This window comes from Hyperoodon ampullatus (genome assembly GCF_949752795.1).
Source record: "Hyperoodon ampullatus genome assembly, chromosome: 3".
Lineage (NCBI taxonomy): Eukaryota > Metazoa > Chordata > Mammalia > Artiodactyla > Ziphiidae > Hyperoodon > Hyperoodon ampullatus.
In genome coordinates, this window is record NC_136916.1 from 155023010 (window position 1) to 155311367 (window position 288358).

The 288358-nt window shown below is 45.6% G+C and overlaps 1 protein-coding gene and 2 pseudogenes across 9 annotated transcripts; 2 read left to right on the forward strand and 1 right to left on the reverse strand.

Moving 5' to 3' along the window:
- Positions 1 to 37806: 37806 nt before the first annotated feature.
- On the forward strand, positions 37807 to 138683 carry ADCK1 (aarF domain containing kinase 1; the record flags this gene model as incomplete). Of its 7 annotated transcripts, XM_079700517.1 has the most annotated exons (10): positions 37807 to 37941; positions 41100 to 41183; positions 71196 to 71399; positions 98963 to 99121; positions 109409 to 109567; positions 116196 to 116312; positions 130620 to 130769; positions 132174 to 132371; positions 136262 to 136455; positions 137933 to 138683. In XM_079700517.1, 10 exons carry the CDS (start codon positions 37807 to 37809, stop codon positions 138102 to 138104), a joined length of 1572 nt encoding a protein of 523 aa, XP_079556643.1. In that variant the 3' UTR covers positions 138105 to 138683. The 7 variants fall into 7 exon arrangements, with proteins under 7 accessions (XP_079556643.1, XP_079556647.1, XP_079556644.1 ...); XM_079700521.1 differs by lacking the exon at positions 132174 to 132371; XM_079700518.1 differs by lacking the exon at positions 116196 to 116312.
- A 48203-nt stretch (positions 138684 to 186886) lies between these two features.
- On the forward strand, positions 186887 to 187627 carry LOC307050742 (14-3-3 protein zeta/delta-like; annotated as a pseudogene). The gene has a single exon. The product of its transcript is annotated as a 14-3-3 protein zeta/delta-like (transcript).
- A 59446-nt stretch (positions 187628 to 247073) lies between these two features.
- Positions 247074 to 265909, reverse strand: LOC307049669 (cyclin-dependent kinase 1-like; annotated as a pseudogene). Its single transcript has 4 exons — positions 265814 to 265909; positions 264626 to 264704; positions 247638 to 247956; positions 247074 to 247461 (listed from the first exon to the last, which is right to left on the reverse strand). The product of its transcript is annotated as a cyclin-dependent kinase 1-like (transcript).
- Positions 265910 to 288358: the final 22449 nt, after the last annotated feature.

A 288358-nucleotide genomic window follows, 5' to 3' on the forward strand; every position in this document is an offset into this window, starting at 1 on the left:
GAAAGGTGTGCTAGCGCCAGAGATGAGTAGAGCATGGGGGTGCCTGACTTAAGGTTAGTGACAAGACAAAAGGGTGCCTCCTGCAGAGAGCTCTTTCTTGCAAAGAGCTTTTTCCTGCCAAAAGCTGCTTACAGGGACTCCTTCATAGGCTAAGTGTGAAGAAAAAATAACTAAATATATGAAACCTATTTAGAACAGTACCTGGCACAGAGTAAATTCTGTATTAGTATTTTTAATGATTATTTATATATTAAAACCCTAGAACAGTATTTAGCACATGGTAAGTGCCCAATATGATTAGCTATTATTCAACCATACCTCATAAAAAGATTAGCTATTATTAATTAATTAATTTTTATTAGAGAGGGTAATGGCAAGCTTGTCCAAGACTTTGCTCTCCTGTTGATGAACATTTGAGCTGTTTCCAATTTGGTGTAATTAATGAATAGTGCAACTTTAGGTATTTGCCCATCAGTTTCTTTGGGTACACACTTAGGAGTAGATTGCTGAGTCACAGGGTATGTGGATCTTCCTATTTCCAGATAATGCCAAACTCTTTCCCAAAGTTGGTGATTCAGTTTACATTCCCACCTCCAACACTTGATATACTCATCATGTAAAATTTCACATCTGGTATGTAACGATGGCATTGATTTTAATTTGCATTTCCATGCTTACTGATGAGGGAGTGTCTTTGATTTACTCTTTTATGAAGATCCTGCTCAAGTTTCTTGTCCATTTCTTACTGGTTGATAAGTTTTTTTCTCGTCGATTTGTGAGAATTCTTCACGTGGTTTGGAAACTAGTGCTTTGTCTATTGCAAGTATTTTTTAAAAATTTATTTTATTGAAGTATAGTTGATTTACAATGTTGTGTTAATTTTTGCTGTACAGCAAAGTGATTCAGTTATACATATATTTACATTCTTTTTCATATTCTTTTCCATTATGGTTTATAACAGGATACTGAATCTAGTTCCCGGTGCTATACAGTAGGACCTTGCTGTTTGTCCATTCTCTATATAATAGTTTGCATCTGCTGACCCCAAACTCTCAGTCCCCTCACCCCTGCCACCTCCTTGGCAACAATAAGTCTGTGCTCTATGTTTGTGAGTCTGTTTTGTAGTATTGCAAGTATTTTCTATTACTCTGCTTGTATTTTTGCTCTAACAATTGTATCTTTTGATGAATAGAAAATTTTAATTCTTAAGCAAGCAAATTTATGAATCTTTTCTATAATGGTAGTGCTTTTCATGTCTTGTTTAAGAAATTCTTCCCTGTCTCAAGGTCTTCAATATGCTTTCCTGTACTATCTTCTAAAAGCTTTATAGTTTTCCCTTTTACACTTAGGTCAATTCCACCTGGAATTAACTATTGTGTATGAGGTGAGATACAAGTGCAATTTCAATATTTTTCTACATGGATACACAATTTTATCAGCACCATTTATTTAAAAATCTGTTCTTTTCTCACTGCTCGGCAGGCTGCCTCTGTCAGGTAGCAAGTAACCAAATGTGTAGGTCTGCTTAGGGGCTCCTTATTCTGTTCCTGTTTCAGCAAGTCCTCTCAGCTTGTTCTCCTTATTCAATAGTGCGTTACATCTTGGCCCTTTACCTTGAGAATCTGCTTATCAAGTTACACACACACACACACACACACACACACACACACACACACAAACTGAAAACTAAATAAAACAAAAACAGTTTTCTCAATCAGTATACATCTCAAGATCTAACTGGAGGGTAGGGGGCAGGGGTTTTTTCTTTTTCCAGCCGGCGGGGAACAAAGAAGCATGTAGATATAGTTGTGTCTCTTTCATTTGACAGCTGCCTTATTCTAGTGACATCAGCATGATGTTGAAAACAACAGTCAGAGATGGGCAGAACCAAGGGAATCATTGAGGACAGTCAGACCACCTCTGGGTGCTGCAGCTCTATTGGCTTAACTTGGGCTTGTTTTTGGATGCAACCAAAGGCATCCTAACTTATCCGTAAGCTATCTTAAATACAGACTTGAATGCAGGAACAAGTAAAAAGGCCTCTTCATGAAAAGGAAAACAGCTGTTACAAAAATATGAATTTTATTCTATAGGAAGGTAGTATGTAATAACAATAATAATTATAATGATGATAGCTATAGCTAACATCTGCCAAGCCAGGCATGGTGGCTAGGAATTTACAGATAATATACCATTACATTTATGACCTTATTTAATGGTTATGACCTCCCAGTGCTGTTCTTTTCCCAGGACCACAGATGTTAAGTAACTCTCCCAATGTCACACAGTTAAGAGGATTCAAAGGTCTGGCTCTAATACACTTATCAATTGCTCTTTTGACTTAGAATTTTTTATTAAATAGGGAAAATTAAATTCTTCCAGAAGAGTAAGATCTGGGGCAAAGGGGAATTCTACCTCACTATTGGTAGGACATTAAGTGAATAACCTTCTAGAGAGTAGTTTGGTAGTATGTATTAAATACCTGAAAATGTTTATTGTCTCTTAAACACTAATTCTACTTTTTAAAAATTAGCGGTGCCCCCAAAGAAAGATTTTCAAGGATGTTTATAGCAGAATAATTTTTAGCAGTAAAAATATAGTTTTCATTAAATAAATGTTAGGAACTAAAACACTATTGCAGCTATTAAGAATAAGGTTTTAGAATTTTTAATGGCAAGAAAAAATGCTATCTTAAGTGAAAGAAGCAGATCACAAAACAATATTCACAGCAGGATTTCTATTTTATATATTATTTAAAAGTCAAGAAGAATATACTGTAAAATGATAGTAGTGATTATCTCTGCAGGGGGAGACTATGGATAATATGTTTTCTTCTTTTACTTTTCTGAAAGTTTCAAGTTTCAGCTGTGAACTTCCAGAATATATTATTGAGGAAAATTTCAAAGATATTAAAAAATAGCACAGAAAAATGAAACTGATGAATACACCACCGACTTTAACAATTTTCAACACAGGGCCAATCTTGCCTATCATACCCTTTCCTATTCCCTCTCCCGGATTATTTTGATGCAAATCTCAAACATTATATTTCATTTGTAAAACTTTCATTATGTTTCTCTAAAAGATAGACTCCTGTTTAAAAACCACAACCACAGTACCATGGTCAGGCCTAAACTAAAAAAAATAATTCCTTGATATCATCAAATATCCAGTGTTTGAATTTCCCTGATTGTCTTAAAATTAGGCTTTACATGTTTTTTTAATGTGTTCTTGGTTTTGCTTTACACACACACACACACACACACACAGTTTTGCTTACCTGAATTGAGATCCAAGTAAGTTTTATCCCTTGTGATTGGTTGATATATCTCATGGAACTGAGCAGAATCCTGCAGGGCCCCTCCAAGTACAAAGGCCCCTCCATGTCCCCTGCCTCTTGTTTGTAGAAAAACTGAAGTCTCCCAGGCCTCCCTGTGTCACAAAAGAGGAGGCTCAAGCAGTTAATGATCAGGACAATAGAGTCACAGAATCTTTCAGCATCTGAGTTGTCTTACAGCTACTATAACTGCCACCAGGGGGATGACCAGACTGAAGCCATGACATAAACTGCTCCATCTTAAGCAGTACTGAATCTATGACTAGCACAATTCCAAAAACTGGCCTTAAGAGAATGGGATTAACACTGTTGCTCATAATAATCTATATCTTTGTGGGCATCAAAATAATTGTAGCTTGTTCTGCCCATATATGTAAGCAGGCAACTAATATTGTCAGCCAAGAGAGGCTACAGACCCATGTCAACATCTTCCACTCTGAGAATATGGCGCCCTATGTTAGCATGAAGAAGTAAAAGAAGACAGACCATCACCCATAATCCCATAGAAATGGAATGATGTTCTGACAAGTGGGGATTTACAAGCAGCTTTTGGCAGGAAAGAGCTCTTTGCAGGAAAGAGCTCTCTGCAGGAGGCCCCTTTTGTTTTGTCACTTTAGCAAAGCTATATTGTAACTAACCTTAAACCAGGCACCATCAGGCTCTACTCATCTCCAGCCCAAGCACACCTTTCCAATTTTTTGACCACAAAATACCTTCCCTAACCTGTTAGTTCTCTCCATAGATCAAAGAAGTAGAAATGAAGCATAAGTAATTAACAGATGACCAGATCTCTTCCCCAGCTTCCCCGTCACTAATCTCACGAATAAACTGTGTGAACGAGGTAGCATCTAAAGAAAGGTCGCAAGGAGTTGACAAGCCTGCACACAGTGGGAGATGACTATGTCTGATCCCCTAACTCAATGATTAACTGAGATTACTTCCCCTTTTCCCTTTAAAAACTTTCATGGGCAGGCAGAATCTTCAGAGTTAGTTTTGGGACTCGAGTCTGCCTTCTCCCCAGATTGCCAGCTTTCTGACTAAAAGCAACGTTTTCCATTTCTACCAGCACTCTCCAGTACTGATTTTCTAGTGGTGAGCAGCTGAACCTGAGTTCAGTAACATCATATCTCTTTTACTTATAGGTTCCCCCTCCATCCCTTTTATTTATTTATTTTTAATGCAATATTTTGTTGAAGAAACTAGGTCATTTGCCTTGTAGAGTTTCCTATAACCTCTACTTTCTATCTTTGTGATGTTGTTCCTCCTCTGTTTCCTGTAAATTTTTAATTAGATATAAAGGCCTGGTTGGATTCAGGCTTTTGTTTTGCTTTATTTTTGTGGTGCGGTGGGGGGAGGGGTAAAGCAACTTCACAGATAGTAGTGTTTACTTCTATTAGGAAGAATCCAAAGTCTGCTTGTCTTTCCTGTGACGTTAGCAGCCATTTATGATCATTGCTACACCATAAATCATTAGTAATTGCAAATTGTTCAATCATTCCTTTTCCATTTATTAGTTGAAATATTCTGTAAAAGAGAATTTTCCCTTCATCAACTATTTGACTACCCTTTGGAACAGATCACAAAGGGAAGAGAGAATGGATGCTCAGTTCTTTCTCTTTATTGACCAGCTTTTAAAATAATTAAGTGGTTTCCTAGTGTTCTTCAGAAGTGACTTTTTGTTGGGGGGGGTATCGTTGTAAACTTTATGGAGTTAAACATATTTGATGTGCTTCAATCCATTGATGATTTTAGCCAACTGATGATCAAATTGTGCCACCTTTAGCAAGTGGGAGGCTCTTCATGTTGACTTCTGAATCCTTTTGACCCAACCCCAGTAGTCTGATAACTTCCATGCTTTCTGGTATGACAAGATATTCCAGGATCATCTTACACATTTCCATACCCCGATCTGGAATGAGTCATAAAAACTACCCTTTGAGGAATACTTCCAGATAGATAGACAGGCAGATAAAGTATGGGGAGGAGGGTATATACCTCAAAAGATTGCACCTTGGAGCTTATTTCTGAGAACCACATTAAAAAATTTTAGTGTTTCTCTTTTTTTCTGATTTCAAAAGGATTTTATTCTCTGTGGAAAATTTTAAAAGTAGAAAAGCAAATAGAAGAAAATAAAAACCACCTGCAATTCTATAATCCAATTTCCATGACGTTGGTGTATATCCTTCTGGGCTTCTAAAGGACATTTTAATTGCTCTTTTTTGCCAGCAGATACCATCAGTGACTTGCCTGGGGTCTCTCAGCAAGTAAGTGAGGGAATCCACCCTGGAACTCAGCTGCTGAATCCTGAACTTCACTGTGCTCCATTGTAGCGGGAACAGAGGAGCTCGCCCCTCCCCCAGTATTACTTTACACATTTGTCTATATAGCACTTTTGAAACTGATTGTAAAATTTAAAAAAAAATCTGTGCCTACTACTGAACTATGGACTTCTCAGTGAGGCAGGGACATCATCTTATTTACATCAGTATTCTCAAAATAAGGTGTGGTGCTTAATAGTGGCTCAGTACCTGGGTCATTGTAGACCCCCCAATAACTGTTCCTTCCAGGCAGAGAGTGGGAGACAACTAGGTCTCCATGGCCTCTCACAGACTGGAATTGCAGGTGTCCTAGATTTTCCTAGACTGACCTGGTTTTCTGCCAAAGAAACGGTTTGTCGCACCCCATCATTCAAGAAACAAGATATCTTCTTGAAAACATGATGTAGGAATGTGTGAGGATGTAACCTTCCAGACATTTCATGGTGAGGCAGCTCCCTTCAGCCCATCAATTTTCTGGAGATGGAGGCAGCTGTGAGCTGTTAGCAGCCAACATTCACAGCAGCTGAGTGATGGGCATACTGGCCTGCTCAAGGGGACCTGGGCAGAACACTGTGTGTACCACATCACCTAAAATTATCTACCACCAGGGGCACTTGCACCATAGTTTAGAAAGTCTGGGTATACAGAATGGCACTGTGAATGCAGTGCCTTAGGTGGTGTTTCATGGAAAGTCTTTGAGGGGGAGGAGTCTGGAGGAAGGGGTGCTGGATGGAAGTGTGTGGAAGTCTAGTCATGGGATGTGTGGGGAGCTTGACAACGCTTGTGGTGATAGGAATGGGGAGGAAGAGAAAGATGGGAAGGGTTATAGAAGGAAGTGTCAAGAGGCTGAGTTCGTGACGAGGGGTTGAGAAGAATGAAGGAAAAAGGATGACTTGGGTTAGAACCTGGGGGCTTGGGAGAATAGCAGTGCCTGGGAAGGCATAGAGATTCTGGCTGAGGAAGCCAGCTTGGTCCTTCTGTCAAGACCAAGAGATCAATTCTCTAGCATGAATGTTTGTGGAAATATCCTCTCCTTTGCTTTTGTCTGGAATATCCACTGTTAAAAAAGTAAGGATTTGGACTTCCCTGGTAGCGCGGTGGTTAAGAATCCACCTGCCAATGTTGGGGACACGAGTTTGAGCCCTGGTCTGGAAAGATCCCACATGCTGCAGAGCAACTAAGCCTGTACACCACAACTATTGAGACTGTGTGCCACGGCTACTGAAGCCCATGTGCCTAAAGCCCGTGCTCTGCAGCAAGAGAAGCCACCACAATGAGAAGCCCCCGCACCACAACGAAGAGTAGCCCCTGCTCGCTGCAACTAGAGAAAGCCCGTGCGAAGCAACGAAGACCTGACGTAACCAAAAATAAATAAAATAAATAAATAAAAAGAACTGTGCACCCCGGGACTTCCCTGGTAGTCCAGTGGTTAAGACTCCAAGTTCCCAATGCAGGGGGCCCAGGTTCGATCCCTGGTCAGGGAAATAGATCCTGCATGCCACAACTAAGACCCGGCACAGCCAAATAAATAAATAAATAAATATTTTAAAAAAGTAGTATTTGCTGCCCGCCCCCCCCCCCCCAGGTTTTAGCAAAAGGAGCAGGCTAGGTGGATGTCACAACCCATCTGTCTCCTCTTCCTACAGAAATTCCAACCCACCCACCTGCCCCACGAGCAGGGTAGGGCCAGGGTGTCAGGAACTCCCAGGCAAAGCTGTAAGATCGTCTCCTCTTTCAGGATTGAATTAGTCCTAGACATGAGTCATATTTCCAATTGCCTTCCTTTCTGATGAGAGGGTCCTCGCTGGCTCTGCTGTCCTCCTTTCTTGGCCACAGAAAGGTGGTGTGAGATTAAATTTCTCAAGAAAACTAAAAAAACGCACAAAGATCCCCAGTCTCCATATCATGTGAGCCAAGATATTCTTTGGGTGAAGAGGGTCAGTGCAGACAAAGGCACTCTGATCACTTGCGATGCTTTCTCTCTCTAATTATAGAAAGTATTTAGCTATTGTTCCCTAATTGCTTGCTGCAGTTGGGTTTTTTTTTTTTTTTTTTTTTTTTTTTGACAAAAGCCTGGTTTCCGATGAGTTGTTCTTTTTTTTTTTTTTTTTCCTGCCCCTGCCTTGGTCCATTGCCATATCAGCCCCTGGCTATCCCATTGGAGAACTGAAGGAGTTGGTATGGTATTTCTCGAGAAGCCACTTTAACCCATCTAATTGTTTTCATGGCTTCGCCTCTCTTCCTCCTAGTTGCCTAATAGAGAAAGGGAATTAACATTTACTGAGCATCTATTTAGAATGTGCCAGGCATTGTACAAAACTTTTGCATAGATTATCATATTCAATCCTTGCAGCAAGGCTGAGAGGCAAATGTTATTTTCCTCAATTTATGGATGAGGATTCTAAGGCACAGGAAGGTCTCACAGCCTGAGCCAGGGTTCAAACCCAGTGAGCCTGAGCCCGGATTCCAACGCAGGTCTGTCTGACTCCATGTCACCTCTCTCAAAAGAGCCCAAGAGTTTTTTATAGACTTTGGCTAATAGAACATTGGTACTGATGCTCCCACCACCATAGGAGAATTGGGGAATCCTGCCCCCTCACCCTGAAAGTGCCTATTTCTAGGTCCTCTGACTTGGTGAGGATGCCTGTAGGACTCTGAAAGGAGGTCTGGGATTCCTATGTTGATTTATGACCCATGGAGAGATGGTGGCAATGACAAGGGAGAAAGCCACCCCACTCCCAGGGGTGGCAGCAGTCAGGGTATTATGGGAAACAGATGGCACGTTCAAGGGTTTAAATCCAGAGGACTGAACGGATGGACTGCTTAGAGGAGGTGTGGGACGTTAAGGGGAAGCAGCTGGGCACCAGCAGAGCAGGAAGTCATTGTCACCCCTAAGTCTAAAGGAGTGTGGTGTGGGAGTGGTGCTCCTATAGCCCAGTGGGAGCTGGGGCTAGGGCACAGGTGCTCCAACAGGAGCTGTGGCAGCCACTGCCAGAACACAGACAGGAAGGCTGGGAGCACATGCGGAAGGAGGCTCTGTGTGTGTGCAGATGTCGGGGTCTCTCCTTTCTTTGTCCTCCCTGTCTCCTACTCACGCTTACCACTGGCCAAGCTCAACTAGAAGACAGAGGGCAGGGGAGCCTCAGGGATGCAGCCTGTACTGGTCAGCCTCCTGAGCATGGAGCAGGGCAGAGAAGGGTGGAGAGATGACCTCGGGGAGGATACAGAGGATATTCAGCACAGGGGCTTGCTCAAGCCTGCCCTCCGTGTCAGTCTGTAGGGGTAGGACACTGCTTACAGACCCAAAGAATCGTGGAATGTGAACGATGGAAGAGTCCTTAGAGTTCTGCCCATAGAATTCCTTTACTTGACAAAAGAGGATCCTGAATCCCAGGGATGTAAAAGGACAGGTCCAAGGTCAGCTGCTAATGGAACCCAGCTCCCTAGCTCCCAGTCCATCATGCCTCTTAATTTGAGAACTGTGGTCAATTAATCATTGGTAATAAAGGATTACTGCTGAGCCAGCTTGCCTATTTCCTGTTAAAACTGCTCAAAGACCTCAGGGTGTATTTTACTTTGGCTCCAGACATTTGCCTCAAATGATTCCCTCTCTAAATACATCTGTGATCATAGTGGGCTGCCCATTCCAGAGTGTGGGCTCTGGAGTTAGACTCATGGGTTGGAAGCCCAGCTCTGCCCTTCGGCATGACCTTGGACAAGTTGCTTAACTCTCTGTTCCTCAGTTTGTTCAACTATAAAATGGGGATAATAGTGATATGTATCTCACATATCATGAGGATTATATGAGAAAACGTACATACTTAAAGCACTTAGACTAGCATCTGTCAATGAGTGCTTGATAAATGATAGCATATATATGTATATATAATATTGATTCAAATATATACATATATATGGGAAATATATATGTATATATTTCAATAAATAGATTTGCAATTATGGTTAAGAATTTATATGGTTTTTTTACCCTTACTGAGATATATCAGCTATTTTTCACAAGGAATTTTTCTTTTCCCTTATGACAGATAAGAAAATTGAAGGGTATGTCAATTAGATTTCAATAAATTTGGAAAACAAAAAAAGCCTGAAGGGCCTGGGTGATGTGCCTTTTGTGGGATTTCTCAGTCAGTCAGAGGCAGATAAGAAATCCCTGTTTTCCATTTCACTCCAGCCCCCAGGTTGGAAATTAATTCCAGATTACTCATCTTGATTTACTTCCTCCCAGATACTAAAAAAAATCCCTTTAGGCTTCCATCAAGTCCAGGCCCGTCTGACCACCTCATGGGGCTGGCCAAGCAGGTTTCTGCCCTTGCACTCTACTACACAGATGTACATGGATTGGCATATGGCTTGGGCTGCCAATCCTCTGGCAAAAGCTAAACTGCCCTCTGGGGTAGCTGGATCCTGACCTTCTGGCCCTGAGTCTGAGTTGACTTCCTTTGTCCTACTGGAATATTCTGTCCCGGGCAGGTGCTAACACCAGCTTCGGGCCTCTAGCCCATGCTTCCTTCTGCTGCTGCTTCTGTGGATGGACTCCTGTGGGGCATTGCTCCCCTTTGGGATGCTCCTGGGAGCCAATGCAACACTCCTGCTTCCTTTACCACAGGCCCTAAGCCTTCTCCCCCTGCCTAGAACACAGTTCCCTTGTTACTTCGTCTGCCGTGCTTTTTTCTTGTTGCCTTAAGGAAGAACTTTGTACTTTGGTTTCTCTTGCTTTTCCTCTGGTTGGCTGTGTGATGCTTTCTCCCAGATGGTCCACCTCTGGGATAAGCCACACAGCACCCTGAATGAAAACCTCTCTTGGACAGCATTCTAAATACTCAATGTACCAAACCCAGGCCTTGCTGTCCCAGAAATGTAACTGGGACTCTGGCAGGTTCTGGAATGAGTTAGTTGCTTTCCTTAATGGCTTTGGTTGCTCAGTGCATTTTCTATTTAGCTTCGCTGGTCATGTCCCCTCTCAATTTAAAACCCTTCAATGGCTTCCTAGTGCACTTGGACTAAAATCCAAACCGATGAGCCCTCCAAAGGCCCCTGCCTGCTTCTCCTACTTCCTCCCACACCATTCTCTCTGCTCAGTCACACTGGGTTCCCTCCTGTTCCTCAAACCTACTAAGCTCTTTCCTACCCCTGGGCTTGCTGTTCCCCCTGCTTGGAACATGCTTCCTCATCTTCCCCATGGCTGATGTCCTCATCCATTCGGGTGCAGCTTCCTCAAAGAGGCCTTGTGTGACTACTCTCTCCAAAGACGCAATCAATGGTTTCTGTCCAGTCACTCTTTACCATACCCCCCTGCTTCCTTCCTTCACAGAGTTTATTACATCATGCAACTATCCTGTTATTTCTTTGCATGTCTATTGTCTGTCTCCTCTTTCTCCACCTCAGGCAAATGACACTCTGTGAGGGCAAGGACCTTGCTTGCTTTATTCACCATTATATCCTTAGCACCTACTGTGTGGCAGGCACTGTTCTAGGCACCATGGATCTAACTCCATGCTCTCGTGGAGCTTATATTCTAGTGGGGGAGACAGATAAAAGCCATCTTAAACAAAATGAATGATATAATTTTTAGTATTGATGAGCGTTTTAATAAATAAAGCAGTGTAAGGGGATAGAATGTGTCTCAGGGAATGTGGAGGGGTGCTGGTGGTTAGATAAGGGTGATCAGCGATGGCCTCTCTGGAGGGGTGATGATGAAAGAGAGAACAGATTGCTGTGATAGAGCAGACCTTTGAAATTATGGGGGAACAGCAAGTGTAAGGGCCTCAAGGGAGCAGGCAGATTGGCAGGTTGAGGAACAAAAAGGAAGCTGGTGTGACTAGAGTGGTGTGAGCTGGGTGGGAACAAAGGCTGGAGACAGAGGGAGTGGTAACAGCCATGGGCAGAAGGGAGGGTTGGGTAAAGAGTTTGTATTTTCTTCTAAGTGTGATGGGACACATCTGTATAGCACTATTCAGTTTCCAAAGCACAAACACCATCTCACTTGATCCTCACAAGAACCTCTGAGGTAAGTAGGACAGATGATAGTTCATATCTTTTATCAAGAAGGAAACCACCATTTTATTAAGATGAAAATGAAAGCTCTGCTAAGTGAGAAAACTTGCTTTAAGTCACACAGTTCAAACAAGATTCTGTGAATCAGTGGTGTTTAACCTTGGCTGTGCATGGAAATCCTCTGGGGAGCTCTGCAAAATCCTTCTATCTGGGTTCTGTCCCTGGAAAATGGATTTAAGAGCTCCAGGGTGTGTCCCAGGAGGATTGTTAAAGCTTTCCAGGTGATTCTGCAGGGGCTAGAACTCTACACTGCTCTCAGTCTACCCACTTTTCACTATATGAACTGCCTTCTTGACAGAGCCTTTCCACTAAACTGCCCATTAAAATCACCAAGGAAACTTTCTAAGAATTACAGAGGCCCAGACTCCAAAATCAGAATTTCTGGGGCTGGGGCTCAGGCACTAGCTTGTTTAAAAGCACCTCACTCGCCTATCTGCTTTGGAGCTTCCCACATATATTTTTAAATTTTTTCTATCTGCTGTTGTCTCCTTTCTTGTTCCTTTTGGGGTTTATGCCTCTTTTATTCCTTTCCTGTCATTTTCATGGGATTTTAGGCAGGCGTGGATTTAAATGGGTATACTAAACATACCATGTTGAACTGGAAACCTGCTAAATTAAAAAATTTTTAAACAATTAAATTTTAATTATAAAAGTTATACATACGTTCACCGTAAAAAATTCAAATATTACAAAAGAGTACAGTATAAACTGAAAGTACTCCAGCCCCACCTCCCCCATTCCCATTCCTCAGGGTTAGCTGCTAGCCTGCTGGTAACAATTTCATAGTTAAAGTTAACGTCCAATTAGAGTAACCATATTAAGTTTTTAATATATTTTCTCTCTCTGTGGTTTAAAATTTTCCATTTTAATTTAAATGTCTTATGTCTTTTACTGTATTCTTCTTCTTTATGCTTTTTTATATGAACTTTCCTATGCCTGGTCTGCTCCCCAGCACCCTTCTCCCGGGGAGCCCCTGTTCAACCTTTGATTCTCAGCCTATAAGTCACGTCTGAGTTTACAAAGCATTTCGAAATCTCCTGGGCAAAATTAACGCTCCCTTCTTTATGTTCCTATACCACTTTGTTCATACCTCTATTCTAACACTAATCACACCGTTTGAAAATTATTCCTTTAAAAAAAATTAATTTAATTAATTAATTTATTTTTGGCTGCATTGGATCTTTATTGCTGTGCACGGGCTTTCTCTAGTTGTGGCGAGCGGGGGCTACTCTTCCCTGCGGTGCTCGGGCTTCTCATTGCAGTGTCTTCTCTTGTTGTGGAGCATGGGCTCTAGGCGCATGGGCTTCAGTAGTTGTGGCACGTGGGCTCAGTAGTTGTGACACATGGGCTTAGTTGCTCCGTGGCACGTGGGATCTTCCTGGACCAGGGCTCGAACCTGTATCCCCTGCATTGGCAGGTGGATTCTTAACCGCTGCACCACCAGGGAAGCCCGGAAATTATTCCTTTTTTTAATCTTAACACTTATACATTGCAAACTCGAGGTGGTGGCAGCTGTATTATGCAACTCTATAATACTGCTAGCTGTACTGTAGCCCTGTACTGCAAGTGTCTTCTCCCAGTTAGTGGCTTGTTTTTTTCTTCATGCCTTTTGATGAGGAAGTTCTTAACTTTAATGTAATCCAAATTTATCAAAGTTTTCTATACCGTTTTGCTGATGTCACTTAATAAACCCTTCCCTGAGATAGCAGGAAATTTTCCTTCAAAAGTTCTGATTTTACTTTTTCCTTTTAAATTCTTTAATCTATTTGGAATTAATTTTTTGTGTTAGGGGCCCAACAGAGAACCAGTTGGTTCAGCTCATATGCCAGCTCTGTCATATATCAAGATTCCACATGTGGACTTCCGGGTAAGATGGCGGAAGAGTAAGACGCGGAGATCACCTTCCTCCCCACGGATACACCAGAAATACAGCTACACGTGGAACAACTCCTACAGAACACCTACTGAACGCTGGCAGAAGACCCCAGACCTCCCAAAAGGCAAGAAACTCCCCACATACCTGGGTAGGGCAAAGCGGAGAGATTCCCGCACAGAGGATCGGTGCCGAGCGGCACTCACCAGCCCGAGAGGCTTGTCTGCTCGCCCGCCGGGGCGGGCGGCGCTGGAAGCTGAGGCTCGGGCTTCGGTCAGAGCACAGGGAGAGGACTGGGGCTGGCGGCGAGAACTCAGCCTGAAGGGGACTAATGCGCCACAGCTAGCCGGGAGGGAGTCCGGGAAAACTCTGGAGCTGCCGAAGAGGCAAGAGACTTTTTCTTCCCTCTTGGTTTCCTGGTGCGCGAGGAGAGGGGATTAGGAGCGCTGCTTAAAGGGGCTCCACAGACGGGCGCGAGTCACGACTGAAAGCGCGGAGCCCAGTGACGGGCGTGGGACGCTGGGGCTGCTGCTGCCGCCGCCAAGAAACCTGTGTGCGAGCGCAGGTCACTGTCCACACCGCCCTTCCGGGAGCCTGTGCAGCCCGCCACTGCCGGGGTCCCGGGATCCAGGGGCGGCTTCCCTGGGAGAACGCACGGCGCGCCTCGAGCAGGTGCAACGTCACGCCGACCTCTGCCACTGCAGGCTCGCCCCGCACTCCGTGCCCCTCCCTCCCGCCCGGCCTGAGTGAGCCAGAGTCCCCGAAGAGGCTGCTCCTTTAACCCTGTCCTGTCTGAGCGAAGAACAGACGCCCTCCGGCGACCTACACGCAGAGGCGGGGCCAAATCCAAAGCTGAGACCCAGGAGCTGTGGGAACAAAGAAGAGAAAGGGAAACCTCTCCCAGCAGCCTCAGAAGCAGCGGATTAAAGCTCCATAATCAACTTGATGTACCCTGCATCTGTGGAATACATGAATAGACAACAAATCATCCCAAATTGAGGAGCCAGGAGTCAGTGCTGTGCCTCTGAGGTGGGAGAGCCAACCTCAGGACACTGGTCCACAAGAGACCTCCCAGCTCCACATAATATCAAACGGCGAAAATCTTCCAGAGATCTCCATCTCAACACCAGCACCCAGCTTCACTCAACGACCAGCAAGCTACAGTGCTGGACACCCTATGCCAAACAACTAGCAAGACAGGAACACAACGCCACCCATTAGCAGAGAGGTGGCCTAAAATCATAAAAAGTCCGCAGACACCCCAAAACACACCACCAGACGTGGACCTGCCCACCAGAAAGACAAGATCCAGCCTCATCCACCAGAACACAGGCACTAGTACCCTCCACCAGGAAGCCTACACAACCCACTAAACCAACCTTAGCCACTGGGGACAGACACCAAAAACAACGGGAACCACGAACCTGCAGCCTGCAAAAAGGAGACCCCAAACACAGTAACATAAGCAAAATGAGAAGACAGAAAAACACACGGCAGGAGAAGGAGCAAGATAAAAACCCACCAGACCTAACAAATGAAGAGGTACTAGGCAGTCTACCTGAAAAAGAATTCAGAATAATGATGGTAAAAATGATCCAAGATTCTATTTCCCAGATCCAAAATCTTGGAAATAGAATAGACAAAATGCAAGAAACAGTTAACAAGGACCTAGAAGAACTAAAGATGAACCAAGCATTGATTAAAAACACAATAAATGAAATAAAAAATACTGTAGACGGGATCAATAGCAGAATAACTGAGGCAGAAGAACGGATAAGTGAGGTGGAAGATAAAATAGTGGCAATAACTAGTGCAGAGCAAAATAAAGAAAAAAGAATGAAAAGAACAGAGGACAGTCTCAGAGACCTCTGGGACAACATTAAACGCACCAACATTCGAATTATAGGGGTTCCAGAAGAAGAAGAGAAAAAGAAAGGGACTGAGAAAATATTTGAAGAGATTATAGTTGAAAACTTCCCTAATATGGGAAAGGAAATAGTTAATCAAGTCCAGGAGGCACAGAGAGTCCCATACAGAATAAATCCAAGGAGAAATACACCAAGACACATATTAATCAAACTGTCAAAAATTAAACACAAAGAAATCATATTAAAAGCAGCAAGGGAAAAACAACAAGTAACACACAAGGGAATCCCCATCAGGATAACAGCTGATCTCTCAGCAGAAACTCTACAAGCCAGAAGGGAGTGGCAGGACATAATTAAAGTGATGAAGGAGAAAAACCTGCAACCAAGATTACTCTACCCAGCAAGGATCTCATTCAGATTTGATGGAGAAATTAAAACGTTTACAGGCAAGCAAAAGCTGAGAGAGTTCAGCACCACCAAACCAGCTTTACAACAAATGCTAAAGGAACTTTTCTAGGCAAGAAACACAACAGAAGGAAAAGACCTACAATAACGAACCCAAAACAATTAAGAAAATGGGAATAGGAACATACATATCAATAATTACCTTAAATGTAAATGGACTAAATGCTCCCACCAAAAGACACAGATTGGCTGAATGGATACAAAAACAAGACCCATATATATGCTGTCTACAAGAGACCCACTTCAGACCTAGAGACACATACAGACTGAAAGTAAGGGGATGGAAAAAGATATTCCATGCAAATGGAAACCAAAAGAAAGCTGGAGTAGCAATTCTCATATCAGACAAAATAGACTTTAAAATAAAGACTACTAGAAGAGACAAAGAAGGACACTACATAATGATCAAGGGGTCGATCCAAGAAGAAGATATAACAATTGTAAATATTTATGCACCAAACATAGGAGCACCTCAATACATAAGGCAAATACTAACAGCCATAAAAGGAGAAATCGACAGTAACACAATCATAGTAGGGGACTTTAACACCCCACTTTCACCAATGGACAGATCATCCAAAATGAAAATAAATAAGGAAACACAAGCTTTAAATGATACATTAAACAAGATGGACTTAATTGATATTTATAGGACATTCCATCCAAAAACAACAGAATACACATTTTTCTCAAGTGCTCATGGAACATTCTCCAGGATAGATCATATCTTAGGTCACAAATCAAGCCTTGGTAAATTTAAGAAAATTGAAATTGTATCAAGTATCTTTTCCGACCACAATGCTATGAGACTAGATATCAATTACAGGAAAAGATCTGTAAAAAATACAAACACATGGAGGCTAAACAATACACTACTTAATAACACAGTGATCACTGAAGAAATCAAAGAGGAAATTAAAAAATACCTAGAAACAAATGACAATGGAGACACGACGACCCAAAACCTATGGGATGCAGCAAAAGCAGTTCTAAGAGGGAAGTTTATAGCAATACAATCCCACCTTAAGAAACAGGAAACATCTCGAATAAACAACCTAACCTTGCACCTAAAGCAATTAGAGAAAGAAGAACAAAAACATCCCAAAGTTAGCAGAAGGAAAGAAATCATAAAAATCAGATCAGAAATAAATGAAAAAGAAATGAAGGAAACGATAGCAAAGATCAATAAAACTAAAAGCTGGTTCTTTGAGAAGATAAACAAAATTGATAAACCATTAGCCAGACTCATCAAGAAAAAAAGGGAGAAGACTCAAATCAATAGAATTAGAAATGAAAAAGGAGAAGTAACAACTGACACTGCAGAAATACAAAAGATCATGAGAGATTACTATAAGCAACTCTATGCCAATAAAATGGACAACCTGGAAGAAATGGACAAATTCTTAGAAATGCACAACCTGCCAAGACTGAATCAGGAAGAAATAGAAAATATGAGCAGACCAATCACAAGCACTGAAATTGAAACTGTGATAAAAAATCTTCCAACAAACAAAAGCCCAGGACCAGATGGCTTCACAGGCGAATTCTATCAAGCATTTAGAGAAGAGCTAACACCTATCCTTCTCAAACTCTTCCAAAATATAGCAGAGGGAGGAACACTCCCAAACTCATTCTACGAGGCCACCATCACCTTGATACCAAAACCAGACAAGGATGTCACAAAGAAAGAAAACTACAGGCCAATATCACTGATGAACATAGATGCAAAAATCCTCAACAAAATACTAGCAAACAGAATCCAACAGCACATTAAAAGGATCATACACCATGATCAAGTGGGGTTTATTCCAGGAATGCAAGGATTCTTCAATATACGCAAATCAATCAACGTGATACACCATATTAACAAATTGAAGGAGAAAAACCATATGATCATCTCAATAGATGCAGAGAAAGCTTTCGACAAAATTCAACACCCATTTATGATAAAAACCCTGCAGAAAGTAGGCATAGAGGGAACTTTCCTCAACATAATAAAGGCCATATATGACAAACCCATGGCCAGCATCGTCCTCAACGGTGAAAAACTGAAACCATTTCCACTAAGATCAGGAACAAGACAAGGTTGCCCACTCTCACCACTCTTATTCAACATAGTTTTGGAAGTTTTAGCCGCAGCAATCAGAGAAGAAAAGGAAATAAAAGGAATCCAAATCGGAAAAGAAGAAGTAAAGCTGTCACTGTTTGCAGATGACATGATACTATACATAGAGAATCCTAAAGATGCTACCAGAAAACTACTAGAGCTAATCAATGAATTTGGTAAAGTTGCAGGATACAAAATTAATGCACAGAAATCTGTGGCATTCCTATATACTAATGATGAAAAATCTGAAAGTGAAATCAAGGAAACACTCCCATTTACCATTGCAACAAAAAGAATAGAGTATCTAGGAATAAACCTACCTAAGGAGACAAAAGACCTGTATGCAGAAAATTATAAGACACTGATGAAAGAAATTAAAGATGATACAAATAGATGGAGAGATGTACCATGTTCTTGGATTGGAAGAATCAACATTGTGAAAATGACTCTACTACCCAAAGCAATCTACAGATTCAATGCAATCCCTATCAAACTACCACTGGCATTTTTCACAGAACTAGAGCAAAAAATTTCACAATTTGTATGGAAACACAAAAGACCCCGAATAGCCAAAGCAATCTTGAGAACGAAAAATGGAGCTGGAGGAATCAGGCTCCCTGACTTCAGACTATACTACAAAGCTACAGTAATCAAGACAGTATGGTACTGGCACAAAAACAGAAAGATAGATCAATGGAACAGGATAGAAAGCCCAGAGATAAACCCACGGACATATGGTCACCTTATCTTTGATAAAGGAGGCAGGAATGTACAGTGGAGAAAGGACAGTCTCTTCAATAAGTGGTGCTGGGAAACCTGGACAGGGACATGTAAAAGTATGAGATTAGATCACTCCCTAACACCATACACAAAAATAAGCTCAAAATGGATTAAAGACCTAAATGTAAGGCCAGACACTATCAAACTCTTAGAGGAAAACATAGGCAGAACACTCTATGACATAAATCACAGCAAGATCCTTTTGGACCCACCTCCTAGAGAAATGGAAATAAAGACAAAAATAAACACATGGGACCTAATGAAACTTAAAAGCTTTTGCACAGCAAAGGAAACCATAAACAAGACCAAAAGACAACCCTCAGAATGGGAGAAAATATTTGCCAATGAAGCAACTGACAAAGGATTAATCTCCAAAATTTATAAGCAGCTCATGCAGCTCAATAACAAAAAAACAAACAGCCCAATCCAAAAATGGGCAGAAGACCTAAATAGACATTTCTCCACAGAAGATATACAGACTGCCAACAAACACATGAAAGGATGCTCAACATCTTTACTCATTAGAGAAATGCAAATCAAAACTACAATGAGATATCATCTCACACCAGTCAGAATGGCCATCATCAAAAAATCTAGAAACAATAAATGCTGGAGAGGGTGTGGAAAAAAGGGAACACTCTTGCACTGCTGGTGGCAATGTGAATTGGTACAGCCACTATGGAGAACGGTATGGAGGTTCCTTAAAAAACTACAAATAGAACTACCATATGACCCAGCAATCCCACTACTGGGCATATACCCTGAGAAAACCATAATTCAAAAAGAGACATGTACCAAAATGTTCATAGCAGCCCTATTTACAATAGCCCAGAGATGGAAACAACCTAAGTGTCCATCATCGGATGAATGGGTAAAGAAGATGTGGCACATATATACAATGGAATATTACTCAGCCATAAAAAGAAATGAAATTGAGCTATTTGTAATGAGGTGGATGGACCTAGAGTCTGTCATACAGAGTGAAGTAAGTCAGAAAGAGAAAGACAAATACTGTATGCTGACACATATATATGGAATTTAAGAAAAAAAAATGTCATGAAGAACATAGGGGTAAGACAGGAATAAAGACACAGACCTACTAGAGAATGGACTTGAGGATATGGGGAGGGGGAAGGGTAAGCTCTGACAAAGTGAAAGAGCGGCATGGACATATATACACTACCAAACGTAAGGTAGATAGCTAGTGGGAAGCAGCCGCATAGCACAGGGAGATCAGCTCGGTGCTTTGTGACCGCCTGGAGGGGTGGGATAGGGAGGGTGGGAGGGAGACGCAAAAGGGAGGGGATATGGGAACATATGTATATGTATAACTGATTAAATTTGTTATAAAGCAAAATAAAAAAAAAAAAAAAAAAAAAAAAAGATTCCACATGTGCCTGGATTGTTTTTGGGCTCTCTAGGCTGTTTCATTTTCCCTCTCTGCCTATCCCTATACTAATATCCCATAGTCTTAATTTTTATAGCTTCATAATAAATGTTGATATATGTAAGGATAAGTCCTTGAAACATGTTACTCTTCTTCAAGAGTGTTTAGGCTATGCTTTGTTCTTTGTTTTTCCATATAAATTTTAGCTTAGCTTGTAAACGTCCAGAGAAAATCCTGTTGGAAAATTTATTAGAATTGCATTGAATTGATAGATGAATTTTCCACCCCATCTCTGTTCCCCCACGAAGTAGCTCAAGAGATGTTTGTAGAAGGAATGAAGGTCTGATGATTGTCTCCAAAGTACATCTTATAAACAAACATTCAGTAAATAGAGGTCAATGAATGAATGGGGGACAAAATGACTAAGATCGATCAGCACTTTCTTACTATTCAGCAACTGTCAGTAAAATTCTACTTTGCCTGTTGTAATACACAAACCCACGACTCCATCCTCCTACTGAACATAAATCTATGACCAATTTGGATAGCTTCTTGAAAATAAGCTTTCAGGAAGCCTCCTGGCCGCAGCGCAGGCAAAGAAACAGGCTATCTGACAGGTCAAGTGTCTGTGACCCCTCTGCCTCCCTAGGTGGAACGGTCCAGGGCGACCGCGGTTGTTCTTTGGCCCTTGTCCCCGCGGCTTAGGGAACCAAGAAGAACTACAACTCCCGGCAGGCCGCGCGGCGCCCCGGCTTCACTAAGTGCAATGCGGAGGTGGCGGCAAGCAAAGTTCCCCGCAAACTCCCGCCACCAGGCTGCTGCTGGAAGCCGGGCGCCGCGTCTCTGTTTCCCACGGGGTGAGTAGGGGCAGCTCCTCGGAGGCCCGCGCAAAGCCCGGGCTGCCAGGGCCGCGGGGCGCGGGTAAGCCAGTATGGACGCGCCCGGCGCCCGCCTCTGCTGGGGCCTCCAGCCGGGGGGAAACCCTGGGCCGGTGACCTTATCATCCGGGGCCCGGCGCGCGGCCACGTGACTCGGGTGACTGGCAGTGCCCCATCACCTCTGCGGCGACTCTGCAGCCTGGCTCACCAGTGGGTGGAAGCGTGGCGCAGTCCTGCGTGTAGGTAGAGCTGGAGCTGGAGGGAGGCAGCAGGTGGCTCACCCAGACCTCCTCAGCCTAGGTGGTCTGTGGGCTCCGAGGCGCAGGCGTCCGGGGCTGGAGCGCAGGCTGGATCAGAGCAGGGGCGCGCAGATATCCTTTGCCCTCCGCAGGGCTTGCACGACCCCGGAGCGCGTCGTATCTGTAGCACTTGGTGGGGCCCTGAGCTTCCGGATCGCACAGTAAACGTGTGCTGATGACAGCGCTGTATGGAGAGCAGCCTTTAGAAGACGCCTAGCACAGCTCTCTCCCCAGGTTAAGTGGCATTTCCTTTCTACTAACTATGAAGTCATTCGATTCAACAAGTACTTATTGATCACCTCCATGATTCTTGGCACTTAGTGGCTGCTCAGGAAATATTTGCGGAGTTGAAAGTGAATTAGACTTTATCTGTGCCTTCACACGTTTTCTTTAAGCAGTAGTTCTCAAACTTTAGCGTGCATCAGAATCACCTGGAGGGCTTGTTACAACACAGAAACCTGGACCCTATCCCCCAAGTTTCTGATTCAGTAGGTCTGGGGTGGGGAGCGAGCATTTGCATTTCTAACATGCTCCTAGGATATACGGATGCTGCTGGTCTGGGAACATACTTTGGAGTGTCACTGTTTTGTAGGAAAAATTCCTGTGAACTTAAAGCACCAACTCGTCACTCCTGGTCCTGGGCCTTTCTGTTCTGGCTTGCCAGTTTAACTTCGGTAGCGATAGTGTAAGCATGTACGTATTACTTTGTTCACTGTTTCTTCCCCCACATTATATACAGATTTTCATGTAGTCTACACTTGTGTCAATTTTTCTGGGTTGCATCATATTGTATCTTTGCCCATTTCTCAGCAGCCTTCAGAATGTAAACTTTGACCTCTGCTGGGAGAGTTTACATTTTTTCCCTTTCTGATATACACTTATTTTCTTGTCACACAAGGGACCTATAAGACAAGAATAGTGCTTGGTTCACGCATTTCCCCCCACCCCCCACCCAACTCACTGAATAAACCATCTCAGTTTAGCTGTCTACATAAGAGGCACTTCAGGGACCCACCTCAGGGCCCAGCAAGCCCTGTTCTCGTCCACCTTGTGCTCTCTTGGCTGGAGCAGATACACCTGTATTCAAGTTCTGGCTGCATCACTTAGTAGCTTCCCAGCCAAGTTTCTTACCTTTTCTAAAACTCAGCTTCCTGATCTGTAGAATGAGGCTCTAATAGGATGCACCCCAGGATGTAGTTGTGAGAGTTACATGAGATGTTTAAGCACTTGGCACTGTACATTTCCGGTTATGATCTCACTCACTCTTCTCCTCTTACTTGCTACTCACTCTTTGTGCTTGGTTTTCCACTGTTCACCCTGAGTCCCCCTATCTCTGGATGAAGTAAGTGGAGAATTCTATTCCTTGCCTGGATGAGATTTATTTTTTCTGTCTACTCTGGGACTTCGACATCAGTTGGGGATTCCTTTAATCAATATTGATTGAATCACCTTCTGGGCATCAAACACTAGGAAAGAGAGTGATTACATTTGGATTACATTCCTATCTACAGGGCAGGGCAGGGCAGGCTATAAACCTGCTCAGGTCAACTAGATGGTCCCTCAGCATTGATATGAGACATGGTGGTATCATCCACCTTGGTTGCTTTTTATCTACATCAATAACCAGTTTTCCCTGAAAACCGGATCACTCTCTCCAAATGTATTATTGGGTCTTTTCCAGTCTTGGGAGCAGACCAAAAGAAATACTGCTCATTTGTCTAACGGTCTCTCTAGGAAATGGGAGGAGGAGCTGCGGTCACTTTATGGGATTAATGGGATTGGCGCCCTAAATTCTTTCCTCTGTGGCCATTCTCACCTGTGCAACAAACAGGGAGTGGTGATTCTAGGCTTACTGTCCTGTAATGTGGCATGGGGGGAAGGTAGCAGACGGATGGTAGCTGAAAAGGCCTAGCCCTGTGAACAGTAAGTGCTTGCTTCCCTATTTAGTTCTGCACAGAGGGTGGAATTTCATTTGACCATCAACTTTTAATTTGTAGAACTTCCCAGACTCTCCTCTTGCCTTGTATCAATGCTTGCTAGTATGTTTCCTGTGGTCCAGCGAGATGGATTCCATGCTCATCCTTGATTTGACAATAACACAGCTCTCCTAAATGTTTCATAGCCTGGAATTGGTGGTTTCCATTGAGGTGCTTTGGTTGATCTGTGACATGCTATTGATTTCCAGGGTGCCAAGCAGTGTCTTCCCCGTGCCTGGCACTGTTTGGGGGTGGTAGAGGGTCAGAAATCATAGTGACTGATGCAGTTACTTGAGAATGGGGTTAAGAATGTTGGGGATTGGAGGTCTGCGAGTCCCTGTCAGGAAGGTCATGTGCCATAAAGAGAAAGGGCTGAAGGTCTACTCTGCCATTTACCAGCTGAGCCACCTGGGGCAAATCACTCACCTTCTCTGCACCTTGGTTTCCTCATTTATACCTGGGGATGGTAGTAATATCTGTCTCACCTCACTGAGTTGTGTGGAATAACTAATGAGATAATGAGTGCAAAGGGCTGTGTAAAGGTAAGTTATTGCTAATATTATTATCTACTGGTTAGGTTTTAGGGTCCAGTGGCCCCAGGCACCTCCCCCTCCCACCCCCAACCAAAAAAAAAGGATATGCTGTTATGAGAAACAACTCAGGTGAAAGTCAAAAAAGGCAGGTAAACAAAACAGGGCAGGTGATTCATTAGCAAAAGATTTAATAATGAAAGGTGTTTTTCATCGACAGACATATTTCACGGCTGACAGGGTCTTTTAAAATTGCTACTCCAGGGAAGCAACTCATTTACATGTTAAAGACTCACTGGCACCTTATGGAAAACTCCAGCTCCAGTCTATTTAGACACAGTTTGACTCCTATATCATCTATTTTATGTTTTTCAATTTCCACCTCTTTTATTACTGAGGACATTTGCATGAAAACTGGGTCTTGGGAATTGTGTCTGCTTTGCTGCTGCTTCCCCACTCAGAGGTGGGCTTAAGGCTGGGGTGGCCTTATTGCCTAGAGGGACAGGCCTGGAGGATGGTGCAACCTGAGGAGGATGGGGTTTGGGGAGGGAAGTCTGGGAGGGATGTTGGGGGTGACTGAAGGAGGATGGCTGTCGAATTGTCAGCCCAAGTTTGTGATTCTCACCTGGGAACCTGTGTTGTTACTGACTCTGTACAGGTCTCATAGGGTATAGTTTACCCATTCATTAATTCATTCATTCAGTAAATACTTTTGGAGCACCTATTCCATGTGCTAAGCAAGGTTATGGCCAACTATAGCCTGCAAGCCAAATCTGACCACACCCATTACTTTACATACTGTCTATGGCTGTCTTTTGCTTTGCACTACAATGCCAGAGATGAGTAGTTATAACAGAGATGTTATAGCCTGCAAAGCCAAAAATATTTCTATATGGTCCTTTACAGAAAAAGTTTGCTGACCCCTATTTTAGGCAGAGAGAATAGCAAGTGCAAAAGCACTGAGGCTGGAATGTGCCTGGCGTGTTTGAGGAATAGCAAGGAGGCTGGTGCCTTTGGGGTGAAGTGAGCAAGGGGGGACAGTGGAATGGCCTGAGACCCTGGAGGGGACTGGGGAGTCAGATCATGAAGGGCCTCGCAGGTCATGCCAAGGCCTTGGCTCTTTTGAAACCACATACCTCAGATTGGGGCTCGAACCCAATTGCACCTCAGATGGGATCTGAATCCAGCCAAAACTCCTACTGGGACTCGAACCCACTGTTTGTTTGTTTGTTTTTTTTTTTGCAGTACGCGGGCCTCTCACTATTGTGGCCTCTCCCATTGCGGAGCACAGGCTCCGGACGTGCAGGCTCAGCGGCCATGGCTCACGGGCCCAGCCGATCCGCGGCATGTGGGATCCTCCCGGACCGGGGCACGAACCCGTGTCCCCAGCATTGGCAGGCGGACTCTCAACCACTGCGCCAACAGGGAAGCCCGAACCCACTGTCTTTTAATTAAAATCACTCACCTGGTGTCAGGACTTACTGAAGCTCAGGTTCTTTATGTCTCAGCACAGAAGGAATTCAGTGAGAGGCAAAGTGATAGGCAAGAAGTACATTCATTAATATAGGACACTTGTGAGGAATATAAGCAGGCAGGCAAGGGGGCTCTGCCCTGAGAACTAAGTGGGAAAGCAGGTTTATTTAGTGAGATACACACTCCATAGACAGATTGTGGGCTGTCTCAGAAGGCGAGAGACCCTGAAATATGGGGTGGTTAGTTTTTATGGGCTGAGCAATTTCATAGGCCAATAAGTGGGAGGATTATTCCAATCATTTCGGGGAAGGGGTGGGGATTTTCAGGAATTAGATCATCACCCACTTTTTGGCCATTTATGATCAGTCTCTGAACTGTCATGGCGCCTTTGGGTGTATCATTTAGCTAATGTATCACAATGAGCATATAATGAAGCTCAAGGTCCACAGGAAGTCGAATCTTCTGCCATCTTGGGCCTATTTGGTTCTAACTAGCTTATGACATATCCTCAATGGCTGTGTCATTCTTTTTTTTTTTTTATTTTTTATTTATTTATTTTATTTTATTTTATTTTTTTAAATTAGTTTCTGCTTTATAACAAAGTGAATCAGTCATACATATACATCTGTTTTTTTGTTTTACTTTTTTTTTTTAATTTATTTTTTAAAATTAGTTTCTGCTTTATAACAAAGTGAATCAGTCATACATATACATCTGTTCACACATCCCTTCCCTCATGCATCTCCCTCCCTCCCGCCCTCCCCATCCCACCCCTCCAGGCAGCCACAAAGCACCCAGCTGATCTCCCTGTGCTCTGTGGCTGCTTCCCACTATCTATCTACCTTACGTTTGGTAGTGTATATATATCCATGCCTCTCTTTCGCTTTGTCACAGCTTACCCTTCCCCCTCCCCATATCCTCAAGTCCATTCTCAAGTAGGTCTGTGTCTTTATTTCTGTCTTACCCCTATGTTCTTCATGACATTTTTTTTCTTAAATTCCATATATATGTGTCAGCATACAGTATTTGCCTTTCTCTTTCTGACTTACTTCACTCTGTATGACAGACTCTAGGTCCATCCACCTCATTACAAATAGCTCAATTTCATTTCTTTTTATGGCTGAGTAATATTCCATTGTATATATGTGCCACATCTTCTTTACCCATTCATCTGATGATGGACACTTAGGTTGTTTCCATCTCCGGGCTATTGTAAATAGGGCTGCTATGAACATTTTGGTACATGTCTCTTTTTGAATTATGGTTTTCTCAGGGTATATGCCCAGTAGTGGGATTGCTGGGTCATATGGTAGTTCTATTTGTAGTTTTTTAAGGAACCTCCATACCGTTCTCCATAGTGGCTGTACCAGTTCACATTCCCACCAGCAGTGCAAGAGGGTTCCCTTTTTTCCACACCCTCTCCAGCATTTATTGTTTCTAGATTTTTTGATGATGGCCATTCTGACTGGTGTAAGATGATATCTCATTGTAGTTTTGATTTGCATTTCTCTAATGAGTAAAGATGTTGAGCATCCTTTCATGTGTTTGTTGGCAGTCTGTATATCTTCTGTGGAGAAATGTCTATTTAGGTCTTCTGCCCATTTTTGGATTGGGTTGTTTGTTTTTTTGTTATTGAGCTGCATGAGCAGCTTATAAATTTTGGAGATTAATCCTTTGTCAGTTGCTCCATTTGCAAATATTTTCTCCCATTCTGAGGGTTGTCTTTTGGTCTTGTTTATGGTTTCCTTTGCTGTGCAAAAGCTTTGAAGTTTCATTAGGTCCCATGTGTTTATTTTTGTCTTTATTTCCATTTCTCTAGGAGGTGGGTCAGAAAGGATCTTGCTGTGATTTATGTCATAGAGTGTTATGCCTATGTTTTCCTCTAAGAGTTTGATAGTTTCTGGCCTTACATTTAGGTCTTTAATCCATTTTGAGCTTATTTTTGTGTATGGTGTTAGGGAGTGATCTAATCTCATACTTTTACATGTCCCTGTCCAGTTTTCCCAGCACCACTTATTGAAGAGACTGTCCTTTCTCCACTGTACATTCCTGCCTCCTTTATCAAAGATAAGGTGACCATATGTCCGTGGGTTTATCTCTGGGCTTTCTATCCTGTTCCATTGATCTATCTTTCTGTTTTTGTGCCAGTACCATACTGTCTTGATTACTGTAGCTTTGTAGTATAGTCTGAAGTCAGGGAGCCTGATTCCTCCAGCTCCATTTTTCGTTCTCAAGATTGCTTTGGCTATTCGGGGTCTTTTGTGTTTCCATACAAATTGTGAAATTTTTTGTTCTAGTTCTGTGAAAAATGCCAGTGGTAGTTTGATAGGGATTGCATTGAATCTGTAGATTGCTTTGGGTAGTAGAGTCATTTTCACAATGTTGATTCTTCCAATCCAAGAACATGGTACATCTCTCCATCTATTTGTATCATCTTTAATTTCTTTCATCAGTGTCTTATAATTTTCTGCATACAGGTCTTTTGTCTCCTTAGGTAGGTTTATTCCTAGATATTTTATTCTTTTTGTTGCAATGGTAAATGGGAGTGTTTCCTTGATTTCACTTTCAGATTTTTCATCATTAGTATATAGGAATGCCACAGATTTCTGTGCATTAATTTTGTATCCTGCCACTATACCAAATTCATTGATTAGCTCTAGTAGTTTTCTGGTAGCATCTTTAGGATTCTCTATGTATAGTATCATGTCATCTGCAAACAGTGACAGCTTTACTTCTTCTTTTCCGATTTGGATTCCTTTTATTTCCTTTTCTTCTCTGATTGCTGTGGCTAAAACTTCCAAAACTATGTTGAATAAGAGTGGTGAGAGTGGGCAACCTTGTCTTGTTCCTGATTTCAGTGGAAATGGTTTCAGTTTTTCACCATTGAGCACGATGCTGGCTGTGGGTTTGTCATATATGGCCTTTATTATGTTGAGGAAAGTTCCCTCTATGCCTACTTTCTGCAGGGTTTTTATCATAAATGGGTGTTGAATTTTGTCGAAAGCTTTCTCTGCATCTATTGAGATGATCATATGGTTTTTCTCCTTCAATTTGTTAATATGGTGTATCACGTTGATTGATTTGCGTATATTGAAGAATCCCTGCATTCCTGGAATAAACCCCACTTGATCATGGTGTATGATCCTTTTAATGTGCTGTTGGATTCTGTTTGCTAGTATTTTGTTGAGGATTTTTGCATCTATGTTCATCAGTGATATTGGCCTGTAGTTTTCTTTCTTTGTGACATCCTTGTCTGGTTTTGGTATCAGGGTGATGGTGGCCTCGTAGAATGAGTTTGGGAGTGTTCCTCCCTCTGCTATATTTTGGAAGAGTTTGAGAAGGATAGGTGTTAGCTCTTCTCTAAATGCTTGATAGAATTCGCCTGTGAAGCCATCTGGTCCTGGGCTTTTGTTTGTTGGAAGATTTTTTATCACAGTTTCAATTTCAGTGCTTGTGATTGGTCTGTTCATATTTTCTATTTCTTCCTGATTCAGTCTTGGCAGGTTGTGCATTTCTAAGAATTTGTCCATTTCTTCCAGGTTGTCCATTTTATTGGCATAGAGTTGCTTGTAGTAATCTGTCATGATCTTTTGTATTTCTGCAGTGTCAGTTGTTACTCCTCCTTTTTCATTTCTAATTCTATTGATTTGAGTCTTCTCCCTTTTTTTCTTGATGAGTCTGGCTAATGGTTTATCAATTTTGTTTATCTTCTCAAAGAACCAGCTTTTAGTTTTATTGATCTTTGCTATCGTTTCCTTCATTTCTTTTTCATTTATTTCTGATCTGATTTTTATGATTTCTTTCCTTCTGCTAACTTTGGGATGTTTTTGTTCTTCTTTCTCTAATTGCTTTAGGTGCAAGGTTAGGTTGTTTATTCGAGATGTTTCCTGTTTCTTAAGGTGGGATTGTATTGCTATAAACTTCCCTCTTAGAACTGCTTTTGCTGCATCCCATAGGTTTTGGGTCGTCGTGTCTCCATTGTCATTTGTTTCTAGGTATTTTTTAATTTCCTCTTTGATTTCTTCAGGGATCCCTTCGTTATTAAGTAGTGTATTGTTTAGCCTCCATGTGTTTGTATTTTTTACAGCTCTTTTCCTGTAATTGATATCTAGTCTCATAGCATTGTGGTCAGAAAAGATACTTGATACAATTTCAATTTTCTTAAATTTACCAAGGCTTGATTTGTGACCCAAGATATGATCTATCCTGGAGAATGTTCCATGAGCACTTGAGAAAAATGTGTATTCTGTTGTTTTTGGATGGAATGTCCTACAAATATCAACTAAGTCCATCTTGTTTAATGTATCATTTAAAGCTTGTGTTTCCTTATTTATTTTCATTTTGGATGATCTGTCCATTGGTGAAAGTGGGGTGTTAAAGTCCCCTACTATGATTGTGTTACTGTCGATTTCTCCTTTTATGGCTGTTAGTATTTGCCTTATGTATTGAGGTGCTCCTACGTTTGGTGCATAAATATTTACAATTGTTATATCTTCTTCTTGGATCGACCCCTTGATCATTATGTAGTGTCCTTCTTTGTCTCTTCTAGTAGTCTTTATTTTAAAGTCTATTTTGTCTGATATGAGAATTGCTACTCCAGCTTTCTTTTGGTTTCCATTTGCATGGAATATCTTTTTCCATCCCCTTACTTTCAGTCTGTATGTGTCTCTAGGTCTGAAGTGGGTCTCTTGTAGACAGCATATATATGGGTCTTGTTTTTGTATCCATTCAGCCAATCTGTGTCTTTTGGTGGGAGCATTTAGTCCATTTACATTTAAGGTAATTATCGATATGTATGTTCCTATTCCCATTTTCTTAATTGTTTTGGGTTCGTTATTGTAGGTCTTTTCCTTCTGTTGTGTTTCTTGCCTAGAAAAGTTCCTTTAGCATTTGTTGTAAAGCTGGTTTGGTGGTGCTGAACTCTTTCAGCTTTTGCTTGCCTGTAAACGTTTTAATTTCTCCATCAAATCTGAATGAGATCCTTGCTGGGTAGAGTAATCTTGGTTGCAGGTTTTTCTCCTTCATCACTTTAATTATGTCCTGCCACTCCCTTCTGGCTTGTAGAGTTTCTGCTGAGAGATCAGCTGTTATCCTGATGGGGATTCCCTTGTGTGTTATTTGTTGTTTTTGCCTTGCTGCTTTTAATATGATTTCTTTGTGTTTAATTTTTGACAGTTTGATTAATATGTGTCTTGGCGTATTTCTCCTTGGATTTATTCTGTATGGGACTCTCTGTGCCTCCTGGACTTGCTTAACTATTTCCTTTCCCATATTAGGGAAGTTTTCAACTATAATCTCTTCAAATATTTTCTCAGTCCCTTTCTTTTTCTCTTCTTCTTCTGGAACCCCTATGATTCGAATGTTGGTGCGTTTAATGTTGTCCCAGAGGTCTCTGAGACTGTCCTCAATTCTTTTCATTCTTTTTTCTTTATTTTGCTCTGCATTAGTTATTTCCACTATTTTATCTTCCATCTCACTTATCCGTTCTTCTGCCTCAGTTATTCTGCTATTGATCCCATCTAGAGTATTTTTTATTTCATTTATTGTGTTTTTAATCGATGCTTGATTCATCTTTAGTTCTTCTAGGTCCTTGTTAACTGTTTCTTGCATTTTGTCTATTCTATTTCCAAGATTTTGGATCTGGGAAATAGAATCTTGCATCATCTTTAACATCATTATTCTGAATTCTTTTTCAGGTAGACTGCCTATTACCTCTTCATTTGTTAGGTCTGGTGGGTTTTTATCTTGCTCCTTCTCCTGCTGTGTGTTTTTCTGTCTTCTCATTTTGCTTATGTTACTGTGTTTGGGGTCTCCTTTTTGCAGGCTGCAGGTTCGTAGTTCCCGTTGTTTTTGGTGTCTGTCCCCAGTGGCTAAGGTTGGCTTAGTGGGTTGTGTAGGCTTCCTGGTGGTGGGGACTAGTGCCTGTGTTCTGGTGGATGAGGCTGGATCTTGTCTTTCTGGTGGGCAGGTCCACGTCTGGTGGTGTGTTTTGGGGTGTCTGCGGACCTTTTATGATTTTAGGCCACCTTTCTTCTAATGGGTGGCGTTGTGTTCCTGTCTTGCTAGTTGTTTGGCATAGGGTGTCCAGCACTGTAGCTTGCTGGTCGTTGAGTGAAGCTGGGTGCTGGTGTTGAGATGGAGATCTCTGGAAGATTTTCGCCGTTCGATATTATGTGGAGCTGGGAGGTCTCTTGTGGACCAGTGTCCTGAAGTTGGCTCTCCCACCTCAGAGGCACAGCACTGACTCCGGGCTCCTCAATTTGGGATGATTTGTTGTCTATTCATGTATTCCACAGATGCAGAGTACATCAAGTTGATTGTGGAGCTTTAATCCGCTGCTTCTGAGGCTGCTGGGAGAGGTTTCCCTTTCTCTTCTTTGTTCTCACAGCTCCTGGGTCTCAGCTTTGGATTTGGCCCCGCCTCTGCGTGTAGGTCGCCGGAGGGCGTCTGTTCTTCGCTCAGACAGGACAGGGTTAAAGGAGCAGCCTCTTCGGGGACTCTGGCTCACTCAGGCCGGGCGGGAGGGAGGGGCACGGAGTGCGGGGCGAGCCTGCAGTGGCAGATGTCGGTGTGACGTTGCACCAGCCCGAGGCGCGCCGCGCGCTCTCCCAGGGAAGCCGCCCCTGGATCCCGGGACCCCGGCAGTGGCGGGCTGAACAGGCTCCCGGAAGGGCGGTGTGGACAGTGACTTGCGCTCGCACACAGGCTTCTTGGCGGCGGCAGCAGCAGCCCCAGCGTCCCACGCCCGTCTCTGGGCTCCGCGCTTTCAGCCGCGACTCGCGCCCGTCTGTGGAGCCCCTTTAAGCAGCGCTCCTAATCCCCTCTCCTCGCGCACCAGGAAACCAAGAGGGAAGAAAAAGTCTCTTGCCTCTTCGGCAGCTCCAGGGTTTTCCCGGACTCCCTCCCGGCCAGCTGTGGCGCATTAGCCCCCTTCAGGCTGAGTTCTCGCCGCCAGCCCCAGTCCTCTCCCTGCGCTCCGACCGAAGCCCGAGCCTCAGCTTCCAGCGCCGCCCACCCCGGCGGGCGAGCAGACAAGCCTCTCGGGCTGGTGAGTGCCGCTCGGCACCGCTCCTCTGTGCGGGAATCTCTCCGCTTTGCCCTACCCAGGTATGTGGGGAGTTTCTTGCCTTTTGGGAGGTCTGGGGTCTTCTGCCAGCGTTCAATATGTGTTCTGTAGGAGTTGTTCCACGTGTAGCTGTATTTCTGGTGTATCCATGGGGAGGAAGGTGATCTCCGCGTCTTACTCTTCCGCCATCTTACCCGGAAGTCTGTGTCATTGTTTTAAAGGTTGTGCCCTGTCCCATTCACTCCTGTCTCACTTTGAGTGAGGTGGGAGCCATTGGAGAGTTTAGAGCAGAAGAATGCAGAGTTTGACTGAAGTTTCCATGTTGAGAATAGACTGGGGAAATTTTCACTCTCTCATTCATTCATTCAGTCTTTTTTTTTTTTTTAGCAGACTTATTTACTCACTTATTATTTATTAGCGAATTCTCCCCTTTGCATTTAGTGGAAGAGGCAGATATAGGGCCAGATTATTAGCAGTAAAAGCAGTGTACAATGAGACCAGAGAGGAAGGAGCAAGGAACTCTGAGTGACTGGCTGACAAAATTTCATAGAGGGATAATGTGGGATTGAGTGTGGGGGGATATTTTGGGAGATGAAGCTGGAAAGGTGGGTTGGGATGAGAATGGGGTGGGCCTTGAATGCCTTGCTAGAGAATTTGGACTTTTTGGTAGAGAGTGGGTAGGTAAGAGTGGTAAGAATGCACTTGTGGGTTAGGATGATGATGACTTGTGTGGCAGAGTGAAGGTTGGCTGGGATGTGGGGAAGTGTTTGGAATGGGGAATGGTTGAATGGTTCAGGCAAGATGGGATGGGTTTCTCCCACCTCCTTTATTAATTGTACAAGGTTATGCTGAATTCTGGTCCCCGAGAGCTAGGAGTTCTTCTATATAAGCTCTTCAGCTTTTCAGAGAAGAAGAAATGAAGTTTAAAATAACAATAAGGAAAAGAAGTCTCATTTACTGAGCATGGTAGGCATTCTGTTAAAGCAGCATCTCATTTAATTCTCACAATGACCCTATGAGATAGGTACTATCAAGAGCCTCTTTTGTAAATGGAGGCTCTAAGAGGTTGTGGTTTGCTCACGGTCACACAGCCGGTGAGCAGTAGAGCCGGGGCTCTTCCCGGTCCAGAGGCTGAGTTTCTGACCACCGGTTGCTCTGTACTGCCTTCTTAGTGTGGGCTTTTCTGCAGGCCCCACAAGGAAGGTGCCTGGATCACCCCTCATGGACCTTTTCGAACTGACGATCTTGAAGGAAGAAGGTATGTGAGGAGTTGAGGGCACTCAGCCTAATTTAAGGCCTGCGTCCAGGTCCAACTGGGGGCCTGTGTCTTGGCAGAAACAAGGTGGAGGGGACATTGAGCGTGCTGCCCCGTTCGATAGAAAATACTACAGGCTGAGGGTGTAGAGAGCAAGATGAAAAGGTAGGGCTAGGTGGGGGACTGCCACGATGCTCGAAGTGGGGCATGCAGACGTTGATAGGGGAGTAATAAGATCCTTTACTAAGCCTGGCATTGGATGAAGACAGAATAACAACAACCACAATGGCGGTGGTGTAGTAATAGTGTCACTGGAGGGGGGCCCCTTCTAGGGTCTGGGCGTGGGCTCTTGTCTAACTCGGAAATGAGTTGTCCAAGGAGACACACGTACTGACAAAACAAAGGGCTTTATTAAACAGGGGCACTCCAGCGGAGAGCAGCAGGGTAAGGGAACCTGGGAGGACTGCTCTGCCACGTGGCTCGCAGTCTCAGGTTTCATGGGGGGGGGGCAGGGTTTAGCTTTCCGGGTTGTCTCTGGCCAATCATCTTCTTTGTGCTCATATTTGGTCTGACTCAGGTCCTTCCTGGTGGCACGAGCATCTCTCAGCCAAGATGGTTTCCACTGTGAGGGTTTCTGGGAGGTTGGCAGGACATATTATGGGCGGGGGTCTCCTCCCTTCTTTTGGCCCCTCCCCAATTCTTCTTTGGTGGCAGCTTGTCAGTATCCTGCTCCTTATTGGGACCTCCTGTTGTGAGACAACTCATGCAAGTGGTTATTACCGTGCCTGGCCAGGGTGGGCGGTTTTGGTCCAAGGTTCCCTAACAGTAGTAATTGCTACTGTGTTCTTACTGTGTAGGTGGCACCTTGCTAAACATTTTGCATGATTTCCTCATTCCTCACCACCTCATCAAGTAGGCACTGCTATGATCATCCCCATGTTACAGACAAGGTCACGGGATTCAGAGAGAGTTAGCAGTCTGCCCCTGCTTACCCAATGTCTAAGGGATGGTGTCGGGACCCAAACTCAGGCCCACTGGATTCTGGAGTGCTTATTCTCAACCACCATGCTGTCTCTCATCTGAAAGGAACGAGGGATGGGGTAGGGAAGTTTTCATAAAACAAAGAAGATGTAAAGAAAGGGGACACTGCAAAGCAAGGTTTAATTTATTCTTTTTGTTTATAAACCCCTTTCTTGCAGAGTTAGGAACTGCTCCCAGGAGTTGGGCCAGAGCATTTGCTTTTAGTGGAAGAAATGAGTTTCTTAAATTATCCCTTTAAAAATAATTGCTTGCATGGGACTTCCTTGGTGGCGCAGTGGTTAAGAATCCATCTGCTGGGAGATCAGCTCGGTGCTTTGTGACCGCCTGGAGGGGTGGGATGGGGAGGGTGGGAGGGAGGGAGATGCATGAGGGAAGGGATGTGGGAACAGATGTATATGTATGACTGATTCACTTTGTTATAAAGCAGAAACTAATAAAAAAAAAAAAGAATCCATCTGCTGATGCAGGGGACACGGGTTCGAGCCCTGGTCTGGGAAGATCTCACATGTCGCGGAGCAGCTAAGCCCATGCACCACAACTACTGGGCCTGAGATCTAGAGCCCGCGAGCCACAACTGCTGAGCCCACATGCCACAACTACTGAAACCCGTGTGCCTAGAGCCCGTGCTCTGCAACAAGAGAAGCCACCACAATGAGAAGCCCCCACTCACTGCAACTAGAGAAAGCTCACGTGCAGCAACGAAGATCCAATGCAGCCAAAAAAAAGAGAAAAAATTGCTTGCAGTCATCCTTGTGGGGTGAATGCAGTCATCTGGGGTTGCAAGTGGGTAGGATAAACTTGGAAGGGGGCCTCGTTTCACCGATGAATTTGAATATATGAAGCCTCTCTTTATTAAAAATGAAATATTTAGAAGAGTGGTTCTCAAACTTTGCATAAAAATAACCCATTATATTAACTATTAAAATGCAGATTCCTGAGTCCTACCCCCAGCTTTGATGATTCAGTGGACCAAGGGGTGGACTTCAGAAATTTGCACTTTTTAATTTTTTACTTTGCTACATCATTATCATTATTATTATTTTTTTGGAGTATAGTTGATTTACAGTGTTTCAGGTGTATAGCAAAGTGATTCAGTTATACATATATATTGTTTTTCAGATTCTTTTCCATTATAGGTTATTATAAGATATTGAATATGGTTCCCTATGCTTTACAGTAGGTCCTTGTTGTTTATCTATTTTATATATAGTAGCATGTATCTGTTAATCTCAAATTCCCAATTTATCCCTTCCCCCACTTTCCCCTTTGGTAATCATAAGCTTGCTTTCTATGTCTGTGAGTCTAGCAGAAATCTACATTTTTGAAATGGCACCCAGATTGATTTTTATTTTTTTTAAGAGTTCCTCTGACCACACTTTAGAAATGCTGGCTGGGAAAAGAACACTGCAAAGGGTAAAACAATGGGATTATAAAAAGAACTGGGTCCAGAAAAGTCAAGAAAGGAGAGAAAAAGAAACAGAACAGGTAGGAATATAGGAAGCACAGAAGATGGTAAAATTAAATCCAAATACATAAGTGATTATGTTAAATGCAAGCAAAATCAACTATATGCTATTTAGAGAAAGTATAAAGTGTAAGTTGAAAGAAAAGAATGGAAAAATATGTCCCTGTGGATACTTTAAAAAAATCTGTGACTATATTATAAGGCATGAGTCAAAATAGACTTTAAAGAAAATGCAGACAAGGCTGTTTGGAGCAGTTGTTTCCATACAAAGGGGAAACAGAGGCACAGAGCAGGGAGGGGATGGTCACAGACTGAGTCCAGGGCAGAAGCAAACAGGGTGATGACCTAAATTTCCCTGCTGCATTTGTGCCGGGTTTGCAGCTGCAGGTGGCTTGATGGTGGCACTTCTGGGTGGGACTTCTCCACTGGCAGCTGCGGCTGTGGTCAAGGACTTTAGTCTGATATAGAATTCCTAGGAATTGAAGGGGAATCTGCCCACTGGCTACAGTGGCCCCAAAGACAGTCTGTGCAGCCACCTGGCATGCTGAGCAGTACAAGTAGGGTGGGGAAAGGGAGCCGGGAGCCCACTTGGTCCCACTGAATGGGAGTGTGAGTTTGGTGAAACAGAGCAAATCAGCAGGTGGACCTTGAGCCCCTAACCAGAAAGCAGCCTGGAGGACTGTGAGTGGACAAAGTAGTAACAGCCATGGTGTTTGCCCTCAGGAGCTTACAGTCTAGAAAAGGGGCCGTCTATTCTAATAAAAATAAATATTTTGAAAATCAGTCAGACGTGGAGGGCTCACCTGGGTGCTCTGACCAGCTGCCATCTTAGCTGTAGTTACTTCTGACCAGGGCATAGGGAGCTAAGGACACCTGTGTGTGCTTAGTGGTACAATCATAGTTTCCGTAAGAGTCGTTAACATGCACTCGCTTTTCTTATCTAAAACAGCATCCTTGGGCTTCCCTGGTGGCGCAGTGGTTGAGGGTCCGCCTGCCGATTCAGGGGACACGGGTTTGTGCCCCAGTCCGGGGAGATCCCACATGCCGCGGAGCGGCTTGGCCCGTGAGCCATGGCCGCTGAGCCTGCACGTCCGGAGCCTGTGCTCCGCAATGGGAGAGGCCACAACAGTGAGACACCCGCGTACCGCAAAAAAAAAAAAAAAACCAGCATCCTTCATCACATATTCGTCCTCCTTCCTCTTACGCACTTTGATTTTCTTCTCAGCACTGGATACCTGCTGCTCTTCTAACACATGTCTGTTTGCTTGTGATCTGTCATCCCCTCTAGACTGTAAGGACTTTGTCTGTTTTCTTGGCTCTCTCCCTAGTGCCTAGAACAGTGCCTGGTCCTGTTGAAGGAAGAATGACTTTGACAGTTGACTTATGCTGGGTACTGTGCTAAGCATTTCATATACACGATCTCATTTTATCCCAACAGCTTTTGAGGTAGGTATCATCCTGTTTTACAAATGAGGAAACACAGGTGCAGTGAGATTGAGGAAATGACTGAAGATCATACAGTCTAAGCGGCAGAGCCTGGATTTGAATTTGACCACCTATGAAACTCTTAACCACTCCTCTTCCTCTGCTTTCCTTCTTCAGGGCCTGGGGACATGGCCCAGAGGGCTCTCAAGCTTGCTTCGTGGACCAGCATGGCTCTTGCCGCCTCTGGCTTCTACCTCTACAGCAACAAGTACTTGGACCTCAACGACTTTGGCGCTGTCAGGGTGGGCAGAGCAGTTGCCACGGTAGGTTCTTCTCCTTTTGGGAGGGGCAGAGGAACTGCAGTATTACCTGCAGGTGTTCATACATGTAGCAGATGTACCTGCCAGTCACACATATGTGGAGATTCACATGTACCCTTACATGTGTGAAACTCCCACTACACAGTTGCACAGGCATGCGTGTGCACCCCTGTGTACCTATATCCCTGTTCACACAACCTCTGGCATCCTGAGGTTAAACAGAGTGGTATTGCATGGGGTCTCTCTTCTGAAACCTTTACCTTTACAGAACCTCCTTATCTTATTTTAGTGACAGACTCAGGAGGCGGTCTTCTCAGGAAACACATGGAAAGAGAGCTTTGCAGCTTTGATTAAATTCTACCAGAAAACTTGGTCTGCCTCCTGTGAGCTCGTGAATGGTTCGTGATGCAGGGCTCATGCTCTGAGTATCTATGCCTTGAAGAACTTTGCCGATCCCCTCCAAGCTCCAAACTAACAGAATCTGAATTGAATATTTGGCTGTTAGAGGTTTTCTCCGGTGGTTCAGGAACATCGTTCTGGTGTGATCACATCCTCTTTAACTCTGCTGAAAGTGGCTGTTCCAGCCATCCCTACATAATTGCTCCATTGGTGGGTAGAGTGCCACATGCGTCCTGCTTTCTTTCCTCCTTTGTCTGCTGCAGGATGAGCTCATGCTTCCTTCCCCTCGGTGTAGAGACACTCTGATGCACAGTCTGTGTGGGCTGTTGTCTAATCATTTCCTTAATACTCAGTGTTGTCCCGTCTTCTTCCTAGCCTGGCTCAGATGTGGTGCCTGCTCCTTAACGTAAACTGGGTCGTAGACTCAAGATTAGCAAATAGATAAACAGGCCATGGCATATGTAGTGATTCCTAAGTGTTTGCTGAATTCCTTTTTTGGGCCCAGCATTGTCTTATATGCCTTAGGGGTAGAAACGAACTGTCCCACGCAGGTGCAGCTTTTTTTTTTTTTTTTAATATATATATTTTAAAATTTTATTTATTTATTTTGGCTGTGTTGGGTCTTCGTTTCTGTGCGAGGGCTTTCTCCAGTTGTGGCAAGCGGGGGCCACTCTTCATTGCGGTGCACGGGCATCTCACTATCGTGGCCTCTCTTGTTGCGGAGCACAGGCTCCAGACGTGCAGGCTCAGTAGCTGTGGCTCGTGAGGCTAGTTGCTGTGCGGCATGTGGTATCTTCCCAGACCAGGGCTCGAACCCATGTCCCCTGCCATAGCAGGCAGGTTCCCAATCACTGCGCCACCAGGGAAGCCCCTACAGGTGCAGCTTTGAGGGAGCTTCTGGCTGAGGAGTGTTCACATGAATAGGTCAAGAAAATAATCTAGGGCTTCCCTGGTGGCACAGTGGTTAAGAATCTGCCTACCAATGCAGGGGGACATGGGTTCGAGCCCTGGTCTGGGAAGATCCCACATGCCGCGGAGCAACTAAGCCTGTGCGCCACAACTACTGAGCCTGCGCTCTAGAGCCTGCAAGCCACAACTACCAAGCCCGCGTGCCACAACTACTGAAGCCCGTACGCCTAGAGCCCGTGCTCCACAACAAGAGAAGCCACCACGAGAAGCCTGCGCCCCGCAATGAAGAGTAGCCCCCATTCGCTGCAACTAGAGGAAGCCCGCGTGCAGCAACGAAGACCCAACGCAGCCAAAAATCAATCAATAAATTGAAAAACAAAACCATCTAAAGCCATGTATTGTGTCAAGTTGCGTGACTCGGGTGCCAGCTGCTGTGGGACCTCAGACACAGGAGTGAGTCCTGTGGGATGGGGTCGGGATGAGTGCCTTAGGGGAAGTAGGGTTGGATGGAACCTTAGGGATTTGAATAGTTGGAGAGGAGGGAGGAAGGTATAAATCAGTGCTTTATAAACTAGCCACTAGGCTGCGTATTCTTTAAAGGCCAGGGCTGTGGTCTATTTTTGGGGGGGTGACGTTTAAAAATTTTTCTTTATTGACGTATGGTTGCTGTACAATATTACGTAAGTTGCAGGTGTACAATATTGTGATTCGCGAGTTTTAAAGCTTATGCTCCATTTATAGTTCTTTTAAAATATTGGCTCTATTCCCCGTGTTGTACAATATATCCTTGTGGCTTATTTTATATATAATAGCTTGTATATACCTCTTAATCTCCTATCCCAATTCTGCCCCTTCCCACTTCCCTCTCCCCACTGGTAATCACGAGTTTGTTCTCTATATCTGTGAGTCTGCTTCTTTTTTGTTATAGTCATTAATTTATTGTATTTTTTAGATTCCACATGTAAGTGATATCATTCAGTATTTGTCTTTCTCTGTCTGCCTTATCTCATTGACCATAATTCAGGGCTCTGGTCTTGATTAGCCTTGTGCACCACTCAGGCCAGGTCTTGCTAGTGGTTGGTATTCAGCAAGTATATGTGGAATGGAATAAAGATTTGGGAGTATAGACAAAGGAATGGACTCCTCTCAATACCAGTCTTGCAAGCCCCTTAATTTCTACGGGCCTCAGTTGCTCAGTTCTAAAAGGGAAGGTTTGGGTTCAGCAACCCTTAAGGCTCCTCTGTACCTGAAGATACCTGGGAGCCTGTAATTTCCTGATTCACCAAGCATAAGGGAACCTCTCCTGGAGTTTTTGCAAAGGGACCCAGAATTAAAACTTATGCTATTAGAGCAAACATAAATTAGAAATGGTGTTTATTTGTGACAAAGAGGGGTGGGATAAGTTTATCCAACAGCATTCATTCAACTAGTATTTATTGAGCATTTACCTGTGTGCCTGGCACTGTGAAAGGTGCAGGGGATACAATGATGAACAGGAAGGACCTGCCCCTGAGCTTATAGAGCTTAATTTCTAGTGAAGTGGAAACCATCCATATACAAGGAAACAAATGAACAAGGTAATTTTGGACGGTGGTTTGTTATAATAAATAATTGGGAGTTCCTGGTGGATGGGGGTAACTTTAGATTGAGAGTCTCTGCAGGGGTAGCGTTTGTGCAGAGCCTTGAATGATAGGAAGAAGCCAGCCAGATCGAAATCTGGGAGCCAGGCCTGTTAGAGGTTGGACTGCTTCTCTAGACATACCACCTGTGTCAGGGGGCTGCAGCTGCAGGCCTTGGACAGAGGAGTAATATTTGATGTCTGGTGCTAAACCTTCCTCTTCCTTGGTTCACAGACAGCTGTCATCAGTTACGACTATCTTACCTCCTTGAGGAGTGTCCCCTATGGCTCAGAGGAATACTTGCAGCTTCGATCCAAGGTAAGGGACCTGTGGGACCCATCTGAGCTAGGCCAGGCCTGGATAAGTCCTGAAGTGACTGCAAAGCTGGCAAGCTTCCTGAGTGCAGCTGGAGGTGGGTGGGGGCAGTGTAGGGACTGAGGCTGGGGGCTTGGGAGGAAGGAGGGGGGGTGTTTTAGTGCCCATGGGCTGGGCTGCCAAGCTGCCATCAAGCTGGACCCCCCAGTACTGAGGTTATAAATCTGTAAGGTGCTGCTGGGGTGGCTGGTGTGTGTGTGTCTGGGGAGGGCATGTATCTGGGATGACTCAGGAGGGATGAAGCCTCTGTCCCTGAGATAAGTCAGCTGGCTTCCAAACTGCCTTGTCAGGCAAAACCCAATTGAGAGAGGTTAATTGCTTTCCTGTCCTCTGAAGGCTACACCGGGTCCTATTGTAGGTCTCTGAGTGGAGCTGTCGACCACACACTCTGTTCTCATTTGGAACAGGATAGTTGATTTTGGTGCTGTGTCTACATGTCCCAGAGAGTTGGGGGATTAAGCAAGAGGGCACTTGTGTGGGATGTAAGTTCAGTTTGAGGTCAAGTGTAGATAACTTTGGTTCTCCCAGAGAGAGGTCTGTGATAGATCTGTGTATCTTTACTCAGCCTGGAAGGCCCTTTGCCCCTTAGAAAATTCCTAGTCTTCCTTCAGGACTCAGCTCAAATACCTTTCCTCTGTGACACTTTCCTCCTCAGTCATCCTAGGTGGCTGGAATAATTAATTTTTAAATTTTTATTTAAACTTTTCATTATGGAAATTTCAACCATCCATAAGGGTAGAGTAGTATGAGCCCCTATGGAACTGTCATCCAGCTTCAGAAATTACCAACCTTTTGCCAACCTTGTTTCATCTACTCTCCCCTTTATTTATTCATTCCTTCATTTACTTCTTTATTCATTTATTTACTTATTATTATTTTTTGCTGAAATATTTAAAAACAAATCTCTGGCATCATATTATTTCATTTGTAAATACTTCAGAATGTATCTCTAGCAGATAAGGACCTTAAAATAACCTTAACTGCAGTACCATGATCATACCTAACAAAATTGATAATAATTCCTTAATAACGTCTAATAGCTAGTCCATATTCAAATCTTCCTTTTTGGGACTTCCCTGGTGGCACAGTGGTTAAGAATCTGCCTGCCAATGCAGGGGACGTGAGTTTGAGCCCTGGTCCCGGAAGATCCCACATGCCATGGAGCAACTAAGCCCATGTGCCACAACTACTGAGCCTGTGCTCTAGAGCCCGTGAGTCACAACTACTGAGCCTGTGCTCTAGAGCCCGTGAGCCACAACTACTGAGCCTGTGCTCTAGAGCCTGTGAGCCACAACTACTGAGCCTGTGCTCTAGAACCCGTGAGCCACAACTCTGAGCCTGTGCTCTAGAGCCCGTGTGCCACAACTACTGAGCCCGCATGCCACAACTGCTGAAGCCCATGTGCCTAGAGCTCGTGCTCTGCAACAAGAGAAGCCACCGCAATGAGAAGCCCGTGCACCGCAAGGAAGAGTAGCCCCCTCTAGCCACAACTAGAGAAAGCCCGCGGGCAGCAACAAAGACCCAACACAGCCAAAAATAAATAAATAAATAAATTTATTTATTTAAAAAAAAATCTTCCACGTTGTCCCCAAAATTTCTTTTTTAAGTTGATTCAAATCTGGATCCAAACAAGGTTCATATATTATGTTTGGCTGATGTTTCCTAGATCTTTTAAAGTCTCTAATATTTCCCCTCCCTCCTTTTTTTGGGAGCTATTTGCTTGTTGAAGAAACCAGATCATTTATCCTGTGGAATTTCGTACATTCAGCATTTGGCTGATTGCATCCTCACAGTGTCATTTAATGAGAAGTAAATTCAGCGGTACACAATTCAAAATATTTGAACATAAAAAATGACCCTCCTATCCCTGTTTCTCAGGTACCCAATTTTCTGCCTGGAGGTGATCATTATTTCCTGTATATCTTTCCAGAGAGATCTTCCTATTTGGATTTAACCACTCTATGTTCTTTATTCCTGTCATAGATGATAGTTGGTTATGTGTCTTTCTCTCTCTTTAGCCCATAAATTCTTTTAGATCAGGGATGGGTCTTTCTTTTTTACATCTCCTATCTCTAGCAGTAATGCCTGGGACTGAGTAGAGTTAATGTCTGTCTCAATGCCAGGCTGTACCCTGCTAGCTCCCTGCCTTGGGAGAGACCTCAGAAAGAGAGTAAGGTTTGTAGTCAGAAGACCTGAGTTTGTGCCTTGGCTTTGAGAAGGTCATTCAAACTTTTGGTGTCTGTGGACTACAGATAGTTATACCACTTACTGAGGATTATATGGATAGTATCTGAGACAGTGTGTTGTGAATGTAAATGTAAAGCAGGTATCAAAAATAAGTCAGATGTCTACTAGAAGGTATGCTCCATGAGGAAAGATACTTGGTCTATGTTGTGTATCTTCACTTCTGCAGCACTTACTACAGTACCCAGGACACAGTAGCTCCTAAATAAAGGTTTGTTGAATGAATGAATGAATGAAATGTTAGTTTGTATTGGAAGATCTCAAAGTCCTTGTCTCTGAGACCTAATGCCCCCTGCTTTTCCCTACCCCCTTTTCTCCATCTAACCAATGCTATGGGTCTTGGAACCCACATTTTGCGGAGCCACATTTTGCAGAGAGGTCCAGGCCAGGGCACAGGGGCAAGCCCTCTGCCTTGGGGAATCTGCAGAGCAGACAGGGGGATGGATGTCGTGAAGACAGTTGCCCTTCATGTGTAAGTCATCTGGAAAGCAGTGGCACTGCAGATCCTGGAGAAGCTTGGGGGAATGCAGTTAGGAAAGTACAGTCTGGCAGTTGACAAGAGAGCAGCAGCGCGTGGTGACTGGCACCAGATAACAGGGTGCAGGCTGGTCCCTGGGAGCTGTGCCTGGGAAGGGAGAGCCGGCCGGCACTAAAGAGCACAAGTAAATACCGCAGAGGTGTTTTCTTGCATTGGAGCACTTATCTGTTCTGGTCTGTGAGACTGATAAAGAAGTGAGTGAAGGGTAAAACATAATTATCTCACCTGTTAAGCCAGTGTCCCCAGGTCCCGGAGTGTGCCAGAGCCAGGAGCTTGGCAGGCAGTGACTTCGAGAAGCACTTTCAAGGTTGGTGCTCAGCTGGCTGGGATCGCAGTGACTCAGCTCTGCTTCAAGAGGGAGTGGGAGCCAGCGTGAGGGTGTGTTTTCTAGGGGCACAGTGGCACTTTGCTAGGCAGTGAGGGCGTGGGACGGGACCCAGGTGCTTTGGAGAACGAGACTCCTGGTGCCCAGGATGCTTATAAACAGAAAGGACGGGTGTGAACTTGCCTGTGCGTGAAGCAGAAAGAAGTCACTGCTGGTACAGATGTCCAGACGATGGGCTGGAGGAGGCAGGACTGAGTTGATTCTGACCAAGGAGTCGGGGTGTAGTGGACATATGTTAATTTTGCAGCACAGGAGCCATTCTTGTTTTAGGGAGCAGCATCTAAACTTTCCTTTGGGGAACCACTCCTATCTCATATACATGCCTTGAGGTTTGAGTGTAGCTCACCCCACCCTCAGGATGGGCATGTGACTTTGGCTATCAGTGTAGTCCATTCCTCTGGCCCTAGTGATTGATTCAAGGATGAGTATCTAAGCCAGTGCTGGTCGGTGAACTTAAGTCAGCTCCAGGACTTTTGGGGGTGTCTCCCCTGTGACACTGTCTTTTTTTGTGTGTGTGTGTGGTATGCGGGCTTCTCACTGTTGTGGCCTCTCCTGTTGCGGAGCACAGGCTCTGGATGCACAAGCTCCGTGGCCATGGCTCACGGGCCCAGCTGCTCCGCGGCATGTGGGATCCTCCCGGACCGGGGCATGAACCCGTGTCCCCTGCATCAGCAGGTGGACTCTCAACCACTGCACTACCAGGGAAGCCCCCTGACACTGTCTTTTCTGCTGGATTAGCTGAGGTATCAGATGTTGGCTTAGAGCTGCTGGCAGCCATCTTGCCACCACGAGGGGAGAGCCCATCTGTGAATGGAGCCAGTATTGTGGAGAGATATATTTGAGTCCTAAGCTGGGCCGCCACTGGACTTTTCAGTTATTTATGCCAGGAAATTCTCTTTTTGTTTAAGATGTTTTGAGTTCAGTTTTCTGTTCCTTGCAGCCAAATGAGTTCTGATAAACTCTTGGGGAAGCATAATTAGTGTTTTGATAGGTCACAGAAGGACCAGTAACTCAAGGAAAGAAATGAAATTCAGAAATTCCAAGGCCCATGGAGGATGAGGAGATAGAATGATGGTGCTGGGTAGAATTTGAGCCATTTTGGACCTAGAGCTCCTGGTCTGTCACCAAACACCTCTACTTCCCTAACTGTAAAGTGGGTCTTTGCCCCAGCTAAGTTTGTAAGAACAGAGGTGAGAAGCTTTGCTTAATTAAATACTGTGGATTATTTAACCAGCCAGAGAGGAGATCTAGAAGCACAGTTTGCCTTGATGGCTCCTTATCATTTTAATGAACAAGTTAATTATTTTCTATTTTTCTTATTTTTACATTTATTAATTGGAATTATTCTACAAGAAATAGCTGTCCCTTCTCAATCAGTTATTTGTTTATTTTTATCAGTATCAACTCATGGATATTTATTTTATTCTATGGGTTAGAGTCCAAAACAATCATTATTTCTTTTTATCACTCAAATTGTTCTGACTTTGGCCATTGGGAGCTTCTTCAGGTTGTCTCCTGTGTTCTTTTGATATGCCCCATCATTTTTTCAGCGCTATCTTAACTTTCTGGTACCACAAGCTGCCCCAGGCTCATCTTGTATTTTCATTGCCCAATCCCTGGAATCAGTCACTTCTCCAAGGAGCCCTGATTCCTTTTATTGGAGAATGGTATTCAGAAACCAAGATGTGGATGCATGTTGCTACTGGGGTGCTGTTGTTTCTAGGCTCTTCCAGGAGGCATAGCTAGGAAATATATGGATGTATACTTACTCATGCATAAACACATCTGTCTATTAAAAAACCATGAGTTCACGCTGATACCTCTAATTTCAATCTAAACTCACAGAGTTCATTATAGCCTTCTCCCTTTCCTTATATGTAAGGAAGGGAGATTATTTATATTTCTCCAACAGTGAGAATGCCTATTATCTACAGTATATTCACTTATTTGTTAAACCCTAGTATACCCCAAATTAGTTAACACCCCTAAGGCATACAAGAGCAGAGAGAGTGGCTCAAGATGAATTAAGCAGGTATTTGAGTTGAGTTTGGAAAGATGCATAAGATTGAAACATGTAGCATTGGGGACAAGGTGGTTGATGGGTAAAATTTTGGCCATTGTCCATAAGAAGCAGAGAGTAGTTCAGTGTTACTGGAGACTAGGTTATGAGTGAGGGAAGGGTTTTACTGGCCAACAGAGTTAGAGGTAGGTTGCAGAGGGACTAAAGGCCAAGTTTTATACCATGGACAGTAGGGAGCCCTGGAAAGTTCTAGAGTAAAGTTTTGTTAAGCCGTTAATGAATGAGAATGCTTAAAGCCATCAGTTACCGAATATTTTCTGAGCTTCTGCTTTGAGTTAGAGAATGAGTAAAAGTGGGGTGTGTGGGTGTGTGTGTGTGTGTGTGTGTGGAGAGGATAAAGCGAGAGAGTGAGAGAAATCGCACGTGCCTTTTCCTTTCTTAATCGGAGTCCTAATATAGGGAGGGGACCTTGATTGTTGCTGTGACTGGGAATCTTTAGCTGAATTCAGCTTCTTGTTTATGGAGCAGGTCACTGGGCTCCTGTGGTATGCTTCCTGGGATGCTTCAGGTCTGCAGTATGTGTGAGTAGTATTAGTTACTATGGTACTTAATAAATATTTGGGCTGGGGCTTCCCTGGTGGCGCAGTGGTTGAGAGTCCGCCTGTCAATGCAGGGGACACGGGTTCGTGCCCTGGTCCGGGAAGATGCCGCGGGGCGGCTGGGCCCGTGAGCCATGGCCGCTGAGCCTGCTTGTCCGGAGCCTGTGCTCCACAACGGGAGAGGCCACAGCAGTGAGAGGCCCGCGTACCGCAAAAAAACAAAAAAAAAATCAGCTTTATTACTGGTAAATGTTGGGCTGGATCACGTGTCTTGGGCCTGTGAACAAGTGGGCTTGCTGAACTTCATCCCTGAATTTGTTAGACTTGCCTACCCAGGCACAGACGTGGCAGGACAAGCCTCTCAGATGGGGGCCTGCCTCTTAGGGCAGGGAGGGACTGAATACCAGTGTTCTGCAGGTTTGCAGATCCCCAAAGGGAGGAGAGAGGAAGAGGTGAGCTGTTTCTTCTCCCAAACTCACCAATCCGGTTGACGGTTCCTCCTCCCACAGGGAGGGAGGGAGAGGGAAGAGAGAGGTCAGGAGGCTTATGCCTCCAATGGGGCTCCCTCCACCTGCTTGCCTGAAACTTAGTGACAGGAGGCTTACCTGCAGCACTTACCCTCAGAAGGGGAGGTAGCTTTAAATTTGCTGTAAGAACCTTTTGTGCCCATTAAATCCTTATAACCTTTACACCTGACCTTGTATAGGGACACAGGCTGCTTCGGGCTTGAATATGGGCTGACAATTTCAGCATTACTGAAATCTGCATTTAGAGGGAGGAGTCATATGCTGTCTACCTTTAGGATTATGGCATGTGTTAAGGTATTTTGGGGGAAAATGGACTCCACTTCTGACCAGTGGGTATTGGTCAGAGGAGCAGAATGAGGAGCTCAGGGAAGGTGATGGCTATTTATAATCATTCCATTGAACTTGAGAAAGACATCTTTGGCATCAGCTAACTCAAACCTCTAATGTACAAATGTGGAACTGGAGGCCCAGAGCAGGGTGTGACTTCTTCAGACACCCCCCAGCCTCCTGCAGGTTCTGGCAGATCGCAGACTTGGTCTTGGACATCCAGATCTTGCCCAATCTCATGTTCTTTGCACTTTGTACTTGGTCGTCTCCCTTTTTATCCACTTGCAACCTGGGGGAAAGCACCAAGTTGGATAGAAAGTAGAACCAAAGATGCCTGTGCAGCTTCTCCACATGGTCCACGCCCTCTGGTGCGAGCCCTGAGGCTGTGAAGCTGCCTGGGGTGGGCTTGGGAAACACAGAGGAAGAGAGAGAAGGGCAATAGAGCCTTCTCCCTGGGATTCCTTTACTTATTTAACCCATCAACCAAAGAGTTATTAATTCAACAAATATTTGGACTTTGCACTCCCCAGTGGAGGGGAGTGTAGACCCTCCAAAGCAATCAGTAGATTGCTTTGGGAGTTTCAACTCTTAAGCTGTTAAGCAACTGCTGGTTTTGAGGGTAACCGCACTCCCAGCTTAGTGAGGGTATGATAATTCAACAAGCGTTTTAAAGCTCTTCTTGCCTTGCAAGGGGAACTATAGCAGCGCCTGACTCTTAGGAATATTCTCTGAAACCTGGGACTATTCTGGCCAAACCAGGACATGTGTTCACCATTCTTATATCCACCTGTTATTTTATTTTATTTTATTTTTTGCGGTACGCGGGCCTCTCACTGTTGTGGCCTCTCCTGTTGCGGAGCACAGGCTCCGGACGCACAGGCTCAGCGGCCATGGCTCACGGGCCCAGCCGCTCCGCGGCATGTGGGATCCTCCTGGACCGGGGCACGAACCCGTGTCCCCTGCATCAGCAGGCGGACTCTCAACCACTGCACCACCAGGGAAGCCCTCCACCTGTTATTTTAACCAACGTTAACTGAGCCTGCTGTGTGCCAGGTCCTGCGTCAGGCTCAGGCTCGGAGCATATAAAGGGAAATAAGACTCCATTTCTGCCCTCCAGTTGCTCACAGTCTAGTGTGGGGACCAGACGTGAAATCTCCAGTTGCAGAAGATCAATGTGTTTTCATTCTAGCTCTGGCCCCTGACAGCAGCTAACTCCTAGCCAGGAGGATCGGGGTGGGTGGGGTGTGCACGGTGGGCAGGAGCCCTTCGTGGGAGGGGCTGCTAACCCCGACTCGGGGGTGGGGGTACATGCCTAGAAGGCCTGGAGTTGCCTTTTCTAATTGTGTTGCTGTTCCTTTTGCACGTTGGGTGTCTGTCAACCTGGCGTGGACGCTTTTCAGTGAGTTTTAATGCACTCTGTCCCTCAGATCCCCTTTTGCTGCTTTTGTTTGTCATCATGGAATATTTGCCTGAGAGTATTCTGCACAGAGGAGGAGGGAAATTGAATCCTTGCTGTTTTGGTGCCTGGCTTTCTCAGCGTTTGTGATAATTTCTGCAGGAGCATGAGCTGCATTTAATGTGCTCTGGTTGGGTCATCTAAGGACCAGGCCTGTGGAGTAGGGAGACTAGAGTCTGCTACTGAATCTAGCACCTCCTTTTCAGTTTTCTGCATACCCAAATCTTTCTGAGTACTGCATTGCAAACCTACACAACTTGCTTCGGTGGCCCTGACCCTAAAGTCTTTCTGATTCAGAGGTAGTTACATAGCAGGAGGCTCTTGGGCCTTGGTGTGGGCTGGGGAAAGCCTTGGTGGGGTCCACTCCCATTAGTGGGGACCCTGGGTGAAAATGTGGGGTGCCTTGTGCTTCCGCAGGAGATTGGGCCCACTGTGCGGTGGCTTCTCTGTAGTTCCCAGGCAGACCACACAAATGCCAAGCTATCTTCCTGGTTGCTCTAGACTTCTCAGTGACCTATGGACCATGGCCAATAACAGTACCCACTTTGCCATGCCTGCATACATTTTATATTTTAAAAAACATGTGAAATATATAAGACCTAAAAAAAAGTATAAAAAATAATTTAGTGATCACCCTTACACTCCCTGCTCAATTTCAGAAAAGATACCTTACCCATATAATGGTAGACCCCTAGGTGTTTCTTCCCTGATTCCAGCCTTCCTCCTGTGTAACCAGTTGTCATTCCCATGCACTTCTTTACACCCAACTATTTATGTATTGGTATGATATTTTTCTTTTTATTGACTCTTTTTCCTTTACTTGGTTTTGTTCAAAGCAAACATATCTGTGAAATTGCAGGTTTGATAGACTAGCTTGCTTTTTTGGGGTCTAATGCATATGCAAGTAAGACGTGTTCTGGGTACCACCCAAAATTGCCTCTTGTACCACTTTTTTTTTTTTTTACACTGGTACCAGGTCACACTTAGAGAAACACAGGCTGCACCATCGGTAGCAGTTGCTGGGCCAGACTCTGGCTTGCGCCCACCATTGCCTCGGTCTTTCCCCTGCTGGGTTTGGCTACTCTCTTTCTAGCTTTTCTCTTCCCCTAGCTCACCCTGTTTATCTCCTGGGGCTGCTTCAGGCTTGAAGCTGTGTGATGGGATGGTATTTGTTCCTGCTGCTCAGAAGTAGTGATCCCTTTCCAAAGGCCACAGCTGAAATAAAACAAAATCAGAAAAAAACAACCCCCCCCCAAAACCCCAACAAAATCAGCCCCTGGGTTTCCGATGATGGGAGGCCATTGCCTGTGCTGGGCGTCTCTCATCCTGAACAGCACGATTATCACCATTAGCCAGTTCCTCATTTGCAGTGTCTGCAGCTCCCTTGCCTACATGGGCTGCCTTGACACTCAGAGCTGGCTTTCTGCTGCTGCAGATCTGCTCTCCAACTGCCCCTGCCACCTGGTTCTGTGGAGTGGCCAGAGGAAGGCAGAGGGCCTTGCTCCCCAGAGATGGTGCTGTGTTGAGGGTTTAGCCTGCATGTAATGGGGCAGGAGCTGGAGAAACCCCAACTGCAGTCTGTCTTTGCTCATCTCAGATCCCATCCCAGACTAACCATGGCTGGGCTTCTCACTGCTGATTGCTTTTTCCACTGAAAACCTCCCTGCAGTTTCCTTTCTTGTCCTGGACTGGGTGCTTTCACCATGACCAAGGTCTTTCTACCTCTGCAGGGAAATGGAATGAAGCTGCGTGATGGGGGATTCGGAGTAGGCAAAAGCTAGGACTTCCTTACCGCTAAGGTTCTTTAGTACTGGACTGGGTTACCAAGGACAGATGTGAAATCTGTATCTGAAAGGGCAGCTTTCCAGAAACAGCAGAGACTCTGTTGTGGAGCTCACGGATGGTTTCTAACCTGTCAGATGGGGAGCCTTAAAAGTACAGATTCTTAGACTCTATGCTCTAAAATTTGTTTTCAGTGATTCTGGGGTAAGGCCTGGAGAACCCATTTTTTAAAATGGGCTCCCCAGGTGGGCTTCTTTTTTTTTTCCCCAGGTGGGCTTCTGATGCTAAGAGCAAGTGTTTACATTGACTGAACACCACGGGACAGGCACTGTGCTGAGAGCTCTCTCCGTATCATCTCCTTTAACTTCACAGTGACCTCGAGGTAGATGCTATCATTGTCATCCCTATTTTACAGATGGACAAACTGAAGCACAAACAGATTAAGTGACTTGTCCAAGGGCGTACAGCTAGTAAGCAGGTATATTAGTTTCCTGTGATTGTTGTGACAAATGTCCACAAGTTAGGTGGCCAATGACAATAGAATTTTATTCTCTTACAGTTCTAGAGACCAGAACAATGAAAACAAAGTGCTGACAGGGCCACGCTCCTTCTGGAGGTTCTAGGGTAGAATCCTTCCTTGCTGCTTCTGGTGGCTCCAGGCATTCCTTGTGGCTGCATCACTCCAATATCTGCCTCTGTCTTCTCTTTTCTTTTCTTCTGAGGACACTTGTCATTGGAATTAGGGCCTATCTGGGCAATCCAGGGTGTTCTTATCTCAAGATTCTTAACTTAATTAAATCTATGAAGACCCTTTATTCCAATTAAGGTTACATTCATAGGTTCTGGGGGTAATAAGACATGGGCGTATCTTTTGGGTGCCACCATTCAACCCACTATAGGGTCTTGGATTTAATCCCAGATAGGTGGCCCCTGAGCCTGTGCCTATAACCACTCAACTTCCTGGCTCTGTCTCCTGGACTGGATGAGCTTCTAGGCTTCCTATAGGCCAGCAGTCGAGGCATGGATTAACTTGCTGTATCAGGGAGTTGACAAACCAGTATTTTCCTCTACCTCCCTCCTATTGCCTCGACCCTCCACCATTTCTCCTGAAACCCTTTGGGCTGTTCATCTCAGACTCAGAAATTCTCGCACCTTGATGTGCTTGGGAGGTGAGGCCGTAGGGGCTATGAGGCCACACTCATACTGGCTCGGGCGAGATGCATTTTTCTTGCCTCAGTGGCCACGTCTCCAAAATGGGAATTGCTGGAATAGCAGGGGTAGATGGAAGGCCATAATACAACTAATAAAGTTGATGGAAGGGATCTGCAGCTGTAAGGGTGATGAAGGCGGTTGTTAGCAACACTCATAATCTAATAGCCTATTCTTGGTTTCCTGCTTCTCACCGTCTTGGCCCCAAGCAGCTATTTTCTACCAAATTAAATTCCACTCAGCTCCTTTCCTGTTCCTGAATAAAACTACCCTCAAAGCTCTTCCCTGTTACAGCAAGACTTTTTAATAGACTTTTCCTTGTAGAACCGTGAGACATATGTCCAATTAGCAGAATAACTTCACTTAAATATACAAATAAACTGTTGACAGATAATGGCAGGACATATGTGAAGCTAATTTAAGGCAGCATGGTTTGGGAGCTGGGGCACGGCCCCCTCCCACCCCAGTCTATCTCCAGGCCTCTCCTTCACTCCAGTTTCTTGCCTTTGGGATGGCTCTTCATGCCCCACACTCTATAGGATGAAGAGGGATGTCTCCATGCTGTGCCCGGTCACAGCCCAGAGCACCTGGGCCACTCACCATTCATACAGTCAATTGTGCAGCAAATATTTTTGAGCACTTACTATGAGCCAGGTACTGTGCGAGGTGCTGGGTGTACAATGGTCTATTCTTGAGGGGATAGGAGATCATTAGCAATTGATGGCACTCACAAGAGTGTCTGGTCCAGGAGGGCAGAGAGTCGATCTGTTTTTCTTGCCGCTGTATCCTTAGCACTTGGAACAGTGCTTGGCACACAACGGGCTCAGTGAATACTTTTTAGTGACTCACTGGGGTAAGTAAACAAGATAATGTCAGCTCTTGCTGAGTTCCCTAAAAGAGATAAAACGTGGTCATGGGATAAAAAGTGATGGAAGCTGGGCTTTGGAAAAGCCCTCTTACATGGGGTTTTTCAGTTGAAACTGAAAAGTGATGAAAGAACCAGCAAGTGAAGAGCTGGGAGAATATTGTTAGAGGAAGAGGCAGGGTGGGCTGTGTAATTTATAGGGCCCAGTGCAAAATGACAATGCAGGGCTGTGGCTGCGTGGGAAGTCAGTCTCCCCTTCTTGTGGCCCTGCTGCCCCAACCCGCAGTGGATGGGAAGCTCCCAAGGGATTGCAGCCTCTGTGCTGGGATGTGTTCAGGCTCTGGACCCGGCATGAGTGAGAAGTCCTGCTGAGTCACCTGCTGAACTTGTCATGGTGAGGCTAGACCCCGATCCTTCCTATGCCTGTACCCAGGCCCCCAGTAGGGACGAAGGGCAATGGAAGAATGTAGACCTCTCCCACCACCATGACCTGTTTGCCATGCTGGGTGGAGAGCAGCTGTAATTGTGGGGAGGAGGTGGGGAGGCTGGATGGAGCCAGGGTACGGGGCTTGGGTGAGGAATGGGCAGCTGAGAACCCACTGGGGAGGTGGGACTGTGTGTGCGCTGAGTCCCCCAGTGCATGCTCCATTGTCCCATTTGGCTTCACTTCCAAAACACAAATTCAAAGATAAAATTAAGAATTTCAAGACAGCTACCCTGTATTAGTTTCCTATTGCTGCTGTAACAAACTACTATAAACTTAGTGGCTGGACTTCCCTGGTGGTGCAGTGGTTAAGAATCCGCCTGCTAATGCAGGGGACAAGGGTTCGATCCCTGGCCTGGGAAGATCCCACATGCTGCAGAGCAACCAAGCCTGTACGCTACAACTACTGAGCTCACGCGCCACAACTACTGAAGCCCGCGCGCCCTAGAGCCTGTGCTCCACAACAGGAGAAGCCACCGCAATGCCCGTGCACTGCAACGAAGAGTAGCCCCTGCTCACCACAACTAGGGAAAGCCTGCGCACAGCAGCGAGGACCCAACACAGCCAAAAAAAACCCCAACAAAACTTAGTGGCTTATAACAACATAAATTTATTCTTTTACAGCTCTGGAGGTCAGAAGTCTAAAATGGTTCTCACTGGACTAAAATGAACATGTCAGCAGGGCTTTATTCCTTCTGGGGGCTCTAGGGGAGAATTCATTTCCTTGTCCTTTCTAGCTTTTATTGGCCACCTGCATTCCTTGGCTCAAAGCACCTTTTCTCCATCTTCAGAGCCAACAATGTCTGGCCAGGTCCTCATGCTGCTACCTCTCTGGTTCTCTTCTTGTGCCCCCCTATTCCACTTAAAAGAGCCATTGTGATTACACTGGACCCACCTGGATAACCTGAGCTAATCTGTCTCAAGGTCAGCTCATCAGCAACCTCAATTTCTTCTGCAACCTTAATTCTCCTTTGCCATGTAAGGTAACATATTCACAGGTTCCAGGGATTAGGGTTGTGGACATCTTTGTTAGGGGGGTATTATTCTGTGTTTTGTATTAAACCACAAGTGTGGAGCCTTTCTGAGTGCAGGATGCAGTCTGACTGCACTGGTCACATGTCCATGAAGCTGGCCCTGGGAAGAGGAGGCTACAAGCCTAAAAGTCCTGAGATGGGAACAAGCACAGCTTGTTCAAGGACCCGAAAGGAGGCTGGCATGATGGACTAGAGTGGATGACAGGGCATGTGGTACAAAATGAATCAAGAGAGGCTGGCGTGGGTCGAGCACACAGGGCCTCCTAGGCCACAGTGAAAGATTAGGAACAGCAGGTAGGGATCTGCCTTAAATCTGAAAAAAACAAGCAAACAAACAACCCCCCCCCCGAAAAACCCAACTCCATATAAAAAATTTCAAACCTAGTTAAAAAGTAGAGTAATATGGTGAACCCTATACCTGGCACCTAGATCTAAAATATGTTGCCATAATTCTTTCATTTATTTATTTATATTTTTTGCTGAAGAATTTTAAGTTATAGAAATCATGGCATTTCAACTGTAATTTCAACATGCATCTCTAACAACTGACATTTTTATAAGTATTGACGTCATTATCACAATGAATGAAATTAACAAGAATTCTTTAACTTCATCAAATTCCTGTGTATATTCAGTTGTCCCTCAAATACCCTGCCTGTTGATCTTCACGTTGTACCTGAGCTTTGCACCTTTTCTTCTTCTGAGGTTAGAATGAGTCTTCCTTCTCTGTACCTTTTAGGATTTTGTTTTTTGTTCCCTCCCACTCCTGTCCCACACCCAGGCCTGTAGCCTGAACAGGGTTGATGGGGAAGGGAAGGGAAACAGGCTGGATGGATATGTTATTCTGCTTGTGGCCTAACATTTCTCTCTCTCTCTCTCTTTTTTTTTTTTTTGCTTGTAATTGCCATTCCAGAAATGCCCTCACTCTTCTAGCCACAGAGCAACTGTTGAGAACAAATTAATTATGCATCTTCTCAGTGTGTGTGATTAAGGGGCAGATGGAGGGAAGGGTTCTCTTCAGTTTTTCTGGCAACTAGGTTCCCAAATGGATGCCTTCCAGACCAAAGAATACGTGTGCTGGGCTCCCGTGGGCATCTGGGTTTGTCTCTGTAGTGGCAGGCTTGCTCACTGGCAGGCAGAGTCAGAAGTTGTCAGTAATAATATTATTAATCCCTTAAATTTGCAGCATATTTGCTGTTTGCTGAGGGCTTGCGCACTCACATCAGCTCATTCGATGGGATTTCAGGGATGCTGGAACAACTTTCTTTGCTTAATACCTCCCTAAATCATTGCTGATGCTTGTAATTCCACCATTAGAGATTAATTCTTTTGGCCCCAAACTGTTCCCTATTAAAATGCAAGGGAGCCTTGGCAGCTGCGTAGTATGTTTTATTCATAAAGCTTTCTCAGCCACTAGTGGCTGCCCTCCCCAAATGCCCCCTCCCACAACTTTCTTTTTAGGATGGGCTTCTCTGAAACAGAACCTATGTTTGGAGTCTTTCTTATTCCAAAGAGAGAACTCTGCTCTCAGCTAGTTGCTGAAGCTGGGAAAACAGACAGAAACTCATGCCAAGGTGTCAATGACTGATAATAATTTCCTGTGTTACCATTTCTAGGGAGTATTTGTATTTTAAGTGGAAATTTCTGGGAACACAGTGCTTAGTACAAAGGAACCTGTACCCCTTCATCCTATTATGTCAGTGGCTTTGGCCTTAGATCTCCCTTTTATGGGGCTCCCTTAGAGAGACAGAGGAGAGGGAGGGCCAGCACATCCAGTTCATGTAACTACGATTAAGCATTGGCTTGGAGTGTCGTCCACTGTGGGTCGGGGAGAAAGTGGAGCTGACCACGTGTAACATAATGTCCATTTTGCAGAAGGAAAATGGAAGCGTAAGGACAAAATCTATTTGGAGTGGGGCTAGAATTAAAATTTTGCCTTCAGAACCCCAGTAACACAGTTTTAGATTTTTAGAGTCAGAAGACACCTTAGAAACAATCTAACTCTGGGAAAGCAAATGCATTTTATTTGTCAATACCAGTTGATACATAGTGGTTGAGGGGAGGGTGGAGAATGAGTGAGTCTTCACCTGGGCTCAGTGTGTTGTGGTTGATTAGTGATGTCTGATGGGTGCCATGGTAATAGAGGGGAGGCATGTATGCCGCACTTGTATTCCTGATTCTCTGCAACCTCTCATTGTACACATGGGCCAGCTGAGGTCCTGAAAGCTGGGATGATTTGTTCAGGATTATATAAGTAGGGGTGACAAATTAGGGGCAGAGTTGGCCCAGAATCCAGGTCCCTTGAATCTTGGTTCAAAACCCTTTCTTTTGAAGTATCCAGGTATTCTAAGAAGCATTTCACTGTGGTTGAAGAGCATGTGGTCTTGGAGTCAGACTGCCTGGGTTCAGGTCTTAGTTAGCTGTGTGCCCTGGGCCAAGTTATTTAACTTTTCTGAGTCATTGCTTCTTTATCTGTAAAACAGGGGATAATAATTGTGCCTACCTTATAGGGTGTATGGAATTAAATGAGATAATATGTGTATAAAGTGTTTGGATTAGGGCCTATACATAGTAAGTACTTAATAAATGTTAGTAACTTAATTAAAATTTTTATTGCCTTGTCCTAGATTATTGCTGGATACGGACACAAAACCTCCCCATGGTCACCCCCTCTGCAGTGTCTTGCAGAGTTACCCCTCAGACACCTGCTTCTCTTCCTTCCCTATTGAATGCTCTGGGATTTTCTGTGTTTGATGTGTTCCTGGAATTTGTAATTTGGTGATGAAAAGTCCCACAGTACTAACAACCAAGTGTGAGATGGTGCTGGGCCTGTAAATGCTCACGTTTGGGGCGTCATACTTCACACTCCACAGGAGTTTGTTTTGGTTTGGGGCATCGACAGAGCCCTGGATGCCTGGTGGGGTTCCCTGAGGACCAGCTGCCAAAGAGGCCTCGGTGGCCGTTTTGCCTTGTCTCTCCTCTGAACGGAACATTGCTATAGCATCTCCCCAGACCATCCTTGCTCCCCTGAGCCAGTATGTGCTCCCATCCCCCAACCTAGTTTGCAGACTGGACATCAGTGCCCAGCTGGTGCCAGCCTCCTCCCCTCACACCCACCTCTCCAGTGGGCTTAGAAAGCAGGGCCCAGGCAGAGCCTGGACCCATAACTGAGCTGGGGTCCTCTTCATGTCTTAGTCCAGCCACGCAGGCCCTTGTCAGTGGTCCCTTTGGGTGACCTTGAGGGGGACCCAGGGAGGCCTTGAGAGCCAGGAGGAGTCCGTGATAGTCCCAGATGTCTGGCCTGGGGTGATAGGGCTTGGGGCTGACTCCTGTAGGACCATGGTCTACCCCTGCATTATTCGACTTCGCCTCTTGGTGGCGTGCTCAGTTCCCCATGGAAGCAGTGCCCGGTGGCTCCTCTTGGAGTGTATAGGGGAAGGGAGCTGCAGCGGTGGGGAGGGCTCCCTGGGTGCTGTGATGGGCGTGTGGCTTCCGTTAAGTGAATCATCTGTGATTCCAGTCCTGACTGGCTGTGGGGGAAAAGCCTCTGCTCTGGATCCTCAAATAGAGGCCTTCTTAGGGTCTGCCCGTCTGTTCCTGGCAGACAAAGCGGGGAAAGGGGGCTGTGGGAAGGAGGCCATCCCCATTGAAGGACAGTCACATCATTGTCCCTAACATTTGGAAGCTCTGTTGCTTTGGGCCTTTCATCTTGGATCACAACCAAGTTTGGTGGCAACCTGGCCATGTCTGCGGTGGCTTCCCTGCTTTTCGTTGTCTGGGCCCAGGGCAGAGCAGATGATTATAGCCCCAGAGCTGCTGCATGCTCAGGAGCCTAGTATTTTCTAACGGAGGTTCAGAAACAGGGAGGATCGAGAGGCACGTTGGAGATGGAGCTCTGGCTCTGCTGTTAGTTCTGGAATGGTGGGCAGCAGTCACATCATCTGGGAGAAGGTAGACGGGGAGGAGAGGAGAATGGGCCAGGCTGGGACCAGGAAGAGGTGAGGGGAGTGAGGCCTGGGTCCAGGCTGAAGAGGATTCTGACAGGTGAGAAGGAGAAAGAGATGGTGAGGTTATGGAACTGCCTGTGCAGAGGCCGGGAGGCAGGGGATGGTGCAGGACTGATCACTGTGGTTGGGGGATAGGGAGTGAGTGGGGAGGGTAAGCGATGAGTTCAGAGGGCACCTGGCTTGCATCGTGATGGGCCTGGTAGGAGTTTGGATTTCATACCAAGGGCAGTGGGGACTTCTGGAGGGTTATCATGGAAGGCTATTTCCCTCCTCCCACTGTGGCCAGTGTCCTGCCCCTTTGTGACCTGCCTGCCTGGGCTGTATAGTCTTGTGGTCTTATCCTGTGTCTGTAGTGAGACACATTATGCCTCCCGGGCCTCCCTCTTTTCCTTCTCCCAGTGGCTCCCTGATTGCAGTTCGTTTGTGTGACTGGTGTTTTCCAGGCCCCTGTGTGCTCATGAATTTGTCCTAATCTTGGTGTTAGCCGGCTTACTGGAATGGCTCCTGGGAGCCCAGACACAGCCAGGTGCCATGGCGGCCATGTGACCTAGTTGTGGGATATAGCTGGGGGTGGGAGTGGGGACGGCAACACCGAGGGCCCATGGCAGGCACTGGCCACCTGGACTTTTTCCTTCTAATTCATGAAGAATGTCTAACAGTGTTTTTGGAGGAGCAGCGGAGTCTAGCAGAAAGAGATGGGTTTTGGAGTCAGAAGACAATGACTCAAACCTTGGATCTCCCACTTACTGGCTGAGTAACCCTAGCAAGGCCCCTAGCTTTTCTGTTAGGGGCCTTGGAGAGAATGATGATACCCACCCGAGGGGCTCTTACCTGGATCAGGTGAGATAATGTGTGTGAAAGGTTTAATGCACTTATAAAGAACTGGGCGTTTACTGCTGAGGACCATTATTACAGAGGGTGTGATGAACAAGATTTTGTTTCCCAGCTGCTTATATCATATGCTGTTATAGTGAATCAACGATTCAAATAGAAGCTAATGATTATGGAGAAGAGTATGTGAAAATTATAAATTAGGGACCTATTTGTACTTGCATTGTGCTGACAAGTCATTTGGCATCTTAGTTTGATCCTCATTTTAATATGAAATTATTAACTGAGCTTGAGTGTTAGTAAAACCTAAGATAATAGGAAACTCATACATACTGGGCATTCACAACCTTTATCATCTATTAATGAGTACTGATAAATTGAATGAGTCTTATTTCAAAGGCTCAAGATGGATGTTTATATAAAGTATGACTAAAATATTATAATTGATTTTAAAAAGTAAAATAATTTTTATGTCCTGGAATTAGATAGTGGTGACAGTTGCACAAGTTAGTGAATATAGTAAAAGCCACCAAATTGTATATTTTAAAATGGTGAATTTTAGGGACTTCCCTGGCGTCCAGTGGTTAAGACTCTGCGCTTCCACTGCAGGGAGCTCGGGTTCGATCCCTGGTCAGAGAACTAAGATCCCGCATGCCGTTTGGTGCAGCAAAAAAAAAAATTGGTGAATTTTATGGTGTGTGAATTATATCTCAATTAAAAAATAGAAAACTTAATTTAATTTATTAAAGGAGTAATTATAAAAAACTTAGAGGTTCAAGAAAAAATCTATAATTTCACCAATTCAAACTTATTATGATTTTGATATGCTCTCTTCTTTTCCTATTATATCCATAATTCTATCAATATAATTATCTGGTTTTCTGATTTACTATGTTATCTTTAGCATTTTCCATTTTGTTACAGTAATCTTCACCGTCTTCACCTAAAATGGCTACTTAATACTGCACTGTGTGACTGTTCCATAATTTACTTAACCCTTTTTCTACTTTTAGGATGCATCTAGCTATATGTTTTTCTTTTATAATTAACACTGTACTGAACCTCTCTGTACATAGGGTTTTTCCCTGTGTCCTGGATTATTTACTTAGGAGGGATTTTTAAAGTGATATATGTGAATCAAAACATTGCTGAGAGAAATTAAAGAAGACCTGATAAATGGAGAAATATATCATGTTCATGGGTTGGAAGATTCAATATTGTTAAGGTGTTTATTTTCTCCAAATAAATCTATAGATTCATAACAGTCCCAATCAAAATCCCAGCAGGCTTTTTTGTAGAAATTGACAGTCCAATTCTAAAATTTATGTGAGAATGCAGAGGGTTTTAGAGTCAATTCTAGAAGATAACACTGAAAAAGAACAAAGTTGAGGACTAATACTATCTGATTTCAAGACTTACTATAAAACTGTAGTAATAAGATAGTGTGGTATTGGTGTAAAGATAGACAAACTGACCTATGGAACAGATTAGAGGGTCCAGAAATAGACACACACATAATATGAACAATGCGTTTTATACGGTGGTGAAAAGGCAATTCAGTGTAGAAAGGTTTGTAGTATATTTATGCAGTGGAATACTACTCAGTTAAAAAAAAAGAATAAACTATTGATATATGCAACAACATGATGGGTCTCAGAAAAATTATGTTGAATGAAAAAGGCTGGATAAAGAGTATGGGCTATATGATTCCACTTATATAAAACTCTAGAAAATTCTAGTCTATACTGATAGAAAGCAGATCAGTGGTTTTCTGGAGATGGGAGGTATGTGGAGGGATGGGGCTGGAATTACCAAGGGACATCAAAGCTTTTAAGAGATGCTGGATATGTTTACAAGCTTGATTATGGTGATGGATTCATAGGTGTATACATATGTCAAAAAGTATCAGACTTTACATTTAAATATGTGCAGTGTACTCTGTCAAAATATCAATACCTCAGTGGGACTGTTAAAACAAAAAATGATGTTAATGGATTATGATCCTTTGAAAAAATTAGAAATCCATGAGTCCATACTGATATAAATAAACAAATGAATAAATTGAAATTTTGGTAAAGAACTGGCTATTTATAAAATTTGGAAGGACCTTCCCATAAAACACTTAATTATAAAAAGAAAACAAGTAACTTAAGTGAGGAAGTTAGGTGGATAACCATCTTAAGACATTATCAAAATTAACATTGTCTCTAGGGAGACAAATCAAAATTGTGCACCACCAGGTTGTAATGGGAAGAACAGAGCCTGTTTATAAATTGTTGGATTCAATTAGCTAACACTTTTTTTAAAAAAAGAATTTTCGCATCTATGTTCACTATGAATATTGGACTATAGCTTTTCTTCCCCCTTGTATTTTCTGTCTAGTTTTGATATTGGGGTTATGCTCGTCTCATAGAATGAGTTGGGAGGTATTCTGTCTTCAGTTTTCTGGAAGGGTTTATGTGGAATTGGCAATATTTCTTCCTTAAATGTTTGATAGAATTCAACTGTGACACCATCTCGGGTCAGAGTTTCTTTGTCTGATATACACCATTCCAGCTTTATTTTAATTGGTGTTGGCATGATTTATCCTTTTCCATCCTTTTACATTTAACCTATTTTTGTTTTAATATTTAAAGGGCAATTTCTTATAGGTAGCATATATTTGAGTCTTTCTTTTTTATCCAATTTGGCAATCTCTGGCTTTTAATTTGGGTGTTTAGACCATTTATATTTAAAGAGATTATTGATATGGTTAGATTTATGTCTTTCATCTTGTTATTTGTTTTCTACTTGTCCAATTTATGCTTTATTCCTTGTTTCCTCTCATGCCTTCTTTTGGATTGAATATTTTTTTCATGGTTCCATTTTGTCTCCTTTGTTGGCTTATGAGCTATAATTCTTTCTGTTATTTTAGTGATTGCATCAGTTCGTAGCATAAATCTTTAACTTGTCACAGTCTACATTCAAGTGACATTATACTACTTCCTTCAGAGTATAAGAATCTTATAATCGTGTACTTTCATTTCTTTCTTTCCAGCCTTTATGCTATTGTAATACGTTTTGCTTTTCCATATGTTATAAACTCCACATTACATTGTTATTATTTTTGTTTAAGCAGTCACTTATCTTTTAAAGAAATATACGATATAAAAAAATTCTTATATGTTTTCCTGAAGTTTCTATTTCTGGTCTCTTTTTCCTTTATGTAGATCCATGTTTCTCTCCAATATCATTTTCCTTCTGCCTGAAAGATGTCCTTTAACATTTCTTGTAGTGTAGGGAGATGAATTCTATCAGCTTTTATATGTCTGAAAGAGATTTTTTTTTTTTTTTTTTTTTTACCTTTAGTGTTGAAAGATGTTCTTGCTGGGTATAGAATTCTGGGTTTTCTTTCAGTGCTTTCAGAGACGTTGCTCCACTAACTTCTGCTTGTATTGTTGCCAGTAGAGATCTGCTGTCATTCTTATCTTTGTTCCTTTCTCCATAATGTGTCTTTTTTCTCTGGATACTTTCAGGATTTTCTCTTTATCACTGATTTTGAACAACTTAATTATGTAGTTTTCTTCATGTTTTTTATGCTTGGGGCTTGTTGAGATTCTTAGACCTGTTAGTTTATAGATTTTGAAAATCAAATTTGAAAAAAATTCAGTTATTATTTCTTTAAATATTTTTTCTCCACCTTTCCCATTCCATCTCCTTTGGGGATTCCAACAACGTGTTTACAAGGCTGCTTGAATTTGTCCCACAGATCACTGATGCTCTTTTCATTAAAAAAATTTTTTTTCCTCTGTGTGTTTCATTTTGAATAGTTTCTATTGGTAGGTCTTGAGGTTCACTAATCCTTTCTTCTACAATGTCTAATCTGCCATTTATCCCATCCAGTGTATTTTTCATATCAAACATTACAGTGTTCACCTCTAGAAGTTTCATTTGGATCTTGCTCTCTTTTTTTATATTGCCCATGTTGCTGCTTAACTTTTTGAACATATGAAATGCAGTTATAACCACTATCCTCCTTTACTAATATAGGTTTCAGTTTTGGGTTGGTTTGATTGATTGTTTTTTTTTTTCTCATTATATGTTGTATTTTTCTGTTTATTTGCATGCCTGGTAAATTTTTTATTAGGTACCAGACATTGCAGTTTTATCTTTTTGGATACTAGATATATTTGTATTCTTATAAATATTCTTGAGCTTTGTTCTGGGACATAGTTAAGTTACTTGGAAACAATGATTTTTTTTCAAGTCTTTCTTTTAATATTTATTAGTTGGGAATGGAACAGTGTTTAGTTTGGGATATTCCCCTTAACTGAGGCAAGCCCCTTCTGGGTATTATAACAAAAGCCTCAAGAATTATGAGATTTTCTGGTCTGGCTGGTGGAAATAGACCTTATATGAACACTGGGTACTGTTAACCCTAGTCTTTTGTGGTTGGTATTTCTCTGGCTCAGGTAGTTTTCTTGTGTGCATGTGCTGACTAGTACTTAGCTGAATATGCGAGATGGACCCTCGGCAGATCTTCAGAGTTCTTTCTTTGTACGTCTGTCCACTCTCCAGTACTCTGTCCTGCGAACTCTAGCTACTTCGGTCTTTCTGGCCTCTCAGCTCTGTCTCTTCAGTTCAGAGAATCTCCTGTTCACTGCCTGGGTTCCCCTTCCCTGCACTGTGGCCTGGAAACCCTCAATGCTGTAAATTGGGGCAATCATAGTGTTCACCTTGTTGGCTTCCCATCTCTCAGGAACCACTTTCCTTCCTTTCCTGATGCCCAATGCCTTAGAAAACTTTTTTCTTCTTTTTCTTTGGTAAATCTTGTCCAGTTTTTTGTTATTTCAGATGGGAAGGTAATTTTGGTCCCCATTTGGGAAGAGATGTTAAGGGTGACATCAATATTTATGGCTTCGACAACTCCAAGTTTAGAGTTGCAATTTCCTAAAATGTGGAAGACTGAGGGAGGGGTAGGTTTGGTGGTGGTAGAAGTGGTGGGAAAGTCACGCTGAGTTTGAGAAGCTCATTGGACATTGGGTGATGTCAGAGAAGAAGTTGGATATGTGAGTCTGGAGTCAGGGGAGAGGTCTGGGTAGGGGATACGCATTTGTGTATCATCAGTGTGTAGACGGTATTTACCACCATGATTCTGGGTGAGATTCCCCAAGGGAGTATAGCTAAAGTATTGTATTGATCATGTTTTTTATATTCTGATGCTTTGAAACTGGGGGTACTGCTGCTCTCAGGGTTAACTAGTTCCAAGAGATAGTAAACAACTCACCTGTGAGCATGCCTTTCACAGGCAAACCAACCAATCTGGAGCCCATACCTGCCAACCACCTCTGTTACTGAGCTGTTACACTCTGGGTCACGATCCACCTGCCTTATTCACCCCAGGGCCAGGTACCAAACAACTAGGAACATCCCCTATGCCCCAAAGCCAAATGAGATACTTAAAACTAGCCACTCTTAAGTCTCACCCATTCTTTTCCATGGAATCCACAATAAAAGCTTTGCCCACATTTCCCCTCACTCCCTCTCTCTCCTGGCCAACCCTGGTGCTTCCCGGTGTGGCTTTGTGTGGCATGCCAGCTCTCCTACTTGTAAGGAATTGTGAGTAAAAACTTCTTTCTTTATGATAGTCATTTCCATGTCTGTGTGTCTTACCATACCTTAAAACAAATTCTAGGTACCCTTACAACAAGTATAGAAGTGCCAGCTCTGGCTAAGTGAAGTGCCTGCGTTACCTCACCTCATTTAATCTTCACAGCAGCCCTGTGAGGTAGGTACTATTATTATCTTTCTTTTATAGATGAGCAGTCAGAAGTAAACAGAGGTTACATCACTTGCCCAAGATCACCAAATTCTGAGTGGTGAAGTTGGGATATAGACTGTGACAATCTGATGCTGGCCCTGTGCTCTTAACCAGGATCTATCTGATGGGTAGTCAGAGGAGAGACAGAGGACACTCCCAAGGAGTGGGATTAAATTTGTGGTCAACCTCCTTCAAAACTTTTATAAACTGCCACTTGTTTGTTTTCCCCCAAGACATGATGAGTTAGTTTTACTTTTTTGCTTAAATGAGAGCTTAAAGCAAAGGGTGACATCCAGAAAAGCAACCTTGGAGACCATCCTGGCCTGATTTCTTGGGGATGAAGGAGTTGCAGTTCCTTTTTTTTTTTTTTTTGCAGTACACAGGCCTCTCACTGTTGTGGCCTCTCCCGTTGCGGAGCACAGGCTCCGGATGCACAGGCTCAGTGGCCATGGCTCACGGGCCCAGCCGCTCCGCGGCATGTGGCATCCTCCCGGACCGGGACACGAACCTGTGTCCCCTGCATCGGCAGGCGGACTCTCAACCACTGCGCCACCAGGGAAGCCCTGCAGTTCCATTTTCATGATGAAAAACACACACGTGGATCATAGCACCCTGAAAAATTGGGGAAGAGATTCTGGATTCTGCACCAAGCTTGCCCAGTCTGCATGGGAGAATCTTGTCAGCTGGACTTTTCTATTTCCAGAAGAAGTTGAAGAAGGGATTAGTTTTTTAAATTCTCCTCTATTATTGATATAATACATATTAGTTTTAAGAAATTTGAAAAATACAGAAAAACCTATAAAGAAAAGTACTCTTTTAATCTCACTGCCCAGAGATAACACTGTTTACACGTCAGCGCATTTCCTTTGGGTCTTGAATCTTTGGTTAGAAGAATCTGTCAAGGGGCTTGTCTGTTTTGGGGTCTGTCTGTGACCTTGTCTTTCACTGTCTCTTTCTTCCTGTGATGTGTGGGGTATATATATGCGTCTGTCTCCTTCGTCTCTGTCTCACAGTCACACCCCGAAATCCCATCGGAGACACTGCTCAATTCTGATGGGAAGCCACTTTGATTCGGTCTGGCTTTGGTACCTTTCTGCCAAGTTTGGGGCTCAAGATCCCTACTCTTGGGGATTTAGACACAAGTAAAGGATGGCTCTCCTTGGGCCTTTGCTCCATCCCTCCCAATCAGTAATTAATCAGTACTGAGTTGATCTTATTAGCTATTCACTGCCCGGCCTCCCAACCCCAACCCAAGCTGGCTAATGACAATGCTTTTAATTAATATGAGGCAGATTAAAACTCATTACAACAAGGTTATTGGTAATGAGATAATCATAAGGCAAGTTATTGAGCTGGGAGTAAAAACAAAGTTGGAGGAGGGGCAGAGAGACACTGCCAGCCGCTCCTGCCGTGTTTTGGCAGGAACGGAAGGGGGAGTGTGGGGACTCTGCAGTGAGGACACGTGGCAGTGACATACCCAACTAGCTCGTGAAACCAGGTGCTGGGTAAGGGCAGGACTCGGGTCCAGTGAGCAAACGGGTGGGGAGTGTTAGGGCAGTAACATGGGTTGAGAAGCAAGAGCTGGTGTATTGAATTAGGAATAGGTAGTTTATGACCTGGTGAACGAGGAGCACAAGCCTCCTACACGGGGTTGGCTGGTAGCTCCCTCAGCCTCCAAGCTTCCACTGGGGAAGTGAAACGCAGTGGGTTGTTTCGATTGAAGGTACAGTTTAAATACACCCGCACAGAGGAAGTAGAGTCACAAGATTTATTATTACTTAGAGATCCCAGAAGAAAGGATGCTCAGTGAGCTGGGGGAAGGGCCATCCTCCATCCCAGGTACCAGCAAGCAGGAGGTGAATGCTGAGAGAGGGAGTTTGCACTAAGCCAGTAATTTCTTGAAATTCTGAGTGGGACCTGCCTTCTGATCCCAAAGGATGGTGGAGCTGTAGGATCTGGAGCTAGAAAGGGACGCTGGAGACCAGAGTGCCTGCTCTGTTGTTCAGCATGTGTGTCTTTTGGCTTTAAAAGAACATTTACACTTTTTGGTTAGTGGCAATGTCCCTCACCCCCATGTGACTCTGTGTGTGTGTGTGTGTGTGTGTGTGTGTGTATTTAATTAGAAGCTGGTTGAAGGTGACTTTGGGGCTTCTTTTGTTGAAATGTGGGTGCCATTTGCAGTAGATGCTGATTCAGCTTCATGGATGATTGTTTTGTGAGTGTATGACCCAAGGTTGTCATCAGTCTACATTTAGAGCTCATGCATGGCTTGCCCTGGGGTACACAGAGTCTACAGGGGACACACATGGTCTCTGTCCCCAATGGCTGATGTGCCAAGTAACCAGTGAGTCAGCAGTAGACAAGCCTTCCTGGGCTTGTGTGACCAGAGAGGGCTCTCTGCATTGCCCAGACAGTGTCCTGAAGGTGACCATCACTTTGTGCCAAGAGACACCCTACCCAGGACTGGCTCAGGCCACAGGTGAGGGGCAACAGAGCCCTGGCTCTGCTTCTTGGTAGGAGGGCTTGTTAGGGTGAGGCTAATGCTTTCTGAGGGCTGCCAGGAGCAGACATAAATGCAGATGTGAATCCAGTCTAAAGAAAATGGTGGAGCAGCTATTCAGCATCACACACACGCACACACACACACACACACACACACAGAGATGCATGTTGTTATGTTGTTCTCTCGATCTGAAATGCCCTCCTTTTTTATTCTAATCTTTTCAGGTTCAGTTTCAGGGGCTAACCCTATGTATCAGCCAGGGACTATAGTCATACCTGTAATTTAAATATAAAGACTTATTCACTAGGAAAAGGTAGTTAACTCCTAAAAGAAGTAAAAGAAGATTCTAAAGGTACAGAAGTAGTAAATGCATAAAGCACCTGCTCCCTCTAGGGCTGAGGGGGTGGTGAACAAGAATAGAGCTAAAGACTCAGCTGGGAGCCTCCCACCTGCAAGGCTGGGATGCTGGGCTGCCCTGGTGATGAGACGTGATGGCGGGCATGGTCCATGGGCACAGCCTGCCAGGTGGCAGAGAAATTTGCAGGAGGGTGCGACCTGGAGCTAGTGTGTAGGAGCCGCCTGCTAGGTGGTCAGAACACTTGCTGGAAGGTATGGGGCCTGAGTTGGTCCACAGGAGGGGCCCATCAGGTAGTGGAGAAATTTACAGAGGGTGGGCTGGTCCGCGAGGGCCACCAAAGTGGTCACCCCCAAGCCACTACCCACTGGCTGATGAGCTGAAAACAGTGCACAGGGACAATAAGGGAGCCTCCCTGTGCTGTGGCCTTGCGGTGTCCCCCAGAGCCCCCTGTTGACAAAGCCTAATAGCGACCCATCTGACAAAGGAGAAATGACACAGGGTCTAGCACCAGTATCCCAGCGCACAGCAAACAAGCATGGATTTGCAGCGGAGAGGCCCTGTGCTCCTGAGCTGCACGCACCCCGCTTCTCCCCAGGAGCCAAGGCTCTCTAATTCCAGCCCTCTTGTTTCTCCCATCTGTGAACTCCGTGGTCCTCAGTGTGATCCTACTGCCACGTGCCATTCTCTGTGTGTGAGTGGCTCTGTCACATTTCCCCACGAGGTGGAGGGCGTGGGACTCAGTCAGCCCCCAGTGAATACACAGTGGTTGATGTCTTTCCTGGGAGGGGCAGAGACAATGGGGTGTGTCCTCACTCCGCCTTCCAGTCCTCTGCCTTGACCCTGCAGTGGCTTTGGCGTGAGGGCTGAGCATGCCTCTTCGGGGGAGTGGGCAGCTGGGTGCCAGGGCAGCCTCACCGGGAGCCTCTGGTGGGACCTGGGTTCCGGTCACCCTGTACCTTAGGACAAATGGATTGTGGATGACTTGCTGGCTGCCTCTTATTCGGCAGGGTGGGAATTGGGGTTGATTATTTGAGCTGTAAAGAGTCATTTGTTCCTAACAGCCTGGACTCATGGAGGGTGGGGAAACGCCCAGTTCCATACTTGACCATGTTTGCCTTCTTTCTCACTTCCTCAGGACTTGAGTGTGGCCTTGGACAGTAGTGACCTTCTACCATCTGACGCCGGCCAGTTCAATTCCCAGTCCACCCCCCTGCTGCCCCCATGGGCCTTTTACTCATCTAGGGAAATGTGTTCTCTCCCCACACCCTTCCCGCCTTAATTCTTAGAGTCAATTCCCTTCTCTGTGCACCCTCCTGTCAGGGAAAAAAGACTCTTCTTGGCCTAGTTTGCACCAGGTGCCCGCACTGAGGCTGGAGCACTCTGTTCAGGGGGATAGAGTCATGTGGACATGGGCTTCCCCAGTAGTGGGTTGGGGCGGGACGCAGAGGTGTCCAGCAGAGCCCTTGAGGGCCTAAGGACAGCTTGTGAGTGCCTGGAGTGTGGGGCATCCCTGTGCTATAGAGGGAGTGGATAGATGGCTCCCTGGCTGCTGGGACCAGGGTGTTCAGGCCTGCAGTGTTCTCTTCTTAATTCCTAAGGTAACGGTTTTCTGTATGGTTCACTCAGCAACTAATTATGTAGGATCTTTGAACGTTTCTTCCATCTTTGTTGCCAACGGTTATTTATCTCTTTGTGTGGTTTATTGCTTCCAGTACACACTTAATTGTGTCACCATCCTTCATAGCACTTAAGAGAGTGTAAGCCCATCCTAGATATTCACTCTCCCGGTTGACTTATGGGTGGAAGAGGGTACTAGGTTCCCACAGGGCACTGGGCTCCCTTGTCGTTTGTGTGTGCCCATGGCTTCATCCTGCTTCAGGAACTGTAGCTCCAGGAAGGAAGGACCCTCAAAATTCCAAGACCCTCAGCTGAGCTGGTGTGATGACTGGGGATGTGTAGCCTGGGGGTGGATGGAGGCCACCTCCCACTCTGGAAGGATAGGTGGGCATCAGGCTGCAAGTTAAGGCCGGCTTGTCCTGCACAGCCTGCCCTGCCGCCCACCCCGTGTGCCTGATGCTCCCTGTAAGGTTTCCTTCAGTTAACAGGAGACCCCTGCTAAAGTCTGCTGCGTTGAAGAGCTCTAGGTATGAAGTGTTTTCTAGACCTTCCTTTGACATTTGTTAGCTATTTTTTTTTTTTTTTTTTTTGTGGTACGCGGGCCTCTCACTGTTGTGGCCTCTCAGGTTGCAGAGCACAGGCTCCGGACGTGCAGGCTCAGCGGCCATGGCTCACGGGCCCAGCCGCTCCGTGGCATGTGGGATCCTCCCGGACCGGGGCACGAACCCGTGTCCCCTGCATCGGCAGGTGGACTCTCAACCACTGTACCACCAGGGAAGCCCTGTTACCTATTTCTTGATAAGCAAAACATCTGAGTTTCTTATCCTTAAAGATACCAACACTTGCCCCCCTAAATTGTTGTAAGGATTAAAAAAATAGGGAATATGACCATGTTTAAAAATTGTAGACCTGCAAACAAACAGTATTATTAGTGTGCCTGAGGGGTGGGTGACAAATGCGTGAACTCAATGTATCCTTGAATGAATCAGAAGTAGATTAGAATTGGTTGAAAGCCTTGGATAAATGCTAGTTTCTGAGGGAGTGGGACTTGGACCAGGTAAGTTTTGAAGGAAAGGCGACCAGAAGCATCGGGCCATGTCAGGAGGCTGGTTGCAGTTTGAGATTGGAATTGACTGCCCTGGGTACCAGGAGACTGAAGGTGAATGACGGGGGGTGGTGGGGGTGGTGGGGGGTGGTGGGGGTGGTGGTAGTGGGGTGTGTGTGTGTGTGTGTGTGTGTGTGTGTGTGTGTACATACACTGGGGGGGTTGGTGAATCAGGGTTTCTGAGCAGGGGGTGCAGGAAAAGAGAAGAGCATCCAGTGGACAGTGAGCACTCACATCTCTCTGGCCCCGCCTGTCTTCCTGCAGGTGCACCTTCGCTCTGCCAGGCGCCTTTGCGAGCTCTGCTGTGCCAACCGGGGCACCTTCATCAAGGTGGGCCAGCACCTGGGGGCTCTGGACTACCTGCTGCCGGAGGAGTACACCAGCACGCTGAAGGTGCTACACAGCCAGGCCCCACAGAGCAGCATGCAGGAGGTCCGCCAGGTCATCCGAGAGGATCTGGGCAAAGAGGTACCCACTTCTGCCAGGGGGTGTGGGCTTCCGAAAAGGCCCCCGTAGAGTTCTCGCTGCTTGGCCCCAGGCCCTGGGGCTCCACCAGTGGCGTGGAGCCTACGCTTCGCAGAAGCTTTCAGTGTGAAAGCAGAGCGGTTAGAAGGAACGTGAGTGTCCCTCAGTATAAGATATTAGTTGGACCATATGAAATCGTTGATATTTAACTGTTTTTGACCTGTAACTTAATATGATTCATATGGTTGAATTTAATAATACCTATCAATTATTGAGGGTTTACTGCACGCTCACAGCTGCGCTGTTTCCCCCATGTTATCTCACTTAGTCCTCAGGGCAAACCTATGAGGTAGGTACCATCATTAGCCCCATTTTGCAGATGAGGGATGGAGACTTAGAGTGATCAGGTAGAGCATCCAGGGGGACTGTTAGTAAGTGATTCCACTGCACTGCTCTGTCAGTGAGCTGTCCTAATCATTCAGTGCTATGACTTTTCCAGAACGTCTCTGGGCCACTGCTTGATTACCTCTAGTGATAGGAAGCTTATTCTCTTACCTGCTGCTTAAGGTGGTCCATTCTATTATCACTCATCTCTAATTGTTATACATGCTTCCTCCTAAGGGCTAGACCTGCCTCCTCAAACTTTCCTGATCTTCATCCACCCCATGGAGCAAAAGAGAAAGGGGCTGAGGGCCCTTCCATACACAGTCCTGGTCACACTCCTTTGGACTCATGCCAGTGGCCTGCAGGATGTGTGGAACCCAGATTGCCACAGTGGTGTGGGTCCTTGCTAACCTGTTCTGCTCATCTTGATTCTGGGGATGGGGAGGGATTGGAGCAGCCGTCTGCAGGGTGCCGACTGGCCAATCAGGCCCAGCCTTACAAATTATGTGCTATAATTTCATGGTACCCCAGAGAACACTAATTAAAAAAAAACTTCTTTTCTCCCTTCACCTATTATTATTATTATTATTATTATTTTATTTTTTTGCGACAGGGGTCTCTGGTGGGGGGCGCCAAACCTCCCAGCCTGCCGCTCGTAACCTATTTCTGAATTGGGGTTTTGTTCTGAGGTTCGCAGGTAGAGGCGGGGGCCGCACGTCCCCTGTGGCGGTCGGCGTCCAGGTCTCCCTTCACCTATTTTTATATTTGAAATTCTCCTCTTAAAGAGAGAACCCTTTGGATCTAGAACTTTTCTGAGCAAAATAATCTTAAAGTCAAGCCTAGATCAGCTGATGCCTTTCCTGAGATTATTTTATTACCTTTGGTGCCTCCAAGTTTCCCCAAATAAAATCTTGAGCAGGACTTTCAAGGTCTACCCCATCCACTTTCAAGTTGCCATGGTCTCTGTCTGCCTGGAATCTCTTTACCCCATTCTCTCCCTGTCAGGTGATTCCTTGTGTTTCTAGGCCATCCGTCCATCTGTCTACCAAATGCTGGGCACTGTGCGAGGTGCCGTGTGTCCCGGCCAAATCCCAGCTCTCCTGTGAAATCTTCTCTGACCCTCTGCACAGCTTTGCTTCTGCTTGTGCCTCTCGTAGTTTGGTTAATTGTGTCTAGTTGGTTTCATGGTAAGTTGTAATGTCTGGGGATGAAGACCATGATGGTCCTTTTAATCCTATCTGCAGTTCCAGAATAGGATGTGGTATATCGTGGGCACCAGTGTTTGTTTAATGAACCAATGGCTGATAAGTGACAGTTTCCTTAGGCTACTGCGGACTAGGCGGAGAGTAGGGGCAGAGATTCATAAAGACCATGTTCCATGTTCTCTGGTCTGCGTGGAGCTGGCCCTGGCTGTCGGTGCCTTTCTGTAGAGCTGGTGTCTTGTGCCCGGCATCCAGCCAAAGGTGAACCACTCCCCACTGATAGCCTGGCCTGGGCTGGCCTCATTAACTGACTCTGGGGGGCCTGGGTCACGCAGGAGGTGAGCATAGAAACCTCTGTGGATTCCCTTCCTATCGAGGAGGAACATCTCCTCCAAGGGGACGGGGGTAAGATTGAGTGAAGCTTTAGGGCTGGTGTCAGGAGCAGACCACAGGCTGGGAAGAGCAGGGTTAGGATGCAGGGGCTGCAGGCAGAGGGGACGGGATTGGCATGGCACAGCCGTGTGTGCCTTTGCTTCTTGGCAAGACTGTTGGCCTCCTGCTTCCTACAGCATGAGGTGCACCCCCAAATTAAAACTAAATAAATCACTAAAACTAAATATAAAACTAAATAAATAATAACAGTGTGAAATGCATCATTGCTAGCACGTGGCAGCTCAGTGTGGGGGGCGGAGGCAAGGGAGGGAAGGCAGCAGATTAACCTTGGAGGCCGTCTCGTCTCTGGAGAGCCCGAGGGGGAGGCAAGAGCAGGGCAGTGGCTTCCTCTGAGCCACGGTGGAGCGAGATAGGAAGCTGGGGGTGTCAGCAGTCATGGTGTGCCCACCCAGCTGGCATGTCTGGGGTTGGAGGATGCTGCCTGCATCTTCAGGGTCTCTTCTCTAGGCCCCCTGGCCAAGTCCTCCTGAGCGTGGTGGCCCGTGGCTTCTGACCCACAGCTTGACTCGAGCCCTCTGAGAAAAGGAGGCTAATGTCAAGGTCATGGCTCAGAGGGGGTGTCCCTCACAGCTGGGAAGCTCAGAGACCTCTGGTTTCTTACCCGGCACTACAGGCGCACAAAGTCTTCCCTCACCCCTTCCTCCTCCTCCCTCCCGGGAAGATGGCATTTGTTCCCGGTGACACACTTTCTCAGCCTGTGGGTGGAGGGAGGGGAAAGGAGACGGGTGGGAAGCAGGGTAGGTGGGTGTGGGGCTGTGAGGGCGGGGAAAGTCACTCACTCTGCACTTCCCTCCTCCTCCTCCAGTGAAGTGTCCTGTGACACTTCTCGGGGAGCAGCCCTCCCCCCAGGAAGATGTTTGAGCCAGCCCCACCGATCCTGGGCTCCACGCCTGCCCTGGGGCCCTCCATTCCGTCCCTGGTTCCAGGAGCATGGTGAAAGGAAGGCGAGTCTGCCGTGCATCACCATCTTCTTTCTAGGGGTGAGTCCTTGTGTGGGCTCTGAGGTTACCTGGAGCTCAAAGACTGCATAGCTGCCCCTAGATCTCAGACTGAAGAGTGAGGAGAGGTGGCCAGAGGACCTCGAGGCCGGTGCGTCCCAGCTTGCACTGATTGGTTCCCTCTATGCTCTTAGGGGTCCCTCCCATCAGCAGAGGCCTTGTGGGGGTCACTAATATCCTCAGACTGATTCCTGTCCCAGGCAGATAGGGCTGGCCCTGAGGGGTATCCCCAGCATGGGGGATGAGGGTTAGGTGGCGGCTCTTCTGGATCCCATGATTTGCACTTGGTTCTGGATCAGTGCAAATCCCTGGACAGCAGCCAGTGCTGTCAGTGCAGAGGTGAGGGCAAGTGAAGGGGTACCATCCTGGCCTAGGGATTGGCCTGGGTAGGGAGTCGGGGGGACCGGGTAGCTAAGGGGATGGGACGAGACCTCAGATCTCCTGATCTTCTGGCCAGTGCTTTGTCTCTTATTAACAGAGCTTCTGTTTGGCAGAAATCCTCTGTAAATCACTTTTCTATGTGTCCATGTATCTGTGCCTTGGAAGTTTCTACTATTATTACCACAAAGAAACTTACTTTTTTCTTTTTCTTTTGAATGTTAGGCTTAAGTCCTGAAGGACAGGTCCTGGGAATCAGTCAGAAGTCAGAACTCTAGGAGGTGGGGTCATTTCTGCTGCTCCCAAAGTGACTTGGATCTGGAGTGGGTTGGAGATGGTCTCAGCCTTGGTCTCCTGACTGCCCTTGGGGCTGTGGGTCCAGGTGCAGTGCTGATCTCGACCAGCAGATGGCACCTGAGCTCGAGAGTCAGGGAGGGGTGTTGAAGACACGGTCCTTCCTTACAGAGGGGAGCCCCAGCAGCTGGCTGAGATTCAGATGATTTCTACTCCTGGGCATGGTCCATGCTGTGGAGGGAGCCTGGGCTGACACCTCTGACCCTGAATGGGGCAGACACAAGCCTAAGGTACGAGACTGTTGACCATCCTGGTCCCAAGGAGCTCTCGGCTGTGTGTTGGAGGACCTGGCAGGGTTCTTCACACTGACCACCAACCTATCCTTACGGCTTCCTCATTTGGAGTAGGAGTCCTCTAAGGCCCCCTTCAGGCTCTAACAGCATGCAGTTCTATGGTTCAACACGTTGTCCTTCATTTTTCCATTTCTTCTTTCTCTTTGTTGTCTAAGCAGCTTGAATTTAGTGAGAGAGGCACAGAGCTGGAAGCTGTGGCTGCAGCCAAAATGGGTAAGACCTCATTCTGGCCCCTGTAGTCTGGGGTCATCAAGAGGTACACTCATCACTGTAATACCTGGCCATGTAAGTGCCTGCGAGAGAGACAGAGACAGAGACAGAGACAGAGACAGAGAGAGAGAGAGAGAGAGATTATATTTGGGTGGATAGAAGCTTTCTGAAGCAGGTGGCATCTGACCCAGGATCTCAAAGATGGGTGGGATTGGAGGAGGTGGAGGTTGGAGGAGGGGATTACTGATGAATGAGGTGTGCCAAAGATGCAAGCAGTGGAAAGCATAAAGTACAGAGAGTGCACGGTGAATAGTCTTGTTGACTAGTATATGGGGTTCAAGCTGGTGGCCAGTGGAGCCGAGGTTGCACAGTTGGGGCTGAGGTTACATTGAGAGGGGCCTTTGAATGTTCTTTTCATAATGGGAGCCTGGAGGAGAGGAGGACTTGGAGAGGGGCCTGAGCAAAGAAGGACAGAGTGGAGTCGAATTTTCTTAGTAACATGGGAGATGAGGTCATCTCTTACAGGTGGGGAAGGTGGAGGCGGGAGGTTTGAGGTGGGCGGAGAGCTTGGGGGTAGGGGTTACAGTGGGACTTTGGAAGAGATGATAGAACCCTCAGCTGCAATGGGACAGTTATCCTTGGTCATAAACACATACACATATCTCTCCCCACCCCCCCAGCACATACAGACAAGTCCAATCTCCTTACAGTATATTTCAGTGAATGATCCAGTTTTGTTTATTGTCCCAGAACATAGTTATATCAGATCATGTTCTTTCCAACCCTTAAATTCTATGAAAAACCAAAGGAAATGAAGTTAGGGGCTGGATCAGAGCACAGAATACCTTTGTTAGGGGCAATGCTTGTGCTGGTATTGGGGTGCTGGGGTTTGGCTTCTGTGCTCTGAAAGATGTTTTATCCATCTTTTACCCCTGAGCTCCCACAGGGTGGGGATCTAGACTTCACCTTGTTTTGTAACTCCCCATAACTCCCAGGGACAAGGGCTCAGTGTTTTGATGGGCCATCTGACCAGAGTGGCTATGAGAATGCAGAAGAGAACCACTGTGATTCAGCTGGGAAAATGCACCCGTCATTGTTTCATACAAACCTACAGGCACGGGTGGAGGATGATGTTTCAGTTGTAAGCAAAGGTTCAGAAAAAGAGATAAAGAAGCTCTGCTCCCAGGAACATCATTCATCTCTCAAGCTTGGTGGGGGTGGCAGAGAGAAGGCACTGTTGACCTGAGGACCAGCGGAGGCAAAAGCAGAAGGCGGGGAGGTGAGGCAGGAACTCCTGGCCTGTGCAAGGGGTTCCTGGTGTGGGACCACTGGGTGGGGGCTGTGCAGAGACTGGAACAGGGGCTTGGATGGAGGCCTCGGGGCTGGGGGAGGGGACCGTAGGCTTGGAGAGTGAATGCCTGGCTCTGGGCTGAGCCATATCATTTCTGCATGCCTGCACACAGGACTTCTGCTGGCACACAGAGAATATTGTGAGAACTAGGAAACGGTGCCTGAGCTGGGCATCCCTTTCTCCAGGCGGTGACCACTCTACCAGGGCTGGATTTTTATTCTTCTATTAGGCAGGATTGGCCAGAGAAACAAGAGGCAGTAGGATACACATGTGTTCTTTTATCTAATAAATAGTGATTGATTGATTGATTTTAAGGAATTGGCTTATGCAGTTACGGAGGCTGGCAAGTCAGAAGTCTTCAGGGTGGGCCATTGGACTGGAGACCCAGGAAGAGCTGATGTGCATCTGCTGGCAGAATTTTCTCTTGCTTGGGGAGGTCAGTCTTGTTCAATTCAGGCCTTCAACTGATTGGATGAGGCCCACCCATATTAAGGAGGGCAGTCTGCTTTACTCAGAGTCTACTAATTTAAATATATATCTCGTCCCAAAACACCCTTACAGAAACATCAGAATAATGTTTGACCAGATTTCTGGGCACTGTGGCCCAGCCAAGCTGACACGTAAAATTAACCCTCATAGTTCCCCACGTGGCCCTTGGCTGGGCTTGCACATTTGTACCCTGGGTCCTGCTTTCACACGGCCCTTGAGCTTCTTTTTGAGCCTTGGAGGTGGGCAGGAGCCAGACTGCCTCTTGGTTTACTGGCTTTGTGACCTTGGACATGTTACGTATCTTCTCTGTCCCTCAGTTTCCTCATCAGTAAAATGGGGATAATAACAGTACCTGCCTCATAGGCTTGCTGCAGGGATTAAATGAATTAATGAATGTGGAGCATTTAGAGCAAGCCTGGCACAGAGCAGATGACCAGCAAAGGTTAGCTATTGTTTCTGTTTTGCGCTGGATGCTTCGTATGTGCAAGGAACCAATGTTCTGGGAGACTTTAAATGGTGGAGTTGGGTCTTTAACCAGGTTTTCTGATACAAGGTATGGTCCCAGATACTATTTTGCTAGAAGAATCGGCCTTTCTCTTCCCCTTCCTGATTGGTACCCAGCATTCCATCTAGTGGCCAACCCCTTCCCTCCCACAGTTAGAAACCTCGCACAGGCTGCCTTGGAGCCTGTCTCCTGGGCTTCTTGAGCACCACCCTCCCAACAGACCCCCACCTTGGGGGTGCTGGCAGCTCAGCGGACAGTTTCCTGAGGCCCATCAGCAGCACCTCCTGTGTACTGTTGGTCTGATTCCGTGGATGAGGTGGAGCCACAGGTGCCCAGGGCCATGAGTCGGCGGCTGCGCTGTGTCCAGGACCCACCGTGCCCTCCTCACTTGCAGGAAGGCAGCTGGACTCAACTTCCCTTGTCCGGGAGGAGGTGGGTATGGGATGTGCGCAGGGACGAACGTGCCCTGGGTTGGACTAGGGCTAGAGAAGAGCTTAGGACAGAGGTAAGAGGAGCCCCTCCTGCCCCCGGGGCTGGTTCCACCTGGCGACCCGCGGCTGGCAGAATACTTTCCTCCCTGATGACACATGCCTCCGTGCTCTCATGCTCCTTGCTGCCTTCTTTCCAATGCCGACCCAACTTCTCCCTGTCCGTCTCTTATTGTTCACACATATTTATGGAGCACTCCTCTGTGCCAGGTACCATGCCAGCCCCTGGGGGTCCCTGCCCGCCGCCGGGGGTCCCTGCCCTCTGGGGCTCCTGCCCTGTTCTCGCACACACTGGCAGGGGCCGGGCCAAGGTCAGCTCACCCTTTACCACCCCTGGGCTGCTCCACTGGTCTGCAGCTGAGGACCACCCTGAGGGCTTCAGCTGTCTGTAGAATTGCTTCTTTCGGTCTTCTTCTGGTGTTTGGTTTCTTTGTCTCCCCAGACAGCACCCCCTCCTCCCCAAGGCTACCGTGTGAGCATTCTGGGAATGGAACAGAAGGAGCTGGAATGCAGGGTGGAGTGGGTGGAGGGGATGGGGGGAGCTGACCACCCTCCCTCCTGACCTGGGCTCATCCAGCCTTCCCAGCAGCTCTCAATAAAAAATACATTTATATTAAAAACATAATGAAGAATAGAAAAACATTTTGCCCCCAATAATACTGAACTTCAAAAGGAGATTTTTATCAATTATGAGAGAGAGATTTTGGCCATAAAATGGTAATTTAACGAGTGGGAGATGGATGGCGGGAAGCGATCCTGTCAGCCGGGACGGATGGCGTGCCATTAGTCACTGGGCTAGAGACTGAGGCAGCCACACTGGCCCTTCCTCCCCAGGCCTCCTGGCCCGGCTCCACCTCAGGCCCACACCCCTCCGCAGGCCTCCTCTGGGGTGGGCGGGCACCCACGCCGGTCTCTGGGGCGCCTACCGTCCGATTCTTCTGTAGCTCCTGGGTGAACCTTACCCAGCCTGGGCCACGTCCCTCTCACGCCTGTGGAATGGAGGCCCCCGGAGAGCAACTCGAGCGCTGCCCCCCGCCCCCTGCTTTCTTTCCAGCCCCGTTGGCCTCTTACTCTTCACATACCTGCACCCTGGCTGCGCAGGGTTCTCCCATCAACCTGCATTTGTACCTCAGGCCTGTCCTCTCACGTCCCTCCTTTATTTCTCAGGCTCTTTATCATCCTTTGATAAAGGATGATGAACAATACCGTGCATGCGTGTGCACACACACACACACACACACAGTGAATGCCTGCCAGGTATCAGGCATTGCTTTAAAGCTTTCACATGGATCAACTCACTTTTCACTAGAACCCTCTGAGATGGATACTATTATTCCTTATTTTACAGATAGGAAACTGAGGTACAGTGTCTGGTGAAGTGGTCCCCCTGGACTCCCAGTCAGGATTAATGGCTCCTTTGCGCTTCCCCCGTTGCAGTTCTTTGTCGTGTTAGGATCGGTTGCTTTTCCATCTTGAGTCCCTGTGAGGCCTCGTGTGGGCTCTGTGCAGAGTAGGTGTTAGTAATGTGGTTGGGTTGACTTGTAGAACTACTTCAGATGCCCCTGTCCCCTTGAACAGGGCGGTCCTCTCACTTCAGCCTGGTCGTCTGGTCATCTCAGAGCTCGGTTTATGTTCTCAGGATGGCAAGTCTCTTCCCACCCATCTTGGGGTTTCCTCAAGGCTCTGTCCAGTGCTCGGCACACAAAAGATGCTTAATAATGGATTATAACACGCACTGAGACACTCCATCCAGCATAGGACATCGTGGTGTGGGGTTGTAGGGCCTGGGGTCCTTGGGGTGGCCAGCTCTGTGCCTGGCTCGGTACTGACCCCCTTGTTCCCTGGGACGTTCCCATATGAGCCTGTGGAGGGCTGTGCGAGGGTGCGTCTGGGGCTATCTAAACTACGGGCTGAGGGCCTTCCCTGGTGGTCCAGTGATTAAGACTTCGCCTTCCAATGCAGGGGGTGCAGGTTCCATCCCTGGTCAGAGAGCTAAGATCCCACATGCCTGGGTGGGGGCCAAAAAACCAAAACATAAAACAGAAGCAATATTGTAACAAGCTCAATAAAGACTTTAAAAATGGTCTGCATCAAAAAAGTCTAAAAAAAAAGTAAAATCAAAAAATAAACTACGGGCTGAGGCTCAGTCAGGGTCTGGCTTCTAGAAGGAGCAAAAGGATCATTTCTGAGGCAGCATGGCATGAAGGTTAATAAAATAGACTCTGAATTCAGAGGGCCTTGCACAAATCCCAAATGCTACCATATTCTAATTGTATCATGAGTTCTTTCTGAGCCCCAGTTTCCTCATCTGTAAACAAGAGTGGTAATAAAACCTCTGTATTCATAGGGCTGTGATGAGGATTGAAAGCTGAACCCGTCTAAAATGCAGCGCAGCGCATGGTGAATCCCAGTAGCTGTTAGCTGTGGTTGCCGTGTATAAGGTTGTGAGGAAGAACTGAAGCAATAAGGTGGGACCCTCAGATTATATCCAGCACGTCACCTGGTACTTGGATCTTCCTGGGGTTTGACAGACACTGGATCTTCTCGTTCAGCCCTCATCTTCCAGTGGCAGCTGCTTTAGACACAAGTTATCCAAGAGCGTCACTAACTCATGCGTTGTTAAGGGTTTAGAAATCATCTTGTTCGACCCCAGTTTTTCACAGGTGAGGAAACTGAGCCTCAGAGAGGAGAAGTAACTTGCCCAGGGTGGTACAGCTGCTTAGTGGTAGAAACAGGCCTAGAACCTGGGTCTCATGACTCCTGATCCAGGGCCAGTGCCCCTGGACTGTTCTGTTCAGGGCTGGAAGCTTAGCACCCAGAAGCAGAGGCCCCGCACAGGAAATGACGCCGGTCTTGCTCTCAACGAAACCTGGAGGGCCTCAGGTAGCTTCCCCCCTACTTGGGACCTTGTAGTTTCTTGTGGACTTTCAGGAAGCTGTATTTTCCTAAGTTCATCCCTCAAAGGGATGGATTCTCTTCTTCGTATCCTTCTATCCGTCCTTGTCTGTGCTTTGGGGAGATGATACCCATGCGCTTACCGGTTCACCTTTGGCCCACAGGCCATGCCTGGGGTTCTCCCCTTCTCTGGGATCTGTCCTGCAGGGTGGTGCCCGAACCCTCTGCTTAGCTGCTGTGTCTGGGCTGTTCCGTGGAGAAAGAAAGGGCCTCAGCTCAGGGTGGTCTCACTCACCGACTCAGGAAGGTTGGGGTGACCACTTGCTGCTTTGCTCACTCAGAAAATACAGGTTTGTTGAGCAGCTGATAGGTTCTTACCTCTGTGCCCACGCTGTGGTGGATACAGAAAATGTCAAAGCCACGTCACTCCCTCCCACCGTCCCCCTCCCACCCCAAAGCCAGGCAGACAAAACAATACACAGAGGGAGTAATTAGAGAACAATCAAGGCCTCACCTGTGGGGCTGATGAAGGAAAAGTTTGGGGGAAGTTCAGAAGGGGGTTCTTGGAGGAGGTGGGCCTTGAGCTGGGCCTTAGAGGATGAGTAAGATTTAAGGAGAGAAAATACGACAGCACATGAGGCCGGGCAGTGTGGTGGCGAGGGCTGACCACAGCTTGTTTTGTGCCAAGAGCAGACCAGTGGGGTTGGAATGACAGGGAACTTTGTTGGGGTGTATTAGTTTGCTGTTGTAACAAAGTACCACACATTGGGTGACTTATACAACAGAACTCTATTGTCTTGTAGTTCTGATGGCTGGAAGTCCAAGATCCAGGTGTCGGCAGGGATGGTTCACCTGAGGGCTGTCGGGGAGAATCTGTTCCCTGCCTTTCCCCTCGCTTCTGGTGTTTGGAAGCCAATCTTTGGTGTTCCTTGGCTTGTAGAAGCATCACCCTGATCTCTGCCTTTGCTCTCACCTGGCGTTCTCCCTGTGTGTGTGTGCACGTGTGTGTGTATCTGTCTCTGTGTCTGAATTGCCCCTTTTCATAAACACGGTCATGTTGGATTAGGGGTCCCACCCTATGCCAGCATGACCTCATCTTAACTAATTACACCTGCAAGGACACTGTTTCCAAATAAGTGCATGTTCTAAGTACTGGGGGTTAGGACTTCAACACCTGCGTATTCAGAGGACACACATCAACCCATAACAGATGGGTGCATTGGCTCTTTTGTGGTTGTGAGGATCAGAACCCCAACTTGATCTAGCTGAAGCAAAAAGGCAGATGTCTTGTCTAATGTAACCACATCTTAGGAAGGCTTGGGGGGTAGTTGAGCCTTTGGGGAGCTCTTCCCGGACTCTTCTGTCTGTCTCTCCACTTCTTCCTGCAGGTCAGCTTCATTCATGTTCCCTCCATGACCACCTGGCGCCGGCAGCTCTCAGCCTCACCTCTTTCCGTCTGTGGCCCCAGGAGGAATTCCCCCCACCGCTCGAGTTGCATTTTATAAAATAAAGTGTCCCCCTTCTTCCCCCCAGTTCATGTCTGTCTGGAACCTGAGACTGAAATAAGGTTTTTGCAGGTGTAATTAGGCAACTTAAGATGAGTTTACACTGGATTAGGGTGGTCCCCAGTGGCTGGTGTCCTTATAAGAAGACCATGTGACAATGGAAGCAGAGAGCTGAGTGATGTAACCATAAACTGAGGAACTCTGAAGATTGCTGGCAGCCAGCAGAAACTAAGAAGACGCAAGGAAGCCTTCTCCCTTAGAACCTTCAGAGGGAATGCAGGCTTGCCAACACCTTGACTGCAGATGAGCTGAGCTTTTGGAACTGTGAGACAATGAATTTCTGTTCTTTTAAGCCCCCCCAGTTAGTGGTAATTTGGTGTGGTAGCCCTAATTAGCAAATACAGTTGTCTGTTCCATACGGACCAATCACTGTGGTCGGAGGAGGTGGGGTCTGTAAGATAATTACCCCCCTCATTTAAACCCCAAGGTTTAGAATTGGGGTCGGGTGGGAAGCAGCAAGGCAGAAGAAGGCATAAAGATGCGTAAGGCCAACAGAACCGGAGATGTTCATGTCAGCGGATGATAATGTTAGTTTCTTTTTATTTGGTACTTGCTATGTAGTACACATTGGCAGGATGTTTTACAGATATTGTTTCTAACCCTTAACAATAATTCTGCAAGTGTGACAGATTTTGCCGTTCCAATTTTCCATATGAGGAAGCAGAGACCCTGAGAGGTTAAGTAACAGCCACAGTCACATAGCTAAAGGAAGCAGAGCCAGGCTTCGAACTCTGTCGCCTAAGGCCTTGCCCTCCTGCATTCCAGCTGCTAGCCCTGAGGAGGGACTGGTTCCCGGAGGGCGTTAGAGTGGACATAAGTGTTGGGCCTTGATGTGTAGGCTTTAGGGGGTGACCACAGGCCCCAGGAAGTAATGTTAAGTCAAATCAGCTAATAGTGTGTGTGTGTGCGTGCGTGCGTACGTGTGTGCAAGCTCCCGTGACTGATGGAAAAAGACATTTCGGGCAGAGTTAGCCAACACTGCAGGATGGATGGAGGGGCCCCAGGCAGGAGCTGCAGGAAGGGGCTCTTTCCATCATCCACATCTGGCAGAGGTGAACTCTCCCTACAGAGCCTTTTTTAGCTGTCTCCTGGGGCTTGGGCAGGGCCAGTTTCTTCTCTCGCCATCCCCCTGGAGCTCCGAGCAAGTGTCCCGAGCTGGGCAGTGAGTCAGGAGGCTACAAGCCAGAGGATGAATGTCACGGTCACTGCCCTTGAAGGAGCTGGCCGGACAGCTGACCCCATGCCCTCTGGGGCTGCTGGAGGGACTGCAGGGTCCTCATCTTCTCCTTGAATGAAACTGTGGCCTCTCCTCCCCTTCCCAGGGAGAAAGGGTGGGTCTCCACTTGCACCCCTCAGGGCTGGGGTTGGTGGCGTGGGCCGGCTGGATGCGCTCGCAGTGGTTTCTGTCTCCATGTGAGCCAAGCAGTTGTCTTTACTGGTGATGGCTGGTGGAGAAGCGAGGATCTGGAGGAGTCCCAGGTTCTGCCCCATCCTACAGTGCACATAATTGCCAGCCTTGGCCCAGTGCTCATGGCGTGAGAGGTGCTCATACTAGTTGGGGGTTCCCAGAAGATGACTCCAAGAAAAGAGTTCCAGTGCAAGTGGGTTTTTTTTTTTTTGCGGTACGTGGGCCTCTCACTGTTGTGGCCTCTCGCATTGTGCAGCTGTGTACAGGCTCTGGACATGCAGGCTCAGCGGCCATGGCTCACGGGCCCAGCCGCTCCGCGGCATGTGGGATCCTCCCAGACCGGGGCACGAACCCGTGTCCCCTGCATCGGCAGGCGGACTCCCAACCACTGCGCCACCAGGGAAGCCCTTGCAAGTGGTTTTGTGGGAAGCTCAGGGTCTTCCAGTAGGAAGTGGGAATGTGGTCCAGGGAAGAGAAGTCAGCCGGTGGCTGTGTGCTCTTAAACCAGCTGCACCAGTGGGTGAATGAAGGTTCATGCTGTGGGGAGACTGGGAAACGGTGCTCAACAGTCACCTTAGAATCATCCCACTCAACAGCCAAGGGAGAAGGTAGGGTGTTTATACACCAGCTTTCTAACTTCCTGAGTGATGGCTGCTCCAGCGGGCTGTTAATTCCTGCAGGTTTGGAGGAGGAGTCCTCAGGCACAGATGAGAATTGCAAATCAGGCCAGAGAAGGAGGAAAGATCTGAGGGAATGGGGGGACACTGGCAAACTTTGCAGGCATCATCTCCTGTAATTCTCACAGCTGCCCTATGAGGGGAAGTACTATTATTATTCCCATTTTATAGAGGAGCAAACCAAGACCAGAGAGGTTGAGTCACATGCTTGAGGTCACACAGAGAGTACCAGGCAGAGTCAGGAGCAGAAGCCAGGGCTGACTGCAGAATCCAAGCTCCTAACCACTGCGTTCCCTTGTTCTCTAAGGACCCCTGTGCTTTTCACAAGGTTTCGTACCTCTGGCATTTGATGGATTCTCCCAGCATTCCTGAGTGGGAGGCGGGACAGGCAGATGGGGAACCTGGCAGGTCAAGGAACTGAATGTTTATTAAGTGTTTTCTCCTTCCCTAGCACGTGTTAGGTGTTTTCAAACACAGGGTCTCATTTAGTCCTCACAACAGCTCAGCGAGGTAGGTATCCCTTTCCCCATTTTTTCCAGATGTAGAAACTGAGATTCAGAGACGCTAAGTAACTTACTCAGTATCACACAGCAGGACAGTGGCTCAACTGGGAACTGAACCTTAGTGTTGTCTGACTCCAGAGACCCACACCCTTCATGGAGGCGAGGGCCTGGTTCAAGGCCGCGCTGATGGGCCTGTGGGACCCAGTCTGCCTCTGAGGGCCATGCTCTTTCCTCTGACCTCACCGCAGTCTTCCCTCTTGCCTTCAGCCCTGAGCTGGCCCTGGGCCTATGTTGCCTCGAGAGCCAATCAGATGGTAGCTGAGGAGGTGCTCTAAGGAGCCTGCAGGGAGGTCATCAGTCTCTGCTCTCCATCTCACCTCTGGACACACCCTGTGTGTGTGCAGGCAGGGGCTGGTGATGGGGGAGTGGGCTGCTCCCCCACGGACTTCTCCAGGGAGGGGCCCCCCACTGCCCCCCCTCGCCGTCTACCTGATGCTGCTCCTCGGCAGCAGAGGGAGGCAAGCCCTCCACGTCCGCCTGATTTATGTTCATCGTTGAAACAATAATGTTTAACCTGGAAAGGGCTAATCAATTTTTTATGCTGATTATGAATAGGCCAGCTGTGCCTGCTTCTTTATTCATGCAGCTTTAGGAACAAGCCCATGTCCCAGGCCAGGCTCCCTTGGTGATTTCTGCTGTAGGGGGCCCAGCTTCAAGGAGTGGTGCCTTGGGTGCCTGGCCTGTGCCACTTTGGAGGTGACTCCGTGTGTGTGTGTGTGTGTGTGTGTGTGTGAGTGTGTGAGACCAGAGAGGGTAAGCTGACTCCAGGTGGAGAACCGGATATAGTGTGCATGGGTGCATGTGTGTCTGTGTAGAGGGTGGGATGGGCTGGGGAACAATTAGGGGAGCGTTGGATGGAAGATCAGTGACACAGGGTCATAGAAGTGGGAGGGCGATCAAGGATCAAGTACCCTGACGCCTCCTTTTACAGGTGAGGAATTAAGACCCAGAAAAGGTGAAGCAACTTCCCTAAGGTCACGCTGCTGGTTGGTGGCAGGGGTGGGGTTAGACCCCCCTACTCGGAGGACAGAACACTTTCCACAGCAGTACGAGCAGGGCAGAGTCAGAGAAAGGTACTGTGTGGGCTGCTCTTCTCGAGTTATTGACATCATACAACTCTGACATCTCGGAGGAGCTTGTATTTTAGGTACAGAATGAGCTGTAGATGTAACTTAATGAGAGGTTAAGACAGGCTGAGAGAAAGTTCTCTGAAGTTTGGGCTACAGTTTTCAGGTGTTCTTGGAATCAGTGAATAGGATCTTAGGGAGGGGTGAATTAGGACACTCTCTGAAGGAGGAGAAACCGGAGTGGGACTTCAGTGCTGTAAGAGGAGAACGAGCAGAAAGGCCTGGAGAGGGCCTTGGGGCAGGTGGAGTGGCATGAGCTGACGGGCAGAGACAGGGCTGAGGATCTGAATCTGAGCCAGACCAGGGAGCCTGTACCTCTGGGCCTGGGTGGTGTGGCTGCCCCACAGTCTGGGGTCCCGTGTGTGGACCCTCCACCTCCCTTCCAGGACATCACCAATCTTTTGCTGATTCATTTATTGGCTCAGCAGATGTTTACTGAGCTCTGCTGTGCGGGCGCCGGGGGTTCTGTGCATGAACAAACTGCCGTCGTGGTGCTCGTGATCCAGTTGTGGGGATGGCAGATGCTAAACAAGCGATCAGGAAAGTGAAAATCTAATGACACTTGTGATAAATGCCACGAGAGAGGAGGAGTGCTCTGAGTGTGGGGCTGGGTGGCCTTTCTGAGGACGTGAGGACTAAGCTGAGGCCTGAGGGTAATTAGCACAGAGAACAGAATGCAGAGGCCTCAGGGTGGGGAAGACAGTGGATCTGTCTGGGGGCAGAAAAAGGGTGGTAGTGGCTGGACAGAGAGACACCCTGGAAGGTGAGGCTGGAGAGGTGCTGGGCCCATTCGGGAGAGCCGAGGTTGGCACTGACCGGCTCCCTGCAGAGGACGGCGCAGTCCAGGCTGCAGGCTTGCAGGGGATCGGGGGGAACTGGGCGACCAGTTACAAGGCTCCTGTGGTCGTCCAGGCAAGAGGTGATGGTGACTTGGACGAGGCGTGGACAGACGTGCTTTGGAGGCTGAATCAACAGGACTCAAGGATGAATCACATGGGGAGGGGCCAGGGAGAGGGAGGTGCCACAGTGGCCTCCTGGGGTTCTGACCACAGCACTGGAGGGGACGGTGAGGAGAGTGTGTTAGGAGGTCAGCCTGCAAGCAGTTTGGGGAAGGGTCTTTCTACAGGGCTGGGGTTTGCACAGTGGCCCCCTCTCTCCTTAGTGGTCAGAGAAGGCCGGAGAGTCCACATGGGTCTGAGTAATTTGGGGTTCAGCATTGAGAGGCTGGGGTCCAGCACTGGGTTTCTGGTTTCCAGATATTAAAAAAGTACCCTGATCTGACGTGAGCTCTAGGGCCGTGTGTGTGTGTGTGTGTGTGTGTGTGTGTGTATAACGGATTTTGTAGAAGGAGAAGCTGTTACTTCAACAGCCGGAACAGCTTCGGCACATTAACTATTTCATCAGCATTGTGATGAGGGGTCTCTCATGGGCCCCCACTGCTCCTCCCACCTTTGGTGTGTGAGCCGATGGCAGGTAGTTCTGCGTGAGGACTGAAGCTCCTTGGGAAGAGGGGAAGATGCCGTTTCAGCCAAGCGGGTATTAGGGTTTGGCCTGGGGGCTGGGAAGGAATGACATGTAGGGGGCAGCTGGGGGAGCAAGTGAGGACAGGACTGGCTCTAGGTGTGCCACCTGGCACAGCAGAGCTGGAAGCAGTTGTGTGCCCTTCCTGTTTCCACATCTCAGGGTTTGCACTTGACCTGTGTTTCCCCCCACTGCCAGTGCAGCCCCTTGTCACATTCCCCAGCTTTCTAGCCCTGCCTCTGTCCTGGGAAATGCAGCAAAACAATAAAAACCGACTTGTACTGAGAGTGTTACACTAATGCTCTATTTCAGGGCCTATTTTAGGTTCCTATTGCTGCTGTAACGAATTACCACAAATTTAGTGGCTTAAAACAACACACGTTCATTATCTTATTGTCCTGTGGGTCAGAAGCCCTGAAATTCAGGTGCTGGCTGCTGCGTTCCTTCTGGAGGCTCTGTGGGAGAATCTCTTTGCCTTTGCCAGCGTCTAGAGGCTGCCTGCATTCCTTTGCTTGTGGCCCCTTCCTCCATCTTCAAAGCCATCAGCATAGCTTCTTAAAATTTTTCTCTCTCTCTTGTCCTTTCACCTCTGTTTCCGTTGTCATATCTCTGCTCTGACGCTGACCCTCCTGCCTCCCTTTTATAAGGACCCTTGTGGTTCCATTGGGCCTACCTGGGAATTCAGGATACTCTCCTCATCTTGAGAGTCTTACCTTCATCACACCTTTGGGGATTGGGATATAGACATCTTTAGGGGGCCATTTTTCTGCCTACCACAGGGCCAGATGGTAAATATTTTAGGTTTTGCAGGCTACACACTCTGTTGCAACTACTTAATTCTGCCGTTGCAGGATGAGAGTGGCCATAGACAATAAGTAATGAATGGGCATGCTGTGTCCCAATAAAACTTTATTCATGGTCATGGAAATTGAATTTCACGTAATTTTCACATGTCACAAAATATTATTAATTTTGATTTTTCTCTCTTAAAAATGTAAAAAAGTATTCTTTGCTGTGGGCTACAGAAAAGCAGGCAGTGGCCTGGATTGGCCCATGGGCTATAGTTTCCTGGCCCCCTGCTGTAGACGCATAATATCCTTTAAGCTTTAGAACTCTCCTACCAATGGGTATTATTATCACTCCCATTTGCAGAACGTTAGTGCAGCTAAGCGGTTTGCCCAAGGCCACTTGGCTATATGTTGGCAGATGGGGTTAGCCAGGAATGTGCGTGGTTTTCCCCAAATGTGAGCTTTATCTTCCCCATAGATCCAGCAAGTCTGGGTTTACCTCCCTCTAAAATTCCTGGGCACTGCTGCTGTCACATGCAAAGTAAGTCCGGGAAACTTCTTATTGGATGGAACACGCTCAGGTGTTATAGAAAGATCGCAAGGGCTTTGGTATGCGAACCCTCTTGTTTGGGGCTCTGAGGCATAGGAACATAGCTTGGGCTCATTTGCTGTGTGTCATTTTGCCACCTCCCAAAGGCTAAGGAAGTCTGTCCTGACAGCAAATGGTGCCGCTCTAAGCAAAGAATGCTTAGGCTTTAGTTTTTCCCTTCCTATATTTTTGGGTGTAGGAACATCTGAAGGTTGTTGGGAGAAGGCCTTTGGGGTTTTGTGAGGGTGAGCCCATCTGGTTTTAGAAGTATGAATGCGAGTCACTATGGCCAGGCTTTCTCCGCCGTGGGCATGAGCTGTGGATGAGGACCCTCCTCCTCAACCAGGGGAAGACCCGGGGACCCCAAGTGGGCCTGGATTCCAGGTTGGGAGTTGGTGGTCATCTTCTCTCTGGCTCTCTGCTGTCTCCATAACTTATTCCCCTTATTCATGGTTCACACAGGCTGTCCCCTCTGCCTGGAAGGCTCCTCTTTCCTTTCTTCAGCTAGTTAACTAGTTAACTGGCCCCTTATCCTTCAGAGCTCAGTTCTTTGTCTCCTCCTCCAAGAAGTTCTCCCAGCCTGGGTTTAATCCTCTGAACACAGGCTCTTACGGTACCAGCTACCTCTCTCTTCATGCACTTATCAGAGCTGGCCATTTATCTTTCTTTGTGATTTCGTGATTAATTCTTGTCTCCCTGTTGGACTTCATGTTCCTGTAGTAACTCCAGAGGCTGGTGGCCATACCCAATTTGGACTCACTCCCCACTGAGTCCCCACTGACCAGCACAGGGCCCTGCACATAGTAGTCACTCAATAAGCATTTGTTGGATGAATAAACGAATGACCTTTAGGGAATATATTCGACTCTGTACAATGGGGGTGATTGTATCTCCTCTACCTTAACCTCAAGAGAGGGTTGAGAATTACATAAGAGCAAGATATTATGCAAATACAAGGAATTACCCATGGTTGAGCGTTCAGTGCCTGCAGAGCAAAGATATCCTGACATCCCTTATTCCAACCAAGCTCAAGTTCAAGGAAGAAGTGGTGAGTCCTCACATGGGCAGGCATGCAGTGCAGGGTGTAGAGCTCAACCTGCCCGGTTCTTGGGTCTGAGCTCCCGGCACCACCCGTCTCTGGACCTTGGGATGGGGTGTGAGCACTTGACTCCCTGGGCGCTCTGCAGCTCCACGGACAGCTCATCTCCTCTGTACTCTGATCACCCAGGGGATGCCTGCCCTGGTGGGGCCCTGGCTGTGGGAGTCCTCAACTTCATACAGCACTGCCTAGGATCTCTGGTCTCTTTACCCCAGAGATCTCTGTCACAGGCAGAGACATAGACCTGTCACCCTGTGCAGCTGGACAAGTTATTAAGATGGGAAATGTTGAAAGATTAGATTTATGACAGCCAATGGTGGGTTATGAACAATAATTTATCAAATGTCAGTGCCTGCAGCCTACAATGTACAGAAGGTTTGCTTAAACTGAGAAGATCTGATTGGACTGTGCCCTCCCCCACCTCTAATGAATGACAGATCTAATGGATGGCTTCCCGGGCTGGCCGGCCACATTGGGTGTTTATCTGCTTTTTATTAATCATTATTATCACAACATTTCCATAGAGTCCCTCTACCCACAGCTTTCGAAGTGCCCAGCCACCTTGAGGGAACTGTAGCCACTTCCAGGAGGTGTTTTAGCTCTCCTGGATCAGCTGGAAGGCCTGGAGTCCCCTCACCAGGAAGAGGATGGGGAAATCAAACCTCACATCCATTCATTCACTAGGAAATACATACTGGGCACCAGTTGTGTGCCAGGTGCCTTGGATGCAATGCTGAGCAAAAACAGAAGTGTATCATCTAGAAGGAAAGAGGGAGATGAAGCAAATATAAATTGAGGCAAAAGTGCAGTTGTGTAATTGCTCTTGAGGAGGGCAATGAACTCGGAGAATGTACACAGGGACGCTTCCCTGAGGAGGTGACAGTTGAGCTGTGATTTGAAGGATGGGTAGGAATTCCCTCGATGAAGAATTCCTATTCATTCCTTCTAGGCAGAGGGGATGGCATGTGCAAAGGCCCTGGACAGTGAGGGAGGATGCTGGTGGTCAAAAGAGGCCATCTCGTCAGGGTAGATGGAGCTTGGGGAGGGCAGAGGGAGGAGAAGGGGCAGGACATGTAGGCAGGGTCAGACCCTGTGGGTCGTGCTAAGGATTCTGGCCCTGGGAAGCTGGTGAAGTAGTTGAAGCAAGAAGTGACATGATCAGCTTATGTTTGGAAAACTCACCTTAGCTGTATGGGGAAGATGGCTTGGCACACAAAGGAACATGAGTGGGCAGACCAGTTAGGAGTCTTTGGGTGAAAGAGGATGGTGGCTTTTACTCACTGACAGAACAGACCTGAGAGCCTCCTTGTCCAGTGCTCTTTTCATTAGACCACCCTGTCCTCTTCATGGAGGCATCAGATGGGGCACCCACTACTCCTGCTACAGTTATTGGGGGTCTTCTGTAGGCTCTATGCTAGACCCTTTATGTATGTTGTTTCATACAACTCTATGAGGTAGGTACCCCAATTCCCATTTTACAGATGAGGAAGCTGAGGTGCAGAGGAATTATGTCACTGCCGAAGCTGATGCACCTTGGAGCCAGAATTTGAGTCGGGGCAGTTTGACCCAGAGCTTGCATTGGAATCACTATGCCTTGCTGCCTCTCAGATCCGGCTGTCCTGGCCAGCAGGTGGGCATTCCCAGGGAGCATGTCCATGGCCATCCTAGGGTGGGCTGCTCCTGGCTTCTTGCTTTTCTTTCTGTCAGCTACTTGTCACCATCCTGCAGGAGAAGAGAAGCTTGGTCTGACCTGTGATGCCCTTGGCAGAGCCAGGTAGATGATTATCCTGTACCTGGAGGCTCTTCAGCAAATTGGTAAGAGTTTAGCATTGTGCCAGCCTCCTTGCAAGAACTTAGACAGGAATGCTGTTTTGTAATTTCTGGGGAGCACCCTTGTTGAGAAGGGCCTCAAGTTCTGCTGTTGGCCCAGCTTGGCAGTAGCAATAGCTAATGGCTCTGCAGAACCAACACTTTGATCTTCTAGAACCCCAGAAATAACACAGATTCCATGGAAAACAGGTTCTAGGTGTCCTTGAGCTATTATTGTCGTTACGATTTTTATTATAATAAATTGTTCTGAGTGGGAAGCTGGAGATGGGGCTGCACCCACCTTGAGGCAGGGCAGCTATTGAGTGGGGAGAAGGAGAGACACCTGGATGCCTTGTCCCCTCCCCTGACTCCCCAGGGTCTACATGGCGATATCGGGGGTCCCCTCTTCTTACCTTGCCTGAAGGTCCTTTCAGGGTTAGGTTAAGCAGCACTGGGCAGGGGGCACTCTCTCCAGCAGGTACTGCTAAAATGCATGTGTGTTTTTCAGAGGCTGTTGCCTTTTTCTAGTAGGACATTCTGCTGCACCAAGGTCTCCTCATGGCTAGGGACTGCCTGTTTTGTTGGCCCATGTTCCTAGCATGGTGTCTGTCATTTGATGGGCCTGCAGTAAATATTCATTGGCTTAGGCTAAGAAATGGCAAATTGGTTTCATTTCACATGTTAACTTTTGTCAGTTGGTAGTGGCTGCGTGGAACACTGGGTTGAGAGAGATTTTGAGGCATCATCTGGGCCCAGCAGGAATGAAGGCTGTGATTGATTAGTGATGTCTGGCAGGGTGTGCTTGGGGTACATTAATTAGCTATTGCTGCATAACAAATTACCCCAAAACTTAGTGCCTTAAAACAACAGACATTTGATATCTTACAGTTTCTGCGGGTCAGGAATTTGGGAGTGGCTTACTGGATAGCTTTGGCTCAGTCTCTTCATGAGGTTCTAGTCAAGATGTTCGCTGGGGTAGAGTCATCTGAAGGCCTGAGTGGGGAGGGAGGAGCTGCTTCCAAGATGGCCCACTGTTGGCAGGAGGCCTCGGTTCCTTACCACGTGGACCTCTCCACAGGTTGCTTGAGTGTCCTCGTGACATGGCAGCTTGCTTCCTCCTGAGCAAGCATTCCAAGAGAGAAAGCAAGGAGGACATCTTGGTGACAGTCTTGGAAATTGGACGCTGTCACTTCCTCCATGTGCTGTTTGTTAGGAGTGGGTCATTAAGTCCAGCCCCTACTTGAGGGGCAGGAATTGCAGCAAAATGGGGTATCAGCAAAATGGGGTGACTGAGATTGCAGCAAAATGGGGTGACTGTGAGATGTAGGGGTTCCTGGTGCTGAGAGGGGGGATGGATTTTCTGCCCAAGGCAGACATCAGACATCAGTGTTTTTGCAGAGTCCTAGCCAGCTAGAGCTCTATTGTCTGCCTCAGGCTGGGGTGGGTATGGTTCACTCCAGCCACTTCATTAGCATGGTGACTTGTCCTTCTCCCCATCAGGCAGCAGTGGATGGCTGCTGGCACCCAGCCAGGTGTGGGGTAGGCCGTCTCAAGACCTTGAGAGCCAGATGTTGTTTGCTGCTGGTGCCATGGTAACCTGCTCAGGTGCCCTGGGCAGTCTTCCTGGATCCTAAGTGGGAACTGCCTGGCCTTGGCATCGAGGCCTGGATTTGCTTCTGTCTGCATCCGGAGCTGGCCAGTTCAGGGTTTGCTGGCTTTGTTGGCATTATCTTTTGGTGATGTAGTTTCTGAATCCAGAATATGTCTGATGTGAATGAGTATGGGGACAACAGGATAGAGTATTTGAAATTGGGCCATCTTGGAAAATCTGGGACATCCCCCATCTTGTGACTGATGGGCCAGTCCCCATGAGGCTGGGGCTGCCTGGGCTGCAGGCTCTGGTGGCGCTGGCTAAGAGACCCCAGTGAAACCCCCCAGGGGTCATATTGAGGCTTCTCTAGAAGATCCTGACTTCCTGCCTCCTTATTTTGGGCTGAATGAGGACCTGGCCAGTGCTTGGCTGCTTAATGTGGCATTTTGGAAACATTGCCCGGTAACCTGGCTTTATGGGAATCCTCCTGGTTGATTTTCTGGAGGCTCTCTTACTTTGCCCAGGACTAGGGCATCATGTCACGTGGTCTCTTGATTCTTGGACCCCAGCTGAAGGCAGTCTGCTGACATTTTTTTTTCTTCCTGTTTTATTGAGATATAATTGACATCCATCACTGTATTAGTTTAAGGTGTACAGCGTGATGATTTGACTTACATATATTGTGAAATGATTACTGCAATAAATTTAGTTAGCATCCACCATGTCATATAGACGTGCTGAAGTCTTAACCTGAGCCCCTGGTCAGCTAAGCCCTTAGGAGGTGACACATTTCTTCTTGCCCTTCTGATGTTCATAAACTCCCCACCCCTTACACACACACACACACACACACACACACACACACACACACACAGACACACATACACACACACACCACACACATACACCATACAAAGCTGAGAAACTTTTTCCCTGATTATTTTTCCTTTTCCAGACAGAGACATTGATATATTTGAATCATGGGCTGACAGTAATTAAAAAGCACATAACGTCATTTTAAAATGTAGTTGTTTTAGTTAATTGATTTTGCCGCCAGACCCAGAGGGAGAAAAAAAAGAACAGGGGAAAGAAAGCCATAGAAGGGGAGAGAGGTTTCTGCGCGTGACTGGAGGCAGCTGAGGGCCCTGCTTGAATCTAATTGCTGCAAATGCTGCAGGTTGTTTCTGCTAATGGTTTTCTGCTAAAGGTCTGGGGGATGAGGCCTGCTTGGAGGGGGGTGACGTTTGTGTCAGCTGCACGAGGGGTAAAATTCTGCTTTCGGGACAGGGTCTATTTTTCCTTACTCTCTATCAGCATAAAGTACTTCCAGCGAACACTTTGAATCAAGGTTCCATTTAGAGATACTTTATTCATATTTAATTACAGCCTGTAGCCCCAATCTTTAATTACGGTTTTTTATAAGCCGGCTAGGAACATTCACTAGCAATCAATAATTATGTGTGTGTGTTGTGTGTGAGTGTGTGTAAGCACAGGAGGGTGTGGGTGTCTGACGTGCTTACTGATAAAGGGGAAGAGGATGGCTGCAGGGTCACCCCGGAGGCGGTGGGAGTGCATGGATGGGGTGGGGTGGGCGGGGTATCTGCCCCACAGGTTCCCTGGGCCGAGTGAGTAGCGCATCCTCACTTGCCATGCCTCTTTGCTTCCACTGGTCAAATTGAGGATTTGGGCAAGTCCTCACAGCTGGGCCTCGTGCAGGGTGCTGAATGGGCACCTGGGCTTTGGTGGCATCTTGGGACCCCCCACCCCCACCCCTGGTGGGAGCAGGGAACTGTGGGGGGCCCCCCTCCCCATTCCCTGGGGATATGGGGGACCAGTCTTCCTCTCACCCTGAAGATTGGGATATGCTTGCCTTGGCGCGTTCCTCCCCCCACCCCCCGCCCCCCGCCCCCTGCAGCGCTCCTGGCAGCTGTTCCTGCCACACAGCCCTAGTGATGCCATGTCACTCTTCAGTTGCAGTGACTCTGCAGCGTCCCTGCAATGACTCTGATTTGAAGACTCGTTGTCCTTCTGAGAGAACGAGCAAGTGTTCCCAGGGAGCCAGGCGGAGGCTTGGGGTGGGAGTGGGGTCAGATAACCCCCAGGTCCTCTTGCCCATCCTAGCTGCCGGAGGTGAGGGTCTGAGTTCACAGCTTTTCTCCAGAAAACATTCTCCTTGGTGCTCCTTCAGGAATTACCAGAGGCTTTCCAAGGAAGTGGTGTTGATCTCATTATGTAACGGACAGGAATGTTGCTGAAGTTCCATCTCCCTTCAGTTCCTGGATCCCAGTGCCAGCAAGAGGGTGGGGAGGAAATGGAACTCTCACGCACTGGCCTCTTGGGGGTAACGGGCACCATGCCCAGGTTTCTTTCATCTATCCCTGCTGGGGCCTGAGAACACGCTGTGTCAGTTAGAGCCCCTTCAGTTGTGTGTGACAGAAAACAACTCAAACTACCTTCAGCAAAAAAAGATATTATAGGGCTTCCCTGGTGGCGCAGTGGTTGAGAGTCCGCCTGACGATGCAGGGGACACGGGTTCGTGCCCTGGTCCGGGAAGATCCCACATGCCGCGGAACGGCTGGGCCCGTGAGCCATGGCCGCTGAGCCTGCACATCTGGAGCCTGTGCTCCACAACGGGAGAGGCCACAGCAGTGAGAGGCCCACGTACCGCAAAAAAAAAAAAAAAAGAAAAAAGATATTATAGGGTGGGCATCCAGGCATGACTAGACCCAGGGGCTCAGCCATTGTGACCAGGATTCACTCTCTCTCTTGGCCCTGCTTTCCTCTTTGTCGCTACTGTGGGACCCCTGGTAGCTCCAGGCTTCACATTCAATTTTCAGCTTCAAGTTGAGCAGAAAGAAAGAAAAGCGCTTCTACAGTTCAAGCAAAAGGGAAACAGTTGAGTCTGATTGGACCCGTTGGGTCAATCTCTGATGTAATCAGTGTGGCCTGAGGTACCCGGGGTTCTGACTGATCAGGCCAGGGTCTCACCCCACTCTGGAGTAACAGGTGGAGTCCACCTAGGTAAATCCCACTCGTGACATGTGCTTTTATGTGTGAGGCCTTTGGAATAGTAGCAGTGTGGGAGTAGGATGGTCCAGCCATTTCAAAAGGAGGAAGGAGTTGATACAATCCCTCTCCAATAGAAAGAATAGTGGATTCAGTCCTTCAACGATATTTGTTTAGTACTGACTAGTTCCCGTCCTGTTCTAACTGTAGGGAAGTCAGCAGCAAACAAAACAGAAAAAAATTGCTGCGTATTTGGAGCTGATGTTCTAATGTGCTATAGGGCTGGTGGCCCTTTCGTTCTTAGTCTAAGTCCAGGTGCAGGATAAAGCGTTCCTGTGTGGAGAGACCCAGGGTGATTCAGGGGGATGATGTGGGAAGAATCTGACCCTTAGGGAGCCCAGAACTCACGAGGGAGGGAAAAAGGCAAGTTGGGGAAGGGGGCAATAGGAAGGTACAAATAAATACCCAATAAGGAAGAAGGGGGGTGGGAAGCCAATCTGTACCCATCTCCCGTGACAGAAAAGGGTAGGCCCCTCCCATGTTGCCTGGACCTTTGGCCCCTGCAGGATGTTGATAAATGGCATGGAGTTAGTGAAAGCTACCAAAATGATGACAGGACTGGAGGGAGTGATTTATGAGATGAGATTAGCAGAGTGATGGTGCAGCCTAGCAAACAAAGGGATGGGGTGGTGGCCGTGGGTTGTGTGACCTCTGAAGTCCAAGGAGAGGAGAGGGGCTGAGGGGTAGGATGGAGTGGCTGCTGCCGAAGGGGGACAAAGAGAGGCAGCAGGGACACGGACTGAGTGGACCTCAGCATGAGAGCCTGGGTGGTGTGAGAAGGAGTGGAGGCATGTGGCATACATATACACATTTGCGTGCGTGCGTGTGTGTGTGTGTGTGTGTGTGTGTGTGAATGTGAATGTCTGGCCTTTCCAGAATTGTGAGGCTATACAGGGAATTCAAGAAATGGAGGGGATGAGAATTTCAGACCTGGACAATTTTGCAAAAGGCTTTTGGTGCCCTCCTTCCCATCTTGTAGAGTATTCATATCTGGACCATCTATCTGACCACTCAAGTCAGACAGACTTTTCCTTCAGGAGAACTGGAATGGCATTTCTAAGAGGGAAGGAGGGAAGGAAGAAGAGAAGAGAAGATGAAACAGTAAGGGGTATGTGTTCCATTTCATAGAGAAAGTGAGGCACAGAAGGGTCAGGGATCTGCCCAAGGTACTTGGGGTGGCATCACACATGAATACCAAAAGCAGGGCTCTGGTGTGCAGAGATCTCTGCCAGGTGGCTGGGTCAGGAGTGGACTTGGGGACCCATGTTGAGGCTCAGGCAGCAGCAAGTGGTAGCTGTTGGGTTTGGAGCCTCTAACCTGGGCTTCCTTGAGCTTTCCAGATTGACAGGGTTGGAACATCTTCCATCTGATCCCTGGGCTTGGGCTGCCCTGGGCCCAGGTTCTGTTAACTTTTGATCATATCCATACGTGAGAGCCTCGGAGACACAATGGTGGGAATTAAATGGATGGATGATGCACGGTTCTGAACACTCGAGATGGCACTTTTTTGGCTTTAATTGGAGGTGCTCAGGGTACCCATGCACAGGTATGAGACCCACCCTCCACGTGTGCTTTCTGTCTCACTCCCTGCACTAGTGGCTGGTGTGAATTTCCATGGCACTAAAGGGCCCAGGCAAAGCAATTGATAGAGGAGAAAATCTGTCTTGGGGGCACTGGGCAGTGCTGGCCCTGGCCCATCCTCCGGGCCCCTCTCACTGAACCGAGTCATCTTAATTGCTGTGTCCTCTCTCCACTCTTGACAGATTCATGATTTGTTCATGAGCTTTGACGACGCCCCTCTGGGAGCTGCCTCCCTGGCCCAGGTCCACAAGGCGGTGCTGCATGATGGGCGGACGGTGGCCGTGAAGGTCCAGCACCCAAAGGTGCAGGCTCAGAGCTCAAAGGACATTCTTCTGATGGAGGTGAGAGCCTTCCACCTTCCCCTTCCTTCATATTCATTCTACATTTCCCTGGGATCCAGGCAGCCCCAGTGAAACTGGTTCAAGGCCTGTAGTTTGGAGTGTGGCCCTTTGAGCAGCAGAGTGAAAGAGGAGAGCTTGAGACCACAAAGGAGGTGTCATGACAGCGCTGTGACCAGGGGACCCATGGCAGGGTTGCTTGATTTTTGATTCATTCCTGGGAACTGTCTGTGGGTGGTCTCAGAACACGGTGGGCAGCTGCTGGGGCCAAGGAGACCTCAGGGGGATATTGTAGAAATGAGACGACCCACAGGTGATTTCCTTGGGGGTAGAAAAAGTTACTTCCTAATTTGTTAAATTATAACAAAAGGGAGCATGTGGTCAGTCAAGGGATATGGAAATGACAGGCACATCACATAGAAATATTTATGCAGATTGCACCTTTGCTTCCCTGATATTTTGTTTTGAATGAACAAAACGTGTATGCCCTAAAATGGCCCTGGGACCGCTGTAGTGGGGACTGTGCCTCTGGACTTTTCTAGCTCCATGTCTGGAGCAAGGAAAAAGAGTGAGCGACCAGGGCTTGGGTGGTAGCCAGCACCCCCAGTGGAGGTCAGCAGTCTGCCTACCCTGCCAGCTTGTCCCTCTCCTTCCTTTTCTCTTTCCCCTTCCTTGGTTCCCTTTCCTCACTTTGGACACTTAGTTTATTCTCTCAGCTCACTTTGACTAAACGTAACACGTACATAGGAATCAAGAGTGAGTGACCTGCATCTTCATCTTCAGGGGAGCTCGCCATTTAATGGAGCAGACAGGCTTGTACACAGAACAGCCCTTGACTATGAGCTCCGTCAAAGGGGTGTTTGCAAAGTGCCTTGGAGCCCTGTGCCTGGACTGTTGGGGGCATCAGGGGGCCTTCACCAAGGCACCCATGAGACAGCCAGGCAGGGGAAGGATGACCCAGCCTGTGCGGAGGCCCTGAGTCTTAGGGGAGCAGGCTGTGCTTGGAGAGCTTCAGCGGGTTCAGATGGAACGAGCTGGGCGTGGGTGCAGATGAGGCTGGGAAGGTAGGCAGGAAAGAACATGAAGGGCCTCGTATTCCAGGCTCAGGCGCAGAATGGTATACATAGTAAGTACGTATTTACTGTGGAACCGAGCAGATCTGATTTTCTTCTGTAGTCAGTGGGGAACCATTTAAGAATTTTAATCAGGGGAATGTCGTGATCAGATGTGCCTTAGAAATAAAAGCCTGTTGACAGTCTGGAGGATGTATTGGAAGGCAGAAAGACTGTAGCCAGGGAGACTAATTGAGGGGCTGCAGCCTTGGTCTGAGAGGGAAAAGATGATGTGAAGCCAGGCAGTGTAATGGGGGTGGAGGAGAGGCATGGACTCACGGGGTGGAATCATCAGGACTTTGTGACCAGCTTTACATGGGATGGGGGAGAATACTGGTATGAATGAAAATGAAAACAAATTGTAAGTTTCTGGCTTATATGCTTAAATTTAGGTGCCTTTAACGATGTGTATCAGTCGGGATTCAGTTGGGGGAAAAAAGAACTTGCTCTAGGTATTTCAGAGGGAATTTAGAACAGACCATGGGGTTCACAGGGGATGGAATTGCTGAGAAGCCAAGTGGAATGGTGAGATAGTCACCAATAGCAGGAAGCCACTGCCACCCTCCAGGTGGAGGGACAAGGAGAAGAGGTGGGTCCCTGGAGCCCAGGTGCTGGGGCCACCTGAGGGGAGTGGATCACAGACCTCGGGCCTGTCACCTGGGGTTGGAGCCACAGATGCTGTTTGAGGCAGTGGGTGTTTCACCTCCTCCTGTCCCCCCCTCCCCCCCGTATTCCACCAAACCTAGCTGGAAGCCGGTTGGCAAGGGAGCCTGGGGAATGTAGTTTCTTATGAGATTAAGGGGGTGGGATGGATGTCAGAGCAAGTGGAGTGGGTGACGGAGCAACTATGTTCTGTAAGACATTGCCGTCAGTAGTTTTAGATCAGGATCTCTCTGCCGGTCTGCAGTTCGGGCTGGAAATACAGATTCTGGATTTATCAGCAAGGAGACTCATGGGAGCTGAATCTGGGGCAGTAGCTGAGATGACTTAGAAAAGCTATACAGAGTAAAAATAAAAGGAGGGGGCAAAGAAAGAGCTGTGGGGAGCATCATCTGGGGAGTGTGCCCAGGAGGATGAGTTCCGGAGCGGACTAAGAAGGCATGGTCAGAGGGATTAGAGGAGAGCCAGGACTGAGCAGCTATATCCAATGAGAACAATGTAGAGAAGAGAGCACTTCAGTTATCTAGCACCCCAACTGATACAACCACTAGTCTGCGTGATGAACCACCTGAAAACGCGGTGGCTTAAAACACCAGTCGTGTATTTTGCTCATGACTCTGCAACCTGGGCAGGGTGTGGTAGAGAGACTCATCTCTGTTTTATGTGGCGCCAGCTGGGGTGGCTTAACTGCAACAGGAGGACCCACTCACACGGCTGGCAAGTTGGTTCTGGCTGTTGGCTGGGAGCTCAGCCGGGGGTCCTGTGGGTCAGGGCCTTAGACCCTCACCAAGGCCTCTCCAAGGCTGGTTGGGCTTCCTCACAGCATGGTGGCTGGGTTCTAAGAGGGAGTGTCCCAAGAGAATAAGGCTGAAAGCACATCACAGTCTTATGACCTAGCCGTGGCAGTCACGCAGGTTAGTTCTTCCTTTATTGGTAAGAGCAAGAGTCACAAAGTCCCCCTTGGTTTAAGAGGCAGGGAAATAGACTCTACCTCTTGATGGGGGAGTGGCACGGTTCCAGAAGAGCATTAGAGTGGGAGGTATTGTTGCAGCCATTTTGGAAAATATAATCTGTCAGAATTACTGCACGTTGTCAAATGCAATATAAATTCGTAAAGCTCTGAAAAGAGTATTTTTGGATTTGGCGACTTAGAGTTCTTGGGAAGAGCAGGGAGAGTGGGGTGAGTGGGGTGGAAGAGAATTGAGGCCTCAGGGAGCAGAGACGGTTAATGTAGACTACTCTTTTCGTGTTTAGCCATGGATGGTGGGGGAGGGTGAGCATAGTGGTTAGAGCAGAGCACAGGATTAGCGGCGGGGACCTGGGGCAGGCTGTAGCTGATGGGGAAGGGGCAGCGGAGCTGGGGACTTGGAGATTTAGGAGAGAGAAGTAACTGATAGATCTGGTTTAGGAGGAGCCTGGAGGGATTGGGCTCCAAGGACACAGGTGGAAACAGTAGGCTTTGGCAGCCCTTGTTTGAGGCTAGAGGAAGGTAGTAAGGCTGGGTACAGATGAGTGAGTGGGGCAGAGGGGGGAGGTGGGGAAAGTGGACAGCTGAGTTGTACCAGCCTGATAGCCTCTATTTTTTCTCCGAAGTAGGAGGTAAGACCATCTGCTGAGAAAGAGCGGGTAGGAGGTGGCATGGAGGCTTGAGCGGGGAAGTGAAGGTTTGGAATATTGCTGGGTGCAGTGGAAAAGGGAGCTGACCGGGACTCGGGAGCGGGGTTGCCGAGGTGCATTGGGCAGCCACCTGGAAACCTTAGTTTTCTGAAGCATCAGTCAGTACCTATGGAACAGCCATAGATGCAAGTGCACTGTGAGTCTCGGAGGATCCCTGGGTGTCCTGGGACCCAGCAGCTATGCCTGCATTAGCTGGGAACCTGTCTCTGCCCGGTGGGGCCAGCAGACCCACTGGGGCTGGGAGGACAGCTGACATCTTTTCTCTGCTCAGAGCCTCACTGCTCCCTAAGTAATGGTGGCCGTAAGGTCAATATCAATAATAGTAGTAATAAAAATTTGGCATCTTCCTGCCTGAGATAAGCATCAGATGCTTTTCTTGGAAATCACCAGCCCTGTGACTATGTGCAGAGCACAAAGTGGCTCCTTCGCAGTGGCTGGGGCTGGGATCGTGAGGCAGATCAGAGACCCGCACTCACAGCCTACAGGAGAGAAGCTGGAAATGAGGCCTGAGGTCACCACCTCCGTGGACCGTCAGCATTAGCAGCAGCACAGAGTGGTACTGCCTCGTCACTGGGCTTGGCCTCTGGTGGAAAAAAGTCCTATCTGGTCACCCTTTCTGCTTTACAACTAAGAGGTGCCAACTGGAAAGCTCATTTTGTTTTATATTTGAAATGAGTATTACTATTTTTTTCTAAGTCCAGACCTAAATGGTGCCTTGATTTTAGGAATGACACATGCTCCGGTGTGCTTGGTAGGAAAAAAATGATTTCTAGGAGGCATTAGGGCTATCGTACCCACCAGAAACTTAGAGACAGAGGGGAGGCAAAGCTACTTTTCTGCAGAGCCTTCTGGTGTTTCTTTTCATGCCAGTTCCAGGTATTGTGTGACCTCATACTTCTCTCCCACTGCCCACTATTGTCTCTCTCTCATCTCCAACCCTGTGATTGATCACAGCCTGGTCTTGAGAGGAAGAAAACCTGATTAAAGTAGTTCATACTAAGGAGAGAGTGGCTAATAGGCTTAACCTCTGGATATTTGCAGTTTAAGAAGTGGGCTTGTAAATCCAAACACATATCTGCTGTAAGGATAGAGGTTTGCAGAAATGAGACTTTTGAGAATAAGGAGGTGTGGGCTACTAGCTATATCAGTTAGTATGCTTTTAACTGCATGTATCAGGACATCCAACTAAAAGTGGTATAAATAATAGTAACCTATATTATCTTACATTACAAGACATCTGGAAGTAGGGTCAGCTGTTTCAAGGTTGACTAATCCATCACTTCTTTGTGGTTTTTAAGGACCCAGGTTCTTTATGTCTTCCACTCTGCCAGCTCAGCTTCCTGGCTTGTCCTTCTAAGGTAGTGCCCCTCATAGCTGCAAAACAGCTGCGGGGTTCCTGCTACTACAAGTAGATGACGTCTAGATGCCAGAGAGGGCTTGTTTCTTCCCTCATATTAAAAAGTAGCCCCTTAATAGAATTCCTTTCAGTTTTCATTGGCTAGAAGCAGGCCCACATCCCCAAGCCTGAATCAGTCTTGGCAAGAGGATTGGGACCACTTTGATTGGCTTAGATCAATCATGATTTGTCTTCTCAGGCTAAGGCCTGCCTTCCTTGAAGGACAAGAAAGATGCAGAAAATTGAGGTTCTGTTAGCCAGGAAGTTGGCACCCAATAGCATGTGCCACCCTGGTGTTTTGTGTCTCCTCCTCTTGGGGAAGGGCATGGTCTCGGTGATAGCTGTTGACCAGTGCTAGAGAAACAGAGACTGACTCTCGGTAAATGGTGATGAATTTGATGGTGTCGGTGACTTTGCACAAAAGAGAAAGGCACAGCCAAGGGTGTTTTCAGCTTTGTCATTATCACCTGATATTGTCCCTTTAATAATTGGGGCAACTCTACTTCTAGATGCACGGCCAGTGACTCTTATTGATTTGAGTGGCTGTCCAGAGCCAGACTAATTGGGCCCAGAGATTGGAACAGTGATTCAGCACCAAGGGGAGAACTGACAAGGCAGAGTCTGTCTGCTGGCGGGCTGGCTTTGCAGCAGTTCTTGCCTGCCCACAGTAGCAGGGAGCTTAGCAGGCCGGGTCTCACTGCCACGCTCACCATTTGAGAACAGGGTAGGACTCAGTTGACCCATGAGGCAGTAGTAAGACCATCATTCCCAGGTCCCAATAGCACTATCCTGTATCACTCCCTGTTATCTCTTAAGCTTCTGAAATTGATGATGAACACCCCCGTGCTCTATCACCCCCTAAAGGATCTAACTCACGGCCGGGCTCCCTGCCCTTCATGTACCACCTGTCCCCAAGGTGCTCTGCAGCATTAGGGTCGAACTCTCTGATCTGAGCACCAGACTCCCATCCACCATTTGATGTCATCCAGCCCATACCAAGGGACTCTAAAAGTAAAGACCTGTGACAGTTAATGTTTTCGATTTTTCTTGAACAACATTTTCAATGCATGCTGTCTGTCATCTTGTTTCTTTTCTGAATGTGTTGATTGAGCAGTGGGTGGCTAGGTAATGTTTGTGTTGGCACAGAATCCAACAGCTGATTTTATTTTTTTTAATACATTTTTAAAAACCCCAGAGATGTAGACCATCCCATGGAAACTTCTCTTCACCCTGTAATTCTGCTTTCTAAAAAGTATGCACTTTAATAACTTATCAGAACAAAGATAAACCCCGTGAATGGTAAGCTATTTGCATCACTCTGAACTGATTTTGGATCCTTGTCCAACATCCATTTTTACCAGTTCAGATCCGTGTAGGCATTCTATTTAGTGTCCTGTTTTTCCATAGAACATTATTTCTTTTATAATATATAATAACTTGATAGCAGTAACTCGAATTTCAGTTGCATTTTACAGTTTACAAAGCTCTTTTTACGCCTTATCTCAAGCTTCCTGTTGTATTGTCCTGTATTGTATTGCCTGAGACAGGGCTGCATAAAGAAAGAAGTGGAAAAAAAAAAAAAAAAACAGCACGTGGGTCCAAGTCCCGCATTTGAAATTAAAAGCTATGTGACCTTGAGAAATGCTTTAACCTCTTGGATCTGATTCCCTTCTCTGTGAAATGGGCAAGAAGAAGCAGAAATGAGAGCATGTATATAAAGTGTCTCAGCGCAGTGCCTATGCCTGGATAATGATAATTCCCTTTTTTTTTTTTTTTTTTTTTTTTTTGCTATTATAAACAGCAGTCACTAGTTTTCAAACTTTTATGTGACTCTCAAGTTTTCCATTACATTTCTGTGTGGCTCATAATTTATTTTTCCTACTGTGAGCCAATAGCCCTATAGGAGAATGATTTCATTATTCTACCTTGAAGGAAGTATTAATTGTTGAATATACCTTGATTGATTAAGAAGACTCCAAATCAAGTAGAATATTCTCAGGCATCTTAAAATTGTGGTTCCCCAAAATTCAGAGGTAGTCCTTTCTCCACCAAAATCTTAGAGGCATAAAAACTTAGTGCATTTGGGTAATGCACATGTGAACATATAATTATTTCTGGGGAGAGGGCAAACCTTTTGGAATGTTCATTTATTCATTCACTCATTCATTCATGTGAATATTCAGTAAACATCTGCTGGTTATTGAGTACGTGCTAGGCACTGGTGGAAAATTGGCTGCTGGAAGAATTTTACAGAGAAGATAAATTTGGGAGAAAAATAAAAAAGTCAAATTGATAACAACACCTGTTTTATTTTCGTTGATTGCATCTGTTGTCAAAAAAGAAAAACTTGAATCTACTTAGGGCAGGCTCTTAAGAACGGAATTGAATGAAAACAGAAGGTGAAACTGAGGAGTTTTATTTTATTTTCCCAAGTCAAGAAAAGTCTAAAGTGGCAGCAGCCCAAACCATTTTAGACTTGGACCAGACAACTGACCCCTCTCCCCACCCACTGTGAAGTTCAAGGGGTTGATAACCCCCCTGAATTATGTACAAAATTATGGGAGTATTTACATTTTCTGGGCTTCATAGCTGGCATCAAAATTTCAAATTGGTGACTTCCTATAAAGGGGATGGTGTCCTATAAAGCTAAGAACCCCTGACTTCCATTCAAACAGACCCTCTCATTTTAAAGTAACCAAGGAAGTGACATGCCAACCACCACAGAATGCTTTTGAGACCAGTTTTATGAGTAGTGCAAATTTTTTTGGGTTATGAATTAGTTTACTAATTAGTTATTAGCAATTAATATCAATCAATAAAATCTTTGGCTGCTTTTATGATTCATGACATTAAGTATTAATAATAATCAATAGTACTAGTAATGACTAGTCACATAATTGATTAGTAACAGAAGAGTCTTTAAAGTGCCTTTCAGTGCTGTTTGGATATTAATGATAATTAAAAATTTCACAAATAGCAGTGACCATACAAATGATGAGGAGTTATTGTGTGGCCAGAAGCCTCATCTCCTGGTATAGACTCCACTGGGCTACATGTGGGTCTCTGTGTATACCTACGTCTGGTCCAAAGTCATTACCAAGAAGGTAATCAGTACATTTTGATTGAACAAATGAGTGAGACTCATTGTGGCTCCTTCCTTGTCCCTCCTGGGTGAGAAGCTCTGGAATCTAGCCTGCAGCAAAACACCCAAGAGGGTTCTTGCTTGAACTCAGAGCCCAGAGACTGGAATTCAGGTGCCTCGGATGACAGGTGTGCCCTTGGCCTGGGCCGGGCAGGTGCTTCTGTTTCCTGTGCACCAGCTCTGCCTCCCCTTTCGTGACAGCTGAGGGTCATCTGAGGGCACGGTGACGAGACAGGATGCCCGGCTCTGACACACGCGGCCTGGGCCTCACTGTTGCCACCTCTTCCTTCTTGTTTCGTGTGATGGAAACAGAAACAAAACATAAACTAAATCGATTATCATAAGGTCACAGGTCTAGCCCCTGAAAGACTAGACAAGACTTAAAGGAAATTAGACTGCAGCCAAATGTAATTAAAAAGGGTTTGAGAGAAATTGAGTATAATAACCCTGTGTGATGATTCTTTTAGAGTGGCGTCTGGTACATTGCCTCGGACATAGGATTTAAAAACAAAGCTGTAAAATGCTTTGTAGTTAATGGCCTTACTTTAGATTTATTTCTTTGTGCTGCATGTGCCTAATACAGTGTTGGACATCATATCATAGACCAGGGCAAACAGAAGCATGAGACAAGGCTCATAGCTGGGGCTCAGTAAGGCCTTCTGGATAGACTGGGTGGTGTCTTGGTCAGCTCAGGCTGCCATAACAAAATACCATAGACTGGGAGGCTTAAATGGCAGACACTTATTTCTCACAGTTCTAGAGGCTGGGAAGTCTAAGATCAAGGTGCCAGCTGATTCGGTTCCTGGTTGGAGCCTCTTCCTGGCTTGCAGACAGATGGCTGCCTTCTCCCTGTGTCCTCACCTGGCAAAGAAGCGGAGAGCTCTGGTCTCTCTTTCTCTTCTTATAAGGACACTACTCTTGTCACAGGGGCCCTACTTTCATGAGCTCATCTAGACCCAATTACTTCCCAAAGGCCCCACCTCCAAACACCATCACCCTGAGGTTAGGGCTTAACATATGAATTTGGGGACTACATAAGCATTAAGTCCATAACAGATGGTACCAATAGGCCCATGGTTCTTTAGTTCTCGTTCCTTGTCCTTCTGCTCTAGCCAGGGCTAGAAGTGGGGATTCTCAGAGAACTTGAACCATAATCTATACCAAGAATTACTGGGAGGATCTGTCAGTGCTTCTCCCCAGGCCTGACTTTGAACACCAACAGGAGGGCTTATAGAAGAACAGGAGAGGTGCCTTCTGTGTCCCTCCTTCTCCCCCTCCCCCATGCTGGAACATCCCCCATGTCCCTGGCATCACCCTTGCTTACCCACTACAGTGCTATAGTCTGTGAACTTGTGAGACCATCTCAAATCCAGAGCTCCAGTGGTGGGGTAGCCTCAGAACTGAGTCCCTGCCCACGGAGGTGCTGTGGTGTGCTCTGCAGATGTCTCTGGGCTCTTGTTCTCTGCCAGTGATGTTTGTTTCACATAATTAAACTGACAACTGAAATGCCAGATAAGTCTTCTGAAACTCACTCTTTCATCATGTCCTGACTCAAGAGTCCACAGTGGGCCCAGATCTCCGAAAATCCAAGCTTTTTACCCAAGTAGTCAAATCCCTTATCTCTTACTCCTCTTGTCTTATCCAACCTTGTTTCCTTATTCCAATTTGATTTTTTATCATGAAATATTTTAGATGTATTCAATACAAAAAGCATAGAAAATAATATAAATGCTCAGGTGCCAACCACTCAGCCTAAGAAATAAACAAAATGTAGCTGCTGCCCCCTCCCAGCCCTTTATAAACAGGACCACGAAGCACAAATCTGGGAGAAGCAAAGGCAGCAATTCAGCAACGTGCTTAAGAACAAGGGTTTTGGGGCCGGGTAGACCCAAGGGGAATTCTGGCTCTGCTTCCTTGCTGGGCAAATTCAGGAAAATCACATAACCTCTCAGAGCCTCAACTTTCTTAATCTGTAAAATGCAGATGATAAGGGTGTGTACCTCCCAGAAACACTGTGAAGAATAAATGGAGGAATAAGGCAGGTAATAGTGCTTACCCAGTGCTGGGCAAGTGGGGAACGCTCAGTAAATGGTGGTGGCCGTTTCTGTTCGCGGCTGTTGGGCTTTCATAATCTTGGATTTGGACTACAGAGATGGGCCCCAGGGGAACTGTTTCCCCACCCACCCTTACTCCAGGGGCGGCCTGGGTACTTGTCAACTCCCAGACCCAGGCAGGAGGACAGAGAATGTACCTCCCTTGGTGGGGGCCGTGGACAGACTGATGGGGTGCTTGATGGGTTTTAGGTGCTCGTCCTGGCTGTGAAGCAGCTATTTCCAGAGTTTGAGTTCATGTGGTTGGTGGATGAAGCCAAGAAGAACCTGCCTTTGGAGCTGGATTTCCTCAACGAGGGGAGGAACGCCGAGAAAGTGGCCCAAATGCTCAAGCACTTCGACTTCTTAAAGGTAGGAGGTCAGGGCCATGGGGCCCTGGTGGTTGGGCGGAAGAGGGCAGGGGAAAACTGGTCCCAGCCCTGAGCATCCCCCCTTGCAAGACATGAGCGGGGACATCTCCTTCCTGAGTCTTCCTTCTGAGGGTGACTGATTTGTCCCTGGTGATGCACATTAAAGCCCTTGAAGGCAAAGTTATTGATACAAATTAGCAAAGGGGATTGTTGACTTTTTGAACAAATATTTTTTTTATTGAATGACCTACAGTTGCAAGACCTTGAGCACTCCTGAAGGCCTGTAAGCCATGGTTTCCATCTTCATGAACCATGGGATGATGACATTGATGATGGTGACGGTGATAGCTAACGCTAGTATACTCTGGCACTGTTCCTAAAACTTTACCTATATTACATCAGCTCATTGAATATGCAGGTCTGTATCACACAACACATGTGTCCTAGAAATCTCCACAGTATGCAAAATCGCACAAGAGAAACCACAAGGTGTATGGGCAAAATAGGGTTAGGCTTACCACATTCAAAAATGTCACCAGTGACCCAGAAAATAAAAGCGGATAGGAACCTAATGAAATGGTAGCATAGTTTTACACATGGTAAGTGGCTAAGAAATACATAAGACCACAGTACACACACCACTTTACTTGACACGGGCTTGCGGAAGCGGGCATCAGAAGAGTGGCTGCTTAGGAGTTACTGTAAAGAGGTGGAAGGAGGGTCATCTGAAATTGGACAGCTGTTGTGACACCAGTTATGGGTGAGTGTAACCCATAACACACGTGGTGATGTTTGAGGTGTGTCTGCTTTGTGTATTCCTGTGCGGATCAGCTGGATGCAGTTTTCTGCATTTCCAAGTATTTCTCGCAGATGATACTGCACATAAGTGAATGTAAAATTTGTGCTATGTTCAAATTGTTCCCTAATTTATCAGTCACATTGGAACAGATTTGTGTTTTCAAGTATTTACTAGAACTGCTGGTGTGATAGGAGACACTTACTGTGGGAAACAACATCAAATGACACAAAGTCCCAGCTCAGTGAGAGGTCCTGCTCTAAGGATTCAGAAGAAGGGGCTCCTGTGGCGAGCAGGGCAGGGAAGGCTCTAATCCTCGAGGAGTTGGCCTTGGAGCTGGTCTTTGAGGACTGTCCTGATGTTCCCCACAGGGCCTGTGGAGGTCGGAGTGAGAGAGATGCATGCCCACACCACTGCTCTTCCAACACATTTTGTCCATGGTGGGGCTTGGATTCATTTTCCGGGGGGACTGCTTCATCACAGCAGTGCAGGGGTTGGGTCCCTCTGGCAGTCTACATGGAGAGATTGACTTTCAACTCTTGGAAGAGATCAACCCTTTGCTTTTCACTGGGGAGGCCTGGAGAATGTGGGAGGGGAAGGCACAGGGCTCCAGGTACTAGTTCTGGAGCAAACAGTCCAGTGGGGCTCTTCCTGGGGAGGGTGTCTCAGCATGTGGACTGGAAGGTCTCTTGCTCTGGACTAAAGTATCCACGTGGCTTCTGAAGACATCCTGAGAAACAGAGACCGTGTTTATACTGTACTTCTGCTATCCGGATTGATTAATAGAGATGGGGAGACTGAGGGTGCATCTACCCTAGCTGCCTGAGAGTCCTAAAGCTTGGTTCACGGGAGGAAGACCTACAACTGTGATGAGCAGTGTGGCGTCTTGATACGCTGATTTGGTGGAAGGTGTGGCCACTGGCAAAATCCAGCTTTTTGAGTGAGTTGGGGGTCAGGTCTGTCAAGATGCCCCCAGTGTGCTTGACTGGATTTTCCTTAAACAGCCCTACAAGGCAAATGCCATTATTTGTACAGACCCTCTTGCTTGGGCAAATCCAGATGATGTGGTAACATTGCCCCAGCCTTGAGCTTCAAACCACCAATTCAATGAAAACTTGGCTTTCTAATGCAAGTAATAATGTTAACTAATTGAAATAATGCTGTGGGGTCTGAATTATGCTTCCACTTACATATTCCTTTTCTTTCATTCCATTATTCCACATTTATTGAGCATTTCCTGGGCCTGTTGCTGTGCTAGGATCTGGAAGGTACCTAGATGAGTAAGAGATGGTTGGCTCCTGCCTGGGAAGACTTCCCATCTAGTGGGGGACAAACACACAGCATGTTGTTATAGTACAGGTTGGTTAGCACTATGCCAGAGACTGATCTATGTTTCTGTGGATGCCCAAGAGGAAGTACTTATTTCCACCCAGATAAGGAGCTCAGAGGGGGCTTCCAAGACGTGTTGATTATACAAAGGGATAGGCAATGTTTACTGAATGTTTCTTTTGTGGCACTGAACACTATGCTGATACTAGGACACTGAATCCTTCCAATAACCATCATCCCATTTTACAGATGGTAGTCTTAGAGGAGAGGAGTTAGGGTACAAACAGGACTTTCTGACTTCAACTCTGAGGCTCGTCTAAGGACATTCTGTTGCCTCTTAGCCGGCAGGGGTGGTCCTCCGTGCCCAACAGAACCGTCTCCTCCACTGTTCCCATGGAAATAGCAAAATCGTCCCCTGGCTAGGGCCAACTAGCATCTGTCAGACCAAGACATGTAATAATAATAATAATAATAACACAAATTTTTGAAACGAGGCTGCCAAATGGGTAAATAATTAGTGTAATGATTTGACCTGCTGCTTCTAAAACCCGCACACCATTCCTAAGACAATGGTAGAATTAAGGCTCCTGAGTAATTAATTTTCTCTAAACACATAACAAGTGGGAAGCAAATTTTGCGTTGCGAACCCCGTTCAGCTCTTAAAACAGGAGATAGATTGCTTTTGCACACTGGCACCCCATCACAACATCTGTGCATAATTAAGCCTCAGCCAAGAGTTTACCTCTCAGTGTGTGAGGCCTCTTCCAGTGGGGTTTAATAACCTCAGCCCTATGCTATAAATCTCCGAGCCTCAGACAAGCACTGAATGCAAATGTGGTGTCGGGGAGACGGGGAGAAGGTGATGGGGCAGCCAGGCCGAACGGTCAGACCAGGGCATTTGTAGATCTGGCATCGGAGTGTGTGTATGCTGTGGGGAGGGGACAGGACAAGCAGTGAGGTTTGTGACTGACCTTGGGGACAACTGGGACAAGATAGAGGGAGAAGCCTTATAACCACAGGGTTTCGGACTGGAAGGGATGAGAGTGTGTCTCTATATGTGGAGGTGGGGCTTGGTGGGGGGTTGTCTCTGGAGCAGGGGCCACTGCAGGGTTTTTTAGTGCTAGGTAAGGGGCCTGGGACACTCCAGAAACTGTGGGCAAACCCTGAGGGGATGAGCATGCTTTTGGTGAAACACCATAACTTCCTAAGACTCTCAAAGATGAAGAAGCACTGATGTGTCATAATTAGTGTTCGTTAATATTTTTTACATGCCTGTGCTGTGTTAGACACTTTTAAAGTGCTTTATGTATATTTACTCTTTAATCATTATAGAACCCCACAAGGGAAATGCCATTATGAGCTCCATGTCAGCAGCAGGGAAGCTGAGGCCCAGAGACAGGAAGCCACTTGCCCAAGGTTACACAGTTTCCTGGTAAGGGACAGAGGCAGCCTGGCCCCAAGCCTGCATGTTAAACCTTGAGCTCTTCTCCCTCCCTAATAACTTATGGGCAGATCTGAGTTATGCTGAACTGTCTGTTGCATTCGCTCTCAGCCCTGGTTGTGTTTCAGAACCAGTGAAATTCTACGTGGCTGTCATATGGCGGCTGCCGTGTTGAGCACCGGGACCTCACACATGCATAGTAGGAAGTAAGGAGCGTCGCTTTCCTTGTAACTGTCGTCACCCTTTTACAGTGAGGGAACTGGCACTCAGAGAGGTTATAAAACTTACCCAAGTCACACAGCTTGGAGGTGGCAGAGCAGGGGCTCCAGCCTGACAGTCTGACTTCAGGTCTCTGCTGTGCTCCACTGGGCTCGGCTAATGGGACGACTGTGGCCCTGGATGACGGGGGGCTGGCCTGGACAAGCCAGGTGTGCTGACCAAGCAAAGAGGAAGCACAGGGTCAAGGCCAGTTAATGAGGCTGAGGCCAGGGTTTGGGGCTGGAACTTTCCATCATCTGTGCCCTCCTTCCGGGGGTCAGGATTGGCTCTGGTATGGGGCAGGCAGAGCCCACAGGAGCGGGGCCTCTGCTCTGTGGTGAGAAGTTTAGACGCCAGACCCAGAGGTCCTGATGGCCTGTGTGGGGTGAGCAGGCACCCTGGCCAGGAGCCTCTCGGGGTTTATTTTTGTTTGGGCAGGGGACAGGGTGGTTCTTATTGCCTCTTTAAAAATTTTCTCTTTCATTTTCCATTCCTTGATGGAAGAAGCTGAGGAAGGGATGGTGGTGAAACATTGCTGTTGGGGTGAAGTAAATTTCACCTTACAGCCCCAGAGCCTCCTGCTCACATGATGATTTAGGGGTGAGTCACTTCACCTTGTGTCCCCTGTCAAGCCAAGTTTCTCCTAATTGAGCAGGAGGCACATTGGCATTTTGCAGTCATTTCCATGTTACATCCATCTAGGGGCAACTGCAGCCCTCCCTTAGCTCCCAGGACAAACACTTCTGCCTCCCATTTTTTTGCTGTCTCTGCTGTTTCAGAGCTAAGCAGCTGAGGCAGGCGCACATTCCATTGGGAGACTGGGTTGGTTGCATTTGGAGGGAGACTGGGGGGAAAGGTGGAAGAGGGGAACCCAGTACACCGGTGACCCTGACTAACAAGCCCAGGGAGTCTCCAGCTTTTGGGTTTTCTCTCTGGTCTGTGGCTCTTTCTTGGATGTTTTCCCTGTTGCCCCAGGCGGGCACGGAGGGGAGGGGTCTGACCTCGTTTCCAGAGCCCCAGGCACCCACGACCAAGCTTGGGTCCCAGACAAAGCAGGGGAAGGACTTAACCCCCAAATATGTCCCTTTCATTTGGAAGCCACCACCAACAGCAGCAAACGTGCACTCATATTTTTAAAGAGATTTTTTGAAAAATGCCAAGCGAGACTGAATTTTAAGTTCAAAGTAACATAGGGTCACAGATTTCTCTAATGGCCTAGATTTTCAAATGGCAAAAACTGCAGGAAAGGAGCAAACCAAAATGACACCTTGATTTCAGTAGGAACTTTTGTTCCAGGGAGCCCAGGGTGTTCACTTGTATGTATGGCACCTTTTGTCCCCAGAGCTCCTTATTGAGATGGAGCAGGAACAATCTCCTTTCTAATGAGGGAAACTGAGGCATGGAGAAGTTAAGTGTCTGGACTCAGACACAACAGTTGTTAGCAGAACCAGGAACAAGAAAGGTTTCTTGGCTTGAGGGCTGCTATCTTACTGCTAGGTGAGCTTTGAGGGTTGGGATGAGGGAAGTCCTTATTCCCCAAAACACTTGAATTAGGTGCCCTTGCTTCTTCATTCATAAGTGGAATAAACCCATTAAGTTGTTGGGGAATCATGGCATGCTGAAGTCCTGGTCATTCCTCCCTCCTGGCCATGGTGGGACTCATAGGTGTCACTCACTCACATGGCAGCCCAGCAGTCCTTGGTGCAGCCCAATCTCTTGGCTACTCCTGGGGAAATCTTCTCTTTTTGGCTTTGGGTGTCCTTAGAGTCAGAGGGGGTTGGAGAGCATATCAGTTAGGAATGCATTTGTCTGCAGGTAACTGACAGCTCCATTCAGAGTGTCTTAAACAAAAAGGATGTATTTTCCTCACATAGCAAGAAGGCTTGTAGCAGTTGCCTGTTGATATTGTCTCAGTGGTTTGACAGTATCAGAGCTGGCATCTCTGTGATTTTCTTAGACTTTTCCTCGTGGTTATAAGATAGCTGCTGCAGCTCCAGTTATCACATTCACTCTCAAGGTAGCAAGAGGAGGGTAAGAAGAGTTGCAATATTTACAAACATCCCTTTTTTATTAAGAAAATAAAAACCTTCCTACACCCCCTAACAGACTTCCACTTATGTCTCATAAGCCAGAACTGTGTCAGATGGCCGTAATTATTGCAAGGCAGGCAGGGAAAGTATTTAGTTTCCCCTGTCTCGGGGGAAGAGGAGGATTGGGACTAGGTGTTGGGTTAGGCCTCAGCACTGCCTGCCACAGGAGGCTTTAGGAAACGGGCATGAGAAAACTCATGATTTTGTGACTGAAAAATTGATCACTCAGCAAAAATTCATTCATTCAATCATTCATACATATAATAACACCCATGGCACAGGTGAAGAAACTGAGGCAGAGGGTTTATATTCACATGAGGAGCCTGAAATAAGCCTGGTGTGAGAGAGAAATTGCTTCTAACACCAACTCTGGCTCAGATATGAGAGGTTCCATGCATTTTCCCCTAAGTTCCCGTTTTTGTGTGGGCTCTTCATTGTGTCTGGAAGGCACTGAGGAGGGTGGGAAGCCCTTCTCTGGTCCCCAGGCAGGAGGGGTCACTAAAGGAGGCCTTGCGCCTCGCTGGTGGAGGCGGAACAGCCTACCCTTCTCTCTTGGCCTGCCTCCCGCTTTCCCCACCAATCCCTGCTGGGGGGGCTTCCCTTCCGTTCCTGGGAGGATTGTGTGCTGATGTCTGGCTCATGTGCCTGTCTGCAGCCCCCTTGCCTGCAGCTTCCAGTCTCCTGCCTCCTTCTGACCTGCCCTTTCCTATTCCAGGTCCCCCAAATCTACTGGGAGCTGTCCACCAAGCGGGTCCTTTTGATGGAGTTTGTGGACGGCGGGCAGGTCAACGACAGAGACTACATGGAGAGGAACAAGATTGACGTCAATGAGGTAAGGTCAAGGGCGCTTGGCTGCTGGCGCGGGACGGGGCTTGGGCGGGGCTGCCTAGCAAGGGCAGGTGTGTCTGGGTGAGGTCTCACGGCCTTGAAGTGGGGCCTGTTGTCTGAAGAATTATAACATCTCTGAGCACAAAGCAGCCTTCCAGGTCCTCTATGGCAGCTCTCTGCCCATCTCCTAGAGCTGGGGTTGGCAGCAGGCAGCGGTGTGGGGCACGTGCTGAGCCCCGCCTGCCCCCCCCAGCAGCTCCTGCCTGGATAGGGGATTACCATCTGTCTTCTTGTGCCATCTGAGCCCCGCAGTGCAGAGAAACTGAAGAACAATGGTGCAAGTCCATGGGACTTAATCCTCTGCCCTTTGGGCCCTGGACGCACCTCCTCCCTCTTCCTGCCCTCCCCAGATCTCCAGGTATCAGGCCAAAAGGGCGCAGCAGTAGCCAGCTAGTGGCCTGGAACGAAAAAAAGAGGGGCTTCTGTCTCCCGCCTGCCACCTGATTGGCCTCAGGGAAAGCGGACCGGTGGGCTGGGGCCTGTACCCCATTTTCTTCTTCTTGGTCACCATGGGGTCCCACAGGTAGGGATGAGGTTGTCCTTTTTCTACCAGCATTCATCATTTTTTAGTCCCTACTCTGTGCTAGGTGTGAGGGTTCAGAGTGGAACTAGACACAATTCCCTTTGTCAGGGAGTTCCCAGCCTAGCTTTGGAGTCAGACACACAACTCTATCCTTATAGCCATCTCTCAGGCAATGCAACGAGGGGTGAGCCAGTCCCCAGGGAGCCACAGGGAAGAAGTGCTCACCTCTGCCCCAGGCCGGCTTCCCCAGCAGGATGAGCGGGAATTTGCCAGGGATGTGTGCGTGTGCGTGTGTGTGTGTGTGTGTGTGTGTGTGTGTGTGTCGGGGGTGCAGAGGTGGTACTGCAAGGAAGGGTAAAGGAGTGGTGAAGTTTTTTTTTTTTTAATAAATTTATTTTATTTATTTGGCTGCGTTGGGTCTTCGTTTCTGTGCGAGGGCTCTCTCTAGTTGCGGCGAGCGGGGGCCACTCTTCATCGCACTGTGCGGACCTCTCACTGTCGCGGCCTCTCCTGTTGCAGAGCACAGGCTCCAGACGCGCAGGCTCAGTAGTTGTGGCTCACAGGCCCAGTCGCTCCACGGCATGTGGGATCTTCCCCGACCAGGGCTCAAACCCGTGTCCCCTGCATTGGCAGGCAGATTCTCAACCACTGCGCCACCAGGGAAGCCCAGTGGTGAGGTTTTGCAGGGCTGCAGACAGATGGCGAAGGCCTTAGGCATGACCCCGAGGTACTGGGGAGTCATTGAAGGGTGAGTAGTGCAATGACATGACCCCTCTGGCTGGTGGGAGGAGGGAAGGAAAGGGACCAGACCCAGCAGAAGTGAACGCTCTTGGCTACTCCCTCTCGGGCAGCACACGAAGATGAGCCTGTGGTCCCAGTGGTAGCCCAGAGAAAAAAGCCGTACTTTGGCTCAGCAGACGAGCCAGTGGGAACGGCAGGAGAGTGTGCAGATTGTGAGCCCAGGCCTCGGGTGCCTGTGTGGCCTCTGCAATGTGGACGATCATAGCCTCACTTCTAAAAACGTTGGGAGGACCTCAAGAGTTAGTGCACAGCAGTGCCTAGAACAGTGCCTGGTGTATGCTGGGCACTCCAAAATGGCAGCAAGACTGTTGTTTTCACTCTTTTCTTTGGGCTCCGGCCTTTCCTTCCTCCTCGTTTATCGCCTTTTACGGTGAATGTTTGCTGAATGCCTGACTCCCTGTGCCAGGCCCTTTTCTCCATCATAAACTCAGGAGGGAGGTCTTATTGTCTCCATTTTGCAGATGAGGAATCAGAGATTCAGAGAAGGAAGGTAACTTGCCCAAGGTCACACAGCTAATAGAGCTAGGATTGAAACCCAAGTCTCTCTGACTCCAGTACTCCTCTTAGTTCATAAAAGGAGGCCCTGCATCAGAGGGTATGGAGCTGCTGCCAGGAGCATGTTTAGCCACAGCTGGCCTTGGATCCTGGGGACAGCTGTTGTCCCCTGACTTAGGGAACAGTGCTCCCAGAACCCTTCAGGGGCCCCTGGATGGGTGGGGAGGCTGGATGGGCCTCTCTACTCCCTACCCTGCTTCACCCAGGGCAGCTCTGCCATCGCCTGAGTTGCCTATTGGGCTTTTTTGGAAGAGATCTGCTGCTCGGGGGCTGGGGGCAGGGGGAGGATGAGAAAACTACTGTTCCAATTCAGGGGAAGCTCAGAGAGATAGCAAATGTCTTTCCCGAGGTCGCCTGGCAGTAGCACAACTTGGGCTTCTGACTCTGCTTCCCTCACTGTTGGCTAGAGGGTGTCTGGGCAGAGCTTCCTGCAGAGGAGGGAGTGGTAAGACCTGCTTGCCCATGTCTTCCTCTGTTGGTGGGGCTGGGGGTATGTCCCCGCATCTAGCCAGGGATCCTTTGTCCTTTGTCCACCAGGACTCTTGAGTACAAAGTCTCTGGTGCCAGTGAGGAGGGGAAGGGAGGGGAGGGGGTTCACCTCTTGTTTCTCCTGAGCAGTCTTAAAGGGGAGCAGGGTCTCTCTGCCTGCTGGTCAGGAAAGACTCCAGGGGCCTCAGGTTACTGGCGTTTCGTTACTGCCAGCTGCGGTGGGCTTTTCATGCCAGCAGCACCCCTAAATTCATCCATCTCTTTTGATCCAGTGAACCCAGGGCCGTAATGGTGTTTCATCAGGCAGCTTTGATTTTCAAAGACAAATGCAGACAAAGATGTGCTCTGGGGTAGTTGCTTGCTCTTGGCTGAGTGAGGTACCTGGGAGGAGGTTGGAGGTGGCTGGTGGGAGCTGGGGCTGGGTGATGCCCTCTGAGGGCCTGGGCTCATCTGGTCCTGCTTCCAGCCCTCTTGAATCGGCTTTGCAGATAAGGCCAGTGTTCTGTGCAGAGCAGACCCTTGGTGGACGTCCTATGAATTAGCAAACAGATTAAGCCAGTCTCATGCCCTGGATTGGCCTCTATGAGGCAGGGCTGAGGTAGAGGGTTGGTTTTTCTTTCCGTGGACATACAGAGTCGGGCAGGCTGATATCAGAGTAGTTTGGGGAAAACAATAGCAAAAATTAGTATAAGCAGCTTATATGTACCAAGCATGGGACGAATATAATCTCTACTCCTTACAGATGTCCTCCAAGGATATATTGTTAACCCCATTTATAGATGAGAAAGGTGAAGCTCGGAGAGGTTCAACCATTTGCCCAACATCACACCGCTAGCAGGGGCAGAGTCAGGTCTGCATGACTGCAAAAGCCTTGCACCTCCACCTTCTCTGTCTCCCTCCCAGGGATATGCCTGGGGCTGCAGTGGATCCCAGGGCCACCTGGGTGACAGCCACGCCAGTAACTCCTCGAAGAAGGAGTTGGAATACTGACAGAAGTTTTGCCCAGCTCCCAGGGCACCATCTACATGCAGCCCTTCACTCTCTAGCTTACATCACGTTCATATTACAAACGTTCCATTTTCTGGAGATGTTGTGAAGGCTAGATGTGTCCTCCTAGCACAGCTCCTGGCGTGTGGCTAGAACTCTGAACTGGTAGCTAGTTGATGGTTGTTGCTGTTTTCATTATTATTATCATCACTGGGCCCTGCCCTTTCCTCCGTTACCTCCTTTGACCATTAACGTTTACTGACTGCCTGACTCTGGGTGCCAGGCCCGATCTGCATTATAAACTTAGGAGGGAGGTCTTTTTTTTTTTTTTTTTTTTTTGCAGTACGTGGGCCTTTCACTGTTGCGGCCTCTCCTGTTGTGGAGCACAGGCTCCGGACGCGCAGGCTTAGCAGCCATGGCTCACGGGCCCAGCCGCTCCACAGCATGTGGGATCTTCCCGGGCTGGGGCACGAACCCGTGTCCCCTGCATCGGCAGGTGGACTCCCAAGCACTGCGCCACCAGAGAAGCCCAGGAGGGAGGTCTTGTCTCCATTTTGCAGATGAAGGATCAGAGACTCAGAGAGGGAAGGTAACTTACTTGAGGTCCCAGATCTTCATGGTACACCTCAGTGAGTTTTCATATGGATATACCGTGTACTCACCAGCTAGATAAAGGGACAAACCATTTCTAGCCCCCTGGCAGGCCCCCTCCTGCCCCCTCCCAGTTGATACCCTCACCCCCACCAGAGCTCCCGCTATTCTGACTTCTGTCGCCATAGATCACCTTCTCCCTTACTGAATTTCATGTCAATGGCATCATACCATATAGTAATTTAGGCCTGGCATCTTTGTCCTCAATTGGCTGTGGGTCTTCTCTGGAAGCTCTGTTCTCTTCCATTGGTCTGTTGGTCTGTCCTTGCAATAATAACCAAACTGTCTTAATTCCTTATTTCCTTAATCCCCTGCCCCTGGCTTCTAGGGTTTGCATGACCTGGGAGCCTCCTTGGTAGTATTCTGAGATGATGTCTTTAAATACTTCCACAGGAACCTCAGGCTGGGCAGTGGGCACTGGGACACATGCTCTACTGTGCCGTTGCTGACCATTGGTGATGTTGGAAGACTAGGGACAGGCCCTACTGTGAAGAAATTAACCTATTATGGCTCTTACCAACCAACCTAAAAGCCACAGGCCTCATGGAAGACTAGTGGGGTGTGTGTGTGTGCGCGCGTGTGTGTGTGTGTGTGTGTGTGTGTGTGTGTGTGTGTGTGTGTGTGTAGCATGAAAGACTCCACGTGACTGAAAGTTTCTTAAAAAATTCTGAGGTTCTAAAACCTGTCTAGGACTGTGGGACTGAGTGGGCCTGTCCCTGGAGTGATTCTCCCTCCTGAGGACAGCCTGGCTGTGAGTGTTGCCTGGGGAGGGAAATACAGGGGTCAGATAGGAGTGACAAAGGGCAAAGATCTCACCCCAAATCCTGGGGGAAAGGATAGTTAGTGGCATCTTGGCTGCTACAAGTTGTTGACTCAGCTGGAAGATGGGGCTCAGGAGGAAGTGGTTCTAGAAGGAATTGTCCTCGAGGGTGGGGAGGGCTCTAGACCCCTCCAGACACTTGTTAGTCATGCCCACGCCACTTTGAAGAGGTCTCCTCACCCTGCAGGGTCCCAGCCCAGTTGGGCTAGTATGTGAGGACCTGAAGACCAGTCCAAGTGGCCAGTTCCCCACAGACTCAGGTAGGGAAACACCAGTTTAGGAGACAAGAGACCTGGGTTCAAGCTCCATCTCTGCCAGTGGCCCGCTGTGTGACCTTGGACACATCACTCCCCTCCTCTGGGCCTCAGCTTTCTTACTGAAGGCATTGGGTTAGCAGGACTCTAAGGGTCTGTCCTGCTTGAATACTTTACAGAACAGCGACTCTTGGCTTGCTTGGAGATAAGACTTGAATGCAGATTCCTGGGCCCCACACCAAACTTACTTATCAGAATCTGGGGGGGGGGGAAGGGTTGCAAGAATCTGCATTTTAACAAACTCTCCAGTGGTTCAGGCACTCACTGGAGTTCAGGAACCACCTGCCACAAGACCAGGGGGTCCCTGGCTGCCCCAGGTGAGCCCACAAGCCTCACCTCCACTGTTTTGCACGTCCAGGCCCTGCCTAGGTGTGTTGTCTGGCCAGGGAGCATGGAGCCTGGGGAGCCAGCAGCCTGCAGGGGCCCTCGTTTGTCTGTGCTCTGAGCCCAGAAGCAGCATATTATTGAGGGCCTGACCTGGTGCTGGTGACAGTGACTGTCATTGATTTCATTAAGAATAAAGGTCGTGCAGGAGCACGCTTTCCTGGGCTGAATGGAGCCTCCTTAAGCCACAGGACGACTATTGATTGCAGGACCTTTATCGAAGGTTAATTGGATTTCAGTGAGCGTGTGTTTAAGACCCCACATGGGCTGAGGCCCAATTGAATTTGTGTGAAATTAGCTGGGAGAGAGGTGACAAAGTCAGGAGCTGGGGTTGGGTGAGACAGGGACTGGAGGCCTGGTGGGCAACATCCGCAGTCTGTGAAGGACAGGTTGGGTGCAGGGATGGCGGGCTTGCAAGAGACGCCAGCCTGTCCATCCTGGGGGCCCGGGAGCCTGCTGGGGGAAGAAGGCCGGGTGCTCCGCAGTGGTCATGATGTCGACTTTGACCGGGTCCTCTGTCCCCATGTTGGCCCTCTGGTCTGTGGTGTGGCTTGTAGAGCCTGTCTTTTTACCACTCCAGAGAGTAAATCTTGTCTTCCATAAGGATCTGAAGGGGATCTGGAGGTTTAGCTCTTACTTTGGACTCCCAACCCATGTATCAGAGGTGCCAGGGCCCGAGTTGCTGGCCTCTCTAGGCTCCGAGACAGCCGACTTCAAGTGCCCCCACTGTCAGATTAAGGTGCCCTGTCGTCTAGCCTGCTGAGCCATTTTTCAGCAGCTGTCTGCTCCCCTCTGGCAAACACAGCCTGGCTAATCTCTTGGTGTGCTGTTTTTGGCCATTCTACTCTCTGTTGCAGTGGGGTCTCGGCCTTATTTGTTGCTTTTAGAGTCATTTTAGCGGGGCGGGTGAGGGAATGTAGTCAGTGCCTGGGTTCCGTCTGCTGTGTGCAGCCAGCCGCCCTTGCCATGTTTCTTCTTTCCAGTCGTTTTTCTATTCCGTGTCACTGGAGAAGCAGTGAGAGCATCTCAAACCCGTCTTTCAGCAGACGTTTCTTGAGCACCTACTAGGTGCAGGCCCCTCATGTCAGTGCCATAGGAGCAGTGTGGACAGAGCATGGGACACGTGGGCCGGTCAGGCGTCACCGAGGCTGCGTGCATGATGGGAGGGGCAGAGGGTTCAGAGTCGGGCCACCTGGGGTTGTGTGTAGCTCTGCCATTTATATTGGCCAGGTACCCTTGGGCAAGTTACTTAAACTCCGAGTCTGAGTTTCCTCATCTGTACAGTTGGAGTGATAACAATACTTCCTTCACAGGGTCGTTGTGTGGCTTTGCAGGCTGTGAAGTTCTGTTAAAAAAAAAAAGTCATTTATAGTTCATGAGGTTATTAGTCACAGAGGCATGTCTTGCTCCACAGAATCTCCAAGAATCTTCTTGCTCCTCTCCTGTCCACCTACCTCTGTTGTCCATGAGTATGTAGACTCAGGGGTGATCAGTGGTCACTGACTGAGCAGATGGGGACCCCCTTTCCTATCTCTAAAAGCCATGCTGCCCAAGCGTTTCCTCTTGTCTCCCGACACCAGCTCGGATTGTGTAGGACATTTGCTTTGTGCTCAGCATCATCCACCACTTGGCGGGTCACCCTGGTTCGGTGGTGGAAGGTGCTCAGAAGACTGGGGAAGAGAAGCCAGAGAGGCACAAAGACCCCCGGTTACTGAAATCAATAGAATGAAAACACCTCCTCCCATCGTCCACCCTCCGTAACTTCTCACACCAAATCTTGAGAAGCTTGGGGATGTTGGAGGGGTCCAGGTGCACAGATGGCTTCCTGGAGACTTATTTCCCCAACAGCAGGTGTGTCAGGAGTGGGGAACAGCGTCACTTTGGAGTTGGCCTTCCTGGCTTCTGTTGTTGGCTCTGCTGCTTGCGAGCTGTGCCGCCTGGGTGGAGCTCATCACCCTTGGGAAGGCCCAGGTTCCTGCTGTAAAGTGGATACAAGAGAGTATCAGGGGGCTTCCCTGGTGGCGCAGTGGTTGAGGGTCCGCCTGCTGATGCAGGGGACACGGGTTCGTGCCCCAGTCCAGAAGGATGCCACATGCCGCGGAGCGGCTGGGCCCGTGAGCCGTGGCCGCTGAGCCTGCGCGTCCGGAGCCTGTGCTCCGCAACGGGAGAGGCCACAACAGTGAGAGGCCCGCCTACCGCAAAAAAAAACAAAAAATAAACAAACAAGCAAAAAAAGAGAGTATCAGGGACTTCCTTGGCGGTCCAGTGGTTAGGACTCCATGCTTCCACTGCAGGGGGCACGGGTTTGATCCCTGGTTGGGAAACTAAGATCCCGTATGCTGTGTGGTGTGGCACCCCCCTCCCCAAAAAAAGTATTGGATTGTTTGATGATTGAAACATGAAGCAGCTGGTGCAGTGCCCACAGTCCATGCTCTCAACACAGGCTGTTTTGCTGGAATTCTAACCCCCAACCCCCTCTGTGGTGCTGGCAGTAAAACATTAGCCAGAAGAAGGGGGAAATGTAGGGAAGAAACCCTTTGCTCATTTTCTTTATCCTGACCCAGGTAAGGTGGGCGGATGTGGACGTATTTCTTTGGAGCGAGTTGCTGCCCGAGGCAGGGATGTCAGAGGTCATCATGTGTGTCTTCCAGTAGTCGTGGCCCCTGGGATCCACTCCCCGCCACTCTGGTAGCCGTGACCCTTTGAGCCTCACTGGCCTGGAGACCTGAGGAGCCCTCATGGGCCTGTGGATACCCCAGGCCCTGGGTCTCAGGTGCTGTCCCGGTTCAAGCCGAATCTAGAGAAGCTTTCACCAAGCTCCTAGAGGCTCCGAGATTAGAGAAACTCCCCCAGGTTCCTGTAATAACCCGGCTCCTCTTCTTCCTTCCTCATTGCCGCTCCCAACACCACGTGTGGCTGAAGAAGTTCCCCCTGCCTTCACACTCAGGGACTCATCTCAGTGTTTGCTGGTCCAAGATTGACCCGCTCCGTGAATGGGCAGCAGCGAGGGACCTGAGGCTTATACATCCCAGGGGTGGTTCCTGGGGGTGGGCTGGGCTGGACAGCAAAATGCTCTAGGCAGTGGTCTGGTCTGGTCCTTGGGGCTGTGGTTCTGCCTCTAGAAGCCTGGGCGGACACCAGGGGAGGGGCAAAGAGAGCTTGAATTATTAACTTCCTTATACTTAATATCGGGCTACTTGTGTGATTATTAATATCCTGCAACACCATCCTCCTGCTTCTTTCAGAGATCTTGACCTTGCTTCCTTGACACCCCCCAAGAACATAAATAGACTTTCCCTTGGGGGTGGGAATAAATTCATCCATGCAATTATAGAATAATTTAAGTACTTTCAGCCAATTCAAGTTTTGAGAAAAATCCAAAAATAACTCTTTGATTTAAATATTATTTACTAAATTAATTCATTACTCAGACTTTTTATAGATTCCTGGGTTTTCCCCTGCCTACTGTTAGAACATAAAGGCATTGTGTTAATTACGGAAATCACTTATGTGAGCGGCACATTCTTTTTACATGGAACAATTAAAGACTTGTCACTGATTTTTTTTTTTTTTTTTTCTGAAAAGAGCTGTAGTGTGGCTTTAGTTAACAGTGTATTTTTGGTTAGACAAACAGCTCTGGATTTCCCACTGCGACTCTTTTCTCCAAATGGAATGCTTTCTTGGTTGCCGTGGGGACCTGCAGAAGTTTTTGGTGCAGCTCCTGCCACCAGGAAGGAGCTTCCCGGTGAGTGGAGAGGCAGGAGGGGCTGGTGATTGAGAGCTTGTTCCCTGGAGCCAGGCCACCTGGGTTTGGATCCCGGTTTCACTAACTGCTGGCCAGGTGACCAAGCTTCCTCCTCTTTTTGTATCTCGCTTCCCTCACCTGTCTACTGCAGAGGTGGCTGTGAGTCCATGTAACGTACCTGGAATGGTGCATGGCACAGAGCGTTAGCTGTTACCATTCTAAAAAGGTGGGATTCCTTTCTTTATGCAGATGCTGCCGTTAACAGGGCAAGGGGCAGCCTTAGAGGAACTGAACCGACATTTCTCCAAAGAAGGTATACAGATGGCCAAGGGGCACATGAAAAGGTGCTCAACATCACTCATTGTCAGGGAAATACAAATAAAAACCACAATGAGAGATCACCTCACACCTGTTAGAATGGCTGTCATCAAGAGGACAAGAGATAACAGTGTTGGTGAGGGCGTGGAGAAAAGGGAGCCCTTGTGCACTGTTGGTGCGAATGTAAATGGATACAGCCATTATGGAGAACAGTATGGAGGTTCCTTAAAACACTGAAAATAGACCTACCATATGATCTGGCATTTCCACTTCTGGGTATACACCCGAAGGAAATGAAATCAATATTAAAAGGATACCTGAACTCCCATATTCATTGCAGCCTTATTTACAATTGTCTGTTCTTGAGGAGGAGACATAGCTAAGTATATGGAAGGGGTGGAGAGAGGGTTTTGTGCCCAGTGGTGGCCTTAGGTTTCTCCTGGGACTTTCGGTGCCTCTGTGAGTAGGAGGGGGCTGGCTGCCTTTCTCTGGGCAGATTGGTTCTCAGAGACTATTTACTGCAACTCTGATAGATGTTAAGAAAAATTACCTAAAATTCAGAAAAAGGCGTGTGTGGTTTGTCCTTTCAAAGTCACTCTTGGGCATTGTTCAAGCAGCCTACCTGAGGATTTTTTCATATCTAAGGGAATGTACTTTTGTTTGACTTTGCTATTGACAATTAATTAAGGGCTCAGACTGAAGTCATATGTCAACCTGTGGATCTTATCCAGTAGAGATGCAAATAATTTCTCCCTGCTAGAAAAGATAACCCGGAAGGTTATGATTTCCTTATTGCCCAGTAGGCCAGTAAGCAGTTTTGTATCTAATCCTGGAATCTTAGTCTCTTATTCCTGTTTAAATACCCATAAATACCCAGTCCCTCAAAATTCTCTTTGAACCAGATCTACTTTCTTACTTGCTCCTTTACTGATGAGTTACACAATGTTTGACCTGTGTTCATTCTATATTTGTGTGAAAGTCAAGTTTTTAACTTTTCGAAAATTACTCTTTGATGGTGACAGTGGATATATTTTTTTCCAGGTTTAAAGTAAGCTACCACATGACAGAAAACAGACAAGCACGTTTGTGTCGTAGAGTGTAGCAGATAAAGTGCCTTCCCACAAGCAATCACATTTTGACCTTGAATCTCGAGGTAGCTCTATGAGGAAATAGAGTGGATGGGGCTAGGCTCACCGAACAGCTCAGGGAACTTAGACCCAGATTGAGAAGGGAGGTGACTTGTCCCCCAGGTCACCCATGCCCACAGTGGCAGTGCCAACAGGGCCTCAGAGTGAAGCCAGTGACATAGGCTGGTCCTCCCTCCTGATTCTGCCTTCCACACCTGCCTATCCCCGTGAGATCTGGTTAAAATGAACATCAGGAACAGCCCATAAAAGGAAAGACACCCAGGTAGGGGCCGCTGGAAGGGGAGGGCTGCTCTGGTGGCTTTGCCTGTGTGTATATGGGCTGCACTTGGCAGCCTCTCCTCCTCCTCCTATAGCAGCCGCTCACTCCTTATGGGCCAAGGCTCCCCCAGCCTGAGTCCCCGGAGCCCTAGGGGCCACCTTTCAATGTAGTAACAGGGGGCCCACAGCGACTAGCAATATTTCAGAAAGCTTAAGGGAGGTCATACATCTCCCCATGACAGGTCTGCCCAGACTAAATGAAATGTCATTTCTCTGCTTTTGGCTGGAATTCTGTCAGCTCTGTCTGGCTGCCCTGCTTATCTTGGGCTGATCAGGAGCCCTGATCGGACCTTATAGGCATCCTTGACAAATAAAAATGAATTATTACTTAATAAATGCAATTGGTTTGGCAAATATGGCCTTTCAGAGCTCATCTCCGTAGAGCTCCAAAGAGCCTAACAGAAGGGGTTCTCAGTGGTCCCGAGGTGGGGACCTGCTGGCTCATCCAGGACCAGCTCTGGCTGGGCTCCCTCTCCTAGGAAACAGAAAATGGTGGCTCTGGGACACCCAGCATCTCAGCCTGAGTCTGGGAACTTGACACGGGGTAAAGTTCTGTTCCTGATGCCCACAGACACTGAGTACTGGGCATTCCTTTCCCCCAAGAAAAATGTCAGGAGCGTGTGGTAGCAGGGCACAGGTGACAGACGAAGTGTCAGGACTTTAGATATAGCCTCTTTAACCCTGATTTCATCATTTCTTTTTTTTGTTTTTTTTTTGCGGTACGCAGGCCTCTCACCGTTGTAGCCTCTCCCGTTGCGGAGCACAGGCCCCGGACGCGCAGGCCCAGCGGCCATGGCTCACGGGCCCAGCCGCCCCGCAACATGTGGGATCTTCCCGGACCGGGGCACGAACCCGTGTCCCCTGCATCGGCAGGCGGACTCTCAACCACTGCGCCACCAGGGAAGCCCTCATCATTTCTTAAAAAGGTACAATGGGGCTTCCCTGGTGGCGGAGTGGTTGAGAGTCCGCCTGCCGATGCAGGGGACACGGGTTCGTGACCCGGTCCGGGAGGATCCCACATGCCGCGGGGCGGCTGGGCCCGTGAGCCATGGCCGCTGGGCCTGCGCGTCCGGGGCCTGTGCTCCGCAACGGGAGAAGCCGCAACGGTGAGAGGCCCGCGTACCGAAAAAAAAAAAAGTACAGTGAAACCTAGTCTGCCGTCCCCCCCCAGGAGTGCTATGAGGAATCAGGGGCACCTAGGAGAGGTTACTAGGTCCTGAGCACCATGATGCTCTCATTTACCTGACAGTAGCCTGTGAGAGTGGCACTATTATTATTTCCATTTTGCTGAAGTTGAGAGTATGACTAACTTCTTTAAGGTCACAGAGTTCAATTGAGAAGTGCAGAAGTCGGCGTGAGCCAGTATAGAATAGTGGTTACTGGAAGGCTGTGGGTCACACCTGGTTTGAATTCTGTCTCCACCTCTTTCCAGCCAGGTAGCTCTGGGTACATTAAGCCTCAACGAGTCTCAATTCCTAATCTGCAAAATGGGGATCATGACTGTACTTATTTTTAGGGCTTTTAATAAGGATGACAACTACTGTTACTAAAGTAGACTTATTCTTGATGATTTAATTGGAGGCCAATTATCATTGATTGGGATTCAGAGGAGACTAACGGGGTTAGGATAAGCATCAGAGGCCGGAACCTCAGCATCCTGGAAAAACGTGGAGAGGCAAGGGTCTCACTCATGTTGAAGGCAGAGTCCTATACTCACATGTTTGGCCTGTTACAGGCAAGGGGATGAATAATAGAACCAGTCTGTGATATGTAACTTAGACCTCAATGAAGCTGTTTAACAAAATAGAGCCAGTTCCTGCCATCATATAGGAGCTTATGATAGCGGGCTAGATGGTTGTTAATCAAATAATAATACAAAGAGTGTGCTAGTGATAGAAAAGTGTGAGGGTGTATGGCAGGAGAACATCATTTAGTCTAGGAAGTCAGGGAAGGCTTCCCCAGGGAGGTGATGCTCAGTTGGGGTGGGAAGGAAGAGAGGCGTGAACCAGGTGAAGGGGAGATGAAGCAATGTTCCTGGAATATCATGTGCAAAGGCCCTGAGGTAGGAAGGCACAGAGATTATTAGAGAAGAGGAAGAGAGCAAATATGGCTGGCATGTCAGTGTGGTACAAGATGAGACCAGGGAGGGAGGCTGGGCCTGGTTGTACAGGACTTTGTAAACCAAGGAAAGGAGTCTTTATCTTAAGACCCTACTCCTATGTTCCGCATCCCATGGGCCCCAGCTCCTCTCCTCTAGCTGGGATATGTTTGTTAGTGACCATGGGGTCCAGCCGAGGCTGAGGGATGCCAAGGGCAGTGTGTGTCCTAGGGCGTCAGCTTCCTGGGTTAAGCATCTCTTTGTCCTGTGGAAACCCATCAGCAGACCATCTGTGAGTCCAGGTCTGGCTCTGTTCAGCAGCTGTTCCCAAGCTGGGAAGAGGCTTTTAGCTTTAATAAAAAGGGAGTAGAGATAAGGAGGCTGCCTCGGCAGGGAGAGCAGCAGTGACAGGATGATTTAAATGGCCTCTCCAGTGTCATTTCTTCTGTGCAGACATCATAAATCAGATTAGCATTGGGCTCTGGCAGCGAGGGGAGTAGGGAGAGGGGCCTGAAGGGAGCAGGGAGAAGGGCTTGTGATTCTGGGTGCTCCTGGGACTGGCCTGGAGTGCTGAGGCAGCCCCAGAGGGTGATGGGGTCATCTATTCCTGATCCTCAGCCCCCTGGCCTTGTTCTTTGGAGAAGGGGCAGGTAGAGTGATCCCTACCCCCACCCAGCTTTCCAACCCCTATTCAGCTTTGGGGGAAAAAAGGCAGAGGGACTGATAGAAGAGGAAAACCAGGGAAGATTGGAGGGGCCGGTGTGGGAGGTGGGGGTTACAGCCTTCAGAAAACCTGGAAGCAGTGGTTCTCCTACCTTGCCATCCATTAAAATCACCTTGGGCACTTAAAAATAATACTGTTGCCTGGGTACCACCCCTAACATTTCTGAGTTCCAGCTGAATCTAATGTGCAGATGAAGTTAGGAAAAGCTGGATGAGCGTTCAGCTTCTATGAAGAACGATGCAGTCTCAAGCCATCCCTTCCACCGTGACTGCTCAGGCCTTCCTCCTGAGAGTGGCCAGATTGAGGGGCCAGAGGAGAAGTCTCTGAGGCATGTGGTAATGAGGTGCAACTCCCACCCGCCTCCCTTCTCTTTCAGATCTCACGCCACCTGGGCAAGATGTACAGTGAGATGATCTTTGTCAACGGCTTCGTGCACTGTGACCCTCACCCGGGCAATGTGCTGGTGCGGAAGTGCCCGGGCACAGGGAAGGTGGAGATCGTCCTGTTGGACCATGGGCTTTACCAGGTAGGAGAGCCCTTTCTCCCCAGGGTCTGGTCCTGCCTGGGCTCAGAGCCCGCTGAACTCCCCTATTGGCCACAGAAATGGGAAGCAGATAGCACGGTAGCTGAAGAGGGCCCAGCCCTACCCCTAGAGCTGTTATTTTGTGGAAGTCAAGGTCATATGAGCTTTGTTATTTTGTGGAAGTCAAGGTCATATGAGCTTTGTTATTTTGTGGAAGTCAAGGTCATATGAGCTTTGTTATTTTGTGGAAGTCAAGGTCATACGAGCTTTGTTATTTTGTGGAAGTCAAGGTCATACGAGCTTTGTTATTTTGTGGAAGTCAAGGTCATATGAGGCCTCCAGGCTCTCGGAGCCTCAGCTTCCTCCTAATAGAGTGAGTGGTAACACCTCCTTTAGAGGCAGCTGTGAGGGGTAGATGAGATTGTGCCTGGATATGTGAATGGACTTCCTCAGCTGCAAAAAAAAACCTTTTTCCCAGGGAAGCCCAGGCCAGCCAGACCCTGGGAGTTGAGCTGCCCTTACATGAGCTGGACTTCAGGGGGAAGGGTAACTGAGCCCCAGTGAGGAGGTCATATGTAATGGGAAAGGGCACAGGGAACTGATAGGGGTTGGATGGTCCTGACTCTCCTCTGGAACTTGGGACACGGAGCTGGTTCCAGCGAGCCACGTGTTCCTGCCTGGAAGCTGACAAGTTCAGTGTCAATCCCAGGACCCAGGTCCTGGCTTGATTCCAGGAGGCAGGTGGTCCTGGGGAGGTTTCCCCGGTGGTCTCCTGCTTCTCCCCTCAGAGCCCTGATCCCACATCCCCAAATCTGGGCTTCCTTTGAAAGGCTCAGGGGTGTTGGGCATGTTAGTTTAAGGTAGACACAGCCCCCAAGTGAATGATGACCCAAACACAACAGATGTCTAATTGCCTGCTCACACACCAGCCTGGGGTGTGTGGAGGGGCCTGAAAGCAGGGGCTGCCCGAGGCTGTTGCTCCCAGGTCTCCTTGGGGGTCTTGCCCTCCACCAGCAGCAGGGGTGAGGGCCTAGAGGAGCAGGAATGGGAAAGTTTTCATGCACCAGGCCTGCAAGTGGAGCTTCTGCCACATTCCATTGGTCAGAGCTCAGGCAGAGGGCTACGTCTAACTAGGAGGAAGGCGGGGATCTTAGACTGTACTTGGGAAGAAGAGGGGAGTATCGATTTTGGTGGGCTGTTGGTAGCCTCTGCCCCTCAGGACCAAGGCTGGCCAAATAGTGGCTTTGTACTTGGACCTTCAAGGATGGCTGACCGTGGGAGAGGAGCAGACGTCGTGCAGGAACCACGGTTTCCCTCCCCTCCCCTTTGCAGTGGTCACACCAGGCAGGGACGAGGTCTTTCATGGGAAGAGGGGGCTCAGATCCTGCCATGCTGCCCCCGCTGTAGGTGCTCACGGAAGAGTTCCGCCTGGATTACTGCCACCTCTGGCAGTCGCTGATCTGGACCGACATGAAGAGCGTGAAGAAGTACAGCCAGCGCCTGGGAGCCGGGGACCTCTACCCCTTGTTCACCTGCATGCTGACAGCCCGGTCGTGGGACTCAGTCAACAGGGGCATTGGCCAAACTCCAGTCACCGCCACTGAGGTGGGTGCCCCCCACCACCCCGGTCCTGCCCTGTCCCGGATGCAAGGGGCAGGCCCAGGCGTGGCCTTTGGAGCCCTGCCAACCCAGGGTCTGGGGTCCTATACTGGTGGGCTGTGGGGATGGAGTAGGGGGCAGAATTAGAGAGGTACTGGTTGAGGAGGGAGGGAGGGAGAAAGAGTGTGCCAGGATGGACGGGGGGAAAGGCGACGCTGTCCCACTGTGTCCCTCCTGGCCTCATCAACCTGGAATATAAGTAGGTCACGTTAACTGTATAAGCCAGGCTCTGTGACTTTCACTACAACCTGCTCTCATAAGATTTCAGGCTTCCACCAAGTTCTCCCCCAGGACTTCTGGGAATCCCCAGGGACTGTCTGGTAAATAAGTCTGGCACCACCCACTGTCTCCTGCTGGGCACCATCTCCCATCGTGGGGTTGCTCTAGGGCACCCTCCTGGGCAGGGGGCTTCACTCCTCATGCCGTACTCAGGGGCTGCTTGTCCCTTCATTCCTATGGAGTTTTTAGTGAAACAGCTCTTTTGGTCTTTGTTTGTAGCTCATTCCTCCCTTGGATCTGGAGTCTGGGCTGAGACCGATCCTAGGAACACCTTCTCCCTGTACTTGTACTCACCTCTGCCCCTCCAGTAGGGACTTACCGGGTAGCTCATTCTTCCTGGCTCAGGGTGAGCTCCCTCCCAGGCTTCTTAATCCCTCATGGACTTGCCTTCTGTCTTCCCAGTCTGTCAGTTTGCAGACCTTTGCAGGCTTGCCCGTGTCCATGCGGGGAGGGGCTTATGCTCACCACAAGGGACAGGGTCCTGCTTGTGCAGTAGGAAGACCTGGGCTCTGGTTCCAGCGCCTGCTTCTGGTGGCATGACCTTGGATGGTTCTAGTCACCTCTCTGAGCCTCGCAGTCCTCCCTTGCGAGCTGCCTTGTGGTGGGGGCTTTAGGAAAGGCTGGGTCCAGAGTCTCCAGCGATGTCACCAAACCACCAACCGCCTCTTGCCATCTCTTGGCTCTGCTTTCCTCCAAGTTGACATCATTCCCCAGCCAACTTGGTGGCAAAGATGACCACCAGTTACCCCAGGCTTACACAGCTTTCAGCTCATCATCTCAGAAGAAGAAAAACAATCTCCGCCGTTTGTTGAATAGGGATGATAGTTTCTGCTTTATTGATAATGCATGTAAAATGCCTCCTCCTAGTTTCTGAAATTTGTTCACTGAATAAACATTTGTTTTTGCTGGACCCTGGACTGGGTGCCTGTGGATCCAGTGATGAACAGACAGACAGGACTTCCATGTAATTTGCCCTTGTAGAGGAAGACAGACAGTAAACAAGTGAATAAACAGGTAAATGGAATAATTGCAGGTTAGAGGTGCTGGGGGGGCGGGAAATAAGCAGGGTGCCGCGATGATGGTTGATGGGGGGATGCTGTAGAGGAGATCTCGCTGGGGAGTTGACACGTAAGCTGAGGCCCGAAGGACAAGTAAGGCACCAGCCACTGGAAGAGCTTGGAGAAAGCACTCCGGGCAGAGGGCACGCGATGCATTAAGGGGGCAGAGTTGGGTGGTCTGGAGTGCGTGAGGAGGGTGGTGGACTGAGAAGCGTGTGGAGGGCTGAGCTGGGAGAGCATCGCACAGGGAGAATTTCAGATTCATTCTCAGGACAAAGCAGAGCCTTTGACAGGTTTTGAACAGGAGAAGCATGTGCTCAGACTCGCTATGTTAAGTATTTCTCTGGAGCGGGGCAAGATGTGCAGCGGGGCAGGACTTCAGGTGGAAAGATGGTGGGGCTCAGACTACGCTACTGGAGGTGGAGAGAAGCAGATGGGGTCAAGGTGTATTCTGGACATAAGAGTGAGAGGCCTTTCTGTCGGCTTGGACGTGAGGGGAGGAAAAGGGGAGAGTCGGAGTTGCATCGTAGCTTTTTGAGGTGAGTTACGTGGTGGAGGGGGCACCACTTCCTGACATAGGAAGACTTGGGGAAGGACATGTTTGGGTGGGAGGGTCAGTAGTTCTCGTGAGCGTTCAGATAGAGGTGTCGTGGGCAGTTAAGCCTGGTGCTCAGAGATCCAGCCTCGAGACATATAAGTTTGGGAGTCCTCAGCGTATAGATGGTATTAAAGCCACAGGGACGGAGAAGATTGCGTGGCACACAGTAGGTTCTCAGTGGATGATATCTGGTTTTATTAACTAAGTTAGAGTTTTATTTTTGCAAGCGGGTAAACATCCAGCAGGTTCCAAGCTTGAAGGCTGTGCTGCTCTGAGAAAGAGCCCCTCCGGGTAGCCTGGGTGGACACAGGGGCTTCCGTTTGGGCTGAGAGGGGGTCTGGTGAGCGGGGCCTTGATCTGGCCTTAGCCCCCGCAAGCAGGGTGACCTGCAGCTGTGCGGGGAGGTGGCGGGGAGGCAGACAGCCTCTTGGTGTCTGGCTTGTGTTGAGATGTTCCAGTCTGATAGCTCCTGCCTGGGGGCCATTTCAGGTTTCACAGCGGCTCAGTTGTCAGCGGTGCACGCGTGTTGCTGAAAGAGCCGAGGGTTCTGCTTCTGCTGCAGAAAGCGGCTGGGTGGGGTGAAGCGCTTGGCAGCATTGCTGGGCCCCTTGGGGTGACTTTGACGGGCCCCACGCGCCTCCCTGTACCTTATCCCTGATGACCCTCTGGGTTCTGCTGGGAGGTGGGCACAGACGGTGTTAACATGCCCAGTTTTTTGGGGAGGACATTGGGTCACACAGTCCTCTGTGAGATGACAGGCAGTGTAGTGGTGAGGGTGCGGGCTTGGGAGCTGCATGGCCTGGGTTTGACTTCTGACTCACCTCTTACTAGCTGTGGACCTTGGGGAGGTTACTTAACTTCTCAGTGCCTCAGTTTCCTCCTCTCACATGGGGTATACGCTTGCCTACCAGGGTTGCCGTGCGATTAGATGAGTTAACACATGCAAGCATTGTCAGAGCGCCCGGCTTACTTAGTGATGCTCCATACATGTGGACTGTTGTCATCGTTGTCACCATCCCTGTTTCCCTGGAGACTGAGAAGGGATCAGAGCCTCACTCTATACTCAGGACTCTGGCTAGAGGCAGTTATCTGCCCAGAACCATGCAGAGCTGAGGGACGGGGAAGGCTGGGAAGCCAGACCCCAAACTTACCCACCAGGGTAGGGCAAGGACTAGCCCTGAATCCTGCTCTGAGGACAGGAGGACCTCGGGCAATGGGCGGGCTGACGCTGGCTCCAGCGTGGAGGACAGTGATAAGCGGTGGCCAGGTGGGCAGGTCTGGTGGGGTGCGGGGCCAGGCAGGGTATGGGGCAGGACTTTGGATTTGGGTTTGGGGTCAGCAGCTCAGACCTCTCAACTGCACCAGCCTGGGCTTGGCTGGAGAGATGAGGGACACGACTCAGAAGCACCAGCTTCCAAGGCTTCTTCCAGGCCTGGCCTGAAATTGGTGGCCAGTGAAGAAGCCTTAGAAAATAACACAAGGGTGGCCCCCAGGCTGAGAGGCTGGACTCATCAAATGGTTGGTGGGGAGGTAGACTTCCTGCCCCGGTCAGTATGGGCTTGGGGGCTGGGTATGGGTGACCTGGGCTGCCGGGAGCTGGGATGGCAGAGGCAGCAGAAATGCGGCCTGGCTCCTGCTGACGTGCTTCTGATCCTGTACTGCGTTCGGTGCTTGGCTAGAAGTTGGGTGAGACGGCCCATCCAGGTTTGTCCGGCTACAAAGCCCCTTGGGCTAGGCTTCCCTCTGGGGAGGATTCCCAGTGCTGCTGAGGCAGCTGTGCTAGACGCTCCCTCCCGGAGCTTCCTTGCAGCCCCTCAGGTCACAGGCTGCCCGGACAACCCGCCACCCGTGGCCCCACTTCCCATGCCAACCGTCTGTTTGTCCTCCTGTTTCTGCTTCAGGACTCAGAGATCCGCAACAATGCGGCCAACTACCTCCCCCAGATCAGCCACCTTCTCAACCTCGTGCCGCGTCAGATGCTGCTCATATTCAAGACCAACGACCTGCTGCGGGGCATCGAGGCCGCCCTGGGCACCCGCGCCAGCGCCACCTCCTTCCTCAACATGTCACGTTGCTGCATCAAGGCACTGGCCGCGTGAGTGTGGGCTCTGGCCTCTCCTCCCCTCTAGCTCCCCGACCAGCCCCAGGGGTCTGCACACCTCCAGTTTTTCCCACCAGTCCCCAGGGCCGTGCCTGAACTCCCCAATCTCCAGCTCTCCCTGCAGGAAGTTAGGGGCAGAAAACAGCCCCAGTGACCTGGCTGATGCCTCGGGGTTGTGTTTTAAGGTGGTCCAGAGAGCCACCTCTACTTGTTAAAATTGTGGATTCTAGGACCACACCCTCCCGGGCAAGCTTTCCAGGTGATTCTTACCCTTAGTAAAGTTTACAGTGTTTTCGGAAAGTCTCAGTCCCATTCAAGCGTCCCCTGGACTTGGGATCGGGATGCCCGCGTTCACATCCCATCTCTAGCCGGTCCTGGGACTGTGTCCCCAGCATTGGCCAGGCAGTGAGGCCAGTGTTCCTTTCCCTGCAGGTGTGGCTGTGACTCAGGAGAGTGTCACCAGCAGGCCATCTCGGAATCTCAGGTCTTTTTAGATGTCTCAGCACCCTTGAGGTGTTGATGAGGAAGCGAAGGGTGCTTCCTCAGGGGGATAGTGACAGAGGAAAGAGGGTTCTAGGCTCTCCTAGCTGACAGTAGCAAATACACAGGAAGGTCTATGCTCTGACTGAAAGTTCTCACCTGAGAGGGCAGGCCTGGACTGTGGTCAGCTCCAAGCCCATCCATTCTAGGCAGCGAGCGAATGGGTCATTCTGGTAAATGGGTGAAGGGAGTGTTGACCACATACATCATGCACCCACTATCAAATACTGAGTTAGATTACAGGAAAATAGACTGTATACAGAAAGGGCCGAACATGATTTATTCTTCCTCTGAGGTTCAGGAAACAAAGTCTCGGGAGTTCCCGGAGCAGTCCAGTGGTTAGGACTGGGTGCTTTCACTGCCGGGGCCCAGGTTCAATCCCTTGTCAGGGAACTAAGATCCTGCAAGCCACATGGCACAGCCAAAAAAAAAAAAAGGAAACAAGTCTTGAATAGGTGGTCATCGTAAACACTAATTTTCATCATGTCCTTTTGTTGGTGCAGAGGAGATTGAGCTGGACTGAATTCACAGTGGCCCCAGCCTCCCAGAACTACCTTGATTAGGTTTCCAAGTGATTCTTACCCTCAGAAAGTTTGGGAAAGCCTTTACATTTGGGTTTGGGGGATTCTGATTTGATAAATATTAACTATACTTTTGGAAAAAGGGAAACATTGGAACGTGCTACCCACTGGGTTCACTAGACCATTGATACGCTGTGAAACAACTGCTTTTGCTGACCCCACTGACCTGGAAAATGCCTTTGGACTAGCTGAGTCCCACTGGGCCGTGGTCTGATCCGTAACCAGGAGTTGTCCACTGGGGCGGGGGCTGGTGAGTTGGCAAAGCCACCATCTTCCATTTTTCTAATGAGACTGAGTATTTCTTACCTCTTTGTCTCCTGTTCTCTCCTTCCTTCCTGCCCCTCCTGCAGGCACAAGAAGAAGAATACCCGTTCATTCTTCAGAAGGACCCAGATCTCTTTCAGTGAGGCCTTCAACTTATGGCAGATCAACCTTCATGAACTCGTTCTGCGTGTGAAGGGGCTGAGGCTGGCCAGCTGGGTCCTGGCCCTGCTCTGCTGGCTGTTGCCTGCTCCACACTGAGTGGACTTACTGTTCCCTTCCCGGTGTGACCTTGTGGTGGCCAAAGGGGTCTTTTCACTCCTCACTCTTCCATCATGTCTCTACCCACTTGCCCCGTTTCTGCCAGCTGGTGGCCTGACAGCCTCATGGACAGCCCCACGGTCACTGTCCATGGCACCGTTATGCTCCACCTCTGAAATTCCTCTCCTTTGGAGCCCTTGTCTTGGGACCCCCAGGCTGTGCCGTGTGATAGGTTTCTTTCTCTCTGTATCCAGGGAGAAGGCACGGCAGTCTGCTTTCCCGCCCCCCATGTGGGCCATTGGGTTGGATGCCCCCCACTTCCGTTAACCCTTCCTGTTATCAGGATGGACCATGAATCCCACCGAGGGCACATTTAACTTGTAGGAAGTTTGATTTTGCTGGAGGGGAACGTGGTCTCTGAACTGGAGAACAGTTTCCTCTCCTTGCGCTGTCACTCCCCAGAGGTGTCGACCTTAGCAAGGTGGCTTGGCACCCAAGCCAGGCTCTGTTGCAGCTGTGAGTTCACTGCTGTCGTGGTGACCCCTTTGGTGTTTTATGTACTGTGATTCAATAAAAACCCCTCAGGGTTGCAGAGCAGAGCTGGGTCAGTGGGATTTTTATTCCAGGTTGGGAGTGAATCCACTTTGGCCACTAGGTAGGAGTGGATCTGAATGCCGTGTGCCATTGTGATCTGCTTGGCTTCTTGTCCCTGAAATCCTTCCACCCTTCCACTGTGTGGCAGCTTTCTGATTCTTGTATGTTTCTCTCACTTTCTAAGACTGAGACCTTGGTTGGAGTTGTTAGGAAGCCCAAGGCCAGGAACTCAGAGGCTCAGCTGAAACCTCTGACTTGGGTTCCCCCGGTTTCTCACCTCGTTCCCTGTGACCTGGCACCTGCCTTGTTCTACCAATTGGCTTCTGACTTAGCCCTTGGAGTCATCATTTGATACCCCCAGTCCTGGAGACTGTAGTCTAAAGTTCAGTCTCCGTGGCTGGGCTTCCACTCTGTTGTCACCTGTCTGGACTCTACTTCTACCTATTGCCTGTTGCCAGCCTGCCCTCCCCCCCACTTGATCATCTGGTCCTGTTTTGGGGACACCCACAAACTCCTGCTCTAACTCCTGTGTTTGTGTGGTCTCCAGATCCCTAAGACCCCAGATATGGCAGGTCCTAGCTCTCACTGAGCACCCAGGCTCACAGAGAGTAATTGTGTTTAAATCTCTCTGATCTTACTTCACTGCATTCATGAGGGCAGGAAAAAACCTAAATTTAAGTCTCATTTTCTGTTCTCTTTATTCATAATACAACAAGCAGATTTTTCACTGACCAGAGATAATTCGCCATCCCTTTATTTCCTGAAAGAATTAATTGTTCCTAGTGACCAGTTGGATGCACCCAGAGACCTGAGAGAATAATTTGCAAGATCTGTTATGAGTCATGAAGATGCACGCTGCATATTACATTTTATGGTGTCTTTTATAGCCACTGAAGTAAATATAAATGTCCTTTTTGTTCAAGGTAATGGTTACTTGCTTTTCACTTTTGGTTTAATGGTTGGCTTCCTGCTGCCTTGGGATCTAAAACATCAGCATGTTGCCAGAACAGTTATCCAGAGAGAGCTGAGAGGCTGGGAGAGTTTGGGGTACAGAGCCGTTTGAAAATAGGAGGGGTCAGTGTTTACTGAGTGCCTTCCATGTGTGAGAGAACATGCTAGGTTCTTTGTAAATAAGTTCCATCATTGATTTGTCTCATCAGCTCTATGAGGGTGAGGGGTCATTAGCCTCATCTCACAGAGATGGGAACTGAGGCTCAGAGAAGTTTACTAATTTGCTTGAAGTCACACAGCTGCTGAATGAGGGTCCATGCTTTGCTTTTTATTCCACAGTGCTGGAGATATGGATTACGCCTGCTCCGTGAGCTGTCGTATGTGCCCGAATTGTGACTCTAACACCCTGACTTCAGAGAAAGTTGGGTTTTCAGTGGAAGTGGGGGAGTGGATGGGGAAAGGAGACAAAAAGTTCTGGAAGTGCAGACTGAGTCCTGCATGTTCCTCGGGCCTAAGACAGGATGGACCTGGACCACTGTGAGAACTGCAGTGCAATTCTGGTGCTGATCACCTAGAGCTAGTACAGACTCTGCTCCCGTAAGCGCATAGTTCCCATACGACTGCCCTCACTTTAGACACAAGTTGCAGGTTTGGGGGTCCCTAGGCCATCTACACTTTTGACCAACTGACTAAAAATTTGGGGGTTCCCACAGCCCCCTCAGATTTGATAATTTGCTGAATGACTCACAAAACTCAGGAAAGTACTACACTTGTGACCAGGCAAATGAAGAGACACATAGGGTGAGGTCTGGGACGATCCCGAATGCAGAGCTTCTGGGTTCTTGCTGTGAAAGGAACCTCTTGGCACAGAAATGTGTTTGTTGAGCTTCAGTGTCCAGAGTTTTTATCAGGGTTTCATTATATAAGCACAATTGATTGAATCATTGACCACATGACTGAACACAATCTCCAGCCCCCCCTTCCCTCCCCGGAGAAGGTGGGGCTGCTATCAACCCCATCCTGAGTCATTTAGCATAAGCTCAGGTGTGATCCAGGGGGCACACCATGAATAACAAAGATACTCCCATCACTGAGGAAGTCCAAGGATTGAGAGGTCGTCTCCCAGGAGCAGACAAAGCAACAAAGACCAGGCAGATTCTTCACTATATAACAATCACTCTGGTGTCTCCTCGTCCTGTGTACTTGGCCTGAGGTGCGTCTTTATCAACTGACCACTGGTCTATGCCTTCTGCTCTGCCAGGTGGAGCCATCTCTGGTGGATCCATCCCAAGATCTCTGTTCTGCAGTTCAGAGAGTGTGCACGTGAGTTTATACGGGGGACCTTACCCCTGCTCCCTTCTGTCCTGTGGAACTTCCATACGTTGATTTGGGTTTGGTGCTTCCAGTAAAATCCTGCGGCTTTCTTCTCCCAGCAGTTACGACGTGTCAGGAAGTCAGCACCAGCTTACGTTGAAGAACACCTTCTCTTTTAACCCTTGGATCCTTACTCAATTTAGGTGTTGGCTTCTTTGATTTGGGCAACATGGCGATAGTTCCCCTTCCCTCTTCTCATCCACCCAAGGAGGATTCTAACTCGATGGCCCATTTGGCTTCTCATGTATGTACCCAGCTCATAGGAAGGGCGGATGTCCTGGTTTGTAGTAAGTGCTCAATAAGCACGCAAATATTTAGACTCTCAGAATGCTTCACTATTTTCAAGGGAGTTGAAACCTGTGTATTTAAAAAGAAGCTGCACACGCCAGTCTCCCTCTGCTAGGAACACTGCCTTGTTTGACTGTCAGGTTAATTTCTGCCGTGTTCTGAGCCCACTCCCGGGATCAGGGGTGGTCACTCTCAGCATGATGGGCTGCTAGGTGCCCCCATCCTCCACCACCTCACGGCTGTAGGGACTTCTAATGACATCTCAGAAAGTGAGTGTGGCTCCAAGCAGCACAAATCCTCAGGGGCAGTGCTTTGGAGATTTGGAATTACCCTCAGTGTGAGCAAATGTGAGAAGGGTGGGATGGAGCCTTGCCGAGGGACACTTGGGGCTTCAGCAGTCTCAGGGTGTGGCCAGGCGGAGCTAGGGTCTGAGCTGGGAACTGGTGACTGGGCAAGATCTGAATAGACAGGATGAACAGGGTCTCAGAGAGTTCCTGGCAGCCTGGCCTGCTGCGGGTGATGTTTGCTGGGCTGGATCGGGGGTGAGAGGCCTTGAATGCCCAGCGACCTGGTGCTGCTGCTGTTTGTAACTGGCCAAGGGGGACTGGGGAGGCTCCTAAGCCTTAAGTCCGCAAATATTTTGGTAAAAACCCATTTGTTCAGAAAGGCTGTGTTCTCACCTTCCTTCCTTCCTCCCTCCCTCCTTCCCTCCCGTGGAGTAAAGCTTAGTACAAAGCTGCTCTCTCCTTTTCTAAAGGAAGGATGAGGGACCCTCAGCAGAGTAAATATTAAACCTTGGGCTGTGATGTCCATGTTCCTACAGCCAGTGCCTCCTGGCCCAGTTTACTTCTCTGGAGGCTGCCTCAGCCCCCGTCATCGGCTAGCTCCTCTTCTAGCCAGGTCACCGTGCCCCTGGCCAGCACTGCAAGGGACAGAAAGCACTCTTTCTGCCCAGTTCTGCCTTTGGCTTAACAATAGCAAAGGGCCTCCGGTGTTTCTTCCTGTTTTTCTCTTTCCCGTGTGTAAAGGGAAGTCCAGGCTGGTGAAGTGGTGAAGTGATGGGTATCAACAGCCCCCTGACCCCTGACATTTCAGCTCCCATTTCCTCATCTCTCCTTCCTGAGCAGTGCTTTCCAAACTTCCCTGTATACACAAGTAACCTAGGCTAATGTTAAAACACAGGTTCTGCCTCAGTGGGTCTGCGTGGGGCCTGAGATTCAGCATTTCTAACCAGCTCCCAGGGGATGCTGATGCCACTCGTCTGAGGACGATGCTTTGAGCTGCAAGGTTCTGATCAGTGGCTCTCAAGGTGTGGTCCCGGGACGGGCAGCATCAGCATAACCCAGGAGCTGGTTAGAAATGCAGATCTCAGACCCCACTCCAGATCTGCTGAAGCAGAAACTCTGGGGGTGGGACCCACCAGTCTGTTTTAATAAGCCCTCCAGGGAATTCTGATGTACACACTCACGGTTGAAATCTCTGGTCTATAGTTCTCAACTCTACCTGTACATCGGGATCACCGGGAGAGCTCTGAATGCCCAAGATTCTGATTAACTTGGTTTGAATGAGGGCCAGGCATTTAAAACAATTTTTAAAAACTTTTTATTTTGAAATAACTTTAGATTTACAGTAGGTTGTAAAGATAGTACCCAGAGGGTACCCACATAGCGTTCACCTAGCTTTCCCTAATGTTCACACCTTACATAACCAGGGTAACCTTTATTAACACGAAGAATGAACATTAGTACAATACCAGCAACTAAACTATTCCAGTTTCATCAATTTCCCCACGAATGTCCTCGCCACGTCCCAGGATCCAATCTAGGGCATACTTTACTTTCATTTGTCACGTCTCCTTAGTCCCTGCTCTAGGACAGCTCCTCAGACGTCCCTTGTTTTTCATGACCTTGACACTTTGGAAGGGCACTGGTCAGGTATTTGTAGATCGTCTTTCAAGTTTGGTTTGTCTGATGTTTTCTTGTGATGAGCATGGGATTACAGGTTTGAGGAAGAATACCACAAAGGAGGAACACCCCCTCATCATGCCACACCCCGGGAAACATCATATGGACAGGGGGGATGTACTGATTTTGTTCTTTAAAGCTCCCCTGCCAAGGTTGGGACCCAGTGTTAGGCTCATGCACCTTCCAGGTATCTTCTGGAGAAGGAAGAGATGCAGCTTATGAACTTCTCCACAGGTGGGCGTTAGGCAGAGCCTCTTTGAGATTAAGGGAGGCCTGGCTATTTCCAAATTAAAAGGCTCCCAGGAAACTAAAAAATGCAGCTATACCAACACAAGCTGTGTATACAAATGGCTGTGTAATTTTAATGTTTACATTTGCCGCATGTTAACTCTTTAAGCAAACACACAAATGTAGTGACAAATGGATGTAATATCAGAAGCGTGAGCACCAACCCCTCCCACCAAAAGATAGGCCTGGCACTAGCAATTTTATTTTCCAGGTGTATTTGCAGTCCTAGACATGGAAATCACTAGTGGGAGGTTGGCAGGGAGCCCTCTGGTCAGTCACCCCTGAGTGGTGGGCCTGGTGTCCTCTGCATCAGCCTGGCCTGGCAGCCACCGCCCAGTGCCCAGAGGGGAAGTCAGAGTCTCAGCTGGGCTGGTGGCCAACTGTTTCTAGCCCACGACTGACTGCCCAAGCCATGAATGACAGAAGTGCTGGGTGATCCTTCCCCTAGGTGAGTAATAGCAGAGAGGGAAGGCTGGAGGATGGAGTGCCAGCAGCAGGACTTTCCTCCCTCCCTCCAAGGTGACTCTGGGTGGGACATGAAGTCCTTCCAGGTTGATGAACTGGGGACAGAGGTCAGGGGCTCTGGGTATTCCTTGCCCTCTTGGAGTTTCCAGGGCTGTGTGTAGGTGGGGGTCTTCTTCCCTGGCCCCTGGGTGCCTGCTCCTTTTTCTGCCAAATGTAAGCATGTGCACATCAGAGTATCTATAAACATCTGTTGACAGTTGCTGCTACCATCATGGAGGTGATGCCCTCCAGCCCAAGGGCCTGGGCTCTACAGTTGGCCTGAGTTCAAATCCTGTTGCCCTCAGTGTTCTGTGTGATCTTGGGCAAGCAACACAACTTCTCTGGGCTTCAATTCCTAGATTTGAATAGTGGGAATAATAGTACCTACCTCACAGGGTCATTGGGAGGATGAAGTTAGATAACATATGCAATGTACTTGCAGAAATGCTTAGAGAAGAGAAACCATAGCAAGTGCTCAATAAATGTCATTTTTATGATTAGCCCCCGTGGCAGATCGTATTCCCAAGGCCTTTTCTTAACCCTGCCCTCTACTCGAGAGGCTGAAAAAGTGAGGTCTTGGTTTCCCAGCTTCCCTTGCAGCTGGTGGTGGCACATGACATGGCAGGTGAAGAGGAATCTTTTGGAGTGATTCTGGGAAGTGTTTTTTTTTAGATATTGATATAGGTATAGTTTGTTAGTATTGCACCTTCTTCTTCATTCCAGCAGGGGAGACTGGTGTGTGGTTTTGGATGTCTGGAACTTTGGCAGCCATTTTGTGATCTTGAGGTGGTAGGTACAACTTGATGTTTTATTTGGGCACGTAGCGACCTCTGCTGGATGCTGGGCATCACTCCTCCCAGGCACGTGACAACCCTATGAAGTCTAGGGACCACTATTATCCTCTGTGTACAGGTGAGTAAACAGAGGCACAGAGGCTTAGGTTGCTTGCTAGAGGCACACAAGCAGTGAATGGTTGAGCCAGGCTTTGAGCCAAGGTAGTCTGCAGCCAGAGCTTTGGCTCTCAACTACTGACTTTCCATTTTCCTCTGCTGGAGTGGACTGCTTCCACTGAGCCTGCTAGAGGTTGGACCCGTCCTGCCTTCCTGCAGCCTCCTCAGTCTGGAGCTAGTGGGTTCCTGCAGTGGTGGGCTTCTGTGCTTCCTGCAGTGAGTGCAGCTGGGCAGTGGCACCCTAGGAGTAGTCATTTCTCTGCAGAGGGTGGGCCTGTATGGCCCAGGGCTCACCCAGCCAGCGAGGCCTCACATCAAGCCTCTTGGGCAGCTCTGGATGCTGGAATGCATCCCCTTCTAGGGAAATCCTTATAAGGGAAGTTGACATTGGCAGAGATTCAATTTTGCCCCATGGTAAGTAGGCATATAGAGGAGGTTCTGCCTTCTTCACTTCTTCCTCTCCCTCCTGCCTCCCCTCAGGTATGCAGGGAAAAGTGATGACTGACATGGGATTTAGGAGAGAAACCGGGAACATTCAGGATGTTATAATGAGCTGATTAGAAGTGAGTTCCGATTTGTAACAGCTTATGTCCATAATAATCAGATGGCACAATGTGCCCAGAGTAGGCTCTGATCTTTTTCCTACCTTTGTCCTGGACCATACTCTCTGGACAGGGGCCAGTGTCACCTACACTGAGCCGGGCAGCTGGAGGTCAGGCCCATCAACCTAATTCTGCTATCACTGGGCAGGTTGTTTTGGTCTCTGAGCCTCTGCTTCCCCTGCTATGAAATGGAGTGGTTATCCATAGGTTGCCTTTCTTGGAGGACTGTGATGAATGTGAATAGATAGTGCCAGTGAAAGCGACAGGGAAAAGCAACACTAAGAAACTAGCAGATACATGGCGTGCAAGTGAACAGTTTATCTACCCAGCATCCCTTGCAGCTTTAACAGAACTCCCTTCTCCTGTAGCGACACCCATTCCTGCGAGTATGCTGATCCAGTGTCTCCCACACGCCATGGGGGTAGACAGATGGCCATCTCTCTGGCCACAGACATTGGTTCCAGTATGGGCTCATGACTCCAAGGACATTCCTGTGACTTTCAGCGAAGACTATGGAGGATGACTATCTTTCCACTGGTTCCTAAGTTCCAGTGGCTCTCTTGCCTGCCTCTCTTCTGAACTCCTAGATCCAGCCATTCCTGCAGGCCAGATCCACCTTGGTTTTTCAATTACATGAGCCAATAAATCTGCCTCTCCCTTTTTTGTGTGTTACTTTAAATTGGGTATTTGCATTTTAACCCAAAGTGCCCTTATCATTGCAGCTATTATCTTTAAGGGCCCTGGACCCATGTTTGGAAGATGTGGAGAGCCCAGAGGAAGTCTAGAGGAGAATAATAGACATGTCTACAGGGATAGAAAATAAAGAGATGATTATAGACTGGACACTCTCCAGAGAGCTGAGCAAGAGAAAACAGAGTTAAATTACAGTAAGGTCTTATTGTTACTGCTGTTGTTGAGACAGTGAGAGTGAGGGCTGCTGATTGGTTACCTTATATGTTATTTTCTGGTCAAAACCAACACAAAGGCCATGCCATTCTGGCTGGATACCAGTTGTATGGACACGCTTTCTGTAATAGTCATGGCTATTTTCTGATGATCCATAGGGTATTTAGAAACTGGCTTTTTGGCTGAAAGAGGCTTAATTTCTTATTGATTCTGCTAGTTGCTGTCCACCCAGGTTACCACCAGAGAGCTGGCAGGAGCTCTTTCTTTAATCACAGTGTTAGTTTGAAAGAGACATCCTGGGAGCATTTAAGGTAAAGACAGCCTCACGTAGGTGCTCCCTACTGGCCTCAGAGCTGAGCCGGCCAGTTCACAGAGCCCATGTTTAACCAAGGATGAGTTTGGGAACTGGACTGTGTGTGTGGAAGCTTCTCTTTCTTCCGCTTTTCCTACTTCACACGTCCGGTTGAGTGAGATGAGAGCTCATGTGAGGGTTGTCACCTCTCTCTGCCTGTCTGGGTTGTGAGATTCCTAAACAGGCTGATCTTGATGTTTTATAGGCATCAGGCTCACCCCATCTCCATGGTCTTGCTCTGGGTGTTCCCTCTGCCTCTCTCTGCTTTTCCTTATATCCAAGCCCTCTGCTTTCTGTATTCGTGACAGCTCTCAAGTCCTGCCTTCTGTAGGGAACTTCCCAAGATCACTGCCCTTGTTGAGCTCCTCTCTTCCTCCTCTCAGTTCTCTTGATACGTCTCTCTACCCCCACCATCCACACTCAACTGTCTGCCTGCCCTGTGCAGTCCTTGGAGGGCAAGGGCCGCCTCTTTGTCTCTTCCATGCTCTTTGACCCCAGGACAGTGGAGGCCATAGTAAGCCTTTCATTGGTCATCACGTGGCCACTTACACATGCCTCGATTCATGTATGTCCCGTGCATTCCTTCAATGCCCTTTTATTGTGGAGGGGAGTGGAGAGACAAGATGAATCAGACATGACACCCGCCTTTAAGGAACTGAGGTATATTTCACAAGAGCAGCTGGCTTTGGGTAAGGAGAGAGCCTCCTGCCGGTGGGGGCAGTGGTGAGCCAGGAGGTCTGTGGTCTGGGAGGAGAGAAAAGGATTTAAACAACTCTTGGGGACCAGTGATGCCAGTCAGCAGCTCTACCTGGAAGCAAGATTTGATGAGACCATCTCTATCTCTCTTTGGGGCCAGTATTTCCCCAAATTTCATTTTTACCAGGGGACCTGCATTCACTGTCTTAGTGGTTGGTGCCACCAGCAGTCACCCAGGTGCAAAAGCCAGGAGTCAGCCTTTGAAGTGAGGGTCTTGACCTTCATAGAAATGCCCCATAAATGATATCACCTTGTATGTCCTGTATCCTCTCCTCTCCCACTTTCCCACCAGCATCCTGGTTCAGATCTGATCCCCTCATTGGCCTCCTTGCCTCCCAACATGTCCCACCAAACTGGCTCTTGTTCAATTCACCTAAAGCCAACTTGCCTGCAGTCATATGGCCCCAAACCTGTTTGCCCAAGGATCAATTCTCCCAAAGACCAGTTTACCTCAAATTAAGTATTCTTGAATGTTTTCAAGATCCATTTAACCTTCCTATTATTTCTTGCTTTTTTTTTCTTTTCACTTTAAAGATTTTTAAAACCAATTCATGCAAGAGTATTTGACTTAATTTTCTATTTCTAATAAGTATTTATTAAAGAGACAGCTCTCTGAACGATTATTTTGTATTCCTATGGATGTCTTTTTCTAGATTACCTATTTTCATTAACTTTAAAGATAGCCAATATTTAGCCATTTTTTTCTAAATTTTTTCCCTTAAAATATGGCTATCCTAGCAAAGAAAAATTCAAGGCATTAATTATAATCAATTGCTATGCACTGTGTCATCTTTTTTTTTTTTAACATCTTTATTGGAGTATAACTGCCTTACAGTGTTGTGTTAGTTTCTGCTGTATAACAACATGAATCAGCTATATGTATACATATATCCCCATATCTCCTCCCTCTTGAGTCTCCCTCCCACCCTCCTTATCCCACCCCTCTAGGTGGTCGCAAAGCACTGAGCTGATCTCCCTGTGCCATGCAGCTGCTTCCCACTAGCTAGCTGTTTTACATTTGGTAGTGTATATATGTCAATGTTACTCTCTTACTTTGTCCCAGCTTGCCCTTCCTCCTCCCTGTGTCCTCATGTCCATTCTCTATGTCTGTGTCTTTATTCCTGTCCTGCCCCTAGGTTCATGAGAACCTGTTTTTGGTTTTGTTTTTTTTTAGATTCCATATGTATGTGTTAGCATACAGTATTTGTTTTTCTCTTTCTGACTTACTTCACTCTCTGTATGACAGACTCTAGGTCCATCCACCTCACTACAAATAACTCAATTTCGTTTCCTTTTATGGCTGTGTAGTATTCCACTGTATATATGTGCCACGTCTTCTTTATCCATTCATCTGTCGATGGACACTTAGGTTGCTTCCATGTCCTGGCTATTGTAAATAGTGCTGCAGTGAACATTGTGGTACATGTCTCTTTTTGAATTATGGTTTTCTCAGGGTATATTGCACTGTGTCATCTTGATCCCTTAACTAAGGGTACATCAATTTCAGATGGAAAATGGTGGGTATTAATGCTGAGTTTTGTGTGGTGCATACTATTTTATGAATTAGAGACCTTGGGAAAGGATGATTCTTACATGCAATATGACAGGTTTGCTACATCTCCCCACTACCAATGACTGATGCATAGTGTATGCTCAACTCACAGGTCCTGAGTGAATGAGTGAGATTCTGAGATGAGAGTCTAGTACTGCCATTTGTAGCAAAGCAATTTATCTCATGATTGAACTGTGTCAACCATCAGGAAGGAGACATTTGCCTCAAGTTTTAAAGAGAGAAGCCAGTGGTATAAAATAGACTGTTACTGGCAAAGCTTTTGACCTAGGAAAATAGATTGGATTTGTCTAGGGTTCTAAGACCAACATAACAAACACCTGGCCCCTACCATGGCCCATGCAAACTCCACAAGTTGGTCATTGTATCCTCTCAAGTTGAACTGGGATATGGCTCCAGAATCCTTCTTAACACAACACACACGTCAACTGCTCCTGATTGAGCAGTGTTGGCATGTAATGCCTAAGTGCTGTTTTGGGCCTCAAAGTAGGATCCTTTCTTTACCTGGGAGAGTTTCAGAGCTCTCATAAATGAAGACAGGAGGACGATCAAGTTAGCTTTCTGGTGGTGGGGAGGAGACATCTTGGGCTCATTTGGGCAGATTAATTGAAAGGCGTTGAGATGTCATTCCCTAGCTTAGAGGACTTTATTTGACACTGTATGGCTGTGTTTTCCTTTGTAGGCACTTTGGTCTTCTGGGGGTGTGGGGAGCAATAATGAATCTGTGCATGGGAACCAAAGGAGTTCCAGCCAAAAGCCTGATCTCCTCCCACAGTGTTCAGCTTGGAAGCTGCAGTGTGGAGCTAGGAGGGATCCTGGGATGGGAGTCCGGAGACTGGTGGGTGCTGACCAGCTGGTCACTTAGGGCAAGTCTTCTCCTCCTTAATCCTCTGATTTCTTACCTGCAAATTAAGGAGACTGGGCTAAATGAGTGGTACTCCATGGGGGTGCTACTACCCCCAGGCACTTTCTGGAAATGAGTGAGGACATTTTTGGTTATCATAATGACTAGGGGATTGCTACTGGCTCCGATCGGGTGGGGTCAGGGACGCTAGACATCTTCCTATGGGCAAGGCAGCTTTACCCAACGAAGAATTGTCCTGTGGCCAGTGTGGTGTCCAGGATATTCATGTGCTAAAAATCCCAACTGTACTGAATCTACAGCCTAACTCTGTTTTACATATAAAGGCAAACCTTTTTCTTTTTTTTCATGGTTTTAATACCTGTTGAATTTTACAGGAATGCAATTACCATGAGAGTTGAGGGGTGATTTGTTTCTTTAGGAATTATTGGTCACTCTTCTGGGAAAGCACATAACCAATGACAATGCAGAGCCTGCATTTGAATGGCCAGTGTACCTGCATCAGTCTGACTTTCAAAAATTATGCAAGTAGATTAATTTTATGTATACATAGATTATAGTTTCTATGGATTTTGTTTCAGGATGGTCGGGGGCATTGCAAAATATTTGTTGTAAAAAGGGTGCATTAGGTCTGATTGGGCTAAAAAGCACTGGTCTAAAGATCCCCAAAGAGCCTTTTTAGCTCTGACATCCTCTGAGTGTGAGCAGAGAGGAGACTCACTTGGCATTAATAATGGAAAACATGCAGCAGTAGAAATGGATCAAGGCAAGGATTAATGTCCCCACGTTGAGCAGAGTCTGCTGCTGAGAGCACCCACTGCCGCGTAACCCTGGTACTGAGGTGAAGTCCTTGATTCTGGACTCTGTGTCCAAATGGGATTCAGGATCAGAATGTCCTAGTTACATACACAGCCACGTGCATCTTTTACTGTCGGCGGGGGGTCTGACTCCATGGGCAACTATTGTACGTGGAAGCTTACCTCCCTTCCTTCTCTCTGTAATCCTTCCTCATGCCCCATTCTCATGATGTAATTTTAGTAGAAGTAAACTTGAACAGCCCCAAATTATATAATTAATTACATTCAGCTTCAATTACAATCACTAATTGATCCAAGCCTGCTAGCACAACACTCATTATTTGGCACACAATTATTGAGTGCCTACTTTGTGCTGGGAATAAAGTAGGAAATGGTCAATTTTTCCTGAGGAGAGGGGTTAGAGGGGGGTTAGGGTTGTCAAGACAGGCCTGCTATGGACAAAGGGTAGTGGCCAAGGCTTTGCTGGGGAAGTGGCAGGTGGGTACATCCCACTGGCCTTCTAGTTCAGTTGTGAATATTCACGGGCTAAAAATCTCACAACGGCCATGCTGGGATCAGGCAGGCTGGTTTGGGCATCAGATGTCACACGTTGTGCTCTAGGTCTCTTTGGTTTTCTTTTGGTTGTTGAATAATAATTAGTTGCATCACCTCACTGGTCTCCCCACTCCTAACCCTTTCTCTGTAATCAAAGGCCTTGCTACTCAAACCTGAATCCCTATTCTTGTTAAATGCAAACTCTGATTCAGCAGGTCTGGGTGGGGCCTGAGGTCCTGCATTTCCAACAAGCCCCCAAGTGATGCTGATGCTGCCAGTCTAGGGACCACACTTTGAGTTGCAAGGTGCCAGGATCACCAGATTACCCTCCTTTCAGGTGCTGACATTCCTTGAGGGAGAAGCCAAAGCAAAGTTATGACACCTAACTGCAGTCAGGGGTCTCCCAGAGCGGGACAATTACTCTCCAATTGCACTGGGGTTACTTCCTCTTTGTCCGCTGTGTTTCTTTATGGGGCATGTGTTCTTATTTCTCCTGGTAGTGGCTGTATTAAGTAGCTTACTAGGTGAGTTCAGAGGTGGTAACAAAGGTGACATGTCCCAGAGGTTGTTAGGCATTTGTGAAGTGATTTATTCACTGAATACTTCCTGTTCACCTTGGAGGAGCTGGGTCCTATAGAAAAAGGAGAGACAGAGGTAAAAAGAAAGATATCCCTTGGGGTAGGAAAGGCAGGCAGGCAGGCAAACAAACACATGGTCTTACAATGTGATCAGTACCCCGTGTGGAGCAACCTGTGTGGTGCTCTATTCCAGGGGACGCTAAGGACCAGCTGTGCCCTGGCGTCAGGGCGATGGTACATCCCCTTTACCAGGGATGCGAGCAGCCTGGCCCACTTGGGAACCTGAGTTGGAGGGTCCTCTGGGAGCCAGCTGGCCAAATGGAAAGCCTCCACTCCCAGAGTTCTTTTTTTTTTTTTTTTGCGGTACGCGGGCCTCTCACTGTTGTGGCCTCTCCCGTTGCGGAGCACAGGCTCCAGACGCGCAGGCTCAGCGGCCGTGGCTCACGGGCCCAGCCGCTCCGCGGCATGTGGGATCTTCCCAGACCGGGGCACGAACCCGTGTCCCCTGCATCGGCAGGCGGACTCTCAACCACTGCGCCACCGGGGAAGCCCCTCCCAGAGTTCTTTACCTCAGTCGCCTTCCACTCGCCTCTGCATTTCTCTGTGTCCTCCACCCTCCTCCTCAGTTTCCAGTAACACCCCGTTGCTGGGCAATCAAAAAGGGAAAGGGGTGTTGGCCACTGGCTGTTTCTCAAAGAGGAAGAGCTGTGATCGTGTCTGTTGTCGTTGCAGCAGGTCTGATGATGTCTCATCAGCCTGAGAACTCCCGAGCTGTGGGACTGCCTTCTCCTCCTGCCTCAGCTCCCCAAACAGTGCTCCACGGCCACGTTCTACCTCTCTCACAAAGGAGGCGGGGGTCAGGAAGGCCACTGGGTCTCTTCAATTCAGCCTGAAGCCCATTCCTCCAGGAGGGAGAGGTTTCATCACGGCCAATTCTCCCCCGTTTCTGAGTTCTGAGGGTTTCCATGGGGCCAAAGCATCCACAGGGGCCAGCATGCCCCTGATGCTGTCTGGCCGTGCAAGCCTTCGCTGGGCTGGACCAGTCCTCGGCTACTGCTTACCTTTCCTGGAGACATTTACCTTGTGAGCCTCTAACACCATGTTTGCCAGAATGACCCTCATTCCTCTCTTCTCCACCCTCTCAGGGCAACTTCGTCGTGACTTCTGGGCACAGCAATCACCAGACGGACCACTGTCCTGAGCCACACTGGGGCACAGGGAAGCGCTGAGACCGTAAAAGTAGAGACACTAGTTGACCATTCTCCAGTCCAGAGGCAGCTCTACCTAGGAAATGCTCACAGGTGTGCTCTGACCACACACCCCTCTGGACTCCTGAGACCTAAAATAGGAGCAAGGCAGAGGATGTAGGGCTCCTTCTCTGGGACCAGTGATGCCTCAGCTTTCATCAAGTTCCTCTATCTCCCCTCTTACCACCTCTGGGGAAAAAATTTTTTTGTAGTTGGGGTCGGATTGGGGGAAGTGCTGGAGGGGGTGCAGGGGGAGGAGAGAATCTTGCTCTTTACTCCTAATGTTTTCTCCCAAATGCTTTGCTTAAATTTTGAGCCTATTCCATTCCCTAAAGAAAAATCCAAGTAGCTAGCTTTTTTTTTTTTTTTTTTTTTTTTTTGCAGTACGCGGGCCTCTCACTGCTGTGGCCTCTCCTGTTGTGGAGCACAGGCTCCAGATGTGCAGACTCAGTGGCCATGGCTCACGGGCCCAGCCCCTCCGCGGCATGTGGGATCTTCCCGGACTGGGGCACGAACCCGTGGCCCCTGCATCGGCAGGCGGACTCTCAACCACTGCGCCACCAGGGAAGCCCCAAATAGCTAGCTTTTTGAATCAAAAGCTAGTAAACGGGCCCCCCCACTGCCATTTTGCAGTCTTATCTCTTCCCAGCCAATAAAAGGGAGAAGCCTGGTTGCTGCTTGATGGTGGGGATGGGGAGAAGGGCAGTGAACAGGAAATGGGGAGGGGAGGATCCCAGCACTGAAGAGTGCAAAAATCTTAATCTGTCACAATATACCGAGTCTTCCATTTGGTAAAGGATGGATAACGAGATACTTCTGATCTCTTAGTTCTCTTTTGGCTTGCAGGACCAGCCCGCTGCCAAAGGACGCCTCTCCCTTCCTTTGGCCCTGTTTCTCCCCCAGAATACATGCCTGCAGGTTTCCCTGAGCTCACTGGAGCTCTGGTGGTGAAGTAGGAATGTGAAAGTTCACTCAGTGTGATTTTTTTTTCTCTTTTCTTTTCTTTATTTTTAAAAATTTATTTTTGGCTGTGTTGGGTCTTCATTGCTGCACGCGGGCTTTCTTTAGTTGTGGTGAGCAGGGGCTACTCTTCGTTGTGGTGTGCGGGCTTCTCATTGCGGTGGCTTCTCTTGTTGTGGAGCACGGGCTCTAGGCGTGCGGGCTTCAGTAGTTGCGGCGCATGGGCTCAGTAGTTGTGGCTCGCGGGCTCTAGAGCGCAGGCTCAGTAGTTGTGGCGCACGGGCTTAGTTGCTCTGCGGCCTGTGGGATCTTCCTGGACCAGGGCTTGAACCCGTGTCCCCTGCATTGGCAGGTGGATTCTTAACCACTGCACCACTAGAGAAGTCCCTTCTTTTTTGACTTACAGTGATTTTGAAGTTTAGGCATTCTCTGTCTTCCAGCCATGCTGAATGTGTGGTTTTTGTGTAGCTTTAATTTTTCTTCTTGTTCTCTATTGTTCTGGAGGAAATCTGGGGAGACAGACATAGGTAGCCACCATTGTCTCAGTAAAATGGAAGGGAGAGGCATCCTCTGGAAGGTGGGTGGCAAAGGGGATAAGAGGCAAAAAGAACCATTTAAGATCCCACAAGATAGTAGGTGGTCAGCAAAAGTTTGTTTGCATGGAATTTGCCAGACAGAGCTGGGTTAATTCTGGCTTTGCTCTCTACCAGCTGTGTGAGTCCTTGGACAAGTCATTTACCTTTCTATTCTTCCGTATCTTCCTCTATAATACAAAAATAATAAAGATACCAACTTCCTACCTCTTAGTGTTATGAGGATTGAATGGGAAGAGGCTTGGGGCATACTAGGCACTTAATAACATTAGCTATTATTATCATTACTACTGCTACTACTATTATTATTATTCATTCACTATCTCAAAGAAACTCATCCTTGACAAGCATAAGCTCTGATAACACTGGTTTAAGAAGACATGTTTCAACATTAAACATTTTCCCTTTAATTCTCGTAGGAAGCAGCAGTAACAAGTTTCCAGTTTTGGTTTCTGATCCTGATTAAGTTCCTAGTCCATTGCCTTGCATATAGTAAGTATGTACTCGGTAAATACTTGTTGAATGATACTTGTTGATACTCCATATTTTCAACTGTAACAAAAATAATGGGGCCATGTTTTTTTGTTTGTTTGTTTTTTATTTTATTATTTATTATTTTTGGCTGCGTTGGGTCTTCGTTGCTGCGCGCGGGCTTTCTCTAGTTGCGGTGAGCAGGGGCTACTCTGCGTTGCGGTGAGCGGGCTTCTCATTGCAGTGGCTTCTCTTGTTGCGGAGCACGGGTTCTAGGCACATGGGCTTCAGTAGTTGTAGCTCGCGGGCCCTAGAGCGCAGGCTCAGTAGTTGTGGCACACGGGCCGCGGCATGTGGGATCTTCCCGGACCAGGGCCCGAACCCATGTTCCCTGCATTAGCAGGCGGATTCTTAACCACTGTGCCACCAGGGAAGTCCCTGGGGCCATGTTTTAAATCATTTCTCTCTCTCTTCCTCTCACACACGCACACACACACTCAGGCACACCCTGTTTTAAAACAGAGTTCAACAAGGCTTTAAGCAGACATAGAATATATATTAGTTTTCTGTTGCTGTGTAACGATATCACAGACTTAGTCACTTCCAACAGCACACATTTCTCTCACACTTTGTGTAGGTCAGGAGTCCCACATCTTAGCTGGGTCCTCTGCCCAGGGTCTCACAAGGTTGTGATCAAGGCTGAACACAGAGTCAGCCTGGTTGTGTTCTTTTCTGAGGCTTGAGACCCTCTTTCAAGTTCAGTGAGGTTGTTGGCAGAATTCAGGTCCTTGTGGTTGTAGCATGGAGGCCCTCAGCTCTCAAAGGCTGCCCCTTCCCACAGGCCGTTCACAACATGGCTTTGCTTCTTCAAGGCCAGCAGGAGAGTGTATCTCTAACCTCAGGAAGCACCTAGTCCCTCTTTTAAGGGCTCACCTGATTAAGCCAGCCCCACCCAGGATAAGCTCCATTTTGGTTATCTCCAACTCAAGGACGCTGCAAAATCCTTCCACCTTTGCCAAGTAACATGACCAAATCACGGAGTGGCATCCCATCATATTCAGTCTCACCCACATTTAAAGGGAGGGGATTATACAAGATGTATAGGGCTGTGTGTGGGAGGTGAGGGCGTGGGAGTCTCGGGGGCCCTCTTAGAATTCAGTCTATCACAGAACCTCTCTTTCAGCTCAGTAGATATCATTACAAGTAGAAACTCCAAACTGGGTTTCTACGCTCAAGTTGACATAAACTCAAAGAAGGTGGGGACCTTATTGAGGGCAGTCCCTGCCTAAAGCACCATAAAGTCAATGACCATAGTAGTTTCTGTATGCCAGGTGCTCTTCAGCACTTTAACATTCTTTATTCTAATTCTTACAACTACTGCATGTTACAGAGGGGGCTGGGATATGAACCGGTGTGTTTTGACTCTGGGGCCTGCTGTAACTCCTGTCCTAAATTGAATTTAGAAAAATATGCAGTGACAAACAAATGCATGATAAGTGATTTAAAATGACGGTAGTGATGGCAAGTTTTATGCATGTGCTGCATGTTCTCTTTCTCCCTTCTGCTCTCTTACATTAAAGACTTGGTTACTCAAGGCCACAGTTACAGGATGTTTAAGTAAACATTCCCCACTCTTTTTTTTTCAAGACAAGAAAATGGAACAGAACATTAGGGAAGGAGGCTTCACAGCGTCTCAGAGCAGCTGACTGGCCTGTGCAGAGGCTGTGCGGCCACCCGGCCCGGCCCCCTCCTGCTGTCATGGCCAGGGGACCCTCTGCGCTGCTGTAACCACGAGCGTCTCCTCCCTGGGCGCCAGGACGTCCCTGCCCCGTGCGTGTCTGGAATAGGCACTTAGATCAACGCTGACTCTGGAGCTCGTCCTGCAGAAGGGGCCAGGAGGTCAGCCAGACGGGGTTTTTCGCTGTCTCCCTCCCCTTCCTATGCCACCATCTCCCCACAAACCAAAGCTCAGCTTTTGGTCTCCCACAACGTCTCGTGATCCCACCCGAATTGGCTTTCCTGCCTTCTGCTTTGCGGGCGGAGTATAACTGTAGCGCTTGTGCCTGCTCACCAGGGGTCGCAAAGTCCTGGCTCGCTTTACCCCAGCTGGGTGGGTACCATTTCTGAGTCCGGGGGCCAAGGGAATTTACACACATACACCTGGTGTTTGTATATTTATCTAATAGGAATCTTTTTTTTTTTTTTTTTTTTGCTTCTGTCAAGAAATAACTAGCTCTCCTATTTTTTTTTCTAGACACATGCAGCTGTGTCTTTTATGTATTTCTTCCGAGTATATAGAAGAAATAGGCAACACTTTTCCACTCAGAAAGTCATTCCACAAGGTTTGGATAGGGCTAAACACCCTCCACCCCCTCCCCGCTCCCATGAGCTCAGGAGTGGGAACAACTCAGGCCTAGCCAATCAGATCATTTCATTATTCTGGCCACAGCCATTGGATAAGGGATGGTTTCATGGGTGGTGCTGGACCAATCAGAGTGCTCCCTGAGACTTTCTTATTCCTAATTTCTGGGAGGAGAGCTCTTCTTTCTGAGGCTAAGCTGGACTCTGGGTGCTGGCAGCTGTTCTTACCCTAGAAAAGCTCTAGAGAAAGTTTGTATGAGAAATGGAAATACAGGCAGAACCCTAGTGATATTGATTGGGCTCCTGGATCCCCCTATGCCAGAAGCCTTCATACTGCTTCACTTTGGGGTTATATATACACACCAACCACACACACACCTTTTTTTTTTTTTTAAGTTGGGATCATCTGGGATTCTGTCACATTTGACTGGAGAGTCCTTATACAAGAACCAACATTCCGGAAATTTCTACCGTGTGCCAGTCACTGTGCTATGCATTTTAATTACATTATCTGTTTTAATCTTCTGTTTAAGGGCCTTGCATGGTAGGCATGATTACCTCAGTCTTACAAACTGGAAAAGGGAGTCTCAGAATAGGTAAGTAAATTTCTCATGAGCATACAGCAAGTGGCAGAGCAGAAATCTGTGCTTTCTGTCCTGAACTTCTATACTACTTACCATCTTTGCTGTTCATTGGCATTTGGGATCATATCACTTATAGCATTATTTCATTTCTCCATGACCTTACGTCTGACTAAACCATTTCGATTGTAAGATCCTTGATGGCAGGGATTGTGATATGTTTGCTGGCTCCACTGTCATCACCACTACACAGGCCCATAGCACCCAGCATCGGGTGAAGCATATCATAAATCTTGAACAAACCCTTGCTGAACTCATGACATGCCCATGGCACTTCACAAAAGGCTTGTCATAACCCGAATCATGGGAGACGAGACATGGGGCAGAGTGTGCAGTCACATCTGCTGAGCTAAACATGCTTTTTGCAATCACTACAACCAGTTCTCCCCAGGAGCTGACCCTGATGAGTCTCCATCTTTCATTCATTCAATATCCATCCATTCTTACATTCGACAAACATTTTCGGAACATTTATCATATACCAAACATGTTGTAAGACTCAGGATACTAAGTGAATAAGACATGGCTCCTGCCCTCAAGGATCTTATTTGTAATTGCCTTTTAATTACCCTGCAGCAAATTTTCCAAACCATTAGCAAGTTGCTGTTAGAATTGTTGACCAGCTCTCTGGATTGTTCATCACTGGGGCTCAAGCATTGTCCAGGAGGGGAACATCAGCCCCCATATTGGTCTTTGTCAACCAACTTAGCCCCACTTCCACCAACAAGGCTGCCACATGTACAACTCCAGGGGGCACCATTCACATAAACTAATGACATTCTCAGAAGTTGAGCAATGCACAGCCTGTACAGCTATACATGGCAGCCTTGATAACTCAAACAGGACCCATTAATGATAGCCCTTCCCATTCACAGTCACATTTGTGAAGCACTTTACAGTTTACAAGGAATTTCACCTCCATTCTGTCAGTTGAACTGAGAAATTCTGTTTTGGTTCCCATAATGCATTCTCTCTCCTCTGACCTTCACCCATGGGATTCTCTGTTTGTTCCATGAGCTCCCCATAGCCACGGCCTCTCAGATGGTGACAGTCCAACTGAACTGGAGACAATTACCAAGCACCAAGTCACATTACCAGCCCCAGGCTTTCTTCCACCCGACAGCACCTACCTGGAATTAGCAGAGCCACAGCTCGGCAGAGGTGACTGTGCTGGTGATTACGAACGCATTTCTTATTTGTCTTTTCAGCACTGAGATTCTGTCAGTGAGGAGAAGCGATAATAACATGTTATTAAGTTCTTTCTGAGTAATGTAATTCAGGAGTCAGGAGGCATTTTGGTCATTTATGTCTTTGAAAAGCTTAGAATAATTTTCAGTGTCATTATCCCCCATTTTAAGCCAGGCTCTAATATATAAATATAGATCTGGCCACTCCTCTGGGTATATATAGATACACATGTACTCTTAGATGTGCACATGTGATGTGTATATACGCATGTACACAAAACACAGGATGTGGGCAGGTATGTGTAGAGTCAACACAAACTTCCAGTTTTTTATAGATCTATGTATATGCATAATAACTCCTCCTTTTAGGATCATGGCTGCTATAAGGTTCTATCCAGGTTTTCAGGAATTAAATTTTATTCCTAGCTTCTCCCTTGACATGTTGCAGAGTTTCCATTTTTGCTCATCATTATAATAATGAAAGGAAGAACTCCGTTTACAAATACACCTCCAAGTTGTGCAGTGCCAATGTATAGGGACATTTCAGTTGCCCAGTCCTCTCCATCACACCGCCTTTCCAAGTTATGGTTCCCAGTAAGCTTCTTAGAGCTTTTTTTTTTTTTTTTTAAGATGTTGGGGGTAGGAGTTTATTAATTAATTAATTTATTTTTGCTGTGTTGGGTCTTCGTTTCTGTGCGACGGCTTTCTCTAGTTGTGGCAAGCGGGGGCCACTCTTCATCGCAGTGCGCGGGCCTCTCACTATCACGGCCTCTCTTATTGCGGAGCACAGGCTCCAGACGCGCAGGCTCAGTAGTTGTGGCTCACGGGCCTAGTTGCTCCGCGGCATGTGAGATCCTCCCAGCCCAGGGCTCGAACCCGTGTCCCCTGCATTAGCAGGCAGATTCTCAACCACTGCGCCACCGGGGAAGCCCCTTCTTAGAGCTTTTGATTCCATCAGAAAATGTCTTTCTACTAACTGCCAATTATTTGTTGATTTTCCCCTAACGCCTTGTACCTGGCGTTACAGGAAAGGTGCGTCTATGGTATGTGCTAATCGTACTTGCTAATGGAGTTGGTGCTTGTTTATAGACTGGAATTTCCAAACTGGAAGGAATGTGAGATTGTATGAGTTGGCTCCCTCTTTGCACAATGAGGAAGGGGATGGTCAGAGCGGGCAGTAACTAGTCCCCGGTTCCTGAGAGTCAGTGGCAAAGCCAGGATGAGAACGCATGTCTCCTGGTCCTCCAGCCAAAGCTCTTTCTGGTAATGTGTTTCAGCCCTCATGGACCACTTAGCCCCACTCTAAGTGTGCTCTTCCTACATTTCTTGTTGAGCACAGTGATGGGGACTGGAGATGGGGTCCTCCACAATCTTGGTGCAGTCCTGATAAGCTCTTATCAAGGCAGTCCCAGTGCAGTGGGAAAAACACGAAGACTAAAAGCTCAGTTTCTAACTGCAGCTTTGCCAAATGGCCCTGGTCAAGTCTCATATGCTCTGTGCTCATTTAGTTACCAGTAAATTGGAAATAGTAATAGTATTGAACCCTTACAGTTGTTATAAATTAATACATATAAAGTGCCTGACATATCTTATGTGTTGGCTCTTACTATTGACCCTCACCTGCCTACAGCATTTTCATCTTGTTCTCACTAAACTCTTCATCTCCAGTTTAGACACTTTTTTCAATTGAAATATAGTTGACTAAACACTTAACTCTTAACAAGACTTGTGACCTAGTATTTCCCATCTACGGCTTTACCTCCTTTAAGGTAGTTTCATCCACTCCCATTGCTCCCCAAATTTACGTCTTCTGGTCCCATTTACATGAAAGTCCCACAGGTCTTATATTAGCTTCATTCATTGATTTAGTCATATAGATATTTACTGAGTGTCTGTTATGTGCCAATAACTTTCTAGGTGCTAGGGATTTAGCAATAAATAAAATAGCTTCAAATCCTTGTCCTCACGGAACTTATAATCCTAGTGGGGGTGGTGGTGGACAGTATCTCAAATCATGATACGTGCTGTGACAAGAAAGCAGGAAAAGAGGACAGGGAGTTCTGGAGAAAGGGTAGACGTTACTATTTAAATAAGAAAGGCCTCCTTGATGAGATGGCATTTGAACACCAAGGAGATAAGGGACCAGCAGCTTGGCTATCTAGGAGATTATTCCAAGCTGAGGGACCAGCAAATACCAAAATCCCTAAAGCTGGAATGTGCTTGGTCTGTTTGAGGTACAGGAAGCCTGTATGGCTGGAGTAGAGTATATGAAAGGGAAGTAGTAGAGATAAGATTGGAGAAGTACTTCCATCTAAAAGAAAGCGTAGTTACACGAAATAATGCAAATGAGAAGATAGCCACCCCCCTCCCCCAAGAGGAAAGACCCAAAGTCTCATCAGTCATTGTGTCCATCTCTGACTGATGTTTTTCTCCCTCCTACTTCTCTCATCATCTCACTTGATATTCTAAAGACTAAATTAGAAGATGAGCTGCCACTAACACTCCTTGTATAAAATAATAGGGGAATGAAAGAGGAAGAAAAGACCTAATAAAGCAAGGAAGAATATATGCATATTTACTACATTTTTGCAACCAGCCTCTGTTGATTATTGTAACTTCCTTCTTCTGCCATCTATCCCTTGTTCCTTTTGTTCTCAGCCAGCATTCAGCTGTTCAGGGTTCTCTATCTGGTAGAATGACCCAAGCCTTCCTTCCTGAAGGGTGTGCTCTTGGTGGTTCTTCTTGTATTGCTGTAGTTTTCCATTAACTTTTACTAAAGGACATAGATATACAGAAAGCTATAGGAACCCAATGTTCAAAATTAGTACCATTAATTGTGGGACAACTAGACATCATTTGCCTGCAGATGTGATAAATAAGTTCAATAGGAAATTCAAAGCATCCTTTTAAAGTATTTTGACTTTATGTGTTAAACCTGAATCAAACCAAGCTTTCAGATTATGACTATTTACATTTGTCAAAGCACATAGAACTGTAAAGTAAAAAAGATGATGTTTTACAGATATAAATTATACCTCAATAAATATGGCTTTAAGAAACCCAAGCCTTGGACTTGAGAAGAAGCAAAGATGGCGGAGTGAGGTGCGTCGTGGCTATCTGGACTTTGGGCCAAGGGGAGGGCCGGCCCCCTGGCGCTCGAGTGCTTCTGCTGGCCTGTACGAGGAAGAACATTTTCCTTGACTTGTAGGTGCTTTTATATTCATCTCGGAAAGAAAACAAAATTCTGAACTCAGGATTTGGCAAGTTTTGAATCAGAACTGTCTCGTCTTCAAGCAGAAGAGGTTATTCAAGCTCAGTTTGGAGTTGAGATATAATAAAAAATAAAAAATTATCCAGATAAAATGTAAAAGAAAGAAAATAAATCATATTATCTTAGCAAGCTATTTTATTTTCCTTTATCCTTTGAAAGATTACTGGATGAGGAATCAGAAAACGTGGATTTTAGTTCTAGTTACACCACGTGGGAATTAATTATATCAGACAAACCACAGTACCTATAGACAAATGTCTGTAGAAACTAATAAATGACACAGAGCTGGGACTTCCTTGGTGGTGCAGTGGTTAAGAATCCACCTGCAAATGCAGGGGACACGAGTTCGAGCCCTGGTCTGGGACGATCCCATATGCTGTGGAGCAACTAAGCCCGTGTGCCACAACTACTGAGCCTGAGCTCTAGAGCCTGCGAGCCACAACTACTGAGCCTGTGTGCCACAACTACTGAAGCCCGTGCGCCTAGAGTCCATGCTCCACAACAAAGAGAAGCCACCACAATGAGAAGCCCATGTACTGCAACAAAGAGTAGCCCCTGCTCGCCACAACTAGAGAAAGCCCGCGCGCAGCAGCGAAGACCCAATGCAGACAATAAATAAATAATTATTTTTTTAAAAGTGTCTTTAAAAAAATAAATAAATGTCACAGAGCAAAATGTGAAGAGATCCCAAAATTATGCATAGCATGTAATATATAACAAATATTTCATTGAATATTAGTCTGCTAATGGCCAGGAATGAAGGTTTGCATCACAACAGGTAAAGAACTATGATCATGTGGGTGCTTGCCGAAGGCAAAAGGAATACAGAATGGGTAGTGGAAGAGGGTAGTTATAAATACCAGCTATGACCATGTGACCAGTTACAGGAAAGTAATTGTCATGAATATCTCCTCCTTATTTTGTTATGCATATGTTTACGTGTACATGCATGTTTATGTTTTCTTCCCTTTCTTTTCCCATATCATGTAACATAAGATGTACTGACTTTTTATTATAGTATTTAAGGATTGGTATTGTTGGTATTGTTAATTGGAGAAGTATACCTACTCTTTGGAGACACATGTTAAATATTTAGAAATTAAGTGTCATGATGTTTTTAATTTACTAAGAAATGATCCAGTTATGAGGCAAAAAAAGGCAAAATATTAATAATGGTTAAAACTAGGTGGATGGTATAGGGGCGCTTATTGTATTCTTTTCTTTCCTGCGTGTATGAAATTAGAATTAAAATTACATTGAAACAGACAAACAAAAAACAGGAGAAAGCTGCTGCCGGATCCATATAGCTGTCCTACACAGCCTGTAGACCCAAAGTGGGTGATAGACCATAGAATATAGAGCCTAATGGCCACAGCAAAAACTCATACCTGCTGAAACTGGCACTTCAGTAACTGCCACTGGCAAAGGAAGAAGGGCTTCTGCCTCCCTTCCACGAATCATGGGTATGTGATTGACCAGATGAATCTAGAACCCTGCTGGCCAGGGGCATCCTACCATGCAGGTAATAGAGCTTAAGCCTCAGAGCCCCTCAGTTGCACAGGCATCTTCCAAGACCCCAGAAGGGCCTTAGCGAAGTGTTCATGGGGTCATATGCTTTTGCAACCATCTTTGCAGAAGTAAGATATGTCAACTGAAAATAGTTAAGATTGCTATTTCAACTCTGATTTTCCTTGTGTCGTGGTATTGAATGACCATGTGTTGTGTTGGATGGTATTGGAATGGCCATGGGAATTTTTTTTTTTTTTTTTTTTTGCGGTACGCGGGCCTCTCACTGTTGTGGCCTCTCCCATTGTGGAGCACAGGCTCCAGATGCGCAGGCTCAGCAGCCATGGCTCACAGGCCCAGCCACTCCGTGGCATGTGGGATCTTCCCGGACCGGGGCACGAACCCCTGTCCCCTGCATCGGCAGGCAGACTCTCAACCACTGCTCCACCAGGGAAGCCCTGGCCATGGGAATTTTGGGGATCCAGCTAAGAGGAAGTTGAACTGTAGGTACGTGTAGTTGGTGTTTGACTGTATCTGCTTCTGTGGTTTGTGGTCAATTCCAAGTTGTCCTGTTGTAGGAATGGCTTCCATGAAGACACTTACTGCTCACTGTGCCAACTCCCTGGGCTTTATGATATCAAGGTGCAGGGCCAGAGGTCATATCATGATGTGAATGTGTCCTATGCCCATCAGCAGAAGTACTTAGCAGTGGTGGAGGAGAAAAAAAGGCTGAAATGTACAAAGCCAGAAGCTAGTCTGTGTGATATTCTTCCACTTACCAGATGTATAAAATTGTAAGTGGAGAATTTGGTACTCACTGGTGCCTAGTAAAATAGAAGATTTCTCCTATCAGGAACATGCTCAGTAACTTAGCTTACACGTTTACAAACACCAAATAGTTTTTGATGGGCATTATGAATCGTAGAGTTTATCAGAATTCCTATATTTGTAGGGCAAAACCTGCAGTAGTACTACAGATAGTATGTTTCATATGTTTTATGCATATCAACTATCAACAATAAAAATAAATTTTAATGAACCATGCTGAAAGAAAAATTCAATTATCTTTTTATTTATTTTCCATTAGATATTACAAAATCTTATCTTATGGAAAAGTGATCAAAGATCATGTAGCACAAAAAAAGTAGAAAAAAAACCTGTTATAAAGATATGTTGGGAAGGTGAATAATTATTTTCCTTGGGTGTAGTGATGTTTGTGTTGTTTCAGCCTTTAAAAATTTATAATGCATTATGATTTTTTCCCTCATTCTAAATAATTATTTGTAATTTTGTGTTCTTTTACTTAAAGAAGGCCTGCACAATTGTATAAGCTTTAGACAGGAGATGTCAGAGCAAAAAGATAGAATTCTGGTCTCTATGACACTTAAAAGCCCATGGCAGCTCTGGATGGCCCATCTCCAGACTCCTTTTATTTAAGGGAGAAATAAATATCTTTCTTGTTTAAGTGACTGGTTTTTTTTGGCTTTTCTGTTATGAGCAACCAAACAGAATCTTAACTGATATGCCCTTTGACTCAGCAGTTCCACTTCCAGGAATTTGTCCTACAGATACACTGGCATATTTGCACAATGATGTATGATCAAGGTCATTCATTGCAGCAAAAGATGAGAAACAATCTTTATGCTCATCATTGGAGACTGGTTGAATAAATTATGTACATTCACACAGTGAAATAGTAAGCACTGTATATTAGGAGGAAGCTTGTCATATTGACATGGAATTATCTCTAAGGTATATTGTTAAGAGAAAAAAGTAAGTGCAGAAGAGTGTGAATACCATGCTATTATTTGTGTTAAAGAAGAAAAATATGCCATTGGTTGCCTCTGGGGGTGACTGAATGGCTGAGGACAGAATGAGAGGGAGACTTTTTACTGTGTTCCTTCTGAATCATTGTGAACTTTTAATCTATTAGAAATAAAATTAAAATAAAAACTAGAAAACATTCTTATAATTAATACTTGTATAACAAAACATATTGTTTGCTAAAAAAAACCTCTTTTCAGATTAAAAAGAAAATCCCCTAAGTCACCCATAAATAGAGATGCCATATGCCTGGCTTGCCCAGACAGTCCCAATTTATGCCTCTTTCTCTGGAATAATTGTCAATATCACCTCACTTCACTCTCAGCGGTGTCCTGGTTTGGACGATAAATTGTCTGGTCAACGCACCCACAAATTACATCAGACCCCTTAAGGAGTCCAGCCCAGCCAGTGATGAAAGTGATCCCACCTCTTTGACTGATGACCAGATGAAGTAGTTGGTTTTAGTTTAGGGACCTTGAGTGAAGAAGAACATGTTTTTAATGATAAATGGATGTCAGTGAGGTGGGCAATGATCACACCAAGAAAGGCAATAGGGAGTGGAACAAACTGAAGGTCTGATAGCTTCTCTTTATCATCTTGTGCTGACGCTGGGGCGTTGCTTAGTGGCAGGAATGGTGGATGAACCACTGTGTTGTTTCTCTGATTATTTTCTCTCTCTCTTTTTGCTGTATAATTACATGAACAAATGTTACAGGCACATATGTCATGACTCAACTCTGTAGAACTTACCATGTTGTATTTGCAATCTGCCTATACCTCCTGGATTGTGAGCCTTGTGAGGGCAGTGACTGTGATTTCTCCCTGTGTCCTGGCACACAGTCAAACTCACCAAATGTTTGTTGAATGAATGACTGAACTCTGCAGAGACCTGCGCTGACATCTGGCGCTCTCTTCCCCACAACCTCTGGTTGTCATATCTTGAAGACTGTAATATTTATGAAGGCAGGAGCTAAACTTACTTGAATCAACACTGGAACCTCAACGCAGAGTACTGGTACATAGTAAGTGCTAATAAATATCAGTACATGCCTGGTATATAGTAAGTACTAATAAATGTCAGTTTAATGGATGAATGAATGATGCAGTTTTAAAAAAATTTTATTGACGTGTAGTTGATTTACAATGTTATGCTAATTTCTGCTATACAGCAAAGTGATTCAGTTATACATATATATATATTCTTTTCCATGTTCTTTTCCATTATGGTTTATCACAGGATATTGAATATAGTTCCCTGTGCTATACAGTAGGACCTTGTTGTTTATCCATTCTATACATAATAGTCTGCATCTGCTGACCCCAAACTCCCAGTCCTCCCCTCCCCCACCCCTCCTCCTTGGCAACCACAAGTCTGTTCTCTTATGCCTGTGAGTCTGTTTGTTTTGTAGATATGTTCATTTGTGTCATATTTTAGATTCCACATATGAGTGATATCATATGGTATTTGTCTCTCTTTTTGACTTACTTCACTTAGTCTGATAATCTCTAGGTCCATCCATGTTGCTGAAAATGGCTGAGTAATATTCCATTGTATATATTGTATATACCACATTTTCTTTATCTGTTCATTTGTTGATGGATATCTATTGTAGGTTGTTTCCATGTCTTGGCTCTTGTAAATGGTGCTGCTATGAGCATAGGGGTGCATGTATCTTTTCAAATTTTGTTTTGTCCAGATATATGCCCAGGAGTGGGATTGCTGGATCATATGGCAACTCTATTTTTAGTTTTTTGAGGAGCCTCCATGATGATTTACACAGAGGCTGCACCAATTTACATTCCCACCAACAGTGTAGGAGGGTTCCCTTTTCTCCACACTCCCTCCAGCATTTGTCATTTGTAGACTTTTTTTTTTAATTGGAGTATAGTCGATTAACAATGCTGTGTTAGTTTCATGTGTACAGAAAAGTGATTCAGTTATACATATACATGTATCTATTCTTTTTCAAATTCTTTTCCCATTTAGGTTATCACAGGATATTGAGCAGAGTTACCTGTGCTATACAGTAGGTCTTTGTTGGTTACCTGTTTTAAATATAGTAGTGTGTACATGTCAATCTCAAACTCCCAGTCTATCCCTACCCCCTACCCTTCCCCCCTGGTAACCATAAGTTCCTTCTCTAAGTCTATGAGTCTGTTTCTGTGTTGTAAATAAGTTCATTTGTATCATTTTTTTTCAGATTCTGCATATAAGCGATATCATATGATATTTGTCTTTCTCTGTCTGACTTACTTCACTTAGTATGATATTCTCCAGGTCCATCCATGTTGCTGAAAATGGCATTATTTCATTCTTTTTAATGGCTGAGTAATATTCCATTGTATATATATACCACATCTTCTTTATCCATTTGTCTGTTGATGGACATTTAGGTTGCTTCCATGTCTTGGCTATTGTAAACAGCACTGCAATGAACATTGGGGTGCATGTATCCTTTCAAACCATGTTTTTCTCTGGATATATGCCCAGGAGTGGGATTGCTGAATCATATGGCAACTCTATTTTTAGTTTCTTAACTAACATCCGTACTCTTCTCCATAGTGTCTGTACCAATTTACATTCCCACCAACAGTGTAGGAGGGTTCCTTTTTCTGCACACTCCCTCCAGCATTTGTCATTTGTAGACTTTTTTTTAATTGGATTATAGTTGATTAGCAATGCTGTGTTAGTTTCTTGTGTACAGCAAAGTGATTCAGTTATACATTTACATGTATCTATTCTTTTTCAAATTATTTTCCCATTTAGGTTATTACAAGATATTGAGCAGAGTTTCTTGTGCTATACAGTAGGTCCTTGTTGGTTATCTATTTTAAATATAGTAGTATTTTGGATGATGGCCATTCTGACTGGTGTGAGGTGATATCTCACTGTAGTTTTGATTTGCATTTCTCTAATAATTAGTGATGTTGAGAGTCTTTTCATGTGCCTCTTGGTCATCTGTATGTCTTCTTCAGAGACATGTCTATTTCAGTCTTCTGCCCATTTTTCAGATTGTGTTGTTCGTTTTTTTTGTTATTGACTTGTATGAGCTGTTTGTATATTTTGCAAATTAAGACCTTGTCAGTCACATCATTTGCAAACATTTTTCTCCCAGTCTGTAGGTTGTCTTTTAGTTTTGTTTATGGTTTCCTTTTGCTGTGCAAAAGCTTATAAGTTTGATTAGGTCCCATTCATTTATTTTTGTTTTTATTTCTATTGCCTTGGGAGACTGAGCTAAGGAAACATTGGTACGATTTATGTCAGAGAATGTTTTGCTTACGTTCTTTTCTAGGAGGTTTATGGTATCATGTCTTATATTTCAGTCTTTAAGCCCAAATGATTCAGTTTTTGCCTCAGTCATCTGAGGACCAATCTCTTACACTGATCATTCTCATCACTGGTGTTATGAGCTCAATATCTGTGTCCTCCTCAGATTCATATGTTGAAACCTCTAGCTCACAATGGGATGGTATTTGAAGATGGGACCTTTGGGGGATAATTAGAGTCATGATGGGATTGGTGGCCTTATAAGAAGAAGAAGCTTGCACACACCGAGGAAAGACCATATGAGGACATAGAGGAAGTAAGCTCTCCCCAGGAAGCCAATCTGCTGGCACCTTGATCTTGGATTCCCCAAGCCTCTAGGACTGTGAGAGATAAACTTCTGTTGTTTAAGCCACACAGTCTATAGTATTTCGTATGATAGCCAAACAGACTAAGACAGGTGGTGCACCTTGCCCTGGAGTAGGGCAGGGGAGCTCTCTTACCCTGGTGGAGGAAGAGTGCCTGGAGAAGGCAGGGTTTGGAGACCTTCCTGAATGAGCACAGGGCGTGCTTTACAGGCTGCTTGGGCCTCCTCTGTGTCCCAGCGCACTCCCTCCCCTGCCTGCAGCTTCTCTACAGCATCTCTTCCCATGTCAGGGAATATACTCTCCTGGGTATTCAGGTTTTGATAAAGTCTAAAAAAATTGGGTGGGAGAAAGTAAAGTACTATGATAATTTCTAAATGCCACACCTACTAAGAATACACAGGTCTTAATTATTCACTCGGATTGTGCCATGTTCAAAATGGGTTGTGACTTATGCAGTTACCAGTGAACTAGCTGTCATGCCATCCTCTCTCTTCCACTCAAGGATACATATCAAATTCAAATTCAAGGGACTGTGATGTTGTTTTAGGGAAGAAACTGAATTTACTCTAATTTTCCAAAAAGTAGTGAAGTCACAAATTTTAGTAGTCTCTGTTATTAGTAACAAATTACCTTACAACTGATTGAGACACACTAAGGTAGAGAACCAACTATTCCTTTGTTTCAGTACTGCCTCTTTCTAAATCCACCTTAAAAGTGCAAATGCGGGCTTCCCTGGTGGCGCAGTGGTTGAGAGTCCGCCTGTTGATGCAGGGGACATGGGTTCGTGCCCTGGTCCGGGAAGATCCCACATGCCGCGGAGCGGCTGGGCCTGTGAGCCATGGCCGCTGAGCCTGCATGTCTGGAGCCTGTGCTCTGCAACGGGAGAGGCCACAACAGTGAGAGGCCCACGTACTGCAAAAAAAAAAAAAAAAAAAAAAAAAAGTGCAAATGCTCTCAAAGGATAACATTTCACTGACTCCCTCTCGACTTCTCTACGTAATGGTGGAGTCTGGCCAGGTGTGATATGGACCTGCTTGTGTGTGTGTGTGTGTGTGTGTGTGTGTGTGTGTGTGTGTGTGTGTGTGTATGGTGGGGGGGATGTGGGGAATGTCTGCTAGGAAAGGCATGGGGTAGAGAAGGGAGGCTGAGTGCTCCAAAGCCTCACAGTTTTGCTTTGGGCCCAAGAACATGGCTCAGAGGCAAGTATGGGGTCATCTGAGGGTGGCGATTCTGTGTCATGTGTGGTAATAGTCACCATTTCTCCTGACCTGTGTGTCATCAGGCCGTATTGTCCTTTGATAAGTGCTTGGTTCTGGGATGCTATTTTCTGATGGAATGGTGCCTGGCTTACCCTGGCCTCCCTTTTGGTGTCTGAGACCCCATTGTTCTCCAGGAAAGAATGAGTGGTTTGGTGGAGGGAGGAAGTGGAGGGCTTGGGTCAGATGCCCTGGGTTTGAACTCCATTTCTATCACTTATTAGCTGTGTGGCCTCAGGAAAGTCACTTGACCTCACTGAGCCTCAGTTTCTTCATAAATAAATGGGTTGATAATAAACGTTTCTACCTTATAGATTTGTTGTATTAAAACCAATATAGTGCTTACCATAGCTCTTGGCACATAATAAACCTTCAGTAAATGTGAGCTATTATTTTTTCTGTATGTCTGCTCATTCTTCTAACAAACAGAAGACTGTATAAAAAGGCTTTGGTCGGGACAATTCCTAGTCATCATTCACAGTCTACCCTTCAGCTTGTCGCTAGGACAACAACCAGAATGAGTGGGCAGAGCATAGTACGCTGTCAATCAGGGAGGCTTGCCTTTACCATCCGAGTAATATCTGGGATGCTCGGAGCATCCTGTGGATGCTGAGCTTCTTTGAGTCCTGAACATGCAGGAATAAGGCAAGTGGTCAACCCTGAGAGAGGTTGTTGGAATCCAAAGCCCGAGTTCTAGAAAGCGGGAGTCTGGGTGGTCTAACCAGAGCAGACCTTTGGTGAGAGACAGGAAGGTGGGAGTGCCAGGCTACAAGGAGAGCGGTTTGACCATCCTACAAATCCCTGCTTGCTGGAAGCTGTCTCTCACAGGACAATGAGCTGTGCATCATTGAGGGCAGTGGCATGGGAAGCCATGCCTATAGCCTGGGATGGGCCACACTGAGGCTCAGATTTTAACAAGCAAGAGCAATGAGCTCTGCGTTTGGAGGCTTGTCACTAATTGTGGGACCTTCACTAAGCCAAGGCACCGCTCTGGGTCTTGGTTTTCTCACCTGTAAAATGAGAGACTAGATGGTCTCTGAGACACCTTCCATTGCTGACATTCTGTGGCTGGGAGATTGTGAAAGAGGAAGAAATCGTATGTTTCTGGGGGCCTGGCCTTACTGCCTCTCACTGTTTCTCCAGTTTGCCACTCTCTCTGGGTCCTAGGGACATTCTTGTTGCCACTTGATGGTCTAGGACACCAAAATTTGTGGTCATCTCTGTCACCGGTATTGGTGACTGTGACATTTTTCTCCTTATCTGCCTCTCCCTGTCCATCCATGAGGATGAGTTTCTCATTTTCCTTCTCACCCTCCACTCACAACAATGGTGCCACTTGGTCATTCATTTGTTCATTCATTCATTCACTAGGTGCCAGGCCCAGTGCTAAGGGCAGAGGCTACCGTGAGAGTGAAGCAGGCATAGTCTTGTGCTTGTGAGCAAGATGGTGGAGGACACAGGCCTGGTGACAGGTGTAATAAGAAAGGAACAGGCTCTGTGAGGGCAGTTCTTGGGGAGAAATTCGACAGGGAAGGGAACAGGCAGGCAAGATCTCTTTGAGGGCGGGACATTGGGCTGCGACTTAAATGCTAAGTAGGCGTGAGGCAAGAGAAACAAGCATCTGGTGAGAAGGGACTGGGGAAGGAGCGGGAGGGATGTCAGCTCCAGGAGGGTGAGCATTTTTGACTTTGGTTTGCTGTGTACCCCAATGTCTGAAGCAGTAGGCACTCAACAAAGAGTTGCTGAACGGAAGAATAGACTGAGCCACACAGCAAAGTCCCTGTGGCCTGGAGGAACCTGGAAGGCTGGTTCTCTGCAGTGCTGTCTTTAGAAGCTCAAAGCAGCAAGAGCGGAAGTCCAGGAGTCAGTCAGGAGGCTCACCCAGTTTGGATTCCCCCCAAATCAGGTACTGAGACCAGGATTTAGGTGCTGCTAGTTTTTCCTTGGGAAGCACAAGTGAGGGAATGGGAGGAACTGAGAAGAAAAGAGAGAAAAGCCGGTAAAGTTGGGGTAGTGGATGGAGGGGCTGAATCCCATTGGGGACCTCTGAGGAATCTTGTGGAATATGCCTCAGCATTGTCCTCCTGAGGAGTGGGGATGGGTAGTCATCTGTGATTCTTGTGGAGTGTCCCTGGGGGGCCATGAGATCCCTAACACTCCGGGCTGTCCTGCTCTGGGCTGAGCAAGCTGCTGTGCTGTGTCAGAAAGCCCCGGGAGAAAACAGGGGAGCTGCTGGAGGAGGGAAGCTGCCGGCCTCTTGGCAACCCTCCACCACAGCTGCAGCTGTATTCAGGGGATGCTAGAGGGTCTGGGGTGGGCCTCACAGCGTCCATTCCAGAGGAGATACAGGGCTCCAAACAGGAGAGAGTGGTGGCTTTAATTATGGTGGTGGCATTGGACGGGGAGAGAAATAGGCAGATTTGAGGTACTTTTGGGATATGGATGGTGAACAACAGTAAAAAGTCAAAGCTCTTTCTTTTTCCCTCTCTGTCCATTTTCATTCCATAGATATGTACTGCTGTGCTCTGGCTCCCTGGGAAGTGGACACTGAGGCTGTTTATTGAGCATGATGGTAAGGAGTGTCCTTGCACCAACACCTGTGGAAAGGAGGGAACAGACACAGGAGTGGGCAACGGGGAACCACACAGCCACAGTCAACCCCAAAGGGCGCTCTGGAGCTGACCTGCAGAGTTGTCCTAGGTCGGGCCTGGATGCTGGACCTCCATCAGGCCAGGGATGTGGGCCAACCTGGGAAGGGCATCTCTCTTCAGCTGAGGCAATTGCTATCACAGCGTCTGTCACAATGATTGTCTTTTGCAGGCCAGGTACCATTGTAGGTGCTGAGTATGTAGCAGTGAATGGGGTCAGGTGAGGGAGAGACAACAAACAAATATATAACATTGGGCAGTGAGAAGTGCAAAGCAGGAAACCACACAGGGTTAGCTGCATGGTGGCTGGACAGGGTGGGTGAAGGTTGGGATGGAGGTGATGGAAACTTGAAGGTAAAAGCAACCTGACTGTGACAGTTTAGGGGCTGGGCAGCCTCTCCCTGCACTGCACACCCCTGGAACCCACTCCGGAGTGGAGAGCTGCCCCATCTCTTGGCCACATTTCCCAGCCTCTTTGTAGGAGGTAGGGGCAGCCCCACTCCCATAAGAAATTTGCCATGGGGCCCTCTGCTTTCTTGTTGGCCAGCAGCCTGGGGTTTTCGGGGTTGAGGAGTGGCATGAGGGGCCATAGCTGGAGGTTGGCAAGTCTTCCCGCTGCCTCCAACCTGGGGAGGGGGGTGGATTGGCAGGACGGGTGGCTGGGCCCAAGTCATGGCCGAGACTCTGTGTGTGTGTGTGTGTGTGTGTGTGTGTGTGTGTGCGCGCGCGCGCTTGTGTCGGTCCTTTTCCACATGCGATCCTGCTGCCCGCTTCCTTGGCCCGCCTCACCTGGGCAGGTACCTGCAGGGGGCAGCACTGCTGGGGTCCCTGCTGGGGGCCAGGGTCGGGGGAGGCTCCCCCAGCCAAGCCCAGGCTCCGCCTGCTTCCCTCTCCCTCTCTCCCCAGGCCCTTGTGTTTGCAAAGGAAGGTCGGGCGTCCCGGGAGTCTGGCTGCAGTCACGGATCATTACGGCCGGGAGAGCTGGTGCAGCCTCGGCCAGGGCAAGGGCACGGCGGCTGGTAGACTGGCGGGTGAGGTCCCGTGGAGTGAGGCCGTCCTCGGATGCAGCATCCCTGCCAGTGTCACCACTCCTGCGGACGCAGAGGCCCGGAGAGTGGTGCTATGGACTGGTTCTGGCCAGTGGCGCATTTAGCATCAAAACAAACCCAATACTGAGTTAGTTGGCGACCAGTCCCTCTGTTTCTGACAGCTTGGGTCAGTTTCCTGGTGACTGACAGAAATGAAAACCTGAATTTAGGTTGTGGCTCTGCCAGTCTTTGCCTGAGAGCTCTCAGACAAGTTACTCAGTCACTCTGAGCCTCAGTGTTCTCATCTGTAAAATGGAGGGATTCAGCATGATCGCTGAATGTTTTTTCTATCTCTAAAGCACTGTCTGTTCTGTGGCCCTCTTCCTGTTCTGGTCCTGGAGGTCAGGAGAGATGCAAGAAGTTGGAGTTGTAAGGACTTCCTTCTTGGCTTCTGTTCACCCAGTTGTGAGCATCTGACTGGAGAGACTCTATAAGGGACAGATTGCTGAGGAATAGGGAGGCCCTTCCCATTTGTGAAGAGCAGAGAAGAGTCATGGTGGGTGAGAGCCAACAGCAAGAGAAGGGGAGGTGGCAGAGAACATCCGAAGAGCTTCTGGCACATAACTGTGGTGCTCATGGAGGATATCAGCTCCTTTGTGGTTTGCTCTCCATTCCTCCCTTGGGAAACTGTCATTCCCCAATACCTGTGTTTCAGGTGAGGCTATTAACTATGGAGCTCTGCCCGTCCCTGTCCAGCAGTGGGGATTGTGAGTCATATTCAGGGGCCAGTGTGGATGGTGAAGGAGACAGTGGCACGCTCTTTTCTCTGGCTTTGCTAACTGTGTGGGTGAGGTAAGTCTGGAACTGTTTGGAACATCTTTGATGCCGCATGGAGAGAGCCTGCCTGAAAATGGAGCACACCAAAGGGAAAGCAAAAATATTTTACATTTAAAAAAAAATTTATTTTATTTATTTATTGGCCGCACTGGGTCTTTGTTGCTGCGCACGTGCTTTCTCTAGTTGCAGCAAGCGGGGGCTACTCTTTATTGTGGCGCGCGGGCTTCTCATGCGGTGGCTTCTTTTGTTGTGGAGCACGGGCTCTAGGCACACAGGCTTCAGTAGTTGTGTCTCGTGGGCTCTAGAGCACAGGCTCAGTAGTTGTGGTGCACGGGCTTACTTGCTCCGCAGCATGTGGGACCTTCCCAGACCAGGGCTTGAACCCATGTCCCGTGCGTTGGCAGGCAGACTCTTAACCACTGCACCACCAGGGAAGCCTGGGAAAGCAAAAATAGAAACAGAAGGTCCTAGTGACATAATTTGAGCTCCTGGATATATCCATGCCTGAAGCCAGCACCACCCTTGGATTTCCCCACTTATTTGTACCAATGAATTCCTCCTTTCGATTATTCCAGTTTGAGTTGGATTTCTACTGATTGTTGTTGACTGAGTTCTGGCAAATATAGTGTCTAATAAATATAATAGCACTTCAGGATGATATGCTAGATCGTTTCTAGTCAAAGTGGTCCAAGGACCAGCAGCATGGGAGCTTGCTGGAAATGTAGAATCTCAGGTCTATCTAAGACCTATTAAATCAGAACCTTCATTTGAACAAGAGCCCAGGCTATCCATATATACACTGAAGTTTGAGAAGCAGTACACTAGACCAGTAGCTCTCAGCTCTAGAAGCACACTTAAAAGTCCCAACACCCAAGCCATACTCCAGACCAATTAAATCAACATCTCTGAGGGTGGATCCTGACATCCTCATTTTTTTAAACTCCCTGGGAGATAACAATGTACAGCGAAGCTTGAGGACCACTGCTCTGGAGTGATTTGCTTAATGGTAGCTAAAACGTCAGATGCTTTGTGATTTAGAATACAGCCAAAGCCTGCTTCTGCTGTGGGCACAGCAAAGGGACCTTGGTAGTGGTGGGGTCCCTTAGAAATGAAGTGGGAGCTGCCTTGCCCCGTAGAGGGGCCAGACTGGGCTGGATCCCACAAACAGAACTCACAGGCACCCCAAGGGGGATTTTACCAAATCCTGGAATACTTTCTTTTCTTACTACAGCAACATATCTTCTCTTCCTTTGAATTCGTAATCTAGGACTACGTAAATATCTCGTAAGCTTTAAAAATTCAAGTCCCTCTGACACAGGAACTTGACCATACGCACAACCTGAATCCCAAACTGAACCCAAATATTATTTTTTTATTGAACCATGAACAACCTCCAAAATATGTTGTGAGTTTTTAGCTTCCTTCTAAAAATCACTATTGTGGTGAATCAATTCACTCTGGAACTAATCCAGATGCTTTCTAAAATCAGTCAACTAGAAGAAAATGGGGATATCAGAATATTCTCTGAATTGAACGCGAGCAAAATACTTTGCATTGGAGAATTGGCTCTGACTGGTTGCTGTGGGAATTTGGCCTGTGGCCTCATGTTTCCAGTGGCTAGTCAGATGCAGCATTCTCCTGCATTTCTATTTCTTTCTGAGTGAGGACCTTGCCAGGACCCATGGGGCACCTGTGACCAATTATGTATGGTCCAGGTGCCATCGTTAGAGTGTTAGCAGGTGGCAGCGGTCCGTGTGCATGGAAAAATGAATAAGATGGAGGTATATCCTCCTAGGGAGAAGGAGAAGAGGGATGGACAGGGAGTTTCTGGGGCTGCTTTGTGTTTGTTCTTTATGGTTTTAACTGCTGGCAAATAACCCTTTCCTGCCTGGAGCGCTGTTTGGGAGCAGGGAGAGGTGTGGGAGGGGATGGGGAGAGAGCTAGAAGCTGGCCTTTCTCTGCTCACCGTTGTCAGCAGCTTGTTAGGGATTCTAATCAGGCAGAAATATTTCCCCGTCACCTCATTACCAACTCTAACAAGGTCCCAGCTCCAGGTCGTGGCTGCTTTTCTCCTGCTGGGGATAACGACGAGCAGCTTGTTGGAGCCTTCGGAACTCATTTGTTATAACATGCGATTCACAGCAGCAAGAAGGTTCTGGGGTGGAGGAGGCAGAGCAGAGAGCAGAGGAAGGAGGTGGAGGGAGAGCCCTCTTCGCAGAGGACAGGAAGGCAGAAACGCCCAGTGCTTCGGGGAAACCAAGCTCAGACCCTAATGGGCACCTTGAATCTTCTGGGAATCCGGGCCCAGCTCTGTGTGAGGTGCAGACCAGCTCCAATTGTGTGTGGAAACAGGTGACATCATGACCAGTTGTTGGCTGGGGATTAAAGGGCGAGCTTTTAATCCTGTGGGGACAGTCTTCAGGGCCTCTGCTTTGTGCGCTTGTATGGCTCTAGACGCCAATCCTTGAACTTAGTGACTTGAAAAATATTTACATGCCATAATTTACCGGGTCAAAGCCTATCAATGGCTCCCTAATTCCCATCGTCTTACATCAAAACTTCTTTACTTGCCTATCTAGGCTCTCCATAAGATACCTCTACTCAAACTAGTTGTGTCTCAAGTATTTCCCCCATACAAAATCCTCTATTTGAAACTTAAGGACTTGGTCTCTTCAATATCCCATAAAGACTGTTAATTTTACCTTCTTCTTGATTGTTCTTCCTTCACATTCAAGTCCTATCCATTCACCAAAGCTTAACCAAAGCATTATATCTTCCATAAATCCTTTCATGATTATGCTACTGGATGCCTACGGCATGGCTTAAAATGGGGATCTGCCAGATTTGGCCCATCTCTTTTTATAAATAAAGTTTCATTGGAACCCAGCCATGCTCACATGCTTACTTAGCTGCTTTTGCACTACATCAGAAGAGTTAAGTAGTTGCAACAGAGACCATATGACCGGCAAAGCCTAAAATATTTACTATTTGCCCCTTTGCAGAAAAAGTTTGTCTACCCCAGCTTAAACCATAAAGTTTATAACTTTAATTTATATTGCGCTTCCTTATATTCTTCCAGAATGCCTTCCCAGATTATTCTTTTTCTCCTCTTCTTCCTATCTGCTCTGCACTCTTCCCATCTTCTCTTGCTCCGAACTTTCATCACATTTTATCTGTTTACTTCTTGTGATGCTTTTCTCTTACTAAAAATTGCAACCGTCATTTATTTAAATGCCTGTTCTGTATAATCTCTAGCCTGTAAGCCCTTTGTGGGCAGAATCTCTTCAGATCCATCTCTGCAACCCCTCAACTATTAGCACAGGGTTCAGTAAGTGGGAAAAGAACCTCGTTGGTTTCAGAGTCTGCCATGACTCCTGAATGGCCTCTCTGGAATTGCCACGAGAGGTGTCAACAGTTTTCTGGCAGTTCTTTTCAGGGTTATGACATCATGAAGAGCTGTGTTCCTTGTAGAATAAAGCTATCTAACCCTGCCCTTGAATTACTGCTTCCTCAGTAGTGAGATCACCATTTCATGGAGGGTAGGATGCCCTGCAACTTTGTGGATGAATTAGGGGATACTATTTTTTTTTTTTTTTTTTTTGTGGTACGCGGGCCTCTCACTGTTGTGGCCTCTCCCGTTGCAGAGCACAGGCTCTGGACGTGCAGGCTCAGCGGCCATGGCTCACGGGCCCAGCCGCTCCGCGGCATGTGGGATCTTTCCAGACCGGGGCACGAACCCGTGTCCCCTGCGTCGGCAGGTGGACTCTCAACCACTGTGCCACCGGGGAAGCCCAGGGGATACTATTGATCCTGGTTCATTTCCATCTCTCCCTTCTTTTCTAACATGACCCCATTTTATAGAATTCCAGGTGTAGGCCACTCAGTTCTATGGAGATGTCCGAGAAAAACAAAAGCTTCCTGTCTTTCAATCTTTATTATACAAAATCACAGTGAAATTGTGGGAGGCAGAATAATGGCCCCCAAAGATGTCTATGTCCTAATCCCTGGGAACTGTAACTACGTTACTTTATAATGCAAATGGGAGTTTGAAGATACGATTAAGGGTAAGATTTTGAGATGGTGATATTATCTTGGATGATTGGATTGTCCAATCTAATAACCTGAGTCCTTAAAGGTAGAATAGTGAGGCAGGAGAGTAGGTCAGAGAGATGTGACGTGAGAAGGACTCAATCCATTGTTGCTGACTTTGAAGATGGGGGAAAGGGCCATGAGCCAAGGAATGAGGGAAACCTCTAGAAGCTGGAAAGATAAGGTACAGATTCTCCCCTAGAACTTCCAGAAGGGAAGGCAGCCCGGACACCACATTGATTTTAGCCCACTGAGACCCATGTCCGACTTCTGACCTCTAGAACAAGCAGATAATATATTTATATTGTTGAAGACACTAAATTTGTGGTAATTTATTACAGGAGCAGTAGAAATTTTACCATTTTACACAAAATACTTCACTGACTTAGGAAGGCTGTGTGGGGAGGTGGAGGCTAGCTGGTATTTGTCTATCCATTCCATAAATAAAGAAGTGTTGTTCAGAGTCCTGGAGCTAGAGCTGGCCTGTTTGTCTTCGAGATCATTACATTTACCCCTAAGATTAAGTTAAATTGGGGAAATGTGTATGGCCTTTTGCTGTCAGTATTTTGGGGGGAAGGCATGGACTGGCTTTGTGGGGTTTTTGTTGCATGTACATAGTGTAGACAGACTTCAGGTTTTTAGACCAGTTTGTAGAACTCTGGTCCTCAGAGAGTCAGGAACCCCGAAGTTCAGGGCCTGGGGTGATTTCTCCTGGGCATTGCTTTGGTTACTAAAACAATTAGTTGAACCCTGTATCAATTATCTATTGACATAATAATGCTACATAAAAAACCATCCCCCACCAAAAACAAAAAGAAAACAAAAACAAAAAAACAAAAAACATCCCCCAAACCTCACTGACTTGAAACAATAACCATTTATCATTGCTCACAGGCTTATGGCTCTGCTGATCTGGGCTGGGCTCAGCTGGGCTCAGCATCTGTGGTCAGGTTGGCTGGAGGCTGATTGGTTCAGAATGACCTCAGCTGGGGAGACTTGGCTCTTCTCCACATGCTCTCTCCCCTCCAGAAGGCTAGCTGATGGTGTTCTCATGACGGGGGAGGGAAGAAGGGGGGTTGTGGAGAGTGGGAGAGGGAGAGGGAGAGGGAAGTAGGTGAGGCCTCTAGAGGCCTAGTTTGGAGCTGATATGTTGCTGCCCACATTCTGTTGGTCAGAGGAACTTACATGGAAGCCTAGATTTAAAGAACAGGGAAATAGTTTCAACTTCTTGATGAGAAGAACTACCAAGTCACATTGCAAGTGGTGTGGGAAGGATGGAGACTTAAGGCCATGTTTGCGGTCAGTCTGCCACAGACTCTCCGGGAAGGGAAAAATGCCCTTAGACCCAAACAGCTCCTGAGAGCTGGCTCCTTTCCTGGCGTGGAAGTCATCAGAGCCTCCGGATCCCATCCCCTTTTCACTACATGTCCTCTCTCAAAGAAAGCCACAATTCTCCCTGTGAACTGCCAGCCATCAGCGCCCCCCTTCCCTGTCTCTCTGCTCCAAGCCTGAGGGATGTCGTGGACGACCAGCCAGCTTGATGAATGCCGCCTCTGTAAACCCTCCCCTGGCCTCTGTCACAGCATCAGTGTGAAATGAACTTGCTAATACTCTGAGAGCCACAAACCTTTTCCTCTTCCCCAGCACGACGCATCGAATCGATCTGGCTGGGTGAGCCGCGACAAACCAAACCCCACAGAAAAAGGCATCAGCAAATTTAAAGCCTTGTTCAAGGTCTTGATTCACCATAAACTAAGTTGCCGGCAGCAAGCATTGACACTTCTTCCACGGTGGTTGATACCGGGATTTATTGACTTGCCATAAGATGTTGATATTGACCAAGACTGAGTTACAAATGAAAAGGCCTTTGGCAGTATATCTTTATTGCTCAGGTAATCCACGGACTTGCTAATCCTTCCTTGTCCTACTCAATAATGTTGCAGAAATTCTTTTGGAACAGAGAGACCATTACTTAAACACAACAAAATGCTCTTTCCCTACAAGGCCTCCTGAAACAGGGATGGAGGTACCAGCAGTGTGTTGAGAACATAACCAGTGTTGGAAAATCTATTTGTGCCTGTGCCCGAAACCATAATGCCTTTAACTTTTTAGAGACCCAGCTCCCTCCTCTTGGGAAACAGCCCAGAAAAAAACACAGTAGGGTTTGACATGGGACCTGTTCATGAATAGTGTCCACTTCCCTTTCCCCACTGGTCCACTTCAGGGCCACAGGTGTGCCTACCTCCCACCCAGGCTAGTGAACACTATGATGCCACCCTTAGTGCTGGTCCCTGACAGTGAAACGAATGTGAAAGTTGGTTCTTGCTAATTTTGGGGCCCACTAGGAACACAGAAATAGAGGGGCAATTTATTACCTGCTAATTTGTTTTCTCATTGAAATAAATACAGTCTGCAGCCCTCATTTAAGGGAGGATATGTATGCAGTAGAGTCACATATGGTGACTTTTGAGTTATTTTGGATATCAGGGTCCCTAGGAAGATCAGCAGGGAGAAGTTGAGCAAAATGAACAGGGCCAAGGAAGCAGCCCAGAGTGTCTGGGTCAAGGAGCAAGCCAGAGGGGCAGAATTTCCAACCCAGCTCCCTTACCCAGCTCTGTTCCCCTGGATAGTTTCTAAGGGCCTCTTCCAAGAGGAAGATGGAGGCCAGTGGGGAGAGGCCAAGGAAGACAGAGCCACAGGAAGATGGAGATTTCATAGACATGCTCTCCCCTGCCATCAGGTAAGCAGGTGCAGGATGACCCAGATGCTGACCCACAGTGGGACTCTTGCTCTCTTCTAAGACTTGCATAGTCATTAGCAGTGCAATCTCTACTAGCCCTCCTGGCTTGCTGCCTCAGGGAGGGAAGGAATGGATCACAACAACTGCATTCCAAAGAGGTACTAACAGAGGTTGAGAGCACAGGCTTGGCAGCCAGACAGCTTTGGTTTTGCAATCTGGCTTCTGCACTTATCGGATGGGTGACCTTGGGCAAGTCTCTTATCTTTTCTAAGCCACAGTTTTCTCATCTGTAAAAAGGAGGAAATAGTAACTGTACCATGGTAGGCAGTGTTTATTGCCTCCTTTTCTTCCTTGCCAACAGGATATCAATTTTGTTCAGGTGTCACTTCTCGTGATTTCTGGGGAGGTGGGCCTTGGTCCTGATCCTAGAGTGAACACGTGATCAGTTCTGGCCAATGAGATGAAAAGGGAACATTTTGGGGCTAGTTCTGGCATTTTCCCTTCCTGATATGAGAAGGCAGACAAAGAGTATCTCTCTATTCTGTCTGACACCTGCTTCCTTCTTGACGTGAAGTTGGTTGGTGGGAGGAACCCCCCCTGCTCACGCTGCCCCCTGCTTTCTACAATGGAAATTTGTTGACTAATGCTATGGCGTTGGCAGCAATTTTATTCCCAAGAGACCAGGAGAATGTGGAGACACCTATTCAGGGTCCTCCATCATGGAGCAGCTAAAACAAAGCCTAACTGCCCAAGTTTCATGTGAGAAAAACGAACCCTTGTTTGTTAATGTTGCTGTGAATTGATTATTCTGTTCCTTGCAGCCAAAAGCATTTGTAAACAATATAAGTACCTATTTCATGGTTTGATGGGAGAATTAAATAAGATAATCAGAGGGTCTTCTGGACAGAGGCCTGAAAGCTTCTCCAGTTTCTCTGCAGAGCCTTGACAGTAGGTTTGTGATATTTCCTCCTTGGGAATAATGATGAAAGAGAGAGGCAGGGAAAAGGAGCAGAGAACTGAGATAACTCCACTTTTCTCTTTCTGTTTTGGGGAGAAGGCAATTCAGACTTTAGATGATGATTCTCCAACCACTGTGCCTGTACTTCATTGCATGCTGGGTCAAGCGACTATTGAATACATCTTGCAGACAATGGCTGGATTTTAAAATTTTTGTGTACCTCAAATATTGGTAAATTTCATTCAATTTTCTCATTGCTTACTAATTTTAGGACTGTGTAGGGCATCACTTCAGTTCAATAAGCAGTGGTTCCCATTGTTTTAGGTTTTTTTATTTCTTTGCCATTAGGTCTGCAATCTATAAGACTGAAGGGGACTAGACAGTTCTCTTTGCAAAGGAACCTTTTGGTAAGTGAAGAATCATTATTTAGTGCTAAGAATCATCTTCCAATTAATTTATTTGATAAAATTCTTGAGAACCCAATAGTTGGGTTCTCAAGTAGGGTAGCAATCTGCCCCAGGTTGGCTTCTGAACCCTGAAGCTCAACGTATTGTGGTAGCTCACAGCCTGAGAGAACCTTGCAAATTATTTGCAAGGATCAGGGAAGGGACTGCAAAACAATGTATTCTTAGCTTTGAGTTGGTATAGCTTGTCTGTCTCATAGGTTAGTATTTATTTTTTAAATTTTATTTAAAAATTATTATATAGTAAAATTAATGTTTTGTGTGTATACGATTCTATTAATTTTGACACATATATGGATTTATGTAACCACCACCATAATTAAAACAGTGCTCCCTCATGCCAGCTCTTTCTAGTCACATTGTTTTCTCACCTCCAGCCTCTGCCACTCACTTGTCTGTTTGCCATCACTATAGTTTTGTGTTTTCGAGAATGTCATATAAAGGGAATCATATAGTAGATCACCCTTTGAAACTGGCTTTTTCATTCAGCATAATACCTTAGAGATTCATTCAAATTGTTGTGTGTATTAAAATCTGTTCATTATTACTGCTGAGTGGTTGATATTCCACTGTATGGTTGTTCCACAGTTTGTTTATCCGTTCACCTTTTGAAGGATAGTTAGGTTGCCTCCAGTTTGGGGCAATAATGAATAAAGCCACTATAAACATTTGTGTTCAGGTTTTTGTGTGAACTTGGGTTTTCATCTCTTAGGGTAAATAATTAGAAGTTGGATTGCTGGGTCATATGGTAAGTGTACGTTTAACTTTATAAGAAATTGCCAAACTGTTTTCTGGAGTGGCCACACCTTTTTGCATTCCTACCAGCAAGGTGGGAGAGTTCTAGTTAGTCCATATTTTAATCAGTACTTGGCATTTTGGGTATTTAAAATTTTATTTTAGCCATTTAATGTGTGTAGCGGTATGTCACTATGATATTAATTTGTATTTTCCTAATGGTTAATAATGTTGAACTTTTTTTTTTTTTTTTTTTTTTTTTGGCAGTACGCGGGCCTCTCACCATTGTGGGCCCTCCCGTTGCGGAGCACAGACTCCAGACGCGCAGGCTCAGTGGCCATGGCTCACGGGCCTAGCTTTCCACGGCATGTGGGGTCTTTCCGGACCGGGGCATGAACCCGCGTCCCCTGCCTCGGCAGGCGGACTCTCAACCACTGCGCCACCAGGGAAGCCCTGTTGAACGTTTTTTTGACATCCATATATCCTCTTTGATGAAGTGTTTATTTCAGTCCTTTGCCCATTTTTAAATTGTGCTACTTGTTTTCCTGTTGTTGAGTTTTGAGAATTCTTTATATATTCTGGATACAAGCCCTTTGCTGAACATGTGATTTGAAAATATTTTCTTCCAGTCTGTAGCTTGGTTTTTCATTCTCTTGACAGTGTCTTCTGCAGACCAAAGTTTCTAGTTTTGAAGAAATCTTATTTTCAGTTTTTTTCTTCTATGCATTATACTTTGTGTCATGTCTAAGAATGTTTTGCCTAACTTTAGATCTCAAAGATTTTGCCCATGTCTTCCACAAGTTTTGTAGTTTTATATTTAGATATATGATCCAGTTGAATTAATTTTTGTATATGGTGTGAAATTTAAGTTGAATTTCAGTTTTTTTTTTTTTTTTTTTTTAGCATATGGATGTCCAGTTGTTCCACTACCATTTGCTGAAAAGACTGTCCTTTCCCCATTGAATGGCTTTTGCACTCTTGTAAAAAAAAAAAAAAAAAAAATGAGTTGGTCATGTTTGTATGGGGCTATTTTTGGACTCTGTTCTGTTTCACTGATACGTGCATGTCTATTTCTTTGCTAATTCCAAGTCTTGACTACTGTAGCTTTATAGAGAGTATTAAAATTTGGGTAGTGTGACTTCTCCAACCTTACTCTTTATTTTCCAAGATTGGTTTAGCTATTTGTCTTCATCAGTTTGGGCTGCTAAAACAGAATGCCACAGAATGAGTGACTTAAACAACAAACATTTATTTTTCAGTTCTGGAGGTAGGAAGTTTGAGATCAGGGGGTCAACATGGCTGGGTTCTGGTGACAGCCCTCCTCTTAGTTCATAGTTGGCTGCCTTCTTGCTATATTCTTCACATGGAAGAAAGAGAGAGGTAGCAAACTCTCTCTTGCCTGTTCTTATAAGGGCAGTAATTCCATTATGAGGGCTCCACTCTCATGACCTCCCCAAAGCTCCATCTCCAAATACCATCACACTGAGGATTAGGTTTCAGCATATGAATTTTAGGGGTACACAAACATTCAGTCCATAGCACTATTCTAGTTTCTTTGCTTTTCCATATAAATTTTAGAATTAACTTGCTCAATTCTATAAAAAAAAATCCTGCTGGAACTTTGATTGAAATTATATGAATCTATAGATCAATCTGGGAAAAATGAATATCTTTACTATACTGAGTTTTCCAGTCTATGAGCATGGTATGTTTTGTCATTTATTTAGGCCAAATTTGAATTCTTTCATCAGCATTTTGTAGTTTTTTTCAACTCGCAGGTCCCATGCATATTTTGTTAGGTTTATACATAAGTATTTTATTTTTCTTGAATATGAAATATGAAAATGGTATGTATTTTTAGTAGTGTCTAAAACTATGATTGGGGCGTCCCTGGTGGCGCAGTGGTTAAGAATCTGCCTGCCAATGCAGGGGAAATGGGTTTGAGCCCTGGTCGAAAAAATCCCACATGCCGTGGAGCAACAAAGCCCATGCACCACAACTACTGAGCCTACACTCTAGAGCCTGTGAGACACAACTACTGACCCCGCTAGCCACAACTACTGAAGCCTGTGCACCTAGAGCCTGTGCTCCGCAACAAGAGAAGCCACCAAAATGAGAAGCCCACACACCACAACGAAGAATAACCCCCGCTCGCCACAACTGGAGGAAGCCCGCACACAGAAATGAAGACCCAACACAGCCAAAAAACCCCACAAAACTGAGGTAGGGATGAGGATGGGGAAGACGGTGGGCCGCGCGTCTCGCTCGCTCCCGCGGGGGCTGGAACTGAAGGGTCCTGGTCTGGGTGTGTAGACGGGGACCCCGCTCTGCGGGGCGGGTGAGCCAGAGCATAACAGCCAGCGGTGGCCCGGCTCGCCTGGGTGTGGCTCGCCCCTCCCCCACCTGCCGCAGCTGTCGGATCCCCGTAGACTAAAACATCCAGTCATGGATAAAAATGAGCTGGTGCAGAAGGCCAAACTGGCCGAGCAGGCTGAGCGGTATGACGACATGGCGGCCTGCATGAAGTCTGTAACTGAGCAAGGAGCTGAATTATCCAATGAGGAGAGGAATCTTCTCTCAGTTGCTTATAAAAATGTTGTAGGAGCCCGTAGGTCATCTTGGAGGGTCGTCTCAAGTATTGAGCAAAAGACGGAAGGTGCTGAGAAAAAACAGCAGATGGCTTGAGAATACAGGGAGAAAATTGAGACCGAGCTAAGAGATATCTGCAATGATGTACTGTCTCTTTTGGAAAAGTTCTTGATTCCCAATGCTTCACAAGCAGAGAGCAAAGTCTTCTATTTGAAAATGAAAGGAGACTACTACCGCTATTTGGCTGAGGTTGCTGCTGGTGACGACAAGAAAGGGATTGTGGATCAATCACAGCAAGCATACCAAGAAGCTTTTGAAATCAGCAAAAAGGAAATGCAGCCAACACATCCTATCAGATTGGGTCTGGCCCTTAACTTCTCTGTGTTCTATTATGAGATTCTGAACTCTCCTGAGAAAGCCTGCTCTCTTGCAAAAACAGCATTTGATGAAGCCATTGCTGAACTTGATACATTAAGTGAAGAGTCATACAAAGACAGCACACTAATAATGCAGTTACTGAGAGACAACTTGACATTGTGGACATCGGATACCCAAGGAGACGAAGCTGAAGCAGGAGAAGGAGGGGAAAATTAAAAGGCCTTCGAACTTTTGTCTGCCTCATTCTAAAATTTACACAGTAGACCATTTGTCATCCATGCTGTCCCACAAATAGTTTTTTGTTTACGATTTATGACAGGTTTATGTTACTTCTATTTGAACTTCTGTGTTTCCCATGTGGTTTTATGTTTAATATTAGGGGAGTAGAGCCAGTTAACGTTTAGGGAGTTATACCTGTTTCCATCTTGAGGTGGCCAATATGGGGGTGTGGAATTTTTATACCAGTTAGAAATGTTTGGCATAGTACTTTTGGTACATTGTGGCTTCACAAGGGCCAGGGTTAAAACTGCTTCCATGTCTAAGCAAGGAAAACTGCCTCGTATTGGTTTGTCCTGGTGGGGAATAAAAGGGATAATTGGTTCTAGTCACAGGTGTAGCTGTGGGTACTTTAAGGTTTGGAACACTTATAAGGCTATAGTAGAAATAGATATCCCATGGATATTACATGTTAAACCATGTGTTATCTGTGGAATACTCAAGTCTCAATGTGCACACCATTGACTACAGCTACAGAAGTGTTCCTTTAGTTGTGACCCAATTTACTCTGGATAAGGGCAGAAACGGTTCACATTCCATTATTTGTAAAGTTAACTGCTGTTTGCTTTCATTATTTTTGCTACACTCATTTTATTTGTATTTAAGTGTTTTAGGCAACCTAAGAACAAATGTACAAGTAAAGATGCAGTAAAAATGAATTGCTTGATATTCATTACTTCGTGTATATCAAGCACAGCAGTAAAACAAAAAACCCACGTATTTAACATTTTTTAGGTTTTTTTTTTTTTTTTGCTTTTGTGGGTTTTTTTTTGTTTTGTTTTTATTTTGTTTTTTGGGTTTTTTTTTTTTTTTTGATACTTGCCTAACATGCATGTGCTGTAAAAATAGTTAACAGGGAAATAACTTGAGATGATGGCTAGCTTTGTTTAATGTCTTATGAAATTTTCATGAACAATCCAAGCATAATTGTTAAGAACACGTGTATTAAGTTCATGTAAGTGGAATAAAAGTTTTATGAATGGAAAAAAAAAAAACCCCACAAAACTACAATTGATTTTTGTGTGTTGAACGTTGAACTGGTGGCCTGTGACCTTGTTAAACTCACTTACTGTTTCTATGAATTTTGCTGTTGTTGTTATTGTTGATTTCTCAGGACTGTATATTTAGAAAATTATGTTTGTGAATAAAGACATTTTTATTTCTTCCTTTCCAATCTGTAGGTATTTTATTTCTTTTCTTGCCTAGTTACATTAACTACAATTTCCAGTATGATGTTGATTGGACTGGTGAGAGTATGTTTTCTTCTTTTTTTTTTTTTTTAACATCTTTATGGGAGTATACTTGCTTTACAATGTTATGTTAGTTTCTGCTGTATAAAAAAGTGAATCAGGGCTTCCCTGGTGGCGCAGTGGTTGAGAGTCCGCCTGCCGATGCAGGGGACACGGGTTCGTGCCCTGGTCTGGGAAGATCCCACATGCCGCAGAGCGGCTGGGCCCGTGAGCCATGGCCGCTGAGCCTGTGCATCCGGAGCCTGTGCTCCGCAACGGGAGAGGCCACAACAGTGAGAGGCCCGCGTACTGCAAAAAAAAAAAAAAAAAAGTGAATCAGTTATATGTATACACATATCCCCATATCCCCTTCCTCTTGCGCCTCCCTCCCACCCTCCCTATCCCACCCGTGTAGGTCATCGCAAAGCACTGAGCTGATCTCCCTGTGCTATGTGGTTGCTTCCCACTAGCTATCTATTTTACATTTGGTGGTGTATATATGTCCATGCCACTCTCTCACTTCGTCCCAGCTTACCCTTCCCCCTCCCCGTGTCCTCAAGTCCATTCTCTACGTCTGCATCTTTACTCCTGTCCTGCCCCTAGGTTCTTCAGAACCTTTTTTTTTTTTAGATTCCATATATATGTGTCAGCATATGGTATTTCTTTTTCTCTTTCTGACTTACTTCTCTCTGTATGACAGACTCTAGGTCCATCCACCTCACTACAAATAACTCAATTTCACTTGTTTTTATGGCCGAGTAATATTCCATTGTATATATGTGCCACATCTTCTTTATCCATTCATCTGTCGATGGACACTTAGGTTGCTTCCATGTCCTGGCTATTGTAAATAGTGCTGCAGTGAACATTGTAGTACATGTCTCCTTTTGAATTATGGTTTTCTCAGGTTATATGCCCAGTAGTGGGATTACTGGGTCATATGGTAGTTCTATTTTTAGTTTTTTTAAGGAAACTCCATACTGTTCTCCATAGTGGCTGTATCAATTTACATTCGCACCAACAGTGCAAGAAGGTTCCCTTTTCTCCACACCCTCTCTAGCATTTATTGTTTGTAGAAATTTTGCTGATGGCCGTTCTGACCCATGTGAGGTGAAACCTCACTGTGGTTTTGATTTGCATTTCTCTAGTGATTAGTGATGTTGAGCATCCTTTCATGTGTTTGTTGGCAATCTGTATATCTTCTTTGGAGAAATGTCTATTTAGGTCTTCTGCCCATTTTTGGATTGGGTTGTTTGTTTTTCTTATATTGAGCTGCATGAGCTGCTTGTTTATTTTGGAGATTAAGCCTTTGTCAGTTACTTCATTTGCAAATATTTTCTCCCATTCTGAGGGTTGTCTTTTCATCTTGTTTATGGTTTCTTTTGCTGTGCAAAAGCTTTTAAGTTTCATTTAGGTCCCATTTGTTTATTTTAGATTTATTTCCATTTCTCTAGGGGGTGGGTCAAAAAGGATCTTGCTGTGATTTATGTCATAGAGTGTTCTGCCTATGTTTTCCTCTAGGAGTTTTATAGTGTCTGGTCTTACATTTAGGTCTTTAATCCATTTTGAGTTTACTTTTGTGTATGGTGTTAGGAAGTGTTCTTATTTCATTCTTTTACATGTAGCTGTCCAGTTTTCCCAGCACCACTTATTGAAGAGGCTGTCTTTTCTCCACTGTATAGTCTTGCCTCCTCTGTCAAAGATAAGGTGGCCATATGTGTGTGGGTTTATCTCTGGGCTTTCTATCCTGTTCCATTGATCTATATTTCTGTTTTTGTGCCGGTACCATACTGTCTTGATTACTGTAGCTTTGTACTATAGTCTGAAGTCAGGGAACCTGATTCCTCCAGCTCCATTTTTTCTTTCTCAAGATTGCTTTGGGTGTTCAAGGTCTTTTGTGTTTCTAAACAAATTGTAAAATTTTTTGTTCTAGTTCTGTGAAAAATGCCTTTGGTAGCTTGATAGGGATTGCACTGAATCTGTAGATTGCTTTGTGTAGTATAGTCATTTTCACAATGTTGATTCTTCCAATCCAAGAACATGGTATATATCTCCATCTGTTTGTATCGTCTTTAATTTCTTTCATCAGAGTCATTTTTTTTTTTTGTGGTACACGGACCTCTCACTGTTGTGGCCTCTCCCGTTGCGGAGCACAAGCTCTGGACACGCAGGCTCAATGGCCATGGCTCATGGTCCCAGCCGCACTGCGGCATGTGGGATCCTCCCGGACCGGGACACGAACCCGCATCCCCTGCATCGGCAGGCGGACTCTCAACCACTGCGCCACCAGGGAAGCCCTTTCATCAGAGTCTTATAATTTTCTGCATACAGGTCTTTTGTCTCCTTAGGTAGGTTTATTCCTAGGTATGTTATTCTTTTTGTTGCAATTGTAAATGGGATTTTTTCCTTAATTTCTCTTTCAGATTTTTTGTCCTTAGTGTATAGGAATGCAAGAGATTTCTGTGCATTAATTTTGTATCCTGCCACTTTACCAAATTCATTGATTAGCTCTAGTAGTTTTCTGGTAACATCTTTAGGATTCTCTATGTGTAGTATCATGTCATCTGCAAACAGTGACAGCTTTACTTCTTCTTTTCCCATTTGGATTCCTTTTATTTCTTTTTCTTCTCTGATTGCTGTGGCTAAAACTTCCAGAACTATGTTGAATAATAGCAGTGAGAGTGGACAACCTTGTCTTGTTCCTGATCTTAGAGAAATGGTTTCAGTTTTTCACCATTGAGAATGATGTTGGCTGTGGGGTTGTCATATATGGCCTTTATTATATTGAGGTAGGTTCTCTCTATGCCCACTTTCTGGAGAGTTTTTATCATAAATGGGTGTTGAATTTTGTCAAAAGCTTTTTCTGCATCTATTGAGATGATCATATGGTTTTTATCCAGTTTGTTAATATGGTGTATCACATTGATTGATTTGCATATATTGAAGAATCCTTGCATTCCTGGGATAAACCCCACTTGATCATGGTGTATGATCCTTTAATGTGCTGTTGGATTCTGTTTGCTAGTATTTTGTTGAGGATTTTTGCATCTATGTTCATCAGTGATATTGGTCTGTAATTTTTTGGTGACATCTCTCTCTGGTTTTGGTATCAGGGTGATGGTGGTTTCATAGACTGAGTTTGGGAGCGTTCCTCCCTCTGCTATATTTTGGAAGAGTTTGAGAAGGATAGGGATTAGCTCTTCTCTAAATGGTAGAATTCGCCTATGAAGCCATCTGGTCCTGGGCTTTTGTTTGTTGGAAGATTTTTAATTAGTTTCAATTTCCATGCTTGTGATTGGTTGGCTTATATTTTCTATTTCTTCCTGGTTCAGTCTCAGAAGGCTGTGCTTTTCCAAGAATTTGTCCATTTCTTCCAGGTTGTCCATTTTATTGGCATAGAGTTGCTTGCAGTAGTCTCTTAGGATGCTTTGTATTTCTGCGATGTCTGTTGTAACTTCTCCTTTTTCATTTCTAATTTTATTGATTTGAGTCCTCTCCCTCTTTTTCTTGATGAGTCTGGCTAATGGCTTATCAGTTTTGTTTATCTTCTCAACGAACAAGCTTTCAGTTTTATTGATCTTTGTTATTGCTTTCTTCATTTCTTTTTCATTTATTTCTGATCTGATCTTTATGATTTCTTTCTTTCTGCTAACTTTGGGTTTTTTTTTTCTTCTTTCTCTAATTGCTTTAGGTGTAAGGTTTGGTTGTTTATTTGAGATGTTTCTTGTTTCTTGATGTAGGATTGTATTGCTGTAAACCTCCTTCTTAGAACTACTTTTGCTGCATCCCATAGGTTTTGGGTCATTGTGTTTTTATTGTCATTTGTTTCTAGGTATTTTTTGATTTCCTCTTTGCTTTCTTCAGTGATCTCTTGGTTATTAAGTAGTATATTGTTTAGCCTTCATGTGTTTGTATTTTTTACAGATTTTTTCCTGTAATTGATATCTAGTCTCATAGCATTGTGGTCGGAAAAGATACTTGATATGATTTCAATTTTCTTATATTTACTGAGGCTTGATTTGTGACCCAAGATATGATCTATCCTGGAGAATGTTCCATGAGCACTTGAGAAGAATGTGTATTCTGTTGTTTTTGGATAGAGTGTCCTATAGATATCAATTAAGTCTATCTGGTCTAATGTGTCTTCTAAGCTTGTGTTTCCTTATTTGTTTTCATTTTGGATTATCTGTCCATTGGTTGGTGAAAGTGGGGTGTTAAAGTCCCCTACTATTATTGTGTCACTGTCGATTTTCCATTTTATGGCTGTTAGCATTTGCCTTATGTATTGAGGTGCTCCTATGTTGGGTGCATCAATATTTACAATTGTTATATCTTCTTCTTGTATTCATCCCTTAAGCATTATGTAGTGTCTTTCTTTGTCTCTTATAATAATCTTTTTTTTACAGTCTATTTTTTCTGATATGAGTATTGTATTGCTACTCCAGCTTTCTTTTGATTTCCATTTGCATGGAATATCTTTTTCCCTCCTCTCACTTTCAGTCTGTATGTGTCCCTAGGTCTGAAGTGGGTCTTATGTAGACAGCATATATATGGGACTTGTTTTTGTATCCATTCAGCCAGTCTGTGTCTTTTGGTTGGAACATTTAATCCATTTACTTTTAAGGTAATTATTGATATTTATGCTCCTATTACCATTTTCTTAGTGGTTTGGGGTTTGTTATTGTAGGTCTTTTCCTTCTCTTGTGTTTCCTGCCTAGAGAAGTTCCTTTAGCATTTGTTGTAAAGCTGGTTGGGTGGTGCTGAGTTCTCTTAACTTTTGCTTGTCTGTAAAAGTTTTAATTTCTCCATCAAATCTGAATGAGATCCTTGCTGGGTAGAGTAATCTTTGTTGTAGGTTTTTCCCTTTCATCACTTTCAGTATGTCCTGCCACTCCCTTCTGGCTTGCAGAGTTTCTGCTGAATGATCAGCTGTTAACCTTATGGGGTTTCCCTTGTATGTTATTTCTTGCTTTTCCCTTGCTGCTTTTAATCTTTTTTCTTTGAATTTAATTTTTGATAGTTTTATTAATATGTGTCAATGTGTTTCTCCTTGGATTTATCCTGTATGGGACTCTCTGTGCTTCTTGGACTTGATTGACTATTTCCTTTCCCATGTTAGAGAAGTTTTCAACTATAATCTCTTTAGATATTTTCTCAGTCCCTTTCTTTTTCTCTTCTTCTTCTGAGATCCCTATAATTCGAATGTTGGTGTGTTTAATGTTGTCCCAGAGGTCTGTGAGACTGTCCTCAATTCTTTTCCTTCTTTTTTCTTTATTCTGCTCTGTGGCCATTACTTCCACTATTTTATCTTCCAGGTCACTTATCCATTTTTCTTTCTCAGTTATTCTGCTATTGATTCCTTCTAGAGAGTTTTTAATTTCATTTATTGTGTTGTTCATCATTGTTTGTTTGTTCTTTAATTCTTCTAGGTCCTTGTTAAACGTTTCTTATATTTTCTCTATTCTATTTCCAAGATTTTGGATCATTTTTACTATCATTGCTCTGAATTCTTTTTTAGGTAGACTACCTATTTCCTCTTCATTTGTTTGGTCTGGTGGGTTTTCATCTTGCTCCTTCATCTGCTGCATATTTCTCTGTCTTCTCATTTTGTTTAACTTACTTTATTTAGCATCTCCTTTTTGCAGGCTGCAGGTTCATAGTTCCCATTGGTTTTGGTGTCTGCCCCCAGTGGGTGAGGTTGTTTCAGTGGCTTGTGTAGGCTTCCTGGTGGAGGGGACTGGTGCCTGTTTTCTGGTGGGTGGGACTGTATCTTTTCCTTCTGGTGGGCAGGGCTGCATCCAGTGGTGTGTTTTGGAGTGTCTTGAACTTAGTATGACTTTAGGCAGCTTCTCTGCTAATGAGTGGGGTTGTGCTCCCGTCTTGCTAGTTGTTTGGCATGGGGTGTCTAGCACTGGAGCTTGCTGGCCATTGGGTGGAGCTGGGTCTTCGTGTTGAGACGCAGATCTCTGGGAGAGCTCTTGCTGACTGATATTATGTGGGCCTGGGAGGTTTCTTGTGGTCCAATGTCCTGGACTCAGCCCTCCCACCTTGGAGGCTCAGGCCCAACATGCGGCCGGAGCACCAAGACCCTGACAGCCACACAGCTCAGAAGAAAAAGAAGAAAGAAACAAAACAAAACAAAACAAAAATGAACAGACAGAACCCTACGACAAAGGGTAAAAGCAAAGCTATACAGACAAAGTCACACAAAGAAGCATACACATACACACTCACAAAAAAAGAAAAAGAAATATGTATATAAAAAGAAAAAAGAGAGCAACCAAACCATAAACAAATCCACCAATTATAATAGGCACTAAATACTAAAGTAAGGTCAGCATAAAAGCACAAACAAATTAGACACAGAAAGCAAGCCCCAAGTCTACAGTTGCTCCCAAAATCCACCACCTCAATTTTGGGAACATCCATTGTCTCTTCAGCTATTCTTCAGATGCAGGGTTTATCAAGTTGATTGTGGGGATTTAATCTGCTGCTCCTGAGGCTGCTGGGAGAAATTCCCCTTCTCTTCTTTGTTCACACAGCTCCCGGGGTTCAGCTTTGTTTTTGGCCCCGCCTGTGCCTGTAGGCCACCCTCAGGAGTCTGTTACCCACCCAGACAGGAGGGAGTTAAAGCAGCAGCTGATTTGGGCTCTCTTGCTCACTCACTCCAGGGGGAGGGAGGGGTACAGTAATCATAATTGGAATGCGGGGCGAGCCTGAGGTGGCAGAGGCTGGCTTGACATTGCAACAGGCTGAGGCACACCCTGTGTTCTCCTGGGGAAGTTGTCTCTGGATCACGGGACCCTGGCAGTGGCGGGCTGCACAGCCTCCCGGGAGGGGAGGTGTGGATAGTGACCTGTGCTTGCACACAGGCTTCTTGGTGGCTGCAGCAGCAGCCTTAGCGTTTCATGCCCATCTCTGGTGTCCACGCTGATAGCCGCAGCTCACGCCCATCTCTGGAGCTCATTTAGACGGTGCTCTGCCTTCTGTGGGCACACAGGGAAGGAATCCCCTCTCTTTTCACACCCAGAAACAATGGTCTCTTGCCTCTCTGGCAGGTCCAGACTTTTTCCCGGACTCCCTCCCGGCTAGCTGTGGCTCACTAGCCCCCTTCAGGCTGTGTTCATGCCAACCCCAGTTCTCTCCTTGGGGTCTGACTTCCGAAGCCCGAGCCTCAGCTCCCAGCCCCCACCCATCCCACTGGGTGAGCATAGAATCCTCTCAGGCTGGTGAGTGCTGGTCGGCACCGATCCTCTGTGTTGGAATCTCTCCACTTTGCCCTCCGCACCCCTGTTGCTGCACTCCCCTTCGTGGCTCCGAAGCTCGCCCCCTGCCCACACCCCATCCCCACCAGTGAAAGGGCTCCCTAGTGTGTGGAAACTTTTCCTCCTTCACAGCTCCTTCCCAGAGGTGCATGTCCTGTCCCTATCCTTTTGTCTCTGTTTTTTCTTTTGCCCTACCCAGGTACGTGGGAAGTTTCTTGCCTTTTGGGAAGGCTGAGGTCTTCTGCCAGTGTTCAGTAGGTGTTCTGTAGGAGTTGTTCCACATGGAGACGTATTTTTGATGTATTTATTGGGAGGAGGGTGATCTCCACATCTCACTCCTCCACCATCTTGAAATTAGTTCTCCTTCTTCCTAACCTTAGGGGAAAATAATTCAATCTTTCACCATTAAGTATGATGCCAACTGTAGAGTTTTTATAGATGTCTTTTGTTAGGTTGAGGAAGTTCGCTTGTATTCCTAGTTTGGTGGGATTTAAAAAAGTGATTATATATTGCATTTTGTCCAATGTTTTCCTGTATCAACTGATATGAGGTTTTTCTTTTTAGATTGTTGATATAGTGGTTTGCATAGATTGATTTTCCAATATCGATCCATCCTTGAATTTCCAGAATAAACTTCACTTGTTTATAGTGTATTATTCTTTCTATGTTCTTCTGGACTTAATTTGCTAATATATTTTGAAGATTTTGCATCTATTTTCATTAGGGATATTGGTCTCCAGTTTTCTTTTCTTTTTTCTTCTCACTTCTTTCTTTCTTTTCTCTTTTTTTTGGGTAGGGAGTACTGTCTTTGATTTTTGGCATTAGGGTAATGCTAACTTCATAAATTGAGACAAGGTGTTCCCTCCTATTTTCTGGAAGAGATTGTCTAGAATTGTATTATTTCTTCTTTAAATAGTAGAATTTGCCAGTAAAATCCTGGAGATTATTTTGGGGGGATGATTTTTAAACTATAATTTAATAGTTATAGCACTATTTGGGTTACCTATTTCATCTTGGGAGAGTTTGAGTAGTTTGTGATTTTTGAAGAAGTGGTCATTTTATCTAAATTGTCAAATTTATGTGTGTAGAATTGTTTATAGTATTCTCTTACTATCATTTTAATATCTGTGGGGTTTATAGTGATAGCCCCTCTTTCAGTCCTCGTATTGAAACTTTGTATTTCTTCTTCTTTGTTTTCTTTTTCTTTCTAGAAAATTTTCAATTTTATTTATCTTTTCATATAACTAGGTTTTGGTTGTATTGATTTCCTTTTTTTTTTCTGCTTTCAATTTCATTGATTTCTACAATATTTATTATTTCTTTCCTTTTGCTTGCTCTCTGTTTACTTTGTTCTTCTCTTCTACTTTCTTACAGTGGAAACTTGGATTATTGACTTGAAACCTTCACTGTGTTCTAATATAATCACTTAATGCTATAGATTTCTCTAGAATTATGGCCTTAGCTACATCTCACAAATTTTGATGTGTTGTGTTTTCATTTTTGTTTAGTTAAAAATATTTCCTAATTTCCCTAGAGACTCTTCTTTGGCCTGTGAATTATTTAGAAGTTTGTTGTTTAATTTCCAAGTCTTTGGAGATTTTTCTGTTATTTTTCTGTTACTGATCTAGTTTAATTCCATTATGGTCAGAGAACATTCTTTGCATGGTTTCAGTTCTTTTAAACTTGTTGGTTTAGTTTTTCACCCACTGTTTGATCTATCTTTGTGAATGTTCCAAGAACATGTATTCTGCTATTCTTGAGTGGAGTGGAGTATTGAGAATGATGTGTATTCTTCTGTTGTTGGGTGAAGTGCTGTGTAAATGTCAATTAGATCCAGTTGTTTGATGATGTTGTTTAGTTCTTCTATATTCTTGCTGATTTTCTGTTTACTAGTTCTAATTATTAAGAGTGTCAAAGTCTCCAGCTATAATTATAGAGTTGCCTGCTTCTCCTTTCAGTTCTTATCAGTTTTTGCTTCATGTGTTTTGAAGCTCTGTTGTTAGGTACACAATTAGGATTGCTACTTCTTCTGGTGAATGACTCAGTTATTTTCTCATTTCTGAAATCTTTTTGGTCTGATATTAATATAGCCACTGTGACTTTATTTTTAGTGTTTGCATTGTATGCCTTCCCCCTCTTTTTATTTTTAATAAGTTTCTTGTAAACAACACATAGTTGTGTCAGGGGTTTAAAAAAATGTATTCTGACAACATTTGTCTTTTAATTGGTGTGTTTAGATCATTTTCACTTAATGTAATTATTAATAAGTTTTGATTTAGGTCTACAGTTTTATTATTTGCTTTCTGGATTGCACTCTCTTTTTGTTCCTCTGATTCCCCTTTCTATTTTATTTAGTATATTTTTTGGTAGTTTTGTTTTGTACCTAGTTTACAGCAATTTGATTATGATGCATTTGGGCATGGGTTTCTTTGGGTTTATTCTTTTTTGGATTTGCTGAGCTTCTTCAATGTGTATGTTTATTTCTTTTTCTATTTAGACTATTTAAGTCATTTTTAGTGTTTCACTCATGTTTCTTTATTTTTTGAGTCTATTTCTTTGTACATTTTTTAATGGTTGCTATAGGGATTACAATATACATTTTAACTTTTCACAAACTACTTAGAATCCATATTTTCCCACTTAAGGTGGAATGGAGAAATCTTGTCACATCAATCTCTCTATTCTCCCATTTGAGGTTGTAATTATATTACATAGTGTACCTGCATACATTGAAAAGTTCACCAGGTGATGTTATAATTCTGCTTTTAATCATCAAACACATTTTAAATAACTTAAGAGGTGAGAATAGTTTATTATACCTAACCAGATATTTACCCTTTCTGATGCTCTTCCTTCATTCTGATGTTCCAGATTTTCTTCTGGTATTATTTCCCTTCTGTCTGAAGAATTTCCTTTAACAATTCTTTTAGAGCAGGTCTGCTGGCATCTTAGTTTTTCTTCATCTGAGGAGGTCTTTATTTTATCTTAAATTCTGAAGGATATTTTTGACAAGTATGAAATCCTGGTTGATAGTGCTTTATTTTCAGCACCTTAAAAATGGTGTGCCACTTCCTCTGGTCTCCATGGTTTCTCATGACAAATCCACAGTCATCTGAATCACTGTTCTCCTATAGCTAATGTGTTGTTTTTCTCTGGTTGCTTTCATGACTTTTATTTTGTATTTAGTTTACAGCAATTTGATTATGATGCATTTGGGCATGGGTTTCTTTGGGTTTATCCTTTTTTTGGATTTGCTGAGCTTCTTGAATTTGTATGTTTATTTCTTTTTCCAGATTTGGAGGGTTTTCAGCTATTATTTCTTCAAAAAAATTTTAGCAACGTACTATTTTTTCTCTCTGGGACTCTATTTTTTTTAAAAAAATATTTATTTATTTATGGCTGCATTGGGTGTTGGTTGCTGCATGCAGGCTTTTCTAGTAGTGGCCAGCAGGGGCTACTCTTTGTTGGGGTGCTGGCTTCTCATTGCGGTGGCTTCTATTGTTGTGGAGCATGGACTCTAGGTGCACGGGCTTCAGTAATTGTGGCACACAGGCTCGGTAGTTGTGGCTCATGAGCTCTACAGCTCAGGCTCAGTAGTTGTGGTGCATGGGCTTAGTTGCTCTGCAGCATGTGGGATATTCCCGGACCAGGGTTCGAACCCATGTCCCCTGCATTGACAGGCTGACTCTTAACCACTGCACCACCAGGGAAGCCCCTCTTTGGGACTCTATTAACACAAATATTAGACCTTCAATTAGTGTCCCACAGGTAAGGCTCTGTTCTTTTTTTTTTTTCCTCTCATTTTCTTTATCTTTGTTGTTCATTTTGGATAATTTTATTCTCTACCAGTTGGTTGACTCCTTCCTATGTACTCTCTATTCAGCCATTGAACTCATACTGTATTCTTCAGTTCTAAACTTTCCTTTTGGTTCTTCTTGACGTTTTCCATTTCTTTGCTCAGAGTTTCTATATTTACATTAATTTCCAGAGTGTTAGGAACTATTTATTGGAGCATTTTAATAGTAGCTGCTTTAAATACTTTACCAGCTAATTCCAACTTTTGTGTTGTCTAGGTGTTGACATCTGTTGACTGTCTTTCCCCAAGTGAGCTAAAAATTTTCTGATTCTTCACATGTTGAGTAATTTTGACTTGTACCCTGAATGTTTTTCATATTTTGTTATGAGATTCAGGGTCTTTTTAAAGTCTTATGGATAATGTTAATATTTTTATTTAAGTAGGCAACTGATCTGGTCAGGTTTAGGCTGCAAGTTCTAATTCACTTTCTGTGGGCTGTTTCCATATCAATTTGGTTTCTAAATCCTTTATATATGCTACTTGAATCTCTCCCATGTGTGTGCCACCCAGTGGCTACTCTGGAACCTGGGGGGTGATCTATATGTTAGTTCATTGTTCATAGTCTTTGGTTTGCTGTTTGGGATCAGATCCATGCAGGCACAGCTTGGAGGCAACCCCATAATCAGTAAGATGGGGTTACTTTCTTAAGTTGCTTCCTCTCCATGATCTCCCTATTATTTTCTGGGTCCTTGGGTTTTTCTGTTCTTTGGTCAGAAATCTAAGATTTTATTTATACTGTTTTGCCACCCACTTTCACAAGTGTGCCCATCTCAGGGTCCAAGGAGTAGAAAGAGAAAGAGAAAAAAAGCAATGGAGGTTCACTCCATTCTTTTGGGACCATAGCTCCTCCAATCATAGAGGAAGTTTCCCCTCTTTCTGAGTTTTTGTTCCTGTGGGATTCATTGCTACCAGAGCATTGTTTGGGAGCTAGAGTGTGAGAGAATTGAGGGAAAGAAGAAAAAAAATTCTAGGAGATTTGTGCCCTCTCTCTGAGCTTTAGGAGTTCCCCAAGCCAGAGCTAGAGGCTTCTCCTGGAACTTACTCTCTGTGCCCCAGTGCCCCTTCTGGGTTTTGGGCTGCATTGAGTTCAGACTGGTGGATACCAGATGGAAAAAATGGTAAACACACTATTTAATTTTGAGAGTTCTCAAATAGCTGCTCCATGCATTCTGCCCAAGATTTACAGCTGCCTTCAATGGGAGAAACAGGGTTAAGGGCACTTACTCCATCTTACCTGGAACTGGAACCCCAGTATTCTCTTTCAGATTTAATAATAATTACCATTTCTACACACCATGCTAAATACCTCACATCACTTGTTTTGCATTTTAACAATCTGGCTAATGGATGGTCTCCTTTTAAAGGAAAAATATTCTTTCATGGGCTCCTAGAGTTAATAAGCTATTTTTATCATTTTGCTCCATAAATATGTAGGGACACACAACTAGGTCTCAGATTCTTATGCTTGCAGTGTTTAAGCAACTATAAAACAAAATGAAATTTTTAAATTAAATGCAAACAAAAGTACAACACAATTTAAATCAACATCATTTATTTAACGTGACAGATGACGATGTTTGTTGAAACTAAATAGCTGTTCATACTGTGAATTGTAGTGGATGACTTTGGTGCAGGTTCTTTAGTCACATCACTGTTCCCTCATGCTGAGTGATGACTCAATTCTCCCACGAATTTCTCTATTTAACCACTGCACCACCCTGAAGCTTCCACATGTACAATGTGATGTGACATCATTGGCCCATCTTTAACTCAAAGCAGCATTTACATATTAAGTGTCTCTGCGTCTGTCTGTCTGTCTCTCTCTGTCTCTCTCTCTCTTTCTTTACCAGCCTAAAGATTACAATAGTAGTCACTGGTGCCAACACTTGTGCAAATGGCATCAAATACTTGGACTCTGAGCTTTCCCAGCAGGACTTAATTATGAGGTAGTCAACCAGATAATCTGGAATATGTTAATATTATAATTTTCTGCTTACTATCCAATTGAGAACTACAAAATATAGTTTTAGAAAACTCTTTAGACTCAGAAAATGTATTTGTGGATCCCCATTTGAGAAGCATTGCAATATTACTTAATTTAATCCTTATCTCCACTTCACAATGAGGAAACTGAGGCTTAGAGAAAGAGGTTAAGTAACTTGGCCACAGTCTCATAGCTGACAAATGGCAGGGTCTGGGTACACCGAGAGCAGCTAAGTCTGTCTATCTCCAGAGCCTCCACTCGTAACTGTGACGAAGTTAAGGAAGGCTACTGTTTTCTCCATAAAAGCTCATGCCTTGATCTGTTCTTTCAAAGTGGGCAGAGGCTACCATCTGTGAGACAGAGGAAACACCAAACTGCCTCACACCGTCTCCCCTTCACTCCTTGATCTGAGTCCTAAGAAAGACTTGTTTTATTATACCCTCAAGACAAGAAAGAATACAAGGAACATAGAAATGTATTCTTTTTATTACTTTGAATTCTTTTTATGTCCTTGTTCCTGCACAGAAATGCATTTTCCTATAGGTGTGATCAGGGCACATGTTGATGTCCCCTCTGAGGAGCCTCTCTGTCTTCTCAGACACAATTAATCACTCCCTTTCCTCTTCAACATATAGCTCTCTGCTCACAGGCCAAATGTATACACTGTATACATTGTATTATGCTTGTCTTTCCTCCCCCAAACTTTGAGCACCCTGGGGATGCTTGAGCACCTTTGAGCACTTTGACTCATCTTCCTCATGTTTGTAGCGTTGGAAGAGCACCAACACAGTTCAATATGTGCTTGCTGAGTTGAATTATGTCATGAGCTCATATATTAATTGGCCATATGTTAAACGAAAACTGATCTCGTGATTTTCTCCCTGAACGTTTTCCTCCCTTAGTTTTCTCCATCACAGAAGAGGACACTGCATCCACGCTACTTTAAGCTACCATCATCTCTTGCCTGAACAACACCAATTGCCTCTAACTGGTCTCCCCACATCCCCTCCAATCCATGGGGATCTCTGACTACCAAGTTTCCCTCTGTCATTTCTCCTTCTCTATGTGTATCTGATTCATTCTCCTCTTTCTTCAGTCTGGCTTTCCTTTCTCCTTCTCCTCATACCACGTATTACATTGCTGTGTAACAAATTACCACAAAACTTAATGACCTAAAACATCATTTATTATATCACAGTTTCAGGTCAAGCATCCTGGTGCATCTTAGCTGGGCCTTCTTCTCATAGGATACAATCAAAGATGTCAGCCAGAGCTGCAGTCACCTCAAGGCTCAACTGGGAAAGGATATTTTTCTAAGCTCAGCACATGGTTGTTGGCAGGATTCAGTTCCTGGACAGGTGTTGGACCACAATTCCTTGCTAGCTCTTGGTGGGAAGCCATCCTTAGCTCCTGGCCATGTGTGCTGCACCATAGGGCAGCTCCCAATATGTGGCAGTTTGCTTTATCAGAGCAAGCAAGTGTGAAGAGCCAGAGCGAAAGGGAGCAAAATGGAAATCACAGCTTTTTATAACCTAATCTCAGAAGTGACATCACTTTTTCCATATTCTATTTGTTGGAAGCAAGTCACTAGTTCCAGCCCACAGTCAAGGGGGGTGGTGGTGGATTATATATGGGCATGAATACCAGGAGGTGTAGACCAATGGGAGCCATTTTAGGAGTAGCTGACCACAGACCAGATCACAGGCTGGGAAACACCGCTGTCCCTCTGTTCTCACATTTATACATACATGTGCAGCTTCATGGAGTGATCTGGTTCTTTCTCATGGCCCCAGTTCTATATTTCTCACAGAAAGGTCTCTGATGGACTAGCTTAAGTCATGTGCTCACTCTTGGTTCAATCAACTGTGGCCAGGGTAGTTTAAGTTGAACAAAGTTGGTGACTGGGAGTCCACTACTGTCATGTGGACTGAGGGTGGGGGAGAAAAAAGGAGTCTGGTGGTTCAGCTGTGGACAAACAACAAGTATCCACTGTAGATGTCCCGGCCTCTAGGGTCTGTAATCATTCTTCCCGCTTTTCCCAACTCCCTAGCTTAAATGGCATCTAAATAAGAGAGGACCTTGAATTATATTGGACTCTCGGGGACACGGTGTTACCAGCCCTCTCAAGTAGGTTCCCAACAAGGGTCCTTCTGCTTGGTGTCGTTCAAGCCGATAGAATGAGACCGAGTTCAGTTCGGAAGCAAAGGAAAGCTTTATCCTTTCTGTTCTCTAGAGCACAAGCTCTCCCCCTTCCCTACAGACCATGAGCGGGGCTGCTGCATAGGGATTTCCGCAGCGGGGAGGGGGGCGGAGTTCTCGCCGGTGGGCACAGCTGTGCTGCCTGTAGCTCCAAATAACCGCTCCGGGCTCAGCGTCTCTGCACACGGCCTGCAGCCACCATCTTGAATTGCAGTGTCCTGTGCGGCGCTTCTGCACACAGTCCTCCTGAGCTGAGGTGTCGGGGCAGGCGTTTCTCACGGGGAACTCTGGTCTGAAACGCCGGATTGGAGGTCTCTGCACGCCGCACCTTATAAGCAAGTGAAACTACACGAAGCACCAAGGGGAAAAAAAGGTGAGACTTTATTTTATTACCCAGATTCTATTTTTATTTCCCGTGAATTGTTAACGGGCTTTGCCGGTGACAACAGATCATTCTGGAAGGTTCTCAGAAAGAGAAATCAAGACCACTGTCTTTTTTTTTTTGCGGTACGCGGGCCTCTCACTGTTGTGGCCTCTCCCGTTGCGGAGCACAGGCTCCGGACGCGCAGGCTCAGCGGCCATGGCTCACGGGCCCAGCCGCTCCGCGGCACGTGGGATCCTCCCGGACCGGGGCACGAACCTGTGTCTCCTGCATCGGCAGGCGGACTCTCAACCACTGTGCCACCAGGGAAACCCAAGACCACTGTCTTTAAGTTGCAATATAAGCTCCTGGCTTTGGAGAAGTTGGCATGTCCCCACTGGGCTGGGGTCTCTCGGGTCAGAGGAGTGAAGAAAGGAAGGCAGGACAGATTCAGAGAAGTGCATCTTTTTGAAATATCTTAGGTGGAATCCCTTCTCCTTTCTGGTGTGTTAGGCCCATAGGAATGTGTCTTGTCCCAGGAGCCTGATCCTTCACAAGCTAAGTGACAGCTGTATTGATTTTAAGATTCTTGAGCAAAGTCTGTATTAAGCTGGGGCACTTAGAATGCTTTGTCCCTGGCCCTGTTCTTCCCACACATAATGTTTCTACTCAGTTGTGGTGATCATATCCCAGATAGGAGTCCTTGAAAATGCCTTTCGGAGGGTCTCTGAACCTATCTCTTGGGCACAGATAGATTGTGGGCTAGCAAACTGCAGACTTGCCCTGTCTCTCCTGTGCCAGTGTTGTGCTCTGTTGTCTCTTACCCCAGACGCTGTGGCTGTGATGAGGCGCAGGGTGGACTTTCTGTACTCAACAGCTGACCATTGTATGGACAACCTCCTCAGGGTGGGTCTAGAGATAATTTCTTTCTTTCTTTTTTTTTTTTTAATGATGACAATGGCTCTTTTTTAAAAAATTAATTATTTTTGGCTGCGTTGGGTCTTGGTTGCTGGGCGCAGGCTTTCTCTAGTTGCGGTGAGCGGGGGCTACTCTTCGTTGCAGTGTGCGGGCTTCTCATTGTGGTGGCTTCTCTTGTTGCGGAGCACAGGCTCTAGGTGTGTGGGCTTCAGTAGTTGCAGAACGCGTGCTCAGTAGTTGCGGCATGCAGGCCCTAGAGCTGGCAGGCTTCAGTAGTTGTGGCTCACGGGCTCTAGAGTGCAGGCTCAGTAGCTGTGGCACACGGGCTTAGTTGCTCCGCGGCATGTGGGATCTTCCCGGACCAGGGCGCGAACCCGTGTCCTCTGCATTGGCAGGGGGATTCTTAACCACTGTGCCACCAGGGAAGTCCCTATTCCTTTTTTTTTTTTTTTTTTTTATTAGTTTCTGCTTTATAACAAAGTGAATCAGTCATACATATACATCTGTTCCCACATCCCTTCCCTCATGCATCTCCCTCCCTCCCACCCTCCCCATCCCACCCCTCCAGGCGGTCACAAAGCACCGAGCTGATCTCCCTGTGCTCTGCGGCTGCTTCCCACTATCTATCTACCTTACGTTTGGTAGTGTATATATGTCCATGCCTCTCTTTCCCTTTGTCACAGCTTACCCTTCCCCTTCCCCATATCCTCAAGTCCATTCTCAAGTAGGTCTGTGTCTTTATTCCCGTTTTACCCCTAGGTTCTTCATGACATTTTTTTTTTAAATTCCATATATATGTGTTAGCATACGGTATTTGTCTTTCTCTTTCTGACTTACTTCACTCTGTATGACAGACTCTAGGTCTATCCACCTCATTACAAATAGCTCAGTTTCGTTCCTTTTTATGGCTGAGTAATATTCCATTGTATATATGTGCCACATCTTCTTTATCCATTCATCCGATGATGGACATTTAGGTTGTTTCCAGCTCCGGGCTATTGTGAATAGAGCTGCAATGAACATTTTGGTACATGTCTCTTTTTGAATTATGGTTTTCTCAGGGTATATGCCTAGTAGTGGGATTGCTGGGTCATATGGTAGTTCTATTTTTAGTTTTTTAAGGAACCTCCATACTGTTCTCCATAGTGGCTGTACCAATTCACATTCCCACCAGCAGTGCAAGAGTGTTCCCTTTTCTCCACACCCTCTCCAGCATTTATTGTTTCTAGATTTCTTGATGATGGCCATTCTGACTGGTGTGAGATGATATCTCATTGTAGTTTTGATTTGCATTTCTCTAATGATTAATGATGTTGAGCATTCTTTCATGTGTTTGTTGGCAGTCTGTATATCTTCTTTGGAGAAATGCCTATTTAAGTCTTCTGCCCATTTTTGGATTGGGTTGTTTGTTTTTTTGCTATTGAGCTGCATGAGCTGTTTATAAATTTTGGAGATTAATCCTTTGTCAGTTGCTTCATTTGCAAATATTTTCTCCCATTCTGAGGGTTGTCTTTTGGTCTTGTTTATGGTTTCCTTTGCTGTGCAAAAGCTTTGAAGTTTCATTAGGTCCCATTTGTTTATCTTTGTTTTTATTTCCATTTCTCTAGGAGGTGGGTCCAAAAGGATCTTACTGTGATTTATGTCATAGAGTGTTCTACCTATGTTTTCCTCTAAGAGTTTGATAGTTTCTGGCCTTACATTTAGGTCTTTAATCCATTTTGAGCTTATTTTTGTGTATGGTCTTAGGGAATGATCTAATCTCATACTTTTACATGTCCCTGTCCAGTTTTCCCAGCACCACTTATTGAAGAGGCTGTCCTTTCTCCACTGTACATTCCTGCCTCCTTTATCAAAGATAAGTTGGCCATATGTGCGTGGGTTTATCTCTGGGCTTTCTATCCTGATCCACTGATCTATCTTTCTGTTTTTATGCCAGTACCACACTGTCTTAATTACTGTAGCTTTGTAGTATAGTCTGAAGTCAGGCAGCCTGATTCCTCCAGCTCCGTTTTTCGTTCTCAAGATTGCTTTGGCTATTCGGGGTCTTTTGTTTTTCCAAACAAATTTTGAAATTTTTTGTTCTACTTCTGTGAAAAATGCCAGTGGTAGTTTGATAGGGATTGCATTGAATCTGTAGATTGCTTTGGGTAATAGAGTCATTTTCACAATATTGATTCTTCCAATCCAGGAGCATGGTATATCTCTCCATCTATTTATATCATCTTTAATTTCTTTCATCAGTGTCTTATAATTTTCTGCATACAGGTCTTTTGTCTCCTTAGGTAGGTTTATTCCTAGATATTTTATTCTTTGTGTTGCAATGGTAAATGGGAGTGTTTTCTTGATTTCATTTTCAGATTTTTCATCATTAGTGTACAGGAATGCCAGAGATTTCTGTGCATTAATTTTGTATCCTGCTACTTTACCAAATTCATTGATTAGCTCTAGTAGTTTTTCGGTAGCATCTTTAGGGTTCTCTATGTATAGTATCATGTCATCTGCAAACAGTGACAGCTTTACTTCTTCTTTTCCAATTTGGATTCCTTTTATTTCCTTTTCTTCTCTGATTGCTGTGGCTAAAACTTCCAAAACTATGTTGAATAAGAGTGGTGAGAGTGGGCAGCCTTGTCTTGTTCCTGATCTTAGTGGAAATGGTTTCAGTTTTTCACCATTGAGGACAATGTTGGCTGTGGGTTTGTCATATATGGCCTTTATTATGTTGAGGAAAGTTCCCTCTATGCCTACTTTCTGCAGGGTTTTTATCATAAATGGGTGTTGAATTTTGTCGAAAGCTTTCTCTGCATCTATTGAGATGATCATATGGTTTTTCTCCTTCAACTTGTTAATATGGTGTATCACATTGATTGATTTGCGTATATTGAAGAATCCTTGCATTCCTGGAATAAACCCCACTTGATCATGGTGTATGATCCTTTTAATGTGCTGTTGGATTCTGTTTGCTAGTATTTTGTTGAGGATTTTTGCATCTATGTTCATCAGTGATATTGGCCTGTAGTTTTCTTTCTTTGTGACATCCTTGCCTGGTTTTGGTATCAAGGTGATGGTGGCCTCGTAGAATGAGTTTGGGAGTGTTCCTTCCTCTGATATTGTTTGGAAGAGTTTGAGAAGGATCGGTGTTAGCTCTTCTCTAAATGTTTGATAGAATTCGCCTGTGAAGCCATCTGGTCCTGGGCTTTTGTTTGATGGAAGATTTTTAATCACAGTTTCAATTTCAGTGCTTGTGATTGGTCTATTCATATTTTCTATTTCTTCCTGAGTCAGTCTTGGTAGGTTGTGCATTTCTAAGAATTTGTCCATTTCTTCCAGGTTGTCCATTTTATTGGCATAGAGTTGCTTATAGTAATCTCTCATGATCTTTTGTATTTCTGCAGTGTCAGTTGTTACTTCTCCTTTTTCATTTCTAATTCTACTGATTTGAGTCTTCTCCCTTTTTTTCTTGATGAGTCTGGCTAATGGTTTGTCAATTTTGTTTATCTTCTCAAAGAACAAGCTTTTAGTTTGGTTGATCTTTGCTATCGTTTCCTTCATTTCTTTTTCATTTATTTCTGATCTGATCTTTATGATTTCTTTCCTTCTGCTAACTTTGGGGGTTTTTTGTTCTTCTTTCTCTAATTGCTTTAGGTGCAGGGTCAGGTTGTTTACTCGAAATGTTTCCTGTTTCTTAAGGTGGGATTGTATTGCTATAAACTTCCCCCTTAGAACTGCTTTTGCTGCGTCCCATAGGTTTTGGGTCGTCGTGTCTCCATTGTCATTTGTTTCTAAGTATTTCTTAATTTCCTCTTTGATTTCTTCTGTGATCACTTCATTATTGAGTAGTGTATTGTTTAGCCTCCATGTGTTTGTATTTTTTACAGATCTTTTCCTGTAATTGATGTCTAGTCTCATAGCATTGTGGTCGGAAAAGATACTTGATACAATTTCAATTTTCTTAAATTTACCAAGGCTTGATTTGTGACCCAAGATATGATCTATCCTGGAGAATGTTCCATGAGCACTTGAGAAAAATGTGTATTCTGTTGTTTTTGGGTGGAATGTCCTATAAATATCAATTAAGTCCATCTTGTTTAATGTATCATTTAAAGCTTGTGTTTCCTTATTTATTTTCATTTTGGATGATCTGTCCATTGGTGAAAGTGGGGTGTTAAAGTCCCCTACTATGATTGTGTTACTGTCGATTTCCCCTTTTATGGCTGTTAGTATTTGCCTTATGTATTGAGGTGCTCCTATGTTGGGTGCATAAATATTTACAATTGTTATATCTTCTTCTTGGATCGATCCCTTTATCGTTATGTAGTGTCCTTCTTGGTCTCTTCTAATAGTCTTTATTTTAAAGTCTATTTTGTCTGATATAAGAATTGCTACTCCAGCTTTCTTTTGATTTCCATTTGCATGGAATATCTTTTTCCATCCCCTTACTTTCAATCTGTATGTGTCTCTAGGTCTGAAGTGGGTCTCTTGTAGACAGCATATATATGGGTCTTGTTTTTGTATCCATTCAGCCACTCTGTGTCTTTTGGTGGGAGCATTTAGTCCATTTACATTTAAGGTAATTATTGATATGTATGTTCCTATTCCCATTTCCTTAATGGCTTTGGGTTCGTTATTGTAGGTATAGTCCTTCTGTTGTGTTTCTTGCCTAGAGAAGTTCCTTTAGCATTTGTTGTAAAGCTGGTTTGGTGGTGCTGAACTCTCCCAGCTTTTGCTTGTCTGTAAACGTTTTAATTTCTCCATCAAATCTGAATGAGATCCTTGCTGGGTAGAGTAATCTTGGTTGCAGGTTTCTCTCCTTCATCACTTTAATTATGTCCTGCCACTCCCTTCTGGCTTGTAGAGTTTCTGCTGAGAGATCAGCTGTTAACCTGATGGGGATTCCCTTGTGTGTTATTTGTTGTTTTTCCCTTGCTGCTTTTAATATGATTTCTTTGTGTTTAATTTTTGACAGCTTGATTAATATGTGTCTTGGCGTATTTCTTCTTGGATTTATTCTGTATGGGACTCTCTGTGCCTCCTGGACTTGATTAACTATTTCCTTTCCCATATTAGGGAAGTTTTCAACTATAATCTCTTCAAATATTTTCTCAGTCCCTTTCTTTTTCTCTTCTTCTTCTGGAACCCCTATAATTCGAATGTTGGTGCGTTTAATGTTGTCCCAGAGGTCTCTGAGACTGTCCTCTGTTCTTTTCATTCTTTTTTCTTTATTTTTCTCTGCATCAGTTATTTCCACTATTTTATCTTCCACCTCACTTATCCGTTCTTCTGCCTCAGTTATTCTGCTATTGATCCCATCTAGAGTATTTTTCATTTCATTTATTGTGTTTTTAATCGATGCTTGATTCATCTTTAGTTCTTCTAGGTCCTTGTTAACTGTTTCTTGCATATTGTCTATTCTATTTCCAAGATTTTGGATCTGGGAAATAGAATCTTGCATCAGCTTTACTATCATTATTCTGAATTCTTTTTCAGGTAGACTGCCTATTACCTCTTCATTTGTTAGGTCTGGTAGGTTTTTATCTTGCTCCTTCACCTGCTGTGTGTTTTTCTGCTTTCTCATTTTGCTTATGTTACTGTGTTTGGGGTCTCCTTTTTGCAGGCTGCAGATTCGTAGTTCCCGTTGTTTTTGGTGTCTGTCCCCCGTGGCTAAGGTTGTTTCAGTAGGTTGTGTAGGCTTCCTGGTGGGGGGGACTAATGCCTGTGTGTGTTCTGGTGGTTGAAGCTCGATCTTGTCTTTCTGGTGGACAGGTCCACGTCTGGTGGTGTGTTTTGGGGTGCCTGTGGCCTTATTATGTTTTTAGGTATCCTCTCTGCTAATGGGTGGGGTTGTGTTCCTGCCTTGCTAGTTGCTTGGCATAGGGTGACCAGCACTGTAGCTTGCTGGTCGTTGACTGAAGCTGGGTGCTGGTGTTGAGATGGAGATCCCTGGGAGATTTTCGCTGCTTGATATTATGTGGAGCTGGGAGGTCTCTTGTGGACCCGTGTCCTGAAGTTGGCTCTCCCACTTCAGAGGCCCAGCACTAACTCCTGGCTGCAGCACCAAGAGCCTTTCATCCACCCGGCTCAGAATAACAGTGAGAAAAAGTAGAAAGAAATAATTAGTAGAAGAAAGAAAGAGAGATTGAAAGAAAGGAAGAAGGGAAGTAAGGAAGGAAGGAAGGAAGAAAGAAAGAAAGGAGGGAGGGAGGAAGGATGGAAAGAAAGGAGGGAGGGAGGGAGGAATGAAAGCAAAAGGAAGAGTGAATGGAAGAAGAGAGGGAGGGAGGGAGGAAGGAAAGAAAGAAAGAAAGACAGGAGGGAGGGAGGGAGGGAGGAAGGAAAGAAAAAGAAAGTGGAAAGAAGAAGGGTGGGAGGGAGGGAGGGATGGAGGAAAGAAAAAGAAAGAAGGAAAGGAGGAGCGGAGGGAGGGAGGGAGGAAGGGAAGGGAGGAAAAAAAGAAAGAGCAGGTAAAGTAAAATAGAATAAAGTATGAAATATAGTAGCGTTATTAAAATTAAAAAGTAATTATTGAAAAAAAACACGGACCGAAAGAACCCTGGGACATATGGTGGAAGCAAAGCTATACAGAGAGAATCTTACACAGAAGATTACACATACACATTCACAAAAAGAGAGCAGGGGGAAAAATCAAAAATCTTGCTCTCCAAGTCTACCTCCTCGATTTGGGATAATTCGTTGTAAAAAGAGGAAAAGGGCGAAAAGTCTGAAATCTTGCTAAGTCCACCTCCTTAATTTGAGATAATTCGTTGTAAAAAGAGGAAAAAAAAAGGGGGGGGGGGAAGTCTTAAATCTTGTCCTCAAGGTCCACTTCCTCAATTTGGGATGATTCGCTGTCCATTCATGCACTCCACAGACGCAGGGCACATCAAATGGACCGTGGAGCTTTAATCCGCTGTCTCGGAGGCTGCACAGAGAGATTTCCCTGTCTCTGCTCTCACAGCTCCCGGGTCTCAGCCTTGGACCTGGCCCCGCCTCTGCGCGTAGGTCGCCGGAGGGCGTCCGTTCTTCGCTCAGACAGGACGGGTTTAAAGGAGCCGCTGATTCGGGGGCTCTGGCTCACTCAGGCAGAGGGGAGGGAGGGGAATGCCCTCTCCTCGCGCAGCAGGCAACAAAAGGGAAAAAAGTCTCTTGCCTCTCCGGTAGCTCCAGACCCTTTCCCCGGACTCCCTCCGGGCTAGCACTAACCCCTTCAGGGTCTCTTCCTGCCGCCAGCCCCAGACCTCTCCCTGCGCTCCGACTGAAAGCCGATACCCGAGCCTCAGCTCCCAGCCCCGCCCGCCCTGGCGGCCGAGCAGACAAGTCTCTCGGGCTGGTGTGTGCCTGAGGGCACCGATCCTCTGTGCCAAAATCTCTCTGCTTTGCCCTCCACACCCCTGTTGCTGTGCTCTCCTCCGCTACTCCGAAGCTTTCCCCCTCCGCCACCTGCAGTCTCCGCCCTCGAAGGGGCTTGTAGTGTGTAGAAACCTTCCCTCCTTCACGGCTCCCTCCCACTGGTGCAGGTCCCGTCCATATCCTATTGTCTCTGTTTATTCTTTTTTTCTTTTGACCTACCCAGGTATGTGGGGAGTTTCTTGCCTTTTGGGGGGTCTGAGGTCTTCTGTCAGCGTTCAGTAGGTGTTCTGTTGGAGTTGTTCCACGTGTAGATGAATTTCTGATGTATCTGTGGGGAGGAAGGTGATCTCCGCGTCTTACTCTTCCGCCATCTTCCTCCGGCTCCGTCCCTATTCCTTTTATTTTTTAAAAATTGAGGTGAAATTTATATAACATACAATTAACCACTTTAAAGTGTACGATTCAGAGTCACTTTGTGCATTCACCATGTTCTTTCTCTGGTTTCAAAACTTTTTCATACCCCTTAAGTAATCATTCCTCATTCCCCACCCCTACCTCCAGCCTCTGGAAACCACTAATCTTCTTTGTGTCTCTATGGATTTGCTTATTCTGGATATTTCATATAAAAGGAATCATACAGTGTCTGGCTTCTGTCACTTTTTTGGAGCATAGTTTTGAGGTTCATCCATGTTATAGCATGTAACAGTACTTCATTTCTTTTCATATCTGGTTTCTTTTAAAATGAAGTATCTGAATTCCCATTTGACACATTGTAACATACCTCTCCCACATTTCTCCTCCTTTTCCTTTAACCTTTCTCTCTTCTTGAGGAGCTGGGGGGAGAGGTACACTTTTAATCTGGTGAGGAACACAGAAAGATTTGATTGTTGATCTCAATCAAGATTTGTTTTTAAAATATTGGACTGGATGATACAGCAAAATTACCGTCAACACAGTGTTTCTGAAGTCCCTTCACTAGGGACCCTGGAGGAAGAAGTTCTCATTTGATCAGGCAACAACGTTTCTTGAGCACTTACTGTGTGCTGCTAGAGGAAGGAGAGCAAGTTGGCTGGATCACTGGGTGAGGTAAGACACTGGCCCCATCCTCATGGAACATGCATCTCAGACGGATGACAGAGACATCCCCCAAGCATGACAATGCTGTGCAATAAATGCTTCTGTTAGATATTTGTTCAGGGTGTTGGGAAAGCACAGAGTCAGGGTGTTTAATTGGGAAAGGATTTCAGAAGAAACTGATGTTTGAACTAAATCCTGAAGCCTTGAAGGAATTTCCCAGAAGGAGCAGGCCAGGAAGGGAACAGCTTATGGAAGGTCCAGACGTTACAGTGAGCCCTGTAGGCTCACACATCATAAAAAACAAGAAACATGCCAACCAGTCCTGACTTCTCTGTAGTGAGACCATATGACCTGTTCATTGGCTGGTGAGCTTGTTTCCACCAAACAGTCCATGGGATAGGAGTATGGGGTGTATATCCACATGACTGTGAAAACACAGGTTGCTGGTATATTCTACGAGAGGTAGTGGTGTGGCAGTTAAGAGCTGGATTTTGGAGCCAGGTGACCTGAATTTGAATCCTGATTCCATTGCTTATTAGCTGTGTAACCTTGAGCAAAATATGTTAAAATCATGGTGCCTTGGTTTGGTCATCTATAAAATGGAAGGCATAATAGTTTAAGATTATTATGAGGATTACATGAGTTAATACAGTGTACGTATAGCAACTGAACAGTGCCTGGCACAGATCAATCCTGTTGATAATGCAAGCTCTGGGCTCAGCTTTTATTGTTCCTCTGGACTGATCACAAAAACCTTTCATTAGGGGCAGGAGCCATAATGGCTACTACAAAAGGCACTGGGTAATTTATATGTCATATCATTTACCACTCCGGTGAGGGAGGCTAAAAAGAGAGAGACCTGACAGATGAGTAATCAGGCTTGGAGAAATCCTCTCCCAAGACCCACAGCTATTAAGGGACAGAGTCAGCATTTGGACCTCGGTTTGCCTGATTCCAGAGAACTGCTCTTAACCACTCCTCTATACTGCCTCTCTTGGCTGGAGATTCCAGAACACCAGTGGTGCACATGCCTTGGTGCTGGGGATTGTGTGTTGGAGGTCATTTCAATGCAAATTTGGGTCACTTAAGCATTTATCCCCTTCTCTTACAACTCCAGCAAAAACCTTCCAGTTTGAACACGCCCCACTAATATGCTCCCTGCTCTCTGTGTGTATCAGATTAATTTCATGTTTGTCCCATAAACCAAAATGCAGGGGAGTTTCTTTCTTGGGACAAAATCTAGCTGAGCATAGGGGAGATGTTTTGATTCTGGAGAAGGAGGTGGGGCGTGCCAAGTAGATTCAAACATCCCCTTGGGTTCTAATTATAGTGTAGATGGAAAACTGATCCTCAACCTGTGGTCATGGAACTGGCCTGAGGAGGAGTGGCTTTAGAAGGGACGCCAGAGGTAGTGACCTAACTGAACGTGCACAGCTCTTCTGTGAGGGTTGTGGGAGCATCCTCTGGGGTGGGGATACCAGCACCTTTCAGGACCCTGGGGTTTTCCAGCTATTAGAGGTCTGAGTCAGGGTCTGTGGGCTCCCAAGGGTTAACTCTGCAGGCTATGTGCAACAGAAGTGGCCTGCTCTTTCTGTCTTCATCATGATGGAGAGGTAATTTTTGTTAAGAGCTGTTAGAGTGCCCGAGCCAGGAATTGGCTGGAGAGAGTGGCCATAATCACGTTTCCTGCTTCTGTCAGGACCTTGGATCCTTCAAAACACCAAAGCATCCTGCTGGAGGCCTCCCCAAGTGGGAGCTATCAGGAAAAGCCCAGAAACATGGCTATGCCCATCCTCCATTGGTCTACAGTGTATGGGCTGAGAAGGCAAAGTTCTTTAGAAATTTGGAGATTGAATTCTGTCCATTTTGTTTTGCTGATTTTGGAATTAGAGGAGGCGGAGGAGTAGGAAGGAAGGAAGTTTACTTATGCTTAGAGACTGTCTACCTTGATGGAGCATGAGCTGGGTGGGCAGTGGGTTCTTTGAGATGCTTGATGTGAGCAGTGAGGGATAAAATGCCTCTGGGCTCTCTGGGGACACAGATATTGTCTTGGGACTCTCTCTGCAGTTAGAAGGGAGAGGATAAAAGCATCCTTTCCTCCCTCTATCTCTCCCTCCCTTCCGCCCTCCTTCATTCCTTCCCATCCTTTCTCATTTTTCCTTCAAGAATTTATTGAGCACCTACTGTGTGCTAAGTTGGCTGATATACCTGTGGAGAAAACACACCAAGGTGTTCTCAGTTTAGCAGTGGAGACAGCCAACAATTACAACATAGAGTGATAATGAGGTCTGTGCAAGGAGCCAGGTGAGCAGAGGAGGGAGCAACTGACTGCTTAGAATGGGACGTGGGGGACAAGGATGAGAGAATTCACTGAGGGCCATGGAGGGGTTCATAAGGGAGCTAGCATTTGAGAGGAACACTGGAGGAGTCTGCCAAGTGGTGAAGTGGGGAAGGGCCCCCAGAAAGAGGAAACAATACAAGAAAAGGCTTGGAGTCATTAAAGAAAATCAGATATGTGTTCACAAAAATGGGGATATGTAGTGTTCCAATAAAATGTATGCATTTGCAACACAAAATAAATGCTATTCTGTTGTAGACCATTGTTAGCAATACATTGGTGTTGGTTGTGGACATTTTGGCTATTTGTGACTTTAAGGAAACCAAAATCAATATTAGTTAACATCTGATAAAATATGTGTTAATGAATTGTGAGTATATTTTACTAGATAACCAAGGGTTTTGGTGTATCTGGAACAGAACATGTCATGAGGGGGACAGAAAGAAGAAATGAAGATACATAGGGCCAACTTAATGCTTAACTTGCTACATGTTTTAAGGTTTTCTCTTTTCTTTTTTTTACTTTTTATAATGGAAAAGTCTCACACATAAAAGTAGAGATGAGTATGAGGGAGTCTTACATATCCATAACCCAGCTTTAATAACCACCGACTTTTTCTATTGATTACTTCTGGATTCTTTTTTAATTGCTGGAGTATCTGAAGCAAATCCAGTACCCATGGATACTTCAGTATAATTTCTTTAAAAGAATATATAAGCTGGGATGAAGTGAGAGAGTGGCATGGACATATATACACTACCAAATGTAAAATAGATGGCTAGTGGGAAGCAGCCGCATAGCACAGGGAGATCAGCTCAGTGCTTTGTGACCACCTAGAGGGGTGGGATAGGGAGGGTGGGAGGGAGACGCAAGAGGGAGGAGATATGGGGATATATGTATACATATAGCTGATTCACTTTGTTATACAGCAGAAACTAACACACCATTGTAAAACAGTTATACTCCAATAAAGATGTTAAAAAAAGAAAGAAATCTGCTTATTCATTGAAAAAAAAATAAATAAAAGAATATATAATCACAAAAGTATACCAGATAGTTTCTTTCAAAAATAAAACTACAATATAATTTGCATGCCCAACAAAATAAGCAAAAATTCCTTACTATCATTTAAAATCTGGCCCATTTTCAATTTTCTCTTGTTTTCTCAAAAATGTCTTTTTCAGTTGGTTTGTTTAAGTCAGAATCCAAACAGAGTCCACCTGCAGCATATGGATGATTTGTCTCTTAAGCCTTTCTTACTCTATATTAGCTCTCTACCTATCCACCTCTTTATTAAAAAAAAAAACCTTTTTTAATTAAAAAACTGTTAGGAAACAGTTGTTTGCCCTGTGGTACCCCCAAAGTTTGGATTTGGCTGATTGTACCTCGTGGTGCCTTTTAGCAAGCTCCCCTAACCCCAGCATTGCCTGTGAACTGGTAGTTGAAGCTAGAGACTTGACCAGATCCAGGTTCTCCTTCTTTTGCAGGAAGACTTCATGGGTAGTTTTGTGTGTTTCCCGTTGAGTCATTAGTTAGTGAAGTTAGTGAAGTAAACTTTGGTTACTGGGTTCAAGTGATGTCAGACTAATCCATTCATTATAGAGTTTGTATTCAGGTTTTAAAGCAGGAGTGGCAAAGCCAGATTTGTTTGACAAAGATCCCCCTGGTAACTATGTGAAGAATGACCTAATGAAGTGATCTTAGAGGTAGTAAGACCAGTTGAGAGCAATTGCAGTGGTCTCGGTGAAACAGGAAGACTTTTGACTAAGAGGGTGAATGGGGGGGTTCCACATTTGAGAGATATCCAACAGGAAGTGGGTGTCTACTGGGTGTGGAGGTAATCGAGGAGAATACAGTCAATCAGTTAGCCTGTTGTCCTCTTTCCTCTAGATCCATCCTACCTTCGGAGCCCTTGTCCATTGCCAAGGCTTTAATACCCTTATATGCAGTTGTAACTCTGGCCTTAAACTTTCATCCTGAACTTCACACTCATATATCCAATTGCCTGCTGAACATTTCCACTGGGAGCTTATACTTCCATGTCCAAAACTATACTCTTGTCTTGTCCCCAGCAACCTGCTTCTCCCCAAGTTTTCCTTATCTCAGTAATGACACTCCTACTTGTTCAGACAAAAACCCTAAGAGGCTCTTTGTTTCTTACCTGTCCTTACACACTATCATCAAGTTCTGTCAGCTTACCGTCAAAACATATCTGAATCTGAACAATTCTCACCAGCTTTGGCCTAAGCCAAAATATAGTCATCTTTCAGCTCACCCTAAGTCTCACTCTATTTGTACACCCATGTTCATCACAGCATTTTTCACAATAGCCAAAAGGTATAAGAAATCCAAGCGTCCATTGATGGAGGAATGGATAAACAAAATGTATATTGTATACATACAATATAATATTATTCAACTTTAAAAAGGAATGAAATTCTGACACATGCTGCAACATAGATGAACCCTAAAGACGTTATGCTAAGTGAAATAAGCCAGTCACAAAAGGACAAATACTGTATGATCCCACTTCTGTGCGGTACCTAGAGTGGTTAAATTTATAGAGATAGAAAGTAGAATGTTGGTTGACAGGGGCTGGGGGAGGGGAAAATGAGGAGTAAGTGTTTAATGGGTACAAAGTGTCAGTTTTGGAAGATGAATAAAGTTCTGGAGCTGGATGATGTAATGGTTGCAGAACAATGTCACTGTTCTTAGCGCCACTGAACTGTACACTTAAAAATGGTTACAACGGTATATTTTATGTTATGTATAGTCAGTCTCAACTTTTAAAAATGGCATGGAAAAAATTTCCTCAGGCATTTAAGATACATTTTAATACATTTTTTGAGCAAATCAACAATACAGCAAAAAAAAAAAAATTCAGGCATAATAAACAATTGGCCTTTTTTTTTTGGTTTATTGTATGGAAGTATATCTATTTTCAGACTATTATTCTGTATCTAGACTCTATTTTATATTCAGGATACATTATAGCTCTGTAGCTCCCATCTTAACATCTAAATTATTTTCCCTTCATATGAAGACTGATGACAAATGTGCTTCATGCCTAATTAGTTATCTCATTTTGTATATTTTGAGCACAATCAAACTTAGATTAAACTTTAAAATTATTTAATATTTAACATGTACAATAAAACATGCATTATACATATAACATATGAATATCTATAATATATGAATATATATGTAAGTTATATAAAAATATCCATTATATTTTAAGATATAAATGTCAGATCATTTCACTCTCTCATCAAAAAGACTTCAAAGACTTCACTTCTCAGTCCTTCCCATGGCCCTCAAGTGCTATAGAACCCTACCTGGTCTGTCTTACCAACTTCATCTTTTACTACCTTTGTCTTAGCTCATTTTGTTCTGGTGTCCTTGGCCTTCTTGTCTGGACTCCAATTCCAAGTTTGGACGTGCCTCAGGGCCTTTGTATTTGGCATTCCCTCTGCCTGGAAAAGTTTCTTTCCAGATATCTGCATGTCTCATGGCCTTGCTTCAATCTGATCTGGGCTCTAATGTCAGTTTTTCAGAGAGGCCTATCCTGACCATTCTACCTAAAACAGACCCCTCCACTCCATCACTCATGATGAGCTGCCTCCTGTCCTGCTTCACTTTCTTGTTACTACTACTTTCTGCATAAGGTTTCATCACATACTTATCCTTCATCTATCCTTGTCTTTCACCTATTTGTTCACTGTAGTATCCCCAGCTCCTGACACATTGATGATGCTCAATCAATGTTTGTTCCATGCATGAACTCTACAAATGTTCATTGAGTCCCTACGGTGTGCCAGACACCATGGATTTAGTTCTGTCTTCTGTGTGGAAGATGATACTGTTGAGTGACACAAGGTTTTGAGATTGGGAGGACTGGGGACAGTTAGGTTACCTTAGGACTAACAGGTTGAAATGGAGAAAGGCAGCTGTAGCCCTGGTATGGAATTCAAGGCATCTGAGAGATTGGCAGGAATGCATAATAGAACATACAGAATTCTACCCTGGGACTCACTACCAGTCCATCCAATCTGGCATTCTGTCTGTGACGGGGACAAAGGGGACACTGAGGGAAGAATAGTCATGATGGTCCATAATATCAACAGTAAGGTCCATCCTAGACAGAGCCTTAGATCATGTGGCTTCAGGAATTATGAAGACATGTCCGCTCCCAGAACCACAGGCTTCTCGAGCTCCCTGTTGGAAATTCCCTTAGAGGGAAGTTGTCAGTTGGCCACTAGAGAGAAGCTAAAAAAGCAAGCACTCCCATGAGAAGGCCCCTCCACTTCAAGCCTGTCCACAGATATGTGTAGATGACTCATATTGGAACTTTCCAGAAGACAGGCTTTGGGAGTTGGGTAGAGAGAGAATCTGAGGTCTGGGGCAAAGAGCAAGGGAAGTAGGAAGATGAATATATACTGAACGTTCCTAACTTCTCACTTCTAAGTCATTGTCTGCAAATTTCCTAGATAAAAAGTGCTCTTATATTTGTCTAGTGCTTCATAGTTTATAAAATATTGCATTGAAAAGTCAGGTGCTCCTAAATTTGAATTCCACCTACCACTTATAACCTGTGTGACCTTTGGAAAATTTAGGTAACCTCTACAAATGTCCTAATTTGTAAACTGCAGGTAATAATATATTTATCATGGGGTTAAATGAGATAAGGTATGTAAGGTACTTAGCCCATTGCAACACATGCACATACACATTAAACATTAGTTTCCTTCCCTATTTCTTTTACTTTACTTCATTTGAGCCTTACATCATCTCTGGGAGGTAGGTTTGGCAAGAACTGTTATCATCTCATTTTACAAATGGAAAACTGAGACCAGGGAGATTTATTCTGACTTTCCTAAAGCCATAGAGCTTTCAAATAAGAGAGTTGGGATTTGAATTCATGTCTTGGTCCCCATATTGTCTCCACACACCATGTTGCCACTAACTCCTTTCTGGTCATGCTGTATTGATATTGTCACATGGTGCTGACACTGGGGAAAACAGGGTGTAAACATTTACCACATGGTCTGTTCCATGGGCCAGGAGGACACTGCTGCCTTTGCTTTTGTTATAATATACTTTTGAACACATGTAGAAGCAAAATGTCTGAAAGCCAGAATAGATTTACATGTTATCAAAGATATTCTGATCAAATTATATAATCTCTAATTGCATCTTGCCTTTTAGACATAACCTTTGTTGCTCTATTTCAGGCACGTCAAAATGCCTTTCATTTCACTTTTTTCCTCTATGATTAGACACAGACTTGGCTGGCTGGAGGATGCTGGGTGGCCAATCAAGGCTAATAATTCACCTTTGCCTCCTTTGTCCAAAGTTTATGAGAATTTTACCTTCTTACTAGTATCAACTCTTTCCCCATTTCCTTTCCCAGTTATTAAAAAAAAAATAATGGCAAATTCAAGACAACATTTAGATAGTTGCCAGCTAAACATGGCCATACAGACAAGGGTGGTGATCTTGCTGACCCTAATTGTTGAAGAGGCAGCATCCTTATGCTATAGCTCAACAGAGCCTGCTAATTTCCAAAGCCTAGAAGGGGCCATGGGTGACTGTTGTGTAAGGCATTGAAGACTATGCTAATGTTGCCCCTCAGAAGGTATGACTTGGTTGTCAGCTGCCTCTATTGGTCCTAAACTTGTGTCTGCCCAGGAGGTGGCGCCCTTTCCCTGCCCAGTTGGTAGTAGTTGGTCATTACTGTGGGGAGGGAAAAACACAAGCTTTGTAGTTTGGACTGCCATTTCAGAGGCTCTGAGATGCAGTGGCCCCTGTTTCCCTCTTCTAAACGGACAGCAATTCCCTTGAAGCAGGATACTGTATGGGGCTTCTCTTCTGCAGCTGCCGGAGTCACCTCTCTGCCCAGGGTATGGCCCCCTTCTCTTCCCTTTAGAGGTGCCACTATCACCTCATTTCTTTGGGTTCTCTCCTCTTAGAATGAGCAGTGGGTTCCCGAGAATGATCAGAACAGAGGATTGTAAAGAGGGTAGAATGGAAATGGAAAAGAGGACAGGGCGGCTGAGGGGCTGCTTTTTGCAGTGGTTTCTTCTCTCTCTCCCTATTATGATCAGCCCTTCTGCTCTTATTTTTGGAGTAACAAATTTGTCCTGCATTCTGCACACAGAGCCTAGTCCCCAGTCAGGATTGTTACCTGGGCTGTTGTTTTCCCTAAGTCCTTTCTTTTGTTTTAGATGGATTGTAGGGAATCTAAGATCTGAACTGGGAAGGAAGGAGAAAAGGATCGAGAAATGAAAATCAGAGAAGAAATCAGGGGGAAAGAGACAGACATCAGAGGGAAAAAAACAAAGAGAGAGACAGTGACACATATACAAGGGTGGGGACATTGATTTGGAGGCAGAAGAATGGATTTGCATCCCAGCTTATCTACTTCAAGCTCTGTGAAGTTGGGAAAGTCACTTGACTGCTCTGAGCCTCAGTTTTCTCATCTGAAAATGGGAATAAGTGCACTTCCTCTGCACCACTGTGATGAGGACTGTACAGAATGCACGGAGGAGGTCCATTTGTAAGTGATAAAGCTCTACTTAAAATGGATGGTACCTGATGTCAACCAGACCTTAAGAGAGAGGGTGTGGTCCTGGCCCACGCTGAACCAGGTGTGGGGCATAGGTATTCATAGGAGCCCAGGGAGGAAAACTTAGCCCTCTGCCCCCGAATTTTATTTTCTCAGAGGACTTCGTAAGAGGGGAAGATTGCTTGCTTCCAGCTCCTGGGCAGAGAAGCCTCCTTGCCCAGGATGGCACTGGTCTCTCTATGTGTGTATAAATACTTCTAGATTACTCGTGCCCAGAATTACTACTCATAGCTAATACTGAGTTTACAATATGCCAGGTGCTCTTCTAAGTACACTACGTGGATTAACATTTAATCCGCACAACTGCCTTATGAAGTAGGTACTATAGTTAGCCTCATTTTAGATGGGGAAACTGAAGCGCAGATGAAAGAAAATTGCCATAAGTTGCACAGGAAGTTGCAGAGGGGATTAAAACCCAGGCCATCTGGTGCGAAGTCCTCGTCCTAACCACTCTGCTACACTGCCTCTCCAGTTATGTTCCTGTCCCTCACGCTCTCATCTGTCAGTGAGTGGGAGATTGCCTCAGAGGAGAATTTAGCTGGCATGTGCATGCCCTGTCATTCTAGGGGCGCACTCTGGGGACTTGTCCCTGCACTCAGGGTATTGGGGGGTTTCTTAGCTTGCAATGCCTCTCTATGGGGCCAAATGTGCTGTAATTCTTTTTCTTGCAGTGAGCTGTCAATTTCAGCACTTAAAGAGACAGATGAGGAAAAGAACATCACATGCCCTTTGTTCCTGATCAAAGGCAGCACCCAGACATTGTCTAGACACTGACAGCCACCCTGCTTCCAGCCTTGTTTCTAGAGTTGACTGAAAGGTTCTGGACTTCAGAGCTGGGTTTGGTTATACAGTGGCTGGGAACAGACAGCAGGGTTTGCAGTGAAGTTGTCCCCACGAAATGAAGGGTCATCCACGATTTTAGTTACTTTCCTTAGGGCAGAAATTGTGGGCCCAGAGTGAAATCCAATGATAACTTCATTTTGCCTTGTTTCTTATCAGGAAGTGATATGAATGTGACCAGGTGAGCAAGATTCCAAACAAAGAGGCATCAATTACAGGCTTTGCAGATATTCTCATTTTGCTGCTGTGCAGATGCACTTGAAACCCAGGGCCTGAAAACAAAGCTCAGGTCTACTGGTCTCATTTTTTTCCCTCAGAGAAGGGAAAATCTCCACAGGGGCTCTGCAGCCAGAGATCTAAGTCTCCTTTTATAGGGTATTTTCCTGAGGGTTTCTTCTAACACATTCACTGCCCTGGTTTTTTTTATTTCATTGAGTAGTTTTAAAAAGAAGGTGCTGGGTTGCTCTACTGTCTTTGTTGTATCGAGTTTGGGAACATCTGACTGTAACTTTACGTTCATACAATGATCTGTTGTGATTTGCAGTTGGGTCAAATTTGCTTTCCCTCAGAGCTTTGTGGACATCAGCCTACTGTCTTCTGGTATTGAGTGTTGCTGTGAGAAGTCTGAAACCAGTCTGATATTTTCGTTCTTGCTTATTCTGTTTATTCTTTCTTATCTCTGAGGTCTAATAATTCAACTAGGGTGTGTCTTTTTGGTATCTATCATGACTTATTTATTTTGATTATTATTTTCTTTGATGTTCATTAACTTAAGTAGGCTATATATCATGATGCCTATTATTCTGGAATAATTATTCTTGATCTGTATGATGTATCATTTTGAATTGCTGATTCTTCCTTCATTTCAATGAAATTTTCCTGAATTATATTTCAGAATATTTCTTGATGTCTATTTTTTAAAACGTAGGGGTACCAATTATTCTTACATTTGACAAGCTTTGTCCTCTGCACCTGTAATTCCTTATCTAATTGCTTTAATCTGTTTTCTCCTCATTCACTGTGATTACATCAGGTCTTCCCCCAAACCTGTTAATTCTGTATTTCAGCTGTGTCTATTTCACTTCATTCAGCTATTTCTAATTTATTTATTAGATTTGTAATAAATGTACCTTGGTTCGCAGTTTGTTTCCTTAGCTCTGTGAAATCCCTTGTAGTTTCATTTTATTGTTCTATCATCTCCTATTTATGGATTTTATATGTTTAAAGTTCTATAAAAGAAAACTCTCGTGGAGAACCTAGTTCTGTTCCTTGGATTACTGTTTTTTTCTTGACTGTTAGATTGGATTTATCATGTTTCTTTTTCCTGTTGTGTCTCTCCCTAGAAAGATGGTAAGCCCCAGGGGTCCTTCCTGCCTCTGCAGAGGCCCCATGGTGGGATGGAGGGGTTTCTAGTCACTGGAATTTTCCCACAGCTTTTCCTAGAGCTACATACTTACTCTCTCAGTTCACATCTCCTCAAATTGTACAGTATTTGTGAGAATTCTCAGGAATCTTTAGACTCAATGACTTTCCTATGTTCTACTCTTGTCAAAAATGATATAAACAGTCATTCTGATCACACCAGAATATTCTGTTTCTTTTCTTGGTTACCATTTTGGAATTCTGTAGTATAAGGTTTTACTGCTTTTCTTCATTGGTTGCTGCTCATGACTTCTTGCTGGTTTGTTTCACTTTTTTTGCTTTATTTCATTGAGTACTTAAAGAAAGGGATTCTGTGTTCTTGCTCTACTCAGGTGATTCTACCTAGAAGTCTGCACTATTTCTATAATCAGAGAAAATGATAAAAGACTATTAAAATAAAGCAAAGAGATCTCAGTTCTCTCTAGAGTTTTGACCAACTGTTCTAGTATGCTTTTGACTATATTAATATCTGCCTGTATGAACAAGTTTAATATGACCACCGTTTTTAGCTTGACTGCTTGTTTGAACACAGATTGGGACAAAAATATAGAGAGCAAAGTTGTACCACATTTTCTCTCATTACACGAGCTTCACCTTTACAGACAATTCTGAACTTGACCTCACAGAGGACTTCAAACAATGTTTAGATTTGCTTATTTGATTTTGCTTTTCATTATATTGATCCTAGCTAACATTTCTCATGGTGTAGAAACTTTGGAGATTTTCTTTCCAAGTTTGCTTTTTGTTTTGAATGTTGCTGCAAGAGAGAGGGTTACATGCAATCATCGCCCAGGGGTTTCTTGCACAAGGAATATCGAAGTTTAGATTCATTTCATATTGTGTTTCCACAACAATAAAACCCACACGATGAACCTATATAATGAACCCATATGATGAACCTAAGTAAATCTTTTTTTAAAAAATAAATTTACTTATTTTATTTATCTATTTTTTGGTGCATTGGGTCTTTGTTGCTACACGCGGGCTTTCTCTAGGTGCGGTGAGTGGGGGCTACTCTTTGTCGCGGTGCGTGGGCTTCTCATTGCGGTGGCTTCTCTTGTTGCGGAGCATGGGCTCTAGGTGTGTGGGCTTCAGTAGTTGCAGCATGCAGGCTCAGTAGTTGTGGCTCACGGGCTTTAGAGCGCAGGCTCAGTAGTTGTGGTGCACAGGCTTAGTTGCTTCGCGGCATGTGGGATCTTCCCTGACCAGGGCTCAAACCCATGTCCCCTGCATTGGCAGGTGGATTCTTAATCACTGCGCCACCAGGGGTAGCCCCGTACCTAAGTAATTCTTACACTCTTAAGACTGACTGCTGGTTATGATTTACTGTCACTGTCAAGGTCATTAATGTCAGCCTAAAGGACAATAGCACGTCTGTCACCACCTTGGATGATTTTTGGAATGTTCTGAATATTTGACTTTCAAGTTAATGTTTCAAACTTTTGGATTTTTGTCTATCTATCCAAGTTCTGAGTTTCAATTCAAATTTCATAATATTATACTTGGAAGAGATACATACAAAATTCCAAAAGTTTTGGAACTTGATATTATTGAGAAATTTACCCCAACAGTATATGGGGGAGTTAGCTTTGGCTTACTCTGGTAAACAGAAGTAGCTGGCGTGGCTCACATGGCTTATTTGAGTTTAGGCAAGTCCAAATTTTACAGATTTATAAATGCTGAGCAGACCAGCAAGCTCGAAAGCTCTTGGGCAGGAGCTGCTGCTGCAGTCTGTGGGCTGAGTTTCCTCTTCCTCAGGGAAACTTCAGTTTTGCTAAGGCCTTTCCACTGGTTGGATGAGGCCCAGCTACATTACCATGGATAATCTTTCCTTAAAGTCATCTGATTGTAGATGTTAATGACATCTACAGAATACCTTGAACATCGCACCAAGAGTTTGATTGGATAAGTGGGTACTGTGGCCTAGCCATGCCGACACAGAACTAACCATCACAACTAGGGAGAGTGGAGTGGAAAGGGAAACGGCAAAATATATAGCAGAAGTGTTGGTTTGGCACGTTACTCTCTCCAGAATTTAATAGGCTAAAAACATGTTCCTACTCCTTGGCTTTGGCAGACGTGACCAACAATGAGAGTCACATTTATATAACTCAGCAAGTGAGTTCCTTGGAGAGACTCCACCATGAACTGTCCATGTGAAGGTGCACTATGGGCACCTCTGGACACCATATCCCTCTGTTGGAGATCCATAATGTGAATCACCATGTTGAAAACCCTGAGAAATCCCATAGCAAAGACACTTGTTCATCTTTTTAGAAAATCTGGCTTTTCCTAAACTCATTTGACAATGAAACCTTTTCTTTCTTTTCCATATGTAGCATCCATCAACAGAGCATGTTTAGGGAAAGGCTGGCTTAATCTCCTCTCCCTAAAATAATAGCCCAGTCCACTTGGATACTGCTGAGGTTTCCCTGATAACACAAAAAGAACAACTTTTTCAATCACTCGCTGCTAAACATAAACATTTCCTTCTATCCTGATGTTCACAAAAAGTACAAGATTGGTTGACGCAGGAAAGTGGAGTTTTGCTGCTTCTGTTTTGTGCATAGGACAAAACCTTTTAAGAGATAAACAATTCAAAAGCCTTTTCACCAAATCTTTGAGCAAAATGGTCTCTAGGAAAGTGCTGCTTTGTATATCACTTGGTATACCACAAGGTACCCTCAGGGGTATCAAAAGCCCATGGGAAAACTTGTCTTGCACTCTTGTGAGTTGGTGCCCCTGACAGCAGCGAGCAGTGATGCCAGTAATGTAATACAATTGATCTCATGCAACAACAAATTCCTCAACTAATTCTTGAGTATCTGCTGGGGGCTGGGCCACAGTATGTGTGTGTGTGTGTGTGTGTGCGCGCGCGCACAGAAATAAATAAAGAGCTTAAGTTAATGGACTTTTGGGGTAGGATTTGATTTAGTAACAGAGACCCTTCAAATAATAGTGCCTTAAACAAGACTAGAGTTTATTTGCCAAGATCTACCAGGCAGACCATAGCTGGAATGGGTTCCAAGGTGCAAGGGAGCTGGGTTCTGCAATTTCCAAGGCATTTCTCTCATCTTATCATCCAGAATGGCTCAATACCCCATCCTCATTCCAGCTAGGAAGGAGGCAGAAATAGTGCTAAGAAGGGCATACCCTCTCCTTTTAAGGATGCAACTCAGAAGTTTCATACATCACCTACTGTACATCCCATTGGTCACTTAGCCACATATAGCTTCAAGGAGGCAGAGGCTGAGAAACATAATCCTCATTCCAAGCAGCTATTAACCTGGAAATACCATGGGTCTTAGTATTCTGGAGAATGGGAGAATGGATTTTGGGGTACAAATAACATTTGCTTCCCCAGGGTTATATAAAGTTATATAAAGTATATAAAGACATTTATTAAGCCCTTGACTTTCCAAAGCAAGGGTGTACCATAGATCTTTTATTACAAGGATTGGACTAAGAGATTTGAATTCTAAGGGCTGAGAACCATAAGGTGAGTATCATTTATACCTATGAGTGGATAAGAACCATCCCAGAACATGAAACATTTAAGGCTGACATTCTTACTTCCAAAATCTCCCAGAGTACTTTTATTTTTAATAGCAACTTAACTTTGCATTATAATTACTTCTGAGTGTAGATGTGTCTGCCTCCCCAATTATACTGTGCTCCTATAGGGCGGGGACTCTGTCCTGTGTCTGACTCATGGTAGGTACTTAGTAAACATTGTATGAATCCATTGTGGGGAGTTGACACCCACTCCCTTTCCCACTTCTGCCTCCATGCTTACCTGAACTCTGACCTTCTCTCTAGAATTAACTGGAAGTGCTGAGGGTAAATTCAAGTAGTAGCTGAGGACTTGGATTCATGGCATCAACTCTATTCTTGGGATCCCTGGTTGTTGGTTGCTTGCTTAACTGACTCTAACTTCATATGGGGAATATCTGCTCCAGCTTCTGCATACCATCTGTTCTGGCTATCCATTACCATGTAACAAACTACCCCAAAACCTAGTGGCATAAAATAATTGCTCACAGACTCTGTCAGGAATTTGAACAGGGCACAGTAAAGATGGTTTGTTTCTGTTCCACAGTGTTGGGAGACTCAGAAGCTGGGGGTGACTCAACATCTGGGTTTAGAATTATCTGAAGATTTCCTCACTCTCATGTCCAACAGTTGATGCTGGCTGTTGGCTGGGACCTTTGCTGGGGCTGTTGCCAGAACATCTACACATAGTTTCTCCATGTAGCTTGGGCTTCCTCACAGCATGGTGGCTGGGTTCCAGTGGTGAGCTTCCCAAGTGAGAAAGCCAGGTAGAAGTTGTATTGCCTTAGTTCTAACTCAACTTGGAAAGTCATGCAGCATCACTTTCACCATATTTTCTTCTTTGTGGCAATCACAAAGTCCCTTCCTGTATCAAGAGGAGAAAAAATAGATTCTAGTTCTTGATAGGGTGTTGTTGTTGGTGATGGCAAGGTTCTGGGAAGAGCACATGGGATTGGAAATATAGTTGCAGCCATTCCGGAAAATGCACTCTGCCTATTGCAGTCATCCAGAGGACTGAGGAGTGAGGATTCCTGGATTCACTGAGGGCTTCTGGCAGGATAATGCTATCAGCCACATTCCCCTCATTTCACAGGAGCCCAAGAAGAGTCAGGAGCTTTGGCAAGATCCCTGGCATCATTCCCCTTATACCCTGACAAGCAGCATGGGGTGGTGAAAATCTCCCTTGACCGTGAGTTAAAAGGCCTGTGATCTGATTGTCATGTGATTTGGATAGGCGACTTGATCCATTTAAGTCACAGTTTACCCTACCTGACAGGTGAGAAGTTGTTTTTTTTTTTTTTTGGTATGCGGGCCTCTCACTGTTGTGGCCTCTCCCGTTGCGGAGCACAGGCTCCGGATCCGCAGGCTCAGCGGCCATGGCTCACGGGCCCAGCCGCTCCGCAGCATGTGGGATCTTCCCAGACCGGGGCACGAACCCGTGTCCCCTACATCGGCAGGCAGACTCTCAACCACTGCGCCACCAGGGAAGCCCAGATCAGTTTTTTTAGTCCTTTATATTAGGAGATTCTTTTCTTCTTAAATTTGTATTATTTTCAAACAAAAGTTCAGGTGAAACCCAATATATGAACTGGATAAATGTCATTGAAAGGGGTGTGTTATACATGCCCACTTGCCCCCTTCCCCATGGGGATTCTCCATGGAATCTCAGTGCTCCTCAGAGCACATTTGGAAAATCCTTGAGCTATGATTCTGGTCACGATGTGTGGGTTTTTTTCCCACACCAATTAATTCTTCAAAACCAGCTGAGTGTCTTACAATTTAACTCAGTTCTGACACTATCTACCTGGAGGTAGCATCAGACTCCACAGGTTAAGGGCTCAGCCCCACAGGACTGCCCTCCACTTCAGATGCCGGTTGCAAGCCTGGGTTGTTACTTGTGCTTCTTTTGTCCAACTGGCTATAAATCAGAGGTTCTCATGACCCCCTCCTTGCATTCAATTTATTTGCTAGAGCTGCTCACAGAACTCAGGAAACTAGTTTACTCACTAGATTACCAGTTTATTACAAAGAATATTAAAGAATACGAATCAACATCCAGATGAAGAGATACATAAGATGAGGTTCTGAACAAAGGATCTTCTGTCCTCAAGAGGATTGGGGTCCAGCTCAGTGGTGCATGGAAGGGTTCTGGTACCCCAACTTGGAAACACTCTGAACCCCATCCTTTTGGGTTTTTAGTACAGGTTTCGTTACATAGGAATGATTGATTAAATCACTGGCCATCGACAACTGACTCAACCTCCAGCCCCTTTCCCCGCCCTAGAATCCAGTGGGTGGGACTGAAAGTTCCAACCCTCTCTTCACATGGCTGTTCTCCTGGCAGCCAGCCCCCCACCCTTAGGTGCTTTCCAAAAGTCACCTCACATTAACATATACTCAGGTGTGGTTGAAAGGGGTTTGTTATGAACACGGAGACACCTTTACAGCTCTTATCACTTAGGACCTTCCAAGGGTTTTAGGAGCTCTAAACAGAATAAAGAATAAAGACCAGAATAAAGAAACAGAATAAAGACCAAATACATACATATATATATTTATTTATTATAAATCACAATATCATAGCCAGGATATTTCCTAAGAGTCTCCAGGGTGTGATTGGAGTGAGAGAGAAAAACCCAGCACCCAGCTCCCAGATTTCTCTCCTGAGTACTTTCTGCTTCCTTCCTGCTTCCTACATGAGCCCTCACTCCCACCTGTCAGCCATCTGACGCCGAAAGACTGGGCAGGTGTTCTGGATGAGCCAAAATCCCACAAGTACCTGGAAGAGCAATATTTAAGGAGCAGGGATATCTACTGGTATTGTTGGAATTTGGGGCCCTCCCGGCTTCCCGTCACTTGGGCCAGACCAGCCTCGTCTGGAGAGAAGCTGGGGACTCTGTGGAAAGGCCTGAGAGCTATGGAGATGGTGGTCTCACAGTTCCACCTTCTGGGCCTGGGGGTGACTCTGGCATCAGGTGCCCGCCCCTGGAATCTGAGGGAGAGTGGGGCGGTCCTATCCAAACGACATGGATTCTCGGTGGGGAGGAGGGGTCCCTCAAAGGACAACAGAAGAACACGGCGGGAGATGCTGCACAGGTGGAAACAGCAGGTGCCTATGACTGGCTCTGAGCACCCAGGTGAGGGCGCAGTCCCTGGAAATGCCCCAAATCCTCCTACTTTTTGCTCGGCCCGTCCTCAGTTCCCAACCCTTGTCCACAGCTCCGTGAGCCTCCTCACCTGAGCTAGGTGCTCGTAGGGTCCTTTCCTTTCTCTGATGCTCTCATCCGCTTTGCCCACCACTCTCCCTCCGTCTCCTCTCCTCCCCCTCTTCTCAGCCCACTCCCACCCCCACTTTTTCTCTCCCACATTCTCTGCTCCCTATCTTTGTCTCTTTATCCCGTTCTTTCTCTTTTTTTTTTTCTTTAAATCAATCCACAGAGTGATTAGATTTGCAAATGAGCCGGCAGGAAACTGGGAACAAAGGGAACCAGAGCCGAAGAGAGAGCAGGTATAATTACTGTAATTAACTCAAGCAGCAGGGACACATCCCCTCGTCAGCAGTGGCTGCTGAGAGGTGCTGCCAGGCGCCACAGGGGAGGCTGAGGGGAGCTGCACGCCCCCAGGAAGCTCAGACCACTCCCCCTCCCTAGGGCTGGGGTGCCTCGAGGGGTCCCTGGTTGGGAAGCTCCTCCTGGAGAAGGTGCCTGCAGGAGGATCCATCTAATCTCCTGTCCTGGGCTCAGCGGGAGCAGGGAGGAGGAATCTGGGCCCGGAGGACATGATATGATCTCCTGCCCACAGAGGGGGGCCGGAGAACAAAACCATCTCTTTCCTCTCTTACCTGGACACTTAGCTCTTTACCTGCTTTATGACATCCTGAGAGCCTGCTCTGGTTTCTCTGGAATCCAAACATTTCTAGAGACCTTGGAGGAGGAACATGTCATGAAACTGTCATATCTGCATCCCTAAGCATCCCCAAAATACACTTCCAGATGCTTGGGGCCTTCCAATGCACCTTTGCAACCTGACCTTTCAGAGTTGCCCCTCATATCTTCGTCCTCTAGCCAAATCTGACCTTGCGATACACCCTGAATATGCCCTGCATTCTTCTCTTTCTCTGCTTTCACCTGTGAGACAATCCCTTTCCTCCCATGCTGCACTTTCCTAAATGTCAGTTGGTAGAATGGCATCCACCTTTTGAGATACACTTGAAACTAAAGTCATTTCTGTGAAGTCTATACGGATCTCACCCTCTACAGAAGCCCATAGCCCTTGTCTCTTTTATGGACCTTACCTTACTATACCTCCTCTCCTATCGTCTGGGGAAGGCAGATAGACCCTAACTTTGGATTCCTGGAGTTCATCACCTTTGGGGGTCTGTGTCAATCAGACCCTTTTCACCTGCCAATGACAGAAATCCCAATGCAAACTGGCATAAACAACAAAGGGAATTTATTAGTTGTAGTAACTGAAGAGTCCAGGGACGTTTGCAGTCAGCCGTGGCTGGATCCTAAACCTTACCATCAGATCTCTCTCTCCTGTCCCCTTTCCTCAGTGTGGGTTCATGCCCAGGCAGACCTCTACACAACGTGGCCCCCAGCATCTCCAAGCTAACGTCATTCCTGCAGGCAGCTATCTTAGGGAGAGTTTCTCCCTCCCAAAGCTCCAGCACACACATAAGATTGTGTGTGAGATCAGCAGGCTGGATTGGGTTCAGAGCCAATCATTGTGTTTGGAGAAATGAAGCCCAGTGATTGACCAGACTGGCATCAAGTGCCCGCCCCTGGAATCTGAGGGAGGCGTGGGGCCACCCCTATCCAAACCGCATGGGTTCTCCTCTCATGGGGAGGAAAATTCAAAGGACAACAGAAGAACAGAGCAGAGATGTTGCACAGGTGGAAACAGCAGATGCCTATCACTGGCTCAGAGCATACAGGTGAGGGCCCAATTCCTGGAAATGCCCCATATCCTTTCATTTTTATACTCAGCCTGTCCTTCAATACCCAACCCATGTCCACCAGCTCTGATGCCTCCTCACCTGCTCTAGGTGCCCAGAGTCTGTATCACTTAACCAGGCACACACCTATATGCTGCCTTCTCCTTTCCATCACATGGTTTTCATCACTCTAGATGTAAACTCTTTCTGTTTAGAAACCATCATGGTATTTTTTTTTTTTTTTTTTTTTGCGGTACACAGGCCTCTCTATGCTGCCTTCTCCTGATCGTTATGTTTTCATTTGTTACAACCTCATCTGAGCAACAAGATTACAGACCCACTGGGAGCAGGTGTGTGACCATGCTTGTATGCCCCTCCTCCCACCCTGATACAGCCCTGGGCACCTGGACAGCACTATGGTGAACCAAGCACAGAATGCCTACGATGTCCAGGTCTGAGAAATGGCTGGGTCACCAGCTGAGTGATCTTGTGAAGTCCCCTGACCTCTCTAAGCCTCGGTTTCCACATCTAGAAATTCGGGCTATGAAAACACCTATTTCACAGAACTGTGAAAAATAGAGATAATATGTGTGGAAGTGCCTCCCATCTTTTCTCAGCTAAGCTCAGCCTGTCTTCCTCCAATTACCTGATTGGGTATTTAATTACAACTGAAGTAAGAAACAGGCATTCACCCTCCTTATTTCTGTGACACTGAACTCTCCAGCCTTCCCTCTGTTTTCCTAGTCATTTGTTTCTATTTTCTTGGCCAGCTCCTCTTAGTTTTTTGTCTACCTGTTAAACAGTGTACGTGTTCATGGTCAATAGCACAGGCTTGGGTCCTAGGTTGCCCCTTTTGGGGTTGCAGTTATACCACTTACTAGACTGTAACCTCAGGCAAGTTATTTTACCTCTCAGAGACCCAGCTCCTCATCTGTAAAATGAGAAATCCCACTAGTATTTACCTCATGGTGCTGAATTGAGTGAGTTAATTTGTGTAAGGCACTTGTAACAGGAATTGCTGGGGAGTAAGTGCTATAAAATTGTTAACCAATATTCCTTTTTTTTTTTTGCGGTACGCGGGCCTCTCACTGCTGTGGCCTCTCCCATTGCGGAGCACAGGCTCCGGACGCGCAGGCTCAGCGGCCATGGCTCACGGGCCCAGCCGCTCCGTGGCATGTGGGATCTTCCCGGACCGGGGCATGAACCTGCGTCCCCTGCATTGGCAGGCGGACTCTCAACCACTGCGCCACCAGGGAAGCCCCTAGTATTCCTATTTTAATGTTCCAAACTGAAATACATTATCCTTCAGCATCAAATCCAGTCAATTCTTTCTCCTTAAAACTTTTCAAATTCTTTTTTTTTTTCTAATTCATTCTTTCACTGCTTTCCATCCCTGCTCCTAATTTCTTAACTTAGTCTCTCATCGTATCAAGCATGGATTACTCCCACATCCTTTTAATTGGTCTTCCTTACCTGTCTTTCCTTCTAATCTATTTTCCACACAAAAATCTGATCATACGTCTCCCCTGTTTTAAGTCTTTGAATAGCATCCCACAATGATCAGGATACAAAGTCCAAGCTCTAGGGCATGACGTACAAAGTGCTTCATGAGTTTTTTCTTGCTTATTTCTTTAGCTTCATCTGTCTCCACTGACCCCTCTTGTCTGAACCCATCTGCCTTCCTTTACCTCTTTGTTTAGAATGTGCTTACTTCCTCTTTTCTCGTGGCCACTTCTTTGGCATCCACTGAGCCTCAGTTTAGGCATCACTCCTCGCAAAGTCTTTCTGGATGGCTAGCCCCCTCCTCCCAGGATGGTCTAGATGTCTCACCTACAGAACCCTGGGAATATCTCTGCCCTAGCAGTTGTCACTTTGTGTAAGTGTCTGTCTCCTCCACTAGACCATAAACTTCTTAAAGGCAGGGATCTCATGTTCGAACGCCTAGCTCTTGGCACAGTTTCTGGCACCTAATCCGGGCTCAGAGCTTGTTGAATGAATTGAATAATGGTGATCCCTACTGAATTTGTCAGGCATCTTCTGGTTGCAAGTGACAGAAACTGCCATTAAGCATCACTCATCCCTGTTCTCAAATGACACCATCAAGACTATATCCCTTTCTAATTCTTGGCTTCATTTTCTTCTGTCTTGGTTTCATTCTCAAGCTGGTGCCCTGAAAATGACCACCAGCAGCTTCAGTCTATTCACTTTGCAACTCTGAAAAATCCTGAAAAAAATGGCATCTCTTTCCCAACATTTTTAGCAAAAGTCTGGGCACTACTCTCATTAGACCAATTTAATTTAGCTGCTATCCAGGGGCATGAAATGTGGTGATTGGTCAGAAACAACAGAAATTTACTTCTTATAGTCTGGAGGCTGGGAAGTTCAAGATCAAGGTACTGGTAGATTCTGTATCTACCCGCTTCCTAGATGGTCATTTTTGCTGTAACCACACTTAGCAGAAGGGATGATGGAAGTCTCCAGGGTCTCTTATCTAAGGTACTAATCTCACTCCTGAGGGCTCCACCCTCATGACCTAATCACCCCCAAAGGCCCTGAGACCATAATAACATGCCCATCTCTGGAACTGGAGGGTAGTCACGGTCACCTGAAACAAATGGACGAGTGGGGCAGGGGTGTTTCCCCCAAAGGGAAAGTGGGGTGCTTTTGCCAGAAACATGGGTTAGAGGGAAGCAAAACCAACATTTGTACAGAAGTGCCAGATACTGCTAGCTCTTATATAAACATTTCAATTAATCTTCACAACGATCCAAAGAAATCCATTCCACCCATGAGAAACCCGAGGCTTGAAGTGTTTCAGTGACTTGCCTGAGTTTACACAGCTTACAAGAGATGGAGCCAGATTCTCAGACAGTCTGACTCCAAAGCCTTCCCTCTTTAAAAAAAAAAAAAAGTTAAAAAAAAGGGATATATACGCACAGTAAAAATTCCAAACAGTGCAAAAAGGTGTACAGTGAACAGGTAGTTATACTGCAAGCCCTGACCCTGATCCCCAACCTCCTCTTTTCTGCCCCTCAATCATTCACCCAGGAGGCTTCACTTCTATGCTTTATTATGCAGATCCAGAATAGTCTTTTGTCTAGGTCTAATTTGTTCCCACTTCTGAGGATTTTACCCCATGCCCAGCTTATTATGAGGTCTTTCCCCTTGGGCTGGCAGGAACATGAACTAGTTCCAGCCCAGCATATAGTCGGGAAATTGTTGGGCCTGCTGCTTTGCTGTGGTTCTTTCCCAGCCTCTGGTAGCTTCTCACACATGCGCTGACCGGTACTCAGGCAATGGCTAGAGGGAATCCTCTGCAAGTCACAGGAGCTCTCTCTTCTCTGACCGTCTGCCCTGTCAGTCTAGCTGCTTTGGCCACCCTGAATGCAAGCTCTGCCTCCTTAACTCAGGGAGAGCACTGGGTTCCACCTGGAAAGGACCTCCTAGTAGTAAGCTGGGCAGTTATACGGCCACTTTCTTCCTTTTCCTTCCATCAGCCATCAGCGACCCTTCCAGCACTGTCTGCTGCACAGTGTCTTAAACCGTTGTTTCCTCTTGACTTTTTATTTTAAAGCTGTTTAAGGAAGGAGGGTAAATCTGGTTCCTGTTACTGCATTAAGGCTAGAAGTAATGCTACTTTCGCCAGGATTTATGAATCCTTCCAGAGATATAAAGTGCTTAAACAAGCATATATATATATATCCTCTCCTCTTTATACACACGGTAGGTTTTGCCGCACAGTTTTGCACCTTACTTTAGTCGCTTATTATCATACAGATTGTTCCGTATAGATTGACCTCACTCTTTTAATGGCAGAGCCTGCACTCCTAACCCCTACTCTAGTCTGCCTCAGTGAGTGATAGCTGAGTTATTATTGGCTGTAATTGATGCTTGGTAAATAGTTGGCGTGTTGAATAAATTATGTTGAAACTGCACCCAGGTGGCTGGACTCTCATGTTCTGATGACTGGAGAAAACAGGATACACCATATTCAGTTTGGGGTCCTTTGTATTCGTGACTACTCTGTCCTCTGCTTTCACTTCTCTGAAGAGTTTCTTCTTGCTTTCTGGTCTATGGGAAGCTGAGAAATAGTAGTATTTAAACCTCAGCTCTTGTCTCATCTCCCATTTGATAAGAATCCAATTTACATGACAAAACCACATCCACTGATAAAAAGAGGCACACATGTACCCTTTCGGGGCAGCACTGTAAGGTGATATAGAAGTGTGCCTGGACAGTGCTTAGCTTCTAGAAGCTCAGCAAGTACTTTTTGGATGAACTTGGGGTTCACTTGTGTCTTGTGCAATTATTATCTAGGCCCTTCCCCCCAAAAATGTTCTGGTTGTCTAGTATCTATTTAGGACCTAGTAAGTGATAGTGTCGAAGATGAGTATGTGTGAGATAATTCATTGACTCATTACTTATGAATGGAAATTGGAAATACCCTAAATATTCATAGCAACAGAATTTTGTTGTTAAATTTGTGACACAAAGTTGTTAAATAATGGTGAAAGATTAGTACATAGCATTAGTATTATCTTAGTCTATTTGGGCTATAACAAAAATACCACAGACTGGGTGGCTTGTAAACAAAAGTTTATTTCTCACAGTTCTAGGGGCTGGGAAGGCCAAGATCAAGGCTCTGGAAGATTTGGTGTCTGGTGAGAACCTGCTTCCTGGTTCAGAGATGGCCATCTTCTTACTGCATTCTCACGTGCCAGCTGGACTAGGAAGCTCTCTGGGGCCTCTTTTATAAGGGTACTAACCCCATTCATGAGGTCTCCACCCTCATGACCCATCACCTCCCAAAGGCCCTGAGGCAGGAGATAGATGGGCCCCAGGCTGAGCAGCTGGAGTTCGTTTCCTGTGCAAAAATACTCCAAAATGAAGATAATAGCAGGAGAGAAGGGGAGCTGAGCCCTGCCCAGGTAAGAGACAAAGAGACCACATATTTCTCATTCTTGAGTCAAGGAGACCTTCCCGACTACACATGCACAGGAAGACTCCTTGGGAGTCAAAAAGGGAGGGGGCGCCACCCCATAGTAGGTGATAACCTACACATGGGCTTGTTTGCTAGAATCCATCTTGGCTAAGAGATGCGTGTGCACACAGGGGAGGACCCTGGGAGAAACCAAACACAGACTCAGAGCCAGGCAAAGCAAGATGACTGGCAGAGGAAACCTGGAAGAAATGCCCCATATGAGTGATTCAAACTACCACGAGGGCTCGACTCTCTCTGTGAGACTGCCGTGTGAGTCTATTCACACATACCCTTTTTCCTCCTAATAAACACTTTACTTGTTTCACTACTTTCCATCTCTTTGTGGACATTCATTTCTACAATGCCAGCGGGCCAGGGCCTTGTCACTGGCCACGGGTCTAGTGGTTAGGATTCAGCACTCTCACTGCTGCGGCCTGACTTCAATCTCTGGCCAGGGAACTGATATCCTGCTTCAAGCCGCTGAAGGCCAAGACCACCTGAGATCAGCCCCACCTCCTAATAGCATCACATTGGGGCATAGGATTTAATATATGAATGGGAGGGGGCACAAACATTCAGTTTATAGCAAGTATATAGCTCTTAAAAATGTGTGCTAGTGTGTGTGTGATACAGGTTAACATGGCCCTCAAATGCAAGTCAACCACTTCATCTGGGCTTTAGCTGCCTTTCTTTTACCACAACTTTGGAAACTCACACTCAGCCTGAGGTACAAGTTTACTGTTTAACATCTCTTCTAGTTCTCCCAGCAGGCTGACAAAGTAGCTTTATTTATTTGCCTTATCCCTACAGAGCTAGTCAAGGCCATATAGGTAATGTGTGGAGGAGCTAGGATTTGAGTTCAGGTCCTTCTGACCCTAAAGCCTGAGCTCCAGCTCCCCATGGGGGTTAAAGCGTTGTTCCCAGAGAGTGCTCTGCAGAAATCGGCCCTACTGATTGTTACAAGCAAAAAGGGCTCCCTGGGGCTTCCCTGGTGGCGCAGTGGTTGGGGGTCCGCCTGCCGGTGCACGGGACGCGGGTTCGTGCCCTGGTCCGGGAGGATCCCACGTGCCGCGGAGCGGCTGGGCCCGTGGGCCATGGCCGCTGAGCCTGCGCGTCCGGAGCCTGTGCTCCGCAACAGGAGAGGCCACAACAGTGAGAGGCCCGCGTACTGCAAAAAAAAAAGGAAAAAAAAAAAAAAAAGAGGGCTCCCCGTTCTCAGGGATATTTGCATTTGTTCTTGAGGTATATGCATTTCTGTTGTGATTTAAAGTGGGAGGCAGCTCACATAGTATAGGCACACCTCATTTTACTGGTATTTATTTGCAGATAATGCTTTTTTTTTTTTTTTAACAAATTGAAGCTTTGTGGCAACCTTACATCAAGCAAGTCTATTGATGTCATTTTTCCAATAGCATTTGCTCACTTTATGTCTCTGTGCCACATGTTGGTAATTCTCACAATATTTCAAACTTCATTATTGTTATATTTGTTATGGTGATCTGTGATTAGTGATATTTGGTGTTACTATCGCAAAAATATTTCAACTTGCTGAAGGCTCAGATCATATTTGGCATTTTTTAGTAAGAGAGTATTCTTTAATTAAGTTATGTATATATTTTTTTACACATAATGCTATTGCACACTTCATAGACGACAGTAGTAGAGTGTAAGCATAACTTTTATATGCACTGGGAAATCAAAAATTTTGGTGTGTCTCACTTTATTGTGATATTAGCTCTATTATGGTGTTCTGGACCCAAACCTGCAATATCTCCAAGGTGTGCCTGTATTTTCTAGCATCTGCCTGTGGTTGAGAGAGGAGTTTTTAACAGATGGTGGCTGGGTTGACACCTTGGTATATAAGGTAGCCATTTCTACAAACTGCCTGGGTTGTAGAAACTGGAAAAGCAGGGTGAGGAGGGCTCCAGAAAGAATGATTTAGGCCCACCTCTTCATTTTACAAATGAGGAAATTGAGGCAAAGGGAGACTACCTTATCCAAGGACACCACTTGTTTGGCTGAGAGAGAACTAGAACTTCCTGATTCCTAGTCCAGTTCTCTTTACTCCTTCTGTGAATAAGAGAGTTCTTTTCTAACTTGCCTGGCAATCAATGAGTGGTTTTACATATAGTTTCCCACTGTTTCCATTTCTCTGTATTTTAGCTTGTGGTTTGTTTTTTTTTTTTGCGGTACACAGCACTCTCACTGTTGCGACCTCTCCCATTGTGGAGCACAGGCTCCAGACGGGCAGGCTCAGCGGCCATGGCTCACGGGCCCAGCCGCTCCACGGCATGTGGGATCTTCCCGGACCAGGGCACAAACCCGTGTCCCCTGCATCGGCAGGCGGACTCTCAACCACTGCGCCACCAGGGAAGCCCTAGCTTGTGTTCTTACTCTTTCTGTCTCAGGCCTCCTCCTATTGTATTGATATTTAGTTCACAGTGAGATGACAGGTTGATCCATGGAAAAGAGGGCTAGAGAGTTGAGCAGAAGGGCCATAGGATGTAGGATTACAGCCTTGCATCAGCTCTGTTAGGGATAGTTGCACATCAATACACCCCGGATTTGTGACTGAAAAGCTATGTGTACAGGTAAGATTTTACAGATGAGTCATATTAAGGATGCCTCCTATTTAAAGACTACCATGGCCACCCTTTGCCTTATCCATTCCATCTCTAGAGATTTAACTTACAAAGATATATGCAAAAGGATGTTTTGAAAAACATTGTATACAATAGCAAGAGACTATAAACAACCTGAATATCCACTGATGGGGGGATGGTGATAAAAACTGTGGTACATCCATACAGTGGAGTATATATGAGATGCAATGTGGTAGATCGTATGGGCTAATATGGTGCAACCTACAAAATATATTGTTAAAAAAATAAGGTGTGTATATGGCTTGGTTTGTGTTCCCTTAAAAGAGAGCCTCGGACAAGGACGTGGGTGCAAGTAGTTTATTTATTTATTTATTTATTTATTTTTTGTGTTACGCGGGCCTCTCACTGTTGTGGCCTCTCCCGTTGTGGAGCACAGGCTCCGGACGCGCAGGCTCAGCGGCCATGGCTCACGGGCCCAGCCACTCCGTGGCATGTGGGATCTTCCCAGACCGGGGCATGAACCCGTGTCCCCTGCATTGGCAGGTGGACTCCCAACCACTGCGCCACCAGGGAAGCCCGCAAGTAGTTTATTTAGGAAGAGATCCCAGGAAAAATAAATCAGGGAGTGAAGAGAGTGAGGCAGAAAATGCAAATAAAGTATGTACTGAGTGGTTGCTATAGCCAAGAGAAGCCCGAATGAGCCCAGACCTTTGAAAAACACACACACCCTCCCTATCCCACTCCTCTAGGTGGTCACAAAGCACTGAACTGTTCTCCCTGTGCTATGCGGCTGCTTCCCACTAGCTATCTGTTTTACATTTGGTAGTATATATAAGTCCATGCTAGTCTCTTACTTCGTCCCAGCTTACCCTTCCCCCTTCCCGTGTCCTCAAGTCCATTCTCCACATCTGCGTCTTTATTCCTGTCCTGCCCCTAGGTTCTTTATAACCACTTTTTTTTTTTAGATTCCATATATATGTTAGCATACAGTATTTGTTTTTCTCTTTCTGACTTACTTCACTCTGTATGACAGACTCTAGATCCATCCACCTCGCTACAAATAACTCAATTTCGTTTCTCTTTATGGCTGAATAATATTCCATTGTATATATGTGCCACATCTTCTTTATCAATTCATCTGTCGATGGACACTTAGGTTGCTTCCATGTCCTGGCTATTGTAAATAGAGCTGCAATGAACATTGTGGTACATGACTCTTTTTTTTTTTTACTTTTTTTTTTTTCTTTTCTTTTTTGGCACGCGGGCCTCTCACCGCTGCAGCCTCTCCCACCACGGAGCACAGGCCCTGGACGCTCAGGCCCAGTGGCCATGGCCCACGGGCCCAGCCGCTCCGCGGCATGTGGGACCCTCCCAGACCGGGGCATGAACCCGCATCCCCTGCATCGGCAGGCGGACTCTCAACCACTGTGCCACCAGGGAAGCCCCATGACTCTTTTTGAATTATGGTTTTCTCAGGGTATATGCCCAGTAGTGGGATTGCTACCATTCACTTTCTGATGGACTTGCGGATTGTGTCTAGTTTTGAGTTTTATGAATAAAAGTTATCAAGAAAAAGTCATGAACACTTGCAACAAGTCTTTGTGTAGACATACATTTTTATTTTATTGTGTAAATACCTAGGGGATTGCAGGGTCATATAGTAAGTGAATATTTAACTTTATAAGGAATTGCCAAATTTTTCCAAAGTGCTGTATTATTTTGCATTTCTACCAAGAAGTATGAAATTTCCAGTTGTTCTACATTCTTGCCAACACTCAGTACTGTTGTTCTTTTTAATTTTTTTTTTTTTTTTTTTTCGGTACGCGGGCCTCTAACTGTTGTGGCCCCTCCCGTTGCGGAGCACAGGCTCCGGACGCGCAAGCTCAGCGGCCATGGCTCACGGGCCCAGCTGCTCCGCAGCATGTGGAATCTTCCCGGACCGGGGCACGAACCCGTGTCCCCTGCATCGGCAGGCGGACTCTCAACCACTGCGCCACCAGGGAAGCCCTTCTTTTTAATTTTAATCATTCTAGTGGGTGATAGTAATATCTTGTGGTTTTAATTTGCATTTCCCCAATACTGTTGAGCATATTTTCATTTGAGGGTTTGCAGTTTGTACTTCTTTGTGAAATATCCGTTCAAAATTTTTGCCTATTTTTCAGTTAATATCTCATTATTGAGCTATAAGAGTTCTTCATATATTCCAAATGCAAGCCTTTTGTCAGATATATGTATTGCACATATATTTTTCTTGTCAATGGCTTGCCCTTTTTTTTTTAATGTTCTCTTTCAAGAGTAGGAAGCTTTAATTCTGATATACAGTCAACCTCTGTATCTGTGATTCTGTATCTACACATTCAACCAACAGCAGGTGGAAAATATTTTTGAAAATTCCAGAAAGTTCCAAAAAGCAAAATTTGAATTTGCTGGGCACTGGCAACTATTTACATAGCTTTTACATTGTATTTACAACTACTTACATAGTATTTACATTGTATTAGGTATTATAAGTTATGTAGAGATGCTTTAAAGTATGTGGGAGGATGTGTGTAGGTTATATGCAAATACTATGCTATTTTATAAAAGGGACTTGAGCATCCTCAGATTTTGCTATCCATGGGGGGTCCTGGAACCAGTCCCCCGTGATACCAAGGGACAATTATAGTCCCATTTATAAGTTTTTTTTTTTCTTTTTGGAGTACATGCTTTTTGTGTATTGTATAAGAATTCTTTACCTAAACTAAGGTCATAACATTTTTCTCTTATGTTTTGTTCTAGAAGTTTTTAGTTTAGCATTTATATTTAGGTCAATGATCAAGTTTTTAAATTGAAGTATAGTTGCTCTACAATATTATATAAGTTACAGGTGTGTAATATAGTGATTCACAATTTTTACAGGTTATGCTTCATTTAGAGTTATTATAAAATATTGGCTATGTTCCCCTTGTCTTGCAATATCACCTTGTAGCTTTTTTTTTTTTTTTTTTTTTTGCTGTACACGGGCCTCTCACTGTTGTGGCCTCTCCCGTTGCGGAGCACAGGCTCCAGACGCACAGGCTCAGCAGCCATGGCTCACAGGCCTAGCTGCTATGCGACATCTGGGATCTTCCCGGACCGGGGCACGAACCTGTGTCCCCTGCATTGGCAGGCGGACTCTCAACCACTGTGCCACCAGGGAAGCCCCTGTGTTCCTTTTGATGATAGCCATTCTGACAGGTGTGAGGTAATATCTCATGTGGTTCTGATTTGCATTTCCGTGATGGTTAGTGATGCTGAGCATCTCTTCTCAGCCATCTGCATTTCCTCTTTGGAAAAAAACGTTTATTCAGTTTTTCTGCCCATTTTTTTTTTCTTTTGCGGTACGCGGGCTTCTCATTGCCGTGGCCTCTCCCGTTGCGGAGCACAGGCTCCGGACGCACAGGCTCAGCAGCCATGGCTCACAGGCCCAGCTGCTCCGCGGCATGTGGGATCCTCCCGGACCGGGGCACGAACCTGTGTCCCCTGAATCTACAGGCGGACTCTCAACCACTGCGCCACCAGGGAAGCCCTCTGCCCATTTTTTAATTGGATTGTTTTTATGATGTTGAGTTGTATGAGCTGTTTGTATATATTGGATATTAATCCCTTATTGGTCATATCATTTGTAAATATTTTTTCCCATTTAGTAGGTCGTTTTTTGTTTTGTCAATGGTTTTCAAAAGATTTTAAGTTTAATTAGGTCCCATTTGTTTATTTTTGCTTTTATTTCCTTTACTTTAGGAGATGGATCCAAAAAATATTGCTGAGATTTATGTCAGAGTATTCTGCCTATATTTTCCTCTAGGAGTTTTATAGTATCTCGTCTTCCATTTAGGTCTTTAATCCATTTTGAGTTTATTTTTGTATATGATGTTAGAGAATGTTGTAATTTCATTCTCGTACATGTTAAGTGTCCAGTTTTCCCAGCACCACTTATTGAAGAGACTGTGTTTTCTTCATTATATATTCTTTAATGATCAATTTTAAGTTAACTTTTGTTTATATTGTAAGAAAATGTTCAGTTTATTTTCTTTCTGGGATATTCAATTGTCCTAGCAACATTTGTTGAGAATCCTTTCCCCTTGTATTACTGTGGCATTTTTGTCAAAAATTAATTGACCACATGAGTGGGTCTATATCTGGACATTTTATTCTGTTCCACTGATCTATACGTCTCTCCTATGTTAATAGCACACTGTCTGTATTATTGTAGCTTTATTGTAGATCCTAAAATAGTGTAGGTCTTACACTATTTGGGGATGTAGTGTAGGAGGTAGTCTAAGTCCTCCAACTTTGTTCTTTTTCAAAGTTGTTTTGGCTCTTTTAAATCCTTAACATTTACATACAGATTTTATTATTGGCTCATCAATTTCTATTAAGAAAAACTTGTGACATTGTGATTGAAATTACATTGAATCCCAATACATTGGGAAATATTAATATCTTAATATTGTGTCTGACAATCCATAAACATTGTATATATCTTCCTTTATTTAGGTCTTTTAAAATTTTTTCAGTGATTATTTTATCATTTTCAGTGTGGAGGTTTAGCATGTATTTTGTTAAATTTATCCACAAGTGTTTTATATCTTTTGGTGCTGTCACAAAAGTTATTTGTGGTAGCCAGCCTCCAGGTTGGCCCTCAATGCTCCTTCCCTCCTGGTATTCATGCCCTTGTACAGTCCCCCCTGCAATGCACACACATCGTACCAAGTCTGTGTGACCAGTAGGATATGGCAAAGTGATGGAATGCCACTTCTGAGAGTAGGCAGTAAAAGGCATCATGGCTTCTTCCTTGCTCTCTGTTGGATCGCTTCCTCTGGAAAACATGAGAACAGCTCTACTGGAAAGTCAAATGTGGTGAAGAACAGATACCCTCATAAACGAGGAACAGAGGCCTCCACTAACAAGACGTGAATGAGTGATCTTGAAAGTGCATCCTCCAGACCCAGTCGAGCCTTCAGATGACAGCAGCCCTGGCTGACATCTTGACTGCAACCTCCTGAGAGATGCTGAGCCAGACCACCTGGTGAAGCTTTTCCCAGATTCCGGACTTGTAGAAACTGTGTGAGTTAACAGATGTTTGTTGTTTCAAGCTGCTAACTTGGTAATTCATTATGTAGCAGTTGAGAACTAATACAGTATTTTAAAAAATTAATGGTATCTATTTTATTTCAATTTCTAACTCTTTGTTTCTACCATTTAGAAATTCTCTTTTTTTTAAATATACATATACCTTGTACCTTTGTCCTTGCTAAAAATCAGCTCTTTTGCAGATATTTTAGGATTTTCTACATAAGCAATCATGTTATCTGTGACAAAGACAGTTTTGCTTCTTTTCAAATCTGCATGCTTTTTATTTATTCTACTGCCTTATTAACCTGGTGGGACTTTTAGTATGTTAAAAAAAAATGGTGAGAGAGCAGATATTCTTGCCTTGTTCTTGATCTTAAGGGGAAAGCCATTCAGTCAATATGATGTTAGTTGTAGTTTTTTCCAAGATGCCCTTTATCAGGCTGAGGAAGTTTTCTTCTGTTCTTAATTTACTAAAAGGTTTAAATTTTTTTTCTCAATTTTTTTTGTCATCAATACTAGATGTATAGTTTTATTATAGTAAAAAGTAGCTGTTACAGTGAGATCTATATACATATACAGAATTACATTTAAATTCATATAGAACAATATTTACATTTTAAGTTATACCTGAAATTAGAAGATGAAGTATGGCTTAAACTTTACAACAAAGAAAAGAAAAATACGTGGGATAAAAATAGAGTTAACAGTAAAAATAGAACAATCTGTTCTTGATACATGTGGAAACTTTTTGTCAGAATGCTACATCTTCTTAATATGATTGTCTAAACCATTAAAATATGGGTAGCTCAGTTTTGTTTTGTCAGCAGTTTGTTTGACAGGATTATAAACTGATGTTTTTGAAAGCAAATCCAAGCCATTTTCAACCAAGCTTTTGACATGGGATACTAGGCTTCCTGGTTTTCACTTGGGAAATGTATTCTTATAGTCCTGTAAAGATGCCACTTCTGGCCATGCTTCATTACTGGGGGGGTCCCAAAGCTCTGAATATTTTAAAGAGTTGATCAACTTCTGAATTCCCATAGAAAAGTGGCTTCTTTGTTGTTAATTCTGCAAATATGGTGTCTATAGGCCAAATGTCAACTGGAGTCGAGTAGTGAGCTGACCCCAGCAGTACTTCTGGAGATCTCTACCAGAGTGTTACTAACTCATGTATGTATACTCTAATAGGTATTCCAGAAGCTCTGGCAAAGCCAAAGTCAACTAGTTTAATTGTTCCTTTGTTATCAATAGATTTTGAGGTTTTAGATCCTGTGAAGAGATCTTCTAGGCTGACAAAACACAATCCCTTGTAGGATTTGATACAAATAACTCTTTAACAAGTGAAGAATCCATGAACAGACCTGGAGGGATAGAAGCCAAGTACTTTTGAGATCCAAGGAATTCAAAGATGAGATATAACCTGGATTCCTGCATAACCACATTTGAAGATTGACTATGTTTGGATGACAGAGTTCTAAAAGAGAAATTTCCTGAGTTGAGACACTAGAAACACTTCCTCTTTACTTTCTAGTCTGATTTTTTCATGGCTACCACTTGACCTATAGTTTTGTGTCTACCCTTATACATAATTCCATAGATACTTCTCCAACTTTCTCTATTTTGGAATAATCATCCACAGTTACTAAATAGGAATGGTAGATCCTGGATTATCATTCTGTGATGGTAGAGGATGTGGTTGGAGGTGTCAGAGGGGTGGTGGAGGCAGTGATGCAGCTACCATATCTGTGTCGCTCTTCCTCAACTTCCAAGAGCCCTGAGAGCTTTTATTATGAATAATTTTCTAATAATCTTTCTGAGTCTATTGAGGTAATTGGTTTTTTCTTTTTTGTTCTGTTAGTATATTGAATTACATTGATTGATATTTGAACGTTAAACCAGCTTTGCATTCCTGAGATAAAACCCACTGGATCATCATGTATGAATTGTTTTTGAGAATATTTGATGAATACTTTTCTATTATTTGAGGCACATTTGCATTTCATCTGAGAGAAGCCAGGAGACTCTGCTCCCATTGGCTGCTTTTGGGAGCACAGTGCTTCCTTGGTGCTTGAAACTTGGATAAGTGGGTTTTTGTACCCCTTTGAGATCCTTGGGGGAAGTGTCCAGACTGAGACATGTGGGAATCTTGGTAGACTGTTGATAATTCCTTGCCCCCCCGAATCAATATATTTGTTCAATCAAAATGTTTGTTCAGGGCTTCCCTGGTGGCGCAGTGGTTGAGGGTCTGCCTGCCGATGCAGGGGACACGGGTTCGTGCCTCGGTCCGGGAAGATCCCACATGCCGCAGAGCGGCTGGATCCATGAGCCATGGCCGCTGAGCCTGCGCGTCCGGAGCCTGTGCTCCGTAACGGGAGAGGCCACAACAGTGAGAGGCCCGTGTACCGTAAAAAAAATAAAATAAAATTAAAAGGTTTGTTCAGCTTTAATTTGGAGGAGGAGTTGAAAACTGGGAAAGTGAAAAAAAGAATGGAGAAGGAGGACTGCTGGTAGAAACCTCAAAATAGGGAGACTGTTAAGATATTAGCTACCTTAAATGACAAATATTCACTATTGAAATCATGGCCCTTAGAGGTCTTAGCTACAACTTCAGGATCATTTTGCAGTATTCCTTTAACCACACATTCTACTTTCCTGAGAAGATTTTCGAACTTGCATTTTTCCTCTATCTATCTCCTGAATTTCCAGTGACACACCCGCATCCACTGATGTTTGAACGTATCTTTCCTTGTGTAGTGGTGCTCCATGCAGCTGCCCGGCAGACCCACTCCTTAATTTGGCTCTGGCCTATTTTCTCTTAATGCTTTGATCAGTATTTGTCGAGAGCTCAGTGTCCCCTTCTTCGAGACTCCAGGGAGATGGGTATGAAATATTATAATAACTTATTTTCACTCAAGGGCATTAAGACCAGGAGAAACCTCTCTTGGCCTGCCTCGGGGGCTGGGGTCAGTGTCAGTGTGTTATGAGTAGAGAGACTGAGACATGGGATTATGAAAAGGAAACTTTCAGTGGATGAAATGATAGGAAAGAGTCTGGGTGGCTCCATCGAGTCCCAAATAGCTGCCAACTTCTCAAGGTTAACACACTGAGAAGGGCTAGACCCTCTTGGCTTTCTCCTGTATTCAGGCGGCTATGGATCTATGAAAGTCTGTGAAAATAGCTGCTGAGCAGAGTAGAGTAATGCAGTCTCTCTTTCTCTATCCTTTTCTCTATCCTCTGTCTCATTTTTCATTCTCTCCTCGATCCCCCTCTAACCTAGACTGGGACAATCAGATGACAAAAGAGTTCTACTTTAAAACAAGTGCACTCAGGTATTTATAGTAAGGAAGTGGACTGAATGAGCCAGCTGCTAAATATAGGTGGTCTGACTTAATCCATTCAGGAAGACTGTGGCCCAATGCATTTAGGGATAAAATAAATCATTTCAGATCTAATATTTAGAAAACTTATCCCAGATTGGAATGGTTGGCCTCTTGTGAGAAATGCTATAGATTTTTCTAAACTGGCAGCAGTGGTGGGGATGCGCTTTGCAGGGAAAAGACTTGACATCAGCCTAGACATCAGAAGATCTTCTCAAGTCTGTTTTAGTTTTCCTCCAGAAAAATTGGTCTAAGTCCTCTAAGCTCTGTACAAAACAAATGTCAGTAAACCTTGCTGAGTCCATAAGGTAGGTTTGGGGCTCTGACTTATGTTTGGGGGATACTAACTCTGTCAGTTGTATGGTAGATAGTCATTAAATTTTCCCACATGGGTAAGTTCTTTTAATAAATAAACACATGCATAGCATTTATTGAACACTTACTGAGTGACATGCACCAAGCTAGGCCCTGCTCATTCTATTTTATTTAGACCTCACCCTAACCTTGGCATGTGCTCTCCTTTTTGCTGATACACAAACTGAGACTCAGCTAGGATTTTCCAAAGCCATGTTGGTTGAGAATAGCAGATTGAGGTCTGAACTCATATCTAGCATGGGGCATAGATATGGAGTCTTGCAGTATTTTTGCAGTCCTCTTGGAATTTTATTCTGGGCTGTGCACTTACAGACCCTCAATCAGTGTTTATAATGAAGACTTTCTTGATTCTCATTATCTCTTCCTCCTTTGAGTTCAATAGCCTACTTGTACTGTTCAACTTCGCATCTACTTTATGTTATCTTATATCATCCATTGTATCAGTTAGGAATGTGTTAATTTGCAAGGAAAAATACCTCAACCGATGTGGTGTTTTAAAGAAAAATGGTGGCAAGTTCTTTTTACGCCTCCAATTGAGAGCTGGTGTCTGTGTCTCCTCTCCTTGAATCTGGTGACTGCTTCGACCAACTGAATACTGTAGAAATGACACAGATTCCTGCATGAGCCTGGATCATAAAAATCCATGCAGCTTCCTTCTAGGTCTCTTGGAATGCTTGCTCTCAGAACCCAGCCATTGTGCTGTGAAAAGCCTAAGCCATATGGAGAGGCCACATGTGTTGGCACTTGGTCAACAATCCCATCTGAGCCCAGTCTTTGATCATTCTAGTCTGGGTACCAGATGCATGAGTGAAGAAGTTTTCTTGGAAATGGATTCTCCAGGTCCAGCTATTCTAGTTCCTGGGTATTTGAGTCACTCACCCGGTTGAGTCTTCTCAACAGAGGCTCCGGATATCATGCAGTAGAGACAAACCATTCCAGATGGACCCTGTCTGAATTCCTGACCTGCAGAATCTGTGAGCTTAATAAAATGACTTATTTTAATGTCGCTTTTAGAGTAGCTTGTTACACAGTACAAGTAACTGGGATATCCAACTAGCACTGGTTTACAACAATTGAAATATGTGTATACATGTATTTAATGTAGTAGAAAATCTAGAGGTAAGCCCTTGTTGGCATTAGTTCACTGCTCAGCTATGCCATCAGGGACCCAGGATCTTTCCATGTGTCCATATTGCTAACCTTAGTATGTTGCCTTTGTCCTCATGCTTGTTGCCTTATAGTTTTGGCATAAATGCTGTAGCTCCAGGCATTGCATCCGCATTCAAGTTAGGAAGAAGAAAGGACAGGCAGAGCTAGCCTCATCTATATGGTTTTATTAGGAAAGCAAAAGCTTTCCCAGAAACCCTCAGGTCTTTACTTATGTTTCACCAGCTAGAAATTTGTCACACGTTCACCCCTCAGGGGAAGGGAGGCTGAAAAAATGAGTATTTACCTGGCATATTGCTGTCCTAAACACAGTCTGGATTTACTTAACAAGGATACCAGAGAGCGTGAGCACCATGTGGGCAAGACCAGTGTCTGCCACATACCTCAGTTGCTTTGCATCATTTTTTTCTGGTTGGTTCAACTAGGTGGTGAGTTTTTGAAAACAGAGACAGCGATGGTTACTCCTCTGGGATGCTTCTTAGCATGCCATATAGCACTGAGAATGTCATTTCTGTTTAATATATTCACCTACTGAAGAAAGAGGAGAATAGTAAGGGGGAGATTTTCTAGAGCAGAGGTCTTCTCATGTTCTCCTTGCATATCCCCCGAAAAAAATTTGAGAGACAGTGTACCCCCTTGTACATTTTAAACTTGGTATCTACAGTTACTATAACTACATAAAAATTATAAAGAATGTAATTTTGGCAAATAGTAAATACTGAAATTTAAAAATTTTTAAATAAACCTTTACATTGCTCTTTTTAAAGTTTCCAATCTAAATACCATAATGATTTGATACTACTGTCTTCTGTTTAAAAATATACAAAAGAGCTTTTCTTTAGTAGTCAGAAAATTTTACATCATTCCTTTTTCTCCTTGGACTCACATTTTCCATTCCACTTTCCCCACAGAATTTTATCCTAATGTAATATATTTTTATGCTTGAAAGTTTTTTATCGATTTCTGTATCATGCTTCTCTGCAACAAAAACATACATATAGATTGAAACAGCATTTTAAAACATTTCATGTGACTAAAAGTCTTTAAGTATTAAAACATTTCTTCTGGATTGAATTATCATTAAAATTATTATACTATGTAATTGAGAAAAGCAACATAGATATATTATAATTTTTATATGGAGTTATTAAACACAGAAGTGAAATTCATTGGAAATGCATCTGCTGTGAGATGGATGGCATTTTAAAAGCTTGTATCATGTATCTGTGGGTGAATATTACTTATTGCTTGATTGAGACAGTTTGGCATCAATTGCAAGCCAATTTTTTGTTTATCAAGACATAAATGCTGACGGATGTTAACTAGACTTATTGTGGTCATCATTTTGCAATCTATACTAGTATTGAATCATTACATTGTACACCTGAAACTAGTGTAACATTTTCAATTAAAAAGAAAGGTTAAAGTGCTGAAAACGTTCACATAAGTAAGTGGAAATGTAAGGAAAATTGTTACATTTGAATTATTTGAACTGCTTCCAAGTCATATATTAAAAATCACATAGTGGTCTATCATCAAAAATTATTTTTAATGATCTATCAGCTGACAGCGCAAATTAGGTCCCCATTCGATTATGTGGAAAACACCTGACTTGGAAAAGAAATTGTAACCAGTCATTTGAGTTGTTCATTTGCAAATGGATTTTCCCCTCTCATTAGAGACATTCACAACCTCAATATTTCTATTTATTCCCTGTTTGGAGCCCTGGAAGTTTGTCCTCCAGGACACCTAGTAAGATTTGGGATGTGTGAGCACTATGTCTTGCTTTTGGTCAGTGGGAGGAGGGCTACTGTGAAAGAGAAGATAGGGAAGATGTGGAAGGAGAACTTGCCTGATGCCCCAGCTGCAGGCAGATCAATTTTAGGGGAATCTGTAGGAAAAATGAGGATTTGGAAATTGATCTTCATCAGTCTATCCGTGTCCCCAAACCAAGTCCTCTTATACCCCCAACAGCATGTGTACCCCAGCTTGAAGGCTGCTGTTCCAAAAGCTGTTAGAACTCATAGAGATGGTATCACTCTTGGAGAGGGTGAATTTGCTTGAGTTCCCCTTCAGGCACACTGGGTCTCAGTGAGCTGCTCTGTGCAGTGCCTTATAGGTCCCATCTTACCAAGTCCTGAGAACAATCTTTAGAGGGAGGAATCATTATCTCTATTTTGCAGATGAGAATGCAGTGGTTAAGGGAAGTAGCAGACATCAGGCACCAAAACCGGGGTTCAAACCCAGGTGGATGGGTTTACAGAGAGAGCCTGAGCTATTTAGCCACTGTGTTAAATTGTGCCTGGCTCTGGTTACAGGGAGCATAGCTCTTCACAGGAGCTGTTGCCTGGACTGCTGTTGCTTTCATCTTTGTTTCCTTCTTGGCAAATTTCTCTAAACCCAGATGGCTGGGCCCCACCTCTAGAATTTCTGATTCAGTAGGTCTGGGGGAGGCCGAGAATCTGCATTTCTAACAAGTTCCCAGGTCTGAGAGCCCACTTCTCTAAAGCATGTCCAGCTTCATGGGAGAGATTCCTGTTTCTAATGTATTTAGGGACTGATGCTTTTTCCCTTAAGTTTCTTTTAGGGCTGACGTTTTCACTTGCCTTGAAGTGAGTATATATAAAATGCACATTGCATATATATTTCAATGCCTGAAACAACTTTGGAAAAACTTGTGCTGCAGGAATTTTTGCTGGAGATGTTTTTGGAGGTATTGCACACGGGCATGCCTGCATCAGGGGAAATTATATTTACATATTTTATTTATTTGTATATCCTTTGCACACGAAGGTCCTCTGTGTCTCTGCCAATTTGTTCACTCTGTCTGGATGGAATGTCCTTTCCTTCATTCTTCACCTATTGGCTCAGTCCTCAAGACTCATCTCAAAATAATATCTTCTCTCTGAAATTTGCTGGTTAACTTAAGTACCTCTTCCCTGAACTCCTCTAGCCCGGCATAGCATGCTATAGGCACAATATTGCTTACACGTTCTCTCTTGCATTGGTTGATAAATCTGATACTAGCAAAGTGCCCAATAAATAATAATAGCTAGCAAACATTTAATAAGCACTTACTAAATACTAGGCATTTGCTTACATTTACTATTTCATTAAATTCTTACAACAGTCTTATGAGGTAGATACTGTTATTATCCCTATCTCATAGTTGAGGAAACTGAGACACAGAAAGGTAACTTAGACAAGGGCATACAGCTACTCAGGGGCATTTCCTTTGTTGGAGTCTCTGTGGCCTAGACTGACCCTTGGGCTTGCAGCCCCAAATACTGATCTGTCAGCCCATGAAGCTCATTGACATGAATGCACATAATTTGTGTCAAGAGAATGCCAGGCCATTGATTTGTGTGGCTAGAAATGCCCAGGGGAAAGGGTACTCTGGGCAGTGTATTCTGTCTCTTATGGCAGACTTCTTGGGAAGCCTAAGTATAAGCCTCCATTTGACTTGCTAGCACAACAGTTCAGACCAGGGGAGTTGGTGACACAGGTGCAATCTGTAGTGGCCTCGGGTTAATACAATTCATTGCTGCAACAAAGATATTGTTGGGAGCAATAGGGCAAGTCCTTGGGTACTATTGCTTGGTGGATAAGAGAAGAGATTCTGCAGCTAGACTGAACGGTTCAAATTCCAGCTCTGCCACTTACTAGCTATGAGGAGCTGAGCAAGTTACTCATCTGAACAAGATGCTGATAATAATGGAAACTATGTCATAGGCTTGTTTCGAGGGCTAATACATTTGCATATATAAGGAACTTAGAGGTGTGCCAAATATATAACAAGAACTGTACTATTGTGACTATTAGTGTTGTATTCTCAGTGCCCAGTAGAGGCCTGGCACATAATAGGAGTGCTATGCAAGAATGAATAAATGAATGACTAGTTTGACTAAAACTTTGTTAGACTCTACCAGTATTTACTTGAAAGCAGTCACTGTCAAAAAAAAACTAACAGTAAAGAGATACATTTTAAATTGAGACCAGTACACATGTACACACACACACTTCATGAAAACAATAAACAATACTTACTATTATTACATGTGATGCAATCATATTTTCTATTCTATGTTATTTCATTTTAAAAAAAATGCTGGTAACTCACTAGTTGATTTTACTACCTATAAAGGAGTCAGGACAATTTGATAAACTACCGCCTTAAGATATTTCCCCTTTAATGAACACATTCCATGTATAGATGTGTTAATATCACCAGGCAGGCTTTGCGTATCTTTGTTCAATCTTTAGAAGACAGACTCATTACCCTCATTCCTCTCATTTTCAAGTTCTTGGACCGCTGTGTATAGGTCAATAGAGATCATCTCCTCTATTCTGTGGCTGGCCTTGAGGTCTGTGCGTCTTTCCAGGGCCCATGGATGGAACTCTTCCATGAAGCCCCAATTTCTTCAGGGCTGGGTGGACCAGAGCTGTGACCTGAAAGTAACTACATCAAAGGCCTTGAGCCTCTTTGGCAAAGTTCAAACTTGGCTAAGGAAATGCTGTCTTTACAGACTCTAGTCTCAGTGTTAACACTTTCGCTGAAGGTTGACCAGCACCAGCTGTGGAGATGATCTTGGTCTTTCCCTGCTTCTTGGCTCACCAGATGTAAGTTGCTACCACCCTACCTCCCCAAATGGACTGTTGGCTCCTGGGCCCCCTTCCACACTGGGGAAGCCTTATGCTTGTATTTAGCCCAGATTCCTCAGTTTTGTTTTTTTTAAAAATTTATTTATTTATATATTTTTGGCTGAGTTGGGTCTTTGTTGCTGCGCGTGGGCTTTCTCTAGTTGCGGCCAGCGGGGGCTACTCCTCATTGCGGTGCGTGGGCTTCTCATTGCGTTGGCTTCTCTTATTGCAGAGCACAGGCTCTAGGTGTGCGGGCTTCAGTAGTTGTGGCTCATGAGCTCTAGAGCACAGGCTCAGTAGTTGTGGTACACTGGCTTTGTTGCTCCGCAGCATGTGGGATCTTCCCGGACCAGGGCTCGAAGCCGTGTTCCCTGCATTGGCAGGCAGATTCTTAACCACTTCGCCACCAGGGAAGCCCTCCTCAGTTTTTTGATGACTGGCAAGGGTGAGTAGGAAAGTGTGCTCCTGGAGAATTATGTTCGATGGGGTGGGGTGGGCTGCAGGGTGCTGGAAGGAGAGGCTGGGTGTAGCGTGTCCTGATGTGGGTTTAGAACTGTATAGACTCTAGACCGAGGTGCCCTTTTGAAATGCACTGGCCTGACCTCCTTTTGCTGCCCTGGATTGTGCTCCCCCGTCTTTGGTCACTCTTCTTGTGTGAATGGTAAGGACAGAATCCTTGGGAAACTTTCCTAACCATCAGCTTGGTTCTTTTCAAGGCTTGTGTATAAATGCCACATGTAATACTAGTTCAAGTCAAAGGAGAGGAAAGAAAAAGACTGTATGGTCAGGGGAACTCAGTGTGTCAGTAATGATACTAACAACCGCTGCTACTATTTACTGAGCATTTCTGAGTGATGATACAGTGGATTCTGCCTCCTGATTCAAACCGGCAACTGTGTCTCTGCTCTGTTATCTTGTGGTCCAGGGGACCTCTATTCATCTTTGTTGTTTAAACATTTTAAACTCTCTTCCATTGTTTCTTCAAAATGCTAAAGCTAGCCTTCTTAAAGCATGCCCATTTAGGGCTCTTGTTTTTTTCTGGCTTAGGAGGGTGTAAACCTCCACCTGTCTTCCCACACTCCTGTCCCTCTGTTCTTCATTACTTTTCAAAAATGTTAGAGCCTTAGTATATTCCCACCCAAAGACTCAGTAAGGCAGACTTTTAAGATTTACTGATTTTGTATGTGTTACACATTTTCCAAGTATTCCCTAGCCTATCTGTTGTTGATAATTATTTTTGCAAAGTCTTCATTACTTCCTAATAGTTTAAATGTGTTTCTTGGCCCCCTCCCTCTTTCCTTTCCTGTACTTTAACTGTTCAAGCAGTGGGTTATGGATTTTTGGATTTCATGGATGGAGCAGAAGTTAAATAAAAGAAAGGTAGGGTAACTTATGTAGGGTTGCCATCTTTTAATTTTTTTCAAATAAAAACAAATACCATTTACTTTTTTTTTTTTTTTTTTTTGCAGTACGCGGGCCTCTCACTGTTGTGGCCTCTCCTGTTGCGGAGCGCAGGCTCTGGACGCGCAGGCCCAGCGGCCGTGGCTCACAGGCCCAGCCGCTCCGCAGCATGTGGGATCTTCCCGGACCGGAGCACAAACCGGTGTCCCCTGCATCAGCAGGTGGACTCTCAACCACTGCGCCACCAGGGAAGCCCCCACCATTTACTTTTAATATAACCTTATTTAGTTTAAAATAGTTTTAGAATTACAGAAACATTGTGAAAAGAGTACAGAGAATTCCCATAGACGTCACACCCAGTTTCTCCTATTATTAACATCGTACATTGGTGTGGCACATTTATCTCAGTTAATGAACTAATATTGGTACATTATTATTGAATGAAGTCCATATGTTATTCACGTTTTCTTAGTCTTCCCCTAATGCCCTTTTCTGTTTCAGGGGCCCATCCTGGATACCATATTCCATATAGACTCCTCTTGGCTGTGACAGTTTCTCAGACTTTCCTTGTTTTCGGTGACTTTGACACTTTTGGCGAATACTGGTCAGATATTCTGTAAAATGCCCCTTAATTGAGATTTGCCTGATGTTTTTTCTCATGATTAGGCTGCAGTTGTATGTGTTTGGAAGAAGACCACAGAAGCAAAGTGTCATTCTCATCACATATCAAGGGTGCCTACGGTCAACATGACATCACTGCTGATGTTGACCTTGATCACCTGGCTGAGGTGGGGTCTGTCAGGTTTCTCCACTGTCAAGCTATTTATTTATTTACTTAAGGAATGATTATATTTATTCTTTAAACACTCTTTCAAAAAATCTTAAGGATGCCTCACTTTACAATGGCTGGACACTGTCAAATTATTCTTTTATCGCCCTTTCCATACTGTTCTTTTTGGAAGGAAGTCAGTATGTGCAGCCCATGCTTAAGGAATGGGGATTTATGTTGCTTCTTTTTGAGGATGGAGTATCTACATAAATTATTTGGAATTCTTCTGTATGGGAGATTTCTCTTCTCCCCCATATATGTATTCAATCATTTATTTATATAAGTATGGGATATAATCCAATGCTACTTTATTTATTTTGTTGCTCAGACTGTTCCAGCTTTGAGCACTGTGGGGTGGGGGGGGTGTCTTTCAGTTGGCTTCCATCATTGTGGTCACCTGGCCTCTTCAGTGACACAAGCTATCAATTTCTTTTTACTCTAAGTCTTTTTATACTTTTTAACTCAGTTTAAGTGAAGGTTTCTGTCGTAACCATAAGATACTTTTTTCCCCACTCAGAACCTAGATATGTTTATTTTATTTTATTTATTTATTTTTTTATTGGAGTATAGTTGCTTTACACTGCTGTGTCAGTTTCTGCTGTACAGCAAAGTGAATCAGCCATACGTATACACATATGCCCTCTTTTTTGGATTTCCTTCCCATTTAGGTCACCACAGAGCACCGAGTAGAGTTCCCTGTGCTAGACAGTAGGTTCTCATTAGTTATCTATAACAAATACCATTTACTTTTACCATCACTTCATAAAAGAAGTTGCCCAGTGGAGTCCTAGAAGCATGGCAATTGCCTTTGTGGAGATGAGTTCTCAGAGAAGCTCTCCTTCCTTACTGATTCAAGTTCAGTGTAATCTCTTGGGCACCCACTGTGTGCTCAGCTCTGTGGTGGACATAAAAGAAGGATTGGAGTTTTGCCTTTACCCTCAGGGATCCCACAGAGGAGACGAGACAAGCAGCTATGTAGCACTGTAACTCTGGGTCTGCCTTCTCCATGAGACTGTACTCTACTTAAAGGTAAAGATCATACCCTTATATCTCCTACGTCCCACTGCACCAGCACATGTCTGACATTTCATACATGCTATATCAATGTTTGCTCACTCATAATGAATTACAGGACAGTACAAGATCAAATATGTGTAGACCTTCGATTGAAGTCAATCATGTACCACTACTGTATGATACTGTATCATGAGTGGTAGAATAGAGCAGGAAGGGGTAGGTCACAGCTGACTCAAGTTGGCAGGAAGACTTCATAGCAGGAGATGGTGAGATTGAGATGGGCCCTCAGGAATGATTAGAAGTCAGACAACCTGGCAGTAAGCAGTGGGGCTCTGTTGGAAAGCAGCTTGAGGCCCAGGGAGTAATATTCAGAAGAGGTTATGTCTTTGTTTTGCAGGGTAATCGCTTATTTGGAGTTTACGGTAGCATGGGTTGGTGATGGATACCAAAGAACCTTTAGGGTAGTGGTTCAAAACTGGGAGTGATTTTGTCCCCTAGGAGACATTTGGCAACATCTGGAGACATTTTTTTTCTTAAAACTGGGGGAAGGACGCTATTGGCATGTAGTTCTGGCATATGGTAGAGGCTAGGGATGCTGCTAAATACCTTACAATGCACAGGGCAGTCCTCTTCCCCCACCAAAGACTTGGCTGGCCCCAAATGTCAACAGCACTATAAGTTAGAAACTCTGGGGAATTCCCTGGCGGTCCCATGGTTAGGACTCTGAGCTTTCACTGCCTAGGGCCTGGGGTTCCATCCTTGGTCAGGGAACTAAGATATCACAAGCTGTGTAGCACAGACAAAAAAAAAAAGAAAGAAAAAGGAAAAAAGAAACTCTGATGTAGGGGGATTAATATGAAAAAGGAAATAGATATGATGCTATCAATAGCATTTCATGATCATGAGAAGTGCCTGGAAGCCAAAGCTACTATTACAGGGTAGCATTTACTTCTCTCCTTCTCTCCAAGGAACTTCCTTTTCCCTACCTTTATGGGTCTCTCTCCTGACTTGTGTTGCAGGTGTCTTTCTCTTCTCTCATTACCTCCCCTTTGGTTTCATATTTTCAGAGCTTCTACTGCCCTCCTGCAAGTCAAGAACCTCAGAGCTACCTGGGGAACTCTGGAAGGCTGTTTGGGCAATGAATAGAATTTGGAGATGAATGCAGTGGTCTTGGCCCAACATATATCTTTACTTTCATGTCATCTAGGCTAAAAGTCATTCTATTAAGCCTCATGGGTTATGTATTTATTCAGAGGGACTTTTTTGGCTTTGTCACATTTCTAATCTGTCAAGATTTCCCCCCCCCCCCAGGGGTGTGATAGCTGCAATTGTTTACCTTAGGGATGACAGCAGGATATAGAGGTGAATTTTCCAAAGTATAGTCCCTGTAACATTAATTCTCTATATTAATAAGTATTCTCTGAAAAAGAAAGAGTTACAAAAAAAATATTTCAGTGGTCACACTACAGGATTAAACAGATATTTTAGTGTAAGACTTCTTAGGGTCTTTATTATTCATATGGGCGTTTTGAATTTCCAAGAGAAAGAAGTGGCATTCTATTTTCTCAAACCTAATTGACCATGGGACACATTTTGTACAACATGTATCAACAACTTAGTTTGGGAAAGTATGGACTTTGGAGCTTTGTACCCAGAATTCACATCTCTGCCTCCATCACTAACTCATTTCTTGGGATAAGTACTTGACGTTTTGAAGCCTCAGCTTCCTCATATGGAAAATATAGCTCTATATAGGCAAATAATCCTTCTTCACAAGGTATTGGGTGTTACCTCCTAATCTCATGCTTTCATGGTTGTCACATGTTTCTACATTTTGTTGTTGACATGAATGTCTTTCCTACTAAACTGAAATCATTGAGGGCCTAGATGGTATCTTATGATCTTTATATTCTCAGTTCTTCCCCCAATTCCTGGCCTATCATGGCCTCGGCAAATGCTAAATAAATCAATGGGTAATGTATATAATAGATACAGTGCACCTTGTGCAGTCTCAGTGAATGCTAGTTCTCAACTGGCTCCTTCCCTTATCCCTCCTCAGTGTGTAAAAGCTTTTTGGAAGAGATAGGAAGGAAGGGGATTGGAGCCGTATAGTGACGGTAACTTTGATATTTTGGTTGGCTAAAGGCTTCATGAGGTTTCATGCTTTATCTGTATGACAGTTAGCTAGTGTATATCAGAGGCTTGCTTAAGGAAGGTGTGCTCATCTATTTATAATTTTGTGCCATAGTAACATTGGTTAGTTCTCATCTGGAGCATTCTGCTCAATTTGGGACATCAACTCTCAGGAGGTGGGGGGTTATTGGTTTCTTGAACATCCTTAGCCATGACCGCTTCTGGAAAGGATTGTGGAGAGGGCAAGGGAAACATTCACAAGCTGATGAGGGTCTTCCTGGGAGGGTTCTGGTGCAGATGGACATCTCAGATTATGATGGATGGTAAAGGAAATGACAATGTATACAGGGATACATGTTAACCTTCTTCGTAAGAGCAGCATACTGTAAAGAAAAGGGCTTTGGATTTGTATGAGCAAACCTGGATTTCAATGTCTGTGTGACTGGGTGGGGGGTTTCCTGCCTCCTGAGCCTGAGTTTGTCTTAAAAATGAAGGTCTGGGGGACTTCCCTGGCGGTCCAGTGGTTAAGACTCTGTGCTTCCACTGCAGGGGGTATGAGTTCATCCCTGGTTGGGGAACTAATATGCCACATGCCATGTGGTGTGGCCAAAAATTAAAAAAAAAAAAAAGAAGATTTGGGGCTGGAAGATGTTTGCAGGTCTCTTTTTGTTTGATAAAGCGTAACTCTGAGACATTTGAGGGCTGTGTTGGAGAAGAGAGTCTAGACTGCAGACTTTTTCTGTGGGTTTCAGAGGGCAGAACTCAGACCAGTAGGGTGGGAAGAGAAGAGGCCAGCTGGCTGCTCAATAAGAAAAAGTCATTTCAGAGGGAGGGAGAATGTGGATGAATCCTATTGCCAGAAGTGCTACCAGAGTCACCTGCCTGGGCTCTTCTAGAGATGACCCTTAAGACCCCCGCTGTCAGTGAAGAAAAGTTTTATTTTAGAGTAATTTTAGATGTATGGAAAATTGTGAAGATAATGCAGAGAATTCCCATATACCCTCCATCCAGTTTCCCCTGGTATTAACATTTTATATTAGTATGGCACATTTATTATAATTGATGAACCAACATTGATACATTATTATTAACTAAAGTCCACACTTTATTCAGATTTCCTTAGTTTTTACCTAATGTTCTTTTTCTGTTCCAGGATCCCACCCAGAATATCACATTACATTTAGGTTCCTCTTGGCTGTGATAATTTCTCAGACTTTCCTTGTTTTTGATGACCCTGACAGTTTTGAGGTGCACTGGTCAGGCATTTTGTAGACTGTCTCTCAGTTGGGGTTTCTCATGATGTGTTTCTCATGATTAGACTGGGGTCGTGGGTTTTGGGGAGGAAGACCACAGAGGTGAAGTGCCCTTCTTATCACATTGTATCAATGTGACTTTTCGCTGATGATGCTGACCTTGACCACCTGGCTAAGACAGCATTGGTCAGGTTTCTCCAGTATGAAGTTGTTATTATTGTTTTTGTCCCTTTTATATCATACTCTTTAGAAGGAAGTGTCAATGTACAGCCCATACGTATGGGGTGGGAAGTTAGGCTCCCGTTCCTTGGGAGGAGTCTTTTTAGTTTTAAAAGAAAAAAATTTATTTTGACTCTTGTTTGTCTCCCAAGTCTCTTGCAGAGCCCCAGGTGCAGTGAGTGAGCCCATTCTCACTTTTTCCTCAACATCAGACAGCTAATCAAGGCGTGGGGATTTACTTAAACTAACAAATGATTATCCTTCCCTGTAGAAGAGTTACCAGAATGCTGAATTTGCTAATTACTCTTCTCTCTGCTTCTTCCAAGCAGTGATCTTGAGAGAGATGAGACCAATCTATCTTAAGCGAGGGCTGCAACTCAGGAAACTGGGAGGCTGAGGAACAGGGAGGGGTGGCCACTTACCAAAAATGAAGTGGGGGGAGGTGGATGCAGAACTGAAGTGACCTAAAGGGAAATGATGTGGTTAAGAGGGAATTAACCACACTGGGCCTAATTGAAATTTCTCAGTCTGTGCTATCCATCAGCATTTCTTCTGGATTTCTGCTTGTATTGACACCTCTGCTAATGGGGGTTGAGCAGAAATGTTTATCTTGGGACAGTGGCTGCTTGGAGTCTCTCTGGCCTTCTGTTCCCAACTTGCTGCCATTTCCTCCACATCAGGCCTTTGCTGCTTACATCCAAAGCTGAACATTTGTGTTCAATTCTGCCGTTAACTGTCTGTGTGATCTTTGAGCTCCCATTTCCTCATCCGTAAAATGATGTGTTAGTTTGAACCAAAAAGGGTAAGATAGGCATTGGTGATGCTTGATCCCTTTTCATACTTTTGGCAGATATTGCTAACTGATCACACCATTCTCTTCTGCTGAGACAGATGTGGCCTCAGAATCTTTCTCAACACAGTGCTGTAGGTATTAACTATTTTTTAAAAAATTAATTTATTTATTTGGCTGCATTGGGCCTTAGCTGTGGCCCAAGGGATCTTCATTGTGGCAGGCGTGCTTCTCTCTAGCTGTGGCGTGCTGGCTCTAGAGCGCGGGCTCAGTAGTTGCAGCACACAGAGTTTCTAGTTGGAGTGTGCGGGCTCTAGAACGCACAGGCTTAGTTGCCCTGCAGCATGTGGAATCTTAGTTCTCTGACCAGGGGATCGAACCTGCATCCCCTGCATTGGAAGGCGGAATCTTAACCACTGGACCACCAGGAAAGTCCCAAGTAGGTATTAACTATTGATACATATCAGTTGGGGTGGGCAACAAGTAAATGATTTGCCATCCCTGGACTAGAGGCTTTTTTAGGGTCTTAAGATATTAAGATTCAGGTTTATACAATTCATTCATTATTCAGTCAACAAATATTTCTGAGTGTCAACATGTGCTAGGCATTGTGCTAGAGGCTGGGTATATGTTAGTGAATAAAATAGACGTTGTCCCTGCCTTTGTGGGGCATAAAGTTTGTAAATTCTTTGATAAATGTCATGTGTTGTATCTCAGTAGCTCTTAGTATAGTTTAGGGCAATCAAAATCAGCTGATGGTGGGAGGGGTAGGAAGTAGATTTCACTAAGCACCTTGGGCAAGGTTCAAATATATTATCTCATTTAATCCTCACCTCCACCTTGTACGTTAGGAAGCAACAGTCACAATTTACAAATGAGAAAAGCAAGGCATACAGAAGAAGTTGCCCAAGAGCCAAGAGTGGTAAGTGGTAGAGCAGAGACTGAACCTTTGTCAGTCTGATGCCAAGGGCAGTGGGCTTCATACCACACCTCACTCATCCAAACTTCCTGTTCTTTAATAAAGAGAAAACATCTTCAGTAAGGAAGGAGGGCAGATTAGAGTCCACGCCACGGAGCCGGGGAGAGGATTGGCCCGTGTAGATGCTGACCTATGGCTGCTGGCGGCCCTGGCTGAGGCTGCTGTGTGGGGCTGGTGCAGCCAGTCAGCCCAGTGGAGCAGGGGTCTGGCTAGAATGGTGATGTGAATGAGGGCAGCCGAGAGAATGCACCTCCTCCTGCCCCTATAGATCAGTTATCTATCACGTCAGCCTGATTTCCTCCTAGGCCTGCCTTGGACTTGCAATGTAACCAGTCCTCTCCCAGTTTCTACCAGCTGCTTAAAGCTCTAAGATTTCTCCCTATGCTCTTGTGCTGCCTCAAGTTGGGTTGCACCCTGGAAAGATGTGTTGAAAGAAGAGGAGGAAGGAGGCAAATACTGGGCATAGTGGGTTGGACTTAACCTCCTGCATGTGGCTCTGCTCTAAGCCTAGACCTCTGTCAGGGCCTGGACACCCAGCCTGGCCTTGCTCTGTTCTCACATTTAATACAGAGCTCTCCACCAGCCCTTGGCAATTCAGCTCCTGAATGCCCAGAGTTTCATTCATGGAGACGGATGATGTTCAGAGTTCAGAGGCCCGTTAGTCCTCCTTGAATAGTAGGTCCAATATGGGAGAAATAAAGGACTTTCCTGGAAAAGAAATAGGGAAGAACATCTCTGAGGCTTCACTTAAGTTACTTCCAGAGACTAGGAAGACCCCTTTTCTCTTAGGCAAGCACTCCTTTTCTTCTTCTCCTAAATAACAATTCAGTGGGCTATGAGAATCTCTCCTTCCTTATAAGTGAACTAAACATCACAGTTGGTCCCTGTTGTTTTCATTCCAGTTTCCCTGAGAGCAAAGCCTGAAGCCAGGACTTGGATGCAGGTGGTTTATTTGGGAGGGGTGGTGGACACTGGATGCACCATCAGATCTTCCTTTAGGAATGAAGGAAGGGCTGATTGCTCATCTGCTGCGAGTGCTATGGCTGAGAGCTCTCGGCTGTCAGCCCTCCCAGGGTGGCCTGTTACAAACAGCCACCCAGTTCAAAGTCACACCCACTTCCGGGGCTGCTTACATCCAATGACGGATGGAAGTCAGGGTAGAAAGCTCTTGTCGCCTCCCCCCCAACTCAGGATAACCTGGAGGTGTCATCTCAGCTTCAGAGCTCCTCTGAGGGTCAGTGGAGGCTCACCTGGTGCTTCTTTCCCTTTCCCTCCACGGGTGTTGTTGATTCCTAGAACCCTCCATAATGAACCTGACCTGGGACTGTAGCTGCCTAATGTAGTCTGGGAAAGTGGATACTAGGATGGGATTTGGGAGCTGGATCACCATTGCCTGGCTGGCAGCGAGGACCATGTTACTCACGGTAGGTGGGGTAGTACAAGCTATAATTTGTGGTGATTTGGGATGTATACAGTGGAAAAGAATGGATTAGCTGGTGCAGTGTCTCAGCATTTGAGAAATATGGGATAAATAGTAGCCATGAGGACAGTGAAATTGGGTAGATGTTGCTAAGGTCAAATAATGCTTTGGAAGAAGACATTGCAGAGTTGAGAGCGATCAGTCACAACTACAAAGCTAAGTGTGAAGGCCAGAGGACTTCCTTGTGGCATGTAAAGAGGTTCTCATCACCAGCAGAAGGAGAGCAGGGAAATCTGAGGCCCAGGCTCAGGACTTAATCATTAGAAAGAAGAGGTGACTTCAAAGAAAGTTAAATTAGCAACATAAGCAAGTGCTTAGGTCGAATCTAACCAAGGTCAGGGCCCTGGTTAGGAAAGAATGGGATCGTGACACATGGAATGGGGACTTCTGGTTGATGTATCTGAAAATGTTGAATCATCTGATTCTTCCATACTCTCTGAGCCTGCAGGAATGACCTTTTCCTCCCTATTAAGGGCTGGTGTTCCCCTTTCCTTGAAGACAATGCAAAGATCTCTGCAAGAGAGCGTGTGCCTCCTCAAGCATGCTGCACCTCCCCTCCTGGCCACTGGGCCAAAAATTAGGGTACGGTCGTGACACCTGGCTAGGGACAAACTGGGCCTGTTAAGCTCTCTCCTTTGAGAGCTGCAGGACCCAAGCAACATATTCCAGCAGGAGCCAAGAGAGCATGCTTGGGGCTGGGTTTTGAGATGCTTGATCAAGGTGGGATGGAACGTAGAGTAGGTCGAGGGAGAGTTTTTCAATTTGGGAGTGAGTCCTCTGCCTGGGGCATGCTGCTGCAATAGGTCCTAGAAGCTTGGGAAAAGTGTTGGCCCACACTAAAAGATGCCCAGATTTCTCTGGTGCTTGGTAGGAGGAGGGGACAAAAGGTTGAGAGAAATGAGCATGGTAGAGCGGACATACTATTGAAGCCAGAAAACCCACAAAGGATGATGTTCCATGGAAGACCCTGAGGATTTATAGAAGCAGTAAGGAATCTGTGAGTAAGAGGAACGCCCTCATCAGTGAGGTGGCTCTCCTCCAGAGACCAAGGGCCCGTGGCAGGAGATGCCTGTACAGAATAGTGCTCCATGAGAGCAATGGGGAAGGTAGGAGCCTGAGGCAATAGAACCCTGCAGAAGCCAGGTGGATACATTTGTTGTAGTGAGCGGAAAGGTCAAGGGCAGTCAGAGGGGTCCTCAGCTGTGGAGTTAAGGGATGGTTAATTGAACATGGCATCTCTAGGGGCAGCCGAAGAGGATGGCACTCGATCTGCATAAAGGACCAGCAGGATGGTCACCCATGGCTATTTACTCATGTAACTGTTCACGGCGGGGAAAGGAGAATGACCTAAACTCATGAAGGACTGTTGACACAGGGTCAGAATTGACACTGATACTTGGAGACCTGAAGTGTCGTTTTGGACTCTGGCGGGTTGGAACGTGAACTCTTTTCAGACCTTTGGGGATTACTTTACCTACTCCTTTTCAGAGGATCTTTCCGCATGTCTCAGCTAGTTCCTTCTCACAAATGTGCACATTGCTGCTCAGCAAATTACTGAGAAGAGCTTTCTGCAGTGTCTCCTCTCTGGTACACTCTGCCCCACAAATTACAGCCACCATGGGGTCCCTGAGCTTTGATTTCTGGCCCCCCAACTCAGAGAGACTGCCAGGCTCTGTTTGTATACCCCCTACTTTTGTTGTAGTCAGAAACTATCTTTACGTAAGCTGGTGTAATAGGAGGGCTCATCTGGCTTGTTTTTCTTTTCTTCAGTGATCACAGTCCTGTGTTGCCTGTTATCTAATCTCTGAAAACTTATGTCCCTTTATTTTGTGGTTTTTCCAAGTTGTTTAAGGTGTGAGAATAAATCTAGGCCCTGTTATTCCTTCTTGATCAGGAGTAAAATCCTCTGATTTTGTTCCTTTGTTTGTTTAAACGTACCACTCAACCCTAATGACACAAAGGATTGTAAATGACAAATAAAGTACATGCTTGGTAGTTGTGGTGAATGATTCCTTGGACAATAAAGCAGTCAGAGTTCTATAGCTTAGCTACTAACTTGACCAAGACTTGCCAGGATTTTGCAGCTGAAATTGATGCTTTTTCTGCCTAGTGGAAGTACAGCTCCCTTTTGCTAACGGACCTTCCTGGAGGCTGGTTGGTGTCTCCGTAATGGATGTGAGTATCCCATTGGTAGGCTTGAGTACCCACTACCCGCCTCCAACAGGGAGCAGCTGTTATGTGCTGACATCAGAGTGTTTCAAGGTTAGGGCTCTTTGGCCTGGGTAGTGGCTACCAAGGATGTCTGGTGGAAGCAGGAGCAAGGGAGTGTATAAAATTGGGGTAGCCACACAGGTGAGTGTGGGATGTATAAGGGGAAGCAAAATTCAATGGCCGGGGAGCCAAGTAAGCACACAAGGGAAGGAAGGGGCCAAAGTGGAGGTGGGAAGGAGGGACTGAGGCCCCATGACCGTTGCCTTGCCCAGGCCTGGAACACCAGAGCTTCTTTCTAAATGTGAGGGTGAGTAAGCCCAGTTAAAGATGGAGAGTCAGGGGGGTGCTGGAAGGATGGGCCGAGGAGCTAGGTTTATTGAGGACATCCTTTACTCCTTTCCTTCTAAGTCTGACCCCTCCCAGAGAGCATCAGATTTCGGTTCAGAAGCTCATGAGCAGCTTGGCCTTCTGCAGGAGGGCCAGGAAGGATGTAATACCAGTGTCTGGTGCAGCTCTTCCAGAAGTGATTTCCTTAGATCACAGTTCTGTGAGGGGCTTTTCCTCCCTTGTCAAATAAGTTTGGGGAACACTGCATCAATATCCCTATCTTGAAGAGCCATTAGCACGTTAAAAGTTCTTAGAAACCCTGCACTGAAGAAAGCTGTTGAATTTTATCTACCTTTTCCTCAGGTTGCCCTGCCACAGGAAATGGGAAGCCGCACTACGGTAACCAGCTGGGGAGTAGTGGAGGGCACAGACATTCAGTCTGTGACAGGAATTGTGAGTAGGAGATTGTGGATCATTTTTTTTTTTTTTTTTTTTTTTTGCGGTACGCGGGCCTCTCACTGTTGTGGCCTCTCCCGTTGCGGAGCACAGGCTCTGGACGCACAGGCTCAGCGGCCATGGCTCATGGGCCCAGCCGCTCCGCGGCATGTGGTATCCTCCCGGACCGGGGCACGAACCTGTGTCCCCTGCATCGGCAGGCGGACTCTCAACCACTGCGCCACCAGGGAAGCCCTGGATCATTCTTTATATCATGCTCACTACTAGTTCAGCCATTCTGGCCTTTGTGTTTCTGGAGTCCATCTAGCTGTTCTAGCTAGGTAGTGCCTCTGCATGAGCAGCTTAGCGTGTTCCTTGTCCTAGAGCCCCCCACCCCCCCTCCTCCCGTTCACCCACATCCCCACCTGGTTCTTCAAGGACTGCATCAGTCTTGTCTCCACTCCCCCCTCACTGGCTCACAGAGGCTTTTCCTGAGCACCCTGCTTAAAGCTGGCCTCTGCAGTCATTTTATTTATAGGGCTTTTCCTCTTCTGAAATTAATTTACTTACTTGTCCTTCTGCTAGAATGAGATTTCCAGGAGAGCTGCGATCTTTTCTCCTCTACCGTGGCATGCCCATAGTTGTCAGCTTCTTCATACAAGTTAGTAGCTAATGGTCCTCAGGTCTGATTGAGCCCTCCCTTGGGACAGGCACTGCTCTTGGAGCTTTCCCTGTGTTTTTGCGTTTGTGAGACTTGTTGACTAAATTAGTGAGGGGAGCCGTCTCCTCACCCCCCATACAACTCTGGCCCGCAGCTAGTCCTACCTTGACCATTCTGGTCGGCACTAGCCCTCTTCCTCCAATGCACCATCTGCTGCTTGGGAACCGCATTTCATGTGCAGATCATAATTTACCTGTTGAGTCCCTTCTTTTTTTTAAAATTTTATTGGAGTATAGTTGATTTACAATGTCGTGTTAGTTTCAGGTGTTGATTCCCTTCTTACCAATGGTTAAAATTAATTGGGTGGTTTTTTTTAAATAACAACTTTACAATTTGCTTTGTAATGATTATTGTAGCTTTGCTGCAAAAAAAGAAGTTTCTGAACTGTGCTGCAGTATTGCTGATAAAGCCCTTCTCTGGGCTGGTAACACCTAAATAGGGGCTTCTTGGCAGCAGGAACTCTCACTCACTTACCTCCATTACCAGGTGTTCATTGAGCATGTAACATGGGCTAGGCAATGGGCAAGTGCTGAGGACAGTGTTGAACAGACAGGCACCACCCTGGACCCCCCCGTGCTTACATCCTAGAGGAGTTTTATGGTGGTTCTGCACATCTCATGGTGTTAACCCATTCATTTATTCATTCATTCAATCACCTGTTCACTCATTCACCAGTATTTATACCAACCAGGTTCTAGGCACTGTGCTTGGTATAGGCACACAACAGTGAATATCAACAGATACATAACTCACCGGACAGGGTATAGGGGAAGGGACAGGTAGCTATAAGGCCTATCAAGCTGTGTAAGGGGTTTGCTATAGTTTGGGGTACCTGGGAGGGCTTCCTTGATCTGAAAGAGGAGGAGGTGTTCACTGGACACTGTGGCCTGCTTTTGCTGACACTGGGAACAGAAGTGCCCTGAGGTAGGAGGAAGCTGTGATGTTCTGGAAACCCAGAGAAGAGCAGTGAGCTGGGAGCCAGGGAGAAGGGGCATCTTGTGGGTCCCTGTGGACAAATAGGAACTCCAACCGTGGCTTTTATTTAAACAAAGACTTTTTTTCAGTGTAACTCAATCCTAGGCCTGCAGCAAATTGTTCCCCTTCCTAGGGAGAGTGAGGCTGGAGACAGACATGCCCTTTGAAAGAGGCCTCTAGAGAGGCCCTGTGCTGGGTGTCTGCAAGGAGCAGAGGGTCGGTGTGAGGGCTGACACTGAGCGCTGCAGGCTTGTAGAATAAACACCACCAGGAACAGGTTGTTATCCACTGCCTCCTCGGAATCCCTTCCCGCTTGCAGTGAGGCGACTGTTTGTACAAGTCAAACATCGATTCAGCAGCTGGTGGGAAAGTGTTCTGGGCTGGAGGGGGAGGGGCTGATCGCAGGGAGTGGGGAGGAAGGGGGGAGGGGAAACTGGCAGCGGGAGAGAGTTGGGGGAGGCCGGCACTCAGGGGTTAATTCCTCCTGCCTGTGTCTCTGCCCCTCTCTGCTGGCAGGCTGTATTTATAGATGGGATAATTGCAGAGGCTTTGAAAGCAGGGCACTGGAAGAGAGGGGCTGGTGGGTGCTGGTGGAGAGGCCTGGGCCCCACCTGCTGCTGGGAGCTGCCCCTCCCCCGTCCTCGGTTCTCAGGCCTCCTTAGGAGACCTCGCTCAGACAAAGGGGCGGGTGCTGACTAGCAACGTCCTCGCAAGGTGTTAAGCGCCTCACTTTTAATCCCCCAAACTGCCCTAGGTGGTGAATACAGTTACTTCCCCAGCTCTTTGGTAAGACCTTTCCTGACCACCTTAGCTAGAGGCGCGCCTACACCCGAACCCACCGGCCACTCTCTAGAACCTCACCATGTTTCTACTTCTTTCATAGCACTGATCATAGTCGGACAGTTGTCTTATTTTTTACGTGTTTTTAGTGTCTGTTTTGTCTATCTTGTTTGCTGAATGCCTGGCCTAGAATAGGTGCTCGAGAAATATTTGTTGAATAAATGAATGCTTATTTAATAGAATAGGAAACTGAGGCTCAGAGTGGTGAAGTAATTCTCGGGGTCACATGGGGTATAAAGTAGCTGAGCTGAAATTAGTGTCCAGGTCTGATTGTCATCAAAGCTTAAGGTCCTACCAGTGGACCAGGAGTCTCAAACACAGGGCCCAGGCCACTCAGGTGAGTGAGTGAGTGTGAACAGGGCCGTGTGTGTGTGTGTGTGTGTGTGTGTGTGTGTGTGTGTGTGTGTGTGTGTGTGTGTGTGTGTGTTTGGAGTGCTGCCTCTGGTGCATGGAGCTCCCTCCTGACCCTGGCTGAAGGGGCAGGTGCTGTTCAGCTGTGGCTAATTGTTGCTAAATCTTCCGATTTTCAGGACAAGCCAGAAATCTGGATTTTTATGTGAAATGTCCTGGATTTTAAATGCTGGCAACGAATCCACATTTAAAAAACACACCACACAGAGCACAGCCAAACCCATCACAGCTGTGGGCTGGATGGGGCCATGGTTTGCAACCTCTGTTCTCAACTTGCCTGCCTTGTATTGAAAAGCAACACAAATAAGGCTCATCCCTTCCACGGACACTGCACATTGGGTATTTCATAGCCTTTCTTTACCTAATGTTTCATTTAACATTCACAGTGTTTCAGGAGAGAGGTAGGGGAGACTGCTGTACCCGTTTTAGGGATTAGCAAACAGAGACTCAGAAGGACTCTTATGAAGCCACAGGGAAGTGGCAGTGAGCTCTCACTCTTGGGCCCTTTGCCTTCTAGCCCGGCGTTGTCTGTCCTGCCCAGGACCACCTCTCGCCATGGGTTTCATTTCTCCTTCTCTACTTGAGATATAGGAGAGAGGTTCTGTGTGATGATTCCCATGTTGTGCCACCCACAGGTTTGGGGTGCCCCCAGCAGGGTTTATTGCCAGCTCTGTGGAGAGCGGCCTGTGCTAGTTCTTGTTTGGAGATGCAGTTATCAAAATACTGTCACGCTGAGTAATGATATAGCTCCATCAACACACTTCAATTGTGATTAGGTCTTAACCGTCGTCAGTCAGCCCAACAGGAGACGGGAAGCCCTTGGCTAGTCTGCAAACTCTGGTACAGTGCAGTGCCTCCCTTATTCAGCCCTGGGCCACCCCAAGAGTGAAAGGGCAGCAGTCGACTGTTGAATGAATGAATGAATTCCCAAGTGCCCATGGGATGAGGGGAAGAAGACCTCTAATTATACTGTCATAACCGTAGCTAGCATTTATTGTGCACCTACACATTCCAGATACTGCTTTAAGCCTTTTCCCTGTCTGTTGGGGGTAATCTGTAAATCTAGAACAGTGACTGGCCCTCTGTAAGTATGTGGAACACGATACCCATTAATGTTTCATGTGATCCTCACAGCAATCCTGGGAGGGAGGCATTATCATCCCAGTTTGTAGATAAGGAAGCCAAGTCATGGGGAGGTCAAGCGACTTGTCCAGGAAACCCAACCAGCAGTGGTGGGCTCAGGGCTTGAACCCCCAACTGTCAGACCCCAGAGCTCAGGCTCTCACCCACTTGGGAATCGCAGAGGGAGATTGCCTAGAGAGACCAGAGGAGACAAGAGAAGTGAGGAAGAGCATTCAAAGGGTCGAGAAAGGAAGGGTGTGTGTGGGAACCAGGCTGATAAAGGGCAGCGAGTGGGGGGCCTCGGGCAGAGAAAGGGCAAGAGTGAATTGAATTGGAACCTGGTTCTAGGCGCCCCCTCCCTGCTGCCATGTTTCCCACGTGAACGTGATAGAAGCTGACAGGGCTGGGATTAATCTAAAGGCTTCGGTTCCCCGAGTACCAGATGAAAATTTGCCTCAAGGCTGGCCAGAGTGTGATTTGTAAGCGGGGCTTAACCTCGGCCGCCAGCCAGGCTTTGTACCCTCCACACTTCTCCATGGAGGCTGGAAGGGCCAGGGGCCATCTGCTGAGCCAAGTCAAAAGTGTTTAAAAACAGGCAAGGAACAAGAGAACGGATCAGTTTTTCTCAGTGAACTTAATGCTCTCTGAAGGAAGTGTGTAATTACATGAACTTACATGTGTGGGGAGAGACCCAGAGCTGTCTGTCTGTGTGTCTCTCTCACCGTGTACTACCGTGGGTGGTCTGGAACCTTTTTCAGTACATGTCTCCACAGCTCATGCATCTGGGTGAGGAAGATGAAGAGGTACAGGTGCTTCAAGCTTTTTTTTGCCCATGGCCCATAGTAAGAGAAACCTTTGATATCATCACACAGTACACAAATACAAAACAGTGGCACCAGTCTCCGTGGTCTCATCGGGGCCAGGCCTGGGAGCCAGGGCTGCTGGTGGGTGTGGTGAGGTCCACATCAAAGCTCAGCCCTCACCTTCAGGGAGGCTGAGCCGGTGTGGTCATGTCAGGAGGTGAGTTGAAGATAATGGTGGTTAGAGCCTTTTCCTTGAGCAAGCCAGGCCAGGTAAATCTGGGAAGGTACTTAAAATGGGATCAGGGTAGGTTAACTCCAGTTCTCCTTCTCTGTTTGACAGTCTATGGGGACTGAGTGTTGGCCAATGAGCTGCAACAATAAGACTGTTGGGGGCTTCTGGAAAAGATGTTTCCTTCCTGGTAAGTAAGAAGTATAAAAGGAAAAAGCCATTTTGCTGCTCTCTCTTTTTTAAAACTTTATTTTCTACACATTTTTAAAGATTACTGTCCATTTATAGTTATTTCAAAATATTGGCTATATTCCCCATGTTATGCAATATATCCTTGTAGTTTGTTTTATAACTAGTAGTTTGTGCCTCTTAATCCCTTATCCCTATATTGCCCCTCCCCCTTACCTCTCCCCACTGGTTACCACTAGTTTGTTCTCTATATCTGTGAGTCTGCTTCTTTTTTGTAATATTCACTAGCTTGTTGTGTTTTTAAGAGTCCACGTATAAGTGATACCATACAGTATTTGTCTTTCTCTGACTTACTTCACTTAGCATAATGCCCTCCAAGTCCATCCATGTTGCTGCATATGGCAAAATTTCATTCTTTTTTTATGGCTGAGTAGTATTCCATTGTGTGTGTGTGTATAATGTGTATTATATATAATGTGTATTTTATATATAATGTGTATCATATATATATATGTGTGTGTATATATATATATATGGTCACATCTTCTTTATCCGTTCATCTGTTGATGGAAACTTAGGTTGCTTCCATATCTTGGGAGCTGTAAATAATGCTACTATGAACATTAGGGTGTATGTATCTTTTCAAATCAGTGTTTTTGTTTTTTTTTTAAATATATACCCAGGAGTGGAATTGCTGGGTCATATGGTAGTTCTATTTTTAGTTTTTTGAGAAACCTCCATAATGTTTTCCATAGTGACTGCACCAATTTACCTTCCCACCAACAGTGTACAAGGGTTCCCTTTTTTCCTCATCCTTGCTAACATTTGTTATTTGTGTTCTTTTTGATGATAGCCATTCTGACAGGTGTGAGGTGATACCTCATTTTGGTTTTGATTGCACTTCCCTGATGATTAGCGATGTTGAGCATCTTTTCATGTGCCTGTTGGCCATCTGCATTTCCTCTTTGGAAAAATGTCTATTCAGTTCTTCTGCCCATTTTTTAATTGGGCTGTTTCTTTTTTTGATGTTGAGTTGTGTGAGCTGTTTATTTATGCTGCTGCTCTCTTTTTTGAATAGTGTTTTGGATACTGTTGTGTGATTATATGATGGTTGGAATATTGCAGCCATGGTGATGGTTGGAATATTGCAGCCATGATGTGACTATGAGGGGAATGTAACATAAGGAGGATGGCAGAGGATTGATGGAACTAGGCCAAGCTGGGGTACTTACCCTGGGATCACCTACCTCTACTTCTTGTCTAGTAAGTAATAACTGTCTCTATAGTTGAAGCCACTGTTGGTCGTATTTCTAATCCTTGCAGCTGAAATAATCCTAACTGATTTAGAAGCAGAAACTTGGAGGCTGTATTCTGGGCTTTAGGAGGTCCAGACTTTTTGGACTGAGTCCTAGAAACAATGTTGGATGATTCAGACCAATGGGTTGGCTTGCACCTTACTTTTTTGTGTGTGAGTGAAGTTAGCATGGCACCTCATAGTGTTGGCTCAGGATGCCTATTCCTTGTGTGTTTTGCTCTATTTGATTTCCTTGCTACTTTTCTCTTTTATAAGAAGAAAAAAAATCACTTTGAATTGACGGGGGAGTTTCAGTTTCATTTTCAATCAAAAAAATGTCCTGGCCAAGTGCATTGGAATAGTCACACATAAGGAGCTAAGTACCCAAGGGTGATGGTGAGAAGAGAATGGGGAAGAGGACCTCTAAATAGCTAACATTAATTGCACACCTATATATATGAGACATAAAAAATTGAATTCTGGGACTCTAAGTTTTATTTCATTGATCTATATATTTATCCTTAGGCCAGTGCCACCCTGTGTTGATTACAGTAGCTTTGAAGTAACTTTTGAAATTGGGAAGTGTAAGTCCTACAAATTTGTTCTTTTTCAAGATTATTTTGACTATTCTGGATCTCTTGAATTTCCATATGAATTTTAGGATCAGCATGTCAATTTCTGCAAAAAGGCAGTAGGGATTTTGATATACTGAATCTGTACATACATTTGGGGTGTACTGCCATCTTAACAATATTAAGTCTTCTGATCAATGAACATGGGATGGCTTTCTATTTTTTAAGTCTTATTTGATATCAGCAATGTTTTGTAGTTTTCAGAGTACAAGCTTACACTTCTTAAGTTTATTCCTAAGTATTTAATTCTCTTTGCTATTGTAAATGGAGTTGTTTCTTAATTTCATTTTTAGATTGTTCATTGCAAGTGTATAGAAATACAATTGATTTTTGTATATTGATTTTGTATCCTGCAGTCTTGCTGAACTCATTTCTTCTGGGTAATTCTTCATGGGATAAGTATTTTTTTTCTCTCCGTAATTCTACTTGTTGCTGATCTCCAAGCTTGGCTCCATAAGTGTTTTTTCCATTTTTAATATAAGTAGACAGAACATTTGAAAAGCATGTAAACCTGGTGAGGCTAGACATTTCCAACCCCCCTGCTTTTTTTAAATTAGTTTCACTTTTGCTTTGAGTCTGAGATACGGAACAAGATGGGGAATAATCTCAGGTATCTGGGGAAGAAAGGAAAAGGAGATCCATTTACTTAGGGAATTAGAAGAGCCGGTTTGAGCAGAAACAGGAACAAAGGAGAGAGAGCAAGAAAGGGGAAATACCCAACACCATGAAGTAAGTTCCCTGAGGGAACTTACCCAAGGAGGTGAGAGAAGGAGAGTGAGGGGGAGAACATGAAGGCAGTGTTCAGAAAAAGGCACGTAGGGTATCTGTCACTGAGCCTGGTTGCCCAGGTGAGGGGGTACCAGCGACATGCCCAGGAAAGGCTCTTTAGTGTTGGTGTGGCTGGGAGTAAAGAACACTGTTGCCACCCAGTTCTCAATATTTGCATCAACTACTATTGCATATCTGCTATGAGTTTGGCACTTTCATTCATGACTCCTTTAAATGACTCTGGATGGTAGATGATGTTATCTCTATTTTACAGGCAAGGGAATTGAGCCTCAGGGAAGTTCAGGAACTTTCCCAGTTAGTGAAGGATAAAGTCAAAAGCCGAGAACTATGTGTCTGTTGGCAATCTGTATATCTTCTTTGGAGAAATGTCTATTTAGGTCTTCTGCCCATTTTTGGATTGGGTTGTTTGTTTTTTTGTTATTGAGCTGCATGAGCTGCTTGTAAATTTTGGAGATTAATCCTTTGTCAGTTGCTTCATTTGCAAATATTTTCTCCCATTCTGAGGGTTGTCTTTTCGTCTTGTTTATGGTTTCCTTTGCTGTGCAAAAGCTTTTGTTTCATTAGGTCCCATTTGTTTATTTTTATTTCCATTTCTCTAGGAGGTGGGTCAAAAAGGATCTTGCTGTGATTTATGTCATAGAGTGTTCTGCCTATGTTTTCCTCTAAGAGTTTGATAGTGTCTGGCCTTACATTTAGGTCTTTAATCCATTTTGAGCTTATTTTTGTGTATGGTGTTAGGGAGTGTTCTAATTTCATACTTTTACATGTAGCTGTCCAGTTTTCCCAGCACCACTTATTGAAGAGGCTGTCCTTTCTCCACTGTAGATTCCTGCCTCCTTTATCAAAGATAAGGTGACCATATGTGTGTGGGTTTATCTCTGGGCTTTCTATTCCTGTTCCATTGATCTATTTTTCTGTTTTTGTGCCAGTACCATACTGTCTTGATTACTGTAGCTTTGTAGTATAGTCTGAAGTCAGGGAGCCTGATTCCTCCAGCTCCATTTTTCTTTCTCAAGATTGCTTTGGCTATTCGGGGTCTTTTGTGTTTCCATACAAATTGTGAAATTTTTTGTTCTAGTTCTGTGAAAAATGCCAGTGGTAGTTTGATAGGGATTGCATTGAATCTGTAGATTGCTTTGGGTAGTAGAGTCATTTTCACAATGTTGATTCTCCCAATCCAAGAACATGGTATATCTCTCCATCTATTTGTATCATCTTTAATTTCTTTCATCAGTGTCTTATAATTTTCTGCATACAGGTCTTTTGTCTCCTTAGGTAGGTTTATTCCTAGATATTTTATTCTTTTTGTTGCAGTGGTAAATGGGAGTGTTTTCTTAATTTCACTTTCTGATTTTTCATCATTAGTGTATAAGAATGCCAGAGATTTCTGTGCATTAATTTTGTATCCTGCTACTTTACCAAATTCATTGATTAGCTCTAGTAGTTTTCTGGTAGCATCTTTAGGATTCTCTATGTAGAGTATCATGTCATCTGCAAACAGTGACAACTTTACTTCTTTTCCGATTTGGATTCCTTTTATTTCTTTTTCTCCTCTGATTGCTGTGGCTAGAACTTCCAAAACTATGTTGAATAAAGGTGGTGAGAGTGGGCAGCCTTGTCTTGTTCCTGATCTTAGTGGAAATGGTTTCAGTTTTTCACCATTGAGGATGATGTTGGCTGTGGGTTTATCATATATGGCCTTTATTATGTTGAGGAAAGTTCCCTCTATGCCTATTTTCTGCAGGGTTTTTATCATAAATTGGTGTTGAATTTTGTCAAAACAAACACATGAAAGAATGCTCAAGATCATTAATCATTAGAGAAATGCAAATCAAAACTACAATGAGATATCATCTCACACCAGTCAGAATGGCCATCATCAAAAAATCTAGAAACAATAAATGCTGGAGAGGCTGTGGAGAAAAGGGAACACTCTTGCACTGTTGGTAGGAATGCAAATTGATACAGCCACTATGGAGAACAGTATGGAGGTTCCTTAAAAAACTACAAATAGAACTACCATACGACCCAGCAATCCCACTACTGGGCATATACCCTGAGAAAACCATAATTCAAAAAGAGTCACGTACCAAAATGTTCATTGCAGCTCTATTTACAATAGCCAGGACACGGAAGCAACCTAAGTGTCCATCAACAGATGAATGGATAAAGATGTGGCACATATATACAATGGAATATTACTCAGCCATAAAAAGAAACGAAATTGAGTTATTTGTAGTGAGGTGCATAGACCTAGAGTCTGTCATACAGAGTGAAGTAAGTCAGAAAGAGAAAAATACCGTATGCTAACACATATATATGGAATCTAAGAAAAAAAAAGTCATGAAGAACCTAGGGGTAAGACGGGAATAAAGACACAGACCTACTAGAGCATGGACTTGAGGATATGGGGAGGGGGAAGGGCAAGCTGTGACAAAGTGAGAGAGTGGCATGGACATATATACACTACCAAACGTAAGGTAGATAGCTAGTGGGAAGCAGCCGCATAGCACAGGGAGATCAGCTAGGTGGTTTGTGACCACCTAGAGGGGTGGGATAGGGAGGGTGGGAGGGAGGGAGATCCAAGAGGGAAGAGGTATGGGAACATATGTATATGTATAACTGATTCACTTTGTTATAAAGCAGAAACTAACACACCATTGTAAAGCAATTATACTCCAATAAAGATGTTAAAAAAAAAAAGAAGCCGAGAACTACCTTCTTTGACTTCCAAGTCTGCCTTTTTCCTGCCGAGCTGCATAGCTTCCTGAGCCCTGGGATGGGGAGGTGTGCTCTGCAGGCCTGCTCTGTTCTCCCTCCTGCAGCTGGTGCCTCTCAAGACTCCTCTGAAAATTCTCTTAGGGCAGGGTGTGTGTGTGCATGGTGCTCCTAGATCTGTCTTGTATCACCTTTTTGCAGAGTATCTTCAACTCAGCGCTAGCCCTGGTAGCCAGCGTTTTCTGCCTTATTCAGCATTTTCCTAGGTACAGCTGGGAGAACCGGGAAGGGGTAAGGTGAAACGCACACTCCCCCTTGCCCTGAAAGCTCTACAACCAATTCTGTAAGCAGGTTGGGAGATGAGCATTCTCCTTTGTGTTTGGGCAGACAGACCTGCCTGATTCAGTTTTGTGAATATAGGAGAAGCCCATGGTCATCTTGCCAGGACCTGGGCTTGGCTAGTAATACTTGGCCACCTAGAAATGCAACTGGGACATAGTTGGGTCTCAGAAATATTTTTTGAATGAATGGATTCTAGTCCTTGCCCAGCACCAGTGTTATTGGGGGCTGAAATCTGTTAGTGATTTTCAAAATGGGAGGCAGTCCAGTTTAGAATATGTGGTAGGTTTTTTTGCTTTTTTAAAAAAAAAAATTTATTTACTTATTTATTTGTCTGTGCTGGGTCTTAGTTGCGGCATGCGGGATCTTCTTTGCTGTGTGTGAGATCTTCATCGCTGCATGTGGGATTTTTTTTTTTTTTTTTAGTTGCAGCATGCAGATCTTTTAGCTGTGGCATGCGGGATCTAGTATCCTGACCAGGGATCGAACCCGGACCCGCTGCCTTGGGAGCACAGAGTCTTAACCACTGGACCACCAGGGAAGTCCCAGAATATGTGGTAAGACTCACCGTTATAGTAGATCCCACCTTCATAAACTCATCTGTGTGTTGAGTGAACAAATATTTATTGCTTTCTGAAGAGGTGACCAGGACAGACCAGCCAGTGAGTCTGGTACTCATGGAATTCAGAATTTAGAGGGGAAAATAGACATAAAGCAAGCATTTCGTTGCAAGTACCTATATCCTGGGCACTGCTGTCTGTCTTCTGTTACCATGTGGCTTTTCTTGACTAAACAACACTGTCATCTTTCCTGCTTCTTTACCCTCTCCTCAGCTTTCTATGTTACTTCCCCACATCTGGCTACACTCTCCAGCCTCTTTCCCCAGCGCTGGGTGTGAGTTTACCCTTCTTCCTGCAACAGAGGCTTCCTATTCCTCTTTCTGAGAAGCTCCAGGCAAGCATTCCACACACTGCTCTTGTTAATCTCCTGTGAGTCACTCCCCTGCCTGTGTCCACCCATAAATGCTGGGGGAACTTCCCTTGGTCAGGATGGACTCTGAAGAGCACTTTTACCACCTGAAGGACAGTTCCGGGAAGAGATGCCATAGAAAAGTATCATTTTAGGCTCAATTTTTCCTGGGTGACTTGCCTGTGCCGAGTTCCTACCCTTGGAGGGAAACGTTTTTAGTGCTCATGTCCCTCACTGTCCCCTTCACTGAATGTATCTTTAAGGACATTCGGTGGGCCAGATGGAGGGCCAGGGGCTGGAGATGTATGTGGTGATCAGTCTCCACCCCCGTTCTTGTCCTTTTGGGACAAGGAAGTACCTATCAAATGGTAGTTAATAAGGTATGGAGTCATAGAATCTCAACGATAGGAGGGACCTTATCACTTATTCCAATACTTTTCAAACTTCTTTTTTTTTTTTGTGGTACACGGGCCTCTCACTGTTGTGGCCTATCCCGTTGCAGAACACAGGCTCCAGTTGCGCAGGCTCAGCGGCCATGGCTTACAGGCCCAGCCGCTCCGTGGCATGTGGGATCTTCCTGGACTGGGGCACGAACCTGTGTCCCCTGCATTGGCAGGCGGACTCTCAACCACTGTGCCACCAGGGAAGCCCTCAAACTTCTTTGATCATGACTAACAATAAAACATTTTACATGTTTTTTTTACGTGACACAGTATGCATGCATATACATTATTTGTACTTATGCACATACATATTAAATAAATGTATAACAAATGTTTCACAAAGCCAAATTTACCCATAATATGCCTATATTTTCTATTTTATTTCATTTAAAAATGCTGACCCTACAACTCACTAAATTGATTTTTGTGACTTAGTATCTCAATATGAAGTTTCAAACTGCAGTTTGGAAAGTACTAATCTAACAGTAACCTGGAGCTTACACTCTATCCTGTTGTCAAGTAGTTGTCTAGTCTTTGCTGGGATTTCTGTGGTGATCGGGAACTCAGTGTCTACCTAGGAAGTCAATTCTATCTTTGGACAGTTTTGTCTGTTAAAAAGTTTCCTTATAATGACCTTAAATCTGGTCTTCCACAAATGACTCATTCTTATTCCATGTAAAATCCCCTCAGAATAGCAACTGTGCCATCTTCCATTCCTCAGTCTTGTATAATGTTGTAACTCTGGATCAGTAGTGTGCTTGAGCCAGTGTGTACCAGCTTGTGAGAGCCAATTTCCCAAATTTAGGAGTTTTGTGAATCAATTATTAAAAGTCATTATTAAAAATTAAATTCTATGACTTACAAATTAAAACCAAAGGTAATAAGTACTCAATGCTCATCACTTTATTTTACTACATTTGACTGTTGTCTACGCTCTTGAAGTTACATCTACTGAACTTGGTGGTAGAAATACCATACGATGGTGTGCTACCGCCCATCTCTTCCCCGCTCTGTGCTCAATGGCATCACATTAGTAGCTCGAAATTGGCCATGGTGGGGGTATTTATACCGTGAAAATCAGCAAATACGACAGGGCTCCACCCCCAGGAAAGCCAGTTGTTAAGTACTTACCAGCACACCACTGCTCTGCAGTTGCACCACTTGGGTTTAATCTCAGCTGCAGCACTTGCTAGCTGTGTGACTTGGACAAGTCAGTTACCATATCTGTGGTTCAGTGTCTTTGCACAATGCCCAGCTTTCAACAGTTGCTTTGAGGATTAAATGAATTAACCCATATGAAGTGCTTAGAACAATGCCTGGTACATGGCATCTTTGTAGGTGTTAGCTGTCGTCTAGGCTAACTGTTGCTAAATTATTCCATTCTCCCTGGAAAGGTATGGTTTTCAGGAGTCACTCAGCCTGGTCACGCTCCCCTATCTTGCCTTCATCTTCAACCTATGGGTTTGTTTTCTCTTCCCAGCCAGATCACAGGGCCCCTGAGAGTAGGGGTGGTTGGCTTGTTCTTTGCAACCTCTAGGTTCTGGCATTGAGTTGGGTGCAGCCTGGATGCTCAGTCTCATTGACAAATGGGAACCTTGAGGGGCCCTTGCTGTTCCAGTGTGATGCTCTTCTCCTGGTGGAGGGCTCTGGGCTTGGCTGGATGATTTGAGGATGAATAAGTATTTTGGTTGAGGCAGTCCTGAGCTGGCTAGCAATCTCAGACAGCCCAGCTGCCACCAGGTGGTTGGCCGATAAATTGCTAGGCCTTACCCTCCCTGCAACTCGATAAAGCTGAAGCATAAACAGCATCTAGTGTCAGTGATGAAGCATCTGGCTTCTCCCTCAGCTCTCGACAAGGCTTCATGGAATGTATTTAGGTCCTGATTATTTCTTGCATACAGTTGCTGTGCTATTTGAAGAAGTCGAGAGACTCTCCTGCCTCAAAACAGCTCCACTGGTGTCTGTATTTTACCGTTAGGGATTTATTTTTTGAGGGTAAGCAGTGCTTTCTCTGTAAGGTTTTATTTTACAATGGTGGTACCTTGGGAGAGTGGCATCTTATTAAGCCTCTAAAATCTTAGTGTGAATGTACTTGTCAGCTACCTTGCCCCCTGCTTCACTGCCATGTCTTATCAAAGTGGGCAGCAATTCCAAAGAAATGCTGGAGGCAGCACTGTGTGGTGTCGATTCCCAAAGCTGGCTGCACTTTCAGAATCACCAGGAGATGCTTTTGCTTAATTAGAAAAATTTTCATTTAATAACTATTGACCCCCCCCACAAAGTAAATGTCACTCAGACAATCTCATTATTTAGATATGTTTCTGTATATTAATAAGAAACAAAAATTTCCCCCTCAACTTATCCACTTCCAACCTCGGGAGTCTTTAAAAAGCAATGATTTCCTGGGTCCCTCCCTAAACCTACAGAAATGGAATTTTCTGGAATGGGGGCCAGGAGTCCTTATTTTAAAATATTCTTGGGACTTCCGTGGTGGCGCAGTGGTTAAGAATCTGCCTGCCAACGCAGGGGACACGGCTTTGAGCCCTGGTCCAGCAAGATCCCACATGCCGCAGAGCAACTAAGCCTGTGCGCCATAACTACTGAGCCCACGTGCCACAACTCCTGAAGCCCGTGCACCTAGAGCCCGTGCTCTGCAACAAGAGGAGCCACTGCAATGAGAAGCTTGCGCACGGCAATGAAGAGTAGCTCCCGCACACAGCAACGAAGACCCAACACAGCCAAAAATAAAAATAAATAAAAATTTTAAAAAGTCTGCCCTGTTTAAAGAAAATAAAAATCTCTCCCAGTGATTCCTATTGTGCAGACAGGCGTGGGAACTAGTGGAGTAGTGGATTGATGTTTCTTAGTGATAGGTACCATATTTGATCCATTTCTGTGTTCCCGTGTCTCCTCACCCAGGGCTTGGTGCGTAGCAGCACAAAGTCGGTGCTTAATAAGTGATGTTTAAACTAAACTGGAAGAGGCTAGGTGTTGGGCAGACTTGGATTTGAGTCTAAACTCTACCACTTCCTGTGTACCCTGCGCGGGTGACTGCCTCCTTATCTGGGAAATCAGGACAATAATGTGCACAAAAATAGGGTCAAGGGCCAGTGGGATTGCCCCACCCCTTGTCATGCCTCCCTTCCTGGAGCTGTCAGGGGAAAGGAGGCAGTCACTTAGAAGACAGGGTAAGTTTCAGTTACTCAGGGGGCAACTATAAGCCTCCTTCAAGCACTGGCCTTACCCTGCTGCCACAGGTCTTACGGCACTGCCTGTGGGCTGCAGAAAGAAAAAGCTAGTGACGTTGGCCGGGCTGGAATTGATTCCATCTCTGCCTGTGGCTGGATTGATCCGATTCCTGCTTGATATCTGCAATTAGGAGACCAACTGAAGCTAATTTCCAGCTCGACCAGCCCTAGCTCCTGAGGATTGTCAGGGAGGTCTCCTTAGAGGAAGGCAAGAGTCTAGAGGGAGCTTGCAGAGAAGGGGGAGTGTACTCCTCTGGGGGTGGGATTGTGTGTGTGTGTGTGTGTGTGTCCCCTCCATCTTCACACATAAGGGAAGGAGCTATGACCGCCTTCCCCACCGTCTTAGTGTGACTTTTTGACACCTGCGTCTCCCAATCCTTTTCCATTCTAGTTTCAATAATCATCATACGACTGCATTTTTTAAAATGTTTTCTTGAACTGGGGACTTTGGAGTGCTTAGGGGGAGGGACAGCAGAGGCATCAGCAAGTATCCGTAGCTGCGCTCTGTGGCCTCTTACTTTTGGAGGAAGGGAGTGGGCTTGTGTCACTTCAGGGATTTGGTTTCTGGCTGAGGTCTCTGGTGGAACCCTGGAGCCAATTCTTGGAGTGCAGAGAGGTAAAAAAGTGTGCTGCTCCGGATTTGGTTATTTGGGGGCTCAGCTGTTCCAGGAATTGAGGCTCCCTAAGTTTGTTTCTTTTTCTGTAAAATAGGATAACAATATCTATTTTACAAAAGGGTAGGGACTCGATGAGAAAACCCAGGAAAAGAACCTGGCATGGTCCTTGGAACATAGTAGCTGCTCAATAATTGGTAACCGTTGTGGCTATTGTAATTTTTCTTAGTTTCTCCTCTGTTTTAAGACCCTCTCCCCATTTAAATATATCTGAAGTCATGTCGTGTCTTGCAGTCTTGTACACTTTATGGTGTTTTGTTCCTCTCCTTCCCCAAGAGCTGTTGTTAAATCAGTGATGACTTTTATAACTAAGAGTTTCTCAGACCTGAAAAAATGTGCTATCAGAGTTCTGTTTCCCAACCCTCAGCTGGGACTGCAATGATACGCAGAGTTGTTTGGCCAATAACCCCTTTATAAAAAGGTAATTGAGCAGGAGTTAAAGGTGTATCAGCAGCTAAGTGAACAAAATTAAGGTGGCATTGAAGAAAGGGGAAAGTTTGCAGAAAAGTAGATAACCGTGTAAAGCTGCACATGGAGAAAAATATTTAGGGACTTCTCTGATCTGGGCATCCCCAGAACCTGTGTTTCTTGTTGCATCCTGCTCACCTGCTTGCCTCTAGAAAAGCCCCTCTCCTCCTGTGGGGTTATCTGCCTTAGGGACCCTAGTAGAGTCTGCAGGATGAGGCGTTTGCTCATTTGTGACAGGGTATCTTGGCTCCCCGCACACGGACCAGTCTACTGATGCACTCAATTAAAATTAAAAAACAATTTAGAGCCTAATTCCTAAGACATTAGGAAATAGCAAAATGTGGTATAATTCTGGCACCTCCATTCATAACTACCACAAAAAGAATTTGAAGATGTCCTAAGCCTTTCTCGTTTTGTATGCCTGTGTGCACGTATGTGTGCTGTGCAATTAGGGGACCTGATGTTCCTGAGAGAACCTCTTATTGGAATCGTTCCAGAGAATTTACACCTTGCTGCAGGCACCAGCCGCCAAAGGAAGCTTCCAAGCCCTCTGTGGGTTCCAGGTGCTGGGCTGTGAGCAAAATCCTTCTGGGGTCTTGCCTTTCATTCCCACATTTTTGGCAGGGTAGGAAGTGGACAGTGCTTTCACTAGAGTGAAACTGTGTAGGCTGATGATAAAACTATTACTGATTCTACCACCACTGCCTTAGGTAGGAGCTGACACTTGTTGAAGGCTTGCTATGTGGAAGGTACTATGCTAAACATGTAACTTGCAATTCCTAATTTGATTCTCACAATGTTCCTATTAGAGAAATTCTATTATGAACACCATTTTGCAGATGAGGAAATATAATCCCAGAAGACTTGCTTTATGATTCCCAAGTCAGCCTGACTCCACACTCCCGAGTTTTAAGTTCTCTGCCAAGATCACTGCCTTCTTGGTAGCCCTGGATAAGGGTGCTGAGCATGTGGGTAGATGTGCTGGGAGGGGTTTTGGGGGTCCTGAGCTGTGTATGCTCCATGTGAGCCCTGCTCTGTCCTGGGTAGCCCCTGCCTAGATCTCCCTTAGGGTTGCTCATCACATGACTCCAGGAAGCATCATCCACATCTTGGTCTATGGCAAAAGATGACAAACTTGTAAAAGGCCCAATACTATTTTTGGCTTTGCAGGCATTACAATCTCTGTTGCAAATACCCACCTCTGCTGCTGTAGTGTGAAATCTGCCACTCATAAATGAATGGACGTGGCTGTGTTCCAGTAACAAAATCAGGTGGCACGTTGTAGATTGCTGACCTCAGGTCTGTGGCAGTCAAAGGGGTGACATTCACAGACATCCAGGTGGAGGGTGCCCCCCAGGGGGGTGCAATGAGTGAACTCTGCTTTTCGATGACTGACGAGTACTTCTGAGGGGGAGAGAATCGTCATCTGTGTTGAACGAAGCCCATGTGTGTGTATGCGTGTGTGGGTTTGGGGGTAGGGGTGGGGTAGGAGTATGTATATGTGTACTTGTATAAATGAATCACATTCCTTATTAAAACCATCCTAGTTTCATAATCCTTATTTAAACAAAAGCAAAAATGCCAGCATTGTCAGGAGAGCCTTGCAGGTAGGGAAGGATGGTGTGACTCAAGGGCTCCCTGAGTTTCAGTTGTCTTTGGTGGGGGAAGGGTTCCCTATGGTCACTGAAACAGTGATTCCAGGGATGTGCTATTCCCCCCTTTAAAGGTCAGGCCCCAGCACAGGCAAACATCTTCCTAAGTCCTTTTTAATGCAGCCAAAAGATAAAGAGATTCGAGATTTTTCAGAGCGTTCAGAGGAAACCAAAGGGATAAATGCATATGACACAAAAATACATCCAGTTTACCACATACAGATTTCTGACCCTACCCCAGCCTGCTTGTCTCCGTGGGTCTCAGAGTCTCTCCTATTTTATACTCTCTTCTGGTACCTTCTAATTAAGTCTTGCTTTAGGCCCGGGGATACCCCCATCCCTAGGTAATCAGTGGCACGTGGGGTTTGTCATTACGAATGACCTACCTGGAGGACCTCATTCTCAACATACAAAGGAGGGCCCACAGCCATGACGTGCCAATTAGCTTTTTATTATTATTATTATTATTGGCTGCGTTGGGTCTTTGTTGCTGCACGTGGGCTTTCTCTAGTTGCTTTGAGCGGGAGCTACTCTTCGTTGTGGTGTGCGGGCTTCTCATTGTGGTGGCCTCTCTTGTGGAGCACGGGCTCTAGGTGCGCGGGCTCAGTAGTTGTGACTCGTGGGCTCTAGAGTGTAGGCTCAGCAGTTGTGGCTCATGGGCTTAGTTGCTCCGCGACATGTGGGATCTTCCCGGACCAGGGCTCGAAGCTGTGTCCCCTGCATTGGCAGGCGGATTTTAACCACTGCGCCACCAGGGAAGTCCCTCCAATTAGCTTTAAGTGAATTAAAAAACCTATAAGTGGTACAAGGAAAATAAGGTACATTTAGAAAGAAAGAAAATAAAAATCAGGTGTAGTCCTTCCATTCAGGGACGACCACCGCACATTCTGGTGC